A 243,793-nucleotide genomic window follows, 5' to 3' on the forward strand; every position below is an offset into this window, starting at 1 on the left:
CTGCAAGTTGCAACTTGTGTCCTTCTCCACAAGGGAAACAAACAAACAAACAAGCACCAGGCCAAGAGTAGTTCCTGGGTGACAATTAGACAATTACTCTCCCTGTCTTCAAAGCCGTATCGAAGGCACATCTCCTCCAAGAGGCCTACGCTAAGCCCTCCTTTCCTCTTCCACTCCCTTCTGCATCACCCTGACTTGCTGCTTTTATTCATCCCCTGTCCCAACCCCACAGCACTTAGGTATATATCTGTTATTTATTTCTTTTTTAATTAATGTTTTCATTCATTCATTCAATCATATTTATTGAGCCCTTACTGTGTGCAGAGCACTGTACTAAGCGCTTGGGAAGCGCTTGTCTCACCCTCTAGACTGTAAGCTCGTTATAGGCAGGGAATATCTGTGCTTACTGTTATATTGTCCTCTCCCAAACGCTTCGTACGGTGCTCATAAATACGGTTGACTGACCGACATTGCCAAAGATGTGCCCCAGAGGCTGTTCTGAGAGTATATGAGAGGATGTTGGGAAAGTAGTCCTTGAAAGAAGCAGTGTTGCTGAGACCAAAATTTAGAGCCCAAAGCAGCCAAGCTGCCTTAATTGATAATGGGGTGCTTCAGTCTGGGACATGAAGCCTTCCCCTGCTCCTGATTGAGGGATGAGAAGAGCTGTTTCCGGACCTATTCGGCCATGGCAAACTGCTCCTCGAGTAATAATAATTATAATAATTATGGTATTTAAGCGCTTACTATGTGCCAGGCACTGTACTAAGCACCGGGGTAGATACAAGCAAATCAGTTTGGACACAGTCCCTGTCCCATGTAATAATAATAATAATGATGGTATTTATTAAACGCTTACCATGGGCAAAGCACAGTTCTAAGCGCTGGGGAGGTTACAAGGTGATCAGGTTGTCCCACGGGGGCTCACAGTCTTAATCCCCATTTTACAGATGAGGTAACTGAGGCACAGAGAAGTTAAGTGACGTGCCCAAAGTCACAAAGCTGACAAGTGGTAGAGCCAGGATTAGAACCCATGACCTCCTGACTCCCGGGCCTGTGCTCTATCCACCACACCATGGGGCTGTCTACTTGAATAAAAGAGGTGTTTCTCTAGTAATGACAAGCCACCAACATCAGTCCTGAGCAGAAGGGGCAGTCGGGCAAGACCTCAGCTCTCCACATCTTGAACAGCTGAAGGGAGGATTGGAAGGAAAGCTGGAGGTGTGGCAATTCTGCAGGAAACTCCTTGACCTCCTAGATCCTGAGAATTGTCCGAAAGCTTGCTTCCCCGTTCCAACTTCACCCACCACTGTGGGTTGATATTCTGTGGCTCAGTAATAATAATAATAATGTTAAAATAACAGTATTTATAAATGATAGCATTTATCAAGCGCTTACTATGTGCAAAGCACTATTCTAAGTGCTGGGGAGGTTACAAGGTGATCAGGTTGTCCCATGGGGGGCTCAAAGACTTAATCCCCATTTTACAGATGAGGTAACTGAGGCACAGAGAAGTTAAGTGACTTGCCCAAAGTCACACAGCAGACAATTGGCAGAGCCCAAAACCTCTTGACTCCAAAGCCCGGGCTCTTTCCACTGAGCCACGCTGCTTCACGTACTTTCTTCATTAAGTGCTTTCTATGTTTCAAGCACAGTTCTTCTAAGTGCCGCCGTGGATATACATGTATCAGAGTGAACACAGTCCCTGTCTCATATGGGGCTCACAGTCCCAAGGGATAATTTTGTCATTGGATCAAAAATGAATCTGAGGAAGGAAGGAATGTAAAGCCTTTCTAGTAGGAAGTTGAAGGTAGAATGTGCCCAGAGGTTCTGTGTACTGGCATGGAAGGTCAGGACTTTAGTGTTTTTCAGGGATCTTCCATTGACTTTCCAAGGGGTTAAGTAGGGTACCAGGGAAGATAGTGGAGTAAAGCAGCAAGGCCTAATGGAAAGAGCTTGGGCCTGGGCGTCAGAGGACCTTAGTTCTAATTCCAACTCTACCACATCTCTTCTGTGTGACCTTGGGCAAGTCATTTCACTTTGTCTGTGCCTCCATTTCCTCATCAGAAAAATGGGGATTAAGACTGAGCCCCATATGGAACCTGGTCTGCGTCTAGCCCTGTCTCCTTTGTCTAGCTTCTGTCTACACCCAGCACTTCATACAGTGCCTGGCACATAGAAAGCACTTAACAAATACCATTCAAAATGATAGTATGTAGTAGACAACCTTTTACCTTGGCTTAGTCTTACCTTTTTGGAAACTGGAGGCTGGAATGTTTGGCTTCTCAAATACCCTTTCAGCTCTGTGATTCTTGTGATATCCTAACTCCTTGCCTCTCCTTTAATTTCAGATGATTTAAGAACCTTGTGTTCCCGACTGCCACATAACAAGTAAGTTTCTTAACCTGGATCCTCATTCCCCTGGTTGGGAGACTCAGCCCATTTGATATTTGGCACAGCACACAGCAAGCGCTCAGTAAACATCCTTGATTGATTGATGTGCCCAGCACTGAAGTAGATACAGATCAGAAACGGTCCCCATCCCACAAGGGTCTCACAGCCTAAGGGGGAGGGAGAACAAGTATTTCACTTCCATATCGCAGCTGAGAAAACTGGGGGCCAGAGAAGTGCATTGCCTTGCCCAAGATCACACAGCAGGCAAGTGGAGAAGCAAGGAGTAGAACCTAGCTCTCCTGACTCCCAGTCCTGTATTTTTTCCACTAGGGAGATGATTCTAAGGTAATAAATTCCTTAGAAATTATGGAACCGGAAAGTGTGCTGCTTATTTATTGCAGCAAAGGCTGTGTTTCTGACCTCTGTTTGATTTAGTTGAATATCCAATCTGTGTTTTTCTTTCCAGCATCAATGTTCATGACAGAGATAGGAACCAGAACAATGTAAATGTGTATCCCATTTTAGGTTATCTCTTAGAGGGCTTTATAACCGATTAGGAAAATAATTCACTTGAAAAGGAATACCCCACATGCACGACCATTCCTCTACTCCCTTCAGACTTCCCCATAAATTTTAATTTCCTTTCTGTGTCACTTCAGGAACCTCAGAACATTCAGCTTGGCCCCAGCTGTTTCAGTTTTGTATAAAATCTTCAGGTGTTCATGTTTTTTTGGAGAGAGACCCAAAATACAGAGGGAAGAACAGAAGATAGAACCCAGAACACCCTCGTATTGGGGCTTAGATGTTCTATCTAAATTTCCCAGATGTGAATTGGATTTGATTCTGTTGTGTTTCCCTCCAGTTATCCATTCAACCTCCTCTCTCTTTTTCCTTTTCTGTTTTACACTGAAAAGTTTTTTGGCCTCACTTTTAGCAGGAAGTGAGTGTTCCTTTTAATACCTCATTGTAGCACATTATTTTCAAATTGTGTTACAGTTCTTAGGTGTTCCTCATTGCATCCTGGTGAGCTAAGATCAGAGATTTTAGTTCGGGTCACCGTTCATACGGAACAAAAAACGAATTTCTGAATTACAGTTTTACCCTTTTCTTGATGATAAGTTGTGTTTCCTTCCGTCTACCAAAAGACCTGTCCTTCCCTATTTTAAACAGTCAGTCAAGCAATTTTTTGAATATTTTTTGAGCTTACTGTGTCCCTTTCATATAGTATCCTACTACTTCAATCCTACGGACATCCTATTGGAATCCTTTTTGAAATCTTAGCCCATTGTGTTCTAGTATTCTTGTGGTCTTTTTAAGCAGAAAGTTTCACAAATCAATCAGTCGTATTTATTGAGGGCTTACTGTGTGCAGAGTACTGTACTAAGTGCATGGGAGAATACAATATAACAGGTTTAGTGGATAAGCTAGGATAACACTTAGTGGATAGAGCAATGGCCGAGGAGTCAGTAGGACCTGGATTCTAATCCCAGCTCCGCCACTTGTCTGCTGTGTGACCTTGAGCAAGTCACTTCATTTCTCTGTGCCTCAGTTACCTCATATGTAAAATGGGGATTAAGACCGTGAGCCCCAGATTGTGCCCAACCTGATTATCTTGTATCTACCCCAGTGCTTAGTACAGTGCCTGACACATAGTAAGCACTTAACAGAGACCATAAAGAAAAGGCTTGGTAGACACATTCCCTGCTCTCAATGAGCTTACAGTGCAAGTACCAAATGTAGAGTGACTTTTGGGAAACGAGAGCAGCTCGTCATTTTCCTTCTACACAGCCCTGTTTTAAAATAGTTTTAGGATGGTGAGATTCTTCAGACTGTTTGCTCTCAAGGCCCCTAGACAAGGTCACACATACTCCTTCCCAACCACATCATCGCAAAGTAAAATTATTGAATACCCGTTCAGATTTTTCGAGAGATATTCATCCCCATGTGCCATAACAGTGCCTCCACCCAAAATGCAGGTCAGTGTTGTAGTTCTTTTCTGCTCTCCCGAATGCTTAGCCCAGGGCTCTGCACATGGTAAGAGCTCAGTAAATACCACTGATTGATTGATTGCAGTTGTAGTTGTCATATTAATATTGATAATAATAATAATAATAGTAATAATGGTGGTATTTGATAAGTGCTTATTATGTGTCAAACACTGTTCTAAAAACTGGGGTAGATACAGTCTAATCAGGTTGGACCCAGTCCCTGTCCCACGTGGGGCTCACAGTCTTAATCCCCATTTTACATATGAGGTAACTGAGGCACAGAGAAATTAAGTGACTTGCCCAAGGTCACACGGCAGGCAAGTGGCAGAGCTCAGAGTAGAACCCAGGTCCTTTTGACTCCCAGGCCCGTTCTCCAGCCAATAATAATAATAATAATAATAATAGTATTTGGTAAGCACTTACTATGTGCCAGGCACTGTACTAAGCACTGGGGTGGATACAGGTAAATCGGGGTGAACACAGTCCTTGTCCTATGTGGGGTTCACAGTTTCAATCCCATTTTCCAGAAGAGGTAACTGAGGCCCAGAGAAGTGAAGTGACTTGGCCAAGGTTACATAGACAAATGGTGGATCCGGGATTAGAATCCATGACCTCCTGACTCCCGGGCCCGTGCTCTATCCATTAGGCCATGCTGCTGTACTAAGCGCTTTGGAGTGTACAGTATAACAGTATAGCAGACACATTCCTTGCGTGGTGCAGGAGGAGCCCAGTAACGTGTCCGTCTCTGTGTCCGTCTGTCTGTTTTTCAGCCTGCTGCAGCTGGTGATCTCAGGGCCGGTGCAACAGTCGACCCACGGGGCTCTGCCCCCGGGGTTTTACCCTCATATCCACACCCCTCCCCTCGGCTACCCTGCCCACGCCGCTCACCCCGCAATGCCCGCCCACCCAGCCCACCCAGCCCTCCCAGCCCATCCGGTACAGACGTTCATACCGGGCATGACCTTTCCATACAGACCGATTCGTTAAACGGCCAGCCGCTCCCGGAAAATGGAACACACACACACACACGTCCATTTTCCCTCGCCTCAGGGGGATGGGAACGCCTTAAGGAGAAGAGGATTCATCCATACCTGCTTCGATCAGGACTTTTAAAGAACCTTGTTCTCTCCTAACAGAACTGTGCGCGTAGAAGATTTCAATTTTTCCCCACCCCTGCCAAGATAGGGGGAAGGCAAACCATAAAAAGCAGTTAGTGGGGATTACCGGCTCGAAACACGGACGTAGTCTTGAAAATTGAGATTGTGTGAATGAAGGAAAAAATGTGAGCCCCCTTCTAAAGTCTTTTTTTTGTTTGTTTCTTTCCTTATTTTTTTTTTCAAACATGCCAGCCCTGACTCTCGTTCACGAAAAGCACCATTGTCATTATTTACCTATGACCCATTATCTGCCAGAGCCTAGTGTCGAAGTAGCCGGATTCTCTCTTTTTTTTTTTTTAAATGGTCCCTCTCGCGAAGGAAAGGGCTGGGAGGAAAAAAAAAGTGGGCCAAGAATTAGGACATACAAAGTCATTCCCTCCTCCGTGATGGTAATGTGGCCCCTCCATATATAGTGTATATTTTTACAAAAGAAGATTGTGGATTGCTAGGTACACATAGCATCTTCCACTGATGAAACCCTCAAAAGATAAAGGTATAAAGTGCTCACCCACTTTTGATCATTCTTGAGGTGACGTCTTACAAATCAAATTTTTTTCTGAAATTTAAGAAAGAGACTTGCTTTGTTTAGGCATTGCCATCAATCTCAGTTTTAGATAGTTTTCTGAAGTTTCCTTTAACCTATTCCAATCAGTTTTTTTTTTAATAAAAAAAAACAAAAACCACCCAAAACCACCTCTTAGGATATGAAGAGAGCATATTCTGTAAAAAGACTATTTTGTTTTGCAAAAAATAATGTATTGCTCCATTGAACCTCCCATTAATTTTATGGCTAATCATGTTAAAGGATGAAATACAACTCTTCATTTGCTTTTTATGTATACGAGATATACTAATACTGTACCCAGCTTCTTTCAGAGGCAGAGGTTTGCACCAGGAAGGCTAACTGTCAGGATAGTGAGATCCAGATGCATTCACTGTCAGATTTGATCGTTTAGCAGCCCACATGGTGAACATTGTCACTTCACATTTCCTCACGCAAATGATTGCCTGGAGCCATGGCACAGTTTGTTTTCACACCGAGAAAGATGGGAAATGACAATAGACCTTCACTATGAAGGTGGCAGATTTTTCCTGGATCACAGTTTTGGGGTCTGTACTGCATTCTTTGCAAAATGTGGCCCCCTTGACGTTTTATTCCTTTTTAGGATGGTAGTGAGCTTTCTTTGCTTGCAATGCCTTTGGACAACAGATGCTAAGATAGGACAGAGAGTAAGGTTCTGAGTTATAAAATTGCAGCAGGCCACTTCGTCCTGTTGGAAAACGTGGGGTAAACAGAATGAATCCACTTTATGGCATCTTCTGTTTTCTCAGTACGTAATGGGACCAAATATTGTGACTAAAGTCTAATCCTGTGATTTATTCATCATTTTTTTGTCTTTTTTGTTCAAAGAAGAATTTCAAGAAGTCCAAATCAGAATACCGAAAACATTCCTGTGAGTCCATTTTTAACCTAGAGTTGGAAAAGTTTTTTAAAAGGCAGTTTATTAAAAATAAAAGTACAAGGTAAATTCTATATTTGGTTAATACCAAATGTGACATTTCTTTCACATTTTACCTTAAACTTGGGTAGAAGTGATGATAACTTGCTATTTAACAATATTTTCTAATTGCAGTTCGATGTTCAGTCATCTTTGAACCCTGTTTTTCAAACACTGGTCGGGGATGAAGATGCTGTTTTGTCATTTTCCAGAACAACAAAACCCTGGTTGTTGTTTTTCTATTTTTCCGCCCTCCTTCGCAAACTCTTTTCTCTAGAGAAAATTGAAATCTGCAATTTCTTGCCTCCTGAAGAAGATATCTTTCTTTTGAATTTACTTTTGTTCTTAAATTAAAGCCAGACCGTGTTCATTTGCAATCCAGTGGCTTTTTGATCAAGTTGTTTTTGAAGAGAAGTGCTGTCCACCATTTCTTGGAGAGCGGGCTTTGAACTGTAAAATGTCAGACCACCCCAACTTAGAATGATGTTTCCTTCCTGGAATGCAAGTAGGATACCAGCTAGTTTGGAAAAGTGTTTAAAACCGAGGTGCTTCTTGCATAGAAATAGCCATTTGGCCATAAACGTGATAGACCGAGTTGTTTGCCATTTGGGGCTTCTTGGTTCTCCTTTACAATACTGCCTCATCTCCTCTGCTAAAGCGGAGCAAGGAAGTAGGGCAAGTATCAGGTCAATACAGGCCAAAACTTTTGACTTACAGCTGTAGTGAAGTGTAATGCCAATGAAAATGCACGGAGCCCAATGACACCAGCCTTCCTCAAACAGGTGATTCCTTCACTCCTTCCAGTCATTAGAATTTATAGAAGTTTCACCAAAGATAGCTTGTTTCTATTCCAAAAAGAAAGGTACCTTTGAAAGTTGCTACCCCCTTTAAGGATGTTTTGGGTCAGATTAAGGAGTGGTGGTGTCCCCCTGGACAATATTTTGGGTGAAAATATTCAGGGCCACAGCTTGTTATAACGTTGCAGGCAAGACTTTTAAGTGGTGTCTCTCAGTTATTCGCATGAAGATCATCATACCCCAAAAGCCCTCACTGTCCAAAAGTCTAGTTCATGGAGCTTGTCGAATAAAGAATGCTACGAACTGATAAATCATCATGGGGTTCTTCATAGGATGGGCAGCTTGTAGGGAACTAGGTGAGGTAAAATGATTTAAACTGCCTGGCCTTGAAGGCTCAGGTCTTTGGCTCACTACCCAACTTTTTGTTTCACTGCCAATATCAACGACGCTCATTTTGAAATATTGACGTATTTCAAGGTGAATGCGTCTAGCGGCAATCCAGCCAGCCTCAACTCAGGGTTTTTGAGTTACCAGGGTAAAATCAAATACCGGTTAACCTTTCAGAATGTGTTTTGAAGAAAGACTATATACCCTAATGAAAGAATTTGAATTTGGAGAAGAAACATCTAATTTGTGCAAGGAGTGGCCTGAAAGCTTCTATGCCATCCTAGCAACTCAATCGGCAACAATAGTGATTATTCGAAGAAATTCTAATCAAAGTCCTGGGGATATTGTGGATATTTCCTTATGTTTGGGATATTAATCTTGGAAGGTGCCTATCAATTGTATTAAAGTTGTTGCATTTATATCTTTACCATGAAAAAGGCAAGTGTTCCAGTTCCTCTATGACCCTTTTGGAACAACCAAGCGTGCAAAAGAGGGAGAAAAAAAGATTCCTAGCAATAAGCTAGAAATCGAATTGTGTTGAAGCTTACATCTTAAAGACGGATGGGTGGGAAGGAGGTTGTAGGGGGATCAAGAGAAAGGACAAAAGCAGTAGAAAAGGAGTTCCTTCCCCTTCCCCCCACCTTCCCCAACTCCCTAACCCTCACTTAGAAAAATGATCCCCTCTCCGGAACACCCCACAAGAAGAATATTACCAACTTGGATACTCCCTGAAGCAAGTCCTACCTAGAAACCTTTGCCCTCTAGGACAGACCCTCCCTACCTCACACAAAGATCATGGGTTCTAGTCCTGGCTCTGCCACTTGTCTGCTGTGTGACCTTGGGGAAGTCACTTCACTTTTCTGTGCCTCAGTTACCTCATCTGTAAAATGGGGAATGAGACTGTGAGCCCTACATGGGACAGTGACCCGATTTGCTTGTATCCATCCCAGTGCTTAGTACAGTGCCTGGCACATTGTGCGTGCTTAAAATAAATACCATAATTATTATTATTAAGTACTATCATTATTATTATCATATCTTTGCTTAAGTTCCTCTCCCCCTGGCCCTGCAGTGCAAGATGGTGGCCAAATGCCCCTATTTTTTGTTTCAAAACGATCTGTAGGCTCATGCCATTGGCTATGAAGTTTATAATAATTATGGCATTTGTTAAGCACTTATGTGCCAGGCACTGTTCACACAGTCCATGCCCCACATAGGGCTCATACTCAATCCCCATTTTACAGCTGAGGTAACTGAGGCCCAGAGAAGTAAAGTGACTCACCCAGGGTCACACAGCAGACATGGGGCATGGCTGGGATTAGAATCCATGTCCTTTGACTCCCAGATCCATGCTCTCATCCACTAGGCCACACTACTTCTCTACCAGTTTCTGATAATAATAATAATAATAATAATGGCATTTATTAAGTGCTTACTATGTGCAAAGCACTGTTCTAAGTGCTGGGGTAGATAGAAGGTAATCAGAGTGTCCCACATGGGGCTCACAGTCTTCCTCCCTATTTTACAGATGAGGGAACTGAGGCCCAGAGAATAATAATCATAATGTTGGTATTTATTAAGCGCTTACTATGTGCCAAGCACTGTTCTAAGCGCTGGGGTAGATACAAGGTGATCAGGTTGTCCCACCTGGGGCTCACAGTCTTAATCCCCATTTTACAGATGGGGTAACTTGGGCACAGAGAAGTGAAGTGACTTGCCCAAAGTCACACAGCTGACAATCGGCAGAGCCGGGGTTTGAACCCATGACCTCTGACTCCAAAGCCCGGGCTCTTTCCACTGAGCCACGCAGAGAAGTTAAGTGACTTGCCCAAGGTCACACAGCTGACAAGTGGCTAAGTCAGAATTTGAACCCACGACCTCTGATTCCAAAGCCCGTGCTCTTTCCACTGAGTCACGCTGCTTCCCCACTGATCACTGGCAGGAGTGGGCAGGGTTGGTTTGCAGGGACTGGATTCCTCTTGATTTGGGGGGCACCCAGCTCAGGAATTGACCCATTTCTGGGTATATTTTATTTTGAGAAACTGAAATTTTAAAAGTAATTTTCAGATCCAGCCACTAGATGACAGGTGTAGTCAAGCCAACTGAATTGAAGCAACGTGGCCTAGTCGAAAGGGTACAGCCTGGTGGAAGTCCTTGCTTTTAATCCTGGCTCTATCACTTGCCTGCTGCGTGACCTTGGGCAAGTCACCCAACTTCTTTGTGCTTATTATCCCTTCATTTGCAAAATGGGGATTCAAAGCTGCTCTCCCTCCTACTTAGATCGTGAGCCCCAGGTGGGACCCGATTATCTTGTATCTAGCCTACTGATTAGTACAGTGTTTGGCACATAGTAAGCACTTAACAAATACTGCTATTATTATTGTTATTATTAATAGCATAGCCCTAGGCAAAGTGTGGTAGCCATGAGGGAGCCCCAAGCCCAAGAGAGGAAATTAAGGAAGCATATCTGACAGGAGATGTCCAGGCCTAAAGGAAGGAGTGATCGAGGTTAGTTGGTTTGCAGATAAGTAGCTCTGGGCACTAGTTATCCTTGGCTTTAAGAAGTTGTACATATTAGAGAAGCAGCGTGGCTCAGTGGAAAGAGCCCGGGCTTTGGAGTCAGAGGTCATGGGTTCAAATCCCGGCTCCGCCAATGGTCAGCTGTGTGACTTTGGGCAAGTCACTTCACTTCTCTGAGCCTCAGTTACCTCATCTGTAAAATGGAGATTAAGACTGTGAGCCCCCCGTGGGACAACCTAGTCATCCTGTAACCTCCCCAGTGCTTAGAACAGTGCTTTGCACATAGTAAGCGCTTAATAAATGTCATCATTATTATTATTACATATACCTAGAGTGAAAAGCAGAGTGGCCTAGTGGATAGAGCAGAGGCCTGAGAGAAGGACCTGGGTTCTAATTCTGACTCCCCAATGCTGTGTGACCTTGGGCAAGTGACTTCACTTCTCCATGCCTCAATTACCTCTGTAAAATGGGGAATCACTGGTCACTTGTCTCCTAGTGGCTGTATCTGAAAATTACTTTTAAACTTGCAGTTCCTCAAAATAATGCACATACCCAGAATTGGGTCAATTCCTCAGGGATGGGTGCCCCCCAAACCAAGAGGAATCCGGCCATTCAGATTTCTTTTGGTGGGATAGAATAATCTGGAGTAGGAGTTTCATCCCTGCAAACCAACACTGCCCACTCCTACCAGTGATCACCCATGATCTCTGCGCCCTATGTGGGACAGGAACTGTGTTTAACCTGATTAACTTGTATCTACCCCAGCACTTAGTAAAGTGCCTGCAACATAGAAAGTGCTTAACCAATACCATAAAAAAGCAAAAACATGAAGGCATCATTTGGCAATGCTAAAAACTCCCAACCATGGCCCAGAAGGACCTGTTGGGTCACAACTGGGCAGCCAGAGTTGCCATTGCTCACCACCGCCAAAGCTAAGATCAGGTGGCAGCATAGGGCTGTGGAGGAGGGCCTCAGTTACCTCATCTGTAGAATGGAGATAAGAGTGTGAGTCTACCTTAGTGCTTAGAACAGCGCTTGACACAAAAAGCACGTAACAAGTACCATAATTATTATTATAGCAGCAGCAGGGCACCCTTTTTTCCCTCTGTCTTTCTTCATCTGTCCCCTCTGTCCTTCTCTTTGACCCTTCCCCCCCCCCCCCCCCTTTTCTGTCCCCACTCTCTTTCTGATTTCCCCCCCTGGAGGCCTCACACCCATCCAGCCTTCAAATCTGGTCACCCTATCTTGGAGTTGGGTACAATTGCAATTTTCCAGTAAGGCATGGGAAGACCGCAATGGCTGCATCTTGAGCTCTGCTGCCGAACTCCATCCTCTAAGGGGTCATTTGGGAATTCACCAGTCTGTGAAAGTCCCTCTCCCCCAAAGTCATGATGCCCTAGAAACCCCTGCCATCAACTTTGGCTTCATCAGAATTTCCAAAGCCAATCAAACAAACCTTACCCAGTCAATCAAATTGTATTTATGCAGTACTTACTGTGTGCAGAGCACTGTACTAAGCACTTGGGAAAGTACAATGCAAGGGTAGAACAAGTTTGTGGAGTAATTAAAGCAGCCGATAGAAGGTTGAAATCACGGAATGAACAATGAGAAATCTAGAAATGAAGTGATGGCACTCAAAAATTAAGTGTCCATTTTTTTACAGTATGTGTTCATTGTGCTTTCTTTATGCTAAGGCAATGCAAGTATGCATCCCAATTGTGTGCTGTGTTACACCTCTTTTTCTGATGCTTCCATCTCCGTTTTGATTTTTATGTATTTATGTGTTGTGAAATCCATTCTTTAGAAATAGGTCTCAAGTCATGCTGGGTTGAAATAGCTTGGTGTATTGTGAAAACATTTTTTAGGCCGGAAGGGGGTAGTTTGATTACTTGGGGGCAAAGGAAACTTGGCCTTATGGCCCCAGTTCAGTATTTGGAAAATAGGGGAAGCTAATCCTTCGTTTGCAAATTGATGGCAAAAGTGTTTGCAAAAATCTTTGACTGGGACATTCTCCTTGACATAGCTCATTCTCCTGCTACCCTCCTCCCCCTCTGAAATAATGCTGTTTGTTGAAAGTTAGAATCAGAGATTGGGGAATCTAAGGGTATGCCCTCAAGGACACATGCTCTCTCTCTCTCTTTCTCTCTCTCTCTCTTTCTCTCTCTCTCTCTCTCTCTCTCTCTCTCTCTCTCTCTCTGTCTCACACACACACACGTATGTGCTGGTGTATGTGTGGCATTTTTCTGAGGCTTAGAGAATCAGGGTGGGGGAAGGAGGGAATTGCAATAGCCGTGTTGTGAGCAGAGAAATTCCTAACCTTAGCTCTGCCCTTCATTCATTCATTCGTATTTATTGATCGCTTAGTGTGTGCAGAGTACTATACTAAGCACTTGGGAGAGAGCAATACAACAATAACCAGACGCATTCCCTAGCCACAACAAGTTTACAGTCTAGAGAGAGACTGCTGCCCTGATGTCATTGCCCTCTACTGCTTAGTCAAACCAAATGGATCATGAATAAGTGTGATAAATGCCCAAATAACATTACTGGCAGGTTAATAATAATATTTACTAAGCGCTTACTATAGGCCAAATTCTGGTGTAAATACAAGATAATCAGATAATTTGCTTGTATCCACCCCAACACGTCAATGCCTGGCACGTGGTAAGCACTTAACAAATACCATCATTTTTATAATACTAATTATTATTATTAGATAATGGGGCTCATTATCTAAGGAGAGGGAGAACAGGTATTGAATCCCCATTTTACAGATGAGGAAATTGAGACCCAGAAAGGTTAAGCAACTTGCCCAAGGTCACACAGCAGGCAAGTGGCGGAGCCAGGATTAGAACCCAGTTCTTCTGGCTCTCAGTTCTGGAACACTAGGCCTCCCTGCTTCTTGCATCAGCTTTCACATTTAAAATTAAAATCCCTAAATTGGTTTAAAGCAAGGTCCCTCACTGGGGATGGGAAAACTCGCTTACTGGTCATTCTCAGTAACATTTACTGAGCTCCTATTGTGAGCAAAAGGCTGAATTAAGTGTTTGGAAACATACAGCAAAAATAAAAGACAGAGTCCCTGCCCTCCAGGAGCTTACAATCTACACACGGGAGATGAATTTTGACCTATCATTCATTTGTGAGTCCTCCAACACAAGCTCATGTTGGGGAATTGCCTAGGTGGAGTTTATTTTTGCAATAATTTTATAATTGTTGAAAATACAATGAAAAACTGAGAGACAGTAATTATGATGTTTTGGGGCAGAAAAATGTTAAATCCCCCGTGTCCACCTCCACAATCAATCAATGAATCAATGGGCAACAAAACAAGGTGGGTAAGGTCCTTGTGATCAGGAATCATCTATATCTACTCTGTTGTACTGCATTCTCCCAGAGTTTAGCACAGTACTCTGTGCATAGCATGTGCTAATAATAATAATAATTGTGGTATTATGTGTCAAGCATTGTGCTAAGCACTGGGGTAGGTACAAGATCATCAAGCCCCACATGGGGCTAATACTTTAAATAGGAGGGGGAATGGCTACTGAATTCCCATTTTGCAGATGAGGGAACTGAGGCACAGAGAAGTGAAGTGACTTGCTGAAGGTCACATAGCAGGTATATGGCAGAACTGGGATTTAGAACACAGGTTCTCTGACTCATAGGCTCATACTCTATCCACCAGGCCATGCTGCTTCTCTGATGCTCAATAAATACCATTGCTTGATTGGAATGAATCTTGAGGTCATCAATATCCTAATTGGTGACCTGAATGAACAAATTGAGAGTATGTGCTTCAAATTTGCAAATGACACTAAATTAAGTCAGGTTGTCATCCCTTTGGGAAACAGGAACCGAATTCAAAATAGCAGATAAATTGTCGTGGCTCCTGGGGATGACCCCAAAGGAGTTTCCTTGAGAGCCTCAAAGAATAGCTCGGCATTTACCCTCAAGCTGTTTTTCCCCAAGCTCTGTGCACCAAGAGCCAAGCCTGAGCTTGGACTTGGGCCACCTTCCTTCTCAAATAGCTATCCAAAATCCTCAGGGGCCCCTGGGGACCTCAGAAGTTCTAAGCCACTTGTGGTTTAAGGTACAAATCAGAAAGGGAGTTGAAGAAAGCACTTTAAAGCTGTCACTCACATTGCACCTTCCTACCTCACCTCGCTATTCTCCTACTACACAACCTGGCCCACAACTTCGCTCCTCTAATGCCAGTCTTTCTCACTGTACTCACCTCCAGCATCTCACCCATGCCCTGGAACTGGCCTGGAACACCCTCCCTCCCTCCTCATATCCTACAGACAATTCCTCTCCTCATCTTCAAAGCCTTATCGAAGGCCCATCTCCTCCCAGAGGCCTTCCCTGACTAAGCCTTCCTTTCCACTTCTTCCACTTCCTTCTGCATCGCCCTGACTTGCTCCCTTTATTCATCCCCCCCTCAACCCCATGGCACTTATGTACATATCTGTAATGTATTTATATTAATGTCTGTCTCCCCCTCTAGACTGTAAGCTTGTTGTGGGTAGGGAATGTGGCTGCTTATTGTTATAAAGTGCTTAGTACAGTGCTCTGCATTCAGGAAGTGCTCAGTAGATACAATTGACTGGGTGAAGAAAGGGCTCACAGTTGTGCTATGCTTGCATAATGCTACAGCTATTTTCCTGCAGCCCCTGACACTGGTGGATATTTCCAGACCCACTTCTGAAGAATACATTCTGATACAAATACTAGATATATGCGGAAGTCACAAACAAATTGGACTAGTTTGGGAGTTTTTTTGTTTGTTTAAGCTCATTGTGGACAGGGAACGTGTCTATTTACTATTATATGTACTCTCCCAAGCACTTAGTAATAATAATAATAATAATGGCATTTATTAAGTGCTTACTATGTGCAAAGCACTGCTCTAAGCGCTGGGAAGGATACAAGTTGATCAGGTTGTCTCATGAGGGGCTTACAGTTTTAATCCTCATTTTACAGATAACTGAGGCACAGAGAAGTTAAGTGACTTGCCCAGAGTCACACAGTGGCAACAAGCGGTGGAGCAGGGATTTGAAACTATGACATCTAACTCCAAAGCCTGTGCTCTTTCCACTGAGCCATGCTGCTTCTCTCATACAGTGCTCTGCACACAGTAAGCGCTCAATAAATACGATTGAATGAATGAATGAAGGAAGATTAACTCAAAAGCTGTACCACTGGTCACCATTCTACTGAAATTTTAATTTGATGTCTGGATTCTGGTGGCAGCTTAGAGCTCAAGCCCATTGATATTTCCTAGGGTCTTTAATTAGCCCGGGCTTAACTCTCCTTTTAAAATCCAGTTTCTCATTTTCATTTTCTTTTTTAAAAAAAGGAGACAATAGAAAAGAAAACCCAGCTGTGTAAATTATTCTAGCATAGTCCCAAGTACAACAAAGAGCATATTAATACCAAACTGGCCCAAAAAATCCTCTGATATGAAATCATGCTATTTCATTGTTTCGTCATTTGAAAACTGGATCCATTAATCCCACCCATTTCCACATTCTTTGGGTTTCATCATTCCATAAAAGTTTAATGTGCCTTTTAGAAACTGTATTCTATATCCAAGGTTCTGTTTTCCTGGACTTCAAAATTGGCCAGTTAATAAATGTGTGTCGATTGCCTCAGTGCTGACTCCTCCGCTATTCAATGTATTTAATTAAACCCTTTGGGGTTCTCTGATTACAGGGTATAAATCAATGCAAATTCATTTTAGCTCATCTCTGAACTCAGTCGAGACTTACTCAAAAATAGTTCTTGCTTCTGTGGGGTAATGCAATTTTGCTTTATTGTTTGAGAAGACCTGTACCAGTGGTTTTCAAATGCAGACACTGTGACTGCATGCAGCCACCCAATCATTTCAGTTCAATTGCCAACAAAATAATAATCCAAATAATAGATATTTTCATACAAAATGTAATGTTTCACATATTTTATTATTAATATTTGCCTACAGAGCTTCAACTTGAAATTTGATTTTAAAAAGGAGCAGGCGCCAAAGAAAATGTACCGACTGGAAAACATGGTCGTGCTGGTGCATCTGCACTTTCTTGGTCCCTTTTCTCATGTGTAAAAATTCTAATTCCTGCATTTTGGGTATTTTTGAAAGGCAAAAGCAAGTTTTATTTGAAACATATGAGCACTTTATTCCTTTGCTATTTGCAGCAGCCCTGCACCATCTTTGCAGAGTTGGTTTGCTCTCCCTCTCAAGACTGTAAGCTCCCTTTGGGCAGGGAACATGGCAGCCAACTCTATCGTACTGTCCTCTCCCAAGCACTTAGTACAGTGCTCTGCATACAGTAAGCGCTGAAAAAATACCACTGATTCATCAAACACCCCAGAAGAATTAACCTAGAGACCTCTAGGTATTTTTGTTTCTTCTTTGTCAGGAAAAAAGAACCACAGTGTCTGCTGCCTTGTTTTCTCTGTATTTTCAAAAGAAAACAATAAACCAGGGAGGCGATCTTAACTGCTCTGTATAACACTCTGCTCTTGTGAGGACAGGAGGGTGGGACAAATGATATTAGAACCTGAGGTGGAGAGTTCCAAGTCACCCTCTCCCCTTTCCTGATATCTGAAAAAGCAGTTCCCAAGATTTCCAGACTCTCATAGATAAAGCTTCCTTGGAACAGCAGGAGGTTCCCAACTTTTGTTCAGTTTTCCAGGACTGAGTGAACTGAATTCTTCGGCTCTTGCTCAGTCACAGCACACTCTGATTTGAATGGGATTGTTTTTTTCCTGAAACCACAGTAGGATGAGACCCATTTCAATCCTGTAGAATGGTAAGCTGCTTCTTTAATGACTCATTTATTTTTCTGCATCAGTAGAGTACTGCACCTTCAACCTACTATTTACTCTAGGCAAGGCTGAGCACCTTCAACCCACTATTTACTCTAGGCCGGGCTGACCGAAAGGAAAAAGTCCACATGACAGGGGGAAGCTCCTGAACTGGAGTAAGCCACCTGTCACAGTTTGCCCAGAACTGACCACAGCTGCCTCAATTTCCATCTAAAATGACCCACTCAGCAGGAAACACTGACCAGGATAGTTTGACTGCACTCTGCCAGAGCTGGGGTCTTTCTACTGAGTCTTTTAGGGACACAGAAGTGGGCTCAGGAGATGAGGGAGATACCTCCACTCCCAGACGGGGCAAATTTTTCAGATACCAGGACACTGAGTAAAATTGGGGCTCATGGACAGGGCTCAGGATGTGTTAATGTTAACTCATTCAATCATATTTACTGAGAGCGTACTGTGTGCAGAGCACTGTACTAAGTGCTTGGGAGAGTACAATGCAACAATAAACAGACACATTCCCGGACCACTTTCTCCCTGGAAAAGCGTGGTCTAGACTAATTGGTTCAGCACTGCTTCCACCTTTGCAAGTAAAAATGATAATGATAATTATGATATATGTTAAGTGCTTACTATGTGCCAAGCACTGTTCTTAGCACTGGGATAGATACAAGGTAATCAGGTTGTCCCAAGTGGGGCTCACAATCTTAATTCCCATTTTCCAGATGAGGCACCTGAGGCACAGAGAAGTTAAGCAGCTTGCCCAAGGTCACACAGCAAACAAATAGCAGAGCCGGGATTAGAACCCATGTCCTCTGACTCCGAGGCCCATGCTCTCTCCACTTAACTATGCTGCTCACCTAACTTCTTTGTGCCTCAGTTTCCTCTTCTGTAAAATGGGGATTCAGTACCTGTTCTCCCTCCTACTTAATAATAATAGTAATAATGATACTTGTAAAGTGCTTACTATATGCCAAGCACTGTTCTAAGCACTGGGGTAGATACAAGTTAATCAAGGGTTGGACACAGCCCCTGTCCCACATGGGGCTCACATTCTTAATCCCTTTTAAGTAACTGAGGTTCAGAGAAGCAGAGTGACTTGCCTATGGTCACACAGCAGACAAGTGGCAGAGTCAGAATTAGAACTCAGATCCTTCTGACTCCAAGGTCTGTGCTCTATCCACTAAGCCACACAAGTCCCATGTGGGATCGGGATCGGGTCTGATTTGATTATCTGCGATCCACCCCAGTTGTTAGTACAGTGCTTGTCACATAGTAAGAACTTACTAAATACCACAGTTTATTATTATTATTATTACTTTTTAGCAGAAGTACTACCCTCCCAGGAGAGAACCCCAGGGTTGTGAGAATATAGACAGAAATCCAGTCAAACCTTGCCCAAGGAACCACTGGGGAAGCTGGGTGATAATGCAGGTTGTTAGTATGTTTGGTTTTGTTGTCTGTCTCCCCCTTTTAGACTGTAAGCTCACTGTTGGGTAGGGACTGTCTCTACATGTTGCCAACTTGTACTTCCCAAGCGCTTAGTACAGTGCTCTGCACACAGTAAGCGCTCAATAAATACGATTGATGATGAGGTAGTGGAGAGAAAAGGGATCAATCAGTCAGTCACTGGAATTTATTGAGCGCTTATTGTGTGGCGAGCACTGCACTAGGCACTTGGATAGAGCAATACAACACAGTGGGTAGATATGCTCCTTACCTTCAAGGAGCGTGGCCGAGTCAGAAGCAGTGTGGCCTAGTGAGAAGCAGTGTGGTCTAGTGGATAGACCGTGGGCCTGGGAGTCGAAAGGACCTGGTTCTAATCCTGCCACCACTTGTCTGCTGTGTGACCTTGGGTACATCACTTCACTTCCCTGGGCCTCAGTTCCCTTATCTGTAAAATGAGGATTAAGACCGTGAGCCCCATGTGGGACAGGGACTGTGCTCAATCTGATTAGGTTGTATCTACCCCAGCATTTAGTACAGTGCCTGGCACACTGTAAGTGCTTAATAAATACTATAAGAAAGGAGCTTATAGCCTACAATGGAAGACAGGCATTAATCCCCCCCCATCTTACCTCCTTCCCTTCCCCACGGCACCTGTATATATGTATATATGTTTGTACATATTTATTACTCTATTTATTTATTTATTTATTTTACTTGTACATATCTATTCTATTTTATTTTGTTAGTATGTTTGGTTTTGTTCTCTGTCTCCCCCTTTAGACTGTGAGCCCACTGTTGGGTAGGGACTGTCTCTATATGTTGCCAACTTGTACTTCCCAAGTGCTTAGTACAGTGCTCTGCACACAGTAAGCGCTCAATAAATACGATTGATTGATTGAAAGGGTAGAGTATGAGGAATGTATGGAAGTGCTGTGGGGCTGAGGTGAATATCAAAGTGCTCAGGGAATTGTACTTTCCAAGCGCTTAGTACAGTGCTCTGCACACAGTAAGTGCTCAATAAGTACAACTGAATGAATGAACTCAGGCAAATGCATCTAAAGCACAAAGGGGAGGGCCTGTAGGGGAAATGAGGACTGAGGATGTTAGAAGTCCTTTTCTCTTACCTGGGAAGAGACTGAGTAGGACAGCTAATAATAAAATGTCCTTCGAGGGTGATGCTGCTGACAGCAAAGCTGCCTCCGTGGGTATGAATGTCTCTGAGAAAGTAGCGCTTGCACACTTTGTCCATGAAAATTCAGTGGTGTACCTCTTCTGGTTCAACTTGGCTCTTGCCTCCATCACAGCAGCATTCAGAAAAAGTGACCTCAACTGCAGAAATTAAGTCAGTAGTCAAGAACTGGCACTGTCTGAGTCGTTATCAAAAATTAAATGTTTTTATCTGGGATTTACTGTTTATAATTATTTGCAATGGGTGTATTTCCTAAAAGACTGATCTATTTGAAAATTTTACTGAACAAAGGGGCGGATTTAATTTAAGATTTGGTCATCCACTTTGCTTTTTAACTACAGAAAACAATGCCCAAACTTCAGGAGTAGTTTATGGTATATTTCTGCCAAGAGTCACAGTCCAACAGTAGCTTTTAGGCCTAAAGTCAAAATCAATCAATCAAAAGTATTAATTGAGAGTCAACTGTGTGCAGAGAATTTGAGAGTGCAGGACAGAATTAATAGATATGGTCCCTGCCCTCAAGGGCCTTACAATCTAGCAGGGGAGACAGACATTAAAATGAGTTACAGATGGGAGGAAGAATTTGAGTTTAATGATATGCTTCTAAGTGCTTCAGCAGTGAGGAATGCGAGTACCTAAAAGTTTAGGTGGCATGGAGTGGAAGTGGCAATGGGGAGAGCTCAATCAATCATATTTATTGAGCACTTACTGTGTGCAGAGCCCTGTACTAAGCAGCTAAGGGATTTAAATTTTGGAGATTAGGAATCAATTGAAGAAGTTTTCCTGGAGGCAATATGAGGTTTTTCCTTGGGTTTGATAGAAGAGTATCCAAATTTTTGGTTGGTTCTATTCTGTGGCATTTCATGGGTGTCTGGTGGCTAGTGCCTCAGACTGTGGAACTAGACCAGAGTTCTGTTCTCTTGCCCTGGCTCTCAATCAATCAGTCAATCAATCAATCGTATTTATTGAGCGCTTACTGTGTGCAGAGCACTGTACTAAGCGCTTGGGAAGTACAAGTTGGCAACATATAGAGACAGTCCCTACACAACAGTGGGCTCTCACCTTTGGCAATCAAGTTCAGATTCTCTTGGTAATTTCAGCCTCTCTCCCTTGCTTGTGCTGCTTCTCCGATTAGATTGTAAACTGCTGGAGGGCAGGAAGTAAGCTTTTAAGATTTTTGCAAGGAATTGACCTGACTCAACTGTAAGCAACTGCTGGAACTGGCTGAACTGGTTAGAATTTACATAAGTGTGAAGAAATACAGTTGCCTCATCTTTTCAGAAGGTGAGCAAAGGTAATTATTTTAGTTAGGTGTAGCATTTGGGCTGCTGCTAAAAGTAAAACATGATCCTGAATCATGAACCAAAGCCAGTGGGCAGAAAACCCAATTAGGTCAACTCCCCATTTTTTCTTACTTTGGGGAAGTTTTTATCTTTTTTTTAAACCCCACCAAAAGGTTCTCGGAGACCAGGTGTCTTCCAGGGTAGGAAACCTAGGACAGTAGTTAAAATGAGACAGCTCTTGAAAGGAGCCTTTTTTCTTAAATGGCATTTGTTAAGTACTTACTATGTGCCAGGCACTGTATTAAGCAGTTGGGTAAATACAAGCTAATCAGGTTGGACACAGTCCATGTCCGATATGGAGCTCACCGTCTTAATCTCCATTTTACACATGAGGTAACTGAGGCATAGAGACGTGAAGTGTCTTGCTCGAGGTCACACAACGGACAGATGGCAGAGCTGGGATTAGAACGCAGGTCCTTCTGACTCCCAAGCCCGTGCTCAATCCACTAGCTCACACTGCTTCTCTTGGGGTCTACTGATAGACAATTCCCTCCTTTTCCCATGGCCTTCATCAGGAAGTCCTTAGAGCTGAAAAAATGGGGAGTGCAGGAACAGGGAAGTGCCTTTCCAAAGGCTCACAACCTATTTTATCTCTATATTACTGATGGGGAAACTGAGGCACTGAGAAGTTGTGACTTGCCGAAGGTCACACAGCTGGTAATGTGACAGGAAAGGTGAACTAGAACCCAGATCTCCTGGGTTCTGGACCTTTCTCGCCCTCTAGACTGTAAGCTTATTATGTGCAGGGAATGTGCCTGTTATATTGTTGTACTGTCCTCCCCCCAACACTTACTACAGTGCTCTGCATTCAGTAAGCGCTCAATTAGTATGATTGACTGACTTTGGACATTTGATATTTGCCCCATCCCCAACCCCACAGCACTTTATATGCTTACCTTTGAATTAGTGTGGCTCAGTGGAAAGAGCATGCATTTTGGAGTCATGGGTTCAAATCCCAGCTCTGACAATTGTCACTGTGTGACTTTGGGCAAGTCACTTCACTTCTCTGTGCCTCAGTCACCTTCATTCAATCATATTTATTAAGTGCTTACTGTGTGCAGAACACTGTACTAAGTGCTTGGGCAAGTACAATACAACAATAAACATGACAATTCCTGCCCACATTGAGCTCACAGTCTAGAGTGGGGAAGACAGACATTGATACAAATCAACAGACATCATTTTAAATACGTGACAGATATGGACATAAGTGCTGTGGGGCTGGGAAGGGGGAGAGCAAAGGGAGCAAGTCAGCGTGACGCAGAAGGGAGTGGGAGATGAGGAAAAGTGGGGCTTAGTCTGGGAAGGCCTGTTGGATATGGCTGTGAATGGGGGGAGAGTAACTTTCTGGTGGAAGAATAGGGAACGCTTCACAAACAGGTGGGCCTGTTTTAGACTGTGAGCCCACTGTTGGGTAGGGACTGTCTCTATATGTTGCCAACTTGTACTTCCCAAGGGCTTAGTACAGTGTTCTGCACACAGTAAGTGCTCAATAAATACGATTGATGATGAGGTGGGTAACAGAAACTCTGCTGGCTTTTCCCATCTCAGTGGCAGAAAGCAGTGGCCCTTCCCCTCCTCCCCTATCCTTGCTAGCCACTCTGGGGAACACCTCTTCTCTGCCCCTCTTCATCACCGTTTGCTCGCCATTCCAGTTAAAGGACTTGTTTTAGATCTACGGCTCTCTGCCACTTGACGTCTTTGGTTTGCCGCTCTCCGACTCACAGGGCTTCTCCACCCCTGGTCTGGCTTCACTTATGGCAGCTCCAGGAAACCTGGAAACAAAGCCCAGCAGCTTCAGGTGTTCCGAAGGCATGCCAGGCTGTGAGTTCTGCAAATCTCTGATCTGCACAGAGCCAGCCCTGCCGATGCCCACCACCACCACCCCGGACATTCTTGAAGCTCTGGACCAGGCGGCGTGGCTCAGTGGAAAGAGCATGGGCTTTGGAGTCGGAGGTCATGGGTTCAAATCCCGGCTCCGCCAACTGTCAGCTGTGTGACTTTGGGCAAGTCACTTAACTTCTCTGTGCCTCAGTTCCCTCATTAGATGCCAGGAGGATCAATTCTCTGGAGAAAACACTAATGCTTGGAAAAGTCCAAGAAAAACATGAACTGTAAAATGGGGATTAAGACTGTGAGCCCCCCGTGGGACAACCTGATCACCTTTGTAACCTCCCCAGTGCTTAGAACAGTGCTTTGCACATAGTAAGCACTTAATACATGCCATTATTATTATTATACATTATTAATGGCTTCTTTATTCATATTAATGACTGTCTCCCCCTCTAGACTGTAGACTGTAACCTCCATACGGGCAGGGAACATCTGCCACTTCTGCTGTATTGTCCTCTCCCAGTCGCTTAGTTCAGTACTCTGCACATAGTAAATGCTCAATAAATATGATTGATGGATTGACCGATTCATCCTGTGCTCCTTTCCCTGGGACTACATTTCTTTCACAGACAGGCTGGGGGCCAGTGGTTGAATCCATTTTTTTATCTGGGCTTCAGGTTCTCCAAGTGTAAACCCCAAGGTGGGCGAGAGATTACAGTCTGGAGGGGGCAGTGGACACTAATATGAACTAAGAAGCCATTAATAATATATAATTGAAAGGTATGTATATAAAGTGCTGTGGGGTTGGGCACGGGGCAAATATCAAATGTCCAAAGTCAGTCAATCATATTAATTTAGCACTTACTGAATGCAGAGCACTGTAGTAAGTGTTGGGGAGAGGACAAGACAACAATATAAAAGGCACATTCCCTGCCCACAACGAGCTTACAGTCTAGAGGGGGAGAAAAGTCACAGAACCCAGGAAATTTACTGGCTTGGAGCCAACCCACATGCTCTATAAGGGTTCGGGCCTAAAAGGGAGTTGAACCTTGGGACCAACATGGAGAGCCACAGGCTTCCATGGGGCCTAAACTCGCCCAACGGCTGAAGGACCTCGAGGCCACTCTAGACCAGCTCGTCTTGTCAGTAGTGACAAGACGAGTGAGAAGCACTCATTAATTCATTCATTCAATTGTATTTATTGAGCGCTTACTGTGTGCATAGCATTGTACTAAGCACTTGGGAAGTACAAGTTGGCAACATATAGAGATGGTCCCTACCCAACAACGGGCTCACAGTCACTCACTTCTAGACTGGTGAGAAGCACTCACTAGTGAGAAGCACTGTGGCTCAGTGGAAAGACTCTGGGCTTTGGAGTCATGGGTCATGGGTTCAAATCCCAGCTCTGCCAACTGTCAGCTGTGTGACTTTGGGCAGGTCACTTAACTTCTCTGAGCCTCAGTTACCTCATCTGTAAAATGGGGATGAAGACTGGGAGCCCCATGTGGGACAACCTGATCACCTTGTAACCTCCCAGTGCTTAGAACAGTGCTTTGCACATAGTAAGCACTTAACAAATGCCATTATTATGCCATTAGAGAAGCAGCGTGGCTCAGTGGAAAGAGCCCGGGTTTTGGAGTCACAGGTCATGGGTTCAAATCCCGGCTCCACCACTTGTCAGCTGTGTGACTTTGGGCAAGTCACTTCACTTCTCTGGGCCTCAGTGACCTCATCTGTAAAATGGGGATTAAGACTGTGAGCCCCCCGTGGGACAACCTGATCACCTTGTAACTTCCCCAGTGCTTAGAACAGTGCTTTTTACATAGTAAGTGCTTAATAAATGCCATCATTATTATTATTATTATTACTATTATCAACTATTCTGGGCCTCAGTTCCCTCATCTGTAAAATCAGTCAATCAATCAATCGTATTTATTGAGCGCTTACTGTGTGCAGAGCACTGTGCTAAGCGCTTGGGAAGTACAAGTTGGCAACATATAGAGACAGTCCCTACCCAACAGTGGGCTCACAGTCTAAAAGGGGGAGACAGAGAACAAACCCAAACATACTAACAAAATAAAATAAATAGAATAGATATGTACAAGTAAAAGAAATAAATAAATAACTAGAGTAATAAATATGTACAAACATATATACATATAAACAGGTGCTGTTGGGAAGGGAAGGAGGTAAGATGGGGGCGATGAAGAGGGGGACGAGGGGGAGAGGAAGGAAGGGGCTCAGTCTGGAAAGACCTCCCAGAAATGGGGATTAAAAATGTGGATTAAAAAAAATTAAAAATGTGAGCCCCCCCCCGCCATGGGACAACCTGATCACCTTGTAACCTCCCCAGCGCTTAGAACAGTGCTTGGCACATAGTAGGCGCTTAACAAACACCATCATTATTATTGTTTTTAGACTGTAAGCCCACTGTTGGGTAGGGGCTGTCTCTAAATGTTGCTGACTTGTGCTTCCCAAGCGCTTAGTACAGTGCTCTGCACACAGTAAGCGCTCCATCAATACAATTGATTGATATAATTGATTGATAGATCTATTACTCTATTTATGTATTTATTTATTTTATTTGTACATATCTATTCTATTTATTTTATTTTGTTAGTATGTTTGGTTTTGTTCTCTGTCTCCCCCTTTTAGACTGTGAGCCCACTGTTGGGTAGGGGCTGTCTCTAAATGTTGCCAACTTGTACTTCCCAAGCGCTTAGTACAGTGCTTTGCACACAGTAAGTGCTCCATCAATACAATTGATTGATAGATCTATTACTCTATTTATGTATTTATTTATTTTATTTCTACACATCTATTCTATTTATTTTATTTTGTTAGTATGTTTGGTTTGGTTCTCTGTCTCCCCCTTTTAGACTGTGAGCCCACTGTTGGGTAGGGACTGTCTCCATATGTTGCCAATTTGTGCTTCCCAAGCGCTTAGTACAGTGCTCTGCACACAGTAAGCGCTCCATCAATACAATTGATTGATAGATCTATTACTCTATTTATGTATTTATTTATTTTATTTCTACATATCTATTCTATTTATTTTATTTTGTTAGTATGTTTGGTTTTGTTCTCTGTCTCCCCCTTTTAGACTGTGAGCCCACTGTTGGGTAGGGACTGTCTCTATATGTTGCCAATTTGTGCTTCCCAAGCGCTTAGTACAGTGCTCTGCACATAGTAAGCGCTCAATCAATACAATTGACTGATATAATTGATTGATAGATCTATTACTCTATTTATGTATTTATTTATTTTATTTGTACATATCTATTCTATTTATTTTATTTTGTTAGTATGTTTGGTTTGGTTCTCTGTCTCCCCCTTTCAGACTGTGAGCCCACTGTTGGGTAGGGGCTGTCTCTATACGTTGCCAATTTGTGCTTCCCAAGCGCTTAGTACAGTGCTCTGCACACAGTAAGCGCTCCATCAATACAATTGACTGATATAATTGATTGATAGATCTATTACTCTATTTATGTATTTATTTATTTTATTTGTACATATCTATTCTATTTATTTTATTTTGTTAGTATGTTTGGTTTGGTTCTCTGTCTCCCCCTTTTAGACTGTGAGCCCACTGTTGGGTAGGGACTGCCTCTAGACGTTGCCAATTTGTGCTTCCCAAGCGCTTAGTACAGTGCTCTGCACATAGTAAGCGCTCAATAAATACTATTGATTGATTGATTGGGAGGGAGCGGGGGCAGGCAGAGCGCGCATGCGCGCAGCTGGAGACCAGGCGGGAGCACGTGCCAGAGGGGAGGGGGCACCAAATGATCCCTTTTTGTTGCGCACGCGCACTGACGGTTAGAGCCTGACCTGTCGGCGGGCTCTGCCCGGTTCCAAGATGGCGGCGGGGGAGGCGGGTCACGTGGGGGGATGCTAGCCAATGGGCGGCCTCCGTGCCGGGCCGCCGGAGGAAGGAGGCGGAAGTGTGGTCCTGTCCGGCGCCGCCGCCGTCTATTACATAGCGCCCGACCCGGTGGCGTCTCCCCCGTAGCTGCGCCGATGCGCTCCAGCCCTCGCACTCGTCGCCGCCTCTCCTACAAGGTGAGACCGTGCAGGACGCCCCAGGCCGGGGGGGCTAGTGGGGGGGGCTTGGAGGTAGCCCGGGTTGGGGGGCGGGGGGGGGGGGGGCTGTCATTCATTCAATCAGTATTTATTGAGCGCTTACTGTGTGCGGAGCACTGTACTAAGCGCTTGGGAAGTCCAAGTTGGCCACATCTAGAGACGGTCCCTACCCAACAGCGGGCTCACGGTCTAGAAGGGGGAGACAGACAACAAAACATATTAACAAAATAAAATAAATAGAATTCATTGAATCAGTCGTATTAATTAAGCGCTTACTGTGTGCAGAGCACTGGACTAAGCGCTTGGGAAGTCCAAGTTGGCAACATCTAGAGACGGTCCCTACCCAACTGCGGGCTCACGGTCTAGAAGGGGGAGACAGACAACAAAACATATTAACAAAATAAAATAAATAGAATTCATTCATTTAGCCGTGTTTATTGAGCGCTTACTGTGTGCAGAGCACTGCACTAAGCGCTTGGGAAGGACAAGTTGGTAACGTATAAGGACGGTCCCTACCCAACAGCGGGCTCACAGTCTAGAAGGGGGAGACAGACAACAAAACAAAACATATTAACAAAATAAAATAAATAGAATTCATTGAATCAGTCGTATTAATTAAGCGCTTACTGGGTGCGGAGCACTGGACTAAGCGCTTGGGAAGTCAAAGTTGGCAACATCTAGAGACGGTCCCTACCCAGCAGTGGGCTCACAGTCTAGAAGGGGGAGACAGAAAACAAAACATATTAACAAAATAAAATAAATAGAATTCATTCATTTAGTCGTATTTATTGAGCGCTTACTGTGTGCAGAGCACTTTACTAAGCGCTTGGGAAGGACAAGTTGGTAACGTATAGAGACGGTCCCTGCCCAGCAGCGGGCGCACAGTCTAGAAGGGGGAGACAGACAACAAAACAAAACATATTAGCAAAATAAAATAAATTGAATTCATTTATTCAATCGTATTTATTGAGCGCTTACTGTGTGCAGAGCACTTTACTAAGCGCTTGGGAAGGACAAGTTGGTAACATCTAGAGCCGGTCCCTACCCAACAGCGGGCTCACAGTCTAGAAGGGGGAGACAGACAACAAAACAAAACATATTAGCAAAATGAAATGAATAGAATTCATTCAGTCAGTCGTATTTATTGAAAGCTTACTGTGTGCAGAGCACTTTATTAAGCGCTTGGGAAGGACAAGTTGGTAACATATAGAGACGGTCCCTACCCAGCAGCGGGCGCACAGTCTAGAAGGGGGAGACAAACAACAAAACAAAACATATTAGCAAAATAAAATAAATAGAATTCATTTAGTCAGTCGTATTTATTGAGCGCTTACTTTGTGCAGAGCACTGTACTAAGCACTTGGGAAGTACAAGTTGGCAACATATAGAGACGGTCCCTACCCAGCTGCGGGCTCACAGTCCAGAAGGGTTAAACAGACAACAGAATATATTAACAAAATAAAATGAATTGAATTCATTCATTCAATCAATCGTATTTATTGAGCGCTTGTTGTGTGCAGAGCACTGTACTAAGCGCTTGGGAAGTACAGGTTGGCAATATAGAGAGACGGTCCCTACCCAACTGCGGGCTCACGGTCTAGAAGGGGGAGACAGACAACAAAACAAAACATATTAGCAAAATAAAATGAATAGAATTCAGTCAATCGTATTTATTGAGCGCTTGCTGTGTGCAGAGCACTGGACTAAGCGCTTGGAAAGTACAAATTGGTAACATCTAGAGACGGTCCCTACCCAACAGGGGGCTCACAGTCTAGAAGGGGGAGACAGACAACAAAACAAAACATATTAGCAAAATAAAATGAGTAGAATTAATTCAATCAATCGTATTTATTGAGCGCTTACTGTGTTCAGAGCACTGGACTAAGCGCTTGGGAAGTACAAGTTGGCAACATCTAGAGACGGTCCCTACGCAACTGCGGGCTCACAGTCTAGAAGGGGGAGACAGACGACAAAACAAAACATGTTAACAAAATAAAATAAATAGAATTCATTCAATCAATCGTATTTATTGAGCGCTTACTGTGTTCAGAGCACTGTACTAAGCGCTTGGGAAGGACAAGTTGGTAACACATAGAGACGGTCCCTACCCAACAGCGGGCTCACAGTCTAGAAGGCTCGGGAATTGCTACTCTTTTTATGGCATCGCTACCAATAATTGTGGTGTTTCCTAAGCGCTTACTATGGGCCAAATACTGTCCTAAGCGCTGGGGTAGATAGAAGATAATAATACTGTCTCTATATGTTGCCAACTTGTACTTCCCAAGCGCTTAGTACAGTGCTCTGCACACAGTAAGCGCTCAATAAATACGATTGATTGATTGATTGATTGATTCCCAGACTGAGCCCCCTCCTCCCCCTCCCCCGCCTTACCACCTTCCCCTCCCCACAGCACCTGTATATATGTTTGTACAGATTTATTACTCTATTTTACTTGTACATATTTACTATTCTATTTATTTTATTTTGTTAATGTGTTTTGTTTTGTTGTCTGTTTCCCCCTTCTAAACCGTGAGCCCGCTGTTGGGTAGGGACTGTCTCTATAGGTTACCAACTTGCACTTCCCAAGCGCTTAGTACAGTGCTCTGCACACAGTAAGCGCTCAATAAATACGATTGAATGAATGAATGAAAGAATAATAATTCTGGTATTTGTTAAACGCTTAACTATGTGCCAGACGCTGTGCTAAGCGCCGGGGTGGGTACAACACGGATATATGTTGCTGATTTGTACTTCCCAAGCGCTTAGTACAGTGCTCTGCACACAGTAAGCGCTCAATAAATATGATTGAATGAATGAATGAAAGACTAATAATTCTGGTATTTGCTAAACGCTTAACTATGTGCCAGACGCTGTACTAAGCGCCGGGGTGGGTACAACACGGATATATGTTGCTGATTTATACTTCCCAAGCGCTTAGTACAGTGCTCTGCACACAGTAAGCGCTCAATAAGTGCGATTGAATGAATGAATACAGATTGGGTTGGACATAGTCCCTGCCCCACGTGGGGCTCATAGTCTCAGTCCCCCTTTTACAGATGAGGGAACTGAGGCCCAGTGAAGTGACTTGCCCAAGGTCACACAGCAGACAGGTGGCGGAGCTGGGATTTGAACCCATGACCTTCGAACTCCCAGGCCCGTGCTCTAGCCACTAACTCATAATAATGGTATTTGTTAAGCACTTACTATGTGCCAAGCACTGTTCTCAGCCCGCGGCGGGGAGAGGGGCGGGAAAGAACACGGTAATCAGGATGTCCCACGTGAGGCTCCCAGTCTTAATCCCCATTTTACAGATGAGGTAACAGGCACAGAGAAGTTAAGTGACTTGCCCAAAGTCACACAGCTGACAAGTGGCGGAGTCGGGATTAGAATCCACGACATTTGACTCCTAAACCCGGGCTTTTTCCTCTGAGCTAGGCTGCTGCTGTTTCTATATCTGGTCCCTCATGGGGCACACAGTCTAAGTCTTTTAGACTGTGAGCCCACTGTTGGGTAGGGACTGTCTCTATATGTTGCCAATTTGTACTTCCCAAGCGCTTAGTACAGTGCTCTGCACATAGTAAGCGCTCAATAAATACGATTGATGATGATGATGAAGTAGGAGAGAGGACGGGTTTTGGATTCCCCAAATTGCCGATGAGGGCACATAGAAGTGAAGGGACTTGACCAAGGTCACACAGCAGGTACGTGGCAGAGGCAGGATTGGAACCTAGGTCCTTTGACTCTCAGGACTGTGTCTTTCCCCCTGGGCCATCCTGTTTACTATTTAAGTGCTTAATATGGGTCTTCTAATTCTTGGTGTATTGTAGTCCCCCAAGTGCTTAGTTCAGCGCTCTGCACCTAGTAATCAATCAATCAATCAATCGTATTTATTGAGCGCTTACTATGTGCAGAGCACTGTACTAAGCGCTTGGGAAGTACAAATTGGCATCACATAGAGACAGTCCCTACCCAACAGTGGGCTCACAGTCTAAAAGGGGGAGACAGAGAACAGAACCAAACATACCAACAAAATAAAATAAGTAGGATAGAAATGTACAAGTAAAATAAATAAATAAATAAATAGAGTAATAAATATGTACAACCATATATACATATATACAAGTGTATAGTAAGTGCTCAATAAATACTATTGATTGACTGATAGGTGCCAAGTAGCGAATCAGCATGGCCTAGTGGTAAGCAGCAGAGAAACAGCATGGCCCAATGGAAATAGCCTGGGCTTTGGAGTCAGAGGTCATGGGTTCAAATCCCGTTCCGCCGATTGTCAGCTGTGTGACTTTGGGCAAGTCACTTAACTTCTCTGTGCCTCAGTTACCTCATCTGGAAAATGGGGATAAAGACTGTGAGCCCCCTGTGGGACAACCTGAGCACCTTGTAACCTCCCCAGCACTTAGAACAGTGCTTTGCACATAGTAAGTGCTTAATAAATGCCATTATTATTATTACCCAGCGCATAGGACAGTGCTCAGCATCCATTCATTCATTCAATCGTATTTATTGAGTGCTTACTGTGTGCAGAGCACTGTACTATGCGCTAGGGAATTACAAGTTGGCAACCTACTCTATTTATTTTACTTGGACATATCTATTCTATTTATTTCATTTTGTTAGTATGTTTGGTTTTGTTCTCTGTCTCCCCCTTTTAGGCTGTGAGCCCACTGTTGGGTAGGGACTGTCTCTATATGTTGCCAACTTGTACTTCCCAAGCACTTAGTACAGTGCCCTGCACACAGTAAGCGCTCAATAAATACGATTGATTGATATAGAGACGGTCCCCACCCAACAGCGGGTTCACAGTCTAGAAGGGGGAGACAGACAACAAAACATATTAACAAAATAAAATAAATAGAATAAATATGTACAAGTAAAATAGAGTAATAGTAGTGCTTAACAAATACCATAATAATAATAATAATTATTATTACTCCGTGCTGGGGTAGATACAATCAGATTGGACACACGGGGCTTATAGTTTGAGAGGAGGGGAGAACACGTATTTTAATCTCCGTTTTACAGATGAGGAAACCGAGACCCAGAAAAGTTTAAGTGATTTGCAGGAAGTGGTGGAGCTGGGGTTATAACGCAGATCCCCCTGGAAGTCCATCCCTGGGCCCTTTTCACTAGCCCAGGGAGGGTGGGAGGACTCACAGTGGCTGGAAAAGAGAGATCTGCCACTAACCAGAGTAAGAATAAGAAGCCAGGGGCCCAGCAGTGAATGTTGAGAAGACCAAAAGACCGTGGGATAAAAGGCCTCGGGGAGTATAAGGATTCGGACGTTGGCAACTTAAACTTTTCTGAGTCTCTGTTTACTCATCAGTAAAATGGAGATAAAATACCCCTTCTCCCTCCCCTCAAACTCTAAGCCCTCTGTGTCTAATCTGATTGGAGAGGCACCTGCTAGCAGATTACTGGAAGTTTAGGTCATCAGCTGTAGGAAGCAGCTTGGCCTTGTAGGGCAAAGCTATGGCATCAAGGTTTATAAGGGAGGCTGTTTTGTAGTCATTTTTAAGCTCTCGAGCCCTGCCTCCAGACTATCCCAAACTTTCAGAAGGTTAGCCGTCTTTTTGCCCGGTGAGTCCATTTCGAGTAGGGAAGCTGTGATGAGACCTTAGAAGCGGTAAACACAAATAAGTGCTTAGTACAGTGCTCTGCACACAGTAAGCACTCAATAAGATTGAATGAATTACAATTTTCCAGGCAGAGGATGAGCGACGAAGATACTTACCTAGACCCGATCTGACTTAATACATGTCCCCTCTTGTCTCCAACTCCTGTTCTTCAAGATCCTCTATTGAAATTGCAGCCTCCTAACTTCCCCATGAAAGTGGTAGAATTATTTGTAAAACTAAAGACCAGACTGGACTCAACTAAAGCCTGTATCCAAGACTGGAGATTTTAGCCTAGCAACCTTACGCCTGTAATAGTACTCACCCTGACTCATCAGTGATTGCTATGGTTTTTCAGCGGCAAATATATTTTCTCCCATCCCATCAGGTTTGTCTCTTTTGTAGCTCCATGAAATGTATATCCATGTGCGTGTGTATATATCTTTTGAAAGACAAGTCCTCCTGTATTTTGCAGTTTAGTGAATCCTCAATTATATAAGGATGGTGTATAGCCAGGGACTTTGTTCTTCTTTCTCCTCATCTTCTCTTTTTACTGTTTTATTATTAGCTCCCACAGAATGTTTGGAGGGGCAAAAGAAGGTGAAACCCAAACTGTCAATAACGCTATGTGCTAACACCCACAGTTAAATGTTTGGCTGAGCAGCTTAGTAGTGTCCTGTAATAATAATAACCATATTATTTGTCTAGCACTTCTTATGTGCCAACCACTGTACTGAGTATTGGGATTGTACTCTCTGAAGCACCTAGTACAGTGCTCTGCATGCAGTAAGCGCTCAATAAATGTGATTGATAGGTCCAAGGTTATCAGGTAAGACTTAGACCCTGTCCAGCTGGAGACTCACAGTTTAAGTAGGATTAAGTACTTAGCCAACCTAATTTTTCCCAAGGGGGTTCTTCTATATTCATCTCCCATCTATAGATGGAGAGAGGGAGTGGAAAGAAAATCGGTTTCCATATCCCGACCTAGGTTTGCCCGATTCAGTCAAAGATGTTTAGCATTTACTGTGTGCACAGCTGATTTAAGTGCTTTGGAAAGTTCAGTCCAGATGAATTGGTAGACTCGATGCCTGCCCACTAAGAGCTTTCATTTTAGAGGGGCAGACGGACAGTAAAATAAATAGCAGCAGTGTTGTAGAGCTGAGCGTTGGGTGTATATCAGGTTTTTAGGGGCAAGTCACTTAACTTCTCTGTGCCTCCGTTGCCTCTTGTGCATAATGGGATTAAATCCTACTCCTTCCTACTTAGACTGGGAGCCCCATGTGGGACAGGGACTGTGTCCACCCTGATTATCTTTTATCCATCCCAGCACTTAGTACAGTACCTGGCACAGAGAAAGCACATAACAAGTATCATTTCAAGTGGGTATAGATCTGGCAGTGCAGAAGGGAGGGAGATGAGGGTTTATTTGGGGAAGGCCCAAGGTAGAATGTGCACGCTTCTAAGAGGAAATGTCATGCTAAAAGTCTGATCGGCCCACCTTTTAGACTGTGAGCCCACTGTTGGGTAGGGACTGTCTCTATATTTTGCCAACTTGTACTTCGCAAGCGCTTAGTACAGTGCTCTGCACACAGTAAGCGCTCAGTAAATACGATTGATTGATTGATTGATGGGTGGCTAGTGGAGACTGCTGGGGTGGCACAAACCCTACTGTCTAGAGAGAGCACTGGTGACCAGCCAGTCTCGCCCACCTACCTTCCGGGGCTACCGCATTCTCCTGCCTTATTATGCATTAATGGAAGTAGGTATAAATTTGTTATAATAAATACCCCTGCCTGGTGAAATCAAAAATCAAAATGAAATTCAGGATTATCTTTGGCTTTGAGATTTTCTTAATTCACGTATAGAGTTTGAGTAGTTTTAATTATGATCGTGCTATAAACTTCGATAACCGGGTATGTCATAGAATTGCTTTTCCCTACCATGTCTTTCTCTCTCTCTTTCCCTCCCTCCCCCTTCTCTCTCTCCCCCCGTAGTCCAAAATCTAACAGGTACTGATTAAGAAACACATACTATCGGCAGAAATTAGCTGACTCTGGGGTCAGCCGGTGCATTAGAAAAGGGACAACAGGCCAGAAATAGTCCAGAAGTATCATCTCTAGCCACAAGTGCTCTTGTCTGTTACAGAGTTCATTTCCCAACAGTGCTCAAATTAGAGGCAAGACTATTTCTAGGTCGACAATAAATGCACCTCCTAAGGCTCAACCCATATAACTCATGCCCCATTTTTGTGCTTCAGCCTTCGTTGCAGGGGGAGTTGTGACCAGCCCTGAGCTAATGGAATAAGAAATATGACCTCACACAAAGTAATTAAAACCGGAATTCTCCTATGGCCGTAGGCTTCCCTAAGCTCAAATGGGGGTGAAGGACAGGACCCGGCCAGGTTCAAGTCAGGCCAAACAGCCCAAATCCAAAATCAGATGCATGAAAGTGGGGGCCTTCCATCAGCTGACATCGTCCTGCTCCAAACTGGGGTCCGGGGGCCTGCAGGAGGGCAGGTGAGCACTGCTGCAAGGGTCTGGGTGAGTCTTACCTGCAGTTATTCATGGGCATGACCACACCTCTGTGAACCTGCCCCAGGTGCACACGTAACACGTCCCTCCAGCATTTCCACAGTCCCAGAATTAAAATCTGACAGAAAAATCTCTTCAGCTATAGGCACCGTTGGGTATTCGCCTACCAGAGACTGGTGAGAAAGAGGAGATCAATATTTTCCACTTAGGTGTCATCTATTCCCTTTCCAAAAACTGACGCGTGGGTAAGATCGACTGTAGGGCCCGGTAATCCTTCCAAATGAGTTGTTATTCTTACCGTAGCATCTGGGATTCTGAACCGCGCACAGTTTGCGTGAAAATTGATTTGTTTTCTGATGGTGTTAGAGCACGCATCAGGTTGCAGTTTCAGGTGAGGGTCAGGGGCGTTTAATTTTCTAAGCGAAGGTTCTTCACCCCTGAATCTGTTCGGAGAGGCAGCCAGACCGTAATGAAAACTTTCGTCAGGGTGCTGGAATAAGTCATTGAGCATACTGAGATGAGGAGGGATTTTTTTTTTAGAATTTAAAGGCTTTTGGTAATTTTTAGTTACTAAATTCTGTTACATTTATGGTAGCCCAGAAGAAGTAATAAATAGCCGACAGCAACACTACGACTAAAATTGGAGAAATTCCCAAGTGTAGTGAGATTGAGGATGATGAAAGGTAGGTCACGTTTGAGTTCAGACTTGGCTGGGAAATCAGGATGCTGCTATTCTTGCTGAGTACCATCTCTATAGGTTGCCAACTTGTACTTCCCAAGCGCTTAGTACAGTGTTCTGCACACAGTAAGCGCTCAGTAAATACGATTGAATGAATGAATTGTCTTTGGGTGACCAGCAGTGAGGTTTTAGTTGTCGAGTCTTAAAGGCCGTTTCATCTTGAATTTATTAACAGTAATAATAATAGTAATATTAAGCATTTACTATGTGCCAAACACTGCACTAAACGCAGGGGTAGGTACCAGGTAACCAGGTTCCACATGGGGCTTGCAGTCTAGAGAAGCATTGTGGCTTAGTGGAAAGACATGGGTTTTGGAGTCAGAGGTCGTGGGTTCTAAACCCCACTCTGCCACTAATCAGCTGTGTGACTTTGCGCAAGTTAATTAACCTGTCTGTGCCTTAGTTACTTCATCTGTAAAATTGGGATTAAGGCTGTGAGCCCCCTGTGGACAACCTTATTACCTTGTATCTACTCCAGTGCTTGGCACAAAGTAAGCACTTACAAATACCATCATTATAATTATAATTATTGTTGTTGTTATCATTAAGTGGGAGGTGTGAATTCCCATTTTGCAGATGAGGGAAATGGGGTGAGTCAGTAAACTTCTAAGGTCACCCAGAAGACAAGTGGCAGAGTTGGTATTGGCACCCGGGTGTACTGTCAGACCCATGCTCTTTCCAGTAGACCGCACTGCTTCCCTAGCAGAATAAGGGATCTACAATATTCCTTCCAATTCATTTCCCAATTCTTATGGAGGAGGAACATGGAGCAGAGTGCAGAATTGTCTGTAGTACATCTTAAAAAGGTCTTCTGGAGACTATGCCTAGGCATTCTTTTCTTTCCTCTGAGTAGCCAGAGAGCTGTAACCAGTATATTGCACTAGTTGACCTTTTCCAATGTTTCTAGCTGGTTTATTGTCATGACCTGTTTCTTTTTGGTCAAAAGCAACAGCGCTCCTCAAATCTCTCAGCTCATTGTGGACAGAGACTGTGTTTACTAACTCTGTTGTATTGTTCTCTCAAGCACACTTAGTACAGTGCTCTGAACACAGTGCTCAATAAATAACATTCATTGTGATTAATTGATTCCCTACTGACAGAGAAATCACTTAGAGTAATTGTTCTCCAGAAGTGTGCATCATATACCAACTCATCTCAATCTGTACTGCTCAGTTTAGGCTTCAAACCACAAAACCCAGCTGCCTTAAGGAAGGTGTTCAAGCCTGTAAAGCAATGGAAAGAACCTGGGCTTTGGAGTCAGAAGGTCATGGGTTCTAATCTAGACTCTGCCACTCATCTGCTGTGTTACTCTGGGCAAGTCACTCACTTCTCTGTGCCTCAGCTACCTCATCTGTAAAATGGGGATTGAGACTGTGAGCCCCTCTAGGGACAGGGACTCTGTCCAACCCGATTTGCTTGTATCCGCTCCAGCGTTTAGCACAGTGCCTGGCACATAGTAAGTGCTTAACAAATACCATAATTATTATTGTTATTAAGAACAAATTTGGCTCAAAATTTGACCCGGGTTCTCTGTTCCCAGACCATAGCTCTTTCCCTGTTACTTGTCATCAAGTAACAATATAATGTGAAATATTGATTGTCTGCCCACTCTGTTGTGTACCCTCCCAAGTGCTTAGTATAGTATTCTGCACACAGTAAGGGCTCAATAAATACCACTGATTGATAGTCAGAGAAGACTTCTTCAACTTCTTGTATTTAGAGTTGATCTTCATATTCAAACACGGTGCCACCAATGGTGAAGTTTGCCAATGGTTTTGCGGGCTGGCAGCGATCAAAGTGGAGCCAGAAGTCCTGGACACACTATGTTCACCCAGATTGCCCTTAGTTGTGCTGTTGTGTTGTACCTGCTCGACCTGATACTGATTTTGCATTTTCTTTGTTATGATTTGGCATTTGTTAACGGGTTATTTTGTGCCAAGTTCTGTACTAAACATTGGGGTAGATTCAAAATAATCAAGTCAAACACAAGAGGTTTCACACTGTGCTAAGTGCTTGGGAAACAGTGTGGCCTACTGGAAAGAGTCCAAGCCTGGGAGACAGAAGAATCTAGTCTCCTCTGTGACCTTGAGCAAGTCACTCTGGACCTCAGTTACCTCATCCGTAAAATGGGAGATTAAGACTGTGAGCCCCATGTGGGACACGGACTGCGTCCAACCCAGCGGTCAGTACAGTGCTTGGCACATAGTAAGCACTTAAATGCTACTTAAGAAAAAAGAAGACCCGGGTGTGTGTTCGGCAGGGATCCAGGTCTCAAAACCCTGTAAAGCGCCGTGCAGTGCTAAAGGTCTGTAGACTTTCAGTTTATCTAAATCCTGATGCCATGTTGTCACTGCAGCCTGTCTGGCAATCTCCCAAAGGAAATGCTGAATGTTTTGTTGCAGTTTTTCTACTTTCTTGTCTGTTGTTGTCATTTCTTTCTGGAACAGTAACAAAGTCAGAAATACACATTGGTATGTAAAGTGTCTAGGTAATTTTGCATCCTGTAAAGTAGGGTGGGTTGTGGCTTTCACGTTTGTGACTAAGAGGTAGGTCAACTTCCTTTCCAGAACATCGGCAGTGGGCTAGCATGATTTGTAGCCAAACAAAAACAAGACATAATTCCTGCCCTAAGGGAACTAACACCAGGCAAATTGAACACTGACACAGGCACGCACAAGCCCAGAATTTCCCCCTAAGTCCTTTTAAATTTGAGCCAGTGGAGGAGGGTTGTAGGTTAAGGTTTTGGGTGGTGAGGTGAAGAGCCTCCTGTCATCTCCATTGGTACTGGTTAAGTAAGGCTTTGGAAGATTAGGGGGTGGCAGTTAGAAGGCATGGTTTTAGTTGCGGCACCGTGCCTGAAGAGAGCTTTGTCGTGAGCTCTGGATGAGGATAAAAAGATACTTTGTCAGGTGTTCAGCAAGGAAAAAGTTAATGGCAGAGAATCCAGGTAGCCTTAGATAACTACCAAGAGATAGCTTTTCCAAGGGATAGCCTTGGGAAAAAGACACAGAGGCAGGAGTGGGATAAAGTAAGGAAGGTGGTGGCAGGCAGCTAGTTTGACCTGACAGAAGAGGCCTTCCCCAAGTAAGCCTTTACTTCCTCTTCTCCCACTCCCTTCTGCATCACCCTTGCATTTGGATTTGCACCCTTTATTTGTCCCGCCCTCAGCACTTAGATACAGATCTGTAACTTATGTATATTAATGTCTGTTTTCCCCTCTAGACTGTATGCTCCTCATGGGCAGGGAAAGTATCTACCAACTCTGTTATATTTTATTCTTCTCTGGACTGTAAGCTCATTATGGGCAGGGAAAATGTAATTCTCTTGTACTGAATTCTCCCAAGTGCTTAGAAAAGTACTGTGCACACAGTAAGCATTCAGTAAATACCTTTGTCCTCAAGAAGCGCTTAGAACTGTGCTCTGCACACAGTAAGTGCTCAGTAAATACCATTGACTGATCTCAAGCACTTAGTTCAGTAGTCTGCACCCAGTAAGTGCTCAATAAGTGCAGTTGACCGAAGGTAGGTGCTCCGTACAGTAAGTGCTCAATAAACACTGATAGATTGGTAAAGGAGGAAGAGATGGCAGACAGTATAGGGTCAGACTATCCAGCGCTTAGTACAGTTTTCTGCACATAGTAAATGCTTAACAAATGCCATAGTAATTATTATTGGTAGCTATGCATATTGAAGCTGATTAAAATCATGAATCTTTAGAATATAATAATCCTTGATTTAACTACTTGAGGGCAGGATTCATGTTTACCAAATCCATTTTATTGTACTCACCCAAGCTTAGTACAGTGCTCTGCCCATAGAAGAGCTCAGAGAATCACTGTGGCTTAGTGGAAACGGGTCTAGTCAGGAGTTTTGAGTTCTAATCCCGGTTCCGACATTTGTCTGCTGTGTGACCCTGGGCAAGTCACTTAACTTCTCTGAGCCTCAGTTTCCTCATCCGTAAAATGGGGATTAAATCCTACTTAGACTGTGAGCCCCAGATGGACAGGGACTGTATCCAGCCTGATACTATTGTATCTATCCCAGGGTTTAGTGCAGTGATTGGCACATAGTAAGTACTTAACAAATACCATTAAGAAAAAGTAAATACGATTAAGATGTCTCAAGTGAAGAGAAATGACACTGCCGACATTTCTAAATTCACATAGTTTTGGGCTTTACAATATTAACCTCCTTTATAGCGCTGGTTCTTGGGGGACTAGGTAGTGATGGGGAAATGAGGACGTATTTTTTTAAAAGCTGTCATGGGGGAAACTTTAAAGAGGTAGAGAGGTAGTGCAGGAGAGATTGGGTAGAGAGGAGCCACCAGGGAGAAATCCCCTTCTAGACCCTAAGCTCCTTACGTGCAGGGAGCGTGTCTTGAGCCCGTTGTTGGATAGGGACTGTCTCTATATGTTGCCGACTTGTACTTCACAAGTGCTTAGTACAGTGCTCTGCACACAGTAAGCGCTCAATAAATGCGATTGAATCAATGTATTGTACTCTCCCAAGCTGCTTAGTACAGTGCTCTGCACACAGTAAACACTCAATGCCTTTCATTGATGAATCAATGGTATTTACTGAGCACTTACTATGTGCAGAGCACTGCACTAAGTGCTTGGGAGTGTATACTACAATAGAATTAGCAGAAACATTCCCTGCCCATAACGAGCTGACATTGGTTGAAAAATCAGTGTGTCTATTTTATTTCCCATTGTCAGTTGGCTATGCTGTTATGATGATGATGGCATTTGTTAAGCGCTTACTATGTGCGAAGCACTGTTCTGGAACCCCTCCGACTCAAAATACATTAATGTAGCTATATTTATCATGTCAAATGGATCGCTTCCATAAGTCTGGGTAATTGGGGTTAAAATATTTGTAGCACTGTTCTAATAGAATTTTGACTTGGGCGTTTCCAGGAACCAATTGTGAGGTAAATCCAAGGGTTGCCTGTAGTGAAGGTCAGACATTTTTTGCCGGGGCCACTCATAATGAAGGTGGAAATATTTTGAGAGCTCATATTAAGAGGATCAAAAAGTAGTGTGAGTCTCTTCTCTAAAAAAAAAAAATAGATCTTTTGCCTTTGAAATCAGATTCATTCATTCAACTGTATGTGAGTGCTTACTGTGTGCAGAGCACTGTACTAAGCGCTTGCACTGTACTAACTTGCACTGCACTGTAGATTGTGAACTGGTAAACTGGACCAGTAAGAATTTAGCACCTTGAGATTATACGGCACTTTTGTTTCAAGGGTAAAGAGGAACACTATTTTTCCAAGGTCAGCTAAGACCAGCCGAGTATATGTCATTCATTCCATAGGGTTATCAACTGGACAATGAACAAGCACTGCCTCCTAGATATTTGAATTTTTAACAGAGGGAAGTTGGCTAAAAAAACATAATGGTTAGAATGGAATTTTCTGAACTTAATGCAAAAAGGCTCCTGTTCAGGTTTTAAAAGATTAGAAAACAAAGATCTAGACTTTACAGTTGTGTGTTTGTAGCTCAGAATTCTGCTTGTTAAAGACAGAGGTCTTTGCTCAGTGAGCCATAATGGCAGCAGGTCCAAGAAGCCTTGTAAGCGGTTACACAGGTATTGTTCACACAAGATTTTTACAAACCTTGTAAAAACCAGTTTAGTATAATGGGAACAGCTTTTATTACTTTGTTGTGCTTCTGAGCACATGCACAGATTGGTATGCCTCATTGGAAATCCAGAGCTCTGTGATTGTTTTGTCTGGAGCGCTATAATTTGTCTTCCTTAGATACTCTATAAACTACTCCCTGGAGGGTCACTTCACAACCTTGTCCTTGCTTTCCTGTTGTTAGGTTGACTAAACCAACCTAATCTTTGTAGTGAAAGGTGATATTTGTTTTTTAGTTGAGCATAAATCTCCTATTTCATTTTATGTTAGACAGGGACTCAGCTTGAGAAAGTGAGACCCTTTTGAAGTTCATTGTACTTTCTAAATATGGCCACATTGCATAACTCGTACAGTACCTTTTATGATATTCACATGCCTGTTTAACAGCCAAGAAATTCAGTTGTGCCCCGATAGAGTGCAGTGACTAAGCTATGGCCCACTATGACATTTGGTTAATGTTGGTTCACATGTATGTTCAGTCAATCAGTGGTATTTATAGAATGCTTCTAGTGTGCAGAGCATTATACTAAGCACTTGACAGAATGCCGTACAACAGAGTTCAACTACAACATCTTTAAAAATGCAACTCTGAGTGAAACAGTGTTAAATTCATCCAGTTTTTCAGGAGAAGCACCATGGCATAATGGATAAAGCATAAGCCTGGGAGTTGAAAGGTCATGGGTTCTAATTCTGGCTCTGCCACTTGTCAACTGTACGGCTTTGGGCAAGTCACATAGCTTCTCTATACCTCAGTTACCTCAACTGTAAAATGGGGATTAAGACTCTGAGCCCCAAATGGGGCAACCTGATCAGCTTGTATCCCCCCCAGCACTTAGAATAGTGCTTTGCACATAGTAAGCACTTAACAAATACCATCATTATTATTATACACTGAACACTAGGCCTACTATTGTTGGCCATTGTTTTCAGTGACCGGAGAAAGACCTAAAATGATACTAAAGTCTTCTCTGCTGGTTTCATACCCAAACTCATGATTTTCTTACTGCTAAGCACTACGCTCTTCTCTCGTTGCTGCTTTGTGCTCCTTATTCTGAACAATACAATCACAGGTAAAACTTCTGGTACACTGAAGCAGGATCATTGCTTGGCGTCTGTTATGAAATAGTTACATAGTTTCCTTACTACTAATAATAATAGTAATGATGATGGCATTTATTAAACGCTTACTATGTGCAAAGCACTGTTCTAAGTGCTCTGGAGTTTACAAGGTGATCAGGTTGTCCCATGTGGGGTTCACAGCCTTAATCCCCATTTTACAGATGAGGGAACTGAGGCACAGAGAAGTTAAGTGACTTGCCCAAAGTCACACAGCTGACAAGTGGTGGAGCCGGGATTTGAACCGATGACCTCTGACTCCAAAGCCTGGGCTCTTTCCACTGAGCCACGTGGCTTCCCCTTCCTACTAGCACGTGGTACTCATACAGTACTGTGTAGCAAGTGAATATTGGGCGTTTTAAGGTTATTTTCCCGTATTCAGCTTTTCAGTGAAATAACTAAGGAGTAACTGTGGGTTTTTAATATCTCTGACTAGATCATTACCTTAAATTGTGAATTATTTGGGTCGATTTCTGACCTACTGTACTTTACTTTGCACGAATAGATACTTAATAAATACTGTTGATTTTAAAAAAAAAAAGTCCTGGGACAGGGTTCTCAAGCATCCATTCCCTAAGCCTCCTGTCTTATTTTCTCTCTCCCACCCTCCTTTTCTTCCTCCCTTTTTTTTTTAAATTTTAAACTTCTTCAAGAGCCATTCCTCAACCCCTTCCACCATCAGTCCTGAATCTACACCGGCATTTTTCTTTGGAAGTATATAGCTATTGGATTGTTTTCAAGAATGTGCTCTAAATCCTGTTAAGTTTTAGTTTATACTCCAGTCCATCCATCACCCCCAGTTAAAGAGGGCAGGTGGATGGGTAAGATTCCAAGAAAAGTTTTGTTATGGTTAAGGAGAGGGAAGAAAGGGAATGACTCACTCTAGGCAGGTTTTCTAAATTGAGTACTCAACTGAAAAGAATGGGAGGAAGAAATAATTTTCTGAGGGATGTAGTTCAAAGTGGAGGTGACTAATTTGGGGGGAGTTTACAGGCCCGAGACAGGTGGAAGTTTTGTGGGTTTGTTTTTTGGAAGTTTTGTGGGGTTTTTTTTTTTTAATAGTATTTAAGCACCTACTGTATGCCAGGAATTGTTCTAAATGCTGGGGTAGATACAAAATAATCAGGTTGGAGTCAGTTCCTGTCCCACATGGGACTCACAGTCTTAGTCCCCATTTTGCAGATGAGGGAACTGAGGCACAGAGAAGTTGTGACTTGACCAAGGTCATAGAGCAAGTGGCAGAGCTGGGATTAGAACCCAGGACCTCCTGATTCCCAGGCCAAAGCTCTATCCACTAGGCCTTCTGCTTCTCTTGATTTGGGGAAAGAGTTGATTGTGGGGAGAGAAATTGGGAATGGAGTCCATTAAGTAGGGACCCTATTCAGAGGAGATATGGAGGCCTTGGAAAATTATCCCAGTGAAGGCTCACCTCACTCTGCTGTTGTGTAGCGGATATGCTTGAAACTTAAGTCAGAAGGCCCTGGGTTCTAATTCTGGCTTCTTCACTTGTCTGCTGCATGACCTTGGGGAAGTCATTTAACTTCTCTGTGCCTCAGTTACCTCATCTATAAAATGGCAATTAAGATTGTGGGCCCCATGTGGACATGGACTGTGTACAACCTGATTAACTTGTATCTACCCCAGCGCTTAATACAGTGCCTGGTACATAATAAGCACTTAACAGATGCCATTAAAAAAATTAACCAAAAAACTGGAGTTTAGATACCAATTCCACTGGGATCGAAAGCCTCTCCAGTGGCAGGGGAACCTCAGTTTGGTTTTTGTGGAAAGGAGCTTGTTCCTACCCCTTCTCAGTCCCTCCCATTGAAATTCATCCTGATCATCATTATCAATCGTATTTATCCTGATCGCATCCTGATGAGCTGAAGAATTCAAGTAGGGTGCATTGCCTGGTAAATAGGGACATTTCTATGGTGAAGGAAACTTCTCTGAGATGATGGGGACAAGGTGAGAGAAGAAAGATTAGAGAAGCATCATGGCCTAGTGGGAAGACCACTGGCCTGGGAGTCAGAAGGACCTGCGTTTGAATCCCAGCTCCACTACTTGTCTTTGTGACCTTGGGCAAGTGACTTCACTTCTCTGTACCTCGGTTACCTCATTTGTAAAATGGGCATTAAGACTGAGCCCCACATAGGACACACAGACTATGTCCAGCCTGATTAGCTTGTGTCTACCCCTGCACGTAGTACAGTGCCTGACACATTTATTTATGTATATTAATGCCTGTCTCCCCTTCTAGACTCTTTGCTCATTGTGGGCAGGGAATGTGTCAGTTTGTTGTACTCTCCCAAGTGCCTGGTACAGTGCTTTGCACACAGTAAGCACTCAGTAAATATGAATGAATGAATGAATGTAGTAAGCACTTAATAAATACCATAAAAAAGAAGAAATTGCTATTTGCAAAGAGTGTGGAATACCAGCAAAGGACCTTACTTGAGTTAGGGGAATGTACTGGACTTGGGAGACTGGGAGTCTTGGGAGTCTCCCAAGACTGTTGTGGGGGAATGTGTGTTCTAAGACATTTGTCCTGAGAGAGGGTGCATGTTTTAGAACATCGTGTTTATGTTTCAGGGGCGGTGTACCAGATTCTTTCCTCTTGCTCCTGTACACATGCCAAGTCCTTTAAAAGTATCTGTGTGAACCACCATAGTTTTTGTAGCTCTTGATTTAAAAACAAACAAAAAACTCCAAGACCTCATCTTCCTCAAATAGTGTTGAGCCGTTTCCGACCCATAGCGACTCCGTGGACATCCCTGCTTCAGAATGTCCCGACTTCTGCCATAACGTCGTTCTGGTACGTGTATCCATAGCGTTTCCTTGGTAAAGATATGGAAGTGGTTTACCGTTGCCTTCTTCCACGCAATAGACACCTGACTCTCTGCCGTTGTCTTTGATCAGCGTTTTGATCACTTGATCACCCACGTTTGACTCTTTCCCATGATGATGCAGCCCAGCACAGGTGAATCGACATTGACGCTTCGGCTTAGACCTTTTCATTATGGATAGGCCTGTGTGGCCTAGCTCTAAGCTTCATCAGCATACACAAACTCCCCTGCCATGGTAAGGCGACAGTTCATAGAAGGACCTCAAACTTTGGGTGTTAATCTGAAAATTTTTATACTGGAAAAAGTGTCATTTTAGTTTTGGACCATTTACATATAGACACATGATATTTTAAAATGCTTGGTATCATGACAAATTTTTGTGGTATTCAATGCTCTCCAAATTTCGTTTGACAGTCCTTCTCTACTAGAGTTAACTTTCCTCTTATACAAAGCGGACAACGACAAAGGAGGCTGATAACATGGAAAGCCAGAAGCAACTACCGTTGGCTTTATTAATAATAATAATTATAATAATAGTAATAATTACAGTATTTGTTAAGCACTATGTGCCAAGCACAGTTCTAAGCACAGGGGTAGATACAAGGTAATCCCTTGTCCCATGTGGGACTTACAGAGAAACAGTGTGGCTTAGTGGAATGAGCACGGGCTGGGAGTCAGAGGACGTGGATTCTAATCTCCGCCCCGCCACTTGTCTGCTGTGTGACCTCAGGCAAGTCACTTAACTTCTCTGTGCCTCAGTTCCTTCATCTGTAAAATGGGGATTAAAAGCGTGAGCCCTACGTGGGACAACCTGATTACCCTGTATCCACCCAAGCACTTAGAACAGTGCTTGGCACATAGGAAGCGCCTAACAAATACCTTAATTAATTACAGTTTTAATCCCCATTTTACAGATGAGGTAACTGAGGCACAGAGAAGTTAAGTGGTTTGTCCAAGGTCACACAGCAGACAAGTGGAGGAGCTGAGATTAGAACCCACATCCTCTGAATCCCAAGCCCGTGCTCTTTCCACTAAGCCATGCTGCTTTCCTGCAGTCTTTTAGCCATCAGGTTCCGTTCTATTCAGATGGACCATGGGCAGCTGCCATCGATCTATGAGGGGTGTGTTTCCCCAAATGCCAGGGTTTTGATAGCAATAGGGGACTCTTCCTCCATTTCCCTCAGCGATGCCTTCCAGTGGAGGTTTAGTTTTGTTTCAGCGCCAGCAGCCTGACTTTCAGATCTGAGACTTTCTATTTCTGCAAGTGCGATGTAAGTCTTGAGAGATGAACCCATGACTGTCACGGGAGGTAGGGGTTTACAGTACCGCTACGACAGGAGTGGTGGTTAACAGACTTAGCACAGTATGGGCTGTTGTGCCAAACACAACAATCAAGGGTGTTTATTGAGCTCTTAATGTGCAGAGCACTGTACTAAGTCCTGCACACAAGGAGCTTACAGTCTAGCAGGAGAGACAGGTATTAAAATAAATTATGGAGAGAGGAAGTGGCAGAGGGTAAGGTTATGAACATAACTGCTGTGAGGCTGAGGGTGGGGTGAATATCAAGTGCTTACAAGGGACGGATCCAAGCTCGTTGTGGGCAGGGAATGTGTCCGCTTAATGTTGTATTGTACTCTCCCAAGTGCTTAGTACAGTGCTGTGCACTTATTAAGTGCTCAATAAATAGGATTGAATGAATGAATGAATGAATCCAACTGTAGAGGTGAGGGCCAGTAGGAAAAATGAGGGCTTAGTTAAGGGAATGTGTCTTAGAGGAGATATGATTTTTAGTAAGGCTTTGAAGGTGGATAGAGTCGTGGTCTGACAGGTATGAAGGGGAGGGAGTTCCAAGCCACAGGGTGGATGTGAGCAAGGGGTCCATGACGGGATAGACGCGATTGAGGTACAGTGAGTAGGTTGGTGTTAGAGGAGGGAAGTGTGTGGGTTGGATTGTAGAAGGAGATCAACAAGGTAAGAGGGGAAGAACTGATTGAGTGTTTTAAAGCCAGTGGTAAGGAGTGGATGGGCAGCTATTGGAGTATTTTGACGAGTGGGGAGATATGGAGTGAATTTTTTTTTCCTAGAAAAATGATCCAGGCAGTGACTGATCCCTTTTTCTGATTTTGTCATTGTTTAGAAAGGATGCATTTGTGTTGCATGTGGTCCTAGTTTTTCAACAAAGTATGGCTTCTCTTGCGAAGGCATCATGCTGAACCTTTCTCCTCTGCAGCAATGACCACAATTCAAAGGTGAACAAAGTGTGGGCAGAATAGGGATGCCACCAGTTTGCCAGTTGAGAAAAGGCTTAGGTATGAAGCCAGCGAGGAGTGTTAGGAGAGAACATGGTGACACAAACAGCAACTATAGTTTCAAAAAGTACCTCATCCCTACAGTTTATTCAGGCAAATGACTCTTCATCATAGTGCTTTCAGTTCCCCACTTGTGAGTTATCCCTTAATGACGGGACATCAAGAGTTGGCCGAGTCATTTTAATCAGTCTTGGTGTTTTTTCAGGTTGAGACCTCTCATTATTTTGTCTCTGAGTTTTTTTGGTTTTTTTTTTAATGGCATTTATTAAGCGCTTACTATGTGCAAAGCACTGTTCTAAGCGCTGGGGAGCTTACAAGGTGATCAGGTTGTCCCTCGTGGGGCTCACAGATTTAATCCCCATTTTCCAGATGAGGTAACTGAGGCACAGAGAAGTTTAGTGACTTGCCCAAAGTCACACAGCTGACAATTGGCAGAGCCAGAATTTGAACCCATGACCTCTGACTCCAAAGCCCGGGCTCTTTCCTACGGAGCCACGCTGCTTCTCAGTTCTCGCTGAGAACGCTGAGTTCTCTTCTCTTTTCATACTCTGCCCTTTCCTACCCCCTGACAGGCACTCTGAAGAGCTCAGGGGCTCCCTGAGACTTGTATTCTGTCTTTGCCATGTTGAAATAATCAGCCTGTGAGTGTCACATTTGAAAACCACTGGCTTTCATCAAAGACCATGTCAATGTTACCAGCATCTCACTGGTCTCCAGGCTTTCAGCATCCAAATCCCATACTGATTTCCTTCTGTACTCCCCCTCTCCCCCTTGTATTTTGGGTGGTAAAAAGTCCATCCCTAGAAATCCAGTTTAGTTGCTTTTGTATTAAGTGCTTTTGTGGCCCTGGCATGGACTGAGTTGAAGAAGAGTGAGGCAAGAATGTTCACTCTCAGGAAAAGATATCAGAGGAAATAGTTTTCAACGTGGTAAAAGACTCCTGTGGGTAATGTTCCCTATTGTTTTCTAAAAAAGTAATCATTCTCCTGGCTATAAATTGGGACCTGTATATTGGACTAGTGGCATTATGTTTAACATTAATTATTGGATACTTTACTCCAACTAATATTATCTTGGTTTATAATTGTCTAGCATCCCTAAACTCGTCAAAGATTCCTGTTCTTTGATGGGATCAGAATGTTATTGGGGTTTCTTTGTAGAGGCTCCTTATCACTTTGCCTTTTGAGCTTTTATCTCTCTTGTCTTCAACTGCCCCCTTTTCTTCCTCCCCACCACCTTTTGAAGCATGTATTTTTGTTCCATACCTGGAGGCTTCAGTTAAAATAATGCACAGCCCTTTAAAAAATTTCAGTAGCTTAAGCAGAAACTATTGAGAATATAGGTTTTGCCCATTAGTATCATCACCAACTCCTTGTCTTTTAAAAATGTCAACTATAAACATAGAAAACTAACTTCATTTGTAATATTTCATGAATAGACCGCATTGTTCTAAAAAGATAAGGAACTTCAAGAAGCAACTTTTGCCTCTTTTTTGTTCCCCCTCTTCCCCTCCCTACCCCACCTCCCTGAGACCTGTTTTGTGACCTTCTGAGTTGGGGATAACTTTTAAAAAATCTAGATACCCAGGATTCTGAAATGGTTAGCTGGTTTCTGAAGCAATTTTCTCTCCCATCTACTAACTTTAATCTTCATTTATTCCTACCCTCCACCCACTTTCTCTCACTCACCTATCTGCTGTCTCCCACTCCTCCAGTGAGGTGAGAGTGCATTAGTTCATCACCGTTTATTCATCTCAACTGTCACTTTTCTCTTGGAGTTTTCTTTAAATTTCATTCTGTTCTTTCAAGTCGCCGATGTATGTTTGTGCCACATCATTTTTGCATTGTTTGGTCTAAAGTTATTTGTTTTACGTTTTATATGGAAAAATCTCGAGGGCAGGGGTCATGTCTACCAACTCTATTGCAGCATCCCTTTCCCAGTAGTCAGTACAGTGGTCCGCACACAGTGAATGCTCAAAAGAATCCCACTGGCTGATGTAAATGTCACCGCAGAGGAGATATTTCAAGTAATTAATATGGTTTCATAGGGACTGTGAAGGAGGAAGAGAGGCTGTTGGTTTAGGACCGGGCAGCAGAGCCAAGGATGAAGAGGCCTGAGGATAATCAGGTGGCAAGCGGAGGCTAGGAATGGCTACAGTGGTGATGAGCAGAGGACCCTGGTTGAGTCTAGTGTGAAATAAAGACTTTGGACCTTGCCCAGGCTTAGGGGAGTCTCACAGTTGTGAGCTCCCCCTTTTTTATACACACACACAAACACACACACACTCTCTCTCTCTCTCTCTCTCTCTCTCTCTCTCTCTCTCTCTCTCTCCCCCCCCTCCCTCTCCCTCTCCCTCTCTCTCCCCCTCTCTCTCCCTCCCTCCCTCCCTCCCTCCCTCTCTTTCCCTCTCTCTCTCCCCTTTCAGGGCAGAGCCTTGACTGTTCCATGCATTCACATATGAATGTTGCCCTGGTGAGGTGCCTCAGCTGCTACCCCTCCATATTCCATGGCCCCCATATTAAGGGCGTGTGTTGGGGAGTGTGTGTATGTGTATGTTCAGAGCTCTGTACTAAGCCCCCTGGATGGTATTCTTTACTGAAGGACAAGTTTGATAGGAGTCAAACTCAGTAAAAGCTGAAAGGTTGATTCATCCCAAGGTAAAACCAAGATGGCACTTGATTCCCTTGGCAAAACCCATCCTCCTCCCCCTCCAACCCCACCTCCACTCCTCTCATTGCTAAAGAGTTCTCCCGTCCGTTTCAGGGCAGGGCTGGGAGAGTATGGTGTATTCACACATGCATGTTGTCCTGGTGAGACTTGGGCAAGTCACTTCACTTCCCTGTGCCTCAGTTATCTCATCTGGAAAATGGGGATTGAGATTGAGGGCCCCATGTGGGACAGGGACTGTGTCCAACCTGATTTGGTTGTATCCACCCCAGCACTTAGAACAGAGCCTGGCACACAGTAAGCACTTTACAAATTCCAAAATAAAAATAATAAGCTTGTACTGTGACTTTTTTGGAAGGCTGAGTCAGACGTAGGTCTGCAGCCCAACAGGCACTTCCTGGGGGTCCTCCGACCCAAGGCTCTTAGAGCTGCACAGAGATGGAGTTTGCCTTCAGTATCTTTGCACAAGCCAACTTTTTAAAAATGTATTTTTTTAAAATGGTACTTGTTATGCACTCACTAAGTGTCAGGCACTGTACTAAGTGCTGGGGTAGATATATTCAGGTTGGATACAGTTCAGGGGCCTCACAGTCGGAAGGAGGAGTTAATCCCATTTTACAGATGAGGTAACTGAGGCACAAAGCAGTTAAGTGATTTGGCCAAGGTGACACAGCAGACAAGTGGCCATAATAGAACCCTGTGGAGAGGGTGGAGCGGATGGGAAGAGGATATGATTGATGGGTGGAGCAGCTTGGAGAGTGAAGTCTTCATAAGTTTGAGCAGCTGATGCAGAACAGTTTCAAGAATCAAATACAATTATATGCAATAAGGCAGCTGTTGTATAGATTAAAGTGTATATAGAGTCTTCAGGCTCTTTCAGAGTGTGGCTTTTAACTTAAAAGCCCCATGCTCATTGATTTTTCTTCTAAACTAGCTCTTTTATATTGAACAGTTGTTGCATATTGCTTTGTAAGATACTGTGAAGAAAGATTATTATGTTTTCTTCCCTGGAGGTGTTTATAACCTAGATGTAAGCTCAGGCAAACATAGAGGTGTTGAAAGGAGATGGAGGATTTGGGGAGAGTGGAGAATTAAGGTATTTTATCCCATCTCTGCCCCTTCTTTAGCCTAAGGCAGTGACAGCAGGACTTGGATGGAGTTTTCAGAAACATGATTCTGCTGCTGCTTTATTCCTCCCATTGAAGCTTAGCCAGCCTCAGGTTAAAATCTACTTTTTCTGTTCTGCAAGTCAGGAGCCAAGAGCTCAGCTAGCAACCCGGGAGGATCTTACATCTAGTTAAACGCTCTGTCCAAGCCTGAGCAGCCAAGCAGTGTCCTGGATCGAATTGCCTGCATTGATTAGATTTATACAGTGCCTTTCTTTCAGAGAATCAAATTTGGGGTAAATCAGCTGTCTTGCAAATTGTCACTTGCCCAGGTAACTAGATCAGAATGTGAATTACGTTTATTTTCTTTCCAGTATATCTCCTGAAGTTGATATTTATCTGTTTTTGCAAGACTGGCTGCTGAACTACCCATTATCACTTCCAAAGTGTGAGGATTCCTCTGAAGAACTCACCTTTCATAGCTGCCAAAGACTAGATGGGTTTTCATGCCTGTTCCACTTTCTTGACACAACTACAATGTGGTTTGCATTCTGCTCAGTAGCCAGTCATTCTGAAACACTGATTGTCAGCTATATGCAGAGCACTAAACTGTGCACTTACAGGACCAAAGGGTTAGAATTAATCAGTTGTATTGAGTGCTTACTGTGTGCAGAGCACTGTAGCAAGTGCTTGGGAGTGTAGCTTGTTGTGGGCAGCGAATGTCTATTGTAATATTGTACTCTCCCAAGCGCTTAGTACAGTGCTTTGCACACAGTAAGCGCTCAATAAATATAGCTGAATGAAGGAATGGATGATCTCTGCCCTCAAGGAGCTTATAGTGTCTTGTCTTTTCTTATGCTGTTGAGTCGTCTCCAACCCATAGCGACTCCATGGACACATCTCTCCCAGAATGACCCGCTTCCATCCGCAGTTGTTCTGGTAGTGTATCCATAGAGTTTTCTTGGTAAAAATATGGAAGTGGTTTACCACAGGTGAGTTTTGACTTGTAGCAGATTGCCTTCCACTCACTAGCCACTGGCCAAGCTAGGAATGGGTATGCCTCAGCTTGGCTCTCCCTCCCATAGCTGAGACTGATAGACTACTGGAAACTCTCCAGGTGTGATCCTGAGAGGGGGCTTTAGTGTAGCAGAAGAGATAGTCACTTAAATTACAGATAGAATAATACAATATACAGTATATCCTAAAAGCTACAGGGCTTGTGATAATTTAAGGATTTAGGTGACAGAGAAGAGCTGGGTGTCAGCTGAATGTGATGTGGGGAGATTAATAATTACAAGAGGAAGACCTTCTGAATCAGGAGCACTGATATCAGGGGTCTATCAGATAAGAAGGGTGGTGTGGGAAAGGGGGAGAGAGAGCTGAAAACAAGGCATATTGACTAGGTGCGACTGAGAAGAACAAAGATTGTGGACTGGGATGAAGTGGGGAAAAAAGGGTGGGTGAGTAAGAAGGCAAGAGCTTTCAAGCCAATGGTTCAGTAGTTTCTACTTGATGGAAAATGGGTAACCTCTGAAGGTTCTTGAGGAGTGGGGAGCCGGATGCAGAATAGTGCTGAAGAAAAGTGATCTGGACAAGAATCAGGTCTGGAAGGGAGAGACATTTACGTATTAACTTCCTCAACTGGAATTTAGAAACCTAGCAAGTCACCAAATGCCATTGTAGGGTTTTCTGGTTTGTTTTTTAGTGGTGTTCGTTAAAAGCTACGTGCCAGACCCTGTACTAAGTGCTGGAGTGGATACAAGGTAATCAACCTGGACACAGTCCTTGTCCCCTGTAGGGCTTACAGTTGTAATACCCATTTTGCCGATGAGGTAACTGAGGCACAGAGAAGTTAAGTGACTTGCCCAAGGTCACACAGCAGGCAAGGGGTGAAGCCAGGATTAGGACCCGGGTCCTTCAGACTCTCAGGCCCATGCTTTTTCCATAGAGCCGCGCTGCTTCCCATCCACCTGGCAACCCTTCTAGTGATTGTCACCTTCAGCAAAACAGCATCTTCTTTCTGGTCAGTAAGATCCCGAAGCCACTTGCCCCAGTATTGTTTACAGGCTTTTGTGGTTGTAGTGCTCTTTAAGCTCTGGCCCAGTGTTTGAGGCCAGAAGGATGTATCCCCCTTAGGCCCCTAAGGAAATGAGTACAGAACTCCCTTTGGAACTTAAGAAGCACAAACTTGTCTTTTGAGAGCCTTGTTCCCATACACAGAGTATTCTCCTAATAATAGTTCAAAATGTGCTACAGGGTGACTGTCACTGCTTGGAAAAACTCCGTCTACCCAGTCATATCAATGCCTTAGGTTCAACCAGAAGGGAAAAACAAACCAGTCCCTAAGGAGAGGCCAGGCTTGTTTTGTCTCACATGACAGCATTTGAAAATCATTTTTTACTTCTCTCTTTTAAAGAAAACAAGAACATTTTGCATCCTTGAAAAAGCATTTATAGCACCAGAACGGTTTCAGTTCGTAATGATTTGGTTGGATCACTTTTCTTCCTGTTTTTTCAGTTTTAACTTTGGTTACGTTGCTCTTTGTTGAAGAGTTATATAGGTTTGCTATGCATCCTTCTCTTTATGACTCGGTCTCCAGAAGTGGAAGATAGACCCGGGTTAATCCAAATGATTCGCAAGTATCTCTAGACTGTAAGCTCGTTGTGAACAGGGAACATGTGTACTGACTCTGTTGTATTGTATTCGCCCAACCGCTTAGTACAGTTCAGTGAGCACAGAAAACACTCAATAAATACAGTTGATTGCCACATCCCTTCAAGATGGAACCAATTTTGAGCATTTTTCATTCTTGTTTATCTGTTGTCTGTTGACACAGTGGAAACAGCTTTCTTCAGGAATCCAAAAGTGAGTTATTGGCCCTGGCTTATTTCGCACCTGAGACATGTGTGCGCGCGCGCACACACACACACACTCTCTCTCTCTCTCTCTCTCTCTCTCTCAAACTCCCCTCCCAACTTGAAAGATTAATAAGGTGTGAGCGTATCTATTTGTGGGTGGAATGGTGGGCAGGATCTTGTGACTTTCTAAATTATTCATGTTTCCGTTACACAGAGTCTTAGAGTGGTGTAGGCAGCTACAGAATACATTTTGCTTACTAATGTGAAGCTATTCATTTGGAAAAAAAAATTGCTTCAGAATCCACATCCCTTTAGAGGTGGACATCTTTTAAAAAAAAAAAAGTTACCTTTCCTCCATCTGAATCAAAAGAGTATTTTATGTGGAGAAGCCCTTTCTATTTTTGATGGGATGGTTTTTACACTGGTTAAAACTTGTGTGCTTTGTAACCTTTGGCAAATCACTTAACACTTCTCTGGGCCTCAATTACTTTTACTCAATTTAATCAATTACTCAATTACTCAATTTTATTTTATTTTGTTAGTATGTTTGGTTTTGTTCCCTGTCTCCCCCTTTTAGACTGTGAGCCCAGTATTGGGTAGGGACTGTCTCTATATGTTGCCAACTTGTACTTCCCAAGCGCTTAGTACAGTGCTCTGCACACAGTAAGCGCTCAATAAATACGATTGATGATGATGATGATGAATTACCACATCTGTAAAATGTTTGTGAGCCCCACATGGGACATGATCTGCCTGTAACCTGATTAGCTTGTAGCTATCCCAGCACTCAGTACAGTGCATGGCATTTAGTAAGTGTTTAATAAATAAATAAAATAAATAAATAATGAGAAGCAGCATGGTTTAGTTGCAAGAATGTGGGCTTGGGAGTCAGAGGACATGAGTTCTAATCCCAGCCCCGCCACTTGTCAACTGTTTAACTTTGGGCAGGTCACTTCACTTCTCTGTGCCTCAGTTACCTCATCTGTAAAATGAGGACTGAGACTGATCCCCACATGGGACAACCTGATTACCCTGTATCTACCCCAGTGCTTAGAACTGCTTGGCACATAGTAAGTAATTAACAAATACCATCATCATCATCATCATACCATAAAAAAAAAACATTTGGATGTCCTGTGGCCTTTTGATTTTATTTATTTTTTTGTCCCCATGGGATTTCTGTGAGGTTGTGATAAAGCCCTAGGGTAACTACACTTGTTTAGTTTACTTGCTGTTAATAGCTTTAGAGCCTGGGGGAAAAGAGGAAATATGGTATTTTTGCTTTTTTTGTAATAATTCAAGCACATCACCTCCAAGAGGTTTTCACCAAGTCCTCATTTCCTCTTTTCCCACTTCCTTCTACGTTTTTCCTAGAACTTGAATTTGCACCCTTTATTCACCCCACCATCAGCCCCATGACACGAACATATCTGGAATTTATATTAAATGTCTGTTTCCCCTGTAAACTGTAAGCTCATTGTTGGCAGGGAAAGTGTGTACCAACCCTTTTATACTGTACTCTCCTGAGCACTTAGTACAGTGCTCTGTACACAGTAAGCAATCAAAACAGTTGCTTGATTGGTATCTTTCCAGAAATTCTACAGAGATCATATTATGTGGGGACTTGAATCATCCCATCAGACAATAGTGTTCTTATTATCAAACTCACCCACAATAAGCCAGCTTCTTGTTGAGTCTGATAGTGTGAAACAACTCTGATTTTGAGGTCTTGGGGGGGAGAGAAAGACAGAATGTGTAAAATATCCTTAGCAGAATTTCCATGTAAATTAATGTTTGGTAGAGAGCGATATTTTTTTTTTTAATTGAAGCATTGGTCACAACCGTGACAACCCTGATGCTTTCGGTGCTGACTTCAACATTTGGTGAGCCCAGCCAATTAATAATATTTTTTGTCTACTTAAGCTCTTGAAGAGAGTACAGTAGAATTAGAAAACCTTTCATCCATTGTCATATTTATTGAGTGCTTACTATGTGCCGAGTGCTTACTGAGAGTTTGGGAGAGTACAGTACAGCAATAAACAAACACATTTCATGTCCACAACGAGCTGACAGTCTAGAGAGCTGTAAGACCTGGCCCTTGGTCTCAAGGAATTTACAGTTTAATGGTTGAGACAGAATCTAAAATACAGGTAGGAAGGAGTAGGAGCGCTTAGAACAGTGCTTTGCACATAGTAAGCGCTTAATAAATGCCATCATTATTATTATTATTAAAAGGGAGGGGGTGTGTGTGTTTGTGTGTGTGTTAATGTTGAAATTATAGGATATGTAAAATCTGTAACATAAATGCAGTGGGAAGTTGAGTGCTTAGTTGCACAAAAGTGGCAGTTGGAAAGCTCCCCTGAAAGAGATGTGATATCAGACGGACTTTTAAAACAGGGAGAGCTTTGGTCTGATGAAGTTGATGGGAAACGGTTATAAGCCTAAGGGAGGACATGAACAAGAACTGCATAGTAATAAGAGTTGTATCTGGGATGCGCTTATTACGGGCCGGAATAGTTACAATGTAATCAGATCAGATGCATTCCCTGTCCCACACGGGGATACAGTCTAAGTAGGAGGGAGAATGGTTATTTAATCCCGGTTTGCACACCAAGAAACTGAGAAACCGAGAAGTTGTGGCCTGCCGAAGGTCACTCAGCAGGCAAGTGGTGGAGCCGGGATTAGGACCCAGGTCTTCTGAGGCCCTGTCCTATGCTCTTTCCAACAAGACACAGTTAGTAGGTTAGCTTGAGAGGGTCAAAGGGCTAACTGTGGGATAGTGGGAGAAGAGTGATAAGTAGGTGGAAGAATGCTGATGGAGCACCTGAGAGCCAGTGGTCAGCAATTTTGGTTTGTTATTGTGGAGAAGAATGGGGTAACCATTATGGGTAACCATTTGAAGTTTTTGAGGGAGAGGAGATATGTGAAGAACACCATTTTAGAGAAATGATCTGGGCTAAAGAGTGAAATATGGGCTGGAGAGAGGAATCAGGGAGACAAATGAAGTGACTGATAAGAATAAGCCATAATATGGCAAGTGCTTAGGCTAGGTTAGTGGCTTTAGGCTGGAGAGGAAGGTATGGATCCTCGAAATTTTGAGAAGAACAAACCAATAGAATTTGTTGACAGATTGAATGTGGGGATTAAGAGTGGGAAGATTCAAGGGAATTGCTGAAGTTGTGGGGTTGAGATGGAAAAGATGGTGGTGGTCTCAACTCTGATGAGAACATGAGGTCAAGGACAGGATTTGTGAAAGAAGATGAGTCGAGTTTTGGATATATTGTGTCACTGTGGTATACATCTAGAGACGCTACGGAGTCAGGAGGAAATTCAAGGCTGCCGAGGAAAGGGGGCAGGGCTGACAAGGTAGATTTGGGAGTCAACTGCAGAGATGGGTTAGTTGAGGCCGTGCCAGTGCATACATTTCCCAAGAGAATGGGTGTAAAGTGAGAAGGGACCCCAGATCAGAGTCTGAGGAGAGACCTATAGTGAGAGGGTGGGAGGCAAAGGAAGGACTGGCAAATGATATCGATCAGACAGACAAATCAGTGGTGTTTATTGAGCGGTTACTAAGCGCTGAGTGGAGTGGGTAGACGCAGTCTTTTCCCACAAAGAGCTAACAGACTAGAGGCTGAGAAGGATCGATCGGCCCAAGAGGTAAGAGGAAAACCAGGAGAGGACAGTGGCATTAACGCCAAGGTTAGATAGTGTTTACAGAGAACGGAGTTGGCCACACCATCAAAGTAGTGAGGCCTGGTGGATAGACCACAGGCCTGGGAATCAGAAGGTCAGGGGTTCTAATCCTGGCTCCTCCACTTGTCGGCTGTGTGACCTTAGGCAGGTCACTTCGCTTCTGTATGCCTCAGTTATCTCATCTGTAAAATGGGGATTGAGACTGTGTGTGCTGTGTGGGACAGGGGCTGTGTCGAACCTGGTTAACTTGTATCTACCACAGCACTTAGGACAGTGAAGCCTGGCACATAGTAAGTGCTTAACAAGCGTTATTATTATTATTATTATTATTATTATTAGAGAGCTCACCTCCTCCAGGAGGCCTTCCCAGGCTGAGCTCCCTCCTTCCTCTCCCCCTACTCCCCCTCCCCATCCCCCCGCCTTACCTCCTTCCCCTCCCCACAGCTCCTGTATATATGTATATATGTTTGTACGTATTTATTACTCTATTTTACTTGTACATATTCTATTTATTTTATTTGGTTTATGTTTTGTTGTCTGTCGCCCCCTTCTAGACTGTGAGCCCGCTGTTGGGTAGGGACCGTCTCTATATGTTGCATACTTGTACTTCCCAAGCGCTTAGTACAGGGCTCTGCTCACAGTAAGCACTCAATAAATATGACTGAATGAATGAATTTCGAAGGCAACCAAGATGTCGAGGAGAATTAGGCTACAACAGAGTCCGTCATTTCAATTAAATCAGTGGTAATTACCGAGTGCTTACTGTGTGCAGAGCACTGCACTAAGTGCTTGCTGAGATTTGGTAAGGAGGTCTTTGGTGACTTTGACCGTAGTTGGGGCAAGTGGACTGGATTCTGTGGGTTTAGAGGGCCCAAGAACTGGTCGTGAGCCAGTTTGGGCCACATCCTGACACCAGAAAGGCCCTGCTGTCCAGAGGGTGAGGTGGGGTGAGGGAGCGGTCTTGTTGTGGATAGGTGTCCCCTCAGTCAGACTATTACTAATAGCCTTTCCTGCCACTCCTTGCTTGCACACATCCTGGTAACTGCTTCCCCAGCACTCAAGATACTACCTACTGAACTGGCTTGGTTTTCTTTTCTCGTCATTTTTTTTCCTCCTCAGTTTTGAGAGAGCTGAACCTCTGCAGGGCTTTTTCACAGGTGGTTGGCCTGTGGCTCAGACAAAGAAAGGAAGGAGTGGGGCTGGGGAAATGGGGAGAGAAGAGAGTCCCTCAGTAGTAAAAGGAGCCTCCAAGAGCCACTTTTTTTCTGAACCCTCCTCCTTCATGGGATTTCCCCCACCCCAGCACCCTTCATCCCAAGGGCTCAATCATCTGCTTCACTTAATGTGAACAGTTCACCAATCCTTACCACTTTCCCCCTGCTGACAGTTCCCCTTCCCTGATCCTATTTGAAAACAACACTTGCGTCTCACAAACCTTTCTTTAGGAATACCCTTCCCGCTCACTCTATAAACATCTCTCCCAGGGTACCAGGCAGAAACCTCCCCCCAGGCATCTTTCCCCCGAGGCAGTCTTGATCCCTTTAAAGCAGATAATTGTGTAAGGCAAAGCCTGGCCTAGTAGAAAGAGTGCAGGCCTTGGAGTCGGAGGACCTGGGCTCTTATCCCAGCTCCGCTTGGGCAAATCACTTAACTTTCCTGTGCCTCAGTATCCTCATTGTAAAATGGGTCTTCAATACCTATTCTCCCTCCCCTTAGACTGTAAGGAATTGGGATGAGGACTGTGACTTGTCTTATCTTGTCTACCACTCTGCTTAGTACACTACTTGGCACATAGTAAGAGCTTAACAAGTACCAAGTTATTATTATTACTATTATGATGATGATGGATTTATGTTTTCCTCCAGCCCCTGGAGAACCCCCTCCCCTCTTTGAGGTTTTGTTTATTTCTTAAATGGTATTTAACTACTTACTATGTGCTAAGCACTGTACTAAGCACAAGGTAGATACAAACTAATCAGGTTGGACACAGTCCCTGTCGCACGTGGAGCTCACAGTCTTTGTCCCCATTTTAGAGAAGCAACGTCGCTTAGAGCACGGGCTTGGGAGTCAGAGGACTTGGGTTCTAATCCCACCTCCGCCACTTGTCTGCAGTGTGACCTTGGGCAAGTCACTTAACTTCTCTTTGCATCAGTTACCTCATCTGTAGAATGGGGATTAAAAGTGTGAGCCCTGTGTGGGACAACCTGACTACCCTGTATCTACCCCAGCGCTTAGAACAGTGCTTGGCACATAGTAAGTGCTTAACAAATACCATTATTATTATTTTATAGATGAGATAACTGAGGCAGAGAAGTTAAGTAATTTACCCAAGGTCACACTGCAAACAAGTGGTGGAGCCAGGAATCCAGGTCCTCTAACTCCCAAGCTTCTGCTCTTTCCATTAGGTCGTGTTACTTCATGCAGCTTGGCAGCCTGGGATACCCTCCCCAGACCCAGATTAGCTTGGGACATCAACTCCTGACCAACGGACATCCTACCTTGGAACGCTCCTTTTTGAGTAGTCACATCACCTCCTCCTGCCCATATTCTTGAACCCCCCCCTCCCCCCCCCATTAATTTAAAACAGGTCATAGTTATAACTAAGGTAAACATTTCAGCAAATTTGGAATTGTTAAGACTAGACATAGAATAGGATGTTTGGGTAAAAAAAAAAAATTATTACCCCATGACCACATCCTGGCTGGCTAAATGCAACCTATTCCTATTTTTAACTATCCAAAGGCAGTGTTTAAATAAAGAACCAGAGCCTTGAAGACACAGAAACCTCTTAATAGAGATGAGAAACTGGTTTCCAAACAACTTTTTCTGAGCATACTATTTTCCTTGAATGTTAAATGTGGAACAAATTCTGAACCTCGGTCAAAGGAGCTCCCGTTAAGGGCTTTGTGAATTTTTCTTTGTTTATAAAGCTCACCCAAAAAGGGCATGCTGATGTGTCACCAAGTATCTGTAACATTTCTAAAGTAACCCCTGTACTTAGGTTTGGTATTTAATGAGAGTAAGTTATCTACTTCAGCCAATGCCTGTTGATTCAGGGACTGATTGTCCTGTTTGTGAATTATCCAGGCCCCTTGCTGTTTCTGAATTTGGACTTGTGGCTGCCTCATTTCTTATTCCCATTGCCACCTCCACCAAAGTTTGATGGGGGGGAAGAGGATGAAACTGGATAAAATGAAGTTTGCCGGGGGTGAGGGGGAGCATCTGAGAATTTATTGCCTTATGGTGAATACATAACCACCATAAAAGGGCAGGATGAATATGTGTCTGTGTGTGTGTGTGTGCATGTGTGTCCTGTCACACACAAATACACAGCTGGCCGGTGGCAGAGCAGAGATTACAACGCAGGTCTTCTGATTCCCAGGCCTGTGCTCTTTCCAGGAGGCCACACTACTCTTCACTTCTGCCCAGTTGGACTCGGCATATATCAGCAGTGCACGTTTCTGACTGAAGACCATTAATAATTGCGATATTTGTTCAAGTACTTACTCTGTGTCAAGCACTGTACTAAGCGCTGGGGTAGATACAAGATCATCAGGTCCATCATGGGGCTCACAGTCTAAGTAGGAAGGAGAACAGGTTTTGAATCCCCATTTTACAGATGAGGAAACGGAGGCATAGAGAAGTGAAGTGACTTGCCCACAGTCACACAGCAGGCAACTTAAACGTTCATTTTAAGTAAGTGAGGGCTTCATGTTATTCTGCCGCACTTCCTCATTTGATAGATTCTGCTGATGCCGACAGTTGAACTCCAGATGTCTCTTTTTTTTATTGTTATGCCATTAAAGCACTCTTAGAATTTTTATGCATTTTAAGCAGAACTAAATCACAAAAAGGTCAGGCAGGTATCAGCCTTCTCAACTGGCCGAATATACACCAAGTTGTGCCAGAAGGGACGGAATGGTCATTTCCCCGGTCCTGTCCCAGATTAACTTCTCCTTTTCCATCACCCCCACCCCCCTGGCCTAAATTGTCCAACAGTGGCAGCCTCATGAACCTGTTGCCAGGAGGAACTGGCTTTTGGAGTTTGTTTCATTTATGACATTTTTGGCACATGTACTCAATATAATAATAATTATAGTATTTGTTAAGTGCTTACTTTGTGCCAAGCACTGGGTAGAGACAAGGTAATCCCCTATAACTGAAAGTCACAACCTCCCCAGCGCCACTGGAAGAGGGTCCCAGACTCGGGAGGGGGTGGTCTGGACCTTGTGGCTGCAATCTTGGCCTTAGCCCACCTCGCTCCCAGGGGGCCAGATGGTCACCCCAGCAGTGGTGAATGGGGCATTGGGTCAGGGGCAAGCCTGGTGGACTACTTTCTGGACTCTAGAACCCAGTGGAGGAGAGGGTGAGGTTATAAAGTGTGGCAGTTGGTGGACAAATCGAAATAACAGTGGGCATTTTGCCCCACTTCTTGACTGTGAGCCCATTGTTGGATAGGGACCATCTCTATATGTTGCCAACTTGTACTTCCCAAGCGCTTAGTACAGTGCTCTGCACACAGTAAGCGCTCAATAAATACAACTGAATGAAGGAATGAATGATAACCCCTGTTGCTGCAGTATAACACAGCCGAAGGATAAGGGTTCAGAGCCACAAGTTGAAATGTAAGTGGTTCAAGTGGTTGGTGCCTGAGGGTCAGTGCTCCCAGATGGAAAAGCCATTCATTCATTCATTTGTATTTATTGAGCGCTTATTGTGTGCGCAGCACTGTACTGAGTGCTTGGGAGAGAACAAGAGAACAAGAAACGGACACATTCCCTGACCCCAACAAGCTTACAGTCTGGAGGGGGGAGACGGACCTCAGTACAAATAAATAAATGACAGAGTCCAAGAGCGAGAGGCAGTGGCAACCAGCCAGGCCCAGGTCCCAGATCTGCCCCTTACTGTGGGATTCCGGGTGAGGTGTCTGGTCAACCAGTATGATCACTGGTCCAAATTCAGGTAGCCTTTCAGAAAGAACTCTGCTTCTTTTTGCTTCTTTTCTAATGGGGGTGGAGAGAGGTAGCGTACTTTATCTCTTCTTGGCATTTTGGTTTGTACTTTTTCTCTCTCTTCAAGCTCCTCCTGGTTAATGGTGCTAATTGCTGCTGATTCATCTACTGTTCCCTTGCCTTGAAAAAACCAGGAGGTGGTTGAACACCACATTTTAGCTGGATTAGAGCTAACAGTTTAAAATTTCTGAAAACTTTGAGGCCGTGAGTAAAAGGATTTTTTTTTTTAGAGAATTTTGAGGAAATTTGAAATATGAGCGATACTTTGTCTTAGCTCTAAACATTTTTGTATTTTCAAGACTATAAAATTGCTTGACCTCATGGGTTCCCTATATTCTTTAATTACGAAGGCTGAAATTACAAATAAATTGGAGCATGCGATCACGCAGCATGCCCTAGTGCATAGTGCACAGGCTTGGGACTCAGAAGGACCTGGGATCTAATTCTGACTCTGCCACTTGTCTGCTGTGTGACCTTGAGCAAGTCACTTCTCTGTGCTTCAGTTCCCTCATTTTTAAAATGAGGGTTAAGACTGTGAGCCCCATGTGGGACAGGGACTGTGTCCAACCTGATTTGCTTGTATCCATCCCAGCAGTTAGTACAGTGCCTGGCACATAATAAGTGTTTAACAAATACTGCAGTTGTTATTATTATTATTATTATTATTATTATTTCTCCCCTTGGGGACCCCCTGAGCTAGCCCTATACACCTTGGCAACCACCTGGGCCCACACTGCAATCCTCCGTTTCCTCTCCAATTCAGTGGAAAAAGCTAGTGCGAGTCCTGCTTCATCCATTGAATTCCAGACATGGAGATTGTCACTGTCTTCTGTCTCAGGGTAAAACAGCAACAAATCCAGCTCTGCAGTGGGTGGATGGAGACTTTGAGAGTCCTAGTCTGGAATCATCTAGGTTTTTTTGTTGTTGTCTTTTGGGGGCCTTTTATGGTATGTCTTAAGCGCTCAGTATGTTCCAGGCACTGTCCTAAGCTCTGGGGTTAATAGAAACTAATCAGGTTGGACACAGTCCATGTGCCACATGGGGCTCACAGTTTTAATCCACATTTTACAACTGAGGTATTAAGCAGTGTGGTCTAGTGGTTAGAGCATGGGCCTGGGCATCTGAAGGACTTGGGTTCTAATTCCGGCTCAACCAGCTGTCTAATATGTGTCCTTGGACAGGTCACTTCACTTCTCTGGGCCTCAGTTCCCTCATCTGTAAAGTGGGGATTAAGACTGCATGCCGCAAGTGAGACAGAGACTGTGTCCAACCTGTTTAGCATATATCTACCCCAGCACTTAATATAGTGCTGGGACTGCCATGGGGCAGCCATGGGGGACTGCCAAGTCCCTTTTAGACTGTGAGCCCACTATTGGGTAGGGACTGTATATGTTGCCAAATTGTACTTCCCAAGCACTTAGTACAGTGCTCTGCACACAGTAAGCGCTCAATAAATACGATTGATGATGATGATGATGACAGTGCATGGTACAAAGCCAGCCCTTAGTAAATACCATTAAAAAAAAAAGATAAGTTTAGTGTCTTGCCCAAGGTCACACAACAGACAAGTGGTGGATTGATTTGGTTAGAGTGGTTTCCTAACTGGGTACTCTCCGCTCCGCACACTCCCGTTGGGGAGTTGTGACACAATCGACAACATTATCCCCACAATCTGTACAAAACTGATCTGCAGGGTGAAGAGAGGGGGTAGCTTAGACTGGCATCTGCACTACCACACTTCTGGGCCAGGATTTGCCCCCTCCCCCTAGGGCTGTCTGAGCCAGAAACGATGAGGGATTACAGGGAAAATAGAACCAGAGACTTTGGTGTGACTGAACCACACCCCCATTTAGCAGCAACAGTGCTTGATTGAGTAAAAGAAAGCCAACCCTGCTGGGCTCCTCCCTAAATATAATTTCCTTTCCTTCTAGGTGTGAATGACAGAGGAAGTGCCCTCCACTGCACTCAGTGAGGTCAACAGGCGCCTTCTCTGCCATGATGACATAGACACAGTGAAGCAACTCTGTGCCGACTGGTTCCCCATTGAGTAAGTACTGTATGTGCTGTTCCTCCATTAGAGTGAATTTCGGGGATCATGTGGAAGTGAGCGCAAATGCCCTGCTAGGTTGCTAGGCTTTTTGTCGTTGTCCTTTGTCCGAGCCCCTTCCTACCTCTCAGTGTGAATTAGCCTGTTACTCACTTTCTTTCTGGTCCTTAAGCCCTAGCCAACCTAGTTTCCTCACCCCCCGACTCCCTTCAACCTTCCCCCACCACAGCACCAGTCATGGATTTGAGATCCCTTTGCAAATGTTGTCCTCCAATTCAGTAAATTTACTTGTGATTAAAGGTAATTCTGTTAATCTGCATTAAAGTAAACAAAAAATTGGGCTTCCTTTATGGGTTGTGTATAGAACTGCCAAGTTGATTCAGCTGCAGATTGATTTTTTTTTTAATTCTGTAACCCAACCAGTAAGAATAAATACAATGTCCTCTATGCCTGCCAAGAAGTTAGTTGATGCCTCCATTTTATTAGACAAAAAGAGCCTCCAAGTTAAGCAAGTGAACGATTAACTTTATTTCTCCAGCTTCTGCTCTGCAAAAATGGCAACCTTGTACTCTGTGACAAGAAATCAGTTGTCTATATTTGGACTTCAGATAGTTTCTTGACTCACTGTAACTGATGAGGACTTTAGACAAAGTTGAAGGAAGCGTAATTTTGAATCTCTTCAGCTACACATGGACCTTTAGGCCCCAGCTATGGTGACTTTGGAGAGCTCTGTGGAAGCGGACGAGTAAGCTCCCCAGTTAGATTGTAGGCTCCCTGAGGGCAGGGATCATGTCTACCTACTTGATTGTTGTCCTTTTTTTTCTAATGTTAAGTACTTGCCATGTGCCAGGCACTGTACTAAGCACTGTACAAACAAATCAAGTTGGATAGCCTTTGTCCCACAGGGCTCACAGTCTGTCCTGTAGATGAGGTAACCAATGCACTGAAAAGTTGTGACTTGTGCACTAAGTTAACTCAGCTGTTCACTGAAAAATTGTGAAGCACTGAAAAGTAAAGTGACCAGTGCCCAATTTCTCAACCGAGAAGTTAAGTGACTTACCCATAGCAGACAAGTGGCGGAGCCCAGGATTAGAACCCAGATCCTCTAACTCCCAGGCCTGTGCTATTTCCACTAGGCCATGCTGCTCTCAAGCTGTACTCTCCCAAGTGCTTAGCACCATACCACTATCCTTCCCATCTCACAAGCCCTTAACCTTGATGTTATCCTTGACTCCTCTCTCATTCAACCCACATACTCACTCAATCCATCGCTAAATGCTGTCTGTCCCACCTTCACAATTTAGCTAAAATCCACCCTTTCCTCTCCGTCCAAACTGCTACCACATTAATACGATCACTCCTCCTATCCCACCTGGATTACTGCATCGGCCTCCTTGCTGACCGCCCAGCCTCCTGTCTCTCCACACTCCAGTCCGTACTTCACTCTACTACCTGGATCATTTTTCTACAAAAACATTCAGGATATGTCACCCCATTCCTCAAAAAAACCTCCAGTGGTTGCCCATCCACCTCCGCATCAAACAAAAACTCCTCACCTTTGGCTATAAGCACCACCTTGCTCCCCTCCTACTGCACCTCGCTTCTCTTCTTCTATAGCCCAGGCTGCACACTTGGCTCTTCTAGTGCTAACCTCCCCACTGTACCTTGATCTCACCTATCTCGCCCCCAACCCCAGCCCACGTCCTGCCTCTAGCCTGGAATGCTCTCCCTCCTCAAATCCTACCGACAGTTACTCTCCCCCACTTCCAAGCCTTCTCAGACTAAGCCCCCCTTTTCCTCATCTCCCACTCCCTTCTGTGTCCCTCTGACTTGCTCCCTTTGCTCTTCCCCTTTTCCAGCCCCATAGCACTTATGCACGTATCTGTAATTTATTTATTCATATTGTTGTCTGTCTCCCCGCCTCTAGACTATAAGATCGTTAAGGGCAGGGAATGTGTCTGTTTATTGTTGTATCGTACTCTCCCAAGCGTTTAGTACAGTGCTTTGCACACAGTAAGCGCTTAATAAATACTATTGGTTGATAGATCTCTGCACAGGGTGACTGAGAGCTGTACTTCCCCCATCAACTTTTTCAGCCACATTGCACCCATCCCGTCATTTTAAAGGACATTTCCAGCCTATAAGGAAAAGGATCTTTCCCCTTGGTTTCTGTGAGATTCCTGGGCCAATGCCTGACTAACTCATGCCTTGTATCTTTGTATCATTGTCAACTAAAAGAACAGGTACTTGAGAGATTGGTGTCGCTGCATTTTTGTGCTCACAGCTGTGCCATCTCATAAGCTCTGTAACCCATCCGATTCCAGGGTCAGGCGCTTAGTACAGTGCTCTGCACACAGTTAACGCTCAATAAATACAATTGAATGAATGAATAAATACAGTGTTCTGCACACAATAAGCACTCAGGTGTCATGGATTGAAACAGAATTCTGGACCTGCCAGTGTGTGCTTTCCTGGTTGGGATTGGTGTCAGCTTTGAGGAATCCCATTTGGGATTTTGAGACTAGCTTTGTAGTTGAAGTGCTCTGTCCAAATTCCTTCATCAATCAGTGGTGTTTATTGAGCACTTACTGTTTGCAGAGCACTGTTCTAAGCACTTGGGAGAGTACAGTATAACAAAGTTGATAGGTAGTTACGCTCCTTGCTTACAGTGAGCTCATGGTCTAGAGTGATAGGAAAGAGAAAAGCCGTGTGGTCCAATAGAAAGAGAATCAACGTGGCTCAGTGGAAAGAGAATGGGCTTTGGAGTCAGAGGTCATGGGTTCAAATCCTGATTCTGCCAATTGTCAGCTGTGTGACTTTGGGCAAGTCACTTAACTTCTCTGTGCCTGTTACCTCAACTGGAAAACGGGGATTAAGACTGTGCGCCCCCCATGGGACAACCCGATCATCTTGTAACCTCCCCAGCGCTTAGAACAGTGCTTTGCACATAGTAAGCGCTTAATAAATGCGATCATTACTTTTTTTAAGAGAAGCAGCGTGGCTTAGTGGTAGGAGCCCAGGCTTTGGAGTCAGAGGTCATGAGTTCAAATCCCAGCTCCGCCAATTGTCAGCTGTGTGACTTTGGGCAAGTCACTTAACTTCTCTGGGCCTCAGTTACCTCATCTGTAAAATGGGGATTAAGACTGTGAGCCCCCCGTGGGATAACCTGATCACCTTGTAACCTCCCTAACGCTTAGAACAGTGCTTTGCCCATAGTAAGCACTTAATAAAGAGAAGCAGCGTTCAGTGGAAAGAGCCCGGGCTTTGGAGTCAGTGGTCATGGGTGCAAATCCCAGCTCTGCCAGTTGTCAGCTGTGTGACCTTGGGCAAGTCACTTAACTTCTCTGTGCCTCAGTTTCCTCATCTGTAAAATGGGGATTGACTTTGAGCCCCCCGTGGGACAACCTGATCACCTTGTATCCCCCCAGCACTTAGAACAGTGCTTTGCACGTAGTAAGCGCTTAATAAATGCCATCATTAATAAATGCCATTAAAAAAAAAAAACGGGTTTAGGAGTCAGAGGCCCTGGACTCTAATCCTCGCCTCGCCATCCTCTGCGCGCCTGGTTTGGCATCAACAGAACTTGCTAGGGTTATGTCTTATGCTGTTGAGTCGTTTCCGACCCATGGCGACACCATGGACACATCTTCCCCAGTACACCCCGCTCTCCATCTGCAGTCATTCTGGTAGTGTATCCATACAGTTTTCTTGATAAAAATACAGAATTGGTTTCCCATTGCCGCCTTCAATGCAGCAAACTTGAGTCTTCGCCCTCGACTCTCTCCCATGCCGCTGCTGCCCAGCACAGGTGAGTTTTGACTTGTAGCAGATTGCCTTCCATTCGCTAGCCACTGCCCAAGCTAGGAATGGAATGGGTAGGCCTCTGTTTGACTCTCCCTACTGGGTGTAAAACACTGCAGTGAATGCTTGGGGGAAAATAAAAAATTAAGTAAAAAACAAAACAAAACACTGTTTCTGTCCCAAAGGAACTCCAAACATAATGGAAAGAGGCAAGTAGATAAAAATAAACAAAAATGCAATCACAGAGAAGAGACTAGATATAATACAAAATAAATCAACAACAGATAAGATCAAATAAAATGCTAAAGTGGTCAGGGGGAAGACATGATCAATCAATGGTATTTATTGAGCCCTTACTATGTGCCGAGCACTGTACAAAGTGCTTGGGAGAATTCAGTACAACAGAATTAGCGGACACATTCCCTGCTTGTAATGAGCTTACAGTCTAGAGGGGGAGGTAGACATTAATATGAATAAGTAATTTATAGTAAACCATTTAAAGATACATACCTAAGTTTTGTGGGGTTGGGAGTGGGTGAATGTCAGATACCCAAATGTCACAAATCCAAGTGCATGTCTGAGGAGGTCAGTCGGGGAATACTTCCTGGAGGAGACTCTTGGAAAAGAGTGTAGAGAATGGATTGTAGAAGGGAAAATGGAGAGTAAGAAATAGTTGAGGTTTGCTGAAAGGAGATTGAAGTGTCTTTCATCTTTAGGAAACATCCTGTCCCCAAAATTCATGTAAATAATAATTATTATTATGGTACTTCATTCATTCAATCGTATTTATTGAGTGCTTACTGTGTGCAGAGCACTGTACCAAGTGCTTGGGAAGTACAAGTTGGCAACATATAGAGATGGTCCCTACCCAACAGCGGGCTCACAGTCTAGAAGGGGGAGACAGACAACAAAACAAAACATATTAACAAAATAAAATAAATAGAATAAATATGTGCAAATAAATAAATAGAGTAATAAATGCATACAAACATATATACATATATGCAGGTGCTGTGGGGAGGGGAAGGAGGTAAGGCGGGGGCGATGGGGAGGGGGAGGAGGAAGGAGGGGGCTCAGTCTGGGAAGGCCTCCTGGAGGAGGTGAGCTCTCAGTAGGGCTTTGAAGGGAGAAAGAGAGCTACCTTGGCGGATGTGCCGAGGGAGGGCATTCCAGGCCAGGGGGAGGACGTGGGCCGGGGGTCGACGGCGGGATGGGCGAGAACGAGGCACAGTGAGGAGGTTAGTGGCAGAGGAGCGGAGGGTGCGGGCTGGGCTGGAGAAGGAGAGAAGGGAGGTGAGGTAGGAGGGGGCGAGGTGATGGACAGCCTTGAAGCCGAGAGTGAGGAGTTTTTGCCTGATGCGTAGGTTGATTGGTAGCCACTGGAGATTTTTGAGGAGGGGAGTAACATGCCCAGAGCGTTTCTGCACAAAGACGATCTGGGCAGCGGCATGAAGTATGGATTGAAGTGGGGAGAGACAGGAGGATGGGAGATCAGAGAGGAAGCTGATGCAGTAATCCAGACGGGATAGGATGAGAGATTGAACGAGCAGGGTAGCGGTTTGGATGGAGAGAAAAGGGCGGATCTTGGCGATGTTGCGGAGCTGAGACCAGCAGGTTTTGGAGGGCACTTGTTAAGCACTTACTGTGTGCCAAGCACTGGGCTAGATACAAGTTCATCAGGTTGGACACAGTCCCTTTCTCACATGGGGCTCACGGTCTAGGTAAGGGGAAGAACAGGTGTTGAATCCCCATTTTGCAGTTGAAGAAATGGAGGCACAGGGAAGTTCAGTGACTTACCCAAGGTCACACAGCAGACTTGGCAGAGTCAGAATTAGAACCCGGCTTCTCTGACTCCTAGACCCATGCTCTTTCCACTCTGCCAAGCCGCTTCTCAAATTTGCTTCTCTAAATTTGCATTTCCTTTACTCAGGGAGTACTATTTATTGAGCACCTTCTGCGTAGAGCACAGTTCTGCATGTCAGTAGACACGATCCCTGCCCTCTAAGAGCAGTTGAGAGAGACGGACAATAAGGTTGTTTACATACTTGGACTGCGAGTCCCTTATAAAACAGGGTCTTTGTCCGGCCTGATTATCTCGTATTTACCCCTGCCCTTAGAACAGGGCTTGACACGTAGTAAGTGCTTAAAATACACGATATAAAGAATGATACAGAAGGGAAAAGGGATAGGTACACAAGGAAATGTTTAAGGAATAGGGTTTGTAAGATATGATAAGTGTTTCAGGAAATTTCGAATGCAGCAGTGCTTAGGTGGCACAGAAGTGCTGATGTGGCTTTTGGCTTCAAAGCGACGTAGCAGTCTTTTTGTCCATTAATCAGTAGAACCAGGCAAAATGTTTGAGTGTCCCATGGCTCCTCCATTCTCTCCGACTCAGAAGATTGCACTGGGGTCCCCTAGGAGCTGCGTTTTATACTACTTACAAGCCTGAAACCTAGCTCGAACTCGAGCCTGCGAGTTGGAAGGGCCTGTGCTCTAGTTCTGGCTCCTCCACTTGTCTCCTTTGTGACCTTGGGCAAGTCATTTCTCTGTGCCTCAGTTACCTCATCTGTAGAATGGGGATTATGACTGTGAGCCTCGTGTGGGACATGGACTTTGTCCAACGTGATTACCTTGTATCTACCTCATTCATTCATTCAGTCGTATTTATTGAGCACTTACTGTGTGCAGAGCACTATACTAAGCGACTAAGCGCTAGGGAAGTACAAGTTGGGTGTCACCTCCTCCAGGAGGCCTTCCCAGACTGAGCCCCCTCCTTCCTCTCCCCCTTCTCCCCCTCTCCATTCACCGCCTTACCCCCTTCCCGTCCCCACAGCACCTGTATATATGTATATATGTTTGTACGTATTTATTACTCTATTTATTTTACTTGTACATATCTATTCTATTTATTTTATTTTGTTAATATGTTTTGTTTTGTTGTCTGTGTCCCCCTTCTAGACTGTGAGCCCACTGTTGGGTAGGGACCGCCTCTATATGTTGCCAACTTGTACTTCCCAAGCGCTTGTACAGTGCTCTGCACACAGTAAGCGCTCAATAAATACGATTGATTGATTGATTGATTGATTGACATATAGAGACGGTCCCTACCTGTACAGTGCCTGGCACACTGGAAGTGCTTCACAAGTGCCATTGAAAAAAAAAGAGCATTTGATCAATTTTTTTGTGACACGTCAAAGAGGATGGGTGCTTGTTTTTGGATGTCCTTTAAATGAGACTGCCTTTTTTCTGCCAAAATTCAGTCTTTGGCATTCATTCAGCATTACCCTGAGAACATGGAGGTTATGGTCTTGGCAGGCTCTGTGTTAAGAAAAATCTCACGTTAGAATTTGTTCATGTCTGGACTGTTATTGTACATAAGCATACATCCATTTCTTCCAACATCACAGATAGATCCGCGCTGTTGGAAGAACATTCATTCTCTAACGGGGTTCTATATGTAGTATGTGGGGAGAACATGCAATATGGAAGAACGTAGCATATCTGTAGTGGTGCTGGACACAACACTAGTTGAGAGGCAGCATGGCGCGGTGGATGGAGCGTGGGCTTGGGAGTCAGAAGGTCATGGGTTCTAATCCCGGCTCCACCACTTTTCTGCTGTGTGATCTTGGGGAAGTAACTTCACTTCTGTGGGCCTCTGTTACCTTATCTGTAAATGGGGATTGAGGCTGTGAGCTCCACATGGGACAGGGACGGTGTCCAACTCAATTTGCTTGCATCCACCCCAGCGCTTAGTACAGTGCCTGAAACATAATAATAATAATGACATTTATTAAGCGCTCCACATAGGAAAGGGACTGTGTCCAACTCAGTTTGCTTGTGTCCACCCCAGTGCGTAGTGCAGTGCCTGAAACATAATAATAATAATAATGGCATTTATTAAGCACTTACTATGTGCAAAGCACTGTTCTAAGCGCTGAAGAGGTTACAACATGATCAGGTTGTCCCACGGGGGGCTCACAGTCTTAATCTGTATATATGTATATATCACCTGTGTATATGTTTGTACGTATTTATTACTCTATTCATTTTACTTGTACATATCTATTCTATTTATTTTATTTTGTTAATATGTTTTGTTTTGTTCTCTGTCTCCCCCTTCTAGACTGTGAGCCCACTGTTGGGTAGGGACCATCTCTATATGTTGCCAACTTGTACTTCCCAAGCGCTTTGTACAGTGCTGTGCACGCAGTAAGCGCTAAATAAGTATGATTGATTGATTGATTAATCCCCATTTTACAGATGAGGTAACAGACCCAGAGAAGTTAAGTGACTTGCTCAAAGTCACACAGCTGACAACTGGCGAAGCCGGCATTTGAACCCATGACCTCCAACTCCAAAGCCCGTGCTCTTTCCACTGAGCCACGCTGCTTCTCTACGTAGTAAACACTTAATAAATACCATCATGTTATCATTTAGTTGCTCTAGAATGTTTGGCAAAATCCTGGAGTTTATGACAGTAAGCACATAGATATGGTTTTAAATAGTCAAATTCTTTGTTCCTGTTCCATTTTCCCCTCCTTGAACAAAAGCAGATGAAAAACAGCAAATCCCTAGTAGTGGACCATAAAAGGGAATTAAATGGCGCATTCCCCTAGGGAACAGAAAGTTGATTTGAAACGTTCAGCCTAGCTGGAACTCCGTCACCAAACACTTATGTCAATCTTTGTTCTCCTCCCCCTAGGTATCCTGACTCATGGTATCGTGACATCACTTCCAACAAGAAATTCTTTTCCCTCGCTGCCACTTACAGAGGAGCCATTGTGGGCATGATAGTGGCGGAAATAAAAAACAGGACAAAAGTACATAAAGAGGTAGGGATCCGAGTGCAGCCCTGAAAATCATCAGCCTCTGAACAGCCCAAAGGGATGTGGGGTGGGGAGTCAGCGAAGACGGTTGCCAGACTCCAGAAAGGCGAACGCTAATGGGCCACGCTAATCCCCCTTCCCCAGACATATGTCTTAATGCCGATCTTGAGGCCAAGCACAAGTTTTTAATCATCAAAAAGATTAATGGACTAATCAGATCTGTCTCTGAAACTTACTGGCAGGGATATTCAGCCAGGGCCTCTTTCTAGGTACACTTTCCCCCCCCCCCCCCCCCCCGAGAAGTTTTTTATTTTATTTTTTTAATTCCTTCAACCTATCTTTGATTCTAGAGTGGAGAAGAGAGCAGTAGAGCCTTCTTTTGAAGGTTAATATTTGCTCCTCCTTTCCCATGGAAGGTAGATTGTAAGCTCTTCCCTAGACTGTAAGCTTATTGCTGGCAGGGAACGTGTCTACCAGTCTGGTTGCTTTGTACTCTCCCAAGAGCTTAGCCTAGTGCTCTGCACACAGTAAGCTCTCAAAAAATACCTTCGCTGATGATTGTGGAAAGTCATCTCCACAACAGTAATCCTGCTGTGGTCCAGACTCTTGCCCTCTTTTCCCCCATGTTCTCGGTTCCTCAAAAACAGTCCGGCTGGCTGTTAACTTGACCTGTTTTTATCTGCTTTATAATCAAGAGAGAGAGATTTGGATCTAGTGCTGCAGTGTGCAAGAAGAGGACACCTACTTACTTTTTTCTGTCTCTCTTTAGGATGGAGATATTCTAGCCTCCAATTTTCCTGTTGATACCCAAGTTGCTTACATCTTAAGCCTAGGTGTGGTGAAAGAATTTAGAAAGCACGGAATCGGTAAGAACACACAGCATGCCTTTCCTTGGCATCGCGCTATTGCATCTGTTAGTTGTCTGGGTTTCTCTTCTATTATTTATATTAGTGTTTGTCTCAGTAAGCACTCAATAAATTGGAATGAATGTCTCCCCTCTAGACTGTAAGCTTGTTGTGGGCAGGGAATGCATCTGCTTATTGTATTTTACTCTCCCAAGCACTTAGTACAGTGCTCTGCACACAGTAAGCACTCAGTAAATGCAATTGAATGAATTCTATTGCACCTTGGCCTGAAATTTGGATGAGAGGAGTCACGCATGTTGGAGAATTCAGTGACTACACTAAATGTGAATATGGACTATTTCAGAGAAAAGAAATGAAGTCCTCTGGGGATGGTTAAAAGTAGATTGAAACAAAAATGAAGACCTGTGATGTGAAAAGACTAGATCTACTAGCTCTCCTGATTACAGTTCCAAACTTAGACCTATTAATTGAATAGGTAAAGGGTTTTTCACTGGAGAAGAGTTTCTACAACACTTGTCACCAGCACCAAAATGCAGTTTGTTTGTTTTTTCCTTTCTCCCACAAGACTATTCAGGTAGATGATGAATGTGATTTTTTTTTTCCCCTTAGGTGGATATTTATTACCTGCATCTTTAGCAGTACTTGGCAGTTTGTGTTTGATTTCCATTTCTTTTAAGTGGAAATCTCTTGGATTTTTACACAGATTGTGATTCTTGAGTTGAAGCATCAGTTTAGCTGCTAAATACTTGCTCTCCAAATCTGCTATTAAAAGGGGTGGCAACCATTTCCTTTAACCAAAAAAGACCAATTATTTTGGGAGCCTGATGACTCTCTTGGTTTGAAACTGCATAAGATTCAACCCCACATTTTGAGGGGGAAGGAAGGAGTTCACACCCATGTGATAGCAAGATTTTTCCAGGGTGGCAACTTGTAACTTTCCCCCCAGCATTCTGATTAAGACTCTTCCTGAAACCTGAGCCGCAGCTCAAGTCTTAGAGAGAATGAGGTTGGGTGGGTGACCTTCAGCAAAAATCTTCAGGATGACTTCCTACCCACAAGCTTTCATATTTAGCTTTCTCTTCAAATACCATTAACCGCGCTGGTACTTTTGCTACAGCTTCTGATGCTGTTAATGTTTCCTCTTCCACATTAATGGACCGCATGATTGTAATGATTAATAACGAAAGTAGAACAGTGCACGGGTTAGGGTTTAATGTGTGTGCTTTCTTAGCATAGGGGGATTAGCTTGTCATATCTCCACTTTTTGACTCACAAGTGGTCTAGTTTTTAGTGTTTCTTTAAAACCCTACTAGACTGTAGGCTCCTGCAGGGCAGCAAACGTGACTACCATTCTGTTGTACTCTCCCGAGTGCTTACTGCAGTGTTCAGCACATAGGCACTCAATAAATTCTGTGGACTGAAAGGTTGATTTTTCCGTTTGGAGGTATGAAAGCAGGACAGTCACGGAGCCAGGCCTCGTATTGATATTGGGTTTCAGATATCTAACAGTATCATTCTTCACATCCTGAATGCCATTGCATCCCAATTTATAAACAAGTCTAGAGTAGAGGTGAAGTTGAAATTCATTCAGTGTATGCAAGATGTCATTGTTATTCCAAGTGTAAATATCTGCCAGGAGGCAGAAATCTGCAAATATGTGGGCTGAAACATCAATTGTTGGACCAATTCAGAGATCAAACATTAAACAGGCATAGGGTGACCTAGGCTCCCTGCATCTGAGAAGCAGCATGGCCTAGTGGATACAGCACAGGCCTTGTACTTCCCAAGCGCTTAGTACAGTGCTTTGCACACAGTAAGCGCTCAATAAATTTGAATGAATGGGAGTCAGAAGGACCTGGGTTCTAATCCTGGTTCCGCCACTTGTCTGCTGTGGGACCTTGGGCAAGTCACTTCACTTCTGCACCTCAGTTACCTCACCTGAAAGATGGGGATTAGGACTGTGAGAGCCCTATATGGGACGTGGACTATCTCCAGTCTGATTAGCTTGTATCTAGAAAAGCAGTATGGCTCAATGGAAAGAGCATGGGCTTGGGAATCAGCGATCATGGGTTCTAATCCTGGCTCCCCCACTTGTCCTCTGTGTGACTGTGGGCAAGTCACTTAACTTTTCTGTGCCTCAGGTCCCTCATCTGTAAAATGGGGATTAAGACTTTGAGATCCACATGGGACAACCTGATTACCTTGTATTCCCCCCATTGCTGAGAACAGTGCTTGGCACATAGTAAGCACTTAACAAATACCATCATCATTATTATTATTATTATTATTACCTCAGCTCTTAGTACAGGGCCTGGCACATGGTAAGCACTTAAGAAATGCCATTTAAAAAATAGGCCAGCCCTGAAGTAAAGTGGGGCTTTCCCTGTGGTCATTCGGCCTTGCCCACATCTCTGGCTATTTTCAGTAGCAAACCTGCTCTGAACCAGGCCTGGAGGCAGCTAAAGGAAAGGCTTCTTGTGATTCAGGAGTCTGTGGGTTAAAAATAGCCCCAGCAACCCGGGCACAGATAAACCCAATTTCGGCAGTTTTAGGACAATCAAAGTTTAAGCCCCTAGTGTGAAAGGGAAGTTGTGGCTGAAGGAGACCTTTAGTTCAGTTATATACTTATGTATATGTACAAACCTACAGTGTACTGGTAAACCAAGTTAATCAGGATTCTTGATTGAAAATACTTTTGGATCCGCCCATCTCCTTTGATCATTAAGCTGGCTTCTTGTCTTCTGGCTATTTCCATCTCAACCTAAGGAGAGCATCTTCTATTTTGAAGCCATTAAAAAGCATAGTGGTCTCTTACACTCCTGTTTTCCGCTCACCTTGCTCGTGTGAGTCACCACAGCCCTCTAAACATCTTTGAGCCCAGCCAGAATGCCTTGAGAGTCCCCAGTAGAGAACAGAGAGCCCCACAGAAAATGGGAAACAGTTCTAAAAAAAAAAAATAAGTAATGGAGCCCAAAGCGTCTCTAAGAAGAACTTTTAAAATTCTGTTTTAAACATCTCGCCCACTGCAGTCTTTTGCCAGAGGTTGAATCTTATGCAGTTTCAAACCAAGAGAGTCATCAGGCTCCGAAAATAATTGATTTTTTTGGTTGAAGGAAATGGATGCCACCCCTTTTAATAGCAGATTTGGAGAGCAAGTATTTAGCAGCTAAACTGATGCTTCAACTCAAGAATCACAATCTGTGTAAAAATCCAAGCGATTTCCACTTAAATATTGGTTTCCCAGTTCCATCTCCAACCTCCCTTCTCTTTATTAAACCAAGAATTATAGCTTCATCTCTGTACCTTGCTACCACTTCTCCTGCCTCTTATCTGCTCCTGGTTTTTCCTTCTTGCTCAGAACTCTGTTCCTCCTCAACTTGGCTGAACTATGTCCCTTCCATCCTTCAGAGCCCTTCCAAAAAAAAAAAAAAAAAACCATCTGATTAACTCTCCCCATTTTTCCAGTCAAATCATCTTTTCAGTTACCTTAGCATTTTCAGTTGTTTGTTATTGCCTTATGTATCCACTCTATTATTTCTCCTTACTCCCCACTCAGCTGCATCTATCAATCATGAAGCAGCATAGCATAGTGGTTAGAGCATGGGCCTGGGCGTCAAAAGGTCATGGGTTCTAATCCTGGCTCTGCCACTTGTCTGCTCTGTGACCTTGGGCAAGTCACTTCACTTCTCTGGGCCTCAGTTACCTCATTGGCAAAACGGGGAATGAGACTGTGAGCCTCACGTGGGTCAGGGACTGTGTCCATCTCAATTTGCTTGTGTCTACCCCAGTGCTTAGTACAATGCCTGGCACTTAGTAAGTGCTTAACAAGCACCATCATTATTATCAATTAAAAATAAATATACTTAGAGCGTGCAGAACACAGTACTAAGCTCTTGGGAGAGCTAGTAGACACGTCCCCTGCCCATAACAAGCTTACAGTCTACAGAGGGAGACAGACATTATAATAAATTACGGCTATGTTCATAAGTGTGGTGGGACTTAGGGTGGGTTATCTAGTTGTCCTCCATTCTGTCTCTAAGCTCCCTGAGGGCAGGGATATGCATGTTCCCCCAGTGTCTGGTTCAGTGTTCCGAACAATTTTTGAGGGTGCCAAAACTGATCTTGGCGATGCTCGGGGAAGAAGCCGACGGGAGCACGAGAGCTAGATGTAATCCTCTCATTCTTTCTGACCCAGGTTCCCTCTTACTGGAAAGCTTGAAGGATCATATATCTACTACAGCCCAAGACCACTGCAAAGCCATCTACCTTCACGTCCTCACCACCAACAACACTGCAATAAACTTTTACGAAAACAGAGACTTTAAGCAGCACCACTATCTGCCCTATTATTATTCCATTCGGGGAGTCCTGAAAGATGGTTTCACCTATGTTCTCTACATCAATGGAGGGCACCCTCCGTGGACAATCTTATATCCTTCGCAGTGTCGGGTAGCAGTGAGGTGGCTTTTGGATGCTTGTGTGGGTCTCCAAGGGTTTTATCAGATCTAAGGTTTGAGAGGCAGGGTGGTAGCCCTTGCCTCCGACTACTCCTGCGGACCGGAGGTGGAGTGGCTGACAATATCCATTGCCCCATTCCAGTTGTATAAAATGTCCAAAAAAAATTTGGCAGGAAAAGCCGAGAACTGACAAGGGCGCTCATGCAAGTCAGAATGACCTGGAAGGGGGCCTGCTTTTGGCTAGGGCTGTGTGTCTACACTCTAAATCCAGGATTAGACCCATTTGTTCAGAGAATAACAATCATAATTGTGGTATTTAAGGCCTTTCTATGGGGCTTAGTGCTAGAGTAGAAACCATATAATCAGATTGGATACAGTGCCTTGCCCACGGTGTGAGGGGAAGGGAGAATGGGTATTTAAACCCCAATTTACAGTTGAAGAAACTGAGCCACCGAGGAGTTAAGCGACTTGCCCGAGGTCACACAGCGGGCTAGTGGAGGAGCCGGGATTAGAACCTGGGTCTCCTGTCTCTTTCCATAGTCCCCATAGAAGCCCTGAAATATTTGTTTACATTTGCATGTGGGTTTCCTTTTGTTGTAAAAGATATGGGGAGAAGGATGTGGGGAGTCTTTGGACTGTCATTCCTATATTTTTTTTTTCCTCTCACCCATCTTTAGTTCACCTGCTCTCTTTACTTTCATGGCCTTTCCACAGGCAACAGAAAGACTTGGAAGCAGGGGCAGGAAGGCTATACTACAACTCATAGAGACACAGTGCTCCAAAATGCAGCCCTTAACTTTTCTACCTGTTCAGGAGAAGCTGTACCCAGTCAGGTCCACACAAGAGCTCTAAGTGAGCCCCATGCCCTTTTCCAAAACTTACGGTATTTGTTCAGCGTTTACTGTGTGCCAGGCAGTGATCTGTACATGCAAACTAATCAGGTTGGACACAGTCCCTGTCCCACGTAAGGCTCACACTTAATCTCCATTTTACAGGTGACGTAACCGAGGCATGGAGAAATGAAGTGACTCACCCAAGGTCACCCAGTAGACAAGTGGCGGAGCCAGAATCAGAACCCAGGTCTTCTGACTCCCGGGCCTGGGCTCTTTCCACTGGGCCACACTGCTTCCAGACATATTGCCAACTTGCAAAGCAGCCCTGCTTAAGGAGTGGCAAGAATGGAAACTGCTCCTTAGGCTGGGGTTTTGGAAGGGATTTTTGCTGTTGTCTCCCTTTTGAGGTGATGTTCCTTAACAGAGTCCCACCGATTATATTCAGCATATCGGGTCCGCGCTAGCCAGCCTGAGCCCTTGTTCAATTCCTCAAAGAATTTACCGCCAGGCTCAGAGCCTTCTTTGCAGCCTCTTGCCTTGGTCAGGCATTTCTGCCAAGAGCGGAATCGAGTACAGCAGGACAATGTGACTTGCTGTGGAAGACCGCCATCCCCTCCGGGAAAAGAAGCCAACGAGAGGTACCGAGCCCGGGGTGTCCATTCACCCCCTCCCCGAGACCCTAGCATCGGCTCGACGGTAAGCTGGGACCACGCGGCTGGCTCGGGGAGAGGAACGCTCCCTGCTGAGAGGTGGTGGTGTGTGGCGGGGTGGAAGCCAGAGGTGCCATGGGCAGAGATGGAACGGAAAAGCAAGCGAAACCATGTAACTCAGTTTTAATGTGAGGGTTTAAACAGTCCAAGCATGCTCACTGGAGGTGTGAGGAAGATGAGGCCAGAGGGGACATGGTGGAGCCTTGCTGCTCATTCAGGCCCTTGGATTGCTGCTTGCAGCGGTCAGCATCGCAGGCAGCTTAACCACAGAAATTGGATGGGAGATCAGGAGCTTCCTGAAAGAAATTCAGTTCAGCAGGAGTGGGCATTTTGTCTGCTACCTTCCTGCTGCTTTTCCCCTTTTTTTCTGGTCTGCTTCTTATTTTAGGCCAGCTTTTCCCCACCACCAGCTATAATACCTCCCTCCGAATCCAGTTTGCAGTTGAAAAGACTGGTGATTTCCCTCTAAAGGCACAGCCAACTCTTGATTATCCATGTTAATTGGCTGGGATTGGGGTGCTGAGGAGAGAAAGGGGAAGAAAGAGCCTGAAGATCTTCAAGTCACAGGTGATCAGTCACAAGCTCTGCTCCCTCCAAACCTTAAGCAGCAGGGAAGCACCAAATTGACTGGCTCAGATTTTATAGTGGAGTGACGACTGAGCTGGGAAGGGCGAGCAATGGGTGAAACCCTAAACTGGATTGACATTCCTGAATGGAGAGCTGACTGTCCCCTGAAATGGTGCAACTTTAAAACAAATATTCCTTCGCTGGGATATCAGAATAAGGAACTCCTAATTAATTGAGCTTTATTACACTAGATGTAAGTTTGGCCTCCTAACTATTTTAGTAGTTTGTTGCCTGGATCGTTTCCCATATCCATAGCCTTCTGCAATGGAGAAATGCTGGATTTGAAAACTAGGTTTCTTTCCTGTGTGGTTGTCATCAGCTAATTACTGAACACAGTCCTGTAGTAAATGGCATTTCTCCAGCCATCAAGAATTCGATAGTGTAGAGTAAGTACGGGCTAAACAATTGGAAATGTGTCAAAGACATGAATGATTTGGTCTCTGCCTTCATGGAGTTTACAAGCTAGTGAGGGAGCAGGAGAGATGGAAATTTACAAATCCTGTGAGCAGAAGGAAGAGGAAATGCATCTGGTGGCAGGTAAGTTGATAAATGAAACAGATGAATAAAATAAAATATTGCAGGCTGGGACATGCCACCACTCTGTCGATCAGCACATTTGCTGGGAATGGGTGTAAATCCTAAGAGTGATTGCTGGGTTGAAGTGAATTGGGTGGGGCAACATTAATTCATCAAGTCTTCCTGGAGGAGGTGGCATTTTTCTTGAGGGCTTTGAAAGGGGAAGAGGTGTGACCTGCCAGATTTGAAGAGGGAAAGAAGTCAGAGTGACATCAGGAGGCACTCACCACCTGCACAGCCCAATGAGTGACGAGGCTTGCGGTAAAAATTCCAGGCCATATCTGTACCTCAACACCTTGAGAAGACTGAGCTTTCATTGATGCATTTTGACACTGGTTTCTTTGTTGTTGTTTTTACCCAGGCTTATCCCATCGTTCATCTGTTGAAACTACCTAATTCTGCACTGATTCCTCCAAACTTGAGCTCCCTGTCCTCCAGATCCTCTATAATGCCCGCCCTCCATAAATGAGCCAAGGCCAGGCTGCCGTTGATCTCAATTTGCCATGCCTTTAACCTCTCCTCCAGGTGCAGGAGAGACTGACCTTTGCCCTCATATAGGGCAGCCGCCCAGGACCTGCCCTTCTACAGCCAGCCGGGGAGCAGCAGAGTCTCATCACTGGAGCAGGCACGCTCTTTTCTGATCCACTTGCTTCCCTTATCGCTTTACCAAGTCCTCCACGTGGCCTCAGCCCCGAATTAATCGTCCGGCTGGACCCCAGAGCAGATTGGAAGTGAGTACGTGGGGCAGATGAGGAGATTGCAAAACGCTTTTGCAGCACCCGTGTGAGAAACTGAACCCCACCTCCCCATGATGCCATGGCCCCTCTAGTTGGCACAGCGGAGAGAAGATGCTGACTTAGAAACCACCCTGACCCTCCCCATGAGGCTACCCGGCCTGCCAAGTCACAGCCACCCGGAGTCCGTGGCTGCAGGTGGAGGCTTCTTATGGCCGAGGCCTCTCTTGGTGGTCGGGCCCCGGAGCCTCTTGCACTGCCCCCAGCCAGCACAGGATTTCCAGAACAAATGGACCGGTCATCCTCGGATTCCTTTGGATGGAAGACCGATGAACCTGGGCTGGGATGGTCTGACGACGAGTGATAATTCCACCGTTCTGTTTTTTTCCCATCCTCGTTAGTATCTGATTTCAGTTATGCCCTGGGGGGACAGGGAATGATACTGCTTTTTCTTACTGAAATTCTTCTCTGTTTCTGAGCTAGTGTCCAAGGGCTGGAGCACAGTGGCTGAATCATTAGAGTTCCCAAGGCCAGGCCTTAAGAAATTCTTTCCAATTGTTTCCCTGTTGTTCCTTAAGGAATTCTTTCTGATTCTTCCCCTGTTGACCCTCTTCCTCCTCCTCCTCTTCCCCTTCCTCCTCCTCCCCCCCCCTCCTCCTTCCTACCTAGAGCTTCCTAAGGCCCTACGTGAATCTTAGCCAGCATGAACCGCCTTGCAAGTGGGAAGAACTGAATGCGGTCACAATTTCCAGATTTGGAGCTACAGTGGCTAGAGAAATGCCGGTGTGGGCTGAGGCCCCCCGCCTCATTTCCCAGCCTCCGAGGAAGCAAATTTCAGTTCCTCCAGGGCGGGTGGCAGAAAAGGCCGTGGCAGTAGTTCGACTGTTTCAGTACTGTAAAACGGGGCTTGCAGCATGGCGTGGGCTTGCAGCATGCTCATCGGTTGTGTGCCCCTCTGACGTCCCCGTCCCTTAAATTCTGCGCCCCTGAAGGGTGGCAGGACCAAAGGGCACAGGGTCATCGGCATTCAGTTAAACCACTGTATAGTGTTACGAGTTCAACCCTCCCTCCAGCGTGTGAACAACCCGCTCAGGTGTAAACCTCGACTCTAGGATTTCCCAGCACCTGACTCCCCCCACCCACCCTCCCCGCATGCTCGAAAGAGATCGATTGGACCTCTCTGCCCCTGTTTTTCTCATTGTCCCGGTGGTGGGAAAGGTGTATTATAGAGAGTTCTTTAGATGAAGGTTCTAGCCTGCACCCTGTTGCCCCCCTGCTTTCAGGCACTGCGGAGGTAACTGGCATTTGTAAATGCCACATTCACGGTCACGGTCCCATTCTAAACCCGTCCAGACTTCTGCGATAGCTGGCCAGGTGCTCTGAGGTCCTAACGTGCCCTCTTATTTAATAAATCCAGATTACCCTCTGGTTTGGGTTTTTTTCTTTTGGTGATGGGGGTGGGGACGAATGTTCCCGATTCTAATATTTGCCCTTTAATGTTTAACCATTCAGCATTCAATCAAAAAGGGAATTGCCCCCGTGCCTACCCCATCACCGTAGAGTTTAACTCAGTGTTGAATGGACGGTAGTATTTTGTCTGTCTTACTACAAAAAATTAATAAAATCTTAAGTCAATCAGATACTCAGCTTTTTTGTTTATTAGGGGACTCAACCTAAATAACACGTTCCCCTGACCTCTCATCACCCACCCTCCGTGGAGCTCATGGGATTATAGGCGTGATGCCAGGGGAAAAAGCATTCAGCACTGTTCAGTATTAACTGAAACCGGAGGTTCAGGGTTTGTTCGGCAGAGTTCTGGTGAAGTCTCCCGAGTCTGTGGTAAATGAAAAAAGAGAAGATGGTGAACGTACGCTCCGGTTGAAAAGTCAGTGATCCAGATGTCAGCCGAGGTATCGGAGGATCGGTGAATCCAAAAGGAGTGACAGGTCAGCTGCTAAACAGAAACATGGTTCGGAAAGGAGTTTGAAATTGGCCTGGTGAGGGATGTGAAGATTAATAGATAAACCCACCAGGGTATCGGCTGAGCTTGCAGGAAGATCATGGGCAAAATATGCCTACAGGCGTAAAAGGGACCTTCTGGAAGTTTTTAGTGTAGTCTTTTCCGGGAACGTTAGGAAAGTTCCCCCACCCAGATAGTTTTCTATCACAGGCAGGTCAGGAATTGAATCCAACAGTAAAAGCGATACGAATTGATTAGCTAGATATAAACAACTCACCAGGCCTAAGAATTCAGAAGGAACTTAGCAGAGAAGGGCACAAAAGCTAAGCAAAGTAACATTTTGCTCACTCTAAAATCACGACCCATCCACTCATGGAGTTTCGCACGCAGTCCTGGTTGCTGATTCAGTCAGCCATTAGCAGAAGCAGCTAGACCTAGTGGATACAGCATGAGTCTGGGAGTCAATCAATCAATCAATCGTATTTATTGAGTGCTTACTGTGTGCAGAGCGCTTACTGTGTGCAGAGCACTGTACTAAGCGCTTGGGAAGTACAAGTTGGCAACATATAGAGACAGTCCCTACTCAACAGTGGGCTCACAGTCTAGAAGGGGGAGACAGAGAACAAAACCAAACATATTAACAAAATAAAATAGAATAGATATGTACAAGTAAAATAAATAAATAGAAGGACCTGGGTTCTAATCCCTGCTCCGCCACTTGTCTGCTGTGACTTTGGACAAGTCCCTTCCCAGAGAAGCAGTGTGGCTCAGTGGAAAGAGTGCGGGCTTGGGAGTCGGAGGTCATGGGTTCGAATCCTGCCTCCCCCACGTGTCTGCTGTGTGACCTTGGGCAAGTCACTTCACTTCTCTGTGCCTCAGTTCCCTCACCTGTAAAATGGGGATTAAGACTGTGAGCCCCACATGGGACAACCTCATCTCTTTGTGTTCCCCCCAGCGCTTAGAACAGTGCTTTGCTCATCGTAAGCGCTTAACAAATACCAACATTATTATTATTCTCTGTGCCTGTTACCTGCTTTGCACATAGTGCTCAATAAATGCCATTATTATTATTATTATTATTATTATCATTATTATCCAGTCCAGTATTCTGCAGGGCAACAGGCTGCTTTGAGAAATTGAGTGGTGGTTGCCCTTTTTGACATATCCATCCTGATGTTTAAGAATGTACCTTTGAACGTCCCTAGCTTTTTCTAGTAACCCATTAGGCATCTACCCAGGGATCTAATTCGGGCTGATCAATTGCATACATATCCTTTTCAAGTCTTATTAAATTCCTAAACCTTCCCTTTAATACCCCAAGTGCCCTATAGGTGATCTACTATGGACCTCTTGCCCAGAGAATTCATCTAAATCCCTTTTGACTCTACTGATGTTTTTGGCCTATGCATTTCTTAGGGAAAATTCCCATGTGCTCAGGTCTCTTTGGGTAAATAAAAAGCTTTTCCTTTTGTTTTTACCCCGCAGCATCACGTTTCAATAGCTGCCCTAAACGGTCTTCTGGTTTCCCATCGTCCTGGTGGTGTGCGATTTGGTGAATGGTAATTTCATTAAGAAATCTAGGCACTATAGGGGAAGGGGAAAGAGACAGAGAAGAATTGGCGGGGGGCGGTTGGATTTATGTGCTCTTCAGCCTTTATTCTTTCATTCATTCATTCAATCGTATTTATTGAGCGGTTACTGTGTGCAGAGCACTGTACCATGCGCTCTACATCCTTGACATTCCTCTCATCACTTGGCCCTGGCAGGCACCTGCCACCCAAGCTAAGTAGTAGACAGCCAACAGCAGTGATGCCAATGCCAACCTTTCCAGCCTGTGAATAAGAGTTGGTTGGGGCCCAGGAGAACCAGTTTAGCTCTTGTGGTAATAATAATGATAGCATTTATTAAGCGCTTACTATGTGCAAAGCACTGTTCTAAGTGCTGGGGAGGTTACAAGGTGATGAGGTTGTCCCACAGGGGGCTCACAGTCTTAATCCCCATTTTACAGATGAGGTAACAGGCACAGAGAAGTTAAGTGACTTGCCTAAAGTCACACAGCTGACAATTGGTGGAGGCAGGATTTGAACCCATGACCTCTGACTCCAAAGCCCTTGCTCTTTCCACTGAGCCACGCTGCTTCTCTAAGACGTGTGTCTGATCCAGCCAGAGGAAGGATTTAATCAGGGCAACTAAGGGAGGAGGGAAAAAGTATCCCTACACTGGGCAGAAGGCTGAGCTACTCAACTGCCATCTGGTCCCTGTGGGGCCAGAGGGATGCCGGGGTGATTGGGTTCAGTACTGTGGATTTTCTGGAGCAAGTGGTCCTGAGAAGCAGTGTACTCGGAGTCAGAAGGACCTGGGTTCTAATCCCAGCTCCGTCACTTGTCTGCTCTGTGGCAATGAGCAAGTCACTTCGGTTGTCTGTGCTTCAGATACGTCGCCTGTAAAATGGGGGTTAAGACTGGGAGCCCCATATGGGACAGGGACTGTGTTCAGCCTGATTAGCTTCTATCTACCCCAATGTTAAGTACAGTACCTGGCATATAGTAAGCACTTAACAAATACCAAAGTGGTCCAAGTGGGCCACTGACAGGTAAAGTCAGTCAGAGGACTGCTTTTTTAATGACTATGGAACCTCTCCTTATGAGATTTAGGGGTTTTGTGTGTGTGTGTGTGTGTGTGTGTGTGTGTGTGTGTGTGTGTGTGTGTGTGTGTGTGTGAGAGAGAGAGAGAGAGAGAGAGAGAGAGACTTAGTGCTTGTTACCTCATCTGAAAACTGTAGATGATGATAATGATGATGGCATTTATTAAGCGCTTACTATGTGCAAAGCACTGTTCTAAGCACTGGGGAGGTTACAAGGTGATCAGGTTGTCCCACGGGGGGCTCACAGTCTTTAATCCCCATTTTATAGATGAGGTAACTGAGGCATAGAGGTTAAGTGACTTGCGAAAGTCACAGAGCTGACAATTGGCGGAGCGGGGATTTGAACCCATGACCACTGACTCCAAAGCCCGTGCCCTTTCCCCTGAGCCACGCTGCTTCTCTATGAATGACTCTTCTGGATGAAGAGTGTGAGCCCCATGTGGGACAAGGACTGTGTCCGACCCGATGATCTTGTATCTACTCCAGTGCCTGGCACAAAGTAAGCGCTTAACAAATACCACAATTATTATTATAATCATCATTATTATTATGGAGAAAGAGAGAGTGGAAAAGGCTAAACCGGCAGTAAGACAACCGCAGTACCGGTCCTTTATTATGACGGACCTGAAGCCCCGACGCCACCGGCCTGGCTGGGGTGTTCTGCCTTGCTTCTTGTCTGCAATACAATGCCGGTTCCTGAACGCCCTGAGAGCAGAGCCTCCCGGGGCCCCTGACTCCTGCTTCTTCTTCTCCCGGCCCCCGCTTCCTCTCTCAGCGGCCCCGGACCATTTGGCACTCTCTTCCAGGGCCGCCTGACTGGCTGGCTGGTAGGCTGTGGTGGTGGCAGAGGCCATTCTCCCCCGCCCAGGGTCTCTCTCAGCTCTTCCCCTCCACAGGCCCCTTAGGCGAGGTCAGGTGTCTCTGCACTCAGTTTCCCCTTTTCCCGCCGAGGGTCCTAGCTCCGCCTCTGGGCCCTGCTGCGGCCCCTTGCAGCTATCAGGGCGGGTTCTCTTGCACGCAGGGTATGCTGACTTCTCCGAGGCCAACCTGGACCTTTTGGGCCTGGGTCCGGGCCTGGCCTGGGAGGGGGAAGCCTCTGGCGTATCCTTGCTGGAACCTGGAGCTGCCGAGGGGGAGGAAAGGGAAGGGAGGTGAGTGATCCCAGGGGGTCGAAGAGGGGGAGCCCTCCCTCCTGTCTCCATTAGGTCTTGGCTTGGAATCTTCAGACCCCTGTGCCTTGGGAGCTGGGAAGAGCCAGAGGTTTCCAGCGATCCTATAAAAACAGAAGAATTTGATCTCTTCCCTAGTCATCTTTGGTTTGTTCTATAGGCTTCCACAGAGCCCCTTAAAGCTTCATGTACTCCACCTCTCCAGCCTCACTGCCACTTTCTAAGCGTCCCAGCTCCAGGCAATTGGTAGGTTGGGAGGAAAAGAATCTTTCCCCCCTCCCAGTCTCTCCTCCTGCCCCTCATCCATTCCCACCCCAAAATCCTAGACGATGTGTCTGCTCACCCAAGCTGTTCTGCTGGCGACTAGTCCCGGGGCTGTCCGCAGACTCAGGGAGGGCCGGAAAGGCTGGCTTAGGGCACGTTGGGCTTTCCGGGAAAAGAGTCTGAAGTGTTCCGGCCCCGGCCCCGGGTGGCACCTGAGGGAGCGGGGGACAAGCTCCGCTCAGGAGCCTCCACAGCCAGTGGCTTTCACACTGGCCGGCGGGCCGAAGGTCACTGGGCAGGTAGGAATCCAGCCCGCGCAGGTGCCGCAGGCGGAAGTTCTTGGGTTTGCTTCCGGGCGGGCTGAAGCACGGTGGCCTTCGGGCCCCCAGACCTCCCTCGTAGACGTCAGGGGGCATGTCCGAAGAGCCCACGTTGTCCGCGGCCAGGCTCAGTTCGTCTACAAGGAAAGCACAGAGGCACGTGAAGGCTCCACCCTTGTTTGGAAAACAAACTCCCAAGCAGCGAGGCCTAGTGGATAGAACACAGGCCTGGGAATCAAAAGGTCATGGGGTTAAATCCTGGCCCCGCAACTTGCCTGTTGGGTGACGTTGGATGTCACTTCACTTCTCTGGGCCTCAGTTACCTCATCAGTAAAATGGGGATTGAGACTGTGAGCTCCTCATGGGACAGGGACTGTGTCCAACCCAACTTGCTTATATCTACCCCAGCACTTAGTATAGTGCCTGGCACATAGTAAGTGCTTAACAAATACCATTATTATATTGTCTGGGTTCTAATCCCGGCTCTGCCACCTGTCTGCTGTGTGACGTTGGGTAAGTCACTTAACTTCTCCAGGCCTCAGTTACCTCATCTGTAAAACGGGTTAAGATTGTGAGCCCCGAGTAAAACAGAGACTGTATCCAACCTAATTTACTTGTATCCACCCCAGCACTTAAACAGTGCCTGCCACATAGTAAGTATTGATCAAATGCTAAAATTATTATTATTATTGTTATTATTATTATTGTTCAGAACCATTGTTCAACCCTTCCCCACACTGGCTCTGCTCCTTTCTCCCAGCCCTGGTTCCACTTTAGGTCAGGCCAGTCCGCTTGAGTCCTCTCCAGGGAACCCAAGACACTGCTGGTTTAACTCTGCTTTTATGTTTGCCCTAGAATCTGCTACTGCCCTGCCATTGTTCAGTGGGTAGAGCACCGCTCTGGGAATCAGTCGACCTGGGTTCTATTCCTCATTATTATTCTTAAGTATTTTGATTTTTATTGTTCTATTAAAGTACTTACTATATGCCAAGCACTGTTCTAAGCTCTGGGGTAGAGACAGGATAATCAGGTTGGACAAAGTTCCTGTCCCACAAAGGGCCACAGTCTGAGGAAGAGGGAGAACAAGTACTGAATCCCCATTTTACAACTGGGGAAACTAAGGCACAGAGCAGTTAAGTGACTTGCCCATTGTCAGCCATCCAGTAGTAGTGCTGAGATTAGAACACAGGTCTTCCCAGGCCCATGCTCTTTCCAGAAGGCCACACTGCTCTTCACTTCTGCCCAATCAGGCCCTGCATACATCAGCAGTGCACGTTTCTGATTGAAGACAAATAATAATTGCAGTATTTGTTAAGTACTTACTATGTGTCAAGCACTGTACTAAGCGCTGGAGTAGATACAAGATCATCAGTTCAGACATGGGGCTCACAGTCTAAGTAGGAGGGAGAACAGGCATTGAAACCCCATTTTGCAAATAAAAGAACTGAGGAACGGAGAAGTTAAGTGACTTGCCCAAGGTCACAAGTGACAAGTGGCAGAACAAGGACTGGAGAACAGTCTCCTTGTTCTGCCACTTGTCACTTGTGACCTTGGGCAAGTCACTTAACTTCTCCGTTCCTCAGTTCTTTTATTTGCAAAATGGGGTTTCAATGCTTGGGCACCTCTGAAGCAGCAGGAGGATGCCCATGTTTTGAAGTATTGGTTGGGTTCAAGCCTGAATGTGGCATCAGTGTAATGATGGGAACAGGTGCCTGACGTGTTCCATTGGGCCTCAGCTTGTCTGGGAAATGCAGCCAGTAGATTCCAGAACCCTCCTTACCTCCCGCCCCAAGAGCGTTCGAGATCAACACAGGAAAGGCCTTTGGAGGCTCTGCACAGTCAATCAGTCAGACAATTGTATTTATTGAGTACTTACTATGTGCAGAGTACTGAACTAAAGGCTTGGGAGAGTATAAGACACATTCCCTGCCTACAACGAGCTTGCACTCTAGAGGGGGAGACAGATATTAATAGAAATAAATAAATTACAGATATGTACATAAGTGTTGTGGGGCTGGGAGGGGGAATGAATAAAAGGAGGCAAGTCAGGATGACACAGAGTCAAGGGCTTTGTGTGTCCACACCTTCCCTCAGGATCCTGCCTGCTGGATTTCCCTTACCCTGGGTCCAGGACAACATGGCTACGCGCTTGGATCTGTGATCTTTTGATATTTGATGTTCTCCACACTCCCAACCCCACAGCACTTATATACATATCTTCAAATTATATATTATACATTCAGGTAGATAATGTCTATCTCCCCATCTAGACTCTAAGCTCTAACATATCTGCTAATTCTGTTGTACTCTCCCAAGTGTTTAGCACAGTGCTCTACACATAATAAGCACTCAATAAATACCACTGATTGATTTGATTGAGGGCTGACTTTCTTTTGTTGGCATATCCTTGCCAATCCCTCCCACCCTGTCCCACCTTCCTGTCCTCTGTCAGTTTTCAACGTGGGGTCAGTTTCTGCAAAATAGTGTCCCCATCAGACCACTGAGCCCATAGGACATTTTTTTTCAGGTCAGCAGTACTGACTAGCCAGACATGGGAAGCCACGTGGCTTAATAGAAAGACCACAGGCTTGGGAGTCAGAAGACCTGGATTCTAATCCCGACTCTGCCACTTACTTCAATCAATCAATCAATCAATCGTATTTATTGAGCGCTTACTATGTGCAGAGCACTGTACTAAGCGCTTGGGAAGTACAAATTGGCAACAACTTGCCTGCTCTATGGACCTTAGATGATGATAATAATAATAATAATGGTATTAAGCACTTACTATGTGCCAAGCACTGTTCTAAGTGCTGGGGTAGATACAAGGTAATCAGGTTGTCCCACGTGGGGCTCACAGTCTTAATCCCTATTTTACAGATGAGGTAACTGAGTCACAGAGAGGTTAAGTGGTTTGCCCAAGCTCACACAGCAAAGTGGCGGAGCCAGCATTAGAACCCAGGTCCTCTGACTCCCATCCCCCTACACTTTCCACTGAGCCACGCTGCTTTTCTGTACCTGAGTTTCCTCATCTGCAAAATGGGGATTGAATTAATGGTTTTTATTGAGCACTTACTGTGTGCAGAGCATTGTACTAAGCACTTGGGAGAGTACAATATAACAGAGTTGGTAGATATGTCCCCTGCCCATAATGAGTATACAGTCTAGGCGGAACCCCATATGGGCCCCATGTGGGACAGGGACTGTGTCCAACCTGATTATCTGGTATCTACCCTAGCACTTACCCTAGCACTTAGTACAGTGCTTGGCACATAGTAAGTGCTTAATAAGCACTATAATAACAACAACAGTAGCTTGTGTTTCCACCAAACGGTGCAGAAGATCGGATAAATTGGGATCCAAGGTGACTCTTCAGAAATCACCCAGAAGCTGGGAAACAGTGATTAATAGCTGGGATGAAACAAGTACAGGTAGTCAGATCATGATTAAGGGTAACATTAGATAGCTTCACAGCACCCATCTCCTCAGAGTTCATTCATTCATTCGATCGTATTTATTGAGCACTTACTGTGTGCACAGCGCTGTACTAGGCGTTTGGGAAGTACAAATTGGCAACATATAGAGACGCTCCCTACCCAACAACGGGCTCACAGTCTTGAAGAGGGAGAGAGACAAACAAGACAAAACACGCCTCGGTTCCCTCATCCTTCTCCCCCGCTCGGTCCGTTCCTTTTGTCAAACCACTCCACAGCCACTTTGTTTATCCCTCAGGACTCCCTTAGGAGACCGAACAGGAAGGTCGCTCCAGTTTCAAATCTAGAGATGTGGAAACTGAGATGAGAAAGGTGGGGGTAACTTATCCAATCACCTGCCCCCTATCCTATGGTCTGTGCCTGTACTACCTTGAGCGAGGAGGTTTCCACCACTTTCAACCTCTAAAGAAAACTAGGCACTGCCATCCAATAAGAGCATCCCAAGGCATGGGCTCAGCTCAGTAGGCGAGAGCATTCCAATCCTCCCCTTCCCATCTTCACCCATCGTCTACCTTCTCTTATCCGCAGTTGAGAAAAAGCACAGGCTAAGGCGTCCATCTCTGTCCACGAGAGCAGGCCAGAGAAGCTAACCGGGTATTCCTCTGGTCCATTCTCAATATACTGTCGGGAGCTCAGGCACTGCAGCAGATATTCTCCATGGGAATTGTGATGTCATAATGGAAATCCAACCTATCTTGTATCTACCCCAGCACATAGTACAGTGCCTGGCACATAGTAAGGGCTTAACAAATACCACAGTCATCATCCTCATCATTATCACCATCATCATCAACATCAGAGCACTGTACCAAGTGCTTATGAGTACTCCCAAGACTACTTCTAGACTGTGAGTCCACTGTTGGGTAGGGACTGTCTCTATATGTTGCCAACTTGTACTTCCCAAGCACTTAGTACAGTGCTCTGCACACAGTAAGCGCTCAATAAATACGATTGATTGATTGATTACTTCAAAGCACTGCAGAGGGTACAGCAATTACAACAGGCATTGGAGTCAGACAAAGGCAGCTCTCGTGTTCAGATAAAAACAACATCAGCAGATGGTAAAAAGTGCTTTGTTCAGCATATGAAGGCTGTGCGGCACAAGTTGTTTTCTCTACTCAGCAGCTCAGGATGCTGCTGCTTTCAACTCTCCTGGAAAGAAGTTTACCTCCACTGAGCATTTCTGAGTGTTAATAAACCAAGGTGGGGACAAAGGTCTGTGTGTGTTGGGAGAGTCGCTGAATGGGAGGGGAGAGTACAGGGGGGTGGACAGAGATGGGGAGAGAGGGAGTGTTTCTGGTAAAACCTAAAGATCAGGGCACAATTTCTGAAAGGGGTTGAGAAAACTCTGTTTCACAGTACATTCCAATTGCAATTTAACAAACCCATTAGTTTAAAAAATAAAATTGGAAGCCTCCCCATTTCTTTTCCCTGCAAAAGAGCAAGTGACTGATTCAGAAGAAAGAACCAAACTTTATCCACCTCCCAAAAGCCTCCTTCTGGGCAGCATTGATTCTCACGAGGGAAATCTGGTTGTATTTTTTGCTCATGCCTTATTATTATTCTGATTAAGCCTTTCTCAAGCCCCAGAATGAGATGGGTTTGGTGAACTCTTTGAAAGTAGGATTTAGTATTAAGATCTTTCAATATAAAGAATGGATTTGAGTACTTTTAAAAATAACTTTTCTATAGGGCTGTTTCCAAGTATGGGAAGAATCAATCTCCCAGGCATGGCAAACAGCTGTTTTCCCTTCCCGGAGGTCAGGTTAAGAATTTGGGAGCTTAGCCAGAGGCAGGAAGGATTTAGGGTAGTTAAGGAAGAGTTCCTGACAGGAAGGGAATTGCATGTTACAGAGGATTATGGTAAGAGGCTGTGGGATCTTTTTCTCTTGAGGGTCTTTGTCTGGAATGGCTGAGGGATATTTCTGTTGGGAAGAACAGGAGATGGGGGAGGTGGTTTGTAAAGGTCAAGTGGCCAATCAAAGACAATTGCTGAGTACTGACCATGTGCAGAGCACTGTTACAAATGCTTGGGAAAATACAATAGAGCTCGTAGATCTGGTCCCTACTCTCCCAGCTCCATTAATCTATAATCCAGGGTGGATGGGGAGAAACCCATGCCTTTGCAGGGCCTTGGTTATCCTTCGGAGCAAAGGTGAAGGAGTGGGAGCTTAGAACAGTGCTTTGCACATAGTTAAGTGCTTAATAAATGCCATCATTATTATTATCATTAGGCACGGAGAGTAAGTGAGAAAGAACAGTGAATCTCCACTGTTTCCAGAAAATTCTCCCAAGGGTTCTCTGGCTAAAAATGAAAAGACTTCTTTTCAAAAATGTGTTCACTGTCAGATTGGAAGGTCGCCTCCAGGTTAATTCATTCATTCATTCAATCGTATTTATTGAGCACTGTATTTGGAAATTACAGTTCAGCAACACGTAGAGACAATCCCTGCCCACAACAGGCTCACATTCGAAACAGACATCAATAGCATCGAGATAAATAAATAGAATTATAGATATAGATACATCATTAATATAAGGTATAAAAGGTATAAAAATGTACATATACACACAAGTGCAGTGGAGGGGGAGGAAGGTAGAGCAAAGGGAGTGAGTCGGGGGGATGGGGAGGAGAGGAGGAGCAGGGGAAAAGGGGGCTTAGTCAGGGAAGGCCTCCTGGAGGAGGTGAGCCTTCAGTAGGGCTATGAAAGGGGGAAGTGTGATTGCCGGATTAGAGGAGGAAGGGCATTCCAGCCAGAGGTAGGATGTGGGCCAGGGGTCAGTGGCAGAACATATGAGAACAAGGTACAGTGAGAAGGTTAGTAGCAGAGTGTGCAGGCTGGGATGTAGAAGGAGAGAAAGGAGGTGAGGTAAGAAGGGGCAAGGTGATGGAGAGCTTTGAAGCTAATAGTGAGAAGTTTTTGGTTGATACGAAGGTTGATAGGCAACCATTGGAGATTTTTGAGGAGTGGGGTGACATGTCCAGAATGTTTCAGAAAGAAACGTCTGGGCAGCAGAATGAAGTATAGACTGAAGTGGAGAAAGACAGGAGGTTGGGAAATTAGAAAGTATACTGACGCAGTAATCCAGTTGGGATAGGATGAGTGACTGTACTAACGTGGTAGCAGTTTGGATGGAGAGGAAAGGGAGGAAACCCTTTACTCCTATTTTCCTCCTACAGTCTTCTTATGCCTAGTCTTCTTATGTCCTGTAGTTTCCACGACCTAGTTGTGGCACTTAGCCTTTTCCAAATCAGTACCAAAAGAGCTTAACTTGGTTTTAGAATGAATTTCCCAATGTTGTTAAGCGCTTAGTACAGTGCTCTGCACACAGTAAGCGCACAATAAATACGATTGATGATGTTGGAATTTCTGCTTGTCATCCAAATGGGATTTAAGGGAACGGGGGGAGGGAGACCTGTTTGGGGAAGGCTTTATATGTGTGTTTGAAATAAATCTGTGCAAAAGCCCAACTCCTGGTTTCAATCACAGTCAATGCAAATGGGTCTCAGTCCACTGATTTACAATGATCTCTCTTCTCCCTTAGGATTCAAAGAGTCACTAAAACACACACAGACTACTTGCTGTATTTAAAACAATGTTGACTGTGGAGGCCCAAAGTGGTGGGGCGGGGGGGAGGGAAGAATCATAATTGAACAAGCCTGCATACGATTCAGGTTCTTCCTCTTTCCTACTACTTTTTACCTTTTCTCTGACTTACCGAGCCTGCTGTCCCCTAGTAAAAGACTATTTCCTTTCCTAAATTTGCTTTTTAGGCAATTTACCATTCAGGGGTGCTCTCCTCTCCCAGCCTCTCAGTTCCAGTCCAAGAAAACTTCTCATAAGAAAGAAGACAGCAGTCGCTCACTTCGGCTCTGTTGTCCTAGGTGGCATCAGTTCTCCCTGGAAGGGAGAGAGGAGAGGTTTGAAGGCAGATTTCCAAATTCAGGCTCCTGGATTTCCTTCATAACCAGGAACAAGGAGCGGCAGGAACCACGAGAGGGGGATAAAACCACTTCTGGAGTTGAGGCCCAGCTTCTGCTGTTTTTGCAAAAATTCATCCTCCGGTGGGTGAAAGAACACAGGTGCTGCTGGCTCCCCTCTCCCCATCTGTGGAATTCCACACCCTCCACAATTTCTTTTCTTCCTCCCCATCTGTCCCTCTCGGCTCCAGGAATTCCTCCTTGAACGTCAAAATGTTTCCATCCAGACTTTTCTATCCCCACAGGGATTTTGCAAAAAGAGATGAAGCCAAATTTCCCGAGGGACTAAGTGCTTTCAAGAGAAAGTCCCTGGGCTCTTGGCTCAGAAATCCAAATTGCACCATAATTTTTGCAGCAGGAAACCTACCCAGTGATGCCCGGATGACAGAGTCAGCTTCTTTTGTCCTACCTACGCTGTAAGCTCTTTGTGGGCAGGGAATGTGTCTGTTATATTGTTATTTTGTACTTTCCCCAGCCCTTAGCACAGTGCTCTATTACTCTATTTATTTTACTTGTACATATTTACTATTCTATTTATTTTCTTTTGTTAATATGTTTTGTTTTGTTGTCTGTCTCCCCCTTCTAGACTGGGAGCCCGCTGTTGGGTAGGGACCGTCTCTATATGTTGCCAACTTGTACTTTCCAAGCGCTTAGTACAGTGCTCTGCACACAGGAAGTGCTCAATAAATACGATTGAATGAATGAATGAATCTAAGGTAGATTAAAGGTAATCAGGTTAGATACAGTCCATGCTCCTCATGGAGCTCACAGCTTTAATCCCCATTTTGCAGATGTAGTAACTGAGGCACAAGGAAGTTAAATAACTTGCCCAGGGTCACCCAGCATACAAGTGGTAGAGCCGGGATTAGAGTTCGGGGTAAGAGATGTGTCCTACCCCCAGGAGGATATGTCCTTCAGTTAGTCATGATGGTTTGTACTGTCATCTGCATTCCCAGGGGTATTGTTAGATGACTGGTAAATGGAATAGGGACAGAATGTGATCACATATCAGGATACCACGGAGCCCTCCATAGAAGTGGACGCAAGTCTTCCCTCACCTATTTAGAAAGTTACCTTTGGGTACGATATTCAGAGTGGCTTAGTAAGTGGCAAAGGATTCTTTTTTTCCCCTCAGTCTTAGAAAAGCAAGAAACAAAAAGCAGAGCAAAGAAAAACAGTAAGCACGTAAGCCTCCTAACCAGCCAGCAAGAGCATGGTCTTGGTAGTCGGCAGGCCTGGGTACTAAGATTCCTGGGTTTCCACTCGCCTGCCGTGTCACCTTGGGCGAACCACTTCTCTGTGCCTCAGTTTCCTCATCTGCAAAATGGGGGAAGACTGATGAGAGGAGGCCGATGCAGTAGTTGAGCCAGCATGTGCCGAATGAATGGGCCAACGTGGGTAAGAAGGGGTGAATCCCAGAAGTGGAAGAGAGTCCGACAGAGGGAGTTGGAGGTTTGTACAGATTGTACAAATGTTTCCCCCTCCTTCCCCTCCCCACAGCACCTGTATATATGTATATATGTTTGTACGGATTTATTACTCTGTTTATTTTATTTGTACATATTTATTCTATTTATTTTATTTTGTTAATATGTTTGGTTTTGTTGTCTGTCTCCCCCTTCTAGACTGTGAGTCCGCTGTTGGGTAGGGACCGTTTCTATATGTTGCCATCTTGTACTTCCCAGGAGCTTAGTACAGTGCTCTGCACACAGTAAGCGCTCAATAAATATGATTGAATGAATGAATGGTCTGGTGGTTGCCCGGCGCCCTGGGCCAGCTTCGCTTTGCCACTGGTTTGACCCTAGCTGCGCACCGTCGCGAGAGGCCGTTGGTTTCCACGGAAACAGAACGCCTCAGGCCGCGCGCGGCAGCTTCGCTTTGCCACTGGTTTGACCCTAGCTGCGCACCGTCGCGAGAGGCCGTTGGTTTCCACGGAAACAGACCGCCTCAGGCCGTGGCCTCGCTCCATCTCCGTCTGTCCCTCGCCTCAGCCGCCATTAATCGCCTCAGCCGCCTCAGCCTTCGTCGCCATGACGTTCCGCGACCTCAGGAGTAAGGCCTCCTCCGGCTGACTCCCCCAGGGGAGCCCCAGCTGGAGAGATCGATAATTTTGTTTCATTCAATCGTATTTATTGAGCGCTTACTGTGTGCAGAGCACTGTACTAAGCGCTTGGGAAGAACAAGTTGGCAACATATAGAGACAGTCCTTACCCAAAAGAGGGCTCAGTGGAAAGAGCCCGGGCTTTGGAGTCAGAGGTCATGGGTTCAAATCCCGGCCCCGCCAATTGTCAGCTGGGTGACTTTGGGCGAGTCACTTCACTTCTCTGGGCCTCAGTCCCCTCATCTGTAAAATGGGGATGAAGACTGCGAGCCCCCCGTGGGCCAACCTGATCACCTTGTAACCCCCCCAGCGCTTAGAACAGTGCTTTGCACATAGTAAGCGCTTAATAAATGCCATCATTATTACTAAAGCAGCGAGAAGCAGCTTGGCTCACTGGAAAAGAGCCCGGGCTTTGGAGTCAGAGGTCATGGGTTCAAATCCCAACCCCGCCAATTGTCAGCTGGGTGACTTTGGGCACGTTACTTCACTTCTCTGGGCCTCAGTCCCCTCATCTGTAAAATGGGGATGAAGACTGTGAGCCCCCCCGTGGGACAACCTGATCACCTTGTAACCTCCCCAGCGCTTAGAACAGTGCTTTGCACATAGTAAGCGCTTAATAAATGCCATCATTATTACTAAAGCAGCGAGAAGCAGCTTGGCTCACTGGAAAAGAGCCCGGGCTTTGGAGTCCGAGGTCATGGGTTCAAATCCCGGCCCCGCCAATTGTCAGCTGGGTGACTTTGGGCAAGTTACTTCACTTCTCTGGGCCTCAGTTACCTCATCTGTAAAATTCATTCATAATAATAATAGTAATCATGGCATTTGTTAAGCGCTTACTATGTGCAGAGCACTGTTCTAAGCGCTGGGGGGGGTTACAAGGTGATCAAGTTGTCCCATGTGGGGCTCACAGTCTTAATCCCCATTTTGCAGATGAGGGAACTGAGGCTCAGAGAAGTTAAGTGACTTGCCCAAGGTCACACAGCAGACATGTGGGGGAGTAGGGATTCGAACCCATGACCTCTGACTCCAAAGCCCGGGCTCTTTCCACTGAGCCACGCTGCTCCTCATGCATTCAATTGTATTTATGGAGCGCTTACTGTGTGCAGAGCACTGTACTAAGCGCTTGGGAAGTACAAGTTGGCGGCATATAGAGATGGTCCCTACCCAACAGTGGGCTCACAGTCTAGAAGGGGGGGACAGACAACAAAATAAAATCAATAGAATAAATATGCACAAATAAAATAAGTAAAATGGGGGTGAAGACTGTGAGCCCCCCGTGGCACAACCTGATCACCTTGTAACCTCCCCAGCGCTTAGAACAGTGCTTTGCACATAGTAAGTGCTTAATAAATGCCATCATTATTACTAAGCGCTTGGGAAGTCCAAGTTGGCAACATCTAGAGATGATCCCTACCCCACAGTGGGCTCACAGTCTAGAATTCTGTAATTCTGTTTATAATAATAATAATAATAATGACGATGGTATTTAAGCGCTTACTATGTGCAGAGCACTGTTCTAAGCGCTGGGGAGGTTACAAGGTAATCAGGTTGTCCCACGTGGGGCTCACAGTCTTCCTCACCATTTTACAGATGACACAACTGAGGCACAGAGAAAAATAATGATGGCATTTTTATTAAGCGCTTACTATGTGCCAAGCACTGTTCTAAGCATTGGGGAGGTTACAAGGTAATCAGGTTGTCCCTCGGGGGGCTCACAATCTTCATCCCCATTTTACAGATGACACAACTGAGGCCCAGAGAAGTGAAGTGACTTGCCCAAAGTCACACAGCTGACAAGTGGCAGGGCCGGGATTAATAATGATAATGATGGCATTTGTTAAGTGCTTACTATGTGTAAAGCACTGTTCTAAGTGCAGGGGAGGATGGAAGGTGAGCAGGTTGTCCCACGTGGGGCTCACAGTCTTCATCCCCATTTTACAGATGAGGTAACTGAGGCACAGAGAAGTTAAGTGACTTGCCCAAAGTCACACAGCTGACAACAATTGGCGGAGCTGGGATTTGAACCCATGACCTCTGACTCCAAAGCCCGGGCTCTTTCCACTGAGCCACGCTGCTTCTCCAGAACCCATGACCTCTGACTCCCAAGCCCGGGCCCTTTCCACTAAGCCACACTGCCTCTCGACTTGTCTCCATGTTTTGTTGTCTGCCTCATTCATTCATTGTCGTATTTATTGAGCACTTACTGTGTGCAGAGCACTGGACTAAGCGCTTGGGAAGTACAAGTCGACAACGTATAGAGACGGTCCCTACCCAACAGCGGGTTCACAGTCTAGAAGGGGGAGACGGACAACAAAACATGTAGACCAGTGCTTTGCACATAGTAAGCGCTTAATAAATGTCACCATTATTATTATTATGTCAAAACTGTCAGAACGAATAGAATTAAAGCTATGTGCACATCATTAACAAGTAGTATAGTAAATGTGTACGAGTAAAATAGAGTAGTAAATCTGTACAAAGTGCTGTGGGATGGGGAGGAGGAGAGGAAAAAGGGGGCTCAGTGTGGGAAGGCCTCCTGGAGGAGGTGAGCTCTCAGTAGGGCTTTGAAGGGGGGAAGAGAGCTAGCTTGGCGGATGGGCAGAGGGAGGGCATTCCAGGCCCGGGGGATGACGTGGGCCGGGGGTCGACGGCGGGACAGGCGAGAGCGAGGCACGGTGAGGAGATTAGCGGCAGAGGAGCAGAGGGTGCGGGGTGGGCTGCAGAAGGAGAGAAGGGAGGTGAGGTAGGAGGGGGCGAGGGGATGGACAGCCTTGAAGCCCAGGGTGAGGAGTTTTTGCTTGATTTGTAGGTTGACAGGCAGCCACTGGAGATTTTTGAGGAGGGGAGTGACATGCCCTGAGTGTTTTTGTACATAGATAATCCGGGCAGCAGAGTGAAGTATAGACTGAAGTGGGGAGAGACAGGAGGATGGGCCATCAGAGAGGAGGCTGATGCAGTAATCCAGTCGGGATAGGATGAGGGCCCTTCTAGACCGTGAGCCCATTGTTGGGTAGGGACCATCTCTATTTGTTGCTGAATTGTCCTTTCCAAGCGCTTAGTAGTAATAATGATGGCATTTGTTAAGCGCTTACTACGTGTCAAGCACTTTTCTAAGTGCTGGAGGGGGATACAAGGTGATCAAGTTGTCCCACGTCGGGCTCACAGTCTTAATCCCCATTTTACAGATGAGATAACTGAGGCTCAGAGAAGTTAAGTGACTTGCCCAATGTCACATAGCAGACATGTGGCAGAGCCGGGATTAGAATCCATGACCTCTGACTCCCAAGCTTGTGCTCTATCCACTGAGCCATGCTGCTTCTCTAGATCAAGGGTATTAAGGGAACCTGGTGTCTTACTGGTGGTTGAATAATAATAATGGCATTTGTTAAGCACTTACTATGCGCAAAGCACTGTTCTAAGCGCTGGGGAGGTTACATGGTGATCAGGTTGTCCCACGGGGGGCTCACAGTCTTAATTCCCATTTCACAGACGAGGTAACTGAGGCCCAGAGAAGTTAAGTGACTTGCCCAAAGTCACACAGCTGACAATTGGTGGAGCCGGGATTTGAACCCATGATCTTCGACTCCCAAGCCCAGGCTCATTCCACTGAGCCGTGATGCTTCTACAGTGCTTTGCACACAGTAAACGTTCCATGAACATGATTGAATGAATGAATGAATCCCAGGGGAACCCTGAGGGATCTCGGGGGGCGGGGTGTCTCCCCAGATGGGAGACCCCCCATGGTTGTTGTTGGCCACCATAGGATCAGGCCCAACCCTCACGGACTCAGGAGGACACCATGACCTCGTGGTGGCCATGGAATGTGTTCACTTACTGTCATCCATTCAGTTCTATTTATTGAGTGCTGAATGTGCTCAGGAAAGGACACTACAGTAATAAAGAGATAACAAAATCTGCCTGTCTCACTGTCACAATCCACCCTTTCTTCTCCCTCCAAACTGCTACCTTGCTGGTTCAATCTCTCATTCTATCCTGACTTGATTACTGCATCAACCTCCTCTCTGATGTCCCATCCTCCTGTCTCTCCCCGCTTCAGTCTATACTTCACTCTGCTCCCTGGATTATCTTTGTACAGAAACACTCTGGGCATGTCACTCCCCTCCTCAAAAATCTCCAGCCGTTGCCTATCAACCTCCTTATCAAGAAAAAACTCCTCACTATTGACTTCAAAGCTCTTCATCACCTCACCTCTTCCTACCTCACCTCCCCTCTCTCTACATCCAAGCCCGCACACTCCATTCCTCTGGTGCTAACCTCCTCACTGGGCCTTCGTCTCACCATCGACCTCTGCCCTGGAACGCCCTTCCTCCTCAAATCCGCCAAATAATTACTTTTCCCCCCTTCAAAGCCCTACTGAAGGCACATCTCGTCCAAGAGGTCTTCCTCAGCTCCCCCTCCCATCTGCCTCAACTGGCTCCCCTTGCTCTCCCCCCCTCCTCGCCCCACAGCACTAATATATGTGTATATATCTACAATTCTGTGTATTTATATTGATGCCTGTTTACTTGTTTTGATGTGTATTTATCTATAATTCTATTTATATTGATGCCTATTTACTTTTGATGTGTATATATCTATAACTCTATATTGATGCCCGTTTATTTGTTTCGATGTCTGTCTCCCCGCCCTTCTAGACTCCTAGACCTCACACTCCACTCCTCTGCCGCTAACCTCCTCACTGTGCCTCGTTCTCGCCTATCCTGCTGTCGATCCCTGGCCCCTGTCCTACCTCTGGCCTGGAATGCCCTCCCTCCTCACATCTGCCAATCGCACTTCCCCTCTTCAAAGCCCTACCGAAAGCTTACCTCCTCCAGGAGGCCTTCCCAGACTAAGCCCCCCTTTTCCTCAGCTTCCCCTCCCTATCATTCCAACTCACTCCCTTTGCTCTACCCTCCTCCCCACCCCACAGCGTTTGTGTGTATATGTACATATCTATAATTCTATTTATTTATATTAATACCTCTTTACTTGTCTTGATGCATATGTATATCTATAACTCTATTTATATTGATGCTATTGATGCCCGTTTACTTGTTTTGATGTCTGTCTTCCCCCTTCTAGACTGCGAGTCCATTTTGGACAGGGATTGTCTCTCTCTGCTGCTGAATTGTACTTTCCAAGAGCTTAGTACATTGCCTTGCACACAGTAAGAGCTCAATAAATATGATTGAATGAATGAATGAATCCGTGCCCACAGCGAGCTCACAGTCTTGAGTCTGGGAGACAGGCATCAATGCAAGAAAACAGACATCACTATAAATAAACACATTGACAGATATATACATAAGAGGTGTGGGGCAGGGAGAGGGGAAGAGCAAAGGGAGTGAATCAAGGTGAGACGAAAGGGAGTGGGAGTTGAGGAGAAGTGGGGTTTAGTCTGGGAAGGCCTCTTGGAGGAGGTGGGCCTTCAGTGAGTCTTTGAAGGTGGGCTAGAGTATTGATTGACAGATTTGAGGAGGGAGGGCATTCCAGGCCAGAGGTTGTATTGTACCCTCCCCAGCACTTAGTACAGTGTTCTGCCCACAGTAAGTGCTCAATAAGCACGATTGAATGAATGAATGAATGAATGAAGTTGCCCCGCTGGGAGAGGGTGATTTGGGGTGTTATTCAATCAGGGAAATATATGCCAACTTGCACCTGCTAGATTTCATTTTTTAAGTATAATTTAATTTTTTTTGTTGTTGCCTCAACTGCAAGAGCAGTTAATAGTGGGTCTTCCTTTTTTAATGGTAGTTGTTAAGCACTCACTGTGTGCCAGGCACTGTATTAAGCGCTGAGATGGATACAAGCTAATCAGGTTGGACACAATCCATGTCCTACATAAGGCTCACAGTCTCAATTCCCATTCTACAGATGAAGTAACTGAGGTACAGAGGTGTGAAGGGATCTGCCCAAAGTCATACAGCAGGCAAGCAGCCGAGCTGGGATTAGAACGCAGGTCCAGCCGACTCCCAGTCGAGTCCCGAGGTCTATCCAAAAGACAACGCTGCTTCTCATCTACATATTTTGCTTATCTAATTCAGTGTCCTCTAGGCACCAGCCCCCTAATGACCAAAGGACTGACCCCTCTTTACATCCCTTGGGCAGGGAATGTGTCTGCTGATTCTGTTGAATTGTGCTTTCCCAAGCATTTAGTATAGTGCTATGGATATGGGAAGCACTCAATAAATGCAATTGACTGATCAATTGTATTTCTTTCCTGCTTTAGGATTGTAGTTGTGATTATGCTAAATAAATATTTGTGGTACTGGTTAAGCACTTAGGTCCTAAGCCCTGGGGAAGGTGTCATTCATTCAGTCATATTTATTGAGCACTTACTGTGTGCAAGAGCACTATACTAAGCGTTTGGAACGTACAGTTTGGCAACAGATAGAGACAGTGCCTATCCACTTAGTAAATATCATCATTAATGCTAACATTGCCAAACTCTGCTTTCTGCAGTTATTGGGGACCGTGTTTGTGATAAAAGGACTATTCAAGATGGTCCATGGCCCTCACTTTGCTGTTTCCATGGCTGGAGTTGTAACTTTGCTAGAATTGCAATTTTTGCTGTTAGTGACATTACAGTAACCCACTGAGGCGATCACATATCAGTAGTGAGTGGGGTAGCTGTGACTTCTTTAAAGGCCCAGGAACTAAATGGAACTCACCTAAGCAGCTATCAAGAAGAAATTTCCTTAATTTATAAATGATCTAAAACTATTTCCTACTGAGTGTTATTAACACTGGCAACTTGAGATGAACTTCATTAACCGCAATGGCTGCTGCAACTGTCCAGAATTGATCAGGCATAAGAATTTTCTATTAGGTAAAAATTAAGGAAATATTTCTTTCAATAGCTCAATTAAAAAAGCTTCTGTTCACAAAGGCATAACTTGCCAACTCAGTTTTAGTGCCTGATGGCCATTTTGTGGAACAAGGAGATCGATAAGACGGAATGCCCCCGGGAAGACAGAGTGCTTGCTCCAGAAACCTCCCTTCTCTCTAATCACCCACTCCTCAGCATTGTGTATTCAATCCCACAGGCTGCTCCAAAGAGGTCTATCAGAGATGCTGATACAGACCTCTTCCCCGCACTCGTCTCTTGTCAATCTTGCTAAATGTCCAGTTTCAAGGTGTAGAGAAACCAGGTTAGAGTGGCAGGTGTTTCAAGGGATCATGACTGACATTCAAGTTGGGAAGCACATGATTATGAATAAGACCAATTCTCCGAGGACCTAATAAACCCCCCAGGGTAGGTTGGGCTCATTGGGAAAGCTGCAGCTTTATGAGTGTCTTTCACCTTCTTGGAGAGCCTCATAGATCCTGGAAAGGTCTATTCTTATCAGAGCTTTCCTCCTGTGGCATTTTGTTTAGTCCATGTTTTCCCACTCCTCAAAGACCTCCAGTTGTGGCCCATCCAGTTCCACATCAGACCTTACCATTGGTATGAAAACACTCAATCACACAATCAGATCAGACACTTGAAGTGGAAGGAGAGCAGGTTATAGTCTCCATTTTAAAGATGAGGAAACTGAGGCACCAGGAAGTTGCTATTTGCCCAAGATCACAAAGCAGGCAAGTGATGGAGCTCAGATTACAGATTAAGACCCAGGTGTTCTGACTCCAAATTTGGTGCTCTTTCCACTGGGCCATGCTGCTTCAACGGCAAAATTGCATAATTGCTTCAGTTTAGTGATGAGCACTGGTATTCTCTCTCTGGGAGTTTCAATGTGGGCTTGGATTTGCGTTCACAGGTTTTAATTGGCAATTCCAGCCTCTGATGCTGGTTAAAGATTGGGGATTTTGTGCTTTGGTAAGGAATCAATACTAATCTGTTTCTCGTGATATTACGTGATTTGATATTTTTACTGAGGGGGTCAGGGTCTCAAAATTCTCACCCATTTATTTACCTTTCATTTCTCACCCCTTTCCTTCAGATCCACAGGCACTAAACTGTATATTGTGATATATACAGAAGCAGCGTGGCTCAGTAGGAAAGAGCCCGGGCTTTGGAGTCAGAGGTCATGGGTTCAAATCCCGGCTCCGCCAATTGTCAGCTGTGTGACTTTGGGCAAGTCACTTAACTTCTCTGGGCCTGTTACCTCATCTGTAAAATGGGGATTGAGACTGTGAGCCCCATGAGGGACAACCTGATAATCTTGTAGCCTCCCCAGCACTTAGAACAGTGCTTTACACATAGTAAGTGCTTAATAAATGCCATTATTATTATTATTGGTACTGTGGCATCTTGGAGACCGTATAAGCTAGTGGAAAGAGCGGAGGCCTGGTAATCGGGAGTCCTGCGTTTTTGTCCGTGCTTTAGTCCTGGCCTCCTGGGTGACCTCAGACTTAATAATAATAATGGTATTTGTTAAGCACTTACTATGTGCAAAGCACTGTTCTAAGCGCTGGGAGGATACAAGGTGATCAGGTTGTCCCACGTGGGGCTCACAGTTTTAATTCCCATTTTACAGATGAGGGAACTGAGGCACAGAGAAGTTGTGACTTGCCCAAAGTCACACAACTGACAATGGGCGGAGCCGGGATTTGAACCCATGACCTCTGACTCCAAAGTTCATGCTCTTTCCACTGAGCCACACTGCTTCTCTACTTGGCTCCTTACCTCAGTTTTCTCATTCGTCAAATGAGGATCATAATATTTGCCCTTCTCTACCTCAGGAATGTTGTGAGGATAAAATGAGATAACTGATGTGCAAATGCTTTATTAAAATAAATATTTAAAAAATTCAAGGTACTACTTTAAGTCTGTAAAACCACATCACCCAATCCAACAGGATACACTACTCTAGAAGGTCAAGTAAAGCGATCAGGCTGAATTTAATAAGGTGTTGGAAACTTCACTTTCCCCCCGCCCCCCTGACCATTCCCAGATAATCTCATTGATCCTTGGTGCTTCCAAGTTATTTCTTCTCCTTTGTATTTTGTCCTTCCTCCCTTCCCATTGCATTTCAGACCTCCATGCAGTAAACGCTCAATAAATACAATTGATTTGAAGATCTTTACGCCAGACTCCTGCACAGGCCAGAAATCCAGATCTCTGTTCAGATTCAGGCACTTCTTTGTCTGGTTCCAGCTACTGACCTCAGTGTCCAAGCAAGCATCAGACTAAGCCAAGCTACTTCCAGAAGGTGACTTGAGGCATGCCCCATGTTTTCAAACGTGTGACTGCCTCAGTGGGCTGCTGTGGGGATTAGAGGGCTAGCCAAATCCAACTGGGCTCGAATGGGCTTAGTTTTGCAGCAGCTGGTCTGGCTCCATGGAATTCATGGGTGAGGCCCAGTCTGTGCAAGATTCAATCTCTGCTTCAAAAGTCTTCATTAGTCTATCAGGACCCACCTCCTGTCAGGCCACCACCCACGTCCTGTCTGATTACTGCCTTTCCCTGGTCTGGCTACCACCTTTTCTCAGTCTGACTACCACCTTTCTCTTGTCTGGCTATCGCTTTTCTCCTGTCTCCTCTGCCTCCTCAGCATGTCCCGTTACTCTTCTTAGGCAAATTTGCTCAGAACCATGTTGTTCCAGCTCCCAGAGCCTTTCTCATCATCTGAGGAGTCCCTGAAAGCCCTCCTTTGATAAGCCTTAATAATAATAATGGCATTTATTAAGCGCTTACTATGTGCAAAGCACTGTACTAAGCGCTGGGGAGGTTACAAGTGGTCAGGTTGTCCCACGGGGGGCTCGCAGTTTTAATCCCCATTTTTACAGATGAGGGAACTGAGGCACAGAGAAGTGAAGTGACTTGCCCAAAGTCACACAGCTTACAGTTGGCAGAGCCAGGATTTGAACCCATGGCCTCTGATTCCAGAGCCCGGGCTCTTCCCACTGAGCCACGTTGCTTCTGCCTTCTGCCAATTGTCAGCTCTGTGACTTTGGGCAAGTCACTTAACTTTTCTGTGCCTCAGCTATCTCATCTGTAAAATGGGGATTAAGACTGTGAACCCCCCGTGGGACAACCTGATCACCTTGTAACCTCCCTAGCGCTTAGAACAGTGCTTTGCACATAGTAAGTGCTTAATAAATTTCTTTATTATTATTGTTATTCCCTATCTGGCAGAGAATTGACAAACCTCTTCCTAGTCACCCTACCATAGCCTCAGCCTGTCTATTTGATTAAATCCATAAGACTCTTAATTTACTCATCACCTTTCATAATGCACTTACCCTTATGCTTAAATTTGTTTAAAAATCATTGTCAATCAGTAGTATTTATTGGACATCTCTACAGAAGATGGAGAGAAGAGCATACGGGTCCTAGATAGTTTGTAGCCTGCAAAAATCAGCCATGAAAAATTGAGACTTGACATTATTGGGTTTTTTTCTGTGCCTCAATTACATATCTGTAAAATGGGTATCCAGTCCTACTCCCTCCTAAGTTAGACTGTGAGCCCCATATGGGACAACAGCTGTGTCCAACCTGATTAACTGGTATCTACCCCAGAGCGTAGAACAGAGTTTGGCACGTAGTAAGCACTTATCCCGTACCATATTAATAACCATTTTTCTTGGAACAGATTTCACAGAGATGATGCGGACCCTGGGGTACCCCCGTCACATCTCTATGGAGAATTTCCGCACTCCAAACTTCGGACTCGTATCGGAAATGCTTCTCTGGCTTGTGAAGAGGTTAGTCTTTTATTCCAGGGAGATAATGCTTGATAGTTGATGTTAATTAGACGTTTAGAATGCCCACTTCACCAGGGAACATGTGAGGCTAAAAGAGAAGCTGCTGAAATTGAAATTATTAGCCCCAACGGCTAAATATGGCCTGTTGAAAAATCACTGAAGGTTAAAGAGGGTAAAATGAAAAAAAAAATTGAAGTAAGAGGGGTTATGTGAGAGGAACTGGGAAGGGAAGTGCCCTGAGGGGAGTATGACTTAGGAGGAAACAGCTGTTCCAGGGTTTTGGAGAACGGCAGAGAGGCAGCGTGGCTTAGTGGAAAGAGCACAGGCCTGAGAGTCAGATGGGCCTGGGTTGTTCCAATATTGGCTCCACCACATGTCTGCTCTATGATCTTGGGCAAGTCACTCAACTACTCTGTGCCTCAGTTACCTCATCTGCAAATGGAGGTTAATATTGTGAGCCCCATGTAGGGCATGGACTGTGTCCAACCTGATTAGCTTGTATCCACTCCACTGCTTAGTACAATGAGTAGCCTCTAGTAAGCACTTAATAGATTCTTAAAAAAAAAAGGTTGCAACTGTGTGTTATCTTTCAATCAGTGATATTTATTGAACACTTACTGTGTTCAGAGCACTGTACTAAGCACTTAGGAAAGTACAACACAATAGAGTTGCCCACAAGAAGCTTACAGGCTTCAGGGGGATACATACATTAAAACAGATTAGGGATAGGGGAAGTGGATTATAAGAATATGTGCATTAAGGCTGTAGGTTTGAGATGTGTATCAGAGTACTTACAGTCAAATGTGGAAGCAACGCAGAGGAGAGGTTGAGTAGGGGAAATAAATGCTTAGGAAAGGCCTCTTGGAGGAGATGTGATTTTAAGAGGGTTTCCTTGATGGGGAGAGTGATGGGCTGTTGGATATGAAGGGGAAGGAAGTTCCAGGCGTGAGGGAGGGCGTGAACAAGGGGTTGGCAGCAGGATAGATGAGATCAAGGTGCAGAGAGTAGGTTGGCGTTACAGGAGGGACGTGTGTGGATCGGGTTGTAATAGATCGTCAGTGAGGTAAAGTAGGATAGGATGAGCAGATTGCCTGAAAGCTGATGGCAAGAAGTTTCTGTTTCCAGAGGTGAATGGACAACAGTTGGAGGGTGTTGAGGAGTGGGGAGATGTGGACTGAACGGTCCATGTTTGTGCTTTGTGGCATTCTCTGCAGGGGAGTGGAGATCTCAGGGTGCAAAGGGGGATCTAGAGATGGAGTTCTGGGGGTAAAGGCCAGGGGAGGGGGCTGGGTATGGAGTAAGAGGAATGACTGCCCCTATGGAAGCCTCTATTTTAAGGAGGAAGAAGTAACCCTGGTGGGAAAAGTGAGGCTATTGATGAAGAACTGTGGTGTGCTGAGAGGGGGTTTAGTTATAAACCCCTTCTCAGAATCAAACAGAAACTCCTTACCATTGGCTTTAAAGCATTCAATCACCCCGCTGCTTCCTACCTTATCTTTTTTTTTAAAAAAAGTTATTGAAGTGCTTACTATGCACCAGGGACTGTATTAGGTATAAGCTAGTCAGGTTGTCCCTAACCTCTTTAATTTCCTACTAGAACCTAGTCTGCACACTTGAACCTAGTCTGCACACTTCGTTCCTCAAATGCCAGTGTACTAGATGTATCTAGATCTCATCTATCTCATCCTCAACCCTTTTCCCACATCCTGCCTTTAGCCTGAAAGTCCTTTCGCATTCATATCGGACAATCACTCTCCTCACCTTCGAAACTTCATTAAAAGCACGTCTCCTCCAATAGGCCTTCCCTAAGCCCTCCCTCAGTTCCTCTTCTCCCATTCCCTTCTGTGTTACCCTTTCTCTTGGATTTGCACTATTTATTCACCCCACCCTCAGCATCAAAGCACTTATGTGCTTATCTGTAATTTATTTATTTTTATCAATGTCTGCCTCTCCCTTGTTGCTCATTGTGGGCAGGAAACATCTGTCAATTCCATTGTATTGTATTTGCCCAAGCGCTTACTGTAGTGCTGTGCACACAATAAGTGTTCAGTAATATGATTGATTGATTGAATTGATAAAAGGCATATAATGCAACCAGGCCGGCAGGGCCTGATTGTTCAAAAGAGGGAAATTTCCAGGTTGACACAGGAAGGTCTGAACATTTCCTTGGAGTAGTCTGAACCCAAGGAAGGAGGGATCCTGGAAGACTTGATTCTAAGCTGAGAGCATTGGGCATTAGCTTTAAGGCTCTCTTACCTAGACGTCTTCTTTTTTTTCCTTCTCCCCAGCCCGTGCCACATAATTAGCCCAAGCTAATTGTTTAAAGATAACCCCTTACTCAACTCTTTGGGCCTCCATGGTGGGTGGACAACAATTGGAGGTTTTTGAGGAATGGGGAGATATGGACTGAACGGTCCACGTTGGAGCCTGGAATAGTCTTCCTTGTTTAATTTTACCACATTGGCCCCTTCCCTCCTTCAGATACCTCCTGAAAGCCCACTTCCTCCAAGAAGCCTTCCCTGATTTCCTCCCTCCTTTTTCCCCTGTATCCCAGGTAGAGTTCTAGGGGGACTTGTTGGTACATTCTCTGATTCGTACCTCCACAATTTGTCCACTTATCAGTTGATGGTATTTATTGAGTGCTTACTGTGTGCCAAGCACTGCACTAGGCATTTGGGAGAGAACCATTCAGCGGAGTTGGTAGACCCATTCTCTGCCCACAAGGAGCTCTCTGACTAGAGGTAGGGAAAGAGAAAATTACTTATTGATGGGGGAATGGGAGAGTGTGGGGATACGTTGCTTGCCTTGCACTGACTGCCACCAGTTAACTAAATTTCCTCCTGATAATAGGTATGAGCCACAGACTGACATCCCTTCTGATATTGAGACGGAACAAGATAGAGTTTTCTTCATTAAGGCGATTGCACAATTCATGGTGAGTTCCTAGATGTCTAGAAGCAAGAAAATGAGAGATGGAAAAGATCAATCGATGGTTTTTAGTGAACACTTACTGTGAGCAGAGCCCTGTTCAACACATCTGAGAGAGTACCGTAGACTAATTAGACATGATCCCTGCCCTCAAAGAGCTTACAATCTAACAGAGGAGATAAATATTAAAATAAATTACAGGTAGGGGAAACAAGCATAACGATATTCATAAGGATATTCATTTTGAGGGTGGGGTGGATGTGTAGGTACCAAGAGGTATCGGCTCAATGCTTGGACGATGCAGTAGGGAGGAAAACGGGATAGAGAGGTGAGAGATGAGGCAGGGAAGGCTTCTTGGAGGAGATGTGATTGTAATAGGGCTTTTCAGATGGGGAGAATTGTAGTCTGTCAGATATGAAGATGAAGGATACACCCTTATTCCTTTTTTGGAGTTCTCTGCTTGCATTTTCTTGAAAGAATTTCTCCTGGAATATGTGGTTATTAGGATAACATGATACTGCTGTTAGAGTCCTCTTTACTTAGACACTTTCTGAAATGTTACATGTGGTGTATCAAGTTATTGTGTATGGAATTATTTGATTCCTTTTTTTAATGTGAAATAGGCCACCAAAGCTCACATAAAACTCAATACTAAGAAGCTTTATCAGGCAGATGGGTATGCAGTTAAAGAACTGTTGAAAATTACTTCTGTGCTCTACAATGCAATGAAGACCAAAAGGATGGAAGGTCCTGAAATAGAAGAGGAAGATACCAGCAAATTCAAATTTGATCTAGGCTCAAAGGTAAGGCAAATGTTAATGGCTTGGAGCAGAGGGACTAATTCTGTTCAGTTCTAAAATTTTGAAAAGAAGTGCACCCAACAATTGCCCCATCCCCTTTTTTCCATTCTACTTGTCTGTCACTCGTTTTGCTAGATGTGTGTTCATCAGCATTCTTAACAGTTCATCCCAGTGAGTAAAAATAAAATGATTCAGAGGCACTTCCTGAAGTCATCTTTGTATGGGCACAGTGTAGAATGGACACCAGGCAATAGTTTACCCTTCTGAGCTTGCTCATGCCTAGGGAATAACATTCGTCAGTTGGCTTATCTTCCAGTGTGAGGGTCAGCTATGCATGTGTGTTTGTATGTATGTGTGTGTATGTGCGTACACGCGTACATTCATGCCTATATAGTCTCCTTGGGTTAGTGATGAATTCTGTTTCTCATCTTACCCAAAATGACCTATCTGCTGTGTAGACAGATCAGACACTTAAATACAATTACCATACTGGTTTGAATTCAGAATAAGGTGAAACGTTGCAATTGTATGGTTTTGATGCTGTTGTTCTAGATTGCTGATTTGAAGGCAGCCAGGCATCTTGCATCTGAAATCACCTCCAAAGGCGCATCCTTATATGACTTACTTGGCAAAGAAGTGGAGCTGAGGGTAAGCCACAGACTGTAGTTTGTGTTACAGAGCACAGCAGTTTGACAAAGAAAACAAAACAAATGGAAATCAAATTACCAGAATATTTTTATGTTAGTTCGAGCCCCACTGCCGAACGTCAAATGAGCTAAAACTAAAACTGTGACTCAGTGATGGGCCGTAAATGGCATATGTTGTGGCAGTGAGGTACCCAGCTACTAGGACAACTTTGTGTCTCTGACTTGGGAATGGTGGCATACAAACTGGACTGGACCCCTCAGACCCCAAACCCCCATCTAGACTGTAAACTTGTTACACGCAGGGAATGTATTTGCTAATTCTGTTAGGTTGTACACTCCCAAGTGCTTAGTACAGTGCTCTGCCCGTGGTGAGCGTTTAATAAATACGATCGGTTGACTGATTGACGCACACCGGCTGCTCAAGAGCTGGCTGAACGAGGTCCAGCAAGGGTTTCTGAAGGCCTGCGGGTCGAATGTACACTCTGGGCTCTAGGCAATAACTAGATTGTAGGGGAAGCAGTAGAACTGACCGACCCTTTCCAAACTGGTCAACAGCCCTAGGGCAAATACGATTTTGATCCGTTATCCGAACATCACCAGAGGCAGCGGGCAGGGTCAATTGTATTGAAAATCCTTATGCCGTTTTTATGCCCTTTTGGGGAACACAGGCTCAACCTGAAGGAAGTAGGACATCTCTTTTCAAAATAACAATGGCTTTATGGTACCCATTTGTCTTGCCAAAGGCAGCCGTTGCTATGGGGAACTTTTGGTTGGGTCTTTGATCAGCTGTGCTCGTCTCCCCCAAACACTCCTCAAATGCCATCCTCCCTGAGCTTGTTTCAGTCCTCTCTTTCAAGGCATCCTCTTTAGGAGCCGCCGAGCGGCAGGCCAACTGGCTGGTACTCTGCACCTGAAGGTAGCGCACAAAAAACTCGCAAACACTGTTCAGGAGGTCCATCTCACTAGGCCTGTCTGCTTTTACCACAGCAGAAGGCCCCACCCACTTCTCATTTCTCACACAACCTCCTCTAAGCGCTTAGTACAGTGCTCTGCACACAGTAAGCGCTCAATAAATACGATTGATGAGCCTCCAAAAAGGCTCTTTCTTTTCTTCTACCTCTTGCCTTCCCCTTCCCGATTTCAGAGGACAACTGCTGCACAGTTCCTCCAAGGATCACTGGAGGGGATCCCAGGAAGCAGTGATTGGTGCCCAGCCAGCATCCATAAGATTTATTACTCTGTTGTACTCTCCTAAGTGCTTAGTACAGTGTTCTGCAGACAGGAAGCACTCAGTAAATACCATTGATTGGTTACCTGCTTTTTCAGCTCATCAAGGGAAAATAATCAACTAATGGGATTTATTGAGCACTTACTTTGTGCAAAGCACTGAACTAAGCACATAGGAGAGTCCAACAGAGGAAGAAATAAATCCTGTGGACTATGGATAGGCACCAATCATTGTTTCCTGGAACCTCTTCCAGTCTTCCTTGGAGTAACTGTGTGATGGTTGCCCTCTGAAATCAACCTCTTATTTAGGGATGGATCATTACTCTGCCACTTGTCTATTTTGTGACCTTGAGCAAGTCACAGCTTCTCTGGGCTTCAGTTTCCTCATCTGTAAAATGGGGATTCAGTACCTGTTCCCCCTCCCACTTAACCTGGGAACCCCATGAAGGACAGGATCTCTGTCCAACCTGATTAATAATGATAAAAATAATAATAATAATTGTGGTATTTGTTAGGTCCTTATTTTGTGCTTGACACTGTAATAATAATAATGATAATAATAATAATTATTATTATGGTATTTGTTAAGCACTTACTATGTGCCAGGCACTGTACTAAGCGCTGAGGTGGATGCAAGCAAATTGAGTTGGACACAGTCCCTATCCTGCAGGGGGCTCATAGACTTAATGCCCATTTTACAGATGAGGTAATTGAGTCCCAGAGAAGTTAAGTGACTTGCCCAAGGCCACGCAGTAGACAAGGGGTGGACCCGGGATTAGAACCATGACCTTCTGACTCCCAAACCTGTGCTCTAGTGCAGCGTGTCGTAGTGGACAGAGCACAGGTCTGGGAGTGAATAGGACGTGGTTTCTAATCCCAGCTCCACCATGTGTCTGCTGTGTGACCTTGGGCAAGTCACTTCACTTCTCTGAGCCTCAGTTACATCACCTGTAAAATGGGGATAAGAGCGTGAGCCCCATGTGGGACAGGGACTGTCTCTGGCCTGGTTAACTCGTATCTACCCCAGCGCTTAGAACAGTGCTTGGTACATAATGAGCACTTGAACAAATACCATTATTATTTTTATCATTAATTAATAATTATAGTGATGATAATAATAATAATACAGTTGGGTTGGGCACAGTCTCTGTCCCGTACAGGGCTCACAGTCTTAATCTCCATTTTACAGATGAGGAATTGAGGCACAGAGAAGTTAAGTGACTTATCCAGGATCACACAGCAGATATGTGGCTGAGCCAGGATTAGAACCCAGATCCTCTGCCCGTCAGGTCCATGGTCTTTCCACTAGACCACTCTGGTTCTCATTTGATTATCTTGTGTCTGTCCCAGTCTTTAGTTTAACCTTGGCATAGAGTAAGTGCATAATAAATACCATATTTTTACTATTAGTAGTAGTAAGAATAATAGTAATATCACCGAGAATACCAAATTTTTCTCCTCTGTCACCCCAACTTTCTCCTATAGTAACCCATTATAATAATAATTCTGGTATTTAAGTGCTCACCATGTGCCAGGCACTATATTAAGCACTGCCCATTAGCTCATCCAAATTCCTTTTGAACCTCTGATATTTTCAGCCTGCATAACTTCCTATGATAGAAGATTCAGACGTTCCTATGACTTTTATCTTCTTCAACACAAAGCACAGCAGCTTCAGCAGCTACCTTATGTCTAACAAATAGACCACATCAGAATTTCTAGATAAAAGTCAAAGCAATCCCCATATTCCTACATTCAAAAACAGTGCAAAAAAAAAAACCCCATGTTGTAGGAAAGGCAATAGGAATTTTAAACTGCATGGCTCAAGTGCTCAAAGTGATGCAAGTGAGTCAAAATTAGAAGTCCATAAAAATGGCTGTAGACGGCGTGGCCTCGTGGAAAGAGCCTGGGCCTGGGTGTCAGAGGAGCTGGATTCTCATCCCAGATCTGCCAATTATCTGCTGTTTGACCTTGTGCAAGTCACTTAACATCTCTGTGCCTCAATTACCTATCTGTAAAATGGGGATTCAATCCTACTCCTTCTTAATTAGACTGTGAGCCCCATCAGGGACTCTGTCCAACCTGATTAACTTGTATCTACCCCTGTGCTTTGAAGAGTGCTTGGCACATAGTAAGTGCTTAACAAGTACAATAATAATGCTAATAATAATAATAATAACTAGTGCATCAGTGTTCATTCACCCATAGTGGGTGGGTAGGAAGACTTGAAGAGGTGGAGGTAGAAAGTGGATGGTGGCTCTAGGTGAGAAAGAAGAAAAGTGGAGGATGAGTGGAAGAAAATGGTTAGTCAGCAAAGTGACTCCCGAAGTCTAGTTTTCCCATTTTAGTAGAAATTTTGTCTAGTATTACTGATTTTTTTTTTATAACTGCATGTTCAAAATGCTTGCAGTAGGCATTCTGATCTTCTTGATAAAGAGCCAGGTAACATGTCGGTTGGTGCATGCTTTATTTTAAGGCACTCAAGATTATATGTGTCAAAGTCACTGTAAAATGAAATCCTCTGGAAAGCTGATGTTGCTATGGCAGCTAAATTCCAAGCTGTATTTTAATTCTGTTCATTTGTGCAATTCATTCATTCTCCCTCTAGATTGTAAGGTCATTTTAAGCAGGGAACATGTCTACCAATTCTGTGTTATTGTACTTTCCCAAGTGCTCAGCGCAATGCTCTGTGCACAGTAAGTACTCAATAAGTGTGATTTGATTGACTAATTGAACTACCTTCTGGAAGTGTTAGTAGTCCTGTTTGGAAAATTACTTGCCCTGTTTTTGTCAACTTGTCAATAGATTGCTTTTTGTCTGTAGGAATTGAGAATGGAGGCAATTGCCAGACCGTTGGAGATAAATGAAGCAGAGAAAGTGATGAAGATTGCAGTCAAAGATATTTTGGTAAACCGTTAATGCTTATTATAGCAAACATCCACTGTAGCTGTGTGTGGCCTACACAGAACAGGAGTCGTTTTAATTTGTTCATTTAATCTAATTGTAAAACTAGGGGCTATGTAAGTGGTAAAAAACAGTTAGGACCTGGATTGCTTTTGAATCATTAATGTTGAGTTAGTGTTGCAATTGTAACTGATGTCATTCATTACCAATATTGAAATCTGTCAAGGGGCATCACCTTCAACAGGCAGAGTTGGTCCAAACATTTCCAATACACCAGGTCTACCGAAGCACTCGGGATAAAATAAATCAAACTACTTCTTCCTTCACGAATTCATTCATTCATTCATTCAGTCTTATTTATTGAGTGCTTACTGTGTGCAGAGCACTGTACTATGTGCTTGGGAAGTACAGGTTGGCAACATATAGAGACGGTCCCTACCCAACAGCGGGCTCACAGTCTCTCCTTAATTTCCACCCTTTGCTCCTTTTCCCCTTATTATTCCCAATTCCACTGTTATCTGTGATCTTTCTTCTTTTTCACTCATTCAGTCAGTGGTATGTATTGAGCACTTCGTGAGTTCAGGGCACTGTTCTAAGCACTTGGGAGAGTACAGTACAACAGAATTGGTACACACGTTCCCTTCCCACAAAGAGCTTACAATCTCCTGGGGGAAGCAGACACTAAAATAAATTACAGACGGGAAGTGGCCGAGTTCCTAAGGACTTGCTCATTTGCTTCTTCTCTTCTTTCTTGCGTTTCTTCTCTTCTCGTCCCCTGATATGTTTTCATTTCTCTTCATTTTTTCCATTTCTTCTCCTTTCTTCCTTTTTTTGTTCCATGTTACTTTCCTTTTCCTTGTTACGCATTCTTTTTATTCCCATCTTGTATATTTTCTCCTGTCCTCTGTTTTCTTCCCTCTCCTTGCCTCTCTTTTTTTCACCTCTTTCCCCCCTGCTCCCATTCTGTCTTTGTCTCTCACTTCTGTCATCTATTTTCCCTCCTCTTTTCTTGAGGTTCTGTACTCTTATAGCGGCTCTTCCCTGCTCTGCTTCTCACTTCATTTCAAAGGAAGTCCTCCTCTCTGCTTATACAAAAAGGTGGTAAAATCCAGCTCATCTTTCAACCACTGTCAAAACTAGAGACTCCTGGCACCATTGAGTACCTTCATCTGTTATATGACCTTGGGCAAGTCACTCCATTTCTTTGTGCATCAGTTACTTCATCTGTAAAATGGGGATTGAGACTGTGAGACCCATGTGGGTCAGGGACTGTGTCCAGCCCGATTTGCTTGTATCCACCCCAGCACTTAGTACAGTGCCGGACACATAGTAAGTGCTTAACAAATACCAGAATTATTACTAATTATTATTGAGGACCTGTGCCCAGTGTCTCCCTGACTACCACCCAAAAGAAGTGCAGAGCAAGAGTGGGAGACCTTAAAAGTGCTAGAAGTAAAAACTTTATATTCTACTGGGAGAAAAAATGGAGAGCGCCTGGGGCAGGACTAGGTAGGGGCAAGGCCATGGTGTTTCTCTTTTGATGCTAACTTAGATTTTGGAAAGGTCTTGAAGTCACCATGTTTGCACTCCCATCTCTGATTTTTCAACCCAAGGTTGAAAAATTAGGTGCTTATTGCCAGCGTGGGTTGCCTATTGCTGGACTCCCCCCGACTCCCTCCCTACTCCCAGGAGTTCCAGGGGCAAGTGGCCAAGTGGAACTACCTCCCTACCTCCTGGAGCCCCAGAGAGCAGCCTTCTCTCCTCACAGGAGCCCACTCTCTTCTGCCCCATGGAGACCCCCCCCATTTTACTAGCTCCTGGATGGATTATTTTCTAGCATCCAAAGAAGGTCAATTTTGCTTTAATAAAAGGGTCAGATGAACGGAAAAGCACTCCAATCAGTGAAATTCCTTCCCAAGCATTTTTTAATATATATAATAATAATAATAATAATAATAATGATGGCATTTATTAAGCGCTTACTATGTGCAAAGCACTGTTCTAAGCGCTGGGGAGGTTACAAGGTGATCAGGTTGTCCCTCGTGGAGCTCACAGATTTAATCCCCATTTTCCAGATGAGGGAACTGAGGCCCAGAGAAGTTAAGTGACTTGCCCAAAGTCACACAGCTGACAATTGGTGGAGCCGGGATTTGAACCCATGACCTCTGACTCCAAAGCCCGTGCTCTTTCCTACTGAGCCACGCTGCTTCTCGTATTTGTATTTGTAATATATGTATTTGTTAAGCACTTACTATGTGCCAGACACTATATTAAGTGCTGAGGTAGACACAGCCTATTCAGAGTGGACACAGTCCATGTCTCACATGGGGCTCATAGTCAATCCCCATTTCACAGATGAGGTTAATTGAGGCACAGAGAAGTTAAGTGAATGCCCAAAGTCCCACAACGGAGAAGTGGCAGAGCTGGGATTAGAATCCAGGTCCTTCTGACTCCCATGCCCGTGCTCTATCCACTAGGCCACACTGCTTCTCTGTTAAGAGTACTGAATAGTTTGTGGAATAGCCCCAGATTTTAATTCCGTTTACCAGGCGTCCTTGTTCTCTCTGGAGCCACAGGTCCCAGGCTTCTCAACTTTTTGGGGAGGAAGTTGTTCCTGCCATCCTTAGGCTACTCAGGAAAGGACTCTGTTGTGATTGGCAAGAATTAAAGAGAAGACTAAAAAAAGAGCTGCCTAGAAGAGTAAGCAACTTGGCCTAGCGGAAAGAGCTTGGGCCTGGGATTCAGAGGACTTGGGCTCCAATCCCAACTCTGCCACTTTCCTGCTGTGGGACCTTAGGCAAGTCACTTAACTTCTCGGTGCCTCAGTTTCCTCATCTGTAAAATGGGGGCTCAATACTTTCCCTCCTTCTTACTTAGACTGAACTCCATCTGGGACAGGTCCTGTGTCCAACCTGATTAACCTACCTCAGCACTTAGAACAGTGCTTGACTCCTGGTGAGTGCTTAATAATACCATGATTAATGAATTAGAAGAAGGCGGATGATAAGTCTTACGTCTCTTCCAGCTTCTCTATATGTGGCTGTGGAAAGAATCAGGTTTGGAAAGATGATCCACGTTCACCCATTTCCTGTCACACTCAGGCACAAATCCAAAGGACGAAAGACCTGCTAAACAACGTGGCCTCTGATGAAGCTAACTTGGAGACCAAGATCGAAAAGAGAAAATCCGAACTCGAAAGGAACCAAAAGCGCCTCCAGACGTTACAGAGTGTCAGGTAGGTATTGTGAGACGTTGAGCAACTGCAAAATGAATTGGAGTCTCCGACCACAATGTCAAACTAAAGAGAGGCCACCTGAAGTGAGGATCAGCTTCATGATCTGAATCACTCAAAAAAGGTCTGCAAATGTTGGGCATGCTGTGTGACCTTGGGCAAGTCAATTCATTTCTCTGAGCCTCAGTTCCCTCATCTGTAAAATGGGGATTGAGACTGCAAGCTCCATGAAGACAGGGACTATGTCCAAGCCGATTGCCTTGTATCTATCCCAGCGCTTAGAACAGTGCTTGACACATAGTAAGTGCTTACCAAATAACATCATCATCATCATTATTATTATCAGGAAGGCTACTGAAACAAAATGGCAAGCCTAGTGGGTTTTTTTTTTATACTTGTTAAGCACTATAAGTCAAGCACTATGGGGTAAATACAAGATAATCAGGTTGGACACGGTCCCTGTCCCACAAGGGGCTCACAGTTGAAATAGAAGGAAGTAGGATTTAATCCCCATTTCAAAGAAGAGGAAATTGAGGCATAGAGAAGTGAAGGTCACAAAGCAGACCGGTGTGGAGGCAGGATTAGAACCCAGGTCCTCTGACTCCCAGGCCTGTTTTCTTTCCCCAGTCCAAACTGCTTCTCAGTTTTTCAGTTGAATAAGACCACAGAATGTCTGTAGCTGGACTGCTGAATGCAGTCTTGGCCACCAAGTCTTAGGAAAGATGTAATATTGCTAGACCTGGTACCAAGAGAAAAACAGCCGAAAGGTTGTGAAAGCAGTTTCTCAATGTGGATGGACTGTACAGGTTAAGATTTTCTAGTCTGGACAGAACAAAACGGAAAGGAAAGGAAATCTGATGGTCATGTACAAAATCATGAAAGGTATGGATGGGAGGAATTGTGATCCCCAAATCCCAGTGCATCTGGGTAAAGGTGATGCGTTCAAAATAAATAAAAACACTTTTTCGCCCAACGAGTGGTAAACATATCAAGTTCATTACCACAGGAAGTTGTTCAAGGAGAAAATGTCATTTGTTCAGGAAAGGATTGAATAAATTTAGGATGAGAGGTGGGCCCAGCTTCAGATGGTAGTCGAGGTATGCCACTCCCTCACAGGGTGTGCAGTGGGGGAGAAGTTTGTTTTTGGTTGTTTTGTTAAATGCTATTTGTTAAGGACTTACTGTGTGCCAGGCACTGTACTAAGCGCTGGAATAGATTCAAGATAATCACGTTGGTTATAGTCCCTGTCCCACACGGGGTTCACAGTCTTAATCCCCATTTTACAGATGAGGGAATTGAGGCCCAGAGAAGTGATGTGATTAGCCCAAGGTCACACAACAGACAGGCGGTGGAGCTGGGATTAAAACCTGGGTCCTACTGACTCCCAGCCCTGTGCTGTAACCACCAGGCCATGCTGCTTCCCGGTTTGTGTCGTAGTCCTCCCAAGGTGGCGGCCACGGGTGCACACCAGAAGGAGCAGGGTGTCACTGGAGCTGATATGCAGTCCTGTTGCTCCTCAACTGCCGAGTTCCCTCTGACATTGTGAATGTGTGGGAGCCAGCTTTCAGTACTCCATTCCCTCCCCACCTCACAGGGGATTGTAATGCCAGGGGCTCAGTGGGTGGGCAGCTCAGATCCAGTGAGCCCAGGAACCAGCGGACTCTTGGGGAGGAGAGCTATGGACCGCCCGAGAGAGAAACTGCTGCAGCTGCCTCCCTCCCCTCTCAAATCTACTTCAGGTTTTCAACCTCCTCCCATGTTGCCACTTCCGTGTGAGGCAGCTAATGAAACTGGAAGGAGGCAGGTCCAGACTCACAAGACGATCTATTTTCTCAAATAACTGCTGGTAAGCATTACCACTGGAAGTTGTGCTGGCAGAAATGTCAGTGAGCTTAAGAATAGTTTTTTCAGCTCGTGGAAAGTACCATAAAAAGTCTTGAGGGGGAACAGATATAGAGGGTAAATTTGGGAAAATGGGTCCAAGATAGATTATTAATAAGGAAAGTTTGGAATGTACGAGGTATATTTTTGGCCACAGGGTTGGAGGGTGGGGGTAACCACTGTAAGATTGGTTCCAGAGCCTTTTAGGATCACTTTGCAAGTCAGAATGGTGGATTGGATGGACCATTGATTCATCGTCCCCCTCTCCATCCCCCCATCTTACCTCCTTCCCTTCCCCACACCACCTGTATATATGTATATATGTTTGTACATATTTATTACTCTATTTATTTTACTTGTACATATCTATTCTATTTATTTTATTTTGTTAGTATGTTTGGTTTTGTTCTCTGTCTCCCCCTTTTAGACTGTGAGCCCACTCTTGGGTAGGGACTGTCTCTATATGTTGCCAATTTGTACTTCCCAAGCGCTTAGTACAGTGCTTTGCACATAGTAAGCGCTCAGTAAATACGATTGATGATGATGATGATGATCCCAATGTGGCATGTCTTTGTTCTTTAGCTGTTATTTTCTTATCCCCAAGAAATGGGATGAAAATGTGTGCCATTACCCAAAAATGTACAGATTTAAGGCATCTACTGTACAGCGTATAGAGGGTTTCAAATTTAAGTAGGGTTTTTTTGTTTTGTTTTGTTTTGTTTTGTTTTTTGCTGCTCTGAAAATGTCTGGAACATTACTCGATTTCTGTAGTCCAGCTCAAGCTTTTGAATATCATTGGAATGAAAAACAAAAGTACAGTAAGTAAGTCCAGATGGTGGTGATCATAGAAGGCAAAAGGAAAAAACAGTGCCCTCAGTATATTACACTGCCTTTTGTGTGAAAGCAAAAAAAAGCCCTCCCGAAGCTCTATTTGAGAAGATTGCTAACATTTCCAACCAGCGTTGACCTTTCCCTTAGTTTTCCTATATTAAAAATGACTTTTTCAGAAAGACTTTGAAGGAGCCCTATTCAGAGAGCGCTGTACCTAAGTGGCCACGACAGAGCTCATTATGGGCAGGGAATATGTCTAAGAACTTGGTTTTATTGTTACATAGTACTCTCCCTAGCATGTAGTACATTAAGCACTCAATAAATACGATTGATTGATTTCACTTTAAAGGTTCCATAAAATCTCTTCAGCCTGTTCCTCGTCTTTCTGCTTTCCTTCTGTTTTCTTCTTTTCTGCCTGCATCATCACTTCTGTCTTGCTCTGCTTTGCCTCACTCTTTTTTCTCTCCCCTTCTCTTCGTCTGCCCACCCTCTCTTCTCTACCCAGCAATAGTTTGGATATGGCATTTCTGTCTCCAGACCTCTCCAGTGCAGCGTGTGAGTCCACCATCCTGCAAATTATGGGAAAGAGGCAGCCAAGGAAATCAGATACGGTTGTGTGAAGTTGTGGAGGCTTTGTTCTAGAAAAAGGATTGTCTTAGACTCTGAGCCCCATGCAAGACAGGAACTGTGTCCAACCCAAATAACTTGTATCTATACCAGTGCTTAGAACAGTGTCTGACATAGTAAACGCTTAATAAATATCATAATAGTATCGTTTCTACCGCCTCTCCTTTCTCCTCAGGAAAAATCTTCAGAATTCATTCAAGCCATTGATTTTCATAGTTGTTTCTTTTAAAACAAAACATTGACTTACGGTGAACAAGAAAACTTCCCCTGACAAACGTTTCCTTGAACTGGTTGTCTCAGTTTGTTCATTTGAAACCACTGGAATTTTCCCTTTGATTCTGAGAGGAAAGAGGAAAAATAGCTGGGGAGGAAACTGGTTCGACAAGCCAATTGAACTGGATTTATATGAGGGGAGAGTTCATAACTGCTTCTTAAACTAGTTTCCAGTGTGTAAAAGGGAGGGCATGTACCCTGAGCCAAAGGTTTGTGGCAGGAAAACTGGACAGACCCCCAATTGTGGGGAAAATTCAAAAGCTCGGGTAGCTGCAAATCCATTTATTTTTATGTGCTGTTTCCGTTGTTCTCTCCAGGCCAGCGTTTATGGATGAATATGAGAAGATTGAGGAGGAGCTGCAGAAGCAATATGACACTTATCTGGAAAAATTTCGGAATCTGGCCTACCTAGAACAGCAACTTGAGGATCATCATAGAATGGAGCAGGAGAGGTTTGAGGTAGCAGTAAATGCCTACTGTTCGGGCCCTGCAGGCATCCCAAATGTCAAACTTGGCTCTTTCCCCTGTTATAATCAATCAATCAGTGGTATTTATTGAGTACCTACTGTGTGCAGAGTCCTTTATTAAGCACTTGGGAGAGTACAGTATGACAGAGTTGGTAGACATATTCCCTGCTCAGAACAAACTTTCAAGAAGAGAGACAGAGGACGGGGAAAAAACAGGCTTGGTAAATGAGAGAAAGAGATAAAAGAACAAAGTGGAAGCCCCATTCTTAGGGTTCCTCTCTCCTTTCACTGTATCATCAGGGACCACCCCCTCCCCCCCCGCAAATATCCTAGGATAACTTCCTCCCCATAAGGGAAAACCCCATCCCTTCACTTAAAGATTTCACCAACAACAGCATTTACGGATCTGTTGTAAATATTTTATGTTGGCTCCCCTCGTTGGAGTGTCAGCTCCTCATGAGCAGGAAATGTGGTACTTCCTTGTCCTGGACTTCCCAAGCGCCTAGTACAATGCATCATCCAATTGAGTGCTCAATAAATACTACTATTACTATGTAATAATACTACTACCACTACTATATAATAAATACTTGTCTTATGCTACTACTATTATATATTAGGCACTTAGGAACATACAGTACAATAGTAAGGACACAACCTGTGCCTTCCAGTTGCTTACAATCTATTGGTGGAGGCAAGTGAAAATAAATGTCCAGACAATAAGTCAGAGACTTAGAGCATAGATGTAAGACATCAAAATCAAATTGAAAATTAAATAGAGGTATACATGAGTGCTAAGATGGCTGATGGATAGCAGGACCAAAATGGTGGGGAGTTATTGGGGAGTGCCTGTGGGAAGAGCTAGGTCTTGAGAGGGTTTTGAAGATGGGGGAGGGGTGAAGCATGGGGGGTTTGAGGTGGGAAGGGTGTTTACTACAGAAGCAAAGGTGTGAGCAGCAGGGTGGAAATGGGAGTCACAGGCAAAGTTGAGTTAAGGCTAAGTACGCCTCACCTTCCAGAGATGTTCCATTCACTCGCGGACAGCCCCTCTTCCCTATCACCTGTATATATGTATATATGTTTGTACATATTTATTACTCTATTTATTTATTTATTTATTTTACTTGTACATATCTATTCTATTTATTTTATTTTGTTAGTATGTTTGGTTTTGTTCTCTGTCTCCCCCTTTTAGACTGTGAGCCCACTGTTGGGTAGGGACTGTCTCTATATGTTGCCAACTTGTACTTCCCAAGCACTTAGTACAGTGCTGTACACACAGTAAGTGCTCAATAAATACGATTGATTGATTGATTGATTTCCCTAGGTCTTGTCCTCCACCTTCCTTGTCTTGCCAGCCATCAGCCACTTTAGAACTTCGTGGTTTTTGGTTTTGTTTTAATTTACGTACAAATTTTTGTTTTTATCATTTGTACCAATCAATGATATTTATTGAGCGCTTGCTATGTGCAGAACACTGTACTGAATGCTTGGGAGAGTATAATACAACAGAATTAGTAGTCAATTTTCCTGCCCCTAACAAGCTTGCAGTCTAGAGGATGTTTGTAGGGTTTCACTTAGCTATTATGTGTCTGCTGTTCTTCATTAGATTATAAACTATTTGAGGTGTTGGGGATCCTTTTATTATCTGTTCCCCAATGCCTAAGGGCCAGCTTCAGACAGTAAGGGAGTGGGTCAGTGGTCCCCACTGGAGAAACACTCTTCAGATGGATGCTCGCAAAATGGTGTGTATGACACCATAAAGGGTTGGAGCAGTGAAATCTTTCCAACCTCAGGGTGGCTAAATATCTGAAGCTGGTGTTGCGCTTTGTTCAGTCCTCTTCACAGGAAGCGTTCAACAGATGCTTTTGGGGGTGGGGAGGATAACACCCTCCCCCGAAGCTGGACATCTTTTTTTTTTCTTTTCCACATTAGGCCATTTTGGAAAAATAGTTTGCCGTTTCACCACATTATACCAAAAGGAAAGAACCTGTAGCTTGTTTCCTCATTACTCAGAAGTCTTGACTGACAGTAGTTCTGACCAGTCTAACCCCCATCAAATGTAGCATTGCCAACAAGGGGCTCCAATCAGTCAATCAATGTGGTATTTATTGAGGGCTTACTGTGTGCAGTGCGCTGTATTAAGCACTTGGGAGAGTACGGTAGGGCAGAGTTGGCAGATACATTCCCTGCCCACCATGAGCCTACAGTCTGATCTCACATCCAGCTTTGGGCTCAGGAGAGGACTAAGACAGACAGCCTAGGCCAAGCTCTCCTCACCCTGATTTGCCCAGGCCCTCTCTACTGCCCTTGGGGAAAGAAGGGAAGCCGACCTTGTGAGGTGACTACATCAGAGCCTGAAGCATCTGTAACCCAATTCACAACTCCCATCAATGGCTCTGGCTAGGAGACTGCATTGTATCACTCACTCAGCTTATATAATGTTTGAAATTCTGCTAGAAACTAGTGCCAGTTAAGGGAGAACTATATTTTCTCCACCTAAACTCGGCAGAGAGGAAAGTGCTAGAATTGCACGGTAATTGCTTTACCTTCCCTAGAATCAGCTCCCTCGAATTCCAAAATTGAAATTTCGCTAGCGAGTAATGGAGTTTCCAGGCCCAGCGTTGCCTTTCATTCTAGAAAACCAAATCGTAGTAGTCTTTGGCAAAATGAATTGACAGTACTTCTGTGAGTGGTTGTGCTTCCTAGTTTTTAGAGAGGAGGGGAACATCTGCTATATGAATAGGTTAATTAAGTATTAAGGCCCAGATCTGCCTGTCTGCCCTTAAACAAAGTTTGAACAGGGTTTCTCATTCCAAGCCATCTAAATGTCCCGTCAAAGTCTGACCCACACTTCCCTGCGGCAAAGGGGTGAAATAGCTAAGAGTAGGGGAACGCCTACTGATGAGACACCATCAGGGATGCAGCCAAGGTGAGGCAGTATGGAGAGCCATGGCCACGTCAGGCTCTTTTTCCAGAAAGTCAGGAGGAAACTGGAGTAGGTTTAAAAGTCAATCAAATCACATTTACTGAGTGCTTACTGTGTGCAGAGCACTGTACTAAGTGCTTGGGAGAGTAGAGTATAACAATATAACAGACACATTTCCTGCCCGCAATGAGCTTACAGTCTTGACGGAGAGACAGTACTATAAATAAATAAAATTACAGATATGTACATAAGTGCCGTGGGGCTAGGAAAGGGGGATGATTAAAGGGAGCAAGTTAGGGGGACGCAGAAAGGAATGGGAGAAGGGGAAAGGGAATGCCTCTTGGAGGAGATGTACCTTCAATAAGCCTTTAAAGGCGGGTAAAGAAATTGTCTATCGGACATGAGGAGGGAAGGCGTCCAGGCCAGAGGAAGGACATGGGTGAGAGGGCGGTGGCGAGGTAGATGAGATCAGGGTACAGTGAGAAGGTTAGCATTAGAGGAGCCAAGCATGCCGGCTGGGTTGTGGTAAGAAAGTAGTGACGTGAGGCAGGAAGGTGAGGTGAGGCAGGTGAGGCAGGAATATATGTTGCCAATTTGTACTTCCCAAGCGCTTAGTACAGTGCTCTGCACATAGCGCTCAATAAATACGATTGATGATGATGATGATGAAGGGGCAAGGTGATTGAGTGCTTTAAAGCCAATGGTGAGGAGTTTCTGATGCAGAAGTGGGTGGTCATCCACTTACCTAGAAATCGGGGTATATGGGGAGAACCACCATGAGTTGACCTTGAAAAGACAGCTGCTGTACATGAAAAGTGAAATGACCCAGGCTGTGAGGACAGCTGCCGTCCATCTGCACCGATGATGGGACAAGCAGGAAGGATTTAGAGGAAACCCCAGAGAAATTTTCCTGATGTTCGAAGAGGTTATCTGGGGAGGTTTGGAATCTCCTAGCTGGAACCAGTTAGATGGCTCGATCAAGGTCCCTTTCAAAAGAAAGCAGCTTGGCCTAGTGGACAGAGCGTGAGTCTGGGAGTTCGGAGGACCTGTGTTCTAATATCGACTCCGCCATTTATCTGCTGTGTGTCCTTGGGTAAGTCACTTTACTGCTCGGTGCCTTAGTTACCTCATCTGTAAAATGGGGATTAAGACTGGGAGCCTGGCACACAGTAAGCACTTAAATACCATTTAAAAAAAAAAAACAGTCTTTAGAGATTCTTTGTGGAATATTCAATCATATTTATTGAGCGCTTACTGTGTGCAGAACACCGTACTAAGCGCTTGGGCTCACAGTCTAGAAGGGGGAGACAGACAACAAAACAAGTAGACGGGTGTCAAAACTATCAGAATAAATAGAATTATAGCTATATGCACATCATTAACAAAATGGAGTAGTAAATATGTACAAGTAAAATAGAGTAATAAATATATACAAATATATGCATGTGCTGAATATCTGAGTCAGTGTAGAAAAACATGGCTATCTTTCCCACTCATTGCACTGACATGAAGGTAAGTAGTAATAATAATAATGGCATTTATTAAGTGCTTACTATATGCAAAGCACTGTTCTAAGCGCTGGGGAGGTTACAAAGTGATCAGGTTGTCCCACGGGGTGCTCACAGTCTTAATCCCCATTTTACAGATGAGGTAACTGAGGCACAGAGAAGTTAAGTAACTTGCCCAAAGTCACACAGCTGACAATTGCCAGAGCCAGGATTTGAACCCATGACCTCTGACTCCAAAGCCTGTACTCTTTCCATTGGGCCACACTGCTTCTCTGAGTATAGCAAGTATAGTAAAGTATAGCATACCTCTAGTCTGTAAGCTCATTGTGTGCAGGGAGCATGTCTAACCCTATTGTTCTCTACCAAGCTCTTAGTACCATACTCTGCACATAGTAAGTGCTCAAGAGATACCATTGATATATTGATTGATTGATAGGTAGGGGTGTCACTGCCTTTTTCTATTTGCTGGCAATCCCCATAGGAAGACCCAATGTGAATTCTACACTGTGAGCCCGTTGTTGGGTAGGGATTGTCTCTATTTGTTGCCGAATTGTACTTTCCAACCTCATAGCACAGTGCTCTGCACACAGTAAGCGCTCAATTAATACAATGGAATGAATGAATTCTTTGTCAGGTAATGTTGATTTGATTGGAGGACACGGTCCACGTAGAATAGAGGAAGGTAGAATAAAGAGCGGCTATTATCCCCGAGCAGATTTCAACTGGGCACATCTCCAGAGCAAAACCCTTTGGTTCCTCATTGTGACTTAATTCCAGCTTAGTCCAGGAGGAAATTTTAGCAGTCTCTTTCTCCATGGGAAAATGGTGGTTAAATGGTATTTGTGGCATGCATTATGCTGAATTAATTTAAGTAGCCAAAAATTATAGCAATCATTCTTATCAACAAAAGCCTCTTACATTTTAGCCTCCTTGTTTGATGGTGCAATATTTGCATCTTTAGTTGGTTCCATGTCAAACTAATTACTGTTGCAGATAGTTAATTATCCGCTTATACCATATTTGTTGTGAATCATTCGCTTCAGTGGATTGAATTAAAGGCTAGAAAAGGAGAATTGGGCTGAAAACTTGATTTTTAAGATAGGCAGCATAGCCTAGTGAATAGAGCATGGAGCTGGAAGTCAGAAGGACCTGGGTTCTGATCCCAGTGCTGCAATTTCTTTGCTGGGTGATCTTGGGCTTGTCAGTTCACTTTTCTGTGCCTCAGTTACCTTGTCTGTAAAATAGGGATTAAAATTGTGAGTCTCATCCGCGATGTGGACTGTGTCCAACCCAATTACCTTGTATCTACCCCAGTGCTTACAACAGTGCTTGGAACATAGTAAGCACTTAACAGGCATTTAAGCCCTTGTTTTCCAGGCCTGTGCTTTATCCACTAAGCCACATTGCTTCTCGCTTTCTCATCACCTGAACCCTTAAGGGTTAGGGGTGGTTATGAGTACTTATGTACCTATCTTGTATACCCTCCCTCCTCCTATCTGTAACTTAGTGTCTGCCTCCCCCACACTAGACTGTAAAATCCCAAAGCGGCAGGAATCAGGTCTACTAATTCTGTTGTACTCTCCCAAGTGCATGGTACAATGCTCTCCACAGGAGCACTTAACAAATATTATAAAATTTTGTTTGGAAAACATATCCAGTCAAGTAGGTATCTCTCTCTAAATTGTTGCTCCCATCTTTTTCAAGAGCTAAAGGTGGCTTGTAAATTACTGTCATTAAAATTAATCAGAGTTCTGACCTCGGGGGAATTAAATTGCCAGTGTTTGGGAAGTCGAGCGTTCCAGGCGAGTGAATAGCCACCATTGCAGCACTTGTTTGCTAGAGGGTGTCATCCCATTTATTGATGGTGCCTATACCGGGGTCGGTCCTTCAGAGGGCCAATCTGGGGCAGTTGGCTCAGTCCTACCGTCTAGGAGTTGCCTGCTCTGCAAGGTGGGCCAGGTGGTGAGAAGGGCAAGAGCAGTTCCACACCTAGGTCTCCAGTGCTCCTGCTCCCTTGCTCCTGCCTCCCCTAGTGAGCCCTGTGTGGGACAGGAACTGTGTCTGACCTGATTTTCTTGCATCTTTCCAGTGCTTGGCACAAAGTAAACGCTTAACAAATTCCACAGTTATTAGTATTACAGTAGGGCTACCTCCAGATGGTTGGGAGGGCATAAATGTAAGCACATCCCTAGACTGTAAGCTCGTTATTGGCAGGGAACGTGTCTGTTATATGTTCTGTCGTACTCTCCCAAGTGCTTAGTACAGTGCTCTGCACTAAGTGCTCAGTAAATATGATCGACTGACTGAGACTTCCCGGTGGTCTGGCGATTTTGGTTGGGGCGTATTCTATTCTCTGAGCAGGTGATTCCAAGCAGCCTGCTAGAGTGAGAGCAGGGAACCCCTCCTCACCCCGGTGGAGTGGAGAGGGACTTGAAGGGGAGAAGAAATCACACTTTGATTTGCGTACGTAACTGCAATGTTGTTGTTATTATTCCTTATAATATTAACACCACCACCACCCCGCCACCTCCTTGCATTTCCACTCTCCAGTGAGTGTTGCAGCCTTTCTGATTCTTCACCATTCCTTTCCCTTTAGGAAGCTGAAAACACTCTACGCCTGATGCAGAGCAAGCTTAAGGAAGAAGAAAAGCGACTGCTCAAGAGTGGAAGTAAGCTTCCCTGTTTAGAGAGAGGGACTCCCTCTCTCAGCCTTAATATACTGAAACGCTTCAGTTTCCCCAAAAGTTTCTTTGAAATAAATATCATTTTATTTACTCTCTAGAATGAAACTTCATCCATTCAGTATTGAGACATTGAAACCAATGTTTAATTTCTCTATTATGTGTTCTTTTAGCCAGCCAGAATGAATACGTGATGATGATGATGATATTTAAGTGTTTACTATGTGTCAAGCACTGTTCTAAAAACTGGATTAGATACAAGCTAAAGTTGGACACAGTCCCTGTCCCACAGTCTTAATCCCCATTTTACAAATGAGGGAACTGAGGCACAGGGAAGGTTAAGTGACTTGCCCAGGGTCACACAGCAGACAAGTGTGGGAACTGGGATTAGAACCCAGGTCCTTCTGACTCCCAGGCCTGCTGTATCCTGTAGGCCCTGCTGCTGCTCAATGCCAAGTGCCAAGGGGAAATCCAAATCTTGTTGGATTGATTGCTGTACCATGAGACCAAAGAATGCCTTCTCTAGCCCAGAATATTATCACTTTGACTGAAATGAAACACTGGCATAATGTTAGTCCTGTAAGTTTCTTTAAAAGTTGATCTTTGGATTTAATTTGATGTGTTATTATTCACTTATATACATCACTTATTTGTTTTAAGGTTGAGTACTTCCAGCTAAAATGGCTTTCTAATGAACTAACTTCATTCCATTTTGAGTGCATCTTCTAGTATTTTTTTTATTTTTGCAAAATCAATTAAAGCCAAAATTTAAGTCATCCAGTGGGAACCACTGTGTTAAGTTTTCCCTGAAATTAGTACATGCTTCTTGGGCTCTCTATCACATCTTTTGGAAGCCCTGAATTTCAATCCAACCCACTACAGATGGTCTATAAGGGCAGGAGTAATTAAAGCCAGTCTTTGTACTCCCTGAAATTGATCTGTGAACGGGAGGAGACATTGGACTAGAAGGCTACAAAAACAAGAACAGGCAAGTAGCCATCCCAACTTCTGACTGTCACCCCGACCCTCTTTGTGACAGTAGATCCACCAGAGTTTCCACAAACGAAGGTTGAAGTGGCAAGGAGGTTGGGAAATCAGATTTGGCTTCCCACTGGATATTGGCAGATCACTGGGTTTTCTTCCCCTGCCTGCCCTCAGGCAAAGTGAATATTGTTTACTGGCCAGGCTGGGGGAAAATGCTCCTTTGGAACCCAAGGAGATTGGGAAGCTAGAATGGGAGGAAGATGTCATGTGGAGTCATCCTCTAGTGTTACCCTGGGATGGTGGGGATCACTGGTAGTCAGCATCTCTCTACCCCTTTCTCCAACAGGGTGGGGCTTCACAAGACTCCCGTTGGCAGCGGGATGATTCCCTGGTTAGCTTCCTGCATCCAAGCCTGCAGCCGAGAGGGAGACTTTTCCCCCAGCTTACCCTTGCTCGGTCCCCACCACAGTCTGAAGGGCAGAATTGAGCTAACAGAGTCTGCAGGCCAAAGCAGAAAAGCCCTTTATCCTCGCAGATTTGAGGGTAGAGATCTGTGCTAATGGCTTTTGAGTGTGGAAGCAATTTCCAATGAATATAGCAGATGACTTCTAGAAAAAAAACAGCGGTTGCATTCTCTTACGTGTTTTTGCCAGGCAATGATGATTCCGACCTAGAAATCCAAGAGGATGATGAATCTGACAGTGAAATCGAAGATAGAAGGCTGTCAAAGCCTCGGACAGCCCTGGAAGCCTTGATGGAAGGTATGCAGAGTTCACTTACTAATTTTCCTCCCTCCTCGTACACTGTAAAGAAGTCATCTTTGATGGTGTAGAAAGCACTCTCTGCCACAAATCCTTTTGAGGTTCATGATTCCCATTTTTATATATATGCTCAGCCTAGAAGAATCTTCTCTCCAAAGTCAAGGAAGGCATACTCACCTTTCCAGGTTGCCAGGGAACAACTTAGTGTATTACTGCTACCTGTAGCTCCTCAGTAGTACATGGTGGAGCTGTCAGGCAGTGTGCTGAGTTATGTAGTACTGAGAAAGGCCTATGACTGTCTCTCCTAATTTGTTTCGTACATGTGCAATTCCAAACCCAAGCAAGTCTTTTATTTTGTTTTTTTATGCCCTCCTCAGGAAGACCTAACAAACGCGTCGTGGGCACCATGCAAGGTGGAGATACAGACGATGATGTAAGTGGAAAACAACCTCCCTTAGAAATCGCAGGCTTGGGCTCCAGTGAAGCCAGCGTGTGGCGTAGAAAAACCCAGTGTACAGTGGGTTCCGTCTTGTTGGTCCAATCAGTTGATGAGGTGTGAGGTCAGTTCTGACTCTTTCCAGTTGCAGAGCTGGGGTGCGCTAAGGCCTGAACTGTTTCCATTGCTTGTTGACTTGCTTATTTTGTTTCTTTTCTTTTCAAACAAACATCCCTGCCCTGACTTTCCCCTCCCTCCATCCTCCCATGGTCTTCTCTTCTCGCTCTCCAAAGCCGGAAGCAGCCCCAGCTCCCTTAAGTAAATGCAAGACTTCCAGGAGCAAGAAGCAGGTTGGTTTCTTTTTTCCCATTTGTGGTAAAACCAGGCATAGGCATAGTTTCTTCGGTGTCTGGTTTCACCTCCCCTTCCGGAATAACCATTCTATCCTCCCCAGGAAACTTCATGTCCTACTGGAAAGATCATGGGCCAGCGAGTCAGAGCACCTGGCTTCTAATTCTGGCACCATCACTTTACTTGCTGTGTGATATAGGGCAATTCACTTAACTTCTCTGTGCCTCAGTTTCATCATCTTTAAAATGAGGATTCAGTACCCCTTTTCTCTCCTATTTAGACTTGTGAGCCCCATGTGGGCCAGGGAATTGTGTCTGACCTGATTTTGGTATATATTTCAGTGCTTGACAAAGCGTAAACACTTAACTCATATCATTATTAGTATTAAGAATTACACCAGCCTCCGCCCTGCACTCTGGGTATTTTGAATAAGGAACTTTCATCATTCAGAAAGGCCGAGGCAGGGTGCGGAGGTATAAGGATTTGGCTACACTACACTAGCAGCTTCTAGAGGCAGAGAAGAAATTCCAAGTGTGCTATTTATTAGCTGCTGTGGTGAAAGATCCAATTCAAGCAGACTGAAACCATAACTTAGTGAGGTGTTACCTCACCTCACTTGAAGCTGGCATCCCAAAGACCAGTTACTGGGTTAAGGTGACTAGGTAACCATGACTTAAGACTCCTGAACTAAGGCAAAGAGAAAAAATATGATTGGACAATTTCCAGCACCTACAATTCAAGGGGCAGTGATCCAGGAGAGGGGGAAATTTGGAACAACCTCCTGAGGGCTTCAGCTAGGCTGCATTGTTTCCTTTGAAGTTCTAGGAACTCTAGCAAACCCTTTTCATTGCTGTTCCCCAAGCAATTATAAGCAGCGTGGCCTCTTGGATAGAGCAAAGGCCTGGGAGTTAGAAGGACCTGGATTCTAATCCTGACTCTGCCACTTGCCTATTGTGTGACCGTGCGCAAGTCACTTCAGTTCTCTGTGCCTCAGTTACCTCATCAGTAAAATAGGGATTAAGAATGGGATCCCCTGTGTGGGACAGGGACCGTATCCAATCTGATTAATTTATATCTAACCCAGGGCTTATTTCAGTGCCTGGCACATAGTAAGCACTTAACAAATTCCATAATAATAATAATTATATTTTTATCACTAAAAGAGCACATCATTATGCTCCAGTTCAACAGCCTGAAAATCCAGGTGGCCGTGAGGAGGCAATACAGACCTCATTCTTGGTTGACAAATAGCCAAAGTTCACAATTAAAGGGGTAGAATGATACCATGAATTTGTCAAGCTGCTTTCTTTACCAAAAGCCACTTATGTTATTTCGTGCATTTTGTCATCACATCACATCACCCTGCCATACAGGTGAGGAAACTGAAGCCCAGATAGGTTAAGTGACTTGGTCAAGGTAACACAGCAGGGTAGAGACAGAGCTGGCCCTAGAACCCAGAGCTCCACTCAAAGACCCAAGCCCTTTCCCCTCTACCTCTCCTACCTTGCCATTTATCCAGCATCCCTCTTTTCCCTCACTCATCTTGCACAGTAGCTAGATTTTGCTCTGTGTCCTGCTTTATTTTTGCCCCCCTGCTCTCGTGGCTTGGATGCCAGCTTGTTGGGTTTCAAATCCTAATGTAAGGAGGAGACCAAAGGCAAATTCAAGGTTTGAAAGCTTTTACCTCCCTTTGTCTTCCCAGGAAGGTTCAGAGGAGAGTGAAATTGATATGGAAGATGACGAAGATGACGACGAAGACGTAGAAGATGAGAGCACGGCGCTGTCTCCGACCAAGGCGAGCCAAAGGGCGAGGAAACCTGAGCCTCTGGAGGAGAGTGATAATGACTTCTGACTCCCTTCTGGTCCAAGGGTAGTGAAGATGCCAAAAGGTAAATCTAATCAGGGGTCTAGACACGTCTCACACACATGTTATCTGGGTAATAATAATGGCCTGCATAGTCTAATTCAGTCCGAAGCCTATCTTGGGGAGCATTAATTCGTTTAAGGGTGAAGCCCCAATTACCCCTCTCTTGCACCAGATTGATAAATGATCAAAGCCCTCAGGGTTCACTGACCTTAAATCTAACAGTAAAAACAAGTCACTTCTTAGGTTCTCAGCCAGCGGGGAGCCTGAGAAGCTCCTTATGACTCAGAATCTTCCCCATCGTAAGAATCAATCCCAGGCCTGGGCCCAAGGGTAAGTAAACTTCGTTGGTCCAGGAACTCCAGTGCGATTGATTCTTTATTCACACTTTTTGGAGGCCTAGTAGCACTTGGACTATGTGCTCAGTTTCCAATAGAAATGTGCTTCAGATTTATGGATAAGATTGTGTCTGTTGTAACTTCAAGGGAAATTAGCATTTTCAGTTCTGCCCATTCCTCCCTCATTTCTTCTTTTAATCAAAAGCTCGGCAAGTCCTCACATCCACCCTAAAAAATGGCATTAAAGTCTATTCCAGGCCACTAATGTTGGGGGAAAAACAGCTGAACCTGGGAAAAGTCAGTGGTTCACTTTGATCCCTCAGAAAGGGGGATAGGTAACAGATGATTTCTATGGTAATTGAGCCTGGCTTCCTTAAGGGTCCACAGCCCACCAGCATTGATCAGCCATGGGCTCCCTCTAATCCTAGGGTAAATTGGGGCTAAAATGGCACTGTCTTCCAGAAAATACAGCTGTGAGTAATGCCACTTCCTAGTACAAGCTAGGAAGTGCTAAAAAGTCTAACTCTGCCCCTGACATTAGAGCCAGTCACTGCAGATAAATCAGTTCACATCCCAGCTGCAGCTAAGAGTTTTAGTGGAAATAATGAACTGATCAAACTGTACCATGAGGCCCAGTTCAGCAACAAGGGGGCCTGAGAAGCAGTGTGGCTTAGTGGATAGAGCGTGGTCCTGGAAGACAGAAGATCTGGGTTCTAAACCCAGCTCCACCACATATCTGCTGTGGGACCTTGGGCAATTCACTTCATTTCTCTACTGCACTTCAGTTACCACAGCTGTAAAGTGGCGATTAAGACTGTGATCCCCATGTGGGACGAGACTGTGCCCAATCCAATTTGCTTGTGTCCAGTCCAGCGCTTAGTAAAGTGCCTGGCACGTAGTAAGCACTTAACAAATACCACAATCATTGCTACTAATAGGGAAGGGAAAACTCACCTTTTCTAGGCACACAGCCCAAGCAGCCAAGAGCATCCCTTTGCCAGTGAAGACCTGGGTCAACCATTCAACTCTGTAATGGGTAATAGCTGGGAGTGGATTTGTTGTGCATGTATGTGATATAAAAATTTAATATTAAGACAGAGCAGTGCTCGGAATTAAACAACGATTTGGTGGTGATAAACAGTGGGTAGCACATAAAAAGGCACTTATTATTTTCCTAGAGTTCCTGGACCAGGTCTCAGTTTACAACATACAAAAACATATCCCAAACCAGAGCTATACCCAGTAGGCATCCATTTTTAAGGACTGCGACCCTGTTGTACCATGGGTTAGGCCTCATGTTGAGATGAGGGAGACCTTCTTAACTTACTAATATGTACTGACCTAGATTTCTTTGTGTTACACATTGTGAAACCGAAACGCTGTGTAACAGGACCGACAAAGAGAATAGAAGAATCATCTTCCTCAGCCACCACCCAAAGTTTAAGGTTCTCTTCTCCACCAAAATCATGCTTTCTCCTCCCTACAGCAGCAAAACAAATGACAGTTTGTAACAACCTCTCAGTTCTTTATAAAGGAGGTAGGACAAGAACTGTAGCTGCTCTTCTTGTTTGATGAAGAGGATTCTACTGCCAGTGAGGTCTGATATGGGCACGTGGGTGAGATGGAAAAACCCACCATCCCATCCCATCTAACATAGCCTAACATTGTGTCTAAGGGCACAAGCAGACACTGCTGCTTGCAAGAGCTGCTGTTTTTCACTGCCTTGTGGTAACCTCCTCTTCCCCCAGTCTCTAATCAAGGCAAGTAATACCTCTGCCGTTTGCACAGCAAGGCAACCAGGGAAACCAGGTTACTTGATTTCTGCAGTCACCAGAGAGCGGGGTGTGGCCCATCAGGCCATTTTACTCCGCCACTGAAGAACTGCACTGAAAGGCAGTTAACAGACTTAATGCCTAAGCTGAAATAGGGTCTTAAAATGCCATTTTCGTCCTCACCCAAAACAAATGTCAAGAATGACTTCTGTGGCTTTTTGCTTATTTTTCTTCCTGCTGTAGATTTCCTGATCTATTTTCAAGATCTGCAAGAATTGACCTAGAGCTTTTTGGAAAAAGGTAGAGTGAATTTGTTTTGCACAATGGGGTTGGAGAGCTCGACATATATGTAGGAAAAAATCATATTCCTAAAGCAAAAGACTGAAGCAATCCATGAGATTCAATATTTAATTACTTCATTTATACATTAAACTCCACATTTAAAAATATACAGTCATTTATTTACGCTTTTACTATCTCTATGTATATATACATATAGATATATATATAAACAATATTAAGCACCTACTTTGTTCAGAACATAGAGGGATGAAAGGTGTGGTCCCTGCCCATGAGAAATTTAAACTCTTAAGAGGGAAAACCAAATGCACAGGCATTTGGTTAATAGAGAACAACTTCTAGTGAGATAATAAAATGAGAATACAGGTAACTTTGGCAAACATAAAATGAAATAGAAACAAGGCTGGAGACTTTGACATAGATCCTGAGGCCAGGAGAGTGGGAGGAGTTAATCTGGAGTGTTTCAGTAGATAAATTTAAGTGGAGGTTGACTGAAGGTTGGGTGATTTCTGACTGATAGGATAAATCCGAAATAAGGGAGGGGGGAAAATGAGAACAAACAGAAGTTGGATGGTGCATCTACTAAATCTAAGAAGCAGGGGAAGGCGGTAGCTGAACAACTGGGGCTGTTTGGGGGTATGTGAGCATGAAGCTCAAAGAGACTCTCTAACATGGCAGTAAATCACTCAGGAGCTTTAAGGACTTGATTTATTCAGTAACTACACCCATGCATGAAGTGGTCCTAAACCAAGGACCCAAGATGAGCAAGAATTAGCCCTTTGGAATGAGCACGACCCAAACGAGTCGGGAACACTCAATTCTAAGCACGGCTCTACCACTTGCCAGCTGTGTGACCTGTGGGCAACTCACCTTCTGGGCCTCAGTTTCATCATCTGTAAAATGGAGATTCCATACCTGTGCTCCCTCCCCTTTCGTCTGCATACTCCATGTGGGGCGGAAGTTGTGCCCGATCAGATAACCTTCCACCTACCCCAGGGCTTAACAGATACCACAACTATTTGCATCACAGTTTCAGTTTGCTTTTTGTCTGAGGCCAACAACTGACTTAATTTGTTTGCATTAGAAAACAGAATATCCCACCTAAATGGAAGAAATCAGTGAGGATTACACACTTAATTTGTTTGCATTAGAAAACAGAATATCCCAACTAAATGGAAGAAATCAGTGAGGATTATGCCCAATCTTGTTCAGTTTTTTACTTTTTCTGATTATCCGATCTAGTCTTGGTCAGAAATCAGTTTCCTGTTTGTAGCATTCCTTCTATAACCAACTGAGCAATGACCATACTTTGAAATCAAGTTATTTGCCAATAACTATGACATCTATAACAATATTAGCCTAGCCTGCACTGAAGGAGTGCATTTTTGAATACCTTGCTAAAATTTATATATACTTTAGATCGGAATCTCCTAGAGGTAAAACAAACCATTGGCATCAAACCATCATTCAGTTATATTTATTGAGCGCTTACTGTGTGCAGAGCACTGTACTAAGTGCTGCGGAAAATGGGGATGAAGACTGTGAGCCCCATGTGGGATAACCTGATTACCTTGTATCCACCCCAGTGCTTAGAACAGTGCTTGGCACATAGGAAGCTCTTAACAAATACCCAGCATTATTATTACAAAACAACAGTAAACAGACACATTCCTCTGTGGACACAGAACAGTGCAGGCAAAGTTCCCTATCGAAGGCACACTAACTCCACCTTTCTGCTACATTTCAGGATCTTCTACCCACCCTCTCCACCTGCCCCTAATAATAATGGTATGTATTAAGTGCTTACTCTGTGATGAGCACTGGGGTAGATATAAGTTAATTAGGTTGGACTCAGTCCCTGCCTGTGCCACATGCAGTACACAGTCTGTTAGGCCTTGAATCTCCATGTTGAGGAGAGGAAACTGAGGCCCAGAGAAATTGAGTGGCTTGCCCAAGGTTGCACAGCAAGCAAGTGGCAGAACTGGGATTAGAACCCAGGGCCCTGGGCTTTCCAATAGGCCACACTCCTCCTCCAACCCCCTGAGATTCTGAAGTCAAACGGCCCAACAAAGGGCTGCAGTAGCCTTCAGGGGCTAAGTGTGGGTGGAAGATGACTGCTTTGGTTAGACCTTTTATATCCCATTCACCAACAATAGGAATGGAATGAAACAAAGCACAAACACACAAAAAAAAGATGCAAAAGGAAGATCCATTCCACCCCCTGGGAAAACAAACAAAGCTTAGGCCCATTTTTATAGCAAACAAAAAGCCCCAAATAAATCAAAAATAAGATCACTCCAGCCCAGGCCGCCACGCGCCCCCCCCACCCCCTGACTGAAGGACAGAGACCATGTCTAACTCCCATCTTTGTATTTTCCCCCAGAGCTTAGTACAATGCTCTGCATACAGTAATCATTTAATAAATAGTACTACTATCAAGAGCCGGTAAGGAAGAATTAGGAGCCCAGGGCAGCATTGTCAACTCAGACACCTGAGCTAATCCCTCTGACTCAGGATGCTCTCTCTCTAGGAAAATAATAATAATAATGGTATTTGTTAAGCACTTACTATGTGCAAAGCACTGTTCTAAACGCTGGGGAGGATACAAGATGACCAGGTTGTCCCACGTGAGGCTCACAGTCTTAATCCCTATTTTACAGATGACGTAACTGAGGCACAGAGAAGTGAAGTGACTTGCCCAAAGTCACACAGCTGCCAAGTGGCAGAGCTGGGATTTGAACCCATGACCTCTGATTCCCAAGTGGATTTCCACTGGAAATCCATCTTTTAGGACTTTGAGCAAAATGGAGCTAATCCACATAAAGAGCTGCAGAAAAGGCTCCCCTAACCCCTAATGTGTTGCTAAAGTGAGGTTTTACCATCTTTAAAAAAATGGAGCTCCAGGATTTTATTTATTTTTTTGCATATCGGTTGTGTTTTCTATGTCCTGCTTAGACTGAACATGGTTTCTGGGGTCAGCCAGCCTACCTGCCTGTGGTCTTAAGCGCCTGAGAACCAGAAGGCAAGAAGCCTTATGTTTCTCCACGGTGCACAAACACTTGTTTCGCAGTTGTTATGCAAAATAAACCACATCACAGAAGAATGGGCACACACTAAAATAAGAAATGAGCCTTTGAATCATTGTTGACAATTGGGGCAGGGGGAGAATGGGAAATGTGGTGGGGAGAGGAGCCTTCTTCATAAAGCTGCTAATATGTACAGGGCACCCTCTTAAAAATATTGGCCACTAGCATTAAAAATAAATCACCTGTCTACAGGAGGATAATTTTATTTTGAAGAGTTTTTATCATGGCCCTGGGTCGACCCCTTGGGAAATACTGTCACAGAAGAGTTATGGCTACTCATCACCTCCTTCCTCTTTCTGTATCTCCCCACCCCCCACCCCCCCTCACCTCTTATGAATCAGTCATATTTACTGAGCACTTACTGTGTGCAGAGCACTGTACTAAATATTTGGGAGAGTACAACACAACAATATAACCAACACATTCCCTGCCCACAATGAGCTTAAAGTCTAGAGGATGAGTTTACAGTCTAGAGGGCCCCCAATTAAATCACTTAATATACTTTGCTCTCACATCGTTTCAGTAAAAGCAGCATGGGCCTGGGAGAAGGTCGTGGGTTCTAATCCCAGCTCTGCCACTTGTCTGCCGTAAGGCCTTGGGCAAGTCGCTTCACTTCTCTGGGCCTCAGTTACCTCATCTGTAAAATGGGGATTAAGACTGTGAGCCCTGTGCGGGACAGGGACTATGTCCAACCTGATTTGCTTGTATCCACCCCAGTGGTTAGTATGCCTGGCACATAGTAAGCGCATTAGCATTATTATTATTATTACCGCAGCCCACACTCAACTCATTTTCCCCTGCCTAGTCTACAGCCTAGACTGAGTCAAGGCCCATGGGCAGGCCGGGGGGGGGCCCAGGCAGGGCTCTAGGCTATAGCCTGAGTGGAGCACTGTGTGTGCAGATGAGTTTTCTGAACTGGTGTGTAATAATAATAATAATGATGGCATTTATTATGTGCTTACTATTTGCAAAGCACTGTTCTAAGCGCTGGGGGGAAATACAAGGTGATCAAGTTGTCCCACATGGGGCTCACAGTCTTCATCCCCATTTTACAGATGAGGGAACTGAGGCTTAGAGAAGTGAAGTGACTTGCCCAAGGTCATGCAGCAGACATGTGGCACAGCCGGGATTCGAACCCGTGGCCTCTGACTCCAAAGCCCAGGCTCTTTCCACTGACCCCGCTGCTTCTCTGTGTCAGGTTATCACAGGGCAAGACTAAGGACAGGATCAGCTTCTCCTTTTTCTGGGCCCCATCCCCACATCAGACATCAGCACACCCATTCTTTGGAACCTTCCCCCTCCCTACCGTTAATAGTATTTCTTAAACACTTACTATGTGCCAGGCACTGTTCTAAGTGCCGGGGTAGATACAAGCTAATCAGGTCAGACACAGTCCCTGTCCCTCATGGGGCTCAGAGCCTTAATCTCCATTTGGCAGATGAGGTAACTGAGGCAGAGAGAAAGTGAAGTGACTTGCCCATGGTCACCCAACAGGCACATGGTGGAGGCGGGATTAGAACCCAGGTGGTCAAGCTCCCAGGCCCGTGCCTTATCCGCTAGGCTTCACCTTGGCACGGCGTGCCCGCCTCACCTGTGCCAGCGCTGGCCACTCCATGGCAAGCCGAAGAAAGCCTCCCTCCGAGATGGGAGTCACCTTTCCTTTCCACCTGCCCGGGGCTCACTCACGCTCTGCTCCCTCAGCGGTCACAGGCAGTCACCATGGATGTCCAGGCTCCGCGTGAAGACTCCCCACCTCGGGCCGTTGCCTTTGGCCTTGCTCTGTCCATGCCACTTTCCAGCCAAATTCAGACCTCAGATTTCCACAATGCAACTTGGAGCGTTGTTTTTGATGGCCGAGGAGATCATTTTGGCACCGTTTTCTCCGATGCCGTTTCCTTGGAGGCTGGAAGGGGGGAGAACTTTTAGGCAGGATCTGAAAAAATGGCCTAAGGGCTGGGTGCATATTCTATATCTACTCATCATCATCATCAATCGTATTTATTGAGCGCTTACTGTGTGCAGAGCACTGGACTAAGCGCTTGGGAAGTACAAGTTGGCAACATACAGAGACAGTCCCTACCCAACAGTGGGCTCACAGTCTAAAAGGGGGAGACGGAGAACAAAACCATACTAACTCCACCATTTAGTGGAGTGGTGGGTACGTAACAAGCACTTCCCAAATACCACAGTTGTGATCATTATGCCAGCTGGTTTGCAAGATGGGATGACAAGGTAGGGAAGCAGGGGAATGATCCCAAAGGATAGGGGAGAAGGAAGGCAGAGAGAAGAGACCCATCCCCAAGGAAAATCCAAGACTAGTCCCTCAGCTTTCTGGAAGCCACACTGCTCTCCGAGATTCCATCCTACAACAACCTAATCAGATGGGAGACACCTGTCCTTCTTATCAATCAATCGTTCATATTTAATGAGCACTTACTGTCTGTAAATTGTACTTATTGAGCGTTTATTGTGTGCAGAACACTGTACTAAGCGCTTGGGAAAGTACAATATAACAGACACATTCCCTGCCCACAATGAGCTTACAGTATAGAGTGTGCAGAGCACTGTACTAAGTGCTTGGGAGAGCACAATGTAGCAGAGTTGGTAGACACGTTCCCTGCTTATAGTCTAGAGGGAGAGATAGACAGGAATACAATAAATTATGGATATGTACAGTGTGTACATAAAAAGTGATTTACCCACGGGACCACCCCTGCTCCCTTCTTTTAGCGCCCAACATCAGGAGATCCTCATCCGCCGATATCCCGTCTCTCAGTGGGCCTTCCTCTAGGCCTGGAACCATTTTGGCATCACGGGGCGGGCGAGGAAGATGAAGAGTTTGGGTTGGAACATGCATTGCCTTTCTGGGCCCAGAGAGATGACTCAAACCTAGCTAGTCTCCCAGGCAAGTCAACCACAATGGCTACTGGACTAGTCAGTCTATTCCCCACTCACCCCTGCTCCGACTGTTTAAATGGCTTTTCATTTGGGGAATTGGGCCCCTTTAGCTCAGAGTCCTGCCCATGCCCGGAAACGTCCCAAGGTCAAAATAAAAGCCCCCGGCATTACTGATCACTGGGCTCACAGTATTCAACTGGTCATCACGTACTTGATATGCTTGAGCCCGTGGTTACCAGACAGCGCGGCCGAGATGAAGAGTGCTCCGTCCATCCCCAGGGTGTTCTCCTGAAGACTGGGGCAGAAGAGAAAACCAGCAGTCAATCGATCAATCAATTGTATTTATTGAGTGCTTATGATGTGCCAAGTACTGTGCTAAGTGCTTGGGAGGGTACAATATAACAGTTGGAAGACACATTCCCTGCCCACAAGGAGCTTGTAGTTAGAGGGGAAAATGATTATTTACATAAATGCTGTGGGGCTGAGGGTGGGTGAATATCAAGGGCTTAAAAATTACATACAAGTGCATAGGTGACGAAGAAGGAAGAGTAGGGGAAAGGAGGGTTTGGTCATGGAAGGCTTCTTGGAGGAGCTGTGATTTTAATAAGGCTTTGAGGGAAGGGAGAGTGGTGGTCTGTCAGATATGAAGGGGAAGGGAGTTCCAGGCCCGAGGTGGGACGTGGATGAGGGGATGGTGGCGAGATAGACAAGACTGAGGTACAGTGAGTTGGTTGGAGTTAGAGGAGTGAAGAGTGCAGGCTGGGCGATTAATAGATCAGCCAGGTAAATGTAGGAGGGGACGAGCTGATTAAGTGCTTTAAAACCAATGGCAAGGGGTTCCTGTTGGATGCGGAGGTGGATGCACCCACTGGAGGTTCTTGAGGGGTGGGGAAGACATGAATTGAAAGTTTTGTGGGTTTTTTCAGAAAAATGACTGGGGCAGAGAAGTGAAGTACGGGCTGATGTAGGGAGAGATAGATGGTGGGGTGGGGTGGGGGGGTCAATGAGGAGGCTGATGCAATAGTCAAAGCAGGATAGGATAAGTACTTGGATCAATATAGAAGCAGTTTGGATGGAGAGGAAACGGAGGAGCCTGGAGATGCTATGAAGGTAAAACAGAAGCAGTGTGGCTCAGTGGAAAAGAGCACGGGCTTTGAAGTCAGAGGTAATGGGTTCAAATCCCAGCTCTGCCAATTGTCAGCTGTGTGACTTTGGACAAGTCACTTCACTTCTCTGGGCCTCAGTTACCTCATCTGTAAAATGGGGATTAAGACCGTGAGCCCCTGTGGGACAACCTGATCACCTTGTAACTTCCCCAGCACTTAGAACAGTGCTTTGCACATAGTAAGCGCTTAATAAATGCCATTATCATTATTATTGTTATTATTATAAAACCAACAGGATTTGGTGACAGAATGAATGAGAGAGATGAGTCAAGACAGGGAGGATGCTGGTGGTGTCTATGGTGATGGAAAATGACAGGGAGAACAAGCTTCGGGTGGGAAGATGAGTTCTGATTCGACTGCAACCCCTGTGTGGGACGGGGACTGTGTCTGATGTAATGGCAGTATATCTCTCCCAGCGCTTACCACAGTGCTTGGCATAGACTAGGAACTGGGCAAATACCACAATTATCATCATCATCAAAATCATCTGAAGCAGCATGGCCTAGTAGATAGAGCGTGAGCCTGGAAATCAGAAGGACCTCGGTTCTAGTCCTGGGCCTACCACTGTGTGACCCTGGGCTAGTCACTTAACTTTTCTGGGCCTCAGTTCCCTCATCTGTAAAATGGGGATTAATAGTATGAGCCCCATATGGGAGGTAGACTGTGACCACCCTGATTAACTTGTACCAAACCTTGCACTAGTACAGTGCCTGGTACATAGTAAGTGCTTAACCAATACCATAAGAACAAAAAAAATCTAATGGTGACGCTTTGGGTGGCTGGGGCACAGCTTCTCCGGGCTCATGGTTTGGGTCCCTAACACTGGTCGGGGAGAGAGGGGACAGACAACCAAGCGCTTAGTGCAGAGCTCTGCACATAATAAGCGCTCAATAAATACCACTGATGAGGCAACCTAGGACTCAGCTTGCCCTGGGAGGAGGCTCAAAGCCGCAGCATTGATGGGCTGGATTCTCGTGGGCCGGCCCGGAGGAGTCAGTCAGCCAGTCGATCGTATTTATTGAGCACTTACTATGTGCAGATCACTGTACTAAGCGCTTGGAAGAGTACAATATAACAATAAAACAGACGTATCCCCTGCCCAGCTCCCATGGAGCAGCAGCTTTCCCAGCCACCTTCCACCCCGGAGCGGAGCTGAGCAGTCACTCACTTGAGGAGCCGGAGGCTGGCGTTCACCTTCAGGGCACTGGCCATGGCCTTGGCCCCTGCCAACCCGATGGCGTTCCCTCTGAGGCTGTTGGGAAATGGGAGAGCAAAGGCAACTTTAGAGAGGGGAAGAGGCGGGCCCAGGCCGGCGTCCCGGAGGACCCGAGTGGAAAGTTGAGCTTCCCGGCCCCTGGAATCTCAGACCAAAGGGGACACAAGAGAACCAATTGGGACTTTTAGACTGTGAGCCCACTGTTGGGTAGGGACTGTCTCTATATGTTGCCAACTTGTACTTCCCAAGTGCTTAGTACAGTGCTCTGCACATAGTAAGCGCTCAAATACGATTGATTGATTGACATTGCAAGCCAAAATAACGGACTGGATAGGACTGGATAATGCAGGCGGAAGCATTTGGGGGGCTGAATGCTGAACGACCCATCTAATTGCATCCATTATCCAGTTGTCTTTGCTAGGGTGGACCCTGGCCTAAAGGAACATGCCTTATGGGCCAAAGAATATGCAAGTTGGCCATAATTTTTTCTGGTGACAGTCACGGCTAGGAAGGGGGACTCACTCCAGGATCTCCAAGGTCTTGTTCACCGTCAAAGCCTCCCCAAGGGCCTGGGCCCCCAGCACCCTGATCGAAGTCATCTGGAGGCTGCAAGAGAGCGATCAATTGATTTAGGGCACCAAAGACAATCATTCAGTCATATTTATTGAGCGCTTACTGTGTGCAGAGCACTGTACTAAGCGCTTGGGAAGTACAAGTCGGCAACAGTCAACTCCTCCCTCTTCCTCCCCACCCTAAAGAGCTATAATTTTCAAATCCCAGGCACGGGCCTGGGGGTCGGGGACCTGGGTTCTAATCCTGGTGTGTGACCTTGGAGACAAGTCACTTCACTTCTCTGGGCCTCAGTTACCTCATCGGTAAAATGATGATTAAGATTGTGAGCGCTGTGTGAGACATGGATTGTGTCCAGCCCCATTATATTGCATCTACTCCAGCACTCATTACAGTGCCTGGCACTTAGTCAGTGTTAACAAATAGCATTAAAAAAAAAAATCAACCTAATCAATGGTACTTATTGAGCAGTTACTGTGTGCAGACCACTGTACTGAATATTTGGGAAAGTACATTGGAGTTAGTTGACAAGATCCCTGCCCTTGAGGAGCTTCCAACGTAATGGATACTCCTTTTCCTTCATTCATCCTAGACTAGGGCATAGCACACAGTAGCCCTTGCTAACTCTGAGCCACAGTTCAGCAGTGGCCCAAGAAGCCGAAGACACCTCCTCCCGCTTCTCACCACTTCCTTCCACCTCCTCCACCTTCACTATACCTCCCCTTCCATTAATGGATTGACCCGGCCCCTTCCCTTTGGAGCTCATTGCAGGCAGGGAATGTGTCTACCTACTGTGTTATACTTGTAATCGCCCAAGCACTTAGTACAGTGCTCTCTACACATGGTAAATGCTCAGTAAATACGATCGATTGGTTATGTTTCCCTGAAGAAAATGAGTTATGTTTCCCTGAAAATGAGGGTCAGGCTTGGGGGGGGTCCCCCTTGGTTGGCTCCCTCAGCCTGCAGGGAGCCGGGCTGAGGTCAGAGAATGCATCGGCAAGTTGACAAGTTGTTCCCTCACTTTGAGATTTCTTTTGGAGATTTTTTTTTTCCTTTCTTGGATTCTCCCCTCCCACCTGTCTTCCCAGCACCTAATGCAGGAGAGACAGCCCAGGGAGAAGCCTTGCACCCCTCCCTCCCACCCTATCCCCTCTACCTCCCCTTGTGAATCCAGATGCCTCGCTACATCCTGGACCCTCTGGATAGTGGGCTCAATAAGAATAGCAACAATAATGACAATAATAATAATAATAATAATCGTTATTCATTCATTCATTCAATCATATTTATTGAGCGCTTACTGTGAGCAGAGCACTGTACTAAGCGCTTGGGAAGTACAAGTCGGCAACATATAAAGACGGTCCCTACCCAACAACGGGCTCACAGTCTGGAAGGGGGAGACAGACAACAAAACAAAACATGTGGACAGGTGTCAAGGCATCAGAATTTACATATCTATTCTATTTATTTTATTTTGTTAGTATGTTTGGTTTTGTTCTCTGTCTCCCCTTTTAGACTGTGAGCCCACTGTTGGGTAAGGACTGTCTCTATATATTGCCAATTTGTACTTCCCAAGCGCTTAGTACGGTGCTCTGCACATAGTAAGCGCTCAATAAATACGATTGATGATGATGATGATCAGAATAAATAGAAGTAAAGCTAGATGCACATCATTAACAAAATAAATAGAATGGTAAATATGTACAAGTAAAATAGAGTAATAAATCTGTACAAACATACGTTAAGCACTTACTATGTGACAAGCAGTGTACAAAGCGGTGGGGTAGATTCAGGATCACCACTTTGGACACAGTCCCTGTCCTACATGGGGCTCAAGGACTAGGGAGGTGGGAGAACAGATATTGAGCCCCCATTTTACAGATGAGGAAGCTGAGGCACAGAGAAGTGAAGTGATTTGCCTAAGGTTACTGAGCTGTTATGTGGTGGAGCCAGAATTAGAACCCAGAGAAGCAGCATGGTGTACTCGATAGAGCCCAGCCTTGGGAGTCAGAAGGTCATGGGTTCTAGTCTCCGCTCCATCACTCAACTGCCGTCTGACTTTGGGCAAATCACTTCCCTTCTCTGTGCCTCAGTTACCTCATCTTTAAAATGGAGACTGAGATTGGGAGTCCCATGTGGGACAGGGACTGTGTCCAATCCGATTTGCGGTTAAGCGCTTACTATGTGCCAGGCACTGTACTAACCTCTGGGGTGGACACAAGCAAATTGGGTTGGACACAGTCCCTGTCCCGTGTGGGGCTCACAAGTCTCAATCCCCGTTTTACAGATGAGGTAACTGAGGCACAGGAAGTTATTTATTTCATTTCTATTTATTTATTTTATTTCTATTTATTTATTTAATATTTATTTATTTTATTATATTTATTTGTTTATTTATTTTATTTCTGTTTATTTATTTATTTTATTTGTGCATATTTATTCTATTTATTTTATTTTGTTAACATGTTTTGTCTTGTTGTCTGTCTCCCCCTTCTAGACTGTGAGCCCACTGTTGGGTAGGGACCGTCTCTAGATGTTGCCAACTTGTACTTCCCAAGCGCTTAGCACAGTGCTCGGCACACAGTAAGCGCTCAATAAATACGAATGAATGAATGAATGAATGAAAGTCAAGTGACTTCCCCAAGATCACACCGCAGACAAGCGGCAGAGTCAGGATTAGAACCCAGGACTTTCTGACTCCCAGGCCCGTGCTCTTTACTTGTACATATTTACTATTCTATTTTATTAATGATGTGTATATAGCTATAATTCTATTTATTCTGATGGTACTGACACCTGTCTACTTGTTTTGTTGTCTATCTCCCCCTTCTAGACCGTGAGCCCGCTGTTGGGTAGGGACCGTCTCTATATGTTGCCGACTTGGGCTTTCCAAGCGCTTAGTCCAGTGCTCTGCACCCAGTAAGCGCTCAATAAATACGATTGAATGAATGGATGAATGCCCCATCCCAGGTACCCCCAGGCTGACTCCCGCCGGTTCAGGGGAGCAGGCGGGGTCACTTACTAGAGGGCCGAAAGGATGCCGTTCACCTTCAGCGCCCCGGCCAGAGCAGCTGCTCCTTCATCCCCGATCTCGTTTTCCTGCAAACTGATAGAAAATAGAAAGTCAGTCAGGCCTCCCGGCTCTGGGCTCCCGCCACCTCTTCTCTCCTTCCTGGTGGCCACTCCAACAATCCTGACTGGCTCTGCCTGGGAGAACCCACTGCTGGACCTCCCTGGGGCGGACCAGCCCCAACAGCTCCAGAAGGGCAAGGGGAATCAATCAATCAATCAATCAATCGTATTTATTGAGCGCTTACTATGTGCAGAGCACTGTACTAAGCGCTTGGGAAGTACAAATTGGCATCACATAGAGACAGTCCCTACCCAACAGTGGGCTCACAGTCTAAAAGGGGGAGACAGAGAACAAAACCAAACATACTAACAAAGTAAAATAAATAGAACAGATATGTACAAGTAAAATAAATAAATAAATAAATAAATAGAGTAATAAATATGTACAAGCATATATACATATATACAGGTGCTGTGGGGAAGGGAAAGAGGGGAAGTTGAAAGTTTGCCCTTCCAAGTCCTTCGCACTCTAGGTCTCCTGTTTTACTGGGGTATTTCCAGTGTGGGCACACACCAGTGGGCCAACCTGGCTGCCCCCCTCTCCCCCAACAACACACCCAGATTCCCCAAGCCCCCAGCTCCAAGCCAGAGACAGGGAGGGGGCGGACACTTACTACAAGCTGGTCAGACTCCTGTTGAATTGTAGTGCTTGGGCCAGGGCCTTGGCAGCAGACGACTGAATGAAGTTCCACTGAAGGCTAAGCAAAGAGAGACCCCAGGGCGGGGGGCACAAGTGAGGATGGGGCTAAAAGCTCATCATCATCATCAATCGTATTTATTGAGCGCTTACTGCGTGCAGAGCACTGTACTAAGCGCTTGGGAAGTACAAGTCAGCAACGTATAGAGACGGTCCCTACCCAACAGCGGGCTCACAGTCTAGAAGGGGGAGATAGACAACAAAACAAGTAGACAGGTGTCAATACCATCAGAATAAATAGAATTATAGCTATATACACATCATTAATAAAATAGAATAGTAAATATGTACAAGTACATACAGTGGGCTCACAGTCTAAAAGGGGGAGACAGAGAACAAAACCAAACATACTAACAAAATAAAATAAATAGAACAGATATGTACAAGTAAAATAAATAAATAAATAGAGTAATAAATATGTACAAGCATATATACATATATACAGGTGCTGTGGGGAAGGGAAAGAGGTAAGATGGGGGGATGGAGAGGGGGACGAGGGGGAGAGGTACCCCCAGAACTGGATCCAGAGGGCGTTGGGGCAAGGAACACATCCCCTGAGCGGACAGGGGAAGGGGAACACTTTCTGATCCCATGTTTCATCGGGACGGAGACCTCCTCTCCTCCCTCTGACCCCAATTAGGATAGCTGTGAAGAAGAGGTTTGGCGGGGCTAGGGAGAGAGGGTAGGAACACGCCCTGCTGCTGAAGAGGCTGTTTCCAGCCTAGAAACGTGGAGAAGCTCCACCTCAGTGGCCCACTCTTCCCTTGGAATCCATGACTTCCAATCTCTTTATAATAATGATAATAATGATGGTATTTTTTAAGCGCTTACTATGTGCCAACCAGTGTGCTAAGCGCTGGGGTAGATACAAGGTTATCAGGTTGTCCCATGCAGGGCTCACAGTCTTTAATCCCCATTTTACAGAGGAGGAGTGTAGAAGAAGCGGGAGGAGGCAGGCCTTACTGAAGGGATGTGAGAGTCTGGTTCTCTTTCACTGCCACGGCAAGAGCTTGGGCTCCTTCCTCGCGGAGAAGGTTTGCTGCCAAGCTAGGAAAGAAGGAACAAGTGGTGAGAGGGGCAGCCCGAGGCCCAGTCCTGCCCTGGGAATGGACTTCTCATGAACACTCCACACTTGAGGACTCCTCTCCACCTCCCTCTCTACCCTCTTGTGTCTCTCCCCGCTGCCAGCAGTTTCCAGTGGCTAAAAGGGTTCTCGAGAGGACATCTGGTCCATTTCCCCGCCTACCAGGGGGACTCGACTGTTCCCGGAGCGCCTACGGAAAGAAAGTCCAGCCCCTGCCTCAGTGACACAGTTCACTGTTAACCAATTTCCTCTACATCACACTGCTGCAGAGGTAGCCCATTTTCCCCAGGCCTGACCAATCAATCCCCTACCTCCCCAGACAGGGAGACACAGACATCCCAGGGTAGTCCTCTCTGCCATTTTCCTCTCCCTGCAGCCAAGTAGTCCTTTCTTTCCTCTGCCTCATTTCATCTCCTTTTCTGAATCTCCAGCTAGAACCTGGGCCTCAGATTCCCCTAAGGAAATACCCCGGGATAAGAGGGGAGAGCCAGCAAACACTGGGACAAACAGCCCTACCCTTGACCTCCCCTACCCCTGCCCCGCCTCCCCATGAGACTCACTCCAGGTCCTTCAGGGTCCGGTTGGTGCGGAGTGCATTGGCGATCTCACGTGCCCCCTCTGAACCAATGGAGTTTTCCCGGAGGCTGAGAAAAGAAGACCACGTTTGGGAAACAGATTGGGCCCATTTGAAAGAGGAGTCCCCACTGCCCACTGGGAATTCTGGGAAGGTCAGGACTCCTGAGGCTACTCCTTCCCTCAGGCTCCTATTAGGCAAAAATGGATCCTTCTCTCTGCCTGGGAGTTGGGGAGGGAAGGGGCAGACCCGAGCTGAGAGCAGCAGAGAGGGTTCTTCAAATCTCCAGGTCTACCCGCCTTTTGACCAGCCTAGAAACGTGGAGAAGCTCCACTTCAGTGTCCCACTCTTCCCTTGAAATCTTTATAATAATGATAATAATGATGGTATTTTTTAAGCGCTTACTATGTGCCAACCAGTGTGCCAAGCGCTGGGGTAAATACAAGGTTATCAGGTTGTCCCATGCAGGGCTCACAATCTTTAATCCCCATTTTACAGAGGAGGGAACTGAGGCACAGAGAAGTTAAGTGACTTGCCCAAGGTCACACAGCTGACAAGTGGTGGAGCTGGGATTAGAATCCATGACCTCTGACTCCCAAGCCTCTTTCCACCAGGCCGCATCACACTCAGAAAGCAGAAGCACTTCTCTGCAAAGTCCTTCCACCTCAACCCCCAGGCAAGAACTCCTATAAAGCGCAAGAAGGAAAAAAAGCACCCGCATATCTGCTTTTTTTTCCCCCTTTTTTGTACCCCCTTCCTGGACTGAACTATAAAAGGGTCAAATCTCAGGAAAACTTGCTGGGTGACCTCAACCTACTCCTGTTCCTCCCCCGGCATTCTCCACCCACTTCCATTCTCAGAGAAGGAGGAAGGAGCAACCGGTTAGGAATGGCACAGATAGAGCTTGTTTCCACTCATGGGGTCACAACATAAAGTGAATGAAACAAACTCTCAGAGAGTCAGATGTCCAGCAATCCATTAAAAGACATTTTGTTGGAGTGGGGAGAAGGGCTGTGTGTGTGGAGTGGATGGGAGGCTGTCGGGGGAAAGGGGAGGAAATCATAATAAGAATGGGTCAGAGGGCAGCTTTTTATGTTTTGTGTTCTCATCCATTCATTTCATTCAATCATATTTATTGAGCGCTTACTGTGTGCAGAACACAGTACTAAACGCTTGGGAAAGTACAATCCAACAATAAACAGTGACATTCCCTGCCCACAGTGAGCTCACAGTCTAGAGTGGGGAAGACAGGCATCAGTACAAATAAATAAAATTACAGATATGTTTTGTGCTAAGCCACTTATTCGCTCAAAGTTATTTACGCATTTACTTTATGCAGAACACTGTTCTAAGATCTTGGGAGAGTGCAATACAACTGAATTACCAGACACATTCCCTGCCCATAAAGAGCTTACAGTCTAGGGGACAGAGCCAACCCAAACCTAGGAGTGCCTTTGGAATCACTGGGTCTTTAGCCTTCCACACTTCCTTGGGGAATGCGCCCAGGGATGGCTCAAAATGTTTCTCAGAACACAAAATGGAAAGCAGCATGACCCAGTGGAACGAGCATGAGCCTATGAGTCCCGGCTCGGCCACTTGCCTGTAGTGTGACCTTGTAAAAGTCGCTTGACTTCCTTGCATCACAGTTTCCTCATCTGTAAAATGGGGATTAAATATCCCTCCCTCCTACTTAGACTGTGAGTACCATGTGAGACAGAGACTGTGTCCAACCTGATTAATCTGTATCTACCCCAATCCTTAGTACAGTGCTTGGCACATACTATCATCATCAATGGTATTTATTGAGTATGGATGGTGTGCAGAGCACTGTACTAAGCGCTTGGGAGAGTACGATACTACAGACACGTTCCCTGACCACAACAAGCTTACAATCTAGAGACTAGTGAGTGCTCAACAAATACTGTAATTATTGTCTGATTGTTTTGTAACTACTTTGTACATATTTACTATTCTATATATTTTATTTTGTTAATATGTGTTGTTTTGATGTCTGTCTCCCCCTTCTAGACTGTGAGCCCGTTATTGGGTAGGGACCATCTCTATATGTTACCAACTTGTACTTCCCAAGCGCTTAGAACAGTGCTCTGCACACAGTAAGTGCTCAATAAATACGATTGATTGATTGATTCCCAAGTGCTTAGTACAGTGCTCTGTACAAGGTAAGAGCTCAAAAAATACGATTAAATGAATGAATGAATGAATACTCCAGCACTGAGCACAGTGCTCTAGCTCACAGAAAGTACTTAATAAACTCCATCATTATGAAAATTTCACTATTTCTGTTGCTCTATTACAGTTCCATTCCAGTGGGTCAAGGGAACCCAAAAAAGCCACAGGAAGAAGGAGCATAAGAGCAGTCCAAGGTTTATTTCCCCCCAATCCACTGGGATTTGTTCCACCCCTTGTGCATGTCTAGACATCGAGGCTCTTGCAGGTTGACCTGGGCTCAGAGCCCTCTAGGAGGCAATCAATCAATCAATCAATCAATCGTATTTATTGAGTGCTTACTATGTGCAGAGCACTGTACTAAGCGCTTGGGAAGTACAAATTGGCATCACATAGAGACAGTCCCTACCCAACAGTGGGCTCACAGTCTAAAAGGGGGAGACAGAGAACAGAACCAAACATACCAACAAAATAGAAATGTACAAGTAAAATAAATAAATAAATAAATAGAGTAATAAATATGTAGGCAATAATAAATAGGCAAGTGCAATATCATAAGGTAATAACAGTGGTATTTGTTAAGCGCTTACTCTGTCCCAAGCAATAGTATACAGCAGTCCCCAAACAGACATGGGAAGTGAGGACATTAAGATTAGAGGGCAGGAATGAGGACTTACTTCAGGTTGATCAGAGTCTTGTTAGCGCAGAGGGCTTGTGTCAGGGCTGGGATCCCAGCATTACTGATGGAGTTGCTCTGCAGGCTAAACACCAGGGCAAGAAGGAAAATCACTCCATCGGGGTCAACGAGCATAAGGGGTTCCCGAACCCAAATGCAGGAAGCCTGGGGGCAAGTGGCTTGGTCCCACCCCTGCCGCCTCCAACCCCCTGGAGAGAAACAGCTCTCCAGGGACCCAGGCTACCATCCCAGGTCCCTTACCATCCCCCCATCCCCACAATCAGCAGTCTCCATGGGGGCGGTCAGAAAGGAAAGGCCTCAAAAATGGCCACTATGATCCAGAAATGGTTCGTCTGACCCACTGTCCGGAAACAGACATCGGCATATCCAATCCAGCCAGACTGTTGTAAGATACATTCTCTCTCTCCACTGATCCTCCTCCCTTTAATTGCACAGAGGTATCATGTGGCAACAGGCAATCTGATCAGGCATGAACTTCTCAAGGATTCCTCATCAATACTGCCTCTTCCTTGTCTTTTTCCTTTCCTGCTGTTTGTCTCTAAATCCAACCCAGTCCCCTCTCCCCTCCCAGAAACACTTGCCTTGACTTTTCTCACTTCTATCTTCTACCTCTCACTCTGTTGGCTCTTTCCCTTCTGCCTTCCAACCAGACCAAGCCCCCTCTCCACCCCACACCTCCTTCCAATTCACATCCCATCTCCCAGCTCCCGTTCCTATCCAAACTCCCAATACCGGTTGTTTACACTCGCCACCCTCACTTCCTTTCCACCAACTCTCTACTTGATCCACTACCCATTCACCCACTGAGGCTGCTCTCTTTAAGGTGATCTATGACCTGCTAGCCAAACCCGAAGGCTCTTCTCTGTCCTAATCTGTGCCTGGGCTGACTAGGTCTTGAGAAGCCATAGCTCCTCTGCCCTTGCCAGTTCTTGCATGACAGGCTGCGAGAGGCTTGTGACAGTCACCAAGAGATGATTGAGGTTTCAGAGGCCTGAATACGTTCAGGTCCAGCAGGAGCCCCAGTACGCCCACTTCATGATGGCTGTAATCTACAGTTGCAGGGGAAGAAAAGGCAGAGAGGGGGAAGAGGTGATGGGGAAGGGATAAAGATAAAGGAGGAAGAGGAGGAAGAGGGAACAGCTGAGAAAGGGAACATCAGGGCAGGAGGGGCCATTCCTAGCTCTCTCTCAAGCCCTGGGGGTGAGGAGAGTGTGAAGCAGATAGGACAGGAGTCTAGTCTACTTACTCCAGGGTGATGAGGCCTTGGTTCAGTTTCAGGGCCTCTGCCAGGGCTTCTGAACCCTCATTTCCGCATCCGTTACCGGAGAACCTGCAGACGACAAAGTCACCATCAAGTCAGGGCCGAGGTTCCAGGGATCCACTCCTTGCCAGTACCCCTCCGCCCACAAACCCCAAGACTCGAGAAGCAGAAGGAGAAGAGCGGCAGTGCCGGGGTTTCTCCATGGATTTCCTCTCAGGATCTTTGTGGGTCAACACCCCTGGGAACAGCCAGCCTTGTGGCGGGGCAATCAGTGAGGGAAAGTGGATGCCTTCTCTGGTCTAGGAGCCTCTCAAGAGGAGGAGGAGGACAGTGATGGGGAGCACCAGTCCATGAAAGGGAAATGAGGCAACCGATAAAGTCTGGGAATGGTTGTTTACTCTACTTTCGGGAGGAGCCAGAGGACAAGGAAGAGAGTGACATTTGCTCAGTTAGTTCCACACCAGATGGAATTTAAAGCACTCATTCATCTTGCCCCATCCTACCTCATCTCACTGGACTTCCTACTATAGCCCAGCCAGCACACTCCGCTCCTCTAGCACCAGCTTACTCACTGTGCCCCGATCTCGTCTCTCTCGCCGCCGTCCGCTTTCCCACATCTTCCCACCAGCCTGGAACTCCCTCCCCCTCCACATAGGCCAGACCACCATTCTCCCTACCTTCAAAGCATTACTAAGATCACATCTCCTCCAAGAAACCTTCCCTGTTTAAGCTCTCTTTTCCTTGGCTCGCTCTCCCTACTGCTCATCTATGCACTTGGACCTGTGACCTTTGGACACTTGATATTAACCCCACAGCACTTATGTTTATATATCTTTAAATTGTGAATTATAAATTACTCATTAATTCATATCAATGTCTCCCACTCTAGATATAAGCTTGTTATGGGCAGGGAACATACCTACTAATTCTGTTAGATTCACTGATCCATTCATTCAATAGTATTTATTGAAAATTTACTGTTTGCAAAGCATTGGACTAAGCTCTTGGGAGAGTACAGTGTGACAATATGTATAGTGCTCTGCACACAGTAAGCACTCAATAAATACCACTGATTAATGTCAATGCATCCCGAGGGTGGCACCCGCAAAATCATCCAGCACCCCACAGCCCCTCACCCAGATTCCCCGCCCAGACCCGAGTGCTCTCCACGGGATAGGGAATGTCTCGTCAAACCTTACATGAGCTTTTTCAGGGTCCGGTTCTGCCTCAGGGCACTGGCCAACGCCTTGGCTCCTATGGGCCCAATGGAGTTCTTCTGCAAGCTGTGAAGGAAGGAGACAGGGTTAGCCAGAGCCTTGAGCAGCCTAAGCTTTGCAGTCAGGGAGAGGAACCTTGCTTCTGGCTTCCTTCCTCATCCGCCAGGCCCTCGGCCCATCAGGGCTGCAGCCCATGTGGAAAAGGGGGTTGGACTTGGATCCCCAAGCAGCCGCAAGGCGTAATAAATAATAGTGATGATGGCATTTGTTAAGTGCTTACTATGAGCGAAGCACTGTTCTAAGCGCTGCGGGGGGGCGGGATACAAGGTGATCAGGTTGTCCCACGTGGGGCTCACCGTCTTAATCCCCATTTTACAGATGAGGTAACTTCACTTAACAGAGAAGTTAAGTGACTTGCCCAAAGTCACACAGCTGATAAGTGGCAGAGCCGGGACTAGAACCCATGACCTCTGGCTCCCAAGCCCGTGTTCTTTCCACTGAGCCACGCTGCTTTTCTGTGGCATAGTAGATAGAGCACAGGCCTGGGAGCCAGAAGGTCACGGGTTCTAATCCCAGCTCTGCCACTTGTCTGCTGTGTGGCCATGGGCAAGTCACTTCACTTCTTTGGGCCTCAGTTACCTCATCTATAAAATGGGGATTGAGACTGTGAGCCCACGTGGGACAGCAACCCCATTTGCTTGTATCCACCCCAGTGCTTAGTACAGTGCCTGGCACATAGCAATCAACAAATACCATTATTATTATTATTATTATCCTAAATGTTCCTTCCCAAAGGAGCTGGGGTGGGACTTGGAAAGTGGAGGGGAAACGGTTTGGTGTTTCGAGGAGGACATGCAGAGCCTGGAAAAGGAGGCAGGGGATGAGAGTCAATGAACTTGGTTTCTTATCCTGGCTCTGCCACTTGTCTGCTGTGTGACTTTGGGCAAGACACATGACTTCTCTGGGCCTCAATAACCTCATCTATAAAATGGGGATTAACTGTTCCTCCCCCAGAATTAGACTGTGAACCCCACATGGGACAGGGACTGTGTCCAACCTGATCATCTTGTATCTATCCCAGCACTCAGTATAGTGCGTAGCACAAGTAAGTGCCTAACATGTACCATAAAAAAGAGAGAGACCCTAGATTTTAGCTACATTTTACTGACCACATACAGTAGGCAAAACCTTGCCCAGAAATGCAGGTCCCATCCCCATTCCCTCCACCACCGCCGTCTCCTCTTCCTTGCTGTAATATTCAGCACCCCCCAGTTCCCATGCTCCACAATTGGACTGGCCCAGCTCAGAAAAAGAATGGTTGGGCCTCGTCCCCCTCTCCATCCCCCCTATCTTACCTCCTTCCCTTCCCCACAGCACCTGTATATATGTATATGTTTGTACATATTTATTACTCTATTTATTTATTTATTTTACTTGTACATAATCTATTCTATTTATTTTATTTTGTTAGTATGTTTGGTTTTGTTCTCTGTCTCCCCCTTTTAGACTGTGAGCCCACTGTTGGGTAGGGACTGTCTCTATATGTTGCCAATTTGTACTTCCCAAGCGCTTAGTACAGTGCTCTGCACATAGTAAGTGCTCAATAAATACAATTGATGATGATGGGGAAAAGAAGAGAGAGCAACCTTGGCTACCCTCTCAACCGGACCCCCAAACTGCAGCCCAGCCTGGAGACCCCGTGGAAGCCTGGAATTACGCGAGGGGCGGACTGATTCCCTTAGGATGGAGGGAGGGACGGCCCCACACTTACTGGAGAATGGAGAGCGTGTTATTAGTTGCAAGGACATGAGCTAAGGCCTTGGCGCCATCATCCTTTATCTTGTTGTTCTGGAGGCTGTGGCGAGAAGCGAGAGGAGAGTCACGGGTGATAGCTGCCGGGGAGACTGGCCTGGGGATCAGAGAGCCCCGGGCTGGGATTCAGGGCTGCTGTGCCAACCCCTCAGTCGCAAGTGGGGCTGGGGAGGTTTTCTGCCCAAGGCAGTGGTGTTTAGATCAATGTTAACTTGAGTGAGAGGGGACTGACGACAGCTGACTCGGGCCTGAGTCAGGAGGCGCAGGACAGCAGGCCAGAAGCAGCATGGCCTAGTGGCAAGAGCACAGGCTTGGGAGTCAGAGGTCGTGGGATCTAATCCCAGCTCCACCACTTGTCTGCTGTGTGACCTTGGGTAAGTCACTTCACTTCCCTGTGCCTCAGTTACCACATCTGTACAATGGGGATTAAGAGTGTGAGCCTCATGTGGGACATGGACTGTGTCCAAACTGATTACCTTGTATCTATCCTAGCACTTAGAACAGTGCCTGGCACATAGTAAGTGCTTAATAAATACCATAGTTATTATTATGGGTACTCGGTACTCATGGCCAAAGGGAAATAAATCAAAAGCCAGAGAGTAAATCCAGCTTTGCATGTGGTTGCAGAAACAGTCACAACCACCAGCCTCCACATCTCTGAAGCCCACCACCTTGGCCTTATCCTTGACTCCCTCCCTCTCTTTCCACACCCCTTGGAGGGGGGCTTCCTGGTGTGGCAAGGGTGCAGAGCAGTAGGCAGTGAAAGCCGGGGCCCAAAACCTAGGCCACGTACTTCAGAGACAGCAGGACACGGTTAATCTTCAGAGCATCCGCCAGGGCTTTGGCTCCTTGAGGCCCGATGGAGTTACCGCGGAGGCTGGAGGGGAAAGGACAATGAGTGGGTGATCCCGTTCACGGTGCAGAAGCCAACAAGTGGGTTCTAGCGGAAATAGCACAGAACCAGAAGTCGGGGGACTTGGAGAAGCAGTGTGGCTCAGTGGAAAAAGCACGGGCTTTGGAGTCAGAGGCCATGGGTTCAAATCCTGGCTCTGCCAATTGTCAGATGTGTGACTTTGGGCAAGTCACTTAACTTCTCTCCATCGACCCCAGCCCACATCCTTCCCCTGAACTGGAATGCCCTTCCTCCACAAATCTGCCAAACCATCTCTCTTCCTCCCTTCAAAGCCCTACTGAAAGCTCACCTCTTCCAGGCAGCCTTCCCACACTGAGCCCCCATTTTTCTCTCCGCCTCCCCTCCCCATTGCCCCTCCACCCTCCCTCCTTCCTTCCCCTCCCCACAGCACTTGTATATATTTGTACATATTTATTACTCTATTTTACTTGTACATATTTACTACTCTATTTTACTAATGATGTGCATATAGCTATAATTCTATTTATTCTGATGGCTTTGACACTTGTCTACATGTTTTGTTTTGTTGTCTGTCTCCCCCTTCTAGACTGTGAGCCCGTTGTTGGGTCGGGACCGTCTCTATATGTTGCTGACTTGTACTTCCCAAGCGCTTAGTAGAGTGCTCTGCACACAGTAAGTGCTCAAAAAATATGATTGAATTCAATCGTATTTATTAAGTGCTTACTGTGTGCAGAGCACTGTACTAAGCACTTGGGAGAGTATAATATAGCAATAAACAGACACATTCCCTGCCCACAACAAGCTTATCACCACAGGGAGCTCAGAGTGGAAGTTGGGGTTGTTCCAGGGAAGAAGTAATTGGACAAGCAGGAGAAAGTGGGGAAGACAAGGAAGAGGAGGGAAGCCCCAGGTCCTACTGAGGCACAGCCAAACTACAGCCTAAAATCCCACTGGGCAACAGGGGACTGGGGGGTCGTGGAGAGATACAGGGACCACTCCTGGAGGTCCCATGCTGCTGTCCATGGGCACAACATGTGGGAAACCGGGGAGGGGCTGCACCATCTGGCCTCAGCCCCCTGAGCCCCGCTCCCATTTTAATTTTCCCGTGTTAATCTGGCCCAGCCCATGACAAAACGCCTCTGGCCTAACGTGTGCCATTGTGGCTGTACAGTGCCTTGCGAAGACCCTCATCATAATCACATCTTTATCAGGAAACCCACCGGTTCAAGGGTGAGAATGGGCCATCACCTGCAGTGGGACTCCGGGAAGAGGGGAGCGAAAACCTTACTCGTTGGAATCCAGAAGTTTGGTCTCTGAGAAGAAAAGCATCCCACTTACTCTAGTGCAGTCAGACTTCTGTTGACCATGAGAGATCTGGCCAGAGCTTTGGCCCCTTTGTTGCTAATCTCGTTCTCTGCCAGGCTGCCCAGGGAAGAAATGAGAAATCATTATTTGTGTGTGTGTGTGTGCGTATCCCCTATAGACAACCACTTCACTGTAGCCTCCTCTTCCCCCTTTATCCCTTTCCCAGGTGTGAGCTGTCTTGACCAACCACATCATCCTCATTTCTAGTGTCCCCAGATGGGGAATCAACAGAACAGGGGCAAGAGCAAACTACGGCCCTCTGTGAAGGGTGACAGCCTAGGAAACCCTAGTGTGGCAAAGGGAGAGGAGCAGGTAGTGAGGATCCTCAATAAGCCAGAACCCTAAGACTCAGAGCAAGATCTAGTTTTGGGCCTCCTTCCAGTGAGGAGCAGGAAAACCCATCCCCTTAGAGCCTAAAGCGAAGATTTACAGCAAATTCCTCAGGGCTTCAATACTTTAAAAAGCAAATTCTGGTTTCTGAGGCAAAATAATCCATGCTAATTAGTATGGTTTTTGCAGGCACTTTGAATAAAATGAAGCTGGGATCTGGGCTTTCTGGGAGGCCCTAGGTCTGGGGCGGTATCCCTGGGTCCACCTGGGCCCAGAGCCTCCTTGACTCGATGGCACTTAGCCTGAGACTTCTCTTTGTGCCTCAGCAGAAGCCCCCTAGGCTTCTTAGAACAGGGGTCTCCTTTCAGGCCCATCCCAGGGGTTATGGCCCCTGCTTCTTTTGCCAGAAGTAGCTGGATCTCCATTTGCTTTTCCACTGCCCCTCAGGCAGAGCAGGCTACCCCAAGTGTGAGACTTCACCTGGCTGTGCTGGCCCTAGGAGTAGCCCCAGCCCTGCCTTCTCCTGTGCCACAAAGGAGTAGGGGAGGGAATGTCACTGTGCCTGTGGGGGCTTCCGGGTGGGTACAGAGAATTTTAAACTGGTGGAACCCCAACAAGGGTCACCTGAGACCACCTAAAACCACTCCACAGCACTGAAACCCACTGATTGGGAAGCTATGGGCAAGGATTTGCCGTACTGTAAGCTTGTTGGGGCCAGGGATCATGTCGACCAACTCTAATTTTACTCCCCCAAGCTCTTAGTATAGTGTCCTGCACACAGTAAGAGCTCAATAAGTACCAGTTATTTACCGACTGGAAGGGGAAAAACTCCCCAATCTCCTTCAGAGCAAAGGGTGGAGAATGGCTCTGGAAGGGGAGAGGAGAAGATACAGAGACAGAGAGCTGAGCAGTCAGGGAAGCAGTGTGGCCCAGTGGAAAGAGCACAGGCCTGGCAGTCAGGAGACCTGCTTTCTTATCCCGGCTCTGTCATTTGCCTTCTGGGTGACCTTGGGTTTATCACAACTGCTCTGTGCGATCAGTTTCCCCATCTCAGTGGAAAGAGCCCGGGCTTTGGAGTCAGAGGTCACGGGTTCAAATCCCGACTCTGCCAATTGTCAGCTGTGTGACTTTGGGCAAGTCACTTCACTGGGCCTCAGTTACCTCATCTGTAAAATGGGGATTAAGACTGTGAGCCCCCCCCGTGGGAAAACCTGATCACCTTGTAACCTCCCCAGCGCTTAGAACAGTGCTTTGCACATAGTAAGCGCTTAATAAATGCCATTATTATTATTATTATCTAGAAAACAGGGATAAAATATCTGTTCTTTCTCTCCCTTAGGCCATGCACCCCCTATGGGACAGGAACTGCATCAGACTGTATTTTATCTATTCCTGTGCTTGGCACATAATAAGCACTTAAATATCTTTATTAGTATTATTAGGGGAGGCACTGACTAAATGAGCTGTGGAGGCAGCATCTCTCTCACTCAGGGGTCAGAGGCGCTCCCTCTATACCAGGCTACAGATAGAGAGGGCCGTACAGGCAGAGGGATACCAAAGGATGGGGCAGGAATCACTGTCTGGTATGGTGGGATAGAGCTGAGAAACTTCAGGAAGACTGGGCCCACCCAAATTCCCAGGGGACAACAAGGCCCAGGCTACCTGTGAGGAGATGTGGGTGGGGCCCCCACCCAAAAGATTTCACCAATTGGGTAGGGTGACGGCCCCAGTATGGGGCAGGGATGTGCGGAGTAGGGGAGGGGGCAGTGAAGCTGGAATGAATGGGATTTGGGCCCAGGAGTCATAGGGAGCCACCTGAGGCATTTCCAAAATCTATTGAAGACTTGGTCATGTGGTTTTTGAGGGGATGGACCCCAACCGACCCCTCCCTCCCTCCCCCAGGGGACCCTTGACCTCACCAACCAACCCCCGGTCCTCACCTGAGCTTCTCAATCAGACAGTCCTTCCCACTGAGCACGCTTGCCAGGAGTTCCATCACACTGTCCTGGAACTGGTTGCTGTCCATCCTAGTCAAGCAGAGCATCATCATCAATCGTAGTTATTGAGCACTTACTGTGTGCGGAGCACTGTACTAAGCACTTGGGAAGTACAAGTTGGCAACATATAGAGACAGTCCCTACCCAACAGTGGGCTCACAGTCTAAAAGAGCAGAGGGCTCATTTCACCAGGAGGGGAGAAAACTTGGTTATGGATTAGAAGTTGGGGAAGGGGCAGCTTGGAGGAGGAAATGACTCCCTATTTCCAGATTCTCCAGCCTGGACTGCTCCCTCCAGGCAGGCCCCAGTGACATTCCAGTAATCCAGGTCACCAGCATGGTTGAGAGTGGTTGGGGTTCTTGGCAGAGTGGATTGCCCTTCCCGGACCCCCCCATCCTTAGCGCTCCCCTTGGAATGGGGCGCACTTCCCAGGGGTGACCCGTGGGATGGGCCTGAAAGGAGACCCCTGTTCTAAGAAGCCCAGGGCGCTTCTGCTGAGGTGCAAAGAGAAGTCTCAGGCTAAGTGCCATCGAGTCAAGGAGGCTCTGGGCCCAGGTGGACCCAGGGATACCGCCCCAGACCTAAGGCCTCCCAGAAGGCCCAGGGAGGGGACCACCCCCAGCCCAATCCCCTTCCCACCTGCCTCCTTGACACGGCCAAGCAGAAACACAAAAAGCTGGCTCCGAGTGGAGAAGGAAGCAGCGAGCCTCCCCTGCCTCCCCACCTCTACCACCAGCCCCCCAGGGAGTGTGGCGGTGGTGCAGCTCCCTCCAGGCAATCCAGCCAGAAAGCAGTGTAGCCTAGTGGCTACAGCACGGCCCAGGGAGTCAGAAGGCCCTGGGTTCTAATCCCAGCTCCACCACTTGCCTACCGTTTGACCTGGGGCAAGTCACTTAACTTCGCTGGGTCTCAATTGCTTCATCTGTAAAATAATAATAATGATAATAACAGTGGTATTTGTTAAGCACTTACTATGTTCCAGGCACTGCACTAAGCGCTGGGGTGGATACAAGCAAATCAGGTTGGATTTCCATTTATTGGACACAGTCCCTGTCCCATGTGGGGCACGCAGCCTCAACCCCCATTTTACAGATGAGGTACCTGAGGCACAGAGAAGTGAAGTGACTTGCCTAAGACCACAGAGCAGACAAGTGGCAGAGCCGGGATTAGAATGCAAGATATTCTGATTCCCAGCCCCGTGCTCTATCCAGTATACCATACTGCCTCCCTAAAACAGGGTTGAAGACTATGAGCCCCACGTGGTACATGGATTGCATCCGAATGGATTAGCTTGTATCTACCCCAGCGCTCAGTACAGTGCCTGGCACCTAGTAAGCGCTTAACAAATACCATTAAATTTTTTTTAAAAGCCAGCCCCACCTGAGGTTCCGGCAGTAGAGAATCTGAGCCAGGAGGCTCTCGAGGATGCCGTGGTTGAGGCACCTGGAGAGGTTAGTCTCGTCGGAGCATGCCTCCGAAACCTGCAGCACGTAGGCCAGGGCCGAGCGGTGGAGGGGGGTCAGCTTCCCGGCCAGGCTCTCGCTCGCCATGGCCTCTTCCACGGTCTGGGCCAGCTCCGGACACTGGAGCTCCTGCAGGCAGCGCATGATGTTGACCATGCGGGAGGAGACGGTGGCCTTGGGGCGGAGGCAGTCCTGGAGGAGGTCCCTGATGGGGCCCCGGTAGCCGTCGTGCTCCTCCTTGACCAGCAGCCAGCCGGCCAGGAGCCGGTTGACCCGTGGGGAGAGCAGGCCGGACAGGAAGCGCAGGAAAACGTCCAGGCGCCCGTCCTCCGCCTGCAGTGCCTTCTGAAGGGCGTTCCTGTAGTGGGTGAGGAAGCCCAGCTTGAACCAGGACATGCCGTTATCGGAGAAGAGGTCGAAGAGAGCCCGCTTGGCCGCACCGTAGTAGTAGGTAGCGGCCGCGAACTCCTGCAGAGACAGGTGGGCGAAGTAGTAGTGGACGGAGCCCTGGGCCTCCTCCTTGAGGAAGAGGCAATGGCGCGGGTTAGCCTGCAGCAGCGACAGCTCCACGCCGTGGGCCTTGAGGTCCGGCTCAGAGAAGACGTATCTCTTCTTGACCAAGCCAACGAAGGCCAGCCGACCCAGGGCCCCCAGCAGTCTCTTGCCGCTGGCGGCCTGCTCCGTCCGGAGGCTCTCCTTCGGCCTGTCCGGCCAGTCCCCACACAGCGCCATTTTGAAGTAGGAGGCGTACAGCTCCGACAGGGACTTGGGGAACGAGGCCTCGGGGGGCTGGTGGTCGGGCCGGCCCTTGAGCAGGCAGCCCAGGACCACGCCGCAGAGCCGGCAGAAGGAGGGGACCGTGCACAGTAAGTACAGGGCCGGATTGGCCCCGACGTGCCTCAGGACCCGCACGGCGAGGTCCGGGCTCTCCGGGAACAGGCGATTCAAATAGTCTTCAATCTCGGACTTATCGAAGCCCCGGATCTCCGTCATCCGGTCCACCAGGCCCCCGGGGATCTGGCCAGCCGCCGTGGGGCGGGAGGTCACCCAGACGGACGCCTCCAGCAAGAGGTTCCCCCGGATAATGTTGGTGACCAGGCCGTCCACCGGGATCTCCTTTTTGGGATCGGTGCAAACCACGGTGTTGGAAAAATCCAGGGGGGTCTTGAACTCGTCCAGGCCGTCCAGGATCAGCAGGACGCGGGCCGAGCTGCATTGGGTGGCGTCGCATGCGTTCGCAGAGACCAAGTGAACGAGCCTATCGGCCGACAGCTTATCCAGGGCGTTCAGCTCTTGGAAGCTCAGGGGCAGCACCCACTTGATGTCCTGGCCCACCTTCCTCTGGAGCCACAGGCCGACGTACAGCTTGACCGTGGAGCTCTTGCCGATGCCGGCCACGCCGACCGTCACCGAGACCCGGGGCGGGATGGAGACCTTGGACAGGGGCGAGAAGAGCCGCTCGAAGGCGATGCTCCTGGAGGCCCGACGCCCACCTCGGGTGGCCTCTATCTGCACAAAATCGTGGTCTTTCTGCTGGAGGTCAGTCAAGCCCTCCACCAGCAGCAGTTTGGTCAGCCTCTGGGATGCAGACAGAGTCGGGTCTGGGCCCGACCCGAATCTTTTGTGGAGAAACTCCAGGTACCTCTGCATCGTAGGATCTGCAGCCAGAGAAGTGAGAGTCTAAGTCGGGCGGAGGTGGGCAGAGCTGAGGCTGAATAAGCCTTCAGGGCTGCCTCCGCAGTCGGGACCAGGGTCGGGGACATCATCATCATCATCAATTGTATTTATTGAGCGCTTACTGTGTGCAGAGCACTGTACTAAGCGCTTGGGAAGTACAAATTGGCAACATATAGAGACAGTCCCTACCCAACAGTGGGCTCACAGTCTAAAAATTGGGAACATGGGCCTAGAAATGAGCAGCATGGCTCCAATGGATAGAGCACTGGCCTGGATGTCAGAAGGTTGTGGGTTCTAATCTCCGCTCCACCTCTCATCTTCTGCGTGACCTTGGGCCAGTCACTTCACTTCTCTGGGCCTTAGTTCCCTCATCTCCAAAGTGGGGATTGAGACTATTAGCCCCACAAGGGACAAGGACTGTGTCCAACCCAATTTGTTTTTATCCACCCTGGTGTTTAGTACACTCTGGCCCATAGTAACAGCTTATAAATACCACAATTATTATTATTATTGATATTATTCAAACTGTAGAGGGGCATATAGAGGAAGCTCCACAGGTAGCCTGTCTTGGCTGAGGTCTTAGCCTCCACCCTCTTAGTGGCAAAGAGGAGAAAACAGCCTGACAATTTAATAATAATAATAATTATGGTATTCAAGTGCTTATTATGTACCTAGCACTGTTCTAAGCACTGGGATAGATACAAGTTAATCAGGTTGGACACAGTCTCTGTCCCAAACGGGCCTCACACTCTTAATCCCCATTGAACAGATGAGGTAACTGAGGCCCAGAGAAGTGAAGTGACTTGCCCAAGGTCACACAACAGACACGTGGTGGAGCCGGGATTAGATCCTTCCAACTTCCAGGCCCGTGCTCTATCCACTGTCACGCTGCTAAGCACCATGTGAGACAAGGGGTTAGGGTGGAGGAGGGTGGCAGCCAGAGATGTCACCTCTGGGGAACAGGAGGAGCTGGGAGAGCCCCAGCTGGGAGGGATCTCGGACAGGGATGGATAGAGGAGGATGGGTAGAACTTATTTTCCACCTCCTGGTCACCCTGAACTCTTCTCTCATCCGCAATTCTGGACTGGTTCTCTCTCATGTCTACCAACTCCATTGTATTGTATTCTCCCAAGTTCCTAGTACAGTGCTCTGCACACAATAAGCATTCCATAAATATCACTGACTGGCTGCCCTTTCTGCCACCCTCCAAGGTCATCACACCCTCCAGCACTCAATCAATGACATTTATTGAGCATTTGTTCTGAGCAGAGCAAAGGACTGAGCACTGGGACAATACCTCAGAGCAAGCAGAAATGATCCCGGTCCTCAAGGAGCTCCCAACTGATCACTGAGTTTGCGATTGGGAAGGTGTCTACCAACTCGGTCGTATTGTCCTCTCCGAAGCACTTACTACAGTGCTCTGCACGCAGGAAGCGCTTAAAAAATACCACTGATGATGATGACGACGGCTACCAGGGTACCCAACCCCTCACACACTGTACTTACCTCCACAGACACTGTTATAGACTCCGGGGGTTCTGGCAGTGAGATGGTGACAGAGCTGGGAGTCGGAGTTCTCGATGAAGGTCTGCAGGGCCCAGGAGCCCTGGGTCCCTTTCCTGGCCACCAGGTCAACCAGTGCCTTCACCTGGCCGGCCAGGGAGGCGGCCTCGCACCCCTCGCCGGCCTCCTCGCCCCTGAGCACCTCCTGCTTTTTCGCGGAGCCTAGGATCTCGTCCAGGAGTGGGGAGGAGATGGCCTGCAACAGCTGCTTCTGGTGCCGCCGCAGCCAGGAACCCGGGGCCGGTGGGGTTCTGTCACAGCAGGGGCCTTCCAGACACTCGGCAAGGGGAGACAGCACTGGGGAGGCCACCCTCTTCTGGTTGTTGGCTTAAAAAGAAGGGATGTGGATTCGCCTGTCAAACTTCACAGCCTTCATTACCGCCCAAATTCACGGATTCCCTCTCCACGGGCCCTCATTCCTCCCAGACTGCAGTCTGACCCCGGCCGGATTTCGTGGTACGACCTCGCCACGTGAGAAACGTCGGCGGGGAGACTGTCTCCCACCTTGGTCTGTGGGTGCCGGGAGGGGCTCCCCGCTGAGGGCCAGACCACCAAGCCCCTTGCTCACCTTCCATGGGGCACCGAAGCCTCAGCAGCCCAGCCGGAGGGATTGTGCCCTGCCCGCCGCCACTGCCACCACCATGCTGCCCCTCCGGCTCTTTCCCTAGGGGTGGGGCCGGGCTTGGGGCTCAGATGGCTTCAGCTCTTCTCCATGTTTCTAAAATAGAAAAAAATCAATGTTAATAGAAATCCAGAGGAGCCCATCTGCTCCAGGCTCCGGTCTCTGAAGGAGCGGAAAGCGGAGCTCAAGCTCGAGAACTGGATATACAGGAGGCCACTGAGGCCGGGCATGTCTTAGCATGGAGTGACTGGTGGTTTTTCCAGGCTGGAGTCAGGCCCATTCCAAGGGGCAGGCCCACTCTCCTTTCATGCTTAGTAAACTCCCTCTTCTGCCCACCGCATCCTGGGCTGGGGAGAGAAAGTTCGGAGGCAAGCTAGTTGTGGGCGGGGAACGTGTCTACCAAATCTGTTATATTGTACTCTTCCAAGTGCTTAGTATGGTGCTCTGCACATAGTAAGCACTCAGGAATAGGACTGATTGATTGCCGAGTTGCGGGAGAGGAGCAGGTGAAAAGGCCCAGGTTGTGGAGGGAGGAAGGAGTGCGGGGCTGCTGTGCCCTCCACTGAAAGAGGAGTGGGGAATGGGGTGGCGGTGTTGGGGGGAGAAGTGAATATCGGGGGAGGCCGGTGGTCAGCCTCTTCACAGTGGGTGAGGAGGAAGCAGAAGTAAGTGTCAGAGCTGTGGCCATCCTGCAGGAAGCATCCTACAAGGGGGTTCCTTGAGGAAGGCAACAGGAAGATCCCGAGTCTGGGACCCGCCAGCCAGTCCTGGAGGAGCGGGTATCTTCAGGATACTTCTCTCCTGGCGGACTGGCTCCCACAGAGAGAAAAGACAATGGCAATGCCAGGCATCAGCGTCACTGACTCCGTGCCCTAGAAAGCTGTGCCCCCACCCCAGAATGTCAGTCCCGGTGTGCTCCAGTCTGGGCCAGAGCCTTTCTGGGAACCTCACTGAACTCAGACTAGAATGGGGTCTCGGCACAGGTTTCCCCCAGCACCCCAGGCTGAGAGTCTCCAAACTTCTGAATAGAACAAGTAGGGTGGCCCCTGGGGGCATTTGAGAATGCCCAACAGGGACAAACACAATGTCACATGCGTTACACTGGGTTTATATCATGACAGCATCACACATACCATTTTTTTGAGGTGTGTTTAGTCCAAACCTAGGTCATTTCTCTTGGGAGACCTCTGAGCACTCTTACTTGCTCCGAGAGGAGAAGCAACATGACCTAAGTTGACAGAACATGGTTCCGGGAGTCAGAAGGTGATAGGTTTTAATCCCAGCTCCACCACTTGTCCACTGTGTGACCTTGGGCAAGTCATTTCACTTCTCTGCACCTCAGTTACTTCATCTGTAAAATGGGGGTTGAGACCGAGCCGCAGATGGGACAGGGGCCGTGTCCAGCTTGATTTGCTTGTATCCACCCCAGCTCTTAGTACAGTGCCTGGCACATAGTAAGCGCTTAACAAACACCATTATTATTATCATTATTTGCATTCATATCCCATGTCCCTGTGAACCTGGATGCTGGGCTGACCTGCAGAACACAGTAGAACTGGGGCAGTATGGGGATGAAAATGAACATTCCAGACATTCAATCAATGGTATTTATTGGGGGGTTTGTGTTTGTGTGCGTGTGTGTGTTGGCATCTCCAGGAAGGGTAACAGGAAAGAGAAAGGTAATATAAGAAATGATAATTACAATAATAATTATGGTATGTGTAGTTACTCTATGGCAAACACTGTGCTAAGCACCAAGGTTGCTAGCTTCCCTCACCAACTCTGAACTCCCTCTATCTAACCACAACCTCCTCCCCGCAAACCTGTACTGTTCCCCCACAGAGACCTCCAAGTTTGTACATATTTATTACTCCATTTATTTATTTATTTATTTTACTTGTACATATCTATTCTATTTTATTTTGTTAGTATGTTTGGTTTTGTTCTCTGTCTTCCCCTTTTAGACTGTGAGCCCACTGTTGGGTAGGGACTGTCTCTATATGTTGCCAATTTGTACTTCCCAAGTGCTTAGTACAGTGCTCTGCACATAGTAAGCGCTCAATAAATATGATTGATTGATTGATTGATTTTGATCCCATCCAATTTTCTCAAGTCATTATGCCCCATTTGGCCTCCACACCCCAACTACTTTCCCTTGACAACCAAATCAACGCCTTCAACACCGAGCTCTGTACTGAACTCAACTCATTCACTCCTCTATCCCTTCACTGATCTTGAACCACTAACCCGCAGCCCTGGATCACCTCCACATTCTGCTTCCTTCACTCCTGTGCACGAGCTGCAGAGCGCTACTGGTAGAAATCTAGATTTCAGGCTGACCTCGGCCATCCCTAATTCATTCTCAAATGCTTTAACTCTGCCCGGCAAAATAATTTCTCCATTTTGTTGACTCTAATGCCCATTGCCCTCATCAGTTGTTTCAGATGTTCAACTCCCTCCTCAAACCTCCTGTGCCCCCACCTCCCACATCTCTTGCCCCTAATGACTTGGCCACCTACTTTATTTAAAAAATTGAAAACATCAGGTATGAACATATTTACTATTCTATTTATTTTATTTTGTTAATATGTTTTGTTTTGTTGTCTGTCTCCCTCTTCTAGACTGTGAGCCCATTGTTGGGTAGGGACCGTTTCTATATGTTGCCAACTTGTACTTCCCAAGCTCTTAGTACAGTGCTCTGCACACAGTAAGTGCTCAATAAATACGATTGAATGAATGAATGAATGAATGAATCTCCCTAAAATCTATCCTGCTCCTCTCCAGGCCCTCCCTCCTCCTGCCCCTTCTTAAACTCTCCCATCTTTCCCAGGTATGTCTCAAGAGATCTCCTGCCTTTTCTCTAAAATCCAGCCCCTCTAACTGCACATCCAACCTTATTCCTTGGCACTTTATCAAAGAACTTGCCTCCTCCCATCTTCTCTCCCTGACCACCACCTTCACCTGTTCGCTCTACTACGGCTTCTTTCCTATTGCTTTCAAACCTGCTCATGTCTCCCCTATCCAAAAAGAGAATCTTTACTTGACTCTACGGCTCCCTCCAGTTATCACCCCATCACCCTCCTATCATTCCTCTCCAAACTCATTGAGTGAGTTGCCTACAGTTCCTCTTCTCCAATTCTCTCCTTGACCACTTCTAATCTGGCTTCCACCCCCTTCACTCCACAGAAACTGCCCTCCCAAAGGTCACCAATGATCTTTTTGCCAAATCCAATGGCCTCTACTCCATTCTAATCCTCCTTGACCTCTCATCTACCTTTGACACTGTCTACCACCCCCTTCTCCTGGAAACATTTTCCATTCTTGGCTTTGCTGACACTGTCCTCTATTGGTTCTCATCTTATCTCTCTAGCCACTCATTCTCAGTCTCTTTCGTAGGCACCTCCTCTCCCTCCCACCCACTAACTGTGGGTATCCCTCAAGGTTTCAGTTCTCTGTCCCCTTCTGTTCTCCATCTATGTCCACTCCCTTGAGAACTCATTTGTTCCCATGGTTTCAACTACCACCTCTATGTGAATGATTCCCAAATCTACATCTCCAGCCCTGATCTCTCTCCCTCTCTGCAGTCTCATATTTCCTTCTGCCTTCAAGACATCTCTACTTGGATGTCCCACTTAACATGTCTTAACATGGAGATTAAGACTGTGAGCCCCACGTGGGACAACCTGATCACCTTGTAACCTCCCCAGTGCTTAGAACAGTGCTTTGCACATAGTAAGCACTTAATAAATGCCATTATTATTATTATTATTATTATGTCTAAAACAGAACTCCTTATCTTCCCACCCAAACCCTGTCCTTCTCCTGACTTTCCCGTTACTGAAAATAGCACTGCCATCCTTCCTGTCTCACAAGCCAGTAACCTGGTATTATCCTTGACTCCTCCCTCTCATTTAACTCACGTATTCAATCTATTACTCAATCCTGTCAGTTCGACCTTTACACCATCACTAAAATCCTCCCTTTCCTCTTCATCCAAACTGTTATCACGTTATAATCCAAGCACTTATCCTATCCCACCTCGATTACTGGATCAGCCTCCTTGCCGACGTCCTTGCCTGCTGTCTCTTCCCACTCCAGTCCATACTTTACTCTGCTGCCCGGATCATTTTTCTGCAAAAACATTCAGTACATGTTTCTCCACTCCTCAAGAACCTCCAGTGTTGCCCATTCACCTCCGCATCAAAGACTCCTTACCATTAGCTTTAAATCAATCACCTTGCCTCCTCCTACCTCACCTAGCTACTCTCCTACTACAACCTAGCCTGCAAACTTCACTCTACTGATGCTAACCTTCTCACTGTACCTAGATCCCATCTATCTCACCGCCGACCTCTTGCCCACATCCTGCTGCTGCTGGCCTGGAAACTCTCCCTCTTCATATCTGATAGACAACTACTCTCCACCCCCCTTCAAAGCCTTACTGAAGGCACATCTCCTCCAAGAGGCCTTCCCTGACTAAACCTTTCTTTCCTTTCCGCCCACCCCTTCTGCGTCGCCCTGACTCACTTCCTTTATTCATCTTTCCCTCCCCGTCCCACAGCACTTATATACATAACTGTAATTTCATTTATTTATATTAATGTCTGTCTCCCCCTCTAGGCTGTAAGCTCCTTGTGGGCAGGAAATGTGTCTGTTATTTTGTAATATTGTACTCTCCCAAGTGCTTATGACAGTGCTCTGCACACAGTAAGTGCTCAGTATATACGACTGCCTAACAAGGAGTTTTGCTCTGTAATAGGAGAAATTATCACAGTTGAATGACTTCCTCTGCTCAACTGCAGGAGGGAGGAAGTCCTGAGTGCACAATGACTGCAGTTTCACTTACAGACAAAGCAAATCAAGCAGGACTCTCTACCCTAGCTCTGACCCACCTCTGACTCATTGCTCATTCCCTTCTTCATCATCAATCGTATTTATTGAGCGCTTACTATGTGCAGAGCACTGTACTAAGCGCTTGGGAAGTACAAATTGGCAACATATAGAGACAGTCCCTACCCAACAGTGGGCTCACAGTCTAAAAGGGGGAGACAGAGAACAAAACCAAACATACTAACAAAATAAAATAGAGTAGATATGTACAAGTAAAATAGAGTAATATGTACAAACATATATACATATATACAGCCAAGCACTGCCTCCCCGCTTCAAGATCCTCCCCAACCCCAACTTCAAAGTCTCCCTGAAAACCTCATACGTCCTCCAAGAGAACTTCCCCAATTAAGATTCATCTTTCCAGAGGGCATACGCCTAACAGCACTTAGGCACATTCTCAAATTACATCAATTTACACTGAATTTTGCTGCACCCCAAAGGGGAGAATACCAGCCCCACAAGTTCAATGCTCTGGTTCAGGATATAATAATAATGGTATTTGTGAAGCGCTTACTATGTGCCAGGCACTGAACTAAGCACTGGGGTGTATACAAGCAAATCAAGTTGGACAAAGTCCCTGTCCCACGGGGGCTCACAGTCTCAATCCCCATTTTACAGGTGAGGTAACTAAGACACAGAGAAGTGAAGTGACTTGCCCAAGGTCACATAGCAGACAAGTGGTGGAGTTGGGATTGGAACCCACGACCAGGGCAGGTAGAATAGAAAAAAAGCTGAGAAGCTAGTCTCGGTCTCCTCCAGTGAAACAGTGTGACCTATTGGAAAGAGGGAGTCAGGGGATCTGAGTTCTAATCCCAGCTTTGCCACTTGCCTGCTGTGTGACCTTGGGCAAATGACTTCACTTCCCTGCGCCTCAGTTCCCTCACCTGCAAAATGGGGATTCAAAACCTGTTCTCCTTCCTGCTTAGACTGTGAGCCTCAAGTGGGACAGGGATTATGTCTGACCTGATAAACTTGTATCTTCCCCTACTTTAGAACAGTGCCTGATGTTTAGTAACCTGGCTGACCTACGCAATCAATCAAAGCCAGGCAAGGTGGAAAGGGGAGTGGGATGGAAAGGAGCAAGCAGGAGAGGGAGCAGAGGTATCGGTTGAAAGCAGTGGATGAGAAAGTTTAGTTTGTGTAGTTCATTTTCCAACCCTATTGTCTCCCACCTAGCCCATGACTTTAACTTTATAGCTTCTAATATGGAAAAACTCAAACCCACAGCAATTTTTTTTTCCTGTCTGGTGGCTTTTATCGGCAACTTTCTGTTACCTGCAATCATCCAGACCTGTCGTGAAGGCAAGCGTCTTGTGAACCACATTACTACTCACTGACTTTGTTCTCCATGCCCACTCAACCATCACAAAGGCAGCCACACAAGCCTGGCCACCCCCCTTTCCTTCGGAGCTGGGGCACAGACAATGAGACCAATTTTTGGAGGGGAGACACCAGACCTATCACATTTCAACATGCTCCTCAACAGGTCTCAGGACGAGGGAAATTCTTCCTTGTGATGATGATAATAATAATAACGGTATTTGTTAAGGGCTTACTATGTGCCAAACACTGTTCTAAGTACTGGGGCAGATACCAGGTGATCAGGTTGTCCCGCATGGGGCTCACAGTCTCATTCCTCATTTTCCAGATGAGGTAATTGAGGCACAGAGAAGTTAAATGACTTGCCCAAAGTTACACAGCTGATAAGCGGTGGAGCTGGGATTAGAACCCACAACCTCTGACTCTCCAACCTGTGTTCTTTCCACTAAGCCACGCTGCTTCTCTTATAATTATGTAAAGTCCTTCGTGCTATAATAGTAATAGCAATAACAGTAATAATAATAATAATGGCATTTGTTAAGCATACACTATGTGCCAAGCATTGTATTAAATGCTGGGGTAAGTACAAGATAATTAGCTCAGACACAGTCCCTGTCCACTTGGTCCTTAAAATTTAAGTAAGGGAGGAACAGGTATTCAATCCCCATTTTACAGATGAGGAAACTGAGGCCCAGAGAATTAAAGAACTTGCCCAAGGTCATATGGCTAGCAAGTGGAAGAACAGGGATCTGAATCCAGGTCCTCTGACTCCCACCATTTGGCCACACTGCTTCCCAGTTCAAGCCTATTAATCAACTCGGGGCTGAAGGATATTATCTCCTGCCTTCTCTCAAAATCCACTCCCTTCACCTGCACCCGACCCCATTATTTCGCACCTTAACAAGACAGTTGCCCCCTCCGTTCTTCCCTCCCTGACCGCCATCCTCAATAATAATAATGATGGTATTTGCTAAGCACTATGTGCCAAGCACTGTTCTAAGTGCTGGGATAGATATAAGGTTATCAGGTTGTCCCACGTGGGGCTCACAATCTTAATCCCCATTTTACAGATGAGGTAACTGAGGCACAGAGAGGCTAAGTGAGTTGCCCAAAGTCACACAGCTAAGTGGCGGAGCCGGTATTAGAACCCACAGCCTCTGACTCCCAAGCCTGGGCTCTTTCTATTAAGCCACGCTGCTTTCTCAACTGTTTGCTCTCCAGTGGCTTCTTCCCCTCTGCTTTCGAACATGCCCATGTCTCCCCTATCCTAAAAAAAAAACCCCATCCCTTGACCCCTCAGCTCCTTCCAGTTACCACCCCATCTCCCTCCTAACATTTTTTTTCCAAACTCCTTGAGCAAATTGTCTACAACCACTGTCTTTAAAATCCTTTCCTCCAATTCTCTCCTTGACCCCAATCTTCCGCCCCTTCACTTCTCAGAAACTGCCCTCTCAAAGGTCACCAATGATCTCCTTCTTGCCAAATCCAGTGGCCTCTACTCCATCCTAATCCTCCTCAACATCTCAGCTGCCTTTGACTGTCTGAGCATCCCCTTCTCCCGGAAAAATTAAAATAATGATAATGATGGTCTTTGTTAAGTGCTTACTATGGGCCAAGCACTGTTTGACTTCACTGACACTATTCTCTCCTGGTTCTCCTCATCTCTCTGGCTGCTCATTCTCATTCTCTTTCATGGGCTCCTTCTCTGCCTCCCATCCCCTAACTATGGGGGTCCCTCATGGGTCAGTTGTGTGTCCCCTTCTACTCTCCATCTACACCCACTTCCTTGGAGAACTCATTCACTCCAAGGCTTCAATTACCCCCTTTATGTGAATGATTCCCAGATCTACATCTCCAGCCCTGATCTCTCTCCCTCTCTCCAGTCTCACATTTCCTCCTGCCCTCAAGACATCCCTACTTGATTGTCCCATGGTCACCTCAAACTTCACATATCCAAAACAGAACTCCTTATCTTCCCACCCAAATCCTGTCCTCTCCCTGACTTTCCCATCACTGTAGACAGCAACACCACCCTTCTTGTCTCACAAGTCTGTAACCTTGACTCCTCTCCCCCATTCAACCCACAAATTCAACTTATCACTAAATCTTATCGGTTCAACCTTCAATATCACTAAGTTCCATCCTTTCCATCCAAACTGCTACCATATAAATCCAACAACTTATCTTATCCCCCCTTGATTACTGGATCAGCCTTCTTGCTGACCTCCCTGCCTTCTGTCTCTCCCCACTCTAGTCCATACTTCACTCTGCTGTCTGGATCACTTTTCTACAAAAACGTTCAGTCCAAGTTTCCCCACTCCTCAAGAACCTCCAGTGGTTGCCCTTACACCTCCACATCAAACAGAAACTCCTTATCTTCGGCTTTAAAGCACTCAGTCACCTTGCCCCCTCCTACCTCACCTCACTACTCTCCTACTATAACCCAGCCCGCACAATTTGCTACTGTAGTGCTAACCTTCTCCCTGTACCTTAATCTCATCCATCTCACAGCCAATCCCCTGGCCCAAGTCCTGCCTCTGGTCCGTAATACCCTCCCTCTTCATATCCCACAGACAATTACTCTCTTATATCTGTAATTTACTTATGTATAACGTCTATCTCCCCCTGTAGACTGTAAGCTAGTTGTGGACAGGGAATGTTTCTGTACTATTGTTGTTTGTATTCTCCCGAGCACTTAGTACAGTGCCCTGCACATAGCAAGCGCTCGATACATACAATAGATTGATATTACTAAGGCTCCTCTCTCCTTTCTCTTCTTCAAGCTGAAGAATCCCAAACTTTCCCCTCATAACCTCTGATCATGCTTATCACCTTTGACTTTTACACAAAGTTTACTAGATTGTAAACTCCTAGAGGACAGGGATTGTGTTTACTAACAATATTGTATTATACTCTCCCAAGCACTTAGTACAGTGCTCTGCATTTAGTAAGTGTGGAATCAGTGCCACTGATCGAACAATCAACAGGAATAGCTGTGCCTGGAAAAGGAGAGCAAGGGCAATTTATTAGTGAGCTCTTCAAAATGTGGCGAAGCCCTTAGCCCGTGTAGCCTCAGCTCCTCAAGTTCTTTCAGTCTCCCATACGATTAAACTGTGGTCTTTATATGCATTTCCTGTGCATCAAGCCCTGTATTAAACATAGGGGTAGATACCAGAAGATACACTACCAGAACAATTGCAGATGGAGAATGGGGCGTTCTGGGAGAGATGTGTCCGTGGTGTTGCTATGGGTTGGAAACGATTCGACGGCATAAGACAAGATACCAGACAATCAGATTGGACATCAAATACTAAGTCCTGCTCATTCTCCCTTCCCAACAATCTCCCAGACCCAAAACTTCCCTCTACACCCAAGCAGTTACCAACATGGTTCAAGTCTTGCCAGAGCAGTTAGACTACTGCATCCAAGTGGAAAGAAGAAGGAACATGTCTCTCGACTCTGTTGCATTGTTCTCTCCCAAGTGCTCTGTACAGTGCTCTGCACATGGTAAGCACTCAATTAATATGACTGATTGAAAGAGCATAGGTCAGATCAGAAGACCTGGGTTAAGAACCGGCTCTGCCACTTGTCTGTTCTGCAACCTTGAACAAGATATGTAACTTACTCCTGCCACAGTTTCCTTGTCTGTAAAATGGGGATTGAATACCTGCTTCCCCTCCCTCTTCGACACTGAACCTCATGTGGGGCTGGGGCTGTATCTGATCTGATTGCATTGAACCCACCTCAGCATTTAGCACATCGTGAGCCCTTAAACACTACTATTATTACCGTTGTAGCCCCCTCCCTGGTCTCCCTGCCTCTCCCCACTGAACCCTATACTACCTAGTGCTTCCCTTCTCCCTTCTCGTTGTCTTGAAAAGTTGCTTGGAAACACTTCTCCACTCATTAAGAGTCTCCAATAGATAGCCATTTCTCTCTAAGTCACACAGAAACTTCTCAAATCAATCAATCAATTGTATTTATTGAGTGCTTACTGTGTGCAGAGCACTGTACTAAGCGCTTGGGAAGTACAAGTTGGCAACATATAGAGACGGTCCCTACCCAACAGTGGGCTCACAGTCTAGAAGGGGGAGACAGAGAACAAAGCAAAACATATTAACAAAATAAAATAAATAGAATAGATATGTACAAGTAAAATAAATAGAGTAATAAATACGTACAAACATATATACATATATACAGGTGCTGTGGGGAAGGGAAGGAGGTAAGGCAGGGAGGATGGAGAGGGGGAGGAGGGGGAGAGGAAGGAGGGGGCTCAGTGTGGGAAGGCCTCCTGGAGGAGGTGAGCTCTCAGTAGGGCCTTGAAGGGAGGAAGAGAGCTAGCTTGGCGGATGTGGGGAGGGAGGGCATTCCAGGCCAGGGGGATGACGTGGGCCGGGGGTCGACGGCGGGACTGGTGAGAACGAGGCACGGTGAGGAGATTAGCAGCAGAGGAGCGGAGGGTGCGGGCTGGGCTGTAGCTTAAAATTGGCTTCAAAGAGATTGAGCAGGTCTCCCCACCTGCAGTTCTTCAGCTAGCACTTCACTTCTCTGCCACTCGACTTCTCATTGTTTCCTGCTTTCAGTTGTCCCGCCTCAGACCCTTGGCTGACACTACAACTACCTGGAACTCCCTCCATCCCAGTCCCCCCACCAAGTCCATAGCTTTCCCCATCTGCAAAGCCCTTTAAAAATGCCTCCTCCGGGAAGCCTTCTCTGATTAACTCATAACTCAAGTCACATAAACCCAATAGCTACCCTTAGCACGTATATAGTAATAATAATGATGGCATTTGTTAAGCGCTTACTATGTGCCAAGCACTGTTCTAAACTCTGTGGGGGATACAAGGTAATCAGGTTGTCCCACATGGGACTCACAGTCTTAATCCCCATTTTACAGATGAGGGAACTGAGGCCCAGAGAAGTTAAGTGACTTGCCCAAAGTCACACAGCAGACAAGTGGCAGAGTCGGAATTAGAACCCATGACCTCTGACTCCCAAGCCTGTGCTCTTTCCACTGAGCCACATATATTTCAGATCCATCCTCCTGACCTATTTACATATATACCTATTTATTTATTTGGCTATTTCATGCTGTCATATCGTTGTTCTTCATCCTGCTTTCACTCTTTGTAAGTAATCATATCTGCCTCCTTCACTAAAGTAAAAGCTCCTTGAAGGCAAGGAAAACATATTTTGTTTGGGCTAAATGGCAACATGAGAACTTTGGGCTAGGTGCAAGGAAGAGGTAATCGTAGATTGTAAAATCTTCAAGGGCAGGGATTATATCTACCAACTGTACTCTTCCAAGCGCTTAGTACAGTGTTGTGCCTATCCCTTCCCCACACCACCTGTATATATGTATATATGTTTGTACATATTTATTACTCTATTTATTTTACTTGTACATATCTATTCTATTTATTTTATTTTGTTAGTATGTTTGGTTTCGTTCTCTGTCTCCCCCTTTTAGACTGTGAGCCCACTGTTGGGTAGGGACTGTCTCTATATGTTGCCAATTTGTACTTCCCAAGCGCTTAGTACAGTGCTCTGCACATAGTAAGCGCTCAATAAATACGATTGACGATATAGTAAACGCTCAGTAAACGCCACAGATTAGTTGATGGAAATGATGACCAAGAAAGACTGGGGGATCTCTCTGTCCCTCTCTGGGGGCCTTTTTACAGTTGTAAACGCTCGGTAAATGCACAGATTAGTTGATGGAAATGATGACCAAGAAAGACTGTGGGATCTCTCCCTCTCTGGGGGCCTTTTTACAGTTGGAAGAGATGCTCATCTATGTGAAACCAGCCTTCTGACCCAATTCCATGAACACTCAGATAGTCAGTCAATACCTAATAATTCCCACACTACAAGGGCACGACTCGGCTTGGCAGTTGGAAGTGTCAGATTAGGAACAGGTCCTGCCCTTCCCCGTAGGGGCTCCCAAAGCTCGCAGGAAACCAGACAGGCAAAATTATGAACATTAAACCTCCTCACAGAGATACACAATGGAGGGGGAGAGGAGCAGGAGTTGAGGAGGTTTCTGTGCAGTTCACCACAAGGTAAATTATGTACAGACTCTACACCCAAACCGCCCCTGCGTAGACATTCACATGTGAACCCCAAGCCCACCGCGGCTGCATTGCAGGGGTGCTCTGGCCTCCAAACTCACACCACCTGATCCCACCACAGGCCCAGACAGGACCAAGAAACAGGAACTGAAACCCCCCAGTGAGCAGAGCTGCAGGCTGCTCACAGAGGTTTCAGCCCCGGCTCTCCAGAGCCTTGTTTCATTCATTCATTAAATCGTATTTATTGAGCGCTTGCTGTGTGCAGAGCACTGGACTAAGCGCTTGGGAAGTACAAGTTGGCAACATCTAGAGCCGGTCCCTACCCAACAACGGGCTCACAGTCTAGAAGGGGGAGACAGACAACAACTTGTTGCCAACGTGGACTTCCCAAGCGCTTAGTACAGTGCTCTGCACACAGTAAGCGCTCGATAAATATGATTGATAACAAAGCAAAACATGTGGTCAGGTGTCATCAGAATAAATAGAAGTAAAGCTAGAAGCGCATCACTGACAAAATAAATTCATTCATTCATTCAATCGTAGTTATTGAGCGCTTACTGTGCGCAGAGCACTGGACTAAGCGCTTGGGAAGCACAGGTTGGTAACATCTAGAGACGGTCCCTACCCAACAGTGGGCTCACAGGCTAGAAGGGGGAGACAGACAACTAGACAAAACATAGTAACAAAATAAAATAGATAGAATAAATATGTACAAATAAAATAAATAAATAGAAAATACATAAATAAGTAGAATAAAATAAATAAATAAATAGAAATAAAATAAATAAATAAATAGAAATAAAATAAATACCTTCTAGTAAATATGTACAAGTAAAATAGAGTAATAAATCTGCACAAACATATATACAGGTGCTGTGGGGAGGGGAAGAAGGTAGGGTGGGGGGGGATGGGGAGGGGGAGAGGAAAAAGGGGGCTCAGTCTGGGAAGGCCTCCTGGAGGAGGTGAGCTAGAAGCAGCACGGCCTGGTGGGTAGAGCACCCGCCTGGGAGTCAGAAGGCCTGGGGTTCTAATTCCAGCTCCGCCACTTACCTGCTGTGTGACCTTGGGCAATTTGCTTCACTTTTCTGTGCCTCAGTTTCCTCAAGTACAAAAAATGGGGATTCGACACATGAGCCCGTTGTTGGGTAGGGATTGTCTCTGTTGCTGAATTGTACTTTCCAAGTGCTTAGTACAATGCTCTGCACTCAGTAAGCACTCAATAAATACAACTGAATGAATAAATGAATGATACCTGTTCATTCATTCATTCAATCGTATTTATTGAGTGCAGAGCACTGTACTAAGCGCTTGGGAAGTACAAGTTGGCAACATCTAGAGACGGTCCCTACCCAACAGTGGGCTCACAGTCTAGAGGGGAGAGACAGGGGACAAAACAAAACATATTAACAAAATAAAATAAATAGAATAAATATGTACAAATAAAATAGAGTAATAAATACATACAAACATATACATATATACAGGTGCTGTGGGGAATGGAAGGAGGTAAGATGAGGGGGATGGAGAGGGGGACGAGGGGGAGAGGAAGGAAGGGGCTCAGTCTGGGAAGGCCTCCTGGAGGAGGTGAGCTCTCAGTAGGGCCTTGAAGGGAGGAAGAGAGCTAGCTTGGCGGATGGGCAGAGGGAGGGCATTCCAGGCCAGGGGGATGACGTGGGCCGTGTTCTCCCTTCTACTTGACTATGAGCCCCATGTGGGGTAGGGACTGTACCCAAGAGTAACTTGTATTTACCCCAGCATCCAAAACAGTGTTTGGCACATAATACTCTCCCAAGCGCTTAGTATAGCACTCTGCTTACAGTAAGTACTCAATAAATATGGTTGAATAAATAGTAAACACTTAAATACTATTAAAAAAAAGAGCCCAGGCCCGGGAATCAGTATGGGCTCTAATCCACCCTTGCCTCCTGTGACCTTTGGCAAGTGATTTAACTTCTCTGAACCTCAGTTTCCTCATCAGTAAAATGGAGATTCAATGCATCTCACCCACTCTGTCCCAAAGCAGAGAAAGGATAGATAACAAAGGCAGATAGAAGCTGAAGCAATGGATGAAAGAGAAGGGGAGGGGAGAAGAACCACCCACTAGCCTTAGTGCCCGGGAAGTTAGGCAATAAATCAATTCAGATCACATTGCAGAGGCCAGGACTGGAAGGCCCAATCGTATTTATTGAGCGCTTACTGTGTGCTGAGCACTGTACTAAGCACTTGGGAAGTACAAGTTGGCAACATATAGAGACAGTCCCTACCCAACAGTGGGCTCACAGTCTAAAAGAAGTCCTTGGAAGGCAGATGCTTGCAATCAATCATATTTATTGAGCACTTACTGTATGCAGGGCACTGGGAGAGTACAATACAACAGAGTTGGTAGAGACGACATTCCCTGCCCCCTAGGGGCTTACAGTCTAGAGGAGGAGACAGACATTAATGTAAATTGCAGCTATAGACACATAACTACTGTAGGGCTGAGTGAGAGGTGAGTAAAGGGTACAAATCCAAGTGCAAGGGTGACAGAAAGGAATGGGAGAAGCTGCAGATTTGAAAGAGGCAACCCTGTTACTATGCCCTCCTCCACAAAACCACCAGCTGAGGCAGCTAAATAAATGAAATTTGCATTTTCTCACCTGGCAGTGATGACTACTCGTTTTGGGTTACGGAGGGGAGTGGTTGTTGATAAGATGATTTTTAAATCTAGCTGCAGAGGGGACCCCGGAGTCTAATGGTGTAGATCTCCCTGGACCTTCTCTTCCCCGTCTAAACCCCCACTAACTATCTAGCTCCCATAGGACCCACCTGACCCACCCAACAGCTCCTTCCTGTTGTGCACACACTCCCTCCTCCACTGAGGCTCCTACCCCAGACCTAAAAACAGCCACATTGGGGTTGCTGGGGTGCGAATGAGCCTGCAGAGAGGTCAAAATGTGTATATTCATTCAATCAGTGGTATTTACTGAGCAGTTACTATGTACTCTATATGTTGCCAATTTGTACTTCCCAAGTGCTTAGTACAGTGCTCTGCACACAGTAAGCGCTCAATAAATACGATTGATGATGATGATTATATTAAGCATTTCAGAGAGTAAAATACAACAGAATTAGCAAGTGTGATCCCTGTCCATAACAGGCTTACAGTCTAGAGGGGCAGACAGACAATAAAAATAATTTATAAAATATAATTTAAAGATCTGTACATAAGTTCTATGGGGCATATTCTCCTCTGAACTTCAGGCCTCGACTTTTTTTAAAATGGTATTTGTTAAGTGCTTAGATGCAAGTTAATCACATTGGATTACAGTATCTGTTCCACATGGGGCTCACAGGCTTCATCCCCATTTTACAGATGAGGGATCTGAGGCACAGAGAAACTAAGTGACTTGCCCAAGGTCACACAGCAGACAAGTGGCAGAGTGGGGATTAGAATCCAGGTCCTTCTGATGCCCAGGCCTGTGCTCTATCCACTAGGGCGTACTGCTTCCCCCGGCTTCCTCTGCCCTTGGTCCACTTCTCCCAACCCAGAATAATAATTATTATTACTAATAGACCTTACTATGTACCATGTATGTAAGGGCTGGAGTATTAGATTGTGAACCCGTTGTTGGGTAGGGATCATCTCTATATTTTGCCGATTTGTACTCTCCAAGTGCTTGGTACAGTGCTCTGCACACAGTAAGCGCTCGATAAATACGACTAAATTAATTAGATTGAAAGCTATCTGTGCGCCGGGTTCATGTCTATCAGCTCTGTTGTACTGAACTCTCCTGAATGCTCAGTAAAGTGTTCTGTTCTCAGCATAAGTAGGTGCTCGATTAATACCACTGATTGACTGAGTAGATACAATTAGATCAGATGTGGTCTCTGTGATCATCATCATCAATCGTATTTATTGAGCGCTTACTATGTGCAGAGCACTGTACTAAGCGCTTGGGAAGTACAAATTGGCAACATATAGAGACAGTCCCTACCCAACATTGGGCTCACAGTCTAAAAAGTCTGTCCCACTTGGGGCTCACAGTCTAAAGAGTGAGAAGCAGCATGGCTCAGTGGAAAGAGCCCGGGCTTTGGAGTCAGAGGTCATGGGTTCGAATCCCGGCTCCGCCACATGTCTGCTGTGTGACCTTGGGCAAGTCACTTCACTTCTCTGAGCCTCAGTACCCTCATCTGGAAAATGGGGATTAAGACTGTGAGCCCCATGTGGGACAACTTGATCACCTTGTATTCCCCCCCAGCGCTTAAAACAGTGCTCTGCACATAGTAAGCGCTTAACAAATGCCATCATTATTATTATTATAAAGAGGAGGGAGAATGGGTATTTTAATATGAAACTAAAGCCCAGAGAAGTCAAGTGACTTACCCCAGGCTGCCCAGCAGGCAAGTGGAAGAGCCTGAGCTGGGATTAGAAAGAAGTTCTCTCTGACTTCCAGTTTTGTGTTCTTTTCACTAGGCCATCCTCAATAGTTGAGCCACAGCCGAAAAAAGGCGAAGGATGGAGAAGAGGATTGTATCCACACAAACACTCATGCGCATGCCCACATACACACACACACCCCTTCCCTCCAAGGATGAGACATGTGAGAGACACTGGAATTGAGGGAGTGAAAGTCAGGGTAGTAGGAGGCAAACAAATGACTGGTCAGAGCCACCTTTGTGTAGGAAGAAACAGAGACAAAGAGAGAAGGGGGCAGAGAGAGCCGGAAAAAGCCAGGAGGGGAGAAAGATAGAAAGGAAGAGATAGAGAAACCACCTAAATTAGTGCTGCTCAGCTGTGTGCAGTGGAGCCCTGGAGTTTGGGCAGATGGTCACTGGGGCTGCCCGGGCATATCATCATCAATCGTATTTATTGAGCGCTTACTATGTGCAGAGCACTGTACTAAGCGCTTGGGAAGTACAAATTGGCAACATATAGAGACAGTCCCTACCCAACAGTGGGCTCACAGCCATATGAGCCCAGTGGTCCAGCCTGGACTCTACCTCTTGGGCAGTTTCTCAGCCAGACGAGCAGCAGCAGCAGCGGGGAGTGACATCCTCAGTAGGCGGGAGATGGGGAGGCAGTGGCAGGGTGAGGGGAAAGACTGTGGAGGTGAGTTGAGAGCTGATGACAGCAGCATCCTGTATCTCTCCTGCTGCCCACACACCTTCCTTCGGCTCTGGTTACTTGGTTGAGAAGGGAGCTGCCCCGCTGGACAAGGATTTTGCTCCAGGACGAACGATGGAAAGGCCGTCATGTCCTGTCATCCCTGATATTTGGAGGCACCTCCTACTCCCCACCGCCCTTCCCCTGCAGTAGGTTGGTGTGTTGCTTTGGGTCCTCTAGACTGTAAGCTCATTGTGGGCAGGGAATGTGTCTACCAACTCTGTTATATTGTACTCCCCCAAGCACCTAGTACAGTGCTCTGCACACAGTAAGTGCCCAATAAACTGACTGATCTAGATTGTACAGTCCTCTAGACAGTAAACTCACTGTGGGCAGGGAACGTGTCTTCCAAATCTGTTATAGCATACTCTCCCAAGCGTTTAGTACAGTGCTCTATTTATTTATTTCATTTTATTTATTTTATTTTATTTATTTTATTATTTATTTATTTTACTTGTACATATCTATTCTATTTATTTTATTTTGTTAGTATGTTTGGTTTTGTTCTCTGTCTCCCCCCTTTTAGACTGTGAGCCCACTGTTGGGTAGGGACTGTCTCTATATGTTGCCAATTTGTACTTCCCAAGCGCTTAGTACAGTGCTCTACACATAGTAAGCGCTCAATAAATACGATTGATGATGATGATGCTCTGCACACAGTAAAGGCTCAATAAATACCACCGATTGATTTGGGTTCTTGAGGACATGACAGTCGCTACTCATACCATGTCCTTGGTGTAACACAGCCATGGTGGAGCCAGGAGGCACCGCAACGGTGGGAGACAGAAGGACCTGGGTTCTAATTCTGACTCCGCCACACATCTGCTGTGTGACCTTGGGCAAGTGGCTTAACTTCTCTGTGCTTCAGTTCCCTCATTTGTAAAAAATGGGAATTAAGAGTGTGAACCCAATGTGGGACAGGACCTGTGTCCAACCTGATCAACTTGTTTCTACCCCAGTATTTAGAACAATGCCTGACACATAATAAGTGCTTAGCAAGTACCATTACTATTATTATTATTACTATTACTATGATGGCGATGGTACTTATTAAGTGCTTACTATGTGTCAGGTACTGTAGGAAGTGCTGAAGTGCATACAAGCAAATCGAGTTGGACACAGTACCCGTCCCACATGGAGCTCACTGTCTCAATTCCCATTTTACAGAAGAGGTAACTGAGGCACAGGGAAGTGAAGTGACCTGCCCGAGGTCACACAGCAGACAAATGGAGGAGCTGGGTTTACAATCCATGATATTCTGATCCCAGACTCATGCACAATCCACTATACCATGCTGGCTGAGAGAGAGAGAGAGAAAGAGAGAGAGAGAGCCCACAAGCCTCCAACACATCTCTGCCCCATGGGCCCTTCTTTTTTCGATTCAAGCTCTTTCATATTACCACATTCTCCAAGTGTTCCTGGCCCTGATTGTGTAGATTATTTCTAGCCCCGTCAGCCCCGGATAAACCGGAAGACGGGAAAAGGAGCAAAATCCTCTAATAATAATTAATAATAATTATTTGTATTTGTTAAGTGCTTACTATGTGCTTACTACTGTACTAAGAGCTGGGGTGGATACAAGTAAATCAGGTTGTACACAGTCCCTGTCCCAAAGGGGTTCACAGTCTAAATCCCCATTATACAGATGAGACAACTGAGGCACCAGTGAAGTGACTTGCCCACAGCAGACAAGTGGCAGAGCTGGGGTTAGAACCCATGACCTTCTGACTCCCACCCCTGCCCTAAATATACACTTGAGCCTCTCCAGCCATGCCTCTGGCCTTAGGGAGAGCCCAGCTCTCCTGGAAGTTTCCGACCAGGGTTGTCTCTGAGTTCCCCTCAAAAATCTCCTCCTCAAAAATCTCCAGTGGCTACCAATCAATCTGCGCATCAGGCAGAAACTCCTCACCCTGGGCTTCAAGGCTGTCCATCACCTCGCCCCCTCCTACCTCACCTCCCTTCTCTCCTTCTCCAGCCCAGCCCGCACCCTCCGCTCCTCTGCCGCTCACCTCCTCACCGTGCCTCGTTCTCGCCTGTCCCGCCATCGACCCCCGGCCCACATCATCTCCCGGGCCTGGAATGCCCTCCCTCTGCCCATCCGCCAAGCTAGCTGTCTTCCTCCCTTCAAGGCCCTACTGAGAGCTCACCTCCTCCAGGAGGCCTTCCCACACTGAGCCCCTTCCTTCCTCTCCCCCTCGTCCCCCTCTCCATCCCCCCATCTTACCTCCTTCCCTTCCCCACGGCATCTGTATATATGTATATATGTTTGTACATATTTATTACTCTATTTATTTATTTATTTTACTTGTACATAGCTATTCTATTTATTTTATTTTGTTAGTATGTTTGGTTTTGTTCTCTGTCTCCCCCCTTTCAGACTGTGAGCCCACTGTTGGGAAGGGACTGTCTCTATATGTTGCCAACTTGTACTTCCCAAGCGCTTAGTACAGTGCTCTGCACACAGTAAGCGCTCAATAAATATGATTGATTGATTCCCCGAGCCAACATCCAAATAGCATAGCCGCTTGGCACTAAGGTCTACTCCCAGCATCCGTTACTGGGTGGCGGGGAAAAAAACCCTGCCCCACATGGTTCCTGCACCTTCCCACGGGCCACCTTCGCCCTCTGCCAGCTTTGGGCATCAGCCCCAATCCAGAGTCAGAGAAGTCACCATCATCATCATCATCAATCGTATTTATTGAGCGCTTACTATGTGCAGAGCACTGTACTAAGCGCTTGGGAAGTACAAATTGGCAACATGTAGAGACAGTCCCTACCCAACAGTGGGCTCACAGTCTAAAAGGTCAGCAGTCAGCAGCCTCTTCCGCACCATCCCCTGCAGGGCCCCTCCCTTCCAACGCCTAGATGCTGGGGGAGCCATGGCCTGCAGCTTACCTCAGTCCCTGCAGCTCTCCTCGGGGGAGTTCAAGCAAGACAGCCTCGATCCCTCGAGCTCCTTCCCTCTCCAGCCCCCGCAGAGGGGTCTGAGCAGATTTCCCTGCGGTCTCCTGGGTGATGCTTTAACTTCCTTCCAACCGGAGAAGGCCGCCAGGCAGGTGGCTGGTAACCCTTTTCCTCTCTGCTTCCCCAAGGTACCTGCACAGGTCCCGGTCATCGCCATCTTCTGCCCCAAGTTGATGAAAGAATCATCGCCATGACGGAAGCGAGGTGCAGGAGAGACCGGGGGCACAGGGAGAGAGGTGCTGGCCCCCCTTCTCTTCCTCCTTCCCCAAGCCCACAGTCTATCACACTCTCAGTTGGACTCCTCACCTCTTCCTGTGCTGTGGCTCTGACTCGATCTTCCTTCCTGTCGAATTTCAGAAGCCAACAAATTCACTGAAAAGTCTGCCCCGCCTCCGCCAGCCCTCCTTCCTGGCTCAGCGAGAACGCAGCGGCCTGCTCCACCTTTGTGCCAACTAAATAGGACACGGAAACTAAGTTCTTCTTTGAGTGTGAACCCCAATCAGAGGTTGCCAGAGGGTAGACTGGGCAATGCTGCAGGCCTATTTTCAACCCCCAAGTCCCACAGTACTTATGTCCATATCTGTAATTTATCTATATTGATGTCTGTCTCCCCATCTAGACTGTAAGCTCATTGTGGGGAGGGAATGTGTCTGTTATATTGTTATATTGTTCTCCTCCAAGCACTCATTACAGGGCTCTGCACACGATAAATGTGCAATAATTACGATTGATGGATTGATTGATTGAAATGAACAGATAATCCCAGAAGCCTAGGGCTGGAAGGGTTCCCTAATAATAAGTGTAGTAGTTAAGAGCTTACTGTGTAGCAAGCACTGTCCTAACCGTTGCTTAGACTCAGAGCCCCAGGCAGGACAGGGACTTTGTCCATTCTGATTAACTTGTACCTACCCTGGTGCTTAGAACAGTGCTTGACACATAATAAGCATTTAGCAATCAATCAATCATATTTATTGAGCGCTTACTGTGTGCAGAGCACTGTACTAAGTGCTTGGGAAGTACAAGTTGGCAACATATAGAGACAGTTCCTACTCAACAGCTGGCTCACAGTCTAAAAGGGGGAGACAGAGAACATTTAGCAGATTTAGCAGATATGATAATAATAATTAAGGTAATCAGGTTAGACACCGTCTCTCTCCCATATGGGGCTCACAGTCTAAGTAGGAGGGAGAACAGATATTGAAATCCATTTTACATAAAGGCCCTACTGAGAGCTCACCTCATCCAGGAAGCCTTCCCAGACTGAGCCCTTTCCTTCCTCTCCTCCTCGTCCCCCTCTCCATCCCCCCATCTCACCTCCTTCCCTTCCCCACAGCACCTGTATAAATGTATATATGTTTGTACATATTTATTACTCTATTTATTTTACTTGTACATATCTATTCTATTTTATTTTGTTAGTACGTTTGGTTTTGTTCTCTGTCTCCCCCTTTTAGACTATGAGCCCACTGCTGGGTAGGGACTGTCTCTATCTGTTACCAACTTGTACTTCCCAAGCGCTTAGTACAGTGCTCTGCACACAGTAAGCGCTCAATAAATACGATTGATGATGATGATGATAAAGGGAAACTGAAGCACAGAAAAGTCAAGGACTTGCCCGAGGTCACAAACCCAGCAAGTGGCAGAGCCAGGATTAGCACCCAGCTCCTCCAACTCTCCAGCCTATGCTCTTTCCAATAGGCCACACTGCTTCCCCTATAAGGTAGCCACTTCATTGTATTGTCCCAACCCAGACTGTCCCCTTTTTTAAAAAAACTTTCAAGTTGACAGTTCTCTAACCTTCAGTCACCCTCTGAATAACAGCCCTTCCAGTCAGGAGATTTTTTTCCAATGACTTCATCATCTAAATCCCTCCTGTGGCACTGTAAACGCATCCTCCATCATCCTGACTTCATCACCGCTCCTACAGCATCCAATCACAGGAGCCCCGGCCTGGTAAACCTCACCAAACCTCTGCTTCGCCAAGCCAAGTAATCCCCACTTCCTTTGCTTGCCGGTTGTGTTTCTCAACTTTTTCAGCAGTCAAGATAGCTTAGGTTGCTCCGGTGAATAAAACGGCTTGAATCAATGTTCAGGCCCCAAAATGATAGTCCCCGGGGTGACGTGCAAACAAAAGAGGGTGTACAAAAACCAATCTGCACACAGGATGCAGGAAACCACAGGTCTCTAGGGCAGGAGCTTCTCATGTGTGTCTGCTGTGAAAAAGGGGAGATGTAAAGGTTTCAAATTAATAGACACTTGGCTTGCCCTCCCCAGTCTCTATTTCTTGGTGCGGGGAATATCACAGGGAGCCAGAGGACCGGCGGGGATGGAGGGGGGAAGGAGAGCGGGTGTATACAAGCACAATCAACCAATCAATCAATGCTATTTTTTGAGCTTCACTGCATGCAGAACACTGTCCTAAGCGTTCGGAATAGTCCGGTACAACAGAGTCGGTAGACACGTTTCCTACCCTCAAGGAGCTTTAAGTCTGAGCTCTGTTCTCTTTCACAGATATTTACGGGAGGCGGGGTGGTGGAAAGACACTGCTGGTCTGGGATCTGGAAGTCCTGAGTTCAAGTCTGGGCTCTGCCACCAGGCTGCTGTGTGACCTTGGGCAAGTCACTTAACCTTGTTGTACCTCAGTTTCCCCATCTGCGAAATGGGGATACTAATACCTACATTTCTACCTCTCTCATAGGGTTATCATGAGGGCAAAAGTGAGATAAGTAACAGGAGAGTGCCCTGGGAAGAAATGAGTTCTACAAAAACCAAAGCATCATAAGTATTCTTCTTCTTCTACTGACATCCCCATCCCTTTCCTTCCCTAGGACAAGGGAATCTGCAAATCAGTGGGCATTTCAGGGGAATTTCAATCTACCATTTCTGAACTGACTTAAAAGGATAGGACAGATATTGCGGGCCCATCAATCAATCAGTCAAGTTTATTGAGTGCTTACTGTTTGCAGAGCACTCTACTAAGTGCTTGGGAGAGTACAATATAACAGATTTGGTAGACACATTCCCTGCCCACGATGAGCTTTCAGTCTAGAGGGGGATACAAACATTAATATAAATACATAAATTACAGAGAAGTACAAAAGGGGCTGTGGAGCTGAAAGAGTGGTGAATAAAGCTGCAAATCTAAGTGCAAGGGCAAAGCAGAAGGATTTGGGGGAAAAGTGCTTAGAAAAGTGCTTGGCACATAGTAAGTGCTTAACAAATACCATAATTATTATTCTTATAAGAGAAAGTGAGGGCATAATTGAGGAAGGCCTCTTGGAGATGTGCTTTTACTAATCCTTCAAAGACGGGGAGAGTGATCGTGTTGGATATAATAATAATAATAATGATGGTATTTGTTAAGTGCTTACTCTGTGTGAAGCACTGTTCTAAGGGCTCGGGGGATACAAGGTGATCAGGTTGTCCCACATGGGGCTCACAGTCTTAATCCCCATTTTCCAGATGAGGGAACCGAGGCACAGAGAAGTTAAGTGACTTGCCCAAAGTCACACAGCTAATATGAAGAGGGAGGGTGTTCCAGGCTAGGGGCAGGATGAGGGCGAAAGTTCAGTGGCAAGGCAAGATCTTCTAGACTGTGAGCCTATTGCTGAGTAGGGACCGTCTCTATAGGTTGCCAACTTGCACTTCCCAAGCGCTTAGTACAGTGCTCTGCACACAGTAAGCGCTCAATAAATACGACTGAATGAAGGAATGAATGGAGATACAGTCAATAGGCTGGCATTAGAGGAGTCAAGTGTGCGGGCTGGGCTTAAGTACAAAATCAGGAAGGTACATTCATTCATTCATTCAATCGGATTTATTGAGTGCTTACTGTGTGCAGGGCACTGTACTAAGCGCTTGGGAAGTACAGTAAGAAGGGGCAAGGTGATTAGGTGTTTTAAAGCCGATGGTAAAGAGTTTTTCTTTGACGCGGAGGTGGATGGGCAAACACTGGAGTTTCTTGAGAAGTTAGGAGACAAAATTTATTACTCTATTTATTTTACTTGTACATATCTATTCTATTTTATTTTGTTAATATGTTTGGTTTTGTTCTCTGTCTCCCCCTTCTAGACTGTGAGCCCACTGTTGGGTAGGGACCATCTCTAGATGTTGCCAACTTGTACTTCCCAAGCGCTTAGTACAGTGCTCTGCACACAGTAAGTGCTCAATAAATATGATTGATTGATTGATTTTAAATGATCCAGGCAGCAGAGTTAAGTGTGATCTGGAGTCGGGAGAGACAGGAGGCAGGGAGGTCAGCAAGGAGGCTAATATGGTTGAAAAGGCAGGATAGGGTAAATGTAGTAGCCATTTGTTTGGATAGGAAAGGGAGGATTTAACAACGCTGTGAAGAGAGAAGCAGCGTGGCTCAGTAGAAAAGAGCCCGGGGTTTGGAGTCAGAGGTCAGGGGTTCAAATCCCGGCTCCACCAATTGTCAGCTGTGTGACTTTAGGCAAGTCACTTCACTTCTCTGGGCCTCAGTTACCTCATCTGTAAAATGGGGATGAAGACTGGGAGCTCCCCCATGGGACAACCTGATCACCTTGTAACCTCCCCAGCGCTTAGAACAGTGCTTTGCATGTAGTAAGTGCTTAATAAATGCCATTATTATCATTAAGAGTGAACCTTTAGGACCTGGTGATAGATTGACTATGTGACCCAGAAGCAGGCTGGAGCCTAAGGGCTCAACCCTATTACATTTCTAATAAATGATGCAAGATAAAAGCTTTCTGCCGGGTAATTTTTAGCTGAGACCTTAGAGATTGAGCCTACAAGGTGTAGTAGCTGTGGCTGGACCCTCACCAGCCTGCCTGTGACCCAGGGCACAATTGTCCAGGAAGGGCTTGGCAGCTGACCGATAAAGCTCTTAGCCTTGCACGCTTTTTTTTCCAATTGTAGCCTACTCTTTGAGGAGAGTACCGCACCCTCCGCTCCTCCACCGCTGATCTCCTCACCATACCTCGCTCTCGCCTGTCCCGCCATCGACCCCCGGCCCACGTCATCCCCCGGGCCTAGAATGCCCTCCCTCTGCCCATCCGCCAAGCTAGCTCTCTTCCTCCCTTCAAGGCCCTGCTGAGAGCTCACCTCCTCCAGGAGGCCTTCCCACACTGAGCCCCTTCCTTCCTCTCCCCCTCGTCCCCCTTTCCATCCCCCCCATCTTACCTCCTTCCCTTCCCCACAGCACCTGTATATATGTATATATGGTTGTACATATTTTTTTTACTCTATTTATTTATTTATTTTATTTGTACATATCTGTTCTATTTATTTTATTTTGTTAGTATGTTTGGTTTTGTTCTCTGTCTCCCCCTTTTAGACTGTGAGCCCACTGTTGGGTAGGGACTGTCTCTATATGTTGCCAATTTGTACTTCCCAAGCGCTTAGTACAGTGCTCTGCACATAGTAAGCGCTCAATAAATACGATTGATGATGATGATGAGAGTAGGCGGTTACGAAGGAGACAACAGTGTAAGCCTTTAGATTTTCACGGTAAGGTGAATTAATGTAGTCAAGCAGCAGGGAGAAGGCTGAGCACCTATTAAGTCCCTACTGAATGCCAAGAACTCAAGAACTTGAGAGAGGGCAAATATGTACACACACACACACACACACACACAAAAAAAAAAAACTCGGTATTCATTCCTTCAATCATATTTCTTCAGTGCTTACTGTAGGCAGAGTACTGTAGTAAGCGCTTGGGAAAGTACAACAATAAACAGACACACTCCCTGCCCACCCCTACTGAATGCTGAGCACTGAATTATGCACTTGAGAGAGGGAAAATATGTAAACGCACACCACCAATCAACGGCATTTACTGTGTGCTTCCTATGTGCAGAGCCCTGTGCTAAGCCCTGCTTGGGAGGGCGCAATACAACAGAATTAGCGGACACGTTCCCTGCCCGTAATGAGCTTACAGTCTAGAGGGGGAGACAGACATTAATATATAATTTAAAATATATAATTTAAAGATATGTACATATCTTTATGCACGCGCACACACACACACGTGCTCTTCACACTCATACCTAACTGATGGTGCATTTCCTCTCCACCCTCACGAAGTGACTGCTGATTCAGCTGCCACTTGTCTGCTGTGTGACCTTGGGCAAGTCACTTAATCAATCAATCAATCGTATTTATTTTACTGTGTGCACAGCACCGTACTAAGCGCTTGGGAAGTACAAGATGGCAACATATGGCGACAGTCCCGACCCAACAGTGGGCTCACAGTCTAAAAACCTCTCTGTGCCTCAGTTCCCCTCATCTGTAAAGTGCGGATTAAGACTGAAAGCCCCCTGTGGGCAAGGGACTGCGTCCAACCTGATGAGCTTGCAGCTAACCCATCGCTCGGAACAGCGCTTGACGCAGAGTAGGCACTTAGCAAGTACCGTCATCATAATCACCCTAACACGGTCGCATTCTTCTAAGGCTCTTTTTGAAACCTTTTTCGAACCATCTTTTCCCAAAGGTTGGAAACGCTGGAGGGTGGCAAGTCATTGTTCCTGCATCCAGGTGCGGGCCTGAACTCCGGTGATTGGGAAGCGCTACCACAAGCCTCACCTGAAGCCCTGAGGAGGAAAGGTGGGCATGGCCAGTGAGGAAAGCACGCTGCTGGTCACGGGCGAGTGGCTAATTCCCCAGCATTTCTTTACCGCGGTCTGACTGGCTCTGGGCAAGGTGAAGCAGCTTGTCTTCATCATCATCATCATCATCAATTGTATTTATTGAGCGCTTACTGTGTGCAGAGCACTGTACTAAGCTGTTGGGAAGTACAAGTTGGCAACATATAGAGACAGTCCCTACCCAACAGTGGGCTCACAGTCTAAAATAATAATAATAATAATTTTGGTATTTGTTAAGCGCTTACTATGTGCAAAGCACTGTTCTAAGCGCTAGGGAGGATACAAGGTAATCAGGTGGTCCCCCGTGGGGCTCACGGTCTTAATCCCCATTTTACAGATGAGGTCACTGGGGCACAGAGAAGTTGTGACTTGCCCAAAGTCACACAGCTGACAAGCGGCTGGGCTGGGATTTGAACCCATGACCTCTGATGGCTTCTCAGCGTGAATGAATCCACCCATCCATCCATTCGTTCATCCATTCAATCAGTCAATCAATCAATCGCATTTATTGAGCGCTTACTGTGTGCAGAGCACTGTACTAAGCGCTTGGGAAGTACAAGTTGGCAACATATAGAGACGGCCCCTACCCGACAGTGGGCTCACAGTCTAAACCATTGAGAAGCAGTGTGGCTCAGTGGAAAGAGCATGGGCTTGGGAGTCAAAGGTCAAGGGTTCGAATCCCGGCTCCGCCGCTTGCGTGCTGTGTGACCTTGGGCAAGCCACTTAACTTCTCCGTGCCTCAGTTAATCAATCAATCAAATCGTATTTATTGAGCGCTTACTGTGTGCAGAGCACTGTACTAAGCGCTTAGTGGATACAGCCCAGACCCGGGAGTCAGAAGGACCTGGGTTCTAAATCCGGCTCTGCCACAGGTCTGCTGTGTAACCTTGGGCAAGTCGTTTCACTTCTCTGGGCCTCAGTTACCTCATCTGTAAAATGTGATTATGAGTGTTAGCCCTATGTAGGACAGGTACTTTGTCCTACCTGATTAGCTTGCATCTACCCCAGTACTTAAAATGGTGCTTGGCACATAGCTTAACAAATATTATTATTATTATTATTACTATTATTATTATTATTGTCCTACCCCGGCCCCTGCAAGAGTAGATAGGCAGACCGAGATGCAGTTGAGAGGGGTGGAATTCATGTCCTAGAGTTTCTACGCCGGGCAAGTTTCCTAAATCCCCCTGAAAGCTCACATCGGGGAGATGGCATTTCTGCTTCGTTCCTGCGGCCATTCTATTTATGTATTATTTAGCTTTTGGGCACTACCCCCATACGTCCCCTTTGTCCCCTCGCCCCCATGATACAAAGATATGTATTGTTAAACTATGCTGCTTCACTCTACTTGTAATTTATTTTCAGGTCTGTCCCTCTCTTTTTAAATGGTATTTGTTAAGCACTTACTATGTGTCAGGCACTGTTCGAAGCACTGGGAGAGATACGAGGTAATCAAATTGGACACAGTTGCCATCCCACTTGGGGCTCACAGTCTTCATCCCCATTTTACAGATGAGGTAACCGAGGCCCAGAGAATAATAATAATGATAATAATGATGGCATTTATTAAGTGCTTACTATGTGCAAAGCACTGTTCTAAGCGCTGGGGAGGTGATCAGGTTGTCCCACGGGGGGCTTACAGTCTTCATCCCCATTTTACAGATGAGGTAACAGGCACAGAGAAGTTAAGTGACTTGTGCTTACTGTATGCAGAGCACTAAGCGCTTGGGAAGTACAAGTTGGCAACATCTAGAGACAGTCCCTACCATCTCTATATGGGAAGCAGCCGTGGCTCAGTGGAAAGAGCATGGGCTTTGGAGTCAGAAGCCATGGGTTCAAATCCCGGCTCCGCCACTTGTCAGCTGTGTGACCTTGGGCAAGTCACTTCACTTCTCTGGGCCTCAGTTCCCTCATCTGTAAAATGGGGGTTGACTGTGAGCCCCCCGTGGGGACAACCTGATCACCTTGTATCCCCCCAGCGCTTAGAACAGTGCTTTGCACATAGTAAGCGCTTAATAAATGCCATTATTATCATTATTATTATTATTATTCTCTGGGCCTCAATTCCCTCATCTGTAAAATGGGGATGAAGACTGTAAGCCTCTCGTGGGACAACCTGCTTACCTTGTATCTACCCCAGCACTTAGAACAGTGCTTTGCACATAGTAAGCGCTTAACAAATACCAACATTATTATTATTATTATTACCCAACAGTGGGCTCACAGTCTAGAAGGGTTAAACAACTATCATTAAAACAACAAAACAGAAAGTGATAAGAAGACATAAAACAGTGTGGCCTAGTGGATCGGGCAGAGGAGTCAGGAGGCCTAATGCTGGCTCTTTCACTTGGCTGTTGCTTGGGCAAGTCACCTCTGCCTCAGTTTCCTCATCTAGGAAGTGGGGATTCAGTACCTGTTCTCCCTCCCTATTAGACTGTGAGCACCTTGTCGGGTAGGGATCGTGTCTGACCTGCCTGCCTCGTCTCTACCCCAGAGCTTAGTACAATGCTCGGCACATAGTCAGGCCTTAACAAATACCAGTTATAATATGACAATACTATTTAGAATACATAATGTACCCCCGCACACTCACACTTCAAAGGGAACAGACTGGTCAGGGGAAAGAAGCAAGCGAGGATGGGGACGAGGTGGAACCCAGGATCCAAGAGGTACTTGTAGAAAAAGCCAACAACGTGCCAACCAAGTCATTTTCCTTTCCTCCATTTTCTTTTTAATTCCCCTTTTTGACAGTTTTGAATTTTTCCCCTCGTGATCCGTTCTTGGTCTTATTTTTCCACACTTTTTTTGTAGGAGTAGAAGGATGGGGCATTCCCCTATCCTTTCTGAAGCCAATCTGGGCACTACACTCGACAGTCAGGGAAAGGGTACGGCCGTATCTGCTGCAGATAACAGATATTACCGTCAGTCACCACAGATGCAATTTGATAATCTCACCAGCCATCTGTCATCGTAGGCTTCGCTATAGAGTGACCAGGCCGGGACATGGATGGGTCAGTGGAAATCATCGCCACTCCTGCAAATGTAAAAAATCAACACTGTGACGATGCCTTTCTTGCCCAACCTTGCAGAAAGCTCAGCTCGCACCGTGGTGCTCAACTGCTTCAATGCTACATGCGTGTGCCCAGCAGGCAGATAATAATAACAATAATTGGCATTTGTTAAGCGCTTACTATGTGCAAAGCCCTGTTCTAAGCGCTGGGGAGGATACAGGGTAATCAGGTTGTCCCACGTGGGGCTCACAGTCCTAATCCCCATTTTACAGATGAGGTAACTGAGGCCCAGGGAAGTTAAGTGACTTGCCCAAGATCACACAGCAGACATGTGGTGGAGTGAGGATTCGAACCCATGACCTCGTTCCACTGAACCACGCTGCTTCCCAGATGTGGTTGGAAGAACAGTTCCTAATTCCCTAATAGTGTTCTAGCCAACTTGTGTAGTGAAGCACGTGTTGTAGCAGGACCATGTGCGTGCGTGTGGGTGGTGTGTGTTTTGGGGCATGTGTGTTGTAGCAGGACTGGGTGTGTGTGTGCACTTGGACATGTCTCTCCCCACCTCCCAATCCCCAGCGTGGCTCAGTGGAACGAGCACGGGCTTGGGAGTCAGAGGACGTGGGTTCTAATCTCGCTCGGCCACTTGTCTGCTGTGTGAAGTTGGGCAAGCCACTTAACTACTCTGTGCCTCAGTTACCTCATCAATAAAATGGGGATTAAGACTGTGAGCCCGACGTGGGACAACCTGATTACCTTGTATCTACCAAAGTGTTTAGAACAGTGCTTGGCACCTACTGCTTAGCAAATACCATAATTATATTAATAATAATAATAACAATAACAATAACAATAACAATAATAATAATAATAATAATAATAATAATAATAATAATAATAATAATAATAATAATAATAATAATGAAGACCTTTGAAAGATGGATGGCATCAGTCCAGTGTCATGGTGAGGGAAGGGCAGCAGTGTGGTAGCAGCTCCTTTGAAGATTAAGCCTCCCTTCCATAGAGGTCCAATGGTTCCTCAAAACATCCAAGGGATCAGAAATAGAACCCGACTAGATTTTCATAGGCAAAATGCAACAAAATCCTTCTCAGTGACACTTGCCTCCAGAATCACATGCATCAGCAGCAGCAGCAACTTCAAACAGGGAGAACGTTGCTTACTCTCCCTGTCTCTCCATATACCTGGACATTAGGATCTCCTTTTTACGCAGAGTTTTATTATTTTGGTAGGGTATTTTTTAAGCGCTTGCTACGTGCCAGGCACAGTACAAGATGCTGGGGTAGATACAAGGTAATCAGGTTGGACACAGTCCCTGTCCCACGAAGGGGCTCACAGTCTTAACCCCCATTTTACTGACTGATGAGGGAATTAGCCCAGAGAAGTGACTTGCCCAAGGTCACAAGCAGACACGTGGGAGAGCCGGGATTTGAACCAAGTCCTTCTGACTCCCAGGCTGTGCTCTATCCACTAGGCCACGCGGCTCCGTAGCCATGTCTTCCGCCACCGTACTTGTGTTCTATCCAGTTGGATGCACGTTGTACTTAACAGGATTTTACCCGAAATGCAGTGAAAGAACATGGGGCTGGGAAGTGGGAGACCGAGGCTCCTTTCCCAGTTCTGCCAGTCACCTGCTGAATGACCCTTAACATCTCCACACCTCCATTTCCTCATCCGCAAAATGGGGAGAGTATACCTGCTCTCCTTACCTCCTCTAAACTGTAAGCTCATTATGGGCAGGGACTGTGTCTTTTTTGTTATATTGTACTCTCCCAAGGGCTTAGTCCAGTGCTCTGTTTCATCCATCTTGCCACCAAACCCTTGCCTATGTCCTGTCTCTGCCCTGGAATGCCCTCCTTCCTCAAATCTGACAATGACCCTCTCCGACTTGAAAGCCTTATTGAGGGCACATCTCATCCAAGAGACCTTCCCTGTGTAAGCAACCCCTTTCTTCTTCTCCCAGTCAATCAATCGTATTTATTGAGCGCTTACTGTGTGCAGAGCACTGTACTAAGTGCTTGGGAAGTACAAATTGGCAACATATAGAGACAGTCCCTACCCAACAGTGGGCTCACAGTCTAAAGTCTAAAGTCCCTTCGGCGTCACCCTGACTTGCTCCCTTTGTTCATCCCCCATCGCAATCCCACCGCACTTAGGTACATATCTGTAATTTATTTATATTAATGTCTGTCTTCCCCGTCTAGACTGTAAGCTCGTTGTGGGCAGGAAATGTGTCTGTTTATTGTTGTATTGTACTCTCCGAAGCGCTTAGTTCAGTGCTCTGCACAAAGTAGTGCTCAATAAATACAACAGAATGAACAAATGATTTTAAGCTTGTTAAGGGCAGGGAATGTGTCTAATTCTGTTGTATTATACTCACCCAAGTGCTTACTATAGTGCTCTTGCACATACTAAGGGCTCAATAAATACCACTGATTGATTGATGGATTGATCAGAACTTTATGGGGGATTCACCACTTCATATTTAGTTGAGAGAACTGTTATTCGTTCTAATTTCAGGCAGTGAATTTCGGGATGGGACTATCTCTATTTGTTGCTGAACTGTACCTCCCTGATTGTAAGCTTGTTATGGGAAGGGAATGTGTCTAATTCTGTTGTATTATACTCACCCAAATGCTTACTATATTGCTCTTGCACATACTAAGGGCTCAATAAATACCACTGATTGATTGATGGGATTGATCAGAACTTTATGGGGGATTCACCACTTCATATTTAGTTGAGAGAACTGTTATTCGTTCTAATTTCAGGCAGTGAATTTCGGGATGGGACTATCTCTATTTGTTGCTGAACTGTACTTCCCAAGGGCTTAGTACAGTGCTCTGCACACAGTAAGCGCTCAGTAAATATGATTGAATGGATAAATGATACAGTACGGAAGGGGTTAGAAGGTCATCAATCACACCAAACACTATAAAACAAATGAGGAGAAAAGCTACATACAGCAAGGTGCTGAGTTTTCTTACGAAATGTTTGATTTTATTGCACATAATGTACATGACATAAAACCCTGCCTGCGCTACATTTAAATAGAAATAAGGGCATTTGTTTGGGTCTCACAAACACAAAAATCTTTTTTTCCTTCTTTCCAGCCTCGTCCTCTGTATTTTACCATGGGTTTAATCACACCTCCTGAAGCTGAAGAAAACCCTAACATGTAAACGTGGAATTTACAAACATTCTCTATTCTGGCGACTGACACACATCCGACCTGCTCTACTGGGGCCAACTTGGAAAAATTCCAGCTGGCACTCGGTAAGGAAAGCCTCTAGGAAAGTGTATCAGAAAAGCCGGATTGCTACGAGGAGCTGGCACCTAAAAGCATTCTTTTTTTTAAAAAAAAGAAGAAAACGGGGCTAGGTTAGGACAGAATCTAATAAGGGGAAGAGGTTTGCACGCACACAAACACACACACACACAGTTAATATATAGAGAGATATAAAATAGAGACTTGAAAAATCTATTGGAACGCTTGCCATTAGCGACGGGTGCTTTGGCCCGGGTAGTAGACGTGAGATAGGATGATGAATTCTTCCTTGAATACTCGTCCAGGTTTTTCGGTGGGCAACTCAGCTCTGGCTTATAAAGCCGCCCCCAGACACCCAAGGGGCTCTGCATGGAGTCCAATGCTTTCTTGCCATGGGAGACCTCCTCAGTCCGCAGCTCTCGCTCCCCTGGGGGCAGATCCTTCGCGTGGGAAGCCTGGTTTTGGAGAAGTCCAGAAGCAGGGGATTACAGAAGCTCCTGGGAGGAAGTCGCCCTTCAGTACCGTCTTCCCCTCTTCTTGGCCCCAGGATTCCGCCGCTGCTTCTTCTCCAGCTTCTCCTTCCGGGCTCTGGCCGTGGTGAACGTGATGCCCTGAGTGTCCAAAAAGTCCAGCAGCTTTCCCGCAGCCAATTTAATGCCATTCTGCTTCAACTCGGCCTGCAGTTCGCCCAGCTCCAAAGGCTGGTAAAGCAGGATCTTCCGGTACAAGGCAGGGCTGGACCGGATGTATCGCCTCACGGCTTCCTCCTTGTCTGCCTCCAGCAAAGCCGCCTGGGAGGCAGTGATGTCTTCTGCTGCTACTTCTTCCTCCCCTTCGGACACATATCCTGCTCCGAACTCACTGGTGGAAGAACTGAAAGAACACAATACACAGATCGGGGTGAAATGCTCTCCCCGACAGATAAGAGTAAAAAGAGGTCCGCCAGGGTGACGGAGATATTCCCGTTAGCAGACCCTACTTGCCAAGACCAACATCTCTGACTGAATTAATCCTCAGGTAATTTGGGGCCAGGTGCAAGCAGCAAGACATGCTTTCATTGTGTTTTCAAGAACACAATTTGCCAAAGACAAACTGTTACGGTTTCAAAGGCAAACAAGGAATGGGGGGTGCAGGGTGGGAAAGATGGTTTGAAAACAACCGCAACAGTAGGCTAGCAACTGGCCTACAACCCTTCTCTAGGACCAGTCCCCCCACTCAGCTTGGGGTAACACCTTAGCTTGCATCTACAAAGTTCTGTCCAAACTAGGGGCTCTCTCAAGCCCAGGAGATACAGCGATACTTGCCCACCTGCAGTTTACCCACCATGACACATGGTTATCCCCAGCAAAAACGGGTCAGGAAGGATTTCTTTGTGGGTGTGGGTCTGGGATGAGTAATGAGCAGGCAATGATTGCCCACTAAATCACCTCCCCTTCACCAACCACAATCCTCTTCAATGGGTAACTTCTCTGTGACTCAGTTACCTCTTCTATAAAACGGGGATTAAGACTGTGAGCCCCATGTGGGACATGGACTGATTAGCTGGTAACCACCCCTGCGCTTAGTAGAGTACCTGGCACACAGTAAGCACTTAAATACTATAAATGAAATAGAGCTACAGAAACCAAGTGTAGTGCTGATTTAAAGCCTCCAGGGAGAAACTTGGAAAATCAAGAGGTTCAATTTCAGATGGACTAACACCACCATGTAGAATATTTGTCTTCAAGACCTAAGACTAATTGTTAACAACCAGTGAACTGGGTGGGCACCACTGCCTTCTAATTCACTCTAAATGGACTCCTGAGAGGCTGAAAAAACTTCTCCTTCATTCATTCAATCGTATTTATTGAGCACTTATTGTCGCGGAGCACTGTACTGAGCGCCTGGGAGAGTACAATATTAAAATAGACATATTTCCTGCCCACAGTGAGCTTAGAGACTAGAGGTGCTTACAGTCCAGCGCTTAGACCCTTTAAGAGCAGGGCGGGTAACTGTGGCATCTTTTGGGATACACGACCATATGAATGAGTAGAATCAAGGAGTACAAAATAAAGTACCCTTGCAGGTCTCTAACCCAAGATTTAATGCTGCGGTTCTGAGTTGGGGTACAAATGGCAACTTTGAGGCTCTTGGGCCTTCCTTTAGTAAAGTACAACCTTTAGTAAGACCAGCCAGTGGAGGAGCCAAGATCGCACCCCTTCTACACATCTGCAGGTAATTTTCTCAGGGCTATAAGATTCCTTCATCTTAGCCTTAGGCTCCTGGCAGGATGTGCCTCTGATTTCAGGTATTTCACGCAGGACCCCTTGGAGGCCTGGGATAAAAAATCCTGGCCACCTGGATGCTCCTACCCTGGCTATGGCCGGGAATGACTCTCTGCCACTGCACTTTCCCCTTTACCTTTGCGAACCAAAGGAGGAGTCATTTTCAGCCCCGGAGGACGCACTAGAGCTCTGGGACGCAGAGGGCTGACCGTCTTCTTCGGGGTCAGGGAGCACCTCCTTGGCTGGAGATTTGGGGGGTGGCAGAATCGCTGGGCTCGGCTGTTTCTCTGCAACTCGGGAGCCTCTGGTCTTGGTGGTATTCCTGAGCCTCTGCTGGCTGGCTCTGGAGGAGTCTCCTGCTGCCTGCGGGCAGCCATTCTCCAGGCTGGGCAGGGAACTGCTGGAGGAAGCTGCATAGGGGTCCTCCTGATCCAAGGTGCATGGAGAAGTCTGGGAAAGGCAGCAAGGCCCAGCCGGAACTTTCTGCGGAGGCACTTGGGAGGAAGGGACCTCCTCTTCCGAGTCAGACTCCAGGATCTGATGAGTGTACTGGAAGATCTCCTTCAGTTTCAGGACCATCTGGCGTTTGGGGAGAGGACGGACTCCAAATCTAAATTGGGAAAGGAATCGGTAAGTTTTGCCCCTTTTCAGGATGGGCTAAATCGTAGATACATCTATTCTGGCTTCCCCTTTCGCAAAAGAAGCCCCAAAGGCTGAAATCTCGGATTAAGCTATTGTATAAACTCCTTAGGAACTGATCCAATGCCACTCACTCATTTTATTGGTGGTGGTGGTGGTGGTGGTGGTAGAAATGGAGCAGTGATGCTTAGCTGAGATAGGATTTTCTAAAGCAATCCCTCCATTTTACAGATGAGGCTCTTCCCTTCATGCTCCTAGTCTGTTCCCCGCGCCTCGGGTAGGAAGGTGTTGGAGAGTCAGTGCAACTTCTGTTTCTTTCTTTAGCCAGCATTAAGAGTTGAAATGGAACTGAGGCAGCACTGGCCTCCATAATGGTCCCTCTACCAAAATAAAGGCAGCCCATCGGCCAGACCAACACAGAATCCAAAAAGCCTTCCCAAAAGTAAAATGATTCATTCGATTCAGCCTCTTTTGCCTCATCCCCCTGTTCTTCCAAGATTTTTCTTATCTGGTTTGGCAAATCATATTGAGAGGTTTGGTGGCTGCAGTTTTTATGACAGATTATTAGAATATTTTGTTCCCAGCTGTCCTAAAAAACTGACCGTATCAAATAGATTAAATACCCCAGAAACTCTCAGTTCCTTCTCAAGTCAGAAGTCATCACTGAAGTTCTTGTCCTGCCCAGTATAAGGGGCTAGGTTTCCACGCTTTTCCTCTCTCCCCACAAAGGCCTGCCGTTTTAACAATCTGCAACTGGCCTTCATGAATAGTCTAAACCAGAGTACAAGGAAATTCACCAGTGTAATCGGAAGCCCTATTCGTGAGGGAAGTTTAGAGACAAACTCACCTGTCAAGCTCTTTCTTCAGTTTCGGAGTTTCCATTATGGAATATCTTGGCATTGGGGTTATGGGAACTTTGGGGGGCAAATTTTTCTTGGGATCAGTAACTTCTATGGCAGAGTACATAAAGAAAGAAGAAATAGGTTTAATAGAGGCTTCTGGATTCCAATCCTTCCACTTTATCTTACACACACACTGGGGACAATGCATCATTTGGATACTAAGAAAAAGAAATAGAACATCTCAAAGTAAGTTAAAAATCATGATTCGTTGGCTCCTCCACGAAAACATTAGGAGTGGCGGTCACAGAAGCAAGAGGAACTAGAACTGTGGGGGGCCGGGGGAAATCACTTTCTCAGTCTTGTGACTTACAGATAGTGACACATTGGTCTAACATATCCTTAATGAATTGCCACTTTCCACCTGTTTCTATTAGGCTCTTGCCCCTCGGTTGGAAGCAAGAGGGAAGGGACTGTATTTTAGTCACCTGCTCAGTTCATAAAATGCCATGGCTCTTTTATTGCCTGCTAAGAGGGAAAGGGGCATGAGATCAGTTGCTAAACTAAACTGAGCACCTTCGTTTTTCCTGTACGTTTTGGGGGTTGGCTGCCAGGGCCCGGTGGCACTGACCACTGGTGAACAGATTTCCCTACATGCCTCCAGGATCAATAGCAACTATTAATGGAGCTCCTCCCAGGTTTTTGGGGGTTTTTTTAATGTTATTTGTTAAGACCCTATTACTAAGCACTGCGGTAGATACAAGTTAATCAGGTTGGACACAGTCCCTGTCCCACAGCGGCCTCCCAGTCTTAATCCTCGTTTTACAGAAGAGGTAACTGAGGCCTAGAGAAGTGAAGTGACTTGCCCATGGTTAACAGCATATAAGACTGGAACCCAGGTACTTCTGATTACTTGGGCTGTGCCCTATCCAGTAGGCCACAACGCTCCCAGTGAATAAAATGCCACACAAAATCCTAGATAACTTACTTGGAGTCTTCAGCACCTCAGTTTCCCGCGGAGGCTCAGCTCCCAGCAGTCTTTGGGACAGAGGAAGCACCACTGGCAAGTCTTCATCCTCTCCATTCCAATCCTCCCAAATGGCTGAATTCAACAGGCTGCCTCGGCTGTCCTCTGGGGAGCCTGATGGCAGGGCCCTCTCTTCCCCCCTGGGCATGGGATTTTTCCTATCAGCAGGATTTCCACATAAAGGAGTGCTGTCCGCTCCCTTCGGAGATCTGGGGGAACTCGACTGCCTGTCATCTGAAGCACCACGAATTCTGCCACTGGGGCTACTGGTCTTCAGGGGGCCAATTCTTTTAGGGTCCAAGCTGTCCAACGGAACTGGGGAGAAACAATCAACTGCCCAGCAGTCATCGTCAACGGGAACTGGGGGGTCGTTGTCCAGAAATAAGCTCGCGTTTGGAAGAGATGGGGCAGCTTCCTCTTCTTCCTCGCTATCCTCGACCTCTACCACTTCACCGTGGGCCACTGGCAGGGTCTCTTCAGCGTGCGAGAGCCTTGCCTGAGGTGAAGGTGGGTCATTCAGAGGCTCACCAACTAAACCCGCCCTCTCACAGGACGATGGACTTGATGCCACAGGAGAAGTGGATTTCTGGTCCTCTGAATAGTGATTTGAAGAGCTTGCACTAGGTTGCCCCTTGCTGCCACAGTCTTCCGAGAGTGGGCTGATTTTTGAAATGACGGATAACAGACGGGACGCTGTTTGCGGACTTCTTACGGACAAGTCTTTTGTCGCTTCTTTACCACACCCGTTTCCGACTGACGTTTCAGTCCTTTGTGGGTGATCTCTAGCCATCAGAGTGGAAGCCCGGGACCTGGATCTGACGCTCGTGATCTGGGTTTGGACCGAGCACTCTCGACTTCTGTTAGCCACGGGGGTGGCTGGTATGAGCCATGAGGTGTCAGTGGAACTGCTCGCCTCATGAGTCCTTTCAAGCTCAGGGCTCACCAGATTCAGTTTGCCATCCATCCAGCCATCTTTCTGCCCATTCGACTGGCTGGCTCTCAAAATCCCCGAAACGCCATCTCTGAGCACCCCAGATGCACCTCGCACGGAGCATGAAGAGCGTCTGCGGTTCTCATCGGTATCAAAAGCTGAAAGTGGTCCAGATGAATCCGGATCATCTTTCATCTTTAGGTTACCCATCAGAGACTGGGGCATTTCCTTTTCTCCCGGGAAACCGGCAGGGAGAGCTTGCACGTGGGTTTCTTCTTGCTCTGTTTCTTCATCGGAATCCAACAGCAGGATAATGTCATCATCCTGGTTCGCTCTGGTTGTAGAATTCTGAGACCTGGTGACCAGTGGGGACTGCCTTGAAACGGATTTTGGTTCAGTTAGGTCAATGGACAGTGACTTTACTGGAGAAGTCAGTGACTGGGTAATCTGACATCCTGATGTGTGGGTACGGTCACTCTCATTCTGCTGGACCAAGTCATCACACTGGGTGAGAAAACTGTTACTTTTCTTGCGCCTTGCTGCTGGACCTGGAGAAAGTTGGATTTGGGAAGCTACGCTAGAGAACAGTCTTTTTAATGTAGGAAATAAAGGGGATGAAGTGATCTGAGGTAGAGGAGGGAGAGGAGACTTGACAGGAGAACTTTTAACACAGTTACTCTTAGACAGTAGAAATTCTGGCTCCGGTGATGAGGATTGACGGCTGTCGGGTGAATTACAAGCTTCGGACTTTTGCGGGGCAACTGACTCCTTTGGCTTTTCCGGATCACTGTTGGTTTGGGAAGGTTCATTGTATTCTCCTTGGGTCACCGAGAACAGACGAACATAGCTGTTCTCAAGCTCAGCATCAGGGGTCAAATGTGGGGAGGGTAGTTCCCCAGGGCCACCTGCCTTGCCTTCCCAGGCAATTTCAGATGAGCTTGAGTCATCCTCCTCCTCAGTTGCCTTGACTGAAGTATCATTTCCAGGGGGCCTTCCACAATCCCCACCATTGCAAGGTTTACCCTGACTAGACAAAGTGAATTGTTCAGCGTTTAAGCTGTCACCTACAGTACAATCCTGGTTTTCCTTTATCAGTCTTGGTGACTCAACACGATCCAAGTTTACTTCTTTCACTTGGTTGCTTGCTCGCAGACACTCGGAGACCTGAATCTTTTCCTCTCCTGGCTGCTCAGCCTCTTCACCTTCTTCTGTCTCACTTCTGATGACTTCTTCTGGACCACTCTGACCCCGCAGGATCTTTCGCTGAGTGGCAGCAAATTCGTAAATTTCTTCCATTTCATCCTCATTTATCGTTTCGGCATCTTCCTCTTCCCGATCTTCAGGTTTCGATGAAATTCCGCCTTCCTCCTCTTCCTCTACCCACATTGACCTTAAGAGTTCTTGGAAATGGTCGGCTCTGGTTTCGCAAGTCTCGTCTTCGTTTTCCAAACAAAACACATCCCCCTCTGACTCGGCACCCATAGACTTGGGACCCCTTTCACATATATCAACAAGTTCACTCACACCAAACCTACAAAGAGGAAAGACAATGTTGTAATTGGTTTTCCTGTCCTAGAGTCCACCGCTGGTCTTCAGGGAAGGCAGCGCTGGGACTTCGTCACTCAAAGACCGATTCTCAATAAACCTTTCTGGGCCTTCCTTCTTCGCCCCTCTCCCTCCACCACAACCATGGAGAAATGAGTTAGGTTCTCTGAGCCGTCAGCGGTCCACGGTGAGGGCTTGCCACCAGATGTCCTGGACCTTTTGGGACTACATGATTTTATCAGTAAAGTTAGAAGGGATAATATGAACTGCATTTAAAACCACAATAGCTGAGGTGGTGGGATCCAGCATAGACTATGTTAGATTTTTATGTAGGATAAATCACTCAAATGGAAAGCAAGATCCGTATGAGCATTAATAATTGGAAGCCAGTTTCGGCAGATCGTGTCGCCAGCTGAAAGTTTCAGACTGGCAAACAAAAATGAAGGTGGCATGGGAACTTGTCTGTGGGCATTCCACTGTAACGATGATAATAATAACCGTGGTATTTGTTAAGTGCTTACTGTTGCCAGGCACTGTACTAAGCTCTAGGGTGGATACAAGCGCGTTGGGTTGGACAGAGTCCCTGTCCCACAGAGGGCTCACAGTCCCAATCCCCATTTTACAGATGAGGCAACTGAGGCACAGAGAAGTGAAGCAGACAAGTGGCAGAGCTTGGATTAGAACCCACGACCTTCTGACTCCTAGTATGGGCTAAAGCACTCAGGTTGAGTTCCCTAGTTCAGCCATATACACATACAATTAGGTTAGTCAGAGAAGCAGGGTGGCCTAGTGGAAAAAGCATGGGCCTGGGGTTCTAATCCCTGCTTGGCCACTTGCCTACTGGGCGATCTTGGGCAAGTCAAACTTCTTTGTGCTTCAGTTGCCTCATCTGTAAAGTAAGGATTAAATCTTCCTCCAATGACACTGTGAACTTCATGTGGGACAGGGACTGTGTCCAACCTGATTACCTTGTATCTAGTACTCTAGCCCTTAGTACAGTGCCTGGTTCAGAGAAAGCACTTAACAAGTACCACTAATCAATCAATCAATCATATTTATTAAGCACTGTACTAAGCACTTGGAAGAGTACAATACAAGAGAATTAACTGACATGTTCCCTGTCCACGGCCAATAAAAAAAAATGTCACCCATACTGGATTTTTCTGGCTGATAAATTCTGCCTGACAGATCAATTAAATTCTTCCCAAAAAGTGTCCAAGTCTAGACTTCCTGCCTGGCAACACATCCCCTCCCCAATCGGTACAATAAATTTCAAATGCTCCATGCAAGTAGAAAGTAGCATAATGACCTGACAGCTAGAGAAGCCAAATCAGAAAGCAGGTGGGGAGGAACGGAGGTGTCAGCAGCGTAGAGATACCGCAGGAAAGCAAGAACTGCTTCGCTGGTCACTTCATTCAGCAGGACCCGCCGACTTCGCAAATCCCCATCTTCCTCAACCAAGAAGCCTTCGCTGTGAATCTAGAAATCAAAGTAAACACAGAAATGGAGAAAACAGGACCCAGAGAAATCTATAATGTCAACAGAATTTCAACAAGAGATGGGCATATAGATTTTTCAAAAGATGGTATTTTAGAGCTGGCTCAGAAATAGTCACCTTCCTATTTACTCAGAAGTTAACTTGTGCAGAATTCTACTCTGTTTGCCCACGGACCTCCAAATGAAAAGAAAGTGCATGTGTTCTACCCGATGCTTTACTAAGGAGTAAGCATTATAGGATATCAACAACTTGGAGATTTCTAAAATATGATAGGATGAGGGAAAGAGGAAGAGAGGAAGAAAATATGAGAAAAGAAGAAGAGAAGCAGTGTGGCCTAAAAGATATAGCATGGGCCTGGGAGTGAGAGGATCTGGGTTCTAATCCTAGCACTGTCAATTGCTTGCTGTGTGACCCTAAGCAAACCACTTAACTTCTCTGGGCCCCAGTTTCTTCAAATGTAAAACAGGGATTAGATACCTGTTCTCCCTCCTACTTAATCTGAACCCTTCGTGGGACAGGGACTGTGTCCAACCTGATTAACAAACATCTACCCTAAGGCTTGGAACAGGGCTTGACACGGTAAGTGCTTAACAAATATAATAATAATGATGATGATGGTGATGATATTGATAACAAAAATGGGATGGTGAAGAGAGGAAAAAGGAGAGTGAATTGAGAAGGGGCCAAAGAGTAATGAGAATAGTCAGAGTGTGGAAGGGAAAAGATAGAAAGGTGGGTGAGAGCAGAAGAAGCAAAAAGGAACGAGGAAAAAAGTGAAGGGAAAGGAGAGGAAGACGGAAAAGGAAGAGAGAAGGAGACCTAAAGACAGGAGGGAAAGAGGGGAAATCAGGATTAAATAAATATATGGATATCCGTACTTACAATTTGAACAAGACAAGGACAGCGAGCATACAGCACAAACATGTGGGCATAGAGGACTTCACCGCAGTCCACCTGGAACTGGACGTCGCTCAGGTGGGGGTTATTGATCATTGCACCCAAGTCAGAAGCCAGCGAACTAAGTACGAGCTGAAACAAGAAAAGGGAAAGGGGAGCACACCAAATTGTTATTCATCTGGGAGTTGCTTACATAACACCACTCACTAAATCATCCAATGGAAGGCTGAGGTAGTTCAGAGCCCTGCTGCCGATCCAGTGCAAAGAGCGAAGTCCTGAGAATCGGAAGACCTGGGTCTAGTCCCGGTTTTGTCTGAGCTGGTTAACACAAGCAAAGACTACTTTGCATGGTACTGGGTCCTTGCCCACCTACTCGCTCAGAGTGCTCTTTGCCCCAGCGTCAACAGGACTGGCAGGAGTATGACAGTTAGTGCTGGTGAACAGGCCATTGCGCTAAGAGTGGCACTGCACAGATCCTTTGTGCAGGTTCTCAGTCCTGAAGTCTCAAGCCCAAAGCTCGCCAGTCACTCCCGACCAGAACCTCCCTCATCAGGTGATGTTTGAGAACCCATTTTGTCAGCTTTCCCTTCTTCTAATGAATGAATCGCTGAGGGGATTTTGCCTCTTGATGAGTGATAATCAATTGAAAAATCACTTAATCACCCTCTCCTCCTATGATGATTTATTTATTTTATTTTGTTAGTATGTTTGGTTTTGTTCTCTGTCTCCCCCTTTTAGACTGTCAGCCCACTGTCGGGTAGGGACTGTCTCTATATGTTGCCAATTTGTACTACCCAAGCGCTTAGTACGGTGCTCTGCACATAGTAAGTGCTCAATAAATACGATTGATGATGATGATGGCATTTATTAAGCGCTTACTATGTGCAAAGCACTGTTCTAAGCACTGGGGAGGTTACAAAGTGATCAGGTTGTCCCACGGGGGGCTCACAGTCTTCATCCCCATTGTACAGATGAGGGAACTGAGGCCCAGAGAAGTGAAGTGACTTGCCCAAAGTCACACAGCTGACAAGTGGCAGAGCTAGGATTGGAACCCATGACCTCTGACTCCAAAGCCCGGGCTCTTTTCCACTTAGCCACACTGCTGAAGGTAGGGACCGTCTCTATATGTTGCCAACTTGTTACTTCCCAAGCGCTTAGTACAGTGCTCTGCATCATCATCATCAATTGTATTTATTGAGCACTTACTATGTGCAGAGCACTGTACTAAGCGCTTGGGAAGTACAAATTGGCAACATATAGAGACAGTCCCTACCCAACAGTGGGCTCACAGTCTAAAAAGGGGAGACAGAGAACAAAACCAAACATACTAACAAAATAAAATAAATAGAATAGATACGTACAAATAAAATAAATAAATAAATAAATAGAGTAATAAATATGTACAAACATATATACAGGTGCTGTGGGGAAGGGAAGGAGGTAAGATGGGGGGATGGAGAGGGGGATGAGGGGGAGAGGAAGGAAGGGGCTCAGTCTGGGAAGGCCTCCTGGAGGAGGTGAGCTCTCAGCAGGGCCTTGAAGGGAGGAAGAGAGCTAGCTTGGCGGATGGGCAGAGGGAGGGCATTCCAGGCCCGGGGGATGACGTGGGCCGGGGGTCGATGGTGGGACAGGCGAGAGCGAGGTACGGTGAGGAGGTTAGCGGGGAGGAGCGGAGGGTGCGGGCTGGGCTGGAGAAGGAGAGAAGGGAGGTGAGGTAGGAGGGGGCGAGGGGATGGACGGCCTTGAAGCCCAGGGTGAGGAGTTTCTGCCTGATGCACAGATTGATTGGTAGCCACTGGAGATTTTTGAGGAGGGGAGTAATATGCCCAGAGCGTTTCTGGACAAAGATAATCCGGGCAGCAGCATGAAGTATGGATTGAAATGGGGAGATACATGAGGATGGGAGATCAGAGAGAAGGCTGATGCAGTAGTCCAGATGGGATAGGATGAGAGCTTGAATGAGCAGGGTAGCGGTTGGGATGGAGAGGAAAGGGCACTCTGCACACAGTAAGCGCTCAATAAATACGATTGAATGAATGAATGAAGGGCGGCAGCATGAATATCTTTCTGAAATTCTCCATTTCACTGATTGCCCTGCCTAGCCTTTGGTGACAATGCATGTTTCTGAGGAGTTCATTCCCTCCCAACTATTTTAAACATAGAATGAGAACAAGAAACTTCAGAGTGACATTCACCTTAGTCACCTTAGGATCACATTCATATTTTGGGGGCTAACCTTCAGAATAGGGGACTGATCTGCCTGCTGCTCCAGTTAAGAAACTTGGCAATTTTAGCTCCATTACACAGATGTGCTCCTGACCTAGTGGATAGAGCATGGGCCTGGGAATCAGAGGACCTGGGTTCTAATTCCAGCTCCGCCACTTGTCTGCTGTGTGACCTTGGACAAGTCACTTAACTTCTCTGTGCCTCAGTTACCTCACCTGTCAAATGGGGATTAAGACTGTGAGCCCCATGTGGAACATGGACTGTGTCCAAACTAATTAGCTTGTATCTACCCCAGTGCCAGGCACTTAGGAAGTGTTTAACGAAGCCCAAAAATCATGATCATCATCATCAATCGTATTTATTGAGCGCTTACTGTGTGCAGAGCCCTGTACTAAGCGCTTGGGAAGTACAAGTTGGCAACAGATAGAGACAGTCCCTACCCAACAGTGGGCTCACAGTCTAAAAGGGGGAGACAGAGAGCAAAACCAAACATAGTAACAAAATAAAATAAATAGAATAGATATGTACAAGTAAAATAAATAAATAAATAAATGGAGTAATAAATATGTACAAACATATAAACAAATATACAGGTGCTGTGGGGAAGGGAAGGAGGTAAGATGGGGGGGATGGAGAGGGGGACGAGGGGGAGAGGGGGATAAAAAAATAGAATAAAATAAAATTTTAAAAAATCCAAGAATCCACCTAACCAGTAGCCAGGACAGCAGGAATCCCAGCCCAGAGTCGTATATATCAATACTCAATTCCGCAAACCCTGCCATAGAAATTGTTTTCTGAAGGAGCAGTCTCAGACTGCCTGTTTGGCTTCTGTCTACTTACTCTATTGTACTCTCCCAAGTGCTTAGTACAGTGCCCTGACGCAGTAAGTGCTCAGTAAATTCCACTGACTGACTGACTGACTCAGGCCACAAACCACCATGGTGGTAATGACCTGAGTGAGCAAGCAGCTAAATCCTCTTAGTCCCACTCAGGTAATCCAAGAGTAGAGTGCACCCAACTTGGAACCTCTATATGCAGTATCAATGACCAAAGCCGGAACCATCATATGTCAACACCAATCACATGTGTAATTGTTAATATTCAAGGGACAAAAAAGTTACACTAAAATTAACAACACTTCAAGGACTGACTGTCCTGTGCTTACTAAATCGCTGCTGCTTTCCTGATGCTGCTTCTCTCTGGGTGAGGCGACAAATCCAGTCAATGGGATGTCATCAGACATCAGATCTTTCCCTTAGAGAAGGAAATGCAAATCAAAGAAAAAAAAATTAAAAAAAATTAATACCACGAATCCCGCGAGTTAATACTGGTGCTAGAGAGTAAAGCTGGCTGAAATTCTATGCCCGACTGAGCCTGGCTAGGTCTGACTTGATTTTCAGGGCAGAGGTTTAGAGAGGATCTGCACATGTTCAATGATCGCTCGACACATTCTCAGCAGTCCACCCAGAGAGTTTGTGGAATTGTACTGATCTGAACATGAGAACTTTCCCTTTATGCACACTCACGTTCCAAGTCCCAGAGATCCTGACAGTAGTCCTGAAGAGGCCCAGTACGGGATAAAGGCCTTCCTGCTGGGGCCCAGAGTCGTCTAAACTCTGGTTCACTCCTTGTCCTGAGTCACGCTAAGGCCTGCAGGCTGAACCCTGGGCCTGTGCCAGCATCTGCCAGATGAACTTGGGGTATAACCATCACCAAGCAGAGGAGTTTTTATACATTTTGCCAAGATTTCTCTTCCTCTTCTCCCACTCCCATGGTGACTGCATTTTTTTTTATAACTTGTTGGAAGGTTAACAGCTTACTCAACATTTTTACTCCCTCCTGCTCCCCTTAAGGAGTAAAACAAAATCAGCATCGGTTCTATGCCAATAGCTGTGCGGAATTCCGGGGGAATCCAATACTATTCGATCCACAGTCGGTTGCAGCAAGACAAACACGTAACCCTCAAAGTTGGACTGCTCTTGCTGTCACTTGACTCGGTGTGACACAAGCCAAGATCCACGTGCTTTCAAGTTGCCCGTTCAACGTCTCTGTGGTTTTTAACCCACCAGAGACCAGGAGAAGGGCTGCTGGGAAAGGAGGTGGAGAACCGAACTGACCGGCAGAGAGGACGAGGATTTACCTGAGGGTTCCCCAGAACCAGGAAGGTTCCACTGAGTAAGGGTCAGTCCCTCCCCTGCCAGATCCACCAGGTCCTGGAAAACCTGGTGATCCCGGCTGCAGGAGGACGACTGACTTTTGACGATAGGCTCGTCAGACGTTTGGGATCCGAAGCCCTCGGAAGCAGCAGGAAGCTTGAGCTTGTCGGTCGCCACTAATGGCAAGATGGGCTCCTCTTTAAGACTCTGAAATAAATGAAAAAGGTGACGCTTGCTCCCCTTCTCCTCCTGGCTCTGCATGTGCATTAGGGGTGGGGGAAGAGATGATTTACCTTTTCCCCATGTAGGGTGTTACGCCGTGCGGAAAAAGGACGGGTGCGGGAGTCGGAGGACCCGGGTTCTAGTCCCGGCTCCACCACTTTCCTGCTGTGTAACCTTAAGCAAGTCACTTAATATCACTGTGCCTCAGTTTCCCCATCTCCAAAACAGGGATTCAATAACTGTTCTCCCTCCCCCATACACTACGAATCCCGGGGGGGACCAGGACAGTGTATTGTGATGACGATGACGCCTCTCTACAGTTTAAAGTTAGTCCACATCATATGTCTCTCTCACTCACACCCCCTCAGTCATGACAGTGAACTCATTACACTGTGTACCCACGCAATCCATTGAGAGTTAGGATAAACGTGATTACCTCTGTGTTTCAGATGGTGGAAACTGAGGCTCAGACAGCTGAAGTGGCTTGGGCAAAGTTATCCAGTCAACGATAGGGACTGGGACAAGAACTCTGGTCTCCTCACCCTCGGTCCAAGGTATCCTGCCCAATTCCCCCACCACGAATGCAGGCTTCCAGGAATCCCTCACCTTCAGGGGCTGCCAAGGAAGAATGGGAGGAACTAATCCTGCAGCATAAAAAGCCTCCAAGGCCCAGTCTCCGCTCAAAGCGCTGCCTTCCCAGAGATGCTTTCTTTGGGGCTGGGGCAGACACCAATCTGCTCTACCCATCTCTTCGTCCAAAATTCTGCTCTCGCGTAGTGGAGGAGTACTGGATAGTTCCACTTCCTCAGTGAACAACCCAGCGACACGATCCTGTATCTGTCTTAGGGTTGTTGCTGGGTCCTGAACTAATAGTGGAGGTGGAGGCCCGGGTTGTTTCTTACGACTTTTCTTTTCTAAAAGACAAATAAAAGAGCAGTGTGGATCAATAATGGGATTGGCCCTTGCTTCTGAAACCTGTCCAGCTGCACGTTCATTGAAAGAGAAAGGGGCCTTGGTTTCACTGATCCTCTCCTGGTACTCTCCAATCTTTCTGGTGGCTCCTTCTTGGTCTCTTTCTCTGGCTCCCTAATAACTGCGGGGGTGCCCCAAGGCACAGCTCTGGGTCCCCTTCTATTCTCCAGCTAGCCCATAACTGTTCTCACTGCTTCACCCACCACCTCATCGCCGATGACTCCCAAATCTCTCTCTCTCTCAAACCCTGACCTCCCTCCTTCTCGGCAATTCACATTTCCTCCTGACTTCACAACATCTCTACCCTGAACAGGACATGTCTAAAACTGAACTCACCTGTTCCAAACCCTCTCCTCCCCTTAAATTCCACTTCATTGTTGACAACGCCATTCTCCCTGACTCACAAGCGTGCAAACTTGACATTATCCTCGACTCATCTCTCTTTTTGACCGACATATTTAGTCACCAAATCTTACCAGTCTTATTTCTAGACTGTGAGCCCGCTGTTGGGTAGGGACTGTCTCTATGTGTTGCCGACTTGTACTTCCCAAGCGCTTAGTACAGTGCTCTGCACACAGTAAGCGCTCAATAAATACGACTGATTGATTATCCTCACAAAATCTCCATAATCCCTTCCTTTCTACTCAAACAGACACCATGCTGGTCCGAGCACTTATATCCTGACTTGATTTGTGCATCCGCATTCTGGGTTTTTTGAAGGGGTTTTTTGGTACTTGTTAAGCGTTTATTACGTGCCAGGCACTGTACTAAGCACTGGGGAAGATACAAACTAATCAGGTTGGACCCAGTCACTGTCCCACAGGGAGCTCATAGTCTTATTCCCCATTGTACAGACGAGGTAACTGAGGCACAGAGAAGGTAAGTGACTTGCCCAAGGTCATACAACAGACAAGTGGTGGAGCCGGGATTAGAATCCAGATCTTCCTGACTCTATCCACTATCCCGTGCTCTATCCACCAGTCCATGCTGCTTCTCCTTACTGACTTCCCTGCCTCCTGCGTCATTTTTCTAATATACCATTCCATATTTTTACCAAGAAAACTCTATGGATACACTCCTGGAATAACTGCAGATGGAGGTGCGGCGTTCTGGGAGCGACGCGTCCATGGAGTCGCTATGGGTCGGACACGACTCGACAGCATAAGACCATTCTTCTAGACTGTGAGCCCACTGCTGGGTAGGGACCGTCTCTATATGTTGCCAACTTGTACTTCCCAAGCGTTCAGTACAGTGCTCTGCACACAGTAAGAGCTCAATAAATACGATTGAATGAATGAATTCTGTGCACATCTCCCCACTCCTCAAAAACCTCCAATGGCACCCATCCATCTCTGCATCAAGCACGACCTCCTTTCCGTCGGCTCTAAGGCACTCCGTTGGCGCTCTCTTCTCTCACTACAAACCAAACCGCACACTTCGCTCCTCCAATACGCATCCACTGCTCGTCTCTCACACTGTCGACCTCATGCTCATATCCTCCCACCTACCTGGAACTCCCTCCCGCCTCACAGCCAGCAAATGGCTACTCTCCTCGTCTCCAAAGCCCTACTAAAATTGTATCTCCTCCTGGAGGCCTTCTCTGATGAATCGCTCATCTCCTCAACCCGCTTCCTTCCCTACTGCACCATAAGGGTACTTGAGTTCTTCCCCTCTAAGCATATCCTCCCCACCCCTTATGATCATAGCACTTGTGTACATATCCTTATACTATGCAGCCTCCTCTACCTAAATTTATTTTAATATCTGTGTTTCCCACTAGACTGTAAGCTACTTGAGGGCAACAATCATATCTGCCTTACTTTTCGGTACTCTCTCAAGAGGTTGTTAACGCGTCTGCATAAAGAAAGCACTCAATAAATACCCTTCACTGGTTGACTGAAAGGAATCAGGATCTGGCCTAGGAGACATCAAATTCTCTTTGGGCACCAATTCATCAACATGTACCTGCTCCTGGCTTGATTTTGTCTGGAAGACCACTTTCCATTTTAACATTCAGTACAGTCTTGGCTTCCTCCAGCAGTGAACGCGACATTGCCATGGCTACCAAGAGGTCCTCTGACATGACTTCCGTCTTGGATGTCTTCCGCCTCTTGTGGGGCTCTCTCTCCTTGGTTGACCCCTTCCGCTTTGCTCTGCCATCTGGATTTCTGAAGTTGAAAATTCAACCAAAGAGACGAGTTGGTATTTGGGCTCAACCCGCGTGCTCTCTGTGGTTAAGAGAGATTGAAAAAGTTTCTAGTTGGCTGACCAGCTGCTCTCTTCTCATGTTTCTTCAGCTGAATAACAGGGAGGAATGTCAGAGCTGCAGTCATCTGGTTGGTATTCACCACACTCCTGTCTTACTAATGTTGGCTGCTTCCAGAGGAACTTTCATTTATTCACAATAATAATGACAATAATATGGTAATAACAACAACAGTATGTGCCAAGTTTACACTAAACAATGGGGTAAATATGGTAATAACAACAACAACAGTATGTGCCAAGTTTACACAATGGGGTAAACAGATAGAAGATAATCATTTTGGACACTATACCTGGCCCATGTGGGCTCACAGTTAAAGTAGGAAGGAAACTAGGTACTGAATCCACATTTTACAAATGAGGAAACCGAGGCACAAAGTTAAATGACTTGCCCAGGGTCACACAGTAGGAAAGTGGTGGAATTAGATTAGAATTAGAATCCAGGCTCTCTGATGACCAGTCCTATGTTCTTTCCGCTAGGCCATGCGGCTTTTTGAGTAGTAGTAATAGCACTAGTTTTTATATTGAAGACTTATCTGGTGTAGTACCCATCTTAGGTATTTGAGAAGAGTCGAATAAAGAAATGACATATTCCTTGACCACAAGAGACTCCCTTCTCTTCCCTAAATGTCTCCTTAATCAACCTCACGGCTTGACTCCCCACCGGGCTCTCTGTAGCTGGAGCTCCCCAACTCCAACCTATTAGAGCTGAGCTGACACACTTTTGGGCAATGGGGTTTTCCCCCGCCCCCCGCCTCACAGGTTAAGAAGAGGAGGATTTTCTGGAAGAACGTACTTGGAGGACTTACTGCTGAAAGCAGGCTACAAAAGTCTCTACGTTTTCTAGTGATCTGCTGTTCAACACATTCACACGTTTCTTCTTCTCCCCACACCTGAGGATAAACCTCAAACCACATCATCTATGTGCACAATGGGACAAAGGCACAAAAGCACCTAGCAGGAGGGGACAACTAGTTTTGGCTAGAGGGTCAAATTATGAGGTTTTGTTGACTCTCCAGGGCCATATACCCCAAATTTTCCCAGCTCATTCACCCCAAAATTTTCCTTCCTTCCTTTTCCCACAACTCTTACACTACTGCCTGCAGCATGGTCTTCCTGGGAGTCAGAAGGACCTGGATTCTAATTTTGACTGTCACTTGACTGCTGTGTGATGTTGGACAAGTCACTACACTTTTCTGAACCTCAGTTCCCTCATCTGTAAAATGGGGTTTAAGACCGTGAGCCCCATGTGGGACAAGGACTATGTCCAACCTGATTACCCGGTACGTACCCCAGCATTTAGAACAGTGTTTGACCCGCCGTAAGCAACTAACAAATACCATCGTTATTATTACACCCACCCTCAAGAACCAACTGTGAAACGTGCATAGAACCACAGAATCTCCAAACTGGGAGACACAGGACTGGGGAGGTTGTGGGGTAGGGGAAGGTGTCTTTCTCAGGAAATGTGCTTTCATCTTTACCCATTAGTAGAGGGAGCTAATTTGAGGATGCAGGAGGCAGGCCGGGTCCACCACAACAGGATTCCGAAAACAGGAAGAACGGGAGTTGGAGGGAGAGGTTGATTCAGAGAGCCTTCTGAGAGAGAGATGTTCCCATGCGACCTTAACTAGCCTTACTTGTTCCCTCTGGGCCAGAGCTCAGAATGATGCCGAGACCTAAATGCATTCACCCTAACCCTAATTAGTAAGGGTAGTAGGAACAGGATTTATTCAGAGATCATGTTCCAGTGTGGGCATGAAATATATTTAGGACATCTTACATGAGGCAGGAGTAAAGAGGAAAAATTGGATGTGGCAGTACACTTCTGATTCCCAGTCTGTGCAGAATCTACAAAGGGAATACTCTAAAAATCCACTGATCAATCGTATTTATTGAATGCTCACTGTGTGCAGAGTACTGTACTAAGCGCTTGGGAGAGTATAATACAATAGACTTGGTAAACGTGCCCTTGCCCATAAGGAGCTTACAGTCTAGAGGGGGAGCGTGGCTCAGTGGAATGAGCACGGGCTTGGGAGTCAGAGGTCGTGGGTTCTAATCCCGGCTCCGCCGCTTGTCAGCTGTGTGACTTTGGGCAAGTTATTTAACTTCTCTGTGCCTCAGTTACCTCACCTGTCAAATGGGGTTTAAAACCGTGAGCCCCACGAGGTACAACCTGATTAACTTGTATCTCCCCCAGCGCTTAGAACAGTGCTTGGCACATAGTAAGCGCTTAACAAATATCATTATTATTATATTAAAATAAACTACACATATGTACAAGGGTGCTGTGGGGCTTAGCATAGGGTGAATAAAGGGTGCAAATTCAAGTGCAAGGGCAATACAGAGGAGAGAGGGATTAAGGGAAATGAGCCCTTAGTCAAGGAAGATTTCTTAAAGAGATGTGATTTTTAACAAGGCTTTGAAGGTAGGGAGGGCGATCATCTGTTGCATACAGGTATATGGAGCCTTCAAAGAAGAACGAAAGGATTTAACTGAATAGAGAAGGGTTCAGGTGAACTGCAGTGCACATCAGCCCTGGGAGAAGACAGCAGAGCCCTAAATGGGCCAGGCTCAGCTCTAAAGTCCCTGAAATCTTGACCCAGACAGCCGTATTCGGGCAGAGAGACTGTGGGAAAGTGGCTAAGATACTGGAAGAGAACCCAGTCCAACCCAGAAGTGGTTAACCATTTCTTTCTGGAGGGGTCCCAGGGAGGCATGTACAGCTGTCCTAGAGTCTAAGGGGACTTTAACCCCCAGGAGTCCATGTGGCGATGGGACCGATGCTGCTGCGTCCCCCCAAAAATGAGGTCCCTTCTGGTTTGGCCCTGGTTGTTCAGCTGCAGCCGCTAACCCTGGAGTATTTCCAGGCCAGAAGTAGGCAGATTTTGGTACAGACTGAGCTGGGCCCCCAGATATCTGGCCCCAACTGGTTTCACCAGTTTCCTTTCCCTCTTTCCTCAGGCATTAAAGCTAGCGTAGGTGACCCAAGCTCTTTGCCGAGAAGGAAAGAGAATGGCAGGGTCCAGCTGCGGGTGGGATTACTAGCTTGTGAACTCCTTGAAGGCAGGGATCGTGTCTTCTCACTTTCCTATACTCTTCCAAGTGCTTAGCACAGTGCTCTGCACACAGCAAGTGCTCCATGAATACGACTGATCGGTTACTGGGCCATGCATCGGTCTTATAAGTAGCTCATGGGAAGAATACTGGCAGTGGGCGACTTCTTGAGGAGGGCAGAGGAAGCAGACTGCTGATCCGACAGAGTTCCGGGAAAAGTGCTGACTGGAAAGGACCTGGAATTCATGGGATCTGAGGTTTCCATGGCCTGCTGCTCACTCACTCAGGTACAAATGATTCTGCCAGGTAGATCCTAAGTAGATCCGAAGGATTACTCAACCATATGCGATTACTATGGAGCCTTCTTCTCCGGAAGTCTTCCAAAATAGGTAAGATACTTATTTGCCTAGGATGATTTAAGTGAGGAGGGTGAGTGAAAGCAGGGAGTTGGACTAGATGACCTAAAGTCCAATAACTTCTGGAGAACAGGTTAATGACAGCACAGTGACATTGGACCAGTTAGTCTGCCTGGCCCACCCGGCCCCACATGTTAATGCTGATTTTTCCCAGAGACTTTTGCGGGTCGGGAATCATATGGGGCACCTTTTGCCATTTCCTAAATATGATGGTCTTCCTAGCAAAGAATCCCAGGCGCAAAATGAGCCTTGGAAGCTGGGCTTCCTTCACCCCATCCAGACCTATCTCTAGGTCAGTGCTGAGGCCCTGTATGAAAATGGTTGTGGGGGCTGGTGAAAGAAGCGAGAGAGAAAATACGACTGTCTCACGTTTGTCTTCCCAGGTTACAGAAATAAAATGGATCTCTAGCTGTCGCTGTAGTCTTTCACCGATTCAAAGTATTGCGAACACATGCAAATTTTCTGAAGGGCCGTGCAGAGAACCGTGGCTAGACTTAGAATCTCCTATGGCTTTTAACCACATCTACAATAACTGAGTGATGGACAATTTACTAGTATTAATAGATACGAAAACTGGACTATTAATACCGAGAAAGAAACTGCTTCATAAAGAATAAATAATAATAAATAAATAAAAATAAAAAATAAATAAAAACTGCTTAATAAAGAATAAAGAAACAGGTTAATAAAGGAAACTGAGGAGGTTGGGAAAATGCAACCAGTTGGGCCATAACATGGGTTTCCATGACCCAGTATGGAGAGGTTGTTACTGAGGAACTAGGGAACGTTTTTAGGGCGTGTGGGAAGAGGTGATGCTGTACAAGTAGCTATTATTGGCCTTACTACAATGGAAGTTTTGCTTAAAGCAGGGTTGACCAGGAGCCCAAGAGCTGGGTTGGAGGAGATCTGACTGAAATAATGATGGGATTTGTTAGGTGCTTACTCTGCATCAAGCACTGTTCTAAGAGCTGTGGTAGATAAAAGTTAACTGGATTAGACCCTGTACTGACTAATCTTCCTATCAAGCTGGGGATGAAAACAGCGGATTAGAGAACCGCAGGTTAGGAGCGCTGGGAGAGGTTTTCCGGGCTGCAACTCAAACTTTGCAGATAACTGGACATCCACTCTTACTTAAGAAAGCCTTTGGGAAAGGAAGGTCCATATTTTGCCCACAGTACACACTCAATAATTATCAGACTGACTGAATGATTCTCCCTTGGCCAACCACTCTGATGTTTGACTAACTAACCCCAGTTAAACTAACTAAACCTAGCTAGTACAGTTCAATTCAACTGTATTTATTGAGCGCTTACTGTGTGCAGAGCCCTGTACTAAGTGCTTGGGAGAGTATGATATAACAATAAACAGACACATTCCCTGTCCACAAGGAGCTTACAGTCTAGAGGGGGAGAAAGACATTAATATAAATAAATAAAATTACAGATATGTACATAAGTGCTGTGGGGCTGGGTGTGAGCCCGTTGTTGGGTAGGGACTGTAACTATCCGTTGCCGAATTGTGCTTAGTACACCGCTCTGCACACAGTAATGAATGAATGAATGAATAGAGGGAGCAAGTCAGGGCGACGCAGAAGGGAATGGGAGGAGAGGAAAGGAGGACTTAGGGAAGACCTCTTGGAGGAGATGTCCCTTCAATAAGGCTCTGAAGTGGGGAGAGTAATTGTCAGTCGGATTTGAGGAGGGTGGGCACTCCAGGCCAGAGGCAGAATGTGAGCGAGGGGTTGGTGGCAAAACAGACAAGATCAAGGTACACTAAGAAGGCTGGCATTAGAGAAGCAAAGTGCGTGGGCTGGGTTGTAGAAGGAGAGAAGCGAGTTGAGGTAGGAGGGGGCAAGGTGTCTGGGTGCTTTAAAGCCAATGGTGAGGAGTTTTTGTTTGATCCAGAGATGGATACGCAACCACTGGAGTTTCATGAGGAAAGTCAAAGTCACCCACAATTATTTTTTCCCCTCAGAACATCCAGAAGGAGTTTCAGGCTACTTAACTCTTTAGAGTCAGCTGGGACAACTTATTCCAGCCAAGTTCACCTATTCAAAGCCTTATAAAATAACTTACAACTCGGGCAAAATCTACAGTTTCAGCCGACGATGGCAGCTTCTTCCCTCCTCCTGTCTTACCTCAGGGCTGGCGGGCAGCTGTCAGATTCCAAGGCCTGCAGTCGGACGGCCTGGAGGAGGACTTGCGGGGGAACCTCCATTTTGACTGCACAACGTTTCATATGGTTGGTCCGGCTCTTGAAGGATACAAACAGCTTGCCACAGATTGGGCAGTCGGGGACCCGTGGAGAGTTAGAAGTGGCCTCCGGGGACTTCTCTGCGTCATCCAGGCACCTGTATGAGAAAAACAAAACCCAAGTGTCGGGAGTAACTGCAGGAACAGGGATGGCTTATCTAGCGAGAAGGAGGAGGCTGAGAAAGAGAAGAGTTAGGGCAGCGTTTTCCCAAGACAAAACCCTCAACTGGTAAGAGGTTTTACCCAAGTAACTTAGAACTGTTCTTCCTACAAGACATTGCACCTGATTTAGTAGTTATGTAATACGCTACCCACTAGTCTTGGTTATCTACAAACGGCCCAATAAAGCGGGAAACCCGTAGGGTGTTCACATAGCACTGTAACCCCAGCCAAAGCAGGGGAGCTCCGTCTCACTGGCAGCCCCAATCCTTGAAAAGCAATATGATCTAGTGGAAACCTCCTTGGTCTGAGAGTTAGAGAATCTGGGTTCTAGCCCCAGGTCTGTCACAGGCCAGCTGGGTGACCTTGGGCAAATCACTTAACCTCTCTGAGCCTCCATTACCTCACCTGCTCCACAGAAATGTTTTGAGGAACAAGACAATATGAAAAGTCTGAAAAAATTTGAAGTAATAATAATAATAATAATGGCATTTGTAAAGCACTTACTACATGCCAGACAGTGTGCTCAGCGCCTGGGTGGATGAAAGCAAATCGGGACTGTACACAGTCCCTGCCCTATGTGGGGCTCATAGTTTCAATCCCCATTTTACAGATGAGGTAACCAAGGACCAGAGAACTGAAGTGACTTGCCCCGGGTCACACAGCAGGCAAGTGGCAGAGCCTGGATAAGAACCCATGACCTCTGACACCCAGGCCTGTGTTGTATCCATTATGTCATGCTATGTACTTGAGTTACAGCTATGCATATGCTGCAGCTCATCTGGGGCAGCAGCAAGTCTCTGGTTTTGCTCAGAACACGAGGTTCGAAGCAGACCCAGTCCTGGAAAACAATCAGCTGGGGCCCGGAGAGCTTCCAGCCAGAGACACGGTCCAGCTTCTGCCCGGCACTTTGTAGCCTGGGCAACCTGAGGCCACAACTGTCACTCAAGGCTCCCTCTGGGCCCGGTAACTAGGACTCAGAAATCCGCTCTCCACCCCTCCTCAGGCATGGGGAGGAGAAAAGAAAGGGGAAAGAAAAAAATACAATAAATCAAGCAGTAAGTAAATATTTACTGAGCGCTCACTGTACACAGATCACTGTACTAAATGCCCTGGAGACAGTACCATGGGAAGTGGTCAGGGGTCAGACGAGGCCCTAAATGTTTACTGGGTAAGTCCCTCCTGCTACTAACTTTCAACATTTGCATATAAAAATTTCATACTAGCATGCTAGTACAATATCGAACACCATGAAAGGCTGGAGATGGCAGGTAAGAGCGGGGAGCCTATCATGAGCCTACCTGTTCACATGCTGCTCCCTCCGCGTGGCATTCATAGCAGAGAGATCCTTCTGACAGATCTGACAGAAAAACAAGCCCTTCTGCTCCAGGCTGTCTGAATTCTCCGAAGGTCTTTCCTGTCCAAACTCTCGCTGCAGAGCCAAAGCCAGAGCGGCATCGCTCTCCATGGTCGAAAGTCCGGGTCCTTTCTCTGGGAGGAAGACCAACGAATCCTTCTTAGGAGGGGGAAACTAGGGACACGAAGATCACGTGTGTTTCAGACAAGACTGGGAAAGGTCAAGGCTGCCTAGGGAAAGAACTGGAGCCCACAGAGCTATCAGCTACTTCTTGAAGGTTGCCTGTCCAAACTGACACTAGGGAAAAACAGTGAGCTCCTTGTGGACAGGGGATATGTCTACCAGCTCTACTGTACTGCACTCTCCCAAGCGCTTACTACAGTGCTCTGCACCCAGCAAGCGCTCAATCAACACCTTCGATTGACTGACTCCTTCCTGGCCTTCCCTATCATCGTGTTTCTGTCAAATTTCAAAGGGAAGGACTTACCTCCACTTAAACGTCTTGAGTCTAGAAGCCCTCAGCACTCCTTTATTGTGTTGTTTAAAATCAGGGGGACATGTAGGTCACTGTGGAATGAAACCATGAGCCCAAAAGGTCCACACCCTTTTGGGAGCCCAGAACAAGGCCCAAATTCTCCTCAACTCCTATTTTTGGCTGATTTTTGGCTGCTTGGGCCAGAGTAACCGGAGGGTTTGGACTGACCGGATAGACTCAATGGAAGAGGTGGATTTTAGCAGATGAGTAAGTGGGCAAGAGCATTCCAGGTGTTGAGGAATACTTGTGACTTTGGGCAAGTCGCTTAACTTCTCTGTGCCTCAGTTACTTCATCTGTGAAATGGGGATTACAACTGTGAGCCCTGCTTGGGACATGGACTGTTTCCAACTTGACTATCCTGTATCAACCCCAGCGCTTAGTACAGTGCCTGCCAGAGTCAGCGCTTAACTACCATTTGGGGGAGAAAAAAAAAAGGACAAGGAAAAATAGACAGGCTTGCCTGGCTGGAGATGAGAATATGGACAGGAGTATGGGGAGATGAGGGCATGTAGAAATGGGGGAGCGGTGGGTTGATGGCCTAAAATCTGAGGACAGGAGTTTTCCCTTGAGAGGAGCAATTGGCAGTCACTGTAGACGACTTCAGGGCAGAGGAGGGACAGGAACCAAGTGGTGCTTGAAAAGACCAGTACATCCGAGATGAGAAGGCGGCAGGTGCCCAAGGGGGTTAAAGAATGCCCACCATTCAAAGATGGCTAACAGACAATCCCAGGAATCCCTTCTTTGCTCCACCCTGGCCCCTCTGGAGAAAGATCAATCGCAAGAACATACCATTTTCCAAGGGATCTGCTTGGCCAATGTCTGGGCCGTGGGCTTCAAATACAGCCTCCGCAGCAGAGTAATCTCCAGGAGTGTGTTTCAGCCGCTCCGGATCTGCTCTCTTAAAGCGCTGCATTCTCTGCAGGACCAGCTCTGCTGCTCGGGGTCGGATGGTAGCTGGCTGCGGTGGAACCACCACAGCTGAATGGGTGGCTGCTTCGTGGGCATGGCCATTTATCGTAGCCACTGTTAGAAGGGAATAAAAAAATAAAAATTCTAGAGCATCCACTCTTGAAGTGGGGAGGGAGGCGAATGGAGGGAAAGACAGAACAGGCTACCTGAAGGAGTTTAAATATGACTTTCATGCTTGTGTGTCATTGGAGATAGCATCACCACCAGTATTAATAAAACTCCAAATTTTTCTCTTTTCTTTTTAGGGTGTCAAAAGGACATAAAAACAGACTGATGGACTCACTGCTCCTGAAGCGTAAGTCCTAGCCATCTCCATCGACATGTAGGCACTACCCCGCCCTCACAGAGCTTACAGTCTACAGGAAGAGAATATAGGGATGAATGTCCAGTGGGGGGACAGTGTTGGGCCCAGGGTCAGCCCACCAACGTGGGAAAGCCCGGATCGACCCTGTTAGTTCTCAGGCCAGGCCAGGCTGGCCAGACGCCACATCCTGCCAGAAGAGGATAAGAGGTGGAGTTTCCACTTGGCTCCACGGATACGCCAGGCATGGGGCCAGTGTTTCAGGCCAGAGTAGAAATGGAAGTGGTGGGGCCACAAATGCTGGCCACAAGAAGGCAGCGGGAACTGACTGGGGGTGGGCTGGCCACCACAGCCCCTCCCCAGTCAGGGCTGTCACGGTGAAATGACTTTTGTCAGCAGAACAGCCATTCCAAGACCTTTTCTGCCCCGGGAGCCAAAGTCAGGCCCATTCAGGTTTACTTAAGACCCTGCTCACATCCCTCTCCCAGGTAAATCCTCAAGTTTCTAAATGTTTCCTTGTCTTGAGGAGTACTCAACACACTTCCCGGTCAGGCAGAATTAGACATATCTGTCAGAGGAGCAGTCATTTCCCTTATCTCATGTAACAGACCTCTACATAGATTGGGCCAAAATTAACATCTGTAGAGAGCCATAAAAAATCCAAGTAAAGCCTAACTTGAAGCTCTGGCAATGTCGGATTCTGCCGTCTCAAAAATTTTGGCCAAAGAAACAAGGGCCCAATCTGCTTACCTGTCAAGTTGTCTTGTTCGCTACCCTGTGGCCCCAACTCTCTCTGAGCAGTAGACGGCACATCTCCCTTTCCATCGGGAACTGGAGTGTTTTCACTTGCGTGGGAAGTGGCTTCCTTTGGCTCTCCATTCCCCAGGGCCTGGTCTCCCTTGCTTGGTTTCTGCTGGAAGACAACCGTCTTCCCTCTGGAGTCTTTGCCAACACCGCTTTTATCAGAGACTTTGGTCCTTCTCAGTCGGCTTTTTGGCTGGACACTGCTTTTTTCTTTTTGAGTCCTTGTCCCTCCCTCCCATTCTTTGGCCTCCTTCTTCCTCACCCTTGGAAGGTTGGACCAGAGCTCTTTAAAATCGTCATCCGACTCCTCCATCGGCCAGGGAGTCTTAATGAGGTCTGGTTTCCAGGGAGCAGGAAGTGGGGGCGTGAATTAGAAAGTGAACTCGGATTCAATCCTTCAAAGACTTGCTGTTCTGTCCCCTTGGACATTTGAAAGTGAGCACGCCTGTCTTTCACCATCAGCTACAGACGCACAAACGGTATATCAGCCTCAATCTTCAATTCAGGCACATAGTTAAAAATCTTCTCAAAGTTCACGTTTTGAAGAATTCCTGCTCTTTCTCAGATCATTCTGAAGCATAATACACACATACCCTAGGTTTAAATGCTGATTCAGGGCCTTCATGGTGTGAAAGAAGCCTCGAGAACAAAGCTTTTGATTTTAGTACCTGAGGTAAACAAGAAAAATCCACTTCACATAATTATACATGACTTCAGCAGTATCATCTTATACCATTCCTTTATTAATAATGATGGTGTTTATTAAGCTTTTTTTATGCCAAAGAATGTTAAGTGCTGGAGTGGATAAAGGATACAGAATAAAGACTAAGAAAGTACCAGAAAATGCCCAAGCTACAGATCACTTTGCGGGTGGAGAATGTGGCTTCCAACTCTGTTATACTGCACTCTTTCAAGCGCTTAGTATAGTGCTCTGAGCACAGTAAGCACTTAATAAATATGATCGATTGATTTGGGGGGGGGATCCTCAGCAACACTATCCTAAAGTATTAAAAGATTATTATTGCCAAGGCAGCATCAGCTTCCATTAAAGCTCTAGGTTACAGCTCTACTACTAATAATAATAATGATGGTATTTGTTAAGCGCTTACTATGTGCAAAGCACTGTTCTAAGCACTGGGCATGCAACTCATTGGAGAAACCTAGGACTCTGTCAGAGCAAATTCTGTCGAAAAGAATATATTGACTTGTAATGAACACGACGGAGGTGCTGGAACTCCATGAAGGGGAAGAATGTGATGAAAGGGAGAGATGGAAAGCAATGGGAGCTAACAAAGAGGAGAGGCACAGAACGATGTGATCAGAGAAATCCGGAGGTACACTGAGAACAAACAGTGGCTAGGAAGAGGAGGAGTGAGTAGTTCCGTATTTCGCCTTAAGGCCCCTCAGGCCCCTCAGGAATATGGTCTCTTACCAGAATTTTGTGCAACAGAATAGTTACCTCTGGCTACTGAATCAGAATTGTAACTATGATATACAAAGAATAAGGAATTTTGAGTGAATGGACTTAAACCAAAGCCAAAAAGGTTCTGGCGAGGTATAAAAGTCTGGATATCTATGAAAATCCAGTAACAAAATCTATCTGTGTTAAGTGGTTCAGGTGTAGCCTTGGGTGGAGATAGTGAGTGTATCTACAATAACTCTCCAAAAAAAATCGATTTGCCTTTCGTTAATGAAGCGTAAACCACAATTCTAATGTAGTTTATAAACTGAATCATATTCAAACCAAGTCGCTTTGGCAATAAATTTGCAATATCAATCCTTTTAAAGGTTTATATTCTGTTCAATTTCCCTGCACTTTAGAAAGTACTTCATCCCCTCTGAGTTCATGCTAATTAAATAAGAATAAGCATTGCATTAGTTAACAGCATAGCGATCGGCCTACGAGTCTTCCACAGTTTTCACTTGAAAAGTTATGTGACCTTGGGCAAGTCACAACTTCTCTGTGCCTCAGTTTTCTCTACTGTAAAGTGGGGATTCAATACTTGTTCTCCCTCCTAAACTGTGAGCAACTGTGTCTAACCTGATTAACGTGTATCTACCCCAGCGCTTAAAACAATGCTTGACACATAGTAAGTGCTTAACAAATACTGTATTAGCTTAAAACAGTGTTTGACACATAGTAAGCGCTTAAATATCATATCTTGAAACAGTGCTGGACACAGTAATCATTTATCATATACCACAACAGCACTAAGCAGTGCTTGACACACAGTAGCCATTTAACATATACTACAGTAGCTTTAATCAATGCTTGACACATAGTAAACGCATAACTAAAATCAATCATATTTATTGAGCATTTACTGTGTGCAGAGCACTGTACTAAGCGCTTACCATACTTAGACTGTAAGTCCCATGTGGCACAGGGACTGTGTCCAACCTGTTTATCTTGCATCAACCCCAGTGCTTAGTACAGTGCTTGGCACAAAGTAAGAGCTTAACAAATACCATTGGAAAAAAACAAAGTAAAGGAAGTAATAGGGACAATCTTTTTAAAAATCTCAGTGAGACTCACAGGACAGAACTCTTCCCTTCCCATCAGGGGGCCAAAGAACACATCTGGACACCAGCCTCACATTTCAGCAATTCAAGTTAAAAGCATACGTTTAAATTTGTATATATAATACAATAATATAATATATACTAAAGTGCCTGCGAGATGAACCAAGTCAAGCTCCACAGTCTGACCGAGCAGGCTGGAAAAAGGTTTTTATTCTTTCATTCATTCGTAATTATTAAGCGCTTACTGTGTGCAAAGCACTGGACTAAGCGCTTGGGAGAGTACAGTAGAGCAACAGACATATCCCCACCAACCCCTAGCCCACATCCTGCTTCTGGCCTGGAATACCCTCCCTCCTCAAATTCAATAGACAATTACTTTCCCCCATTCAAAGCCTTATTGAAGGCACACCTCCTCCAAGAGGCCTTCCCAAACTAAGCCCCCTTTTTCCTCATCTCCCCCTTCCTTCTGCATCACCCTGACTTCCTCACTTCCCCCCTCCCAGCCCCACACCACTTATAACCCTACCTGTAACTTTATTTGTATTGATGTCTGTCTCTCCCCCTCTAGACTGTAAGCTCATTGTGGACAGAAATGTCACTGTTTGTAACTGTATTGTATTTTTCCAAGCGCTTAGTTCAGCTCTCTACTCACAGGAGGCGCTCAATTCATTAATTCAACTGTATTTACTGAGTGCTTACTGTGCAAAGGGCTGAACTAAACAATTCTTGACTGTGAGCCTGCTGTTGGGTAGGGACCATCTCTATATGTTGCCAACTTGTACTTCCCAAGCGCTTAGTACAGTGCTCTGCACACAGTAAGCGCTCAATAAATACGATTGAATGAATGAATGAATGAATTGGGGGGAGTAATAATAATAATAATAATAATGATGGCATTTGTTAAGCACTTACTATGTGCAAAGCACTGTTCTAATAGAGAGAAGCAGAGTGGCTCAGTGGAAAGAGCCCGGGCTTGGGAGTCAGAGGTCATGGGTTCCAATCCAGCCTCTGCCACTTATCAATCAATCGTATTTATTGAGTGCTTACTGTGTGCAGAGCACTGTACTAAGTGCTCTGTGTGTGACAGCTGTGTGACTTTGGGGCAAGTCACTTAACTTCTCTGTGCCTCAGTTCACTTATCTGTAAATTGGGGATTAAGCCTGTGAGCCCCACGTGGGACAACCTGATCACCTTGTATCCACCCCGGTGATCAGAACAGTGCTTCCCACATAGTAAGCGCTTAACAAATGCCAGAACCATCATTACAATACAAGAAATCTGATTGAATGAATTCCCTTCCCAAAGCCTCATTCATTCATTCAATCGTATTTACTGAGCGCTTACTATGTGCACAGCACTGTACTAAGCGCTTGGGAAGTACAAGTTGGCAACAGCTAAAGACGGTCCCTACCCAACAGCGGGCTCACAGTCTGGAAGGGGGAGACAGACAACAGAACAAAACATATTAACAAAAAAATAAATAGAATAAATATGTACAAGTAAAATAGAGTACTAAATATGTGCAAACATATATACATATATACAGGTGCTGTGGGGAGGGATGATGATGATGATGGATGGCATTTATTAAGCGCTTACTATGTGCAAAGCACTAAGTGCTGGGGAGGTTACAAGGTGATCAGGTTGTCCCACGGGGGGGCTCACAGTCTTAATCCCCATTTTACAGATGAGGTAACTGAGGCCCAGAGAAGTGAAGTGACTTGCCCAAAGTCACACAGCCGACAATTGGCGGAGCCGGGATTTGACCCATGAACTCTAGACGGGGAGGGGGAGGAGGGGGCTCAGTCTGGGAAGGCCTCCTGGAGGAGGTGAGCTCTCAGTAGGGATTTGAAGGGAGAACCGCACCACCCTGCAACCCCAGCCACTCAATCGTGTTTATTGAACGCTTCCTGGGTGCAGAGCGCTGTACTGAGCGTTTGGGAGGGTACAATTGACCCTGGCTCCCTGAGCCCACTGTTGGGTGGGGACCGTCTCTAGATGTTGCCAACTTGTAGTTCCCAAGCGCTTAGTACAGTGCTCCGCACCCAGTAAGCGCTCAATAAATACAATTGAATGAATGAATGAATGAAAGGCCCCTTACCTTGACGCCCTCCCCCACAGTCCTAGGCCTAACGCTCCACAATGAAGCTCAAAGTGGCCCCGCGCGCCAAACCGCCGGCCGCCCGCTAAGCGACAGCCGGCGCGGCCAATGAGCGCCCGGCGAGCGGAGCCCCGGCCGTTAATCAACCAATCAGGAGGCGGGGCCCAGGCGGCGGGGCGGGGCCTCGCCCTTCCGTCTTAACGGCGAAGCTGAGGCGGAGGGGGAGGCTGGATGGCGGACGGCGCGGGTCTGGACCTGGAGGCCTCAAAACAAGGCCGCCACCGCCTCTGTGTGGGAAATGTCCCCTCAGAATAGAAAACCAGATTTGGGGTGGGCTTTAGGGCACACGGGGTTTACTAGGGGGAGGAAAAAGAAGGGCAAAGGCGCGCCGGAAGTAGGTGCGTGAGGGAGGCAGCCACCTTCCTCCCTCAGGGGATGGGGCCGTCACGTCAACCGCCATTGGGCGGGGCTGAGGGCCGAGGCGGGCTACGCTTCGCCATGCCACACCCCTCTCCATTATGTAGTGTTGGAGTGTGAGGCGAAGCCGCAGACTTTCGCCATTTAGCAGGCGTTTGGAAAATTCAGAATCAGGACCGGCCTGCCCAATGGCAGCCATGGCTTCTTCACGACTCATATTCCCTTCAAAGCCCTACTGAGAACTCACCACCCCCAGGAGGCCTTCCCAGACTGAGTCCCCTCCTCCCCACCTTACCTCCTTCCCCTCCCCACAGCACCTTTATATATGTTTGTACATATTCTATTTATTTTATTTTGTTAGTATGTTTTGTTTTGTTGTCCGTCTCCCCCTTTTAGACTGTGAGCCCACTGCTGGGTAGGGACTGTCTCTATATGTTGCCAACTTGTACTTCCCAAGGGCTTAGTACAGTGCTCTGCACACAGTAAGTGCTCAATAAATACGATTGAATGAATGAATGAATCAGGACCGGCCTGCCCTATGGCAGCCATGTCTTCTTCTCGCCTCATATTCCCTTCAAAGCCCTCCTGAGAGCTCACCACCCCCAGGAGGCCTTCCCACACTGAGTCCCCTCCTCCCCACCTTACCTCCTTCCCCTCCCCACAGCATCTGTATATATGTTTGTACAGATTTATTCTATTAATTTTATTTTGTTAATATCAATCAATCATATTTATTGAGCACTTACTGTGTGCAGAGCACCGTACTAAGCGCTTGGGAAGTCCAAGTTGGCAACATATAGAGACAGCCCCTATTTGTTGTCTGTCTCCCCCTTCTAGACTGTGAGCCCGCTGTTGGGTAGGGACCGTCTCTATATGTTGCCGACTTGTACTTCCCAAGTGCTTAGTACAGTGCTCTGCACCCAGGAAGCGCTCAATAAATACAATCCCTCGCCCTCCTCCCCCTCTCCATCCCCCCAGCCTTACCTCCTTCCCTTCCCCACAGCACCTGTATATATGTTTGCACATATTTATTACTCTATTTATTTTACTTGTACATATCCATTCTATTTATTTTATTTTGTTAATATGTTTGGTTTTGTTCTCTGTCTCCCCCTTCTAGACTGAGCCAACTGTTGGGTAGGGACTGTCTCTGTAGCCAACTTGTACTTCCCAAGCGCTTAGTACAGTGCTCTGCACACAGTAAGCGCTCAATAAATACGATCCCTCGCCCTCAATAAATACGATTGAATGAATGAATGAATAAATGCGATTGAATGAATGAATGAACCCAGCCTACACACTTGGCTGTTCTCACTGGTCCTCCATCTCGCCTGCCTTTCTGCCGACTTGTACTTCCCAAGCGCTTAGTACAGTGCTCTGCACCCAGGAGGTGCTCAATAAATACGATTGAATAAATGAATGAATAAATGCGATTGAATGAATGAATGAACCCAGCCTACACTCTTCTCACTGATCCTCCATCTCGCCTGTCTTTCTGCCGACTTGTACTTCCCAAGCGCTTAGTACAGTGCTCTGCACTCAGGAAGTGTTCAATAAATACGATTGAATGAATGAATGAATGAATAAATGCGATTGAATGAATGAACCCAGCCTGCACACTTGGCTCTTCTCACTGGTCCTCCATCTCGCCTGTCTCTCTGCCGACCCTTGTCTCTGGCCTGGAAAGCCCTCCCTCCTCAAATCCTACAGACAATTACTCCCCCCCCCCTCAAAGCTTTATTGAAGGCACAACTCCTCCAAGAGGGCTTCCCACATTAAGCCCCACTTTTCCTCATCTCCCCCTCCCTTCTACGTCACCCTGACTTGATCCCTTTACTCTCCCCCCGTCCCAATCCCCAAACACGTACATATCTACCATTTTATTTATAATAATAATAATAATGGCATTTATTAAGCACTTACTATGTGCAAAGCACTGTTCTAAGCGCTGGGGAGGTTACAAGGTGATCAGGTTGTCCCACAGGGGGCTCACAGTCTTAATCCCCATTTTACAGATGAGGTAACCGAGGAACAGAGAATCAATCAATTGTATTTATTGAGTGCTTACTGTGTGCAGAGCACTGCACTAAGCGCTTGGGAAGTACAAGCTGGCAACATATAGAGACAGTCCCTACCCAACAGTGGGCTCACAGTCTAGAAGGGGGAGACAGAGAACAAAACCAAACATACTAACAAAATAAAAGTGAAGTGACTTGCCCAAAGACACACAGCTGGCAATTGGCAGAGCCGGCATTTGAACCCATGACCTCTGACTCCAAAGCCCGGGCTCTATCCACTGAGCCACGCTGCTTCTCTCCTTTAGCTCTTCCCACCCCGCCCAGCCCCACAGCATTTATGTACATATCTGTCATTTTATCATCATCATCATCATCATCATCAATCGTATTTATTGAGCGTTTACCCCTCCCGGCTCCAAAGCACTTAGGTACCTATCTGTCATTTTATTTATTTGTATCGATGTCTGTCTCCCCCACTCCCTAGACTGTAATAATAATAATGATGGCATTTATTAAGCGCTTGCTATGTGCAAAGCACTGTTCTAAGCGCTGGGGAGGTTACAAGGTGATCGGGTTGTTCCACGTGGGGCTCACAGTCTTAATCCCCATTTTACAGATGAGTTAACTGAGGCCCAGAGAAGTTAAATTGTGGGCAGGGAATGCCACTTAATGATACTAATAATAATCATGGCATTCATTAAGCACTTACTATGTGCAAAGCACCGTTCTAAGCTCTGGGGAGGTTACAAGGTGATCAGGTTGTCTCACGTGGGTCTCACAGTCAATCCCCATTTTACAGATGAGGTAACTGAGGCACAGAGAAGTGAAGTGACTTGCCCAAAGTCACACAGCTGACAGTTGGCGGCGCCGGGATTTGAACCCATGACCTCTGACTCCAAAGCCCTTGCTCTTTCCACTGAGCCACGCTGCTTTTTGTTTATTGTTGTATTGTGCTTTTCCAAGCGCTTAGTACAGTGCTCTGCACACAGTAAGGGCTTAGTAAACGTATTTAAATGAATAACCAGCCCACTGTTGGGTAGGGACTGTCTCTATATGTTGCCAACTTGTACTTCCCAAGCGCTTAGTACAGTGCCCTGCACACAGTAAGCGCTCAATAAATACGATTGATGATGAATAACCAGGAAACATGTTCCCCCGCCTACAAGTACCTTTCCCAATAACGTAAGGTACTTCTCCGAGAGGTCTTCCCCGACTAAACCCTCCTGTCCTCTTCTCCCACTCCCTTCTCCATCGCAATGACTTGTTCCCTCTATTCATTCCCCCAACCCAGCCCCTCACCATTATGTCCCTATCTGTGATTTATTTATATTAACATCTGTCTCCCCCTCTAGATTGCAAACGTGTCCTGGGTGGGGAATGTCTGTTTATTGTTATAATAATTGCGGTGTTTGTTAAGCGCTTACTATGTGCCAGGCACTGAATTAAGTGCTAGGGGTGGTGTCCCATGGTGAACCCGAGGTCCCCCCTCCCTCGTACTCATTCATTCATTCAATCGTATTTATTGAGCACTTAGCTCGTGGCTGGCCGAGTGGGGATGGGATACCGCCCCCCGCAACCCAAACCGCTAGATTGACAGCCCAAGCCGGGAATACAGAAGGCGTCCGTTGCCCCCGTGCCAATTAAATTAGGTAGGGAGGGCGGAGATTGGATAAACTGAAGCTGGAATGGTTAAGGAGCAGAGGTGATAAATTTCTGCGGCCTCTGACCTGCTGGGTATGGGATGGAGACCTGTACCAGCCGGCTGCGGGGCATTTCTGTCTGCCCAGGACGTGGGATGCCCGCTTTTCCCTGCACCAAGCGAGGAGCCGTGGCATGGGTGAGTGAGGGGCCCGCTTAACTCTCGTGACTTTCCCATTTTTCCCGGGTGGGAAGCGCTCGTGGGTGGGAGCTAACGGCCTCACCACGTGCCACCAAGGCACACCTCAATCCCATCCTGGTGGCAAGCTTTCGTGGGTGGGGCCTGGGGCCACGGGCGATCAAACACATAGGTATGTGCCTCCCCATAGGGAAGCTCTAATAGCATTAAGTAATCACTATTATTATGGTTATTGTGCCATCGAGTCGTTTCCGATTCGTAACGATTCCACGTAATCACTATTATTATGGTTATTGTGCCATCGATTCGTAACGATTCCACGCGTCTATTTTCTCCAGAACGTCCTGTCCTCTGCCAGGATTCAGAACTTTCCTAACGTTTCCGTTAGCGCTGTTCTGGTCTGCCTCTTCCAGGTTTTCTCTCCACTTTCCCTAGCATTAGTGTCATTTCCAGAGAATTAGTCCTCCTGGTGAGGCGTCCAAGATATGTTCATCTAAGTCGCGTCATTTGGCCTTCCAACAACCACTTTTGGCTAAATCCAAAATCCATTTGTTTATTGGTTTTTAGGGCAGTTCATGGTATTCGCTAAAGCCTTCTCCAATTAATCACATTTCTCCAGAAAGGGAGGTTCAGTTTACCGTGTCCAAAATAAACAATTCAATTCGCCTCTCGGAACAAATTTTGTATAAAACTCAGCCTTTCTGTCCCCAGTCTGTCGCTCTCTCTCTCTCTCTTTTTTCTCTTCTCTCTTCCTCTCTTTTGTCTCTCCTCTCTCCCTCCCCCAGCCCCCCAAAACGAACCCGTCCCCGGGTAACAGGTGGATACAAGCAAATCGGGTTGGGCTCAGTCCTTGTCCCACGTGGGGCTCAGAGTCTCAATCCCCATTTTACAGGTGAGGTAAATGAGGCACAAAGATGTGAAGTGACTTGCCAAGAGCCACACAGCAGACAAGTGGTTGAGCTGGTACTCTCCCAAACGCTTAGTACAGTGCTCTGCACAAAGTAAGCACTCAGTAAATATGATTGGATAAACGCCCTGGGTGCAAGAGAACGACCACATTCCCAAATTAACCCCCATTTCCTGCTCTTGTCACTTCGTTAGACCTGTTAACACTCATGTATATATCCGATTAGAACCCATGTGGTATTAAATCAGTGGTATTTATTGAGTGCTTACTGTGTGCAGAGCACTGTACTAACGCTTGGGAGAGTATGCTATAACAGAGCTAGTACACACGTTCCCTGCCCACCACGAGTCTATGGTCTAGAGGGGAAGACAGACATTAATATAAATAAATAAATTGCAGATATGGACTTAAGGAGAGAGGAGTGAATAAAAGGAGCAAATCCAAGTACAGGAGTGACACAGAAGGTAGTGGGAGAAGAGGAAATGAGGGACTAATTCCTTTCTTTTGCTTTTATCATTCATTCATTCAATCGTATATATCAGCTCACCCCTTTACCCTATTATGTCAGGCAATTTGTACACTTTTGGCCCTCCCATTAAATTGTTGAGATCCTAGAGGGCAGGAAATTTGTTTCCTCCTTAAAAATGTTCACAGGTGCCTAGAATGGGGTTCTGCACCTTGCAGGTGTTTAATCAATGCAGGTGATGATAATGGAGTCTAATGATTTCACCTCCACAATGCGTGTATTTTTTGAGCTTTCCCTCTGATACCCCCGTACACCTTTCAAACTAAGTTCATATGATTGTCCTTCATAATTAATTATTCCAGGGTTTATGTGTAACTATATAGACCTATAGTATATATATATATATATATATATATAGTCTATATAGGCTACAGTCTTTTAGACTGTGAGCCCACTGCTGGGTAGGGACTGTCTCTATATGTTACCAACTTGTACTTCCCAAGTGCTTAGTACAGTGCTCTGCACACAGTAAGCGCTCAATAAATATGATTGATGATGATGATGATAGTCCATTCCAACTATTACTATTCTTCTAGACAGTTGTGGGTTCTAATCCTGACCCCTCCACTTATCTGCTGTGTGACCTTGGGCAAGTCAGTTCACTTCTCTGGGCCTCAGTTACCTCATCTGTAAAATGGGGATTAAGACTTTGAGCCTCATATGGGACAAGGACTGCATCCAACCCAATTTGCTTGCATCCACCCCAGTGCTTAGTATAGTGCTTGGCACTTAAAAAGCACTTAATACCACAGATTATTATTATTACTTTCCTGCAATGGGTGTAAGTTCACTGTGGGAAGGGATCATGTCTACCAAGTTAGTTATATTGTACTCTCCCAAGCACTTAGTACAGTGCTCTGCACATAGAGAGTGCTTAATAATATCGTTAATTGATGGAATGGGTGATGAGTGAAGTGACTTTGGAGGCCTCAATGTTTATAGTGTTTCTTACAAGTAAAATCCCATGTGTGACATGTCTTTAAAATAATCTGAAACTTCAATGTTGTAATATTTATGGCCTTGTCTTGGTTCTTTTCATGCTTTTGTTTTATCTGAGTCTAAACCTGCCTTGTGAATGTTGACAAATTACTTATCCTCTCTGGGCCTCAGTTTCCTCATCCGTACAATGGGGATTAAAGTAGATTGAGCCCCATGGAAGACAGGGCTGTGAGCAATCTCATAACCAAGTATCTACCCCGGCAAATAGCATACAGTAAACATGGAAGTGACATGAATCATTAAATTGTAACTTCAATTTTTTCAGTTAAAATCTGAGTTTTACTAGGTGCTCAAAGTAGAAAATATTTTCCTACTTAATTTAGGGAAGACTACTGATGAAAAGAACATTCTTTTCTGTCTGATCTAAGAGCTAATGGAAATGATTGCTGGAAAAGTCTTCAGGTATTTTGGGAGATCAATTTAATACTAATTGAGAGAAGGCTTGTGAAATTCTTCTAATTAGTTGACAGGAGAGGTCAGGATCCCCCCCCCCATCTTACCTCCTTCCCTTCCCCGCAGCACCTGTATATATGTTTGTACATATTTATTACTCTATTTATTTTGCTTGTACATGTCTATTCTATTTATTTTATTTTGTTAGTATGTTTGTTTTGTCTCCCCCTTTTAGACTGTGAGCCCACTGTTGGGTAGGGACTGTCTCTATATGATGCCAATTTGTACTTCCCAAGCGCTTAGTACAGTGCTCTGCACACAGTAAGCGCTCAATAAATACGATTGATGATGATGATGAAAGATGTCATTTGGGCCTGAGTCTTTAAGCTTAGACTGCCACCAGAGGATGATGTGCTACTAGTGGGTTTTTTTTTCCATAAAGTGAACATCCAGAGACCATGATTGGGGCTTGAAATCAACAGAGAACATCCTTCTTTTTTGTATTGTACTCTCCCAAGTGCTTAGCACAGTGC

At 45.9% G+C, this 243,793-nt stretch overlaps 6 protein-coding genes across 15 annotated transcripts in view; 3 read left to right on the forward strand and 3 right to left on the reverse strand.

Annotated features, from left to right (window-relative positions):
• The window catches only part of LOC119942606 (uncharacterized protein C7orf26), a 21,620-nt gene extending 12,974 nt beyond the window's left edge, over positions 1–8,646 (forward strand). The window contains exons 6-8 of one of the 3 annotated variants that reach the window (XR_005455381.1): positions 2,349–2,388; positions 5,150–5,661; positions 6,948–8,646. Coding sequence is in view for 2 of the 3 variants with exons in the window: in XM_038763460.1 (XP_038619388.1) it covers positions 2,349–2,388; positions 5,150–5,366 (257 nt within the window). In the remaining variant the exon portion in view is untranslated. Of the gene's footprint in view, positions 1–2,348; positions 2,389–5,149; positions 5,666–6,947 lie in introns of those variants that run through there. The other 2 variants (XM_038763460.1, XM_038763461.1) reach the window with 2 other exon arrangements.
• An 18,663-nt stretch (positions 8,647–27,309) lies between these two features.
• NAA60 (N-alpha-acetyltransferase 60, NatF catalytic subunit) lies at positions 27,310–84,719 on the forward strand. Of its 6 annotated transcripts, XR_005455348.1 has the most exons (7): positions 27,310–27,434; positions 65,534–65,649; positions 74,153–74,282; positions 75,046–75,142; positions 79,338–79,572; positions 80,865–81,128; positions 82,707–84,719. XR_005455348.1 is itself a non-coding variant. In XM_038762840.1 (6 exons), exons 1-5 carry the CDS (start codon positions 65,540–65,542, stop codon positions 81,019–81,021), a joined length of 729 nt encoding a protein of 242 aa, XP_038618768.1. In that variant the 5' UTR covers positions 65,527–65,539; the 3' UTR covers positions 81,022–81,070; positions 82,707–84,719. The 6 variants fall into 6 exon arrangements, 3 of the variants coding, with proteins under 3 accessions (XP_038618768.1, XP_038618769.1, XP_038618770.1); XR_005455347.1 differs by lacking the exon at positions 27,310–27,434 and having other exon boundaries at positions 65,527–65,649; XR_005455349.1 differs by lacking the exon at positions 27,310–27,434 and having other exon boundaries at positions 65,527–65,649; positions 82,871–84,719.
• An 8-nt stretch (positions 84,720–84,727) lies between these two features.
• Positions 84,728–96,801, reverse strand: C21H16orf90 (chromosome 21 C16orf90 homolog). Of its 2 annotated transcripts, none has more exons than XM_038762843.1 (3): positions 96,715–96,801; positions 89,196–89,573; positions 84,728–84,913 (listed from the first exon to the last, which is right to left on the reverse strand). In XM_038762843.1, the coding sequence occupies exons 1-3, from the start codon at positions 96,770–96,772 to the stop codon at positions 84,873–84,875; spliced, it is 477 nt and encodes a 158-aa protein (XP_038618771.1). In that variant the 5' UTR covers positions 96,773–96,801; the 3' UTR covers positions 84,728–84,872. The 2 variants fall into 2 exon arrangements, with proteins under 2 accessions (XP_038618771.1, XP_038618772.1); XM_038762844.1 differs by lacking the exon at positions 96,715–96,801 and adding an exon at positions 93,443–93,535.
• Positions 96,802–98,836: 2,035 nt separating this feature from the next.
• CLUAP1 (clusterin associated protein 1) lies at positions 98,837–139,550 on the forward strand. 2 transcript variants are annotated; one of them, XM_038762969.1, is made up of 14 exons: positions 98,837–98,964; positions 109,549–109,660; positions 112,511–112,595; positions 113,212–113,391; positions 113,941–114,036; positions 118,086–118,169; positions 121,268–121,401; positions 125,328–125,469; positions 132,511–132,583; positions 134,233–134,340; positions 134,718–134,773; positions 135,070–135,126; positions 136,830–137,016; positions 139,345–139,550. In XM_038762969.1, exons 1-13 carry the CDS (start codon positions 98,943–98,945, stop codon positions 136,977–136,979), a joined length of 1,299 nt encoding a protein of 432 aa, XP_038618897.1. In that variant the 5' UTR covers positions 98,837–98,942; the 3' UTR covers positions 136,980–137,016; positions 139,345–139,550. The 2 variants fall into 2 exon arrangements, with proteins under 2 accessions (XP_038618897.1, XP_038618898.1); XM_038762970.1 differs by lacking the exon at positions 135,070–135,126 and having other exon boundaries at positions 98,839–98,964.
• A 4,646-nt stretch (positions 139,551–144,196) lies between these two features.
• On the reverse strand, positions 144,197–191,203 carry NLRC3 (NLR family CARD domain containing 3). The gene is made up of 22 exons (XM_038762782.1): positions 191,153–191,203; positions 189,613–189,620; positions 177,058–177,192; positions 173,783–173,906; positions 170,696–170,777; positions 170,211–170,594; positions 166,945–168,685; positions 165,508–165,594; positions 163,211–163,294; positions 161,792–161,875; positions 160,958–161,095; positions 159,169–159,252; positions 157,955–158,038; positions 156,689–156,772; positions 153,811–153,894; positions 153,130–153,213; positions 152,084–152,167; positions 151,360–151,443; positions 148,290–148,373; positions 147,720–147,803; positions 145,597–145,680; positions 144,197–144,390 (listed from the first exon to the last, which is right to left on the reverse strand). The coding sequence occupies exons 1-22, from the start codon at positions 191,201–191,203 to the stop codon at positions 144,300–144,302; spliced, it is 3,849 nt and encodes a 1,282-aa protein (XP_038618710.1). The 3' UTR covers positions 144,197–144,299.
• A 12,714-nt stretch (positions 191,204–203,917) lies between these two features.
• On the reverse strand, positions 203,918–236,236 carry SLX4 (SLX4 structure-specific endonuclease subunit). The gene is made up of 15 exons (XM_038762909.1): positions 236,164–236,236; positions 231,486–232,207; positions 230,255–230,488; positions 228,874–229,063; positions 227,299–227,511; positions 221,389–221,591; positions 219,058–219,365; positions 218,214–218,436; positions 217,239–217,327; positions 213,833–213,979; positions 212,762–212,931; positions 208,938–211,438; positions 207,958–208,060; positions 206,608–207,081; positions 203,918–205,080 (listed from the first exon to the last, which is right to left on the reverse strand). The coding sequence occupies exons 2-15, from the start codon at positions 231,850–231,852 to the stop codon at positions 204,723–204,725; spliced, it is 5,580 nt and encodes a 1,859-aa protein (XP_038618837.1). The 5' UTR covers positions 231,853–232,207; positions 236,164–236,236; the 3' UTR covers positions 203,918–204,722.
• Between the last annotated feature and the right edge of the window lie 7,557 nt (positions 236,237–243,793).

The sequence above is a fragment of the Tachyglossus aculeatus genome, chromosome 21 (genome assembly GCF_015852505.1).
Source record: "Tachyglossus aculeatus isolate mTacAcu1 chromosome 21, mTacAcu1.pri, whole genome shotgun sequence".
Classification (NCBI taxonomy): domain Eukaryota; kingdom Metazoa; phylum Chordata; class Mammalia; order Monotremata; family Tachyglossidae; genus Tachyglossus; species Tachyglossus aculeatus.

Coding starts and splice junctions, on each gene's coding strand:
- C21H16orf90 (XM_038762843.1), bottom strand. CDS start 96,772: ATGAGAAGTTTTCTTGGACTGGAACTGAGAGGCTGGGAGAGGAGAGCA. Junction 89,574..96,714: donor GAGGAGAGCACCCCTGAATG/GTAAATTGCCTA, acceptor CTTTCCTTGTAG/ACGAACTGAGCCTGGCCGCG. Junction 84,914..89,195: donor TCGCCAGCAGAACAGCTTGG/GTGAGCAGACAC, acceptor CATTTACCACAG/ACTCGGGAGACTTCACCAGA.
- CLUAP1 (XM_038762969.1), top strand. CDS start 98,943: ATGACGTTCCGCGACCTCAGGA. Junction 125,470..132,510: donor TGGAGCAGGAGAGGTTTGAG/GTAGCAGTAAAT, acceptor CTTTCCCTTTAG/GAAGCTGAAAACACTCTACG. Junction 132,584..134,232: donor GCGACTGCTCAAGAGTGGAA/GTAAGCTTCCCT, acceptor TGTTTTTGCCAG/GCAATGATGATTCCGACCTA.
- SLX4 (XM_038762909.1), bottom strand. CDS start 231,852: ATGGAGGAGTCGGATGACGATTTTAAAGAGCTCTGGTCCAACCTTCCA. Junction 229,064..230,254: donor AGCAGATCCCTTGGAAAATG/GTATGTTCTTGC, acceptor TCTTCCTCCCAG/AGAAAGGACCCGGACTTTCG. Junction 211,439..212,761: donor TTGGCTTCTCTAGCTGTCAG/GTCATTATGCTA, acceptor TCCTCTTTGTAG/GTTTGGTGTGAGTGAACTTG.
- NLRC3 (XM_038762782.1), bottom strand. CDS start 191,203: ATGGCTCCCCCAGCATCTAGGCGTTGGAAGGGAGGGGCCCTGCAGGGG. Junction 173,907..177,057: donor ACAGGTCTGGATGATTGCAG/GTAACAGAAAGT, acceptor CTTTTTGGATAG/GGGAGACATGAGCAGGTTTG. Junction 159,253..160,957: donor AACACGCTCTCCATTCTCCA/GTAAGTGTGGGG, acceptor CTTCCTTCACAG/CTTGCAGAAGAACTCCATTG.
- NAA60 (XM_038762840.1), top strand. CDS start 65,540: ATGACAGAGGAAGTGCCCTCCACTGCACTCAGTGAGGTCAACAGGCGC. Junction 65,650..74,152: donor GCCGACTGGTTCCCCATTGA/GTAAGTACTGTA, acceptor TCCTCCCCCTAG/GTATCCTGACTCATGGTATC. Junction 75,143..79,337: donor ATTTAGAAAGCACGGAATCG/GTAAGAACACAC, acceptor TTTCTGACCCAG/GTTCCCTCTTACTGGAAAGC.